Source organism: Oryzias latipes, chromosome 24 (assembly GCF_053564925.1).
Source record: "Oryzias latipes strain Hd-rR chromosome 24, Olatipes_Hd-rR_3.1".
NCBI classification, from domain to species: Eukaryota; Metazoa; Chordata; class Actinopteri; order Beloniformes; family Adrianichthyidae; genus Oryzias; species Oryzias latipes.
In genome coordinates, this window is record NC_136260.1 from 21,742,724 (window position 1) to 22,009,084 (window position 266,361).

The 266,361-nt window shown below is 41.1% G+C and overlaps 9 protein-coding genes across 25 annotated transcripts; 4 read left to right on the top strand and 5 right to left on the bottom strand.

Annotated features, from left to right (window-relative positions):
• Positions 1-4,516: 4,516 nt before the first annotated feature.
• LOC111947089 (uncharacterized) lies at positions 4,517-90,574 on the bottom strand. 4 transcript variants are annotated; one of them, XM_078943195.1, is made up of 6 exons: positions 90,444-90,574; positions 90,142-90,295; positions 23,957-24,078; positions 16,439-16,568; positions 15,681-15,757; positions 4,517-4,691 (listed from the first exon to the last, which is right to left on the bottom strand). In XM_078943195.1, the coding sequence occupies exons 2-5, from the start codon at positions 90,237-90,239 to the stop codon at positions 15,682-15,684; spliced, it is 426 nt and encodes a 141-aa protein (XP_078799321.1). In that variant the 5' UTR covers positions 90,240-90,295; positions 90,444-90,574; the 3' UTR covers positions 4,517-4,691; position 15,681. The 4 variants fall into 4 exon arrangements, 3 of the variants coding, with proteins under 3 accessions (XP_078799321.1, XP_078799320.1, XP_078799322.1); XM_078943194.1 differs by having other exon boundaries at positions 15,641-15,757; XM_078943196.1 differs by lacking the exon at positions 90,444-90,574 and adding an exon at positions 72,485-72,677 and having other exon boundaries at positions 15,641-15,757; positions 90,142-90,262.
• tbx18 (T-box transcription factor 18) lies at positions 26,637-33,490 on the top strand. Its single transcript, XM_023953137.2, has 8 exons — positions 26,637-27,059; positions 27,826-27,988; positions 28,276-28,377; positions 29,244-29,415; positions 29,517-29,684; positions 30,086-30,150; positions 31,346-31,440; positions 32,139-33,490. The coding sequence occupies exons 1-8, from the start codon at positions 26,825-26,827 to the stop codon at positions 32,678-32,680; spliced, it is 1,542 nt and encodes a 513-aa protein (XP_023808905.1). The 5' UTR covers positions 26,637-26,824; the 3' UTR covers positions 32,681-33,490.
• A 40-nt stretch (positions 90,575-90,614) lies between the features above and the next one.
• Positions 90,615-93,723, top strand: irak1bp1 (interleukin-1 receptor-associated kinase 1 binding protein 1). Its single transcript, XM_004083394.5, has 4 exons — positions 90,615-90,995; positions 91,925-92,006; positions 92,085-92,215; positions 92,291-93,723. The coding sequence occupies exons 1-4, from the start codon at positions 90,721-90,723 to the stop codon at positions 92,559-92,561; spliced, it is 759 nt and encodes a 252-aa protein (XP_004083442.1). The 5' UTR covers positions 90,615-90,720; the 3' UTR covers positions 92,562-93,723.
• si:dkey-261l7.2 lies at positions 92,570-96,466 on the bottom strand. Of its 2 annotated transcripts, XM_004083346.5 has the most exons (7): positions 96,274-96,466; positions 96,003-96,129; positions 95,611-95,700; positions 94,441-94,535; positions 94,073-94,233; positions 93,153-93,269; positions 92,570-93,077 (listed from the first exon to the last, which is right to left on the bottom strand). In XM_004083346.5, exons 2-7 carry the CDS (start codon positions 96,125-96,127, stop codon positions 92,970-92,972), a joined length of 696 nt encoding a protein of 231 aa, XP_004083394.1. In that variant the 5' UTR covers positions 96,128-96,129; positions 96,274-96,466; the 3' UTR covers positions 92,570-92,969. The 2 variants fall into 2 exon arrangements, with proteins under 2 accessions (XP_004083394.1, XP_078799319.1); XM_078943193.1 differs by having other exon boundaries at positions 92,711-93,269.
• A 1,328-nt stretch (positions 96,467-97,794) lies between these two features.
• phip (PHIP subunit of CUL4-Ring ligase complex) lies at positions 97,795-126,738 on the bottom strand. 3 transcript variants are annotated; one of them, XM_011491448.4, is made up of 40 exons: positions 126,356-126,738; positions 126,190-126,248; positions 126,073-126,102; positions 125,861-125,920; positions 122,321-122,471; positions 122,141-122,239; positions 121,911-122,071; positions 119,830-120,051; positions 119,653-119,753; positions 119,502-119,572; positions 117,021-117,121; positions 116,853-116,893; positions 116,448-116,546; positions 114,727-114,883; positions 114,447-114,581; positions 112,775-112,903; positions 112,456-112,681; positions 112,232-112,381; positions 111,441-111,624; positions 111,258-111,360; positions 111,012-111,164; positions 109,781-109,878; positions 109,500-109,707; positions 109,312-109,422; positions 109,015-109,122; positions 108,396-108,520; positions 107,418-107,500; positions 107,223-107,334; positions 105,912-105,973; positions 105,660-105,815; positions 103,866-103,986; positions 103,666-103,791; positions 103,430-103,505; positions 103,271-103,330; positions 102,443-102,595; positions 102,209-102,361; positions 101,921-102,132; positions 101,605-101,840; positions 100,484-100,627; positions 97,795-100,402 (listed from the first exon to the last, which is right to left on the bottom strand). In XM_011491448.4, the coding sequence occupies exons 1-40, from the start codon at positions 126,495-126,497 to the stop codon at positions 99,708-99,710; spliced, it is 5,613 nt and encodes a 1,870-aa protein (XP_011489750.2). In that variant the 5' UTR covers positions 126,498-126,738; the 3' UTR covers positions 97,795-99,707. The 3 variants fall into 3 exon arrangements, with proteins under 3 accessions (XP_011489750.2, XP_023808588.1, XP_078799316.1); XM_023952820.2 differs by having other exon boundaries at positions 111,027-111,164; positions 126,356-126,737; XM_078943190.1 differs by lacking the exons at positions 125,861-125,920; positions 126,073-126,102; positions 126,190-126,248; positions 126,356-126,738 and adding an exon at positions 125,267-125,725.
• A 5,592-nt stretch (positions 126,739-132,330) lies between these two features.
• hmgn3 (high mobility group nucleosomal binding domain 3) lies at positions 132,331-141,872 on the bottom strand. Of its 4 annotated transcripts, XM_004083345.5 has the most exons (7): positions 141,663-141,837; positions 139,459-139,509; positions 139,244-139,273; positions 136,323-136,373; positions 135,572-135,670; positions 135,273-135,372; positions 132,331-133,082 (listed from the first exon to the last, which is right to left on the bottom strand). In XM_004083345.5, the coding sequence occupies exons 1-7, from the start codon at positions 141,684-141,686 to the stop codon at positions 133,075-133,077; spliced, it is 363 nt and encodes a 120-aa protein (XP_004083393.1). In that variant the 5' UTR covers positions 141,687-141,837; the 3' UTR covers positions 132,331-133,074. The 4 variants fall into 4 exon arrangements, with proteins under 4 accessions (XP_004083393.1, XP_004083391.1, XP_011489748.1 ...); XM_004083343.3 differs by lacking the exon at positions 135,273-135,372 and having other exon boundaries at positions 141,663-141,872; XM_011491446.4 differs by lacking the exon at positions 139,244-139,273.
• A 5,707-nt stretch (positions 141,873-147,579) lies between these two features.
• enpp5 (ectonucleotide pyrophosphatase/phosphodiesterase 5) lies at positions 147,580-155,128 on the top strand. Of its 2 annotated transcripts, none has more exons than XM_020714880.3 (4): positions 147,580-147,853; positions 149,176-150,066; positions 150,948-151,124; positions 152,054-155,128. In XM_020714880.3, exons 2-4 carry the CDS (start codon positions 149,199-149,201, stop codon positions 152,470-152,472), a joined length of 1,464 nt encoding a protein of 487 aa, XP_020570539.1. In that variant the 5' UTR covers positions 147,580-147,853; positions 149,176-149,198; the 3' UTR covers positions 152,473-155,128. The 2 variants fall into 2 exon arrangements, with proteins under 2 accessions (XP_020570539.1, XP_004083440.1); XM_004083392.5 differs by having other exon boundaries at positions 147,581-147,848.
• A 707-nt stretch (positions 155,129-155,835) lies between these two features.
• Positions 155,836-167,097, top strand: clic5b (chloride intracellular channel 5b). 3 transcript variants are annotated; one of them, XM_004083342.5, is made up of 6 exons: positions 155,836-156,666; positions 163,057-163,166; positions 163,243-163,368; positions 163,663-163,769; positions 163,941-164,116; positions 165,693-167,097. In XM_004083342.5, the coding sequence occupies exons 1-6, from the start codon at positions 155,923-155,925 to the stop codon at positions 165,855-165,857; spliced, it is 1,428 nt and encodes a 475-aa protein (XP_004083390.1). In that variant the 5' UTR covers positions 155,836-155,922; the 3' UTR covers positions 165,858-167,097. The 3 variants fall into 3 exon arrangements, with proteins under 3 accessions (XP_004083390.1, XP_020570538.1, XP_078799324.1); XM_020714879.3 differs by lacking the exon at positions 155,836-156,666 and adding an exon at positions 160,224-160,514; XM_078943198.1 differs by lacking the exon at positions 155,836-156,666 and adding an exon at positions 162,508-162,803.
• A 9,340-nt stretch (positions 167,098-176,437) lies between these two features.
• On the bottom strand, positions 176,438-222,197 carry runx2b (RUNX family transcription factor 2b). 5 transcript variants are annotated; one of them, XM_023952691.2, is made up of 8 exons: positions 222,058-222,197; positions 221,723-221,846; positions 204,729-204,991; positions 203,656-203,812; positions 201,973-202,077; positions 186,585-186,749; positions 183,844-184,005; positions 176,438-179,641 (listed from the first exon to the last, which is right to left on the bottom strand). In XM_023952691.2, exons 2-8 carry the CDS (start codon positions 221,778-221,780, stop codon positions 179,166-179,168), a joined length of 1,386 nt encoding a protein of 461 aa, XP_023808459.1. In that variant the 5' UTR covers positions 221,781-221,846; positions 222,058-222,197; the 3' UTR covers positions 176,438-179,165. The 5 variants fall into 5 exon arrangements, with proteins under 5 accessions (XP_023808459.1, XP_011489664.1, XP_078798468.1 ...); NM_001104850.1 differs by having other exon boundaries at positions 178,952-179,641; positions 222,062-222,151; XM_011491362.4 differs by lacking the exons at positions 221,723-221,846; positions 222,058-222,197 and adding an exon at positions 206,024-206,163.
• Between the last annotated feature and the right edge of the window lie 44,164 nt (positions 222,198-266,361).

The window sequence follows — 266,361 nt, forward strand, 5'->3', positions numbered from 1 at the left end:
CGTTCCTAAGATCTCTTCTTATTGAATTGGTCTTCCTATCTGATCTCTTGTCAGTGAGCACTAAAGTTCAGGATGAAACGTCATTTTCCATCTCAGTCATCTGGGAAAAAGAGAGAAAAAGTCTCTACAATCCCCCCAGAACCCATGACCTCACACAACCTTTGAGAGCGGCGCAGCTTTTCAGTTTTAGACATCTCCTTGCTGAACAACTCCTTCAGACCAAACAGTAACCTCAGCTAAACCCCACAGTTGTAAACCCTCACATTTCGAGACAATTTAAGGTGAAATAGGGTCCAAAAACCCCCAAAGCACAGATGCGGCTGTTTGCTCCACAAGAGCAGATGTCAAAAAAAGAAAAGCTCTTTCCAGAACATTGCATTCACCTTCACACCAGAAGCCCTACACATCATTAACAGGTCTTAGGACCTTGGCTTGTGCACCAGAGAAGGTGTTAACGCAGCCTTCCTAATGCCTAAAGGCTGTCTGGCTTTGTCTGGCTGTGAGAGCACAGAGGAGGAAAGAAACGAAAGAAGGACGGAAGACGGGAAGTGTTGCATTCAAGGAATGAAGGAACGAACGAGTTTGATGAGTGAGAAGGAGAGAAGCCAAGCCTCAGCAAAACAAAAGAGAAATAATAAGCCCTCAGGAGGTCTGCTTTGTCAGCATCACTGCTGTTCAGTGTGTGTTTGAGCGGTCAAACCTCAATCTTTTTGTGTGTGAGCTCACAGGTTTCAAAAAGTGTCTCTTAAAGCACCTCAAGGTGTTTATATTGTTAAAATTATACATTTTCCCCGTCAACACAAATGCACACAATCGACTGGCTTCAGACTGAGTCCAAATGTTTTAGTGCAGCAGCGGTGCAGAGGAATGCTGGCTCGGACTTGCATCTTGGCGGTCTTGTTAAATGAGAGGAGAAACCCAATTTTTTTTCGCTTCCTGTCTGTAATAAATGGATCCTCGGCAACCATTAAGGCATATTTTAACACCAAATAACTCCCCAAAACCACAGTAGAAACAGACACGGCCGGCCCCCGCCTCCTCAACATCTCTCTGCCTCTCATTTCTTTCTAGTGTTTCAGGGATAAAAGCGAGGGGAGCTGAATGTTCTTCTGGTGGCACAGCATGATGTGTTTCACAGCGATGTAGTTTATAGTCTGCAAGGTTTTTAATGGAAGTTATATATCTTGGTTGAAGAACCGTCTTTAACGGTTCTTCAAATGTGGACATAAAAGTTTGGCTTTTACCCCAAAAATTTGCTGTCTTATGACAAATTGCATTAAAAAAAAACAGCAAAAAAAAAAAACCAGCAAAAACTGCAGTTTTGGATGCAGAGAAAACAGCTGCCTCATAGATAAACACTTTTTTTCGATAGAATTACAGAAGCATTTTGCAGGAAATGTGCAACATAAAGTGGCACACATGAGATGAAAACAACACACATTGCAAAAAATTGATGATTTGGAGATTGGAGCACAGAGCAGTTTTTTTTGAAAATATTGACTCTGCCATCAAATGTTATTAGATACTATTAAGTGTTTTGTGATTATCTTGCAAAAGTGATCAATTATTTCTCTATTAGCACCTCTAAAAATGTGTATTCATTTTATTTAGGAGTGCTTTTTCAGAAATATCGGTTAGATTCAAATAACAAAATGGATCTTAATAAAACATTTGCTAAATAGAGCAACAAAAGTGTAAAAGTCAAACACAATGACAGTTGAAACAGGTGAGTGTTTAGACTGTGATTTATTATACTGATGTGAATTTCCTTTTTATCTCTCTGATCCTTTCAAGAACCAGTCTGCCCTCTAGTGGACAAAATAAAAAATGCAACATCTGGTTTTTTGCTTTGTTTTTTTTTTTTGGTTTTTTTTTGCAATTTCCACTCCCCAGAATGAAAACCTCAAGTAATTAATAGGGAAACTTTCTCTTTTTTCCTTACATTTTCACACAGTTATTGATGCATGTCATAGCTTGTAAGAAAATGAGGTGAAATTAAGATTAACTTGATGAAAAATCCTTTATAATGAAAGCAGCTCCATGTAAAAACAGTTTGCGGTTGCTATCAGTTATTCATACATAATTTCTGAGAATCTACACAATGGAGCTATGAAACACAACCCTAATGCTCATATTTAGGATGATTTTATGACATTAAAAATAGGTTTTCCTTTCTTAAGATGTCACAATTTCTCTCCTAAATAAGTATGCTCTGGTTTCTTTAACATTAAATGTGGTTTGCTGTCATCCTCTGATGACTTTGTCATCATCCTTGATGGTTCACCATGCCCAGAGTGCAGCAGCCATCACTTTGCATGTAGCTGTGGCTCTGATCTCTGGTGTTTGGTGGTCTCTGCCGCATTTCTGTTGATCTCTATAAGAGTGGAAGCCCATGCATCTTCCACACCATGCAGAGTGTTGCAAACTACAGAACAAACCATCGCTGACCTCAAAAACCTTTTAGTGAGATCAGGTTGCCTCAGTGCAGAAATCAATCAGGAATGATGCTCGGTCACCCACAGAAATACGTGCCAGGAAAAACGTATCAGTAATCGAAGCGTCAGAGGAAGTTCACCGCTTTTAAATGTAAAATAATGTGGTATGAAACAATGGTTAGGAATCAAAATTAAAGCTGCGAGCGGTGCTGTATAGCCTGCAGGCACTGCTGCCCTCGCTGCCCCTTTTTGACTGCAGGGTCGATGCAACAAATTCATTGAAAGGAAACTTCGAAATGTGGTTTTATCTCCATAGCAACCGTTTCATTTTTGGGCCGCCTGGGGGTGACGAACATCTCCATGTCATTTTTAGAAGGATTGGCAAAAGTACATTTTTGGATTGCCTTGGCAACGGCGTTTTTTTTTTGTTAAAAAATTGTGTGAGCGACAGAGAAACACCACTTTTACGATCTCGCTGTGCAAACGCTGTTAATTATCTGCCAATTCTAAATCTAACATTTTTCCCCCAAACAGCTTCCCAATGATGCTGGAGGTGTTGGGAGGCGATAGATCCAAATTCCCTGGGAGGACTTTTAAATTTGTAGCTTGAACTAACTGGGATTTTTTTTTTTTTTAGTTCAAAACCTCTTCCTGGGGTCAGAGGTCAATTTATCTTTGGTTATGATAGTAGACTTAAGCTGGTTGTGTGTGTGTGTGAAAAATTTCACAGAGCTCACTCGAACAAAAGTTTCCTTTTCCCAAATTTCATTAGCCGGTCCTGTGGCCATCCCATAATAATTTGAAAACATACTTTGTATATCGCTGAAACCTATGGAAGCGATTCTGTAGCATAACTGTAAATAAAAGTCAAAACCAGAAATGCTTTTTCATTTTCAAAATGAAGCTGCATTTTTTGACTCAAAATTAAAATGAAAAAGCAATCCTTCAAAATGCTTTTTCATTTTCTTCTTCAACACCGCTTATTCTGTCACTTCATTAAAATGATAAAGAAAATGGTATTTGACTTTTCCTTTTCAAAAAGTTCTCTGGTAAATGTGTAGCAAAAGAAATGTCTAATTTGATAATTAAAATGGATTAACAGAAATGCTTTTTCATTTTCAAAATGTAGCTGCATCAAAGGACTCAAAATTAATACGAAGAATCAATACTTCAAAATGCTTTTTCATTTTCTACTTAAAAACTGCTTATTCTGTGTCATAATTAAAAAGGGGGGTCCATCAGTCCAGGACGGCTGCAGGACAGAACTGTAGGATCCCTGGTTGCTCTAAATCTGTCTTTGAATCGTCCGACCAAACTGCTCCTGGAATAATTTACGCGTTGTCAGGAGGCTCTAAAGTCTTTGCTATGAGATTTTGTAACTTTGGACCTGGCAACTATAAATCTGCTCTTTCTATTTCAGTTTTAGTGACTCATTTTTTCTCCAAACGAGGAAACTTTAAGGATCCGAGTCAATCTGAAAATGGCAGAGTAAAAACTTTCTCCAAGAAAACTCCTGCTTCTGTGGTTGTTCTGAGTTGTATAAGTTTGTGCATCCATCAAAAAAAAAAAACTCAGTTTATCCTAATCCCGACCAGGTCTAAACTGGTAGTTTGTGTCACGGGTGGTTAAGAGGTTTTCTACTGTCAACAAAAGGCTCAGGGAGGCCAGGAGCGGCAAGCCCTCCCCTCCTCGCTGAGAGGCTGTGAGAGCCAGCGGTGCACTCCCACCGTGGCTAATAAGGACCGTGTGTGCGTCTGTGCCTCGGCACGTTCGCCCAGATGTGCACGCAGGCGGTGCCGTTTGTGTGCGCGCAGATGTGTGTTTATGTGCGGCAGTGGCCTGCTGTGCCGTTCCCAAATTGAAATGTGAAAGAAATGTGTTGGAAGGTGATGACAAGAGTGAAGTGAACCAGTCATTTCCTGAAGGCCCGGGCCAGATGTGTCACACACAGAGCCTCAGAAATCTGCAGCTTAATAACTAGGATATTTAACCGGGGGAGGCAGAAGGGGTGTTGGTGGGCGGGTGTGCATGTGTGCTTACCTGTGTCCTTAAGACCATGTTTGCCTAAAAATGATGGAGTCTTTTTTTAACATTGCAGTTTATTGGTTTAATTTGCTTTTCTTTTTTTTTGGAGGTTGCAGAGAGTAAAAGGAAGAACGGGAAACGTCTGACGGCCCCTCCACATTCACACTGGGTCCATTCCACACGACTGACCACAATGGCTGCCACTTCCCGCTTCGGAGCAAACCCTGGCGCCTAAAATAACAAAGAAAATAGTCTGCCTCCAACCGTCTGATGTCTTCATATTTCCAACTTCTCTTGTTCTCATTAGCATGTGATTCATGAGGTACAACTTAGAAACACAATCAGATCCTTTTCCAACAGATTGACTGAGGGTTTTTTTGGTTTTCAGACGTCATTTCATAAACTGGGAGTGTTGCAGGTTTTGCGAGACTCGCCATGTATTCACTGCAAACATCATTTATTCATTTTAAGACTGTGCCAATGTTTTTATAAATCAAAGACAAACCATTGTCTAATGTCAGTTCATGTGATTGCTTTGAAGAGAATAATTACAAATTACATTCGACCATCGACTGTATGCGAGAACTGGACTTAATGACCCCTCCCTCCTCGCAGTCCAAACAGCGGATATGACGTCATTGATTTCTCGCAGTTAAAATCTAGTTGATATGAGTGTTTTGCGACGATTATTTATGAATCCACTGTCTTCTGAAGATAAAAACGCTGATGGTTTGTTAGAAAAATACATTTAAATAAAAAATTTTTGGCAAAAATGGTTCCGACGCAATGCATTGTGGTCTATATTCGCCGATCTAGTGAGCATCGATCCACACTGATGTTTCACAGAGACTTCTGGGTAATTTCTAGGGCACTCGATTTTGGAATTGTAGATTCGGACAGCACTTCAAAATGGCGAACGCACTAAATCACTCACTATATATAGAGGTTAGGGTGTGAATTCAGACACAACCATAGACTTCTGCAGAGAAGCTATTACTGTACAAGTATTAGTACTACCCATAATATCCCATAATATTTCGTAATGTGTCCATTTATAAAAAGTATCTAAATATGGTATCATAGTCCAACACATATAGGAAAAAACACCCAAATGGGGTTAAAAACACCAAACGTGACAGATATTGGAACATTTCAATGAAGGGCATTTACAGTTGAGGTCAATCAAAAGCCCCCAATTTTAGAGAGCGAAAATACAATAAAAATGATGAGGTTGATTGAAATTTCTATTTAGTTACATCTAAGCGCAGAGGCAAAACGTTGGGCAATAGAGTTCAATGTAATTTATTGCTAAGCCAAAACCACCAACACAAAGCCAGAAAAGATCAGTGAGAATCATCAATCAAACAAAAGCATGTTTGCAGAATGTCGTCTGATTAAGCTCCCAGATTTATCTGATCTAAAATTTTTATAATTATGTTTAACAAAAAGGGCAAATTGAAATTTCTGCCAAGCATTATTCAGTCCTGGTTTTTTTCAGAAGACGATAAGAGCAGAAAATGTGATTTCAAAATTCCTGATGATGGACAACCCTGAGACAGATCGGTTTATGGTGTTCACACGATTTAAACAATAAACAAATAATAAAAAAAACACTTCAAGAATGGAAAGCAAAAAGGCAAACTCAAACTGTGACTTGGATCGGTTTGGGAAGGGCTTATCACATTGGAGAGAATTACTGTTGATTTCTAGTTATTATTTGTTGTCGTCATGATGCGCTGATGTAAGGAGTAAATAACATTTCTCCTTCTGATTCCTTATTTGCAGAGCTTGTATTGTTTGCGTAGTAAACTCGGTATGAACAACGAACAATAAATAAATATTGTTGAATGGTGAATTTAAAACATGGTTTGTTTTGTATCAATGTAACACAAACGGACCAGTGGAAATCCGATTTTACCGTCCATTGGGGATCACAGATCTACGGCCAAACAGAGGCTTTGTGTCTCTGGCACATCCACCTTTATCGATTCAAATCGTTGACTGTGTGAGAACAAGTGAGTGCGATGTCAGTCATAGAAAAAGGTTTACTTCCAGCTCCAAATCAATTCAGTCGCCATGTTGCAACCAAATGTCGTCAGCAAGCAGCGATCGAGTGGGTCTGAGTCAACCGGTCTCACCAATCAGGAGTCAGCTTGTTGAAGGGTGATAGACATCTATGGGATTTTGGCTTTTTGGAGCCAGTGGGTACTTCCTGTTTGGTACACCAGGGAAGGGGGCCACTCAGTTCTCATAGACCAGGGGTGTCCAAACCTTTTGCAAAGAGGTGATTTAGGGAGGTGAAAGTGCTTGAAGACCAACCACGGAGCCTAACATTGTTTGGACTATTTTAACAACGACAAATGCAAAAAAAGCTATTGCAAGACACAGTTGTAACTGAAGGATGTATCCTCACTGTCAACTTTGCTTTATATTTACAGATGGTTCAAATGCACTCCTCAGTGTTGCACTATACGGACTGGGTTGGCCAATCTGCTCTTTTAATAAATGATCAAGCCGTGCATTAAGCAGAAGATGAAAAACAAAAAGGTGTCAGGGCTGCATTTCTGTTTGTAATGAGTGTTTAGCTGTGGAAGCCTCTGTGTGTGCACATAATCGCCCTCGTAACGTACAACGCCACGGCCGTTCTTTAATAGCTGTGTTTTAAGAACAGCCTTTAAAGCAGCTAGTAAAATATTCCCAACACCACGCCAAACCTTCACTCCAGTTTCCCTCTTTTATTTTTTTTTTCACAAACTTTCTACCACTCTCCACTTTCCTCTGCCCTTCTCTCGTTCCCTCACCTCATTTGTGGGAGAATTTATTAAACTCATTAAAAACTATTCTGTGAATATTCCCAACAGAGGGACCGGGCTTCGTTTTTTTTAATTTTTTTTGTTTTTTCCCAGCCTAAAATCTTTTTTTTTTGTTTCTTTTTTTTCTCCTCTTCTTCTCTTAACTAACCTGTATAATGTTGTCAGAACTGCTTGAGAATGAAGTGCTAAGTGTTGCTTTTTATGGGTAGGAAACAGACTGGAACAGTGTGTGTGTGTGTGTGTGTTTCTGGATGCCACACAAAAGTGCACACTTGCAAACACATCAGCATGAAGTCCTTAACACACATAATCGCACACATCTGAGCAAATGTATTATAAGTTACAACCTGTAAACTGATGAGACAGCCCCAAAGCTTTAAGCTGGTGGATCATTAGCACCGTAGTGTTCTGGTGTGCAGCTGTCTTTATGTGTGTGTTTGCTGGGTAAGAGGTTGACAGTGTCATTAAAGCACCTCGGTGAAAATCTGTTCTCAATTGTTGCAGTGATTTCTGCTGTTTTCATCTGGACAGTAAAGTCTTTGCGAAGTTCTAACCACCAGGATGCACGTTTGCGTTCCATTTCACCTCGTTTTCTCATGGAGACAAACTGACAATTGTCATTCGTAAGTTTGATGAATGAAGAAAGTTGTTTAAAGAATTCAAAAAGTAAAAGTAATAAAAAAACGTAGAGACATAAACACTGGATGGATAATCTCTGATTTCAGCCATAGAGCAAAAATAAAGCTGTACTTAGCTCCGCCCACCTCAATAGCAGCCCAAACATGGATGAGTTTAAGTAGGATGAAGACGTTTTGGTTCCACCCAGTGACTGTAGAAGAGAAGTGGACTGAGTGAGTGTGACGCCACCCACAGAAGACGGTTTACTTCCGTCTCCAACGAAGTGAACCCGATTCAGTCGCCATTTTTGGTCCAAGTCAGCTGGAATCAACGTTTCTATGGCAACTACTGTCACCAATCAGGAGTTAGCTTGATGGAAGTCCACACTGAACGCAGGCTCAGGAGAATCTGTCAATCAAACGTTTTGATGTTGCAGGTTGGGGCCAGCCGGCTAAAACCACATGCTTTTATTCAGGCATGTGATTGGTCAGTTTACAACTTGTAACAGAGGTATGGAAGTGTCTAGGCAGTGCGGTTTTTGACTGGGTTGCACAACAGGAGAAGATGTCTTAGGAATGGAGAAGTGGGATGGTGGCCATTTTTAAGACTAAGAGAGATGTGCAGAGTTGTGGACACTACAGAGAAATAAGCCATAACTCAGGTCTTAAGATAATAGTCTTGACAGATCATAGTATTGACGATTAAATTCATTTGTTGGATCTGAAGAATTTGGATTCATCATATAAATCAGCGTAAACACCTGAGTTTGGCTCCAGCCTTAACAGATCTTGAAGACTCTTTAGCGTCTCCTCTAAACACCAAAACACTGAACTCAAAGGTTTGTTAGTGACCCAGATCTTTCTTAGAGCAAAGTCACTGAACAAACGGAGATATGGAAGGCTCAAAAATACGGTGGCCCTGAAGGGCAAATGACCATTTAAAAACAAGCAAAACAAGTACCGTAATTTCCGGACTACAAGCCGCTACTTTTTTCCTGCGCTTACAGCCGTGCGGCTTATTCAGTGAAGCGGCTAATTTATGGATATAATTGGCGGCCGCCGTGTACGTAATGGTTTGAATTCTTTATCTAACACCAAACACAAGTCATTTATTTTTCAACACACCTCTAAGCAGCCAAACAGCATGGACCTCACTTCAGGTCTTAGACACTTCAGTCATGGTTCAACAAAACGAAGCACGCATGCCCGGCCGCATCCCAGAATCCTTTGGTGCCATTAGACCCAACGTGCACGTGATCGCCGCTACAATATGATGAAGCTTTCAAGTTAAAAGCAATCGTTAAAAGCAGCGTGAAAAAATCCACCATCACCGACGGGTTTGGAAAAGCCGGTCAGCTGCGTGACGGAGAGAACAGCGCATGTGGGAATAACATCAGCCTTTATTTTGTCGGGACACGACTGGAAACACAAATTGACGTGATCGTTTTAACGGTTATTAAGGACTGAGCGGAGTTTTGCATTGAAACGCTCACAGCCTCCGTGTGAGCTGGAGACTGCGTGTCGTGTGAGCTGCGGGGCCGATGGCAGTCTGAAGGCTCCCACACGTAACAACGCATCCGCCCCTCATACACAAAACGTACAGTATTAAGTCCGATTGCTCTGCACAGACACGATTTGCTCCGTCCACCGGCGCAATGGGGACGAAGCGCTCCTCCTTGAAGCCGCCCTGGCCAGAGCTGTCGGAGTAGATAGGAAGGGGCGACAAGGAGCGCGCGTATCGCGCTGAGGCGCGCGCTTTTCAGTCGCCGCTGCTTTATTTTACTAGCGTGTTTTTAACCAGCCCTGTTACTCCCATAACGCTGCCGCGACACAAGCGGAAGGAGAGCTTTTCCCGTTCGCCCTTCCATCTACTGCTGCTACTTGCTCATTCTTAAACACGTACAACAGTGTGGTGAGCCGGGCGTTGGCCCCGCCTTTATCCCCTAAGACTCATGGGAAATGGGGGATCGCGGATGTAAATTTCCTCATCATAACTGAGGGATGTAATGTTGATTATATGGTTACTGTTTGTAATTTTATGTATGATACCTAGATTGTCAATAAGTAAAAAAAAAAAAATAAATAAAAAACAATAACTGAGGAACTTGTGAACAGAATAGAGGTGCATACTGTTTGGCAGATGCAGATATACTCAAATACATGGGCCTGAGACAAAACTGACTCCACCCACTGTGTGCTAATGAATCACACTTACTCTGTGAGTCAGGACGTGATCTGTCAGGATGACAATGTTGCCTAATTCATGCGGCTTGTACTCCGACGCGGCTTGTGTATGTATAAAATTAGTTAAACACGTGAAAATAAGTGGGTGCGGCTTGTAATCGGGTGCGCTTTGTAGTCCGGAATTTACGGTAATAAAACATTACATTTTAGAAGTTTAATCAAAATTCCAGAAACCAATCAAACAAATAAAAAGTAAAGCATTAAGGAAAATAACAGTAATTTTCAGAAATCAAAATGTAAAAAAAATGAAACAAAATAAGAAACTGGAAAGGGTTGGTGTTGGACATCACTGATTGGACGATGAGGTTTGTTCAACAGGAAGTTATTTGGCATGGCGATCTCTTCTACATAGATATTTTTTTAAGATTCTGGCCATAGCCACTGCAAAAATTCAGTGATTGCGCAATCATTCCTTTATCAATAATAACTAACTTTTCTGGTTCCTTTTTTTTTTATTTAGTTTTGCTTTCTGGAAATTACAAACGTTTTTTTTGTTTGTTTTGGTTTTCATTTCTAGAATGTGATATTGTTTTTTTATCATTTTTTTTTCTTTTTTAATTTTTAATATGTTTTTGCATTATTTGTTGGAGTGATTTCCACTTCAGGGCCACCGTAGGAAAAAAAAAAAAAAGCTTTGTGTCCCTGCAGTAACTGTTCACTGACGTCTGGAGGATTGAGTTCCTGCTGAGAGACTCGACGTGTACCGGGGTTTTAACACCTTTTTTTTATATGTTTTTCTGCTGCAAAACAACAACATAATGTTCCAACTATATAACTTGCATCCTTTATTTTAAAAGTTACAAGACAAACAAGAACTATAACTTTCTCAGAGCTGGATGGAGGACCTGAGTTTGGACCCATTTAAAGCAAAGTAACAGAAAAAGAAATACCAGGTGAAAAATGACAGCCATAAACAAACATATTTGTAATGTGTTTGCTTTGGTTTAGGTGAGTTGTTGCCTGTTAAAGAGAGCTAATAAAATCTGTTCTCTTTCATTACTGTGCGGTTAAATGATCTTCCAAAATAATGCTGGGCCTGTTTAGGTGTAGGCCAGTTTAAGGGGCTTTGTTAATTAGGTGTGTTGAAGCACCACTAACTTGTGTGTTAGTGTGTATTCATTAAGCATGTGTTATGTTGTTAACAGCACACCTCACTGGTTTTGGCCGAGGAGGGTTTTAAAGCGGCGTGAGACAAAAACGCAGCACAGAGGAGCCTTTGTTTTTGAGTTTGTTGAGACATTAGTGAAGCAGCTCTGCTTTTGTTTTCTGATTTTAAATTATCTGTGTTTAATTTAGGATTTTAAACAGCTATTATTGCCCATTTCATTTGTTTTTTTATTGCACAGGTAGAAATGTGTGTTTTAATTTATTTTTCACATAGCTGCATTGTTTGTCTTTTGGTTATTTGTTATAACTAACATAGCAAACATTTAACTTTATACTTTTTTATGTAAAGTTGTATTTCCCTAGAAAAACTTCCTGAAGTTCTCTAAGCCAGAGCTCAGACAATGTTCTGTTCACACGTCTGTAATCTCAGATGTGGTCATTTTAGCGGCTCGGAAGTCCACACCTCACAACGGGACGCTCTTTTATTGTCACGCACGCGTGCACGTGCAAACCCGCCACCGCTTCCTGTCATGCCAGGCAACTTTGAAGTTTCTCACAGCTCCACTCTGGAGTCATTAAGACAACCTGGAAAGCAGCAACATGTTTTAAGCCTCACACCACTGAGATGCAGAAGTAAATATAGTCGTATGTGATGCAAGCATTTGAAAAAAAAACATTATTTACACCCCAAAAATATATGCTTTTTTTCCAGCTAGATTAGAATCAGCATTTAAAACTAAACTGGTTCACAATTCAGTTAAATGAAGCCTGGATTATTGATAATTACAACTATATATGCTTGATAAAAAAACTAAAAAACAGGTCATACAAAAAGAGTGCACAATGACAGATTATGAATTTGAGCAATATGTCTAAGAAAGGGAATGGACTTCTCAGTGGTTGCTTTATGAAATGCCCTGGCTCCCATAGCATTCTGCTTTAGAGATACTCCTATGTGGTATTTTGACTCTTATTGCTGAGTCAGGTCTGTAACAGCCGCTCTGTTGTTGCTCAAACCACAGTCATATACGCCAAAATGCTACCGCACTGCAACTTAGGTGCCAGTTTTTCAGCAAATGCGGCAGCATTGGTTTGCACGCCGAGGTTTTAAGAAAAAGTTCAAACTCAGGGGCAAACAGCGATTTTTGTGGAATTTATGTGAAAAACAAGGAACGGAGTCGACCGCGAGTCCACTCCCATCATTCATGTTAACGATGTTATCATGTTAACCATGATATCTGTTCGTTCGTGAACGGCACTTCTTGATTGAATCTGAGTTTGTGAGTTTGTTTTTGATGTGTAAGGTAGTAGTAAAGTGAGATCCGGCTGTGACCGTCCAGCGGTCGCCAGCTTTTGCAATGGCGCCATCCCCGCCTGACCGACTGTTGTACGACTGCCACTGGCTCCATTCATGACCACGCCAGAGATTTTCAGAAAACACGGGCGCCATCAGCCAATCCTGAAGACTCTGCCAATGCCTCCCCATCGCACGGTGGCAGTTGTTTATGTGACGATAGCTTCAGTAAGTGTTCACTGTGGAATCCGGTCAGGACTCTTGAGACCTTTAGATGAACTTTGAGTGGTTTTCTTACTACAACGGTTTTATTTTTTATATCACTCATTTATTTTGCCGTACTTTTACCTTTCTTTGCAGGAAAATTAAGATTAAAATTGCATTTTTGAGTCAAACTGTTGTGAATCAGGAACAGAAGAAAAAAAAATACAATTTGAAAAAGGCCGCTTTTGTGATATAGAAAAAATGGGCGGGTCACAAGCTCCCTGCTCTTCTCCATTCTGATGCATCCGCTTGCAGACAAATAGATCTGCAATACAAATAGTCCCGTCCACAATGAACTCCCGCCGCTCTGCAGAAACTATGTCATAGAAAACGACACATTTTTTGATTTGGGCTAAAAATAAAAACTGCAAAATTAAAGACAAAAAAACAACTGGGAACAATAGTTTCGTAGAAATAAAAAATATAAACTTTTAACGGAAGGAAAGTTTTAAAAGTTTAAGACGGTAACCAAACCTTTAAACAGCTTAGCTAAAATTTAGACACCAGTTTTCTTTGGTTGGTTCATCTCTTCAGCTCCGATTTATCAGATTTCTTATGAAAACACAGTATATAATATAAACTAAACACTGACACATGCAGCTTTATTTCGACCTCTTAAAAAGAGATCAAAACATTTGGTCAGTTCGAGAATTCTTCTCAAAAACTGTCAATGAGTCAGTGGAGCTCGTCTCAATTAGCAGCTGTTGTGGGAGTTTGCGGCGCTGCCATGGTTGTGTACAACACACAACATCTGCTATTATGACTCAGACTTTCACCATCTGCTCACAGAGTTGGACAGAGTTCGCCTGCAACTTTTATGTTTGCATTTAATGAGTCGCACTCCATGTGCGCCAGTGTCATGTGTAATCTTGCGCCTTTCACGTGGTGCCTGCCTGCCTTTTCCAGTGCTAATGTGCTAATCTGCTGTTTAGTCCAACCAGATGGTTTTTTACCCCCACAATGCAGGTTGAGGAAGGAAGAAGAAGAGGAAGTTACCTGCCGAGATCTTCCCCCGAGCATCTAACCAGCTCTTTGTCCTCCATCCACCTTCGCTAGCCTCACTGCTCTTTGGCATCAACCCATTACTGACGTCTGACAGATCCTACAGCCGTCATATTTGGCACAAGCATCACACGCATGTTGGCACCCGTGCTGCCTTTCCATAAAAATAACGCAGATGAAAGCGAGCAAGATCTGAGAGCTAAACTGATACGCAGAAATACGACCTAAAATACATTTATATTTTGTGAAAAGAAGAGATGAAAAGCTCCTAATCAAACCAATCTGCAGAACACACGTCCATCCACGAGCTGGTGGCCTTCATGATGCTCAGCCTGTCATGCATGAGAACGCTCAACAAGGGGAGGTGCAGGACCAGGGAGGATATGTAAAGGGGATTAAACAGAAAAGGAAGCGAATGAAATGCTGGTAACAATTCCTAATAGCCGTTAGGTAATAATTAGGCATTAATTAAGAATGTAATAATTAATTTGCTAAAGTTAATTAATGCTTATGAGGATTTTCCGCAATTATTTTTATTCCAAAGTGAAACTTGGCATGAAAGTTCCAATAATCGATTTATAGTTGTTAGCTTAGGTTAATTAATGCTTATAATGTGCAATTCACATTCATTAAGGGTTAGGTCAGGCTCAAACTATAACTTCTTTGTTGCTCCCCAATTTAAAAATAAAGCACAACTATAGTAAATGATTACTTTAGACATTATTAGGGTTTTTATAAACATATTAACTAACATGTAAATCTTGCATTCATAACTTAGGACGGCTTTTATTAATGCTTTGTAATGCATTAAATAAGGCTAAATAATAAACATTAGTTATCTGTCAACTCACACATAAAAAAAACACTTAATAATGCAAAGTTATACTTGATAGGTGCTGTTAACAATTTTTAAATAGTTAATTAATACCAAATTATGCAATAGTTATCATTAATAAAGGGATCTTTACTGTAAAGTGTTACTGGAATGCTTTTTTTGGCTGTTGGAAAAGAAAAACAGGAAGAGTCAGAGGTGGGGGAGGTTTGTTGGGGCCGAACTGCTCAAAAGCTTCATATTTGATATTTATCTTTTTTTTTTTTTAAACTGATCACACCATCTGCATGCAAGCTCCAGTTTAACTCGCAAGACAATGATCTGTTTTCCTGGACTGTCTCCCGCACAGAACCAAAACCACAAGACTAAAAATGGGCCCTTGTCTTAGACTATTAGGCAGAAATTGCTGTGTCAACAGAATTTGTTTCTCCCATTTCCATTTTCGCCGCTTCCAGTGTGTTTTGATAGCTCACTGGGTTCACTCCACTGCTTTTCAGAGGAGCTACACAGGAGTCTCTTTCACAGATAAAATCTAAATTTCTAACAAGCTAACGCTTTTTTTTTCTTTCCATCAGATCTTGTCTTATCTAAAAAAGCGAGATCGCATCTGCCCTAACACATTTACAAGTGCATTTTTTATGCCTTACTATTCATAAATCAGCTGAGCCTATATAGATGATCTTTGAACCAACAATCTGTGGATTCCAGATGATTATTACGCCCCCATGAATTTATACAACAGTAAAAAAAAAATGAATGCAGCCATAAAAAGCAGTGTTTTGTGAAAGTATTCACACCTTATTGGATTTTTTTTTTCTGTTGCTTTTTTTACAGCCTTGGAATCGAAAACAGATTTATTGTGATTCTATTTAATGAACACAACATCTTGACAACACTTTGAAGATGTAAAAAATAGTAAAAAAAAATATATGATGAATTAAGAAACAAGTAAATGAACAAAATGAAGTTTGCATAAGTGTCAAGCAACCCGACGGCCTTTCTCCAACCTGTTTTGCATCAGTTGCTGCTTCAAGTGTCTCAGTGTGCCTTAACAACGTCGGCTCTTCCAAGCACTTGGGTGTTTGCCCATCCCTGGAGGCAGATTCTGCACTTCACTGGTGAACCTGTGAGTCATACAACAGATTCTCAATCTGACAAGGCTGTTTTATGGGTTATTCCAGTGCGTTTAATGAATCCCTTCAACCGCCCCAGCTTTGCTTCAGCAGCTTTTAGACTGAATGAGTCTGATTTCCAGTCCTCTGAAAAAATAAAACTGCCTCGGAAATACGCCGTTACTTCGTCACATTTTCTCACAAACTATAGCTAATTAACAGAAACCCACAGCATGATGCTGCCACCACCGTACTTCAAAGCTGTGATGTTACTTATTGGTGACAAAAGTTGTTTTAGGGTTTCCTATGATGGCTAAATTCATTTTTCCTACTCCAAATTCCTTGATTTTTTTATTTAGCTAAATGTTTTTTAACAGGATTGTCTGGTTTCCTACAACAAAGTAGTTTCAGTATTACAAAAAAAGTACCTTAATCAATAAGGTTGTTTTATTTATTTTTTAAGTATTAACAATAAAATAAACTACAATGTATTTCCAACACTGCATAAATCTACTTTGTGAGGTATAAATGCTGCTGGATTAAACGACTGTAGAAATAACGAAAAATCTCCAGCAGTTTAGTTGAGTTGTATAGGTGTCACACCGGGGTGCAACACAAAAGAAAGACACTGAGCTAAACACTTCCTATCTTATAATTAAGAAAGTGACTGTTTGCACATGATTTCCTAAATACCTGCAGTCGGGCTGAACAGTTTTCTTGCCTGCACGGGCCGGAGGAAGGGTTAAGGGTGTTGGGGTGAATCCCTGCCTCTGTTCCTGTGTGCCTCTCTTGCTCCACCCTCTTCTCAGCTGGAGTCTTTTCCCTTTATCAGGACAACAGCATAAAGCTTCAGCCATTTGGATGTTTTGGTTGCAGAAACCTTTGTTTGATTCTGTCTGCCGGTCTCTTCAGCTCAAAGCTCTCAATAAATCATCATCCACCAGTCTGCGGATGGGGTTACGGTTAGGGTTGAGCTAATACCTGCAGCCATTAACAACATTTCACTTTGGACGCACTTAAAAAATATCGTGATATTTCATAAAATCAAAATTTTCCTACACCTTTACTAAGCACAATAAAAAAACTGATTAGAAAAGCACCATTAAGCAATATAGATGATGAGCTATTTCTTACTAATCAGGGCCTAAAAAGACTAAATCTGGGAGGGGGGGGGGGGGGGGTTGGGATTGATCTACTGGAGCAAAGAAGCTTTTATGTAAGGGTTAATGACCTTCACAGAGTGCATTAACAGAAATTAACACTTTGCGTCTGATGGTTCGGGCTTCCACGGCGTGTGTTAATTTCTGATAATGCACATTTTGAAGGCCATTCACCTGCTCATCATGGTCACTAACAGAAGAAAAGATCGTTTTTAGAACTTTTATTTTTGTTCTTTTTTTGGTTAGGATCACTTTTTTCGAAAACGATCGTCATCATGGGTTAAGTAAAGCATCAGTAAAGAGAGAAAATTCACCTCTTTCCGCTTGTTTTTGTCCAGATAATGAAGCCAAAGGTTGTTTTAAAGAAGTCAGTGCAATGATAAAGAACTTTTAAGCTATGTGACCTGAACTTCTTTTTTAGGTGTGCATTATCACTTTTTAATGCACATCCATCAGCCAATCAGACTGGAGAATTCACCCGTGCAATGGTATAATTTCTGTTTATCTCAACCGTTCTCTTTCAAAGTGTGTAATTTATGTAGAGCAGAGAGATGAATCAGCACAAAATTTTATGTTTTGTTTTTTTTTAACTCAGGAAACACTTAAGAAGCCATGTCCAGCTATTTTAGGGTTAGGCTAAATACTTTAACCCTGGCACGTTTTTGTGTGGTAAAGGTAATGCAAGCTAAACCCTAGCTTTAGACTAGTTTAGATAAACTTGCAGTCAAAAATGAACCCTCTAAAGGTTGGAGGGTTGATGTATTAGCAGTTCTTAGATGTGCCGTTATCTTACAAAGCATACATGAAGTCAGCAGGTGCGGTCAGAGCCCTCCAGCTGTATCCCTCTCTGCAGGGGTCGCTCGCTTCCTCATTAGCAAACCCTAAAATCCTCAGACGGGTTTTCGTGTGGTTTTTGTTGCATGACTGCGTGTCGGCGCTAGACACTGATCCGATGGTTAGCTCATGTGAAGGGATGAAAGACCGATGGAGTTGGCGAGCTGATGGCGAGAGCGGTTCGGCCGAGGTAAAAGCTTAATTAGAGGGCTGCAGAGAAGGACCGCCAGTGACTCAGCCAGAGAGGATTAAAGTCAACAGCTCTTGATTTCCATCAAAAATAAATAATGATCGGAGTGTTGATGAATCGGAGGCAGATTTTTGGGAGAAAAGGATGGTTTAGGCTGATTAATGACTGAGAAGAAGGATGAGGGCCAAAACAAAACTCGGTCTCATGTCCCATCTCGTTTTACCGCACTGCATAGACGTTCTCCTCCAAGGAGGCCAAACCGTTTTCCTTGTAAATTCTTCAGTTTTAGCATCATTTTTCAGTCGGCCCATGCAAATCGTTTATTTACTGCCTTCTATTTGGAGCCACGGCGACAAGTGGTAGTTATGCAAAGACGAAAAAAACAAAAATACCCCGAGTTCTGAATATACGACAAAGCCCTCCAGCTATAACTTCTTGCAACACATTTAGTTTGTGTGTGTAACTAAGCTATAATGTATCTGGACAGAGCAGGATGCCAGCCGATGCCCGTTAAAGGCTCTAATGTGGCGGTGGTTTCATGGTGGTTGGCACAGATCAGCAGAAGAGGGCAAAGAGGAGGATATTAAAAACGAGGGATGTGGGGGGAAGCTAAAGAAAGAAAGGCTGGTGCTGCATGCGGCAGATGTGCACGCAGTCTCCCCATCTTTCTTTGACCGAGGCCGATTCACAGTGTGGGCCCCCTGCTTTTGCCCTTCATCCCATCTTTTCTTCAAGTGCTTTGCTATCAGGAATGGGGGGCAAACCAAACAGCTAAACTTACCGCCCCCCCCCCCGCACTTATCTTTTATTAATCAGACCTCAGCAGTGTGTCAGTGACGCACCCAAGTTGTCAAATGTGTCTCAAGAACTTGCACAAAGACGCATAAGAGCATGCAACTGACCACTGACAAATGCCTCGGGGTGTTTCATATTTCCTCCGCTCTGAAAAACGAGGAAAAAGAAAAAGCTCCAGAGCTCAGTTTGTGTCTGAGTATGTGTCAAAGACGGAAAGAAAGAAAGAAAAAGAAATTAGTGAGACGGATGACTTGAAAGCGTCTACCTCCTCCCTGTCATTCATAAAGCCTCTTTGACTCGCAGCGCTTTTCCGCCCTGCACTCACACACACTCTGCGGCTCACAGGCCAAGCAGAGCGGATATTCTGGGTGGTGTTATTCCAGGTGTGGAGTCGTTGAGGTCTCCATGCTGTGACCCTGTTATCCTGGGAAGAAGGAGAGTATTAGACACATGCAGGGAGAGGAAGAGACTCTATATCAAAAACACATTTCTCCCTGAGGCTGTATCAGTGCAGCAACACAGAGATGTGCGCATATAGACACATGCACTGGAATTCCATCGTTCTTGGCTCAGATGGGAAGTTTGCTGATTGCACAAAAGTCTGCAAACCCTTGCATGGATGCAACCAAGAAGCAGAAAAATTCTGGTTTTTTTTTTATCTTATCTTTTGCAAAACGGAAAACTTTATCAAGTAATATAAAGAAAAAGTTACAGATTTGTACGAACACATGAAAGTTTTACGAATATGTCTGTATGTCTTAGACGGGTTTGCAGAACATGTCAAGGAGACAGATTTTTAGAATTCCTTTACAGGTTAAGAAGGTCTCAACCCACCTGCCCAACCTGTTCAATTAAGGGTTACGATCACCTAAAACACCTGCTCACTAGTCTCTTTAATCAGGTGAGCTTGGAATTGAGACAGTTAAAGCTAAAATGCACTTTTTGTCTTTTTGATTGATTATTTTAGTCAAGCAATATAATCAATCAAAAACAGAAAAATGCAATAGAAATACTTAGATACAAATTCCTGCATTTGATGAAAATTAAAGCCACAAGCGTCATTTTACTAACTGCCCCCAAGGCCCCCTTTCCACCCCCACTCCCACCCCACCCCTCGTGGACTGAGTGACTCGCCCTCACTGCTCCCCTCTCCGCTGCACATGACTGATTCACAACTAAAACAGTTCTTTTCAAAATGGCTGTTTTTCTGTTGGTTTTATCTCCATAGCAACCATTTAATATTTTTGTCGTCTTGGGGTGACAAACAGGTCTTTGTGATTTTTAGAATAATCGGAAAAAGTACATTTTTAGATTTCCTTGGCAACAGAAGTTTTTTGGCAACCACACCCACATTCTCTAATACGTTTGCATCGTATGTTATATTGTTTTATTTAGCCTTAGCCAACGACTCATTTAGGAAGTTTTTATAATATCTCATCAAAAAATGTGGGAAATGCCACTTTTGCGCCAATTAAAATCTAAATCCTTTGTTTTTCAACACTGGCCCCACTCGTTTTTTTTTACGGTTTCCCCTGCTGTGATGTCACCTTTTTTTTTTTTTTCGTTCACTATGCCCAAAAATCATTTTCAAATGTTGGTGAGCTTCTAAATTTGAGGCGGGGGTGAAATTTTCACTCAAAGGTGCATAAAAGAAAGAAGAATTGCGAAAGCAACCTGGTCCTTGCAGTCCAGGACAGCTGCAGGACAGAATAACAGAAAAGGATGCTATCCTCTTGAGATTATAATTTGCACTGATACATAAAGTACACACACATATTGACTGTCAAATAGCGTTTGATCCAGGTGAATACTCAATTCTGATTGGCCGCTGGCTGTGCATTAAAAATTGATAACCGCACGCCCCAAAAAGAAGTTCTGGTCACCTATCTTAAATCTTCGGTATCACTGCGCCGCCTTCTTTAAAACAACCTTTAGTTTCATCATCTGGACAAAAACAAGCGGTAGGAAGTGAACTTTCTCTCTGAACTGATGCTTTATTTAACCCATCGGGACAATCAGCATATATATATCGCGAATCTTGACTACAGCGGTCTGATTTAGATTGCTTTTTGTGAAAAAAGTGATCAAAATAGGAAAAGAAACAAGAATTAAGGACTAAAAACTGGTTAATATTAATTTATTTTGTAAGTGACCATGGTAGTTGATGGCCTTTGAAGTGTGCATTATCACTTTTTAAAGCACTTCCACTTTGCGTCGGACAGTTTAGGCTTCCACAGTGTGCGTTAAAAGGTGATCATGCACAATTCATCGGCCATTAACCCTTACTTAATTCATGTTTTATCTAATAATGGTCAGAGTTTGAAAAAAATAAAATTACGTGCAGATATGTATGCACCGCATACTTTTTTTAACTAAATGATTGCATCTTAGAACTCGATCCAGGATGGAAATCGAGGTTCACTGGACGCCTTTACTGCCAACTCTCATGTTTCATCTTTTTCTTTGATTAAAATAATGGCCCAACTATTCCAGTTGAGCTGATGAAAGAAAAAAGAACGCAAAGTGGAACATCTAAAGGGATCAAAACAAGCGTTGTTCTCTGCTTTCGGGCACATTTGTGCCAGGGTTGGCCTTACATGTCAGTTATGAGCTGCAGATGTTTGTGTGGGCTCCTTCTTTTAATGATTCTTGTTGTTTTTTAATATTACGGCCTTTCTGCATTACGAGTGCTTGTGTTTGTGAGAAAAGTGAAGTAATGAGTTCAAAATGTTTAGGCGACTTGAACTGAGAGCTTTTTTAGCAGCTCATTATTCCGCCGTATTGCAGGAAATGATTGCCGATTACACACACTGATGGGCAACGCACATTCGCACTTTCATGCAAACGCAACTCACAACGGTGAGGGGGAACCAATAACCTCTGCAACACTTTCCCCCCCTGATGATGTCATGCACACACGGTTTCACAGGTAATGTGAGGAGAAAATGTTTTCACCTCCTCCTAGCTCGATGGAGCGAACCACAAAAACAGCACCTGCTAGCTTGCTATAGTTCTTTGCATGCTGCCTGGCCCTCCCCACCCACCTTTGAAGGTGGTGGTGGTGGTGGTGGTGGGGGGGGGGGGGGGGGGCTTGAGATGTTTCCTTGCTGAGTAATCTTACAAAAACATGTGACATTTGCAAAAAAAAAAAAAGAAAAAAAAACATAGTAGGTAAGGTTCTTCACACCTTGGTCATGGCTGGAAAGAAGAACCGCTTCACCTCATGTAATAAAAATGCAATAAGATGGTTACCGTGGCAACACCACAAAATGACCACATTTGCAATGATCCATTTACCTTTACAAGCTCATAAATCCAAACTAACAAGTTAAAAGTTAAGAGTTGTTGAGCTGAGCTGGAAGTCGATCACTCGCAGAAGAGAGATTCGGATTTAACGTTACAAGCCTTTTTATTTTTGTGGAAAATTAATTAGCTCACTAAAATTAAAAAAAGACATTTACCGTAACGCACAGTCACCAAGATATTTGTAAGAGAGCTGTGTTAGACTTCAGTTTTGCATTTGATGTCATGTGAAAAATAACTTCACTCAACATTGACAAATTCTGTGAACTGCATTTAATCGTGGTGTACCTCAAGGAACTAATCAAGAGCCACAGTAATTTTGAGTTTCTTCATTTTTAGGGGTTTTCAGCTAAAATTTTGGCTAAATAATGACTATTTTGCATAAAACATAGGAAGCTCATATTATGAATTAAAATTGAACCCTTTGAAGACCCACTCCAATCCTTTCTTGGTCTATTTTCAAAGCCTTCCCAGTGGTCTTTTAATTGTAAATGTGTTCTTTTTAGTCAAAACTTAAAAATTTATTTAAAAAAAATGTTGGACATAGTTTTTACAGAGCAACTGGTTCATTAGAAATTTACCTCTGAGTTCTGGGCAGAACTGTTGGCACAGAGTACGCCCCCCCTCCCTTACATGCTCTCCCACTAGCTCCCAACCAAATATTAGCAGTGCAACAAAAATGGCGAGCAATATTGGAGCCATCCAGCCTCCACTTGGACAAGGAAAATAATGGATCTAGTCATCTACTAGTGGATACATCAGAATGGGGCGAAGCAAGGACCTTGTGGCCTGCCTAACGTATTTTCTCCATCACAACTTAGCCTTTTTTCAAACAGCAGCTTTTCGTCTGCTCCTGATTCACGATTTGAATAAAGAAATACTCAGAAAGGCAAAGTTTTCTTTATGTCCTCCATCATCAGAAAAACGCTACAAGAAAATATTAAACCACCCAAAAAAGTATTTTCATCACAGTGGGTCCTTAACACGGGAGATTTCATTTCCAATACCTAAGAAACACACACGCTTTTAATGTAATTCTTCATCTGTTTACTTGATGTGATTCAGAGAAAAGCAGCATTTCATATCGACTCTGCTGCATATCAACGTTATAGGCTGCTTCTCTTTGCCTCAGAATTAGTTGGAATAACGTCAATCGCAGAAGTCGTTGAAGATTTAGGGTAGTCGAACAAAAGTCAACACTGGACAAAAAAAACTACTGCACACAAAAAAAATGTATGTTTCGAAGTAATCTAAGACATTTGATGGATTAAAAAAAAAGGAGGATAAAGTTGCTCTAGTTGTTGAACTGTCATGGACATCACACATTAACACAGTTGCTGCATATAAAACAGTCAGGTGTCCTGCCCCGTATTTACCTTACCTTTGAATCCACAGTCACCACCCACTGTGGGTTCAAATAAGCGTCTCACATGTACGGTATCGCCATCGCATGCCGTGCGGTTTAAAGCTCTTCTCACTGCATGGCTCTCCTGGTCCTTTTTTGCTCTGGAAAACAATTGTGTTTCCTTTTCGTTTACGCTCTTCCAGTCTGTTTAGTCCTATAAACATTTTAAAACTTTGACTTTAGAAATAGAGTGGATATCTGCTAAACGCATTTGAGTTTTTCATCATGAAAAAAGGTGACGTAACACTATTTTGGCCTGGTCAGCGGTGAGTTTGAAGAGTCTTCCAGCTATCTGGACTCCTGAGTCGGCGGACGACCGTCTGCCTCTGCTGGTGTGAACGGGACAGGCTTTTGCAGCCAGAGCAGGAATTTAACTTACATAAAACCCTGAAGCAGACGGAGGCCTGAATGCAGAGCAGGCTAATAATAAAATGAATCAGTAAATGTCATAGATCCATCAATTTCTATCAAGCGTGTCGGTAAATACCAGATTTTCAATGCAAAGACAACATGGGTCAGCTCACTTTGATGATGAGCCAGCATAAGCAGGATGTGCTTGCTGGACCTCTTGCTTTGCAGCTTCACCACAACAGAGTTCAGCTCCAACTGCTGACTCAGCAGAAGATCCGGAAGTTCAGACCTGGACCTGCAGAACCAAACACGGACAGAACGCAGATGTATGAGTGACATGTTTGACGCATCGCAGACCTGACCTTACATCACACACACACAAGTGGAGCGGAGTCATGCTGCGATGAGGGAATGACTCTCCCACACGCGCGCGCACACTTTCCAATGCCACTTCCGCCATAAAAACCCTGGCACGGCTCCACGTGCCCGTTAGCAGACGCTAAACAACTGTTAACAAAGCATAACCCAGCCTCCCCAGCGCGCAATCATACGTCCCTTCAAAGCTCGCAGGTAATTATGGGAGAAGATTTCAATAAACAGCTTATTCAAAGAACACGCCCAGTTTTAAAACAAAACCTGTTTTTTTTTTTAAGAAAAAAGCAAGGCGCTGGGATTAAATGAATTTACAAAATCAATAAAAGTTTGGGTTATTGTTATTATTTAAACAGAATACACTTATTCACAACAATTTCACAGCAAAAATCTAGGAGGAATTGTTTTAATCCATCAAAATAACTTTCCTCACTCACAATTTCTCTCATGTTTATATTTTTATTTCTAAGTATGACAATGGGTTACGTCATCTATTTATTTAAGGATAAGCAAGGGCCTACATTTCTTTTCGGCAAAGAACATTCTCACACAGTAGTGATAAAGTGAGACCAAAAAAATGTATTATTTATAAATTACTATTTATTTCCTTTTCGGATTATTTACCTAAATTTAGATATAGGCTTTTTTATCCATCTACTTTATTAGTAGATGGATGGCAACTTTATTGGGAGCGTTACTGGTTGTTTTGTTTTACTTTTCTATGCATTGTTTTAAATAAAAAAATATCTAACTGAAAATATTTATATTTTTTGAAGATTTATTTTAAATCGTATACCTACATAGTTCTCATGCAAATGTCCTGCATCACTTTATTAATTTTAAAACATCACAGGATTATTAAAATTTGGATGTAATAGTAAATGTTTCCTTATTTAAAAACATTTGAAATAAAGATATCCTTTTTATGAATGTGACATTTTTTCAGAATGAAATTTCTTTGAATTCTTAAAACTTAGATTATTTTTTAAATTATTTTAAAGGGGCTCGAGCAGCATTGATACATTAATTTTGAGAAAATTAACAAAATTCTTATCGAAATTGAACAAAATCTAAACATTTCCTATTGTGTCAAATATATCCCACGCAATTACAGACATGCGAGATTTTTGTAATCCCACTGGACCTGGACCGTGTTGTTAGATCTGATAAACCGCACGGTTTGTGTGGACGGAGCTTCTCCGTCCAGTCGTTTACGCAAAATTTGTGCCAACAAACGCTGCGGCCGTTTTGTTTATTTGAGCCGTGCGGGCCCGCAACTCGGCGGTGATTTCAGCGAAGGCAACGCCGCAGAGTCGGGCACGAAAATAATTCAGTCCCGATGTGAGTGATTATACTTTATGCTGTCAAAATCCGCCAGCGCCTTCGTGAGTAATCAGCCGACGTGTTATGAGGGTCATCGTCAGGCCTCGGTGGTTCTGGGGGGGGGGGGGGGGGGGGTGCTCTGTTATGCGGCCAGTCCTGATTCTAAAAGCTCCACAATTTTTTCGGACCTAATTTAGCTCCAATAAAACATAAAAAAGCAATTTCGATGGAGGGTACATTTGGATATACAAATGTTAAAATTAGCGCCTTCCCCCTGTTGGTTTAAAACCTTTACGCACACGCTGAGTGCGATTTATTTTTCATGCGCAACTTTTTACTCAGCTTTATACACGTGTTACCAGTTCAAAGTCTTGTCAAATGTGTTTTCTGTGTTTTCTGATTGCAAAATGACTTTTGATCTGATATAGATGAGGAGTTTCTCTACAAAACAATAGGAGTCGCTTCAGCGGCTATTTCTTTGGGCGAAATAAAATAAAATAAAATAAAAACATTAATAATTTAATACATATATAATAAAATAATACGTATCTCGTTTGATTTTATTTAAAAATTCTTTTTAAAAAAATGGGGCAGAAAGGGAAGCTATGATAACAATTGGGCTTATGTTTACGTTACATATAGAGTTCATGTTTTGTCATTATCCAGTATTAATATACTAGATGAGGAATGAGTGATTTGCATATTTATTTGTATTTCATTTGTATTAGTTAGTCCATAATAATACAAAAAGGAGACAAAAGGTGTCAAACTTTTCTGAACAACCAACTAAAATCATTCATGAAGGGGATGGCTTTCAAACCTCTTCTTTTTTTTAACTCATGCGTTTTTAAAGTCTTATCCAAAAAAAACACGTTTTTTTCTAATTGCGTCAAGTGACACCTGTTCCTGCTGCGCTGCAGGTATGTTGCGCCTGTGAAAATGCGCGCAGCACCTCCACGGGGACGCACCACGAGCTTCATTACTTGAAGACATGATTCATTCATCGGGTCTTCTTTTACCACATAAGGCGGCACGAGCGGCCCCCGCGGCGGGCGGGACAAGAACAAAGTTCCGGGGGGCTGTGATAACTCTTGATTGGTTGCTCTGCGCCGTGACTGATAGCTCCCTCTCCTGCTCTCCTCTGAGCTGCTTGTTGACACTCTCCCAAAGTCCTCACGGCGCCCTTGGATAGCGGAGGCTCTCCGTTCCTCCCAGCTCACCTTGCGTCTTGGTTCTAGGACGGCAAAAAAAAGAAAATAAACTGGCACCGTGGATGTGTTTTCTAAACTCTTCTTGCTGTGCGCGAAGCTCGTGATCTCGCCAAGTTCCCCTCTGTTCTGACAGAAATGGCCGAGAAGCGGAGGTCTCCGTGTGCAATGAGCGTCAAGGCGCACGCGTTCTCGGTGGAAGCGTTAATTGGAACAGAAAAGCGGCGCAGGACGAGCGGAGAGGATGCAATGTGTCCCGGGTACGAGGAGGGCAATAATGTTTCTGATTTAACCGGGACAACGGCGCTGAGAGACGGAAGAGCGTGCGCCGCTGACCGGACCAGCGAGGCCGAAAGCGCCAGCGACGGATCCCGTAAGTCATGACAAAAAGAACAGCAACAATATTTATAATAACAGTGCCTCAGCCTGCAGAGCAAATGCGAGCAATTTATAGATGTGAATAAATGTTGTTTTGTAATCAAAAGCCTTTTGCTTTCACGCAACTTAAAGCAGAGAAAATGACGCACAATAACAGAAATTATGTGAAAGCAGAACTCCGCAGCAAAGAAAATATTTTAAAAGCGGAGTTAAGTGGATCACTGGCCTCAACGTAATCAAATTCCCAACACCTCGGGAGGCCATGCTGAGCAGAAAAACATGGAGGTGCCCAAAAAACCCAAATTCACATAGAAATAATCATCTTCCATAATAAATAAAACAAAAAGAAAAGAAAAACAACACTGCTTTACACCCCTAGAGCTTATTATTAAGCGCGACAGCTGTCTTTGTTTATGTCATAAATATTTCAGTAAATTTGATTTTCAGTCAAACAAAATAACAAAAATATTTTATAATTTTTTATTGATCCAAAAATTTGGATACATGCAGGGTTTTTGTTGCCTGGAAAGCACATGTGTCTCTAATTTATACTTATTTTAAATTTGGGATTCATAAAATTCTAAAAATGTTGAACATTTAATCTAATATGACCTACATTTAATATAACGTACTCTCTAAGAGACAAACTTTTCCTTTTATGAGTTTCTTTATTATTAAAAAATGCATTTTATAGTATGTTAGTGAGAATGAGTGTTTTATTGAGCGGACCGTCGTTTAGTTATCTCCTGGTTCCGGTGCAGCGGAGAGCGAGGACGCGCTGCAAGAGAGCCCGCAGCCCGCAGCGCCGTGCGTGGCGCCTGCAACCGGGAGGGGAGAGGAAACGCACGTGGACCTGCAGGGATCAGACCTGTGGAAACGCTTCCACGAGATCGGCACGGAGATGATTATCACCAAGGCCGGACGGTGAGACGCGCGTGGATGGCGGGAGTTTAGCTCCGGAGAAAGAAATTCGCTGTAGAAATACAATCAATGACAATAAAAATCTTTGAAATGTGGAGAAAACAACATAAACAGTCCATTTAGCATAAACGCATTACTTTATTTAGAAAGTCTTTTTCTTTAGCATGAAATATTTTTTTTTTGAATTTTTCAACTATTTAAATAAATGACGTAGATTTTCTGTTTGATTTATTGTCATTTTTATTACTTTAGTTTTTCATTACCCTTTTCTGTCTCTGATTTGATCTTAGGCGGATGTTTCCCGCCATGCGAGTCAAAATAACGGGTTTAGACCCCCATCAGCAGTACTACGTTGCCATGGATATAATCCCCGTGGATAACAAACGATACAGGTAAGGCGTCACGCATCCTCGCGCGCTATGACGCATAGGCGCTCCCTTATTAGACTCACATTTTGTGACTAAATGTATCTTCAACTCTTTTCGAGTCTTTAGCCTCACACTCGAACCTGCAATAAAGTTTTGGTGCCTAATTAGCACCAGTCGGCCTGTTATCTTAATTTAGACTCCCTCTGCAGGCTTCCCCCCCCTGCTTTTTCTGCTCCGTTTCTCCACAAATGGCGCTTTGGCACTGCAGTTTCGTCGTTTTGCCGTCCCTTTTGGGCCTTTTGGACGCCTAACCTCTGTAGCCACCAGGGTCAAACTAACAAAAGTTGCTATGAAGCACAGGAAAAAATAGTGCGTTGCTGCGCTCAGTGCTGCCAAGGTTCCGCACACACACATACATATATATATATATATATATATATATATATATATATATATATATTTACATTTTTTGTGGGATTTTGGGCAATATTGTTTATTCAGTTCAATGTAGTTTTTTTTTTACATTTCTGACTCCTGTTGTTATCTTAAAGAATGCAGGTTTAATTCCATTCACTGGATGATAATTACAGCATCAGTCAGACAAGAATTTAAGATCACAGCCTTTTGCAGGTCTTTGTTTCCAAACCTTAGAGCTTAAGAAAACAGGGGGGGGGGGGGGGACTGCAAATGTTAAAGAGTTTTAAAGTATTTAAGACATTTGTCTATGGTTCAAACTTGAGCACACACGTTTAATGTTTTCAATATGAAAAAACCCACTGTTTGTAAGAAAAAACTGAGATTGAATTCCTTGTTAAATCTCTGTAACAGTCCCTGCATTTTAAAAAAAATGCCCTCCTCGTCATTTATTTTTTTTGTTAAAAAATGTGAAGGTACGTGTATCACAGCTCCAAGTGGATGGTAGCGGGGAATGCCGACTCCCCTGTGCCTCCAAGAGTGTACATCCACCCGGACTCCCCCGCCTCAGGAGAGACGTGGATGAGGCAGGTAGTCAGCTTCGACAAACTCAAACTGACAAACAACGAGTTGGACGACCAGGGACATGTACGTACTAAATTTGGGATTTTTTTAAGGCTTTTTTTTTTTGGAGGGGGGGGTGTTTTTAATTTAGTCTTTGAGTCTTATTGAGGTGAATCTCTGCTCAGATCATCCTTCACTCCATGCACAAGTACCAGCCGCGGGTCCATGTCATCCGCAAGGAGTGTGGGGAGGAGCTGTCTCCGGTGAGAGCCATCCCCGTTGGGGAGGGCACCCACACCTTCTCCTTTTCGGAAACTGTGTTCACCACTGTGACCGCATATCAGAACCAGCAGGTAAAACAACAAAGGAAAACGTGTGTTAGCATTGTTTTAGGGGAGTTTTCGGTGTTTAAACTCAAGCAGCCTCAAAGCTGTGGGAAAATGTTTTGCATTTTTGAACTGATCCGTGCCAACTTTGAGGTAAAACATAAGGTCAAGAGGCCCACAGTGCACGATGGCTGAAGTCAGAACATGCTAGTAATGCCAATAAAAGTCCCTTTGGATGCGGGTCACAGAGCCGGGCCTTCAGCACCACCCACAGCCTCAGCATGCAGTCCTCCAGGACACGAAAGACTGAATGCACACACACTTCAGCACAACAAGCAAACATGCATGAAAAGGAAAAAGCTTCATCCAGTGTGTGTTATCATGCACAGAAATCTAGAAACAATTACCACTTTAAATCTGTTTTTCAGATCACAAGGCTGAAAATTGACAGAAACCCATTTGCAAAAGGCTTCAGAGACTCAGGCAGAAACAGGTGAGTTAACATCACTGGAGTTATCCCCCAGGAATATAATTTTCTGCATTGGTGGGGATTTTTTGTTTGCACATTTAGTATTTTTATCGTCAAAGTTTGATGAACAAAGTTCTGGTATTTTTTTATGCTGCAAAATGTGCAACAAGCTCCTTAAAAAAAGCAGCTAAACTGGCGATCACGATCAGCAATAGATGCATTTTTATTAAAATGTGCTAACTTTAAAGGCAAATTACTCTGACAGTTGCACGGTTCTTTGAAGGGGAGGAAAAATGTAACGTTGGCCGCAAATCTTAATGGAGCATCAGATTCCAGCCAACCTCAACTTCAGCAGCAAAATAATAAAATGGAGAGAGTCCTGAAGGAAATCTGTATAAACACATTTGAAAACATATATAAACACAGCATTAAAACAACACTGCAGTAAAACTCCAGCAGTCTCCCAACAGCCGCTCCCTTGAGGCCTCACAGAAATCATTAGGGCAGAGAAGGAGGAGAACCCGTGAGACGGAAAATCCGGAGGAATTGGGTGCCTAACGGTGCGCTGGATAACCCAGAAACCTTCCCGACTGACCCTGTAAAACAGGAATGCTGACCCCCCCCCCCAAAAAAAAATCCCTTCAAATATTACAGGAAGAGTTAAACAGTTTGCTAAATAAACTTCTGCTCCAATAGGCTTTGGAGCCTGCAGAACCACTCTGAGCAGCTTGTCTAAATTATCACCCAGGCTACAACTCTGTTGGAGGGGGGACTTTTATACTCACGCTAACGAGCGGTAACAGAGCACTCGCATTACTCCACCACAGCAACCCTCTGCCCCACTTAGAGAAGAGCGGGTGGGGGTAGAGGACTCGGACTGAGAGCGAAGGGGAGTGCCACCTCATAAATCGCTGCTGCGGCTTCCTGCTCCTTCGTCCTGATTCGCCCGTAAAAGCAGTGTGAAAGCAATTACCTACAAGCACCCAGAGGGCAGCAGCCAATGACAACGCTGCGTTTATGCTCCTCATTACCTATGGTCTCCATGGAGACCATAAGAGAGGCCCCCACAGTGGCCAAGACGGCCACCAGGTGGTTAAGAGCCTGTAGCCAAATTAGGCTTTTTGAAAGGCCGTGCGCGGAAAGCAGAAACGGGAATTTTAGCTTCATTTTTCTTGTTTTGTCCTGGTAATGCAGATGTGTTTCGCTGCGTGTTTTGCAGAATGGGTTTGGAGGCTTTGGTGGAGTCGTACGCATTCTGGCGGCCATCACTGCGAACGCTGACGTTTGAGGACATACCTGGAATGGCCAAGCAAGGTAAGGACGAGAGCCTTGCATGAAATGAGAATACTTTGTCGTAGTTCATCAACTTTTGTACCATAGTCCGGGTGAATACTCGATTTTGATTGGCTGCAATAAAAAGTGATAATGGACACCTAAAAAGAAGTTCCGGACACACAGCCTGAAGGATCTATGTTATTGCTCTGGCCTGAATGCTAGTTGGTAACCAGAAACAGAAATGATGCTTCATATCACCTAACATGACGACTAGCTTATAAGCCCCTTTCCTCCACTGGTTGGTCCTCATTCACCAACTGCAGCAGAGCGGAATCGGTTCAGGCTTGGTAGTCGTTACCATGACAACGCATGTCAAATAGTTCACAAGCAATTTAAAAATAACAATATTAATGTTCTAATAATTGATGTAATATTTATTTCTTCTCTAAGTGACCGCGGTGTCGCCTATCAAAAATTAATAGACTTCGCAGAAGTAACCGTCCTCTGTTTCGTGTTGGACAGGTCACACCTCTACTGTCCATTAGTTTTGAAAACGGTCCCCTCGTCAGGGCATTATACCCTATGTATTTCAGCAACCTTTTTCCAGTCTGGCTAAAGGGCAGCCTACAAAATCCATTTGTGACCCAACAAAAGTGAAAACCCCCAGACTTTTGCAATCCTGAGTTTGGAATCTTGCCTCACTTTGTTTTGTTTTTTTTCTGGCTTCCTCTCCTCAGGCGTCCCAGGAGCTCATGGAGGAGTTGGAGGATCATCTCATCTGCTCTCCACATCACCGTGTTCATCTCCTTTCCAAGTCTGCCCCCTCAGCCCACCAGACTACACCTGCACCCGGCCTGCACACGCACTACACCGTTACAGCAACGCCCCGGAGCCGTTCCCCCCTCACAGAGGTCCGTCCAGCTACGACGCTGAAGGATTCTGCTCCCTGCCTCTCCCTGCCACTCAGCTCGGCTATCTATCAAACCCCACTCCACAGGGTTACGCCGGCCTCCGGCTCCACACGCAGCCCTACAGCCTGTACGGTTACACATTCCCCCCGTCACCACGCCTCGCTGCCAGCCCTGATAAAATGCCCACTGCTGCCAGTGCCAGTCATCAGAGCCCTTTCCTGGGTTCTTCTCCCAGTGGGACTCTTACAGACAGTCTTGGTGTGCTGGGCGCCGGACAGCAGGGCTTCTTGTTTGACTCTCGGACCATAGGAGTGGGGAACAGCCAGCCGGGAAGTGGGCAGTCTCAAGTCACCGCCCACTTGGGCTAAACTTGACTCTAGATTACAACACAAACAAAATGGCGCCCTGGTGTGGGCGTTCGTTGCTCTAGGATCAAACACTCTATGAATATTGATGTACAGATGTGGTATGAAGCTGAAGTGTGGACAGTGATGGATCAAATAACTGCCTCTATAAGCTTTTCAAAGTTACATTTAAAGGAAGTGACTTAGTAGGGGTTCATTGACACAAATTTGTAAACTGATATCCAGAAACCACTAACTCAGCTGGAACTGAACCAGGCCTGGGCTCCGACCGAGCAACAGACAATCAAAGCAAGCACTTAGACTCCTGAGAGTGCCCTGAATCACTTTGATACCTTTGCGTCTAACTGGATGGCTCCACCATTTTATACCGGTCAACTTCGTCAAATGCGCCCTCAGTCATCAACATGGAATACAGGCTTTACAATCGTGTCTGTTCGAAAAAATCAAATAATGTGCGGAATCATGCATTTTGACATGATGGCTACAAGTACCCCCCATTTTTTGGTCAAAAATGTGGGAACGATCAACCCACATATTGTGTATTCAGTGAAACAATCCCTTAGGAATCAGAAAAACAGCTTTTCTTTGAACATTTCATTCATTATATTTCTGTGAGAAAGGAGCACCAGACTCATCTTTTAAAGGGGTTTGTGCCCCTTTGCACTTAAAAAGCCCAATGCACCTGCTTCGGCTGTTAAGATGGCCGTCAGGTGCACACGACCTGCCCCGCACTTGACTGAAAAGCTTCTCTTTGCCAAAAGACACAAGCACGCTCTGTGACTTTTTGAGCCAAATAAAATATTAGTACCTTGATGTTTGTTTCTCATTTGCATCTGAAGACCATTTTGATATTACTTAACCATCTCTTACACTGAAGGATCATTTGGTTTTTCGAAAAGTCTACGTTCAAAATTGAGAGTGTCAAATATTTTTGTCATGAAAGAGAAAAAAATATAACTGACCCTTTTTCTATCTTTGTTTTTGTTTGCGTGTTAATTGAAAGCCTGGATAGAAACCTTAAACAAACTCACAACCAGATCTGACATTTATACCAATATAAATGCATGCTGATATCCCCACAAATGACTACACAACCACATGACACATTCTTTAATCTAGCATAAGGATTATACGTTTAGTTGTTGGAAGTCCCACACAGAAGGGTGTGTGTTCACTGTTGATCTGGGTGGCAAGCTGTGGAGATGTGTGTGTGTCTGTGTGTGTATATTTGTGCGTGAATGTGGGCCAACAGGTGGTTGGGTTGTCAGCAAGTGTGTGACTTCCAAGTCTCAAAGTTCATGTGGCTCCTAAGAATTGACACCCTGCCTCCCACACACACATGTAAGAGCACAAAAACTCATTCTTCGCTGCTGAAAGCATGAGGCAGACCTTTTAGCAAAGGGTCAGTTGAAGCTAAAACTATGTCAAAAATGCACGAAATTCTGTGGACAAAGGCGCTATTTTGCTTGTGAGTAATTTTACTCGATTTTAGTTTAACTACAAGCTATTAAAGATGAGATGTTTGAAGTAAGAACTCAAGTTACGTTCACAACGGGCATGTGACGCTTGTTCAAGATCGCACATTTAGCATGTTCTTAAACACATGTTAAGCCCACAGGACGAGTAGGGAGGGGATCCTTCTTCTTGTCTTTTCCTACTTGCATCTACTACTAGCGTTTGGTAGCGCATGTCCGTCAGCTACAGTTGGCAGAGAAAACATCGCAAATCTTGCTCCAGGCTTTTTCTCAACTCTATTCTGAAATATGAAAGACTTGGACAAAGCGCCATTTTTAATTTATCCTTCATGATCAATTTTCTAAAAGCTGGCACTTCCATGAATTAAAAGGGACGCCATCCAAATGTCAGTAATTAGAGTCCCAGAATGGCCAAAGTTGAACTTGGTTTACCTTTCAACACGCATTTAAAGGACGTGCATTTTGTATATAGAGCACAAAAAACGTTCGCAAAAACCTGAGTAGCTAGAGTTTTGAACGCGGAAGCCCAAAACACACTTTTAAGTGTTTTACATGGACTTTTCACTAAAGTTGGTCACTTGAACACACGCAGCTTTGGGGTGTACGTAGACCAGGGTCATTTAATCTGGACCAGTTTTTTCCTATGATGTTTGCTTAGAGCTGCAAACACTGGGCCATCTGTAAAAGCAGGTATCAATAGTCCTGAAAGTAATTCTTGATGGAGATCTTTACAATGGAAATGCAGATAGAGAAGTGTGAAGGTGTGCAGCTACTTATTTCACTAAGAAGGGAACCCCAACCCTCGGGCAGCAGAGCAGTTGTTACTGGGCTGCAGAGATATTGCATTGCATTGTTTGATTTATAATCTGATTCTGAAGGGAGGTTTATTTTTATTTTTTTGGAAAACTACTGGATTCTCCCCACCACATTAAACTCATTTTTGACGCTCGTCAAGTTGCTCGGTGTTATATACCCACTGCTTTCTTAAAGTGGTAAAACCCTCAAGTTAAGAACGTTTACCAAAAAAAATTTAATTGGAACGTTTCTTTTGGCAGACAGAGTTAAGGGAAAATCCCCATTACATTTAAATGGTTCCTACTCAAAATCTGGTGTACAAATGAGGTTTAAAGCAGCTGCAGATATTTGACAGAGGATGAAGATAACCTTTATCTTCAACACTTAAGGGACGTCAGCCTTGTACAGGCCGGTCAGTGAAAATATTGTCCGTCAATAAATCAGTCCATGGCCTGAAAAAGTTGGAGACCACTGACGTAGAGCACCATTGACTTGTGGTGGCCAAATTTTCTTCTATGTCATTTTCCTTCTCGTTTTTATTTTGGGCAACCCCCTTTAGCAAACAAGTAGTTTGGTAACACAGCTTACATGGTTTGGTCTGCTCTCAAAAGTGCAGTGTGAAATCAAAGAAAATGAAAGTGTGACTCATTGCAGAATTTTGCATCTTCCGTAGGATTACACATCAGCAGCTTTTGGTCTGGATCCTTGGATATTCCAAGTTGTTTGAGGAAATGTAGAGTTTCATGGAAACAGTGATTAGGCATAAAGTAAGAGTATTGGTTCATTTGTGAAGGAACCCCCTGTTTAGTTAGATTTTACATCTTTACAATCCATCCATCTTCCGGACACACTAAATCCCCCTTGAAGGTCGTGCAGGGTTGCTGGAGCCCTGAACATGTCTACAGTCTGTTGCAGGGCCTTTACAATACATGTACCTGATATCTTTATCCAAAAAAGTAACATTGGCTAAGTTTACGAAGTATCTAAGGAAACAAAAACTAGTTGAAAAGATAATGAGAATGTGTAGGTTCACAATTTAATGGTCAGAGAAGCAACAATGCATACCACCCTGGTATTCTTCTTGCCTTTTTCTGTGTCGTAAGGGCTTTTTTGGGTGAAATTTTAACCTAAAAGGTACAACCTTTGCAACCGTTTGGCACTGTGTAAGGTTTGATGCGGTGTATAGAGAATGCACATCACACCTTAAAGAAGGTGTGAAGCTGTTTATTACATCTTCCGCCTAATCAAACCCAGTCTGCCCACCACTGGTTCAGAATTTGACCAAAGTACGGTTTGTTTGGGCGGTGTGGATGCTCTTGTTCCCCATCGAAGGCTTGGCCTGCTTGGAGTGATGTTCGATGGGACCGTTCCTGGACTTGAGATCTGCACAGTTGTTCAGTGAGTGTAAAGTGGGACAAAGTACTTAATGACATAAATTGTACAACAATAGTTTGTGAACTACAACTATTGGCCTTGTCTACAGACAACACTGACTATGAGACCTTTCGTAATGTGAAACTAATGGAAAATGGTTCTATCTGGTCTGGAGTTAAAGTTGAGTATCCAGTGTTCTTAATGCAAAGAGTCAGTAAACATAAATAGTACTGACAAAGGTGAGCCATGCCATGTCTCAGGGCTGACAGAAGTACCAAGCATCGCCCCCTGCCGTATTGGCGAACATACTAACAGCATCTGGGCACAAATAGCAAAGGAGTATTTTAAGTCCCACCAAGGATGGCGAGCAATCAAGCGTTGCGTTTGAGCATATACAGATGGTGGGCTGTGAATAGGTCTTAGGTCTAGAGTTGCATTTTGGCCCGGTTTGCTTTGGACACATATTCTACAGCAGTAATGGATAGAGAGAAAATAGACTCATCATATTTCTGTTTGTGCAACTGTGCGTAAAATTTATTTGTATTTTTTGTAGTTTGTAAGTCTTATACATGTAAAAACACAATTGCAAGTATATCAAGTTATGCACAAAATGCATTGTATGAGTTACAATTCAGCAGTTTAAGGGTCTTTTCTATAGGACACAATGGTTAACAGTGAACATGATCAGTCTGAGGGAAAATCACAGTTGCTTAGACATGTTTTTTGGATCAGACTTGCTCATTGATGCCATCCAAAGCCAATGACGGTCAAACTCTATGGTCTACTGAAGACAATGCTAAAATTTTGAGCCTCTCATTGGTTAATGGGAAAACTGTACAACAAAAAAGTTTATTAAAGCCGTTGAATTTTTAAATCTCTGAGGACCAATCAAGTATGAAACCATAATGAAAGCATTTTATCAACATTTCTTTAAGAAGTGGGAATGTCTTCGGCCAACGTAATGGCTTTGGACGTGAAGTGTTCCACCCCGTTTCAGTTGTCTCCTGTCACTCTGAAGGTGAGAGGTGCTGACGAGAGGAGCACATGTGAGGGGGGGGCAGGAGGTGACAGTAGTGGGGAGGAGAGCTTATTTTAGAATCCAGGAATGATTGGCTTGTTGTGCGTGAGTGACAGCGGACGGAAACCGCCTGATGCATGTGTGGCAACACAGAAAGCCCCCCCGCTTTGCACAAGCAGACGCGCTCAAATCTTCCTCCTGCTGCTACTTTTGCAAAACTTTTTCAGACTTTTCTTTCATAGGAGTGTACGCCACAACATCTCTGGCGTACATTCCCAAATGTTCACAAAGAAACACCCCTCCAGGATCTAGGGGTTCTCAGCTCAGATGGGGACATTAACACTTGTGTTTGACCAGGTGACGAAGTGACAGATCTGTCACGTTATCTGTCGGGAGGAAGGGGGGGGGGGTGTAATGGGAGGACAAAGAATGAAGAAGGGTTAGAAAAGGCGCCCTGTTTTAAAGAAATAAAATAACTTTTTTGCAGTGTATAAGGGACTTTTAATGAATATTTTAAACAAACTACCAATCTACAGACAAAACATTTGCAGCATCTGGAACAATACAATTGAAATCCATTTTAATCTTTTAAAGTCATACAAACTTTGCTTAAGTAAAACTAAGCTGAGCTGATCTAGTTCTTTATGCATTTCTCTAAGTTTTAAGAGAGTATGCTTTCACACTATTAATAAAAGGATTAATCTTAAAAGCGTATACTTATTAGTTTTTAAGCAGGAATTTCAGTGTCACAGTTTCAATTGGAAATCAGCTCACAAACCACTTTAAATATCCCTTCTAAATGCATCTATTTTATTTTACTTTTTATTTTAGCCATGCATGAATACCAGAACAGCAGCCAAAGCTTCTCCTTATGACAATGAATATTTTGAAATGTCTTGCAAAACAAGGCTGAGAGATAGCGGTGTACATTCTGGTTCAGTACATTCTGTAGATGATTCAAAGTTTTACATTTGACACTATAACTTTTTCTCTTAGGTGCAGACGAACGTTTGCAGCACAGAATCTATTAGCTTTTGGTAGTTTTCAAAGCCTTTTTTTTCTTTCAGAGGAGAGCTTGTCATCATTTCATCCTTTTTCTTCAATTTTCAGCTTTTTAAATGCCCTTTACATCATTATTAATGTAAGTAAGTCTCTAAGCAAGTGGTCTGTTTTGCAAAAACGTTTTTGTCCATCTGATGGGCTTTTGCAAACAACCCATGTCTGAACAAAAATGAAACTTTTCCAATGGGAATTCTAATTTGCATAGAGGCCACATGTGTGGTTATGGCGTTCTGTGGTGTAAATTAACATGTGGACCACATGTTTGAGAATGCTCAGAGGAGAGTCGCAGCCTCCAGTGCGTGACTGAGAATATGAAATTGGTAGTCCACAGGTGAGGGCCACAAAAAAACCTTCCCTGGAGTATAGAGAACTTATAAATATCACAAGCCAAGATAAAAGAGAAAGTTTTATTTGTAGCTGGTGAGTTGCATATTAGAATTACAAATGGGACTAAGGATAAAATCAAAGAAAGGGCATTTTTTTAGGTTTCTTTTTAGCATCTGCTGTAGTTTTGTTTTAGCGGTTGCCATCAGAGCTTGTGTTCTAGGTCACCTTTTACTTAAGACTCCGATCAAACTAGTGTTTGTTGGTGTTTTTAACATGTTCTTGTGGTATTTTTTATGATGATAAAAGACAGAAAGAAAGAAATTTAAGCTTAAAACTGCATTTCTGAGTATTTCTTTATTCAAACCGTTGTGAATCAGGAGCAGACGAAAAAATGCTGTTGGAAAAAAATCGTATATGTGACGTAGAATATACACTGGGCGGGCCACAAGCTACCTGCTACACTTCTTTCTGATGGATCCACTTGTAGACAAATAGATGACTTTGTTTTCCTCTTCTGAGCTGGCATCTGGCTTAAAACTGATAGCTTCAATGCTGTGTCGTACCTGCCTCAGCAACATGCGTTCCCTTCCAATGAATTGCCTATGTATACCCTAATATAGTTTTTAAGTCCATTGTTGGACTTCACATCCAAAACATGCAGCAATTAAACGTGCATTGAAAGTGAACTTTGACCAATCAGGGACTCAGACTTGAAGTGCCGAATGTTTGAAAAATAATCATAAAGGAGTAAATTACTATTTGTGGTTTGTTTGTTATAGGACACCAAGTCTTTTATGTATCCGAAAAGGGCTGTGAAAGAAAAAACCTTGAAGATTGACTAAATATGCACCACTTTGATATTTCACACCAAAACCTCTTATAGTGAAGGATATGTTAAACGTCATCACATGCCTGGTGTGCATGTAGCTTGAAGTTGGGGTTGTGAGGGGCTAAAAGCTAGTAGGAGAGCTTGTAAACAGATGGGTGATGGGAAGTGGGGACGGGCTTACTACTAGCCTACAGTCCCGCCAACAACACAGAGGCACATTTTTAATGAACTCCTGGTGCTCTGTAAAAACCATGTCCTAGAAAATGACAGATTTTTTTTTTGGGATAAAAACATGTTCAGAATAAAAAGACCGCTGGGAAGGATTTGAAAATGGATCAAAAGATGATTGGAGTGGGACTTTGAGGAGTAAAGAGAGTAAAAGGCGTATTTTGTCTCTTCTGCCGTTCTTGGAAGTGCACCTGTGCTCAGAGAGCCTCAGCTGGTGACAAGTCTAGGTGGGCTCTGCTGACAGCATCGCAGGCCCAGCTTAGCTTCATCTGCGTGACCTGTTAATGGCCCAGCCAGTATTTGATGACAGTTGCAAGAACCTGAGGCTCAGGGTGTTCTTTACCACCATTACATTTTTGTCATCAAATCTACCCTGGCTAAGCTGATTTACTGCCATCTCTGCATGGAATGCTTCTCAGTCCCCCCTTTAGACACCCTACGAACTCTGATCTATGAGGGGAGTGTTGAAAAATAATTGGGACAATATTTTCCTTTAATCTTTCCATGTCAACAACGGTGACAGGAGCACCTTTGGTGCATCTTTCATTGGCTGATCTTCAATATGAAGACATACAAAGTGCGTGAGAGCTCGTGCAAACTCAGTTTCAAACATCTTGTGCGTCTGAGAGACGCTGAGAACGACTGACAGACTTTGAGTCGAGCCAAAAAGAAAGGAAAGGCTCTGCAGTATACCTTGTCAGTTCTTTGACCATGTGGTCCGTGGCTCTGTCCTCTGATAGGGCAGTTATATAGAGCAGCCAAAGCAGACAGTCTGAAGCACAAGAAACGTGTTATGACCCTTCAGAATAGAATAGAATTGAATTGAATTGAATAGACTTTTTTGTAATTGTTGGGGTAATTAAATTGAGTGTGGTCTGGTAGCAGCAATGCAAGTGCACAGTGATTTAAAATAAAGGAAACAATATAGAAGTCTATGGGAACATGCATAAATGCGCATTTTGGGTTTCTGTGTTCAACACTCTCGCGTTCATGCGTTGCTACACAAGTTTCTACGACCATTTTCGGGGGTCCACATTCAAAAACCATTGAACGTGCCTTAAACTAGGTCAAATTTGACCAATCAGGGACTCGGATTTGGTAGTGACGTATGGATGGTGTCCTGTTTTTTTCACTGAAGTGCCAATTGCCTAGTAAACAGCAGAAAAAAGAAGAAGCCCATCCCTGCTTGTCCAGTGTGAACCGCATGGGCCAAATACACGTTTTTTACAAACTCACGTTTAGCGAATTCTAGAAAGCACATCACATGTCCGGTGTGTCCGCAACACATGGTTTACGGTGGGCCCCACACACATTTAACTTTCTCTCATCTTTTGAACTGTTTAAAAGCAATTCCCAGTGGTTTTTTTAAACAGAATTATTCGAGACTCAACTTCAGGATTTGACTTGGAACTCAAGTTTTGGGACTTGGAAACTTGTTAATGACACAATAACCAAATGAAGAATCATTGTTTACTAGTCATATTAAAGTAATAAGATGATTTTTACTAATGATTGTCACATTCATTTTACTCGTGCGTTGCAACTCTTATGAGTTGACTTGGATTTGTGGAAAAAAGTTGAAACTTAATCTTTGTCAAATTTGATAGTATCATTGACTAAGAAATTGGGGAGCAAGTGTGGAGAAAAGCTTTTTTCCTGGGGGGCAGTTGCCCCCTTGCACGTCAACAGCTCTGCCCCTGGCTTGAAGCTACATCTATGTTATGTTCTATTAGTTTGCTAATTTTGCTTAATAATAATTATCCTAATGAACAGTTTTAACTATTTTCAGCACTGTTACTTTCACAAAAACATTAAGAGGTCGCGGATCGAGTCATATTGCATAGAAGTCTGCACGCTTCAGTGTTCCCCTTGAACCCAGCTTAGAGGCTGTGCTGCTAACGGGAGGGGGACATGCAGCGTTCCTCATGTATGTGTGTTTTCCTGTAGATGCAGTGCTGGCCTGATCGTGCCTCTGCCGAAGTCCTAGCATGCTCATTTATAGCCGAGCAGCCCATCAATCTTAATAGAGGAGAGAAGTGCAAAGAGCCGATGAAACGGCAGACATGATCACTATTCACTGAGTGGGGCCAAGGAGGGAGGGAGGAGCAAAGGGAGGTAGATGACGACCGGAGGGGAGAGATGAAGGGGGCGAGGGGGCAGAAAAGGGAGTGAAAGTGAGGAGGGGAGGGAGTGTGGAAGAAGGATGGGGTGAGAAAGACAGAGGTCGCAGCTTGTTTATCCCCGTTAGCGATAATAAAGATCTTATCCTCACGCTGTGTGACGGCAGGCACAGAAACTGTAGAACAGACGAGCCTGGAGCTGCAACAGATTTTCAGCTCTCACCACCTTTCTATCTTTTTATCAAAATAACGTTTCATTTAATTAAATTTTTTGCGCTTCTTGTGTTGATTCGTGCTGATTTTTTTCACCAGCTGAGTAAATAAGGTCAAGATCACATTCCATCCTGGTATGGTGTGAACTGATGTGTTTATTACCTTATTAGGACCAAATCTGACCAATATTTGGACCATCAGTGTTTATTGGTACCAAAGATTCAGAAGAACTTCATCTTTGGGATCGAATGGAGGTCAGGTTAAGGTTAAGGTTAGGGTTGGGGTCAGGCTGTACAAAAGAGTAATGGAATGTCCTAATAAGAATAGCTTTGCAAACGCATGTGTATGTGCGAGTCCTTGAGAGGTGGGAAATGGCAAAAGGATATTTAGCGGTGGGCTGTGATGCTGACACAGGACACAGCGACAGGGCTGACCCCCCACCCCCCAGGCACGAGGTACAAGAAGGATCAGAAAGTAAACATCTATGAATTGTCAACACCCCTCCTCATGTCAAAAAGTTTGATTTCAGACTCTGTCTTAAATCCATTAATAAAATCATGCCACTTTTGCTGTAGCTGAAACTATTGCAGCATGAAGAAATACCAAAAGGATTGTATGTATTTGTGGGATTAAAAGGATTATAAGTCATTTCTGCTTTTAAAATTTGATTTTAATAACAGACATCTCATCCTTGAAAAGGCACCCCACCTTAAGGATATTTTAAAAACTAAATCACAGCTGCAGTTTGCCCTCATCTGACATTAGGATTCGGATTTTCAGGCAATCAAAACAAAAAATACTAAAGAAGACCCAAAAAAAAGATATTTATCTATAGAACTTTGGCAACTGGAAAAATTTAAAATTCAATGTTAAAGATGATACATACCTATCCACATATGCATGTAGGTGATGCCATTATAATGACTCCCAATCTTAAGTTGACAGATATGTCATGTCGACTCTTTTCAAATTCATACATGACCCATTGGATCCATTAAATGTGAGGTTTGTCCAAAATAAAAGTTTGCTTATTGGCTGGAAAAGAAGTGGGAGGAAGTGAACTTCTATAATTCCACCCGTGTTATGTTACAGTTACACATTTGTAAAGAGACACAATATGCAACAAAACGAGTCCCAATGTTTATCGAGATTTTCAAAAAACAGTTGTTGCAGTCATGAAAGTAAAAATTTAGTTTTGGTGTAGATGACAAACAAAAAAACATTTTAATAAAATTTTAAAGTGACATAAAAATGACAGATTTCACATATTCAATGATCGTCTTTTTAACAAAAGTGGAAATAACGAAAAATATATTTTTAATTTTGCAATTAATTAATATATTTCCTGAACCCTCTTTTTTTTAGCTTAACAAACATAACATTTAATCGGTTCAATATGACATTTACTGTATGTATTCTTTCAAATGTCTTTTTTATGATAATTATTAAGGCATTACATACATGCGAATGATTATGAAAATCTATTACTTTAACTGTTTTTTTTACCGATCTAAGTTTGTTATATCTGTGCAGAGATATACATTTATTTATTTTTGTCTGTTTTTTTGTTTTGTTTTTACTCAATGGAATTTAAATTTATGAGCTAACTGTTTTGTAGCTTTAATGCCACCTATTATTATATTTGAATTAAACAGCATTATACAAAAATTGCGCTTACAGTAAAAACAAACATTTCTGCTCAGAATAAAAAAAGATTGGAATTTTGAGATTTGGAGGTTCTGGAATGAAGACTAACTAATAAAACACCTCTTTTTTACTTTTAAAGTCTAACCTACATTTTACTTTTTAAATTTTGATTTAAAAAATCACATCTATTCAAAAATATATATATATTGAAACCGAACAATTAGACATGTCTGACAGGATTTTAACAAAATAACAAGATTTATATCCTTTTTGATGTGATGCATTCGCTTTTTGGACAATTTGGCCAAACAGGTCGAGTGAACATCAAAGCAGAGCAAATATTTAAAAGTCTATTCATGTTTTGTATATTTTGCCTTCGAGTCTCTGCAAACTGGGCTTACAGACAGACAGCCGTGTGGAGAGGTGAAGCTGGGAACACCAGCAACAGCTGCGAGAAACCATCAGATCTGTCATTCCTCACACTTCAACGGCCAACAAGAGAGTAATTTATGGCGGCCGGCGAGGGAGGGTGGAAAGGACAGGGGGGGGAAAAACGGGCAGACAGGAAACAAAGCAGCATAAACAGACGGAACAAAGGGAAATAAGGAAATAAACAGAAAAGGAAAAGGAGCTCCAGAGGGGGTATCAGAAAAGTAGAATAAAAAGGCAAAAAGGGACAAAAGTCCTTATCGAGGACGGATGGTATGTTCTGCACTACAAGGCGCACTTGAAAGTCTTAAAATGAAAAAGAAGATAGTGTGCCTCGTATATAATGTGGAATTTTTTTTTTTTTACATGTTACCATCAAAGTTGGAAGTTAGCGTGGTCACAGTTTATTTTAGAGGCGTCTGTCTGTTTCTTATGCATTGCAAACAGAGTTGAGAGTTATAGTTATTGTAGTTACGCAAACCCGGCTAACGTGTAGCGTTGTCAGACTGTTTTTTTTTTGGGGAGTTGGGAGTTAGCAAAAGCCTGTAGTCACAGTAACATTTTTTTTGGAGTGTGTCCGAATTCCCACTTTAAACCCTAACTACTAAAAAACTACTGTATATGGTGCGGGAAAATGTAGTGCCCTGAATTTTCATAAGCAACTTGGACAGAACGCTCACTGCTTTTTTTTTTTTTTTTTTTTAACGGCGGATATGACGTCATCGATTTCACAAAGTTAAAATCTAATTAAATGAGTGTTTTGCAACGATTATTTATTTATAAGTCCACTGTCTTCTGAAGATAAAAACGTTGATGGTTTATTGAAGAAATACATTTAAATAGATTTTTTTGGCAAAAATTGTTCAGACTCCATGCATTGTGGTCCATGTACGCCAATCTAGTGAGCACCCATGCACACTGGTTTTTCCCAGAGACTTCTGGGAAATTTCTAGGGCACTCACTACAAAATGGCAAACGCCCTATATAGTGCACTATGTAGGGGTTAGGGTGGGAATTTGGACATAGCCTTAGTCTGTTTTTTTTTTTTAAGTTTTGCAAACAAAGTTGTTAGTTACATGTATTGTGAATACATCAACGCGCCTAATAATTCTTACGATTCTACCATGACTTATGTGTAGCATTGTCTGTGTTTTAAAGGTTGGGAGTTAGCGTAGTCACAGTAAAATTTTTTAGAAGTATCAGACTGTTTTTTACAAGTTGCAAACAACGTTGGTAGTTACAGGTATTGTAGTAACGCTTAACTTGGCTAATGTGTATTATGTTATGAACAAATACAACTACTTTGAATGCAATCAATAAAATATGAGTCTTTGGTCTCGGTTGATGCGCCTTTTTGTTGGGTGCGCCCTATATATGACAAGTTCGAAAATTGGCCATTGGTTAACTGTGTGCCTTGAAATCCGGTATATGGTGTGTTATGTGTGAAAATTTTTGTTGCATTTCATTTCACTCCCCCTGCATCATCAGCCTTTATGGTGGACAGACGTCAGAATAATCAGGCCTCCACAAACCCAACAGAATTGGAGGCAAAATGTTCTTCATCCAAGATTAAATGTGGAATAAGTTGTATAAATGTTCAAACTTTCATCTTTGCCAGTGCAGGTGAAGTTTCTCCTGAGCAGTTCAGGTGAGGAAATGTTGGCCCAAAACCTGCTGGCCTGAGAAGTGAAAGACTTTTCCTTCTCCACACTTCCTCCTGTTATTCTTTCATTTTCTGTCTGCTGGTCTGCGGTGGGCCGCTGGTGTGAACACTCCGTTTATTTGCTTTTTTAATACAAGTCGACCCCTGTTGCCTGATGTGTGTGTGTGCATACGTGTGTGTGTCCATATGTGTGTTTGTGTGTGTAGTCAGCACTCTCCCATGAAAACTACGTCAACGACCCGGAGATGCTGTCGATAGAGGACCACACCACACAGGGAGAAGAATCACATCCACATGCATGCATGCGCACACACACCCAAATAAACTTCACCGCACACACACACACACACACACACACACGCACACACACACACACACACACACACACACACACACACACACACCAATGACCAAAAAAATGGACACAAGGGTGGACTTACATGCATGTGTGTGTTTGTGTGTTTTGATCTTAAGGAAATCTTCCGCATGTGTTTGACAAATCCCAGGAGCTTTTCGCTTGACTGTGATTGGCTGATTGGTTTGTTTCCACAGCAACAGAACTGTCACTGCCTGCTGCCACCCAGGCAGGCCTGTCAATCACACAGACTCACAGCCAACCACATGCCGGTATCACAGCACCCATTCAAAATCCAAATGGAAAATTAAGCATCATGGAGTCTAAAAGAACGATAATATGCAGAATAAAGAACATTGCAAACGGTATGTATAACTGTAGATATGTCTTTTGTGCTTACGAATGTTTCTTCAGCCGTGTGACTTCACAAATAGAAGTTTGCATGGTCAAATTGAGAATGTGGTCTTTATGTCTTGGCCTCCGTTTTGTTCTTTGCCTTCATTATTCCACCTTACTCTACTCTAAGTAGGTGGAATAATTGTTGTTTACAAGACTGAGTGTAAAGGCCGTGTCACACAGCCACTAGACATTTGGCGCATATTGCACGGATGAAAATTGGACATATGTAAATATATGTGAAAAAAAGTTGTGGGTCCTTACGTGAAATATTCACAGATGTATCATGAATTAACCACGTTAGGAACCACGGAAAAAGTACAAATAAACGGCTGAAAAAATACGTAAATCAACGTAGAACATGAAATGTGCAGGATTATTGCTCTGTATAAATGCAATTCATTAGTGATTTCTGTCTATTATGTAATTTGAATGTGATATGTGTGGCGTATACACGATATAAAAGTTATTCATCGGTGGTACATGCGTGAAAAGTCTGTAGACATACGTTGAATAGCACTGGAAAGCTACAAGTCACTCAAAATTGTGTAAAATTTAAGTAATAATTGCATATAAACTACAGAAAATATGCATGGACTGCATTATTCTCAACCGACCAAAAATTTGCAACTGCTCAAAACCAAATTCTCATAAAGATCCGTTGGCCGAAACCCTCGACAAACATCTTGCGCACATTGATGAACGCAAGAAGAAAAAAAAGAAAGAAAGAAAGAAATAAAGTGCTACTTTCTGTCACACACCTATGTGTGCGAAATTTGTTCTCCGCATTTGATCCATCCCCTGGGGGAGCAGTGAGCTGCAGACGAGCCGCGCCCGGGAGTCATTAGCGTTAAGGGTCTTGCCCAAGAACCCCCACTGGGCAATGTGAATTGCTCGCCATTGATATGGTAATTGCCCCCAGTACCATTGTTTATTCCCCTGGATTCCTGCGTTGTATCCCTTTATCTTACCAACCCAGCTACCCAGCCGACCGAGCTACCCAGCCGAAGGACCACTTACGAATCACGAAAAACCGAAACTTCATTTGTGGAAAATGTGCAAAATGTACACAGTGGCTGTGTGACAAAACCTTAAGAAATCATGCAGGCACAGCTCTATAGCAAAAAGATCGTTGACCCCTCAGTGAACTCCGCTCATCTTTTGATCTACATTCAAAGCATTCCCAGTGATCTTTTTATTATGATGGTGCCATTTTTAGCCAAACTCTAAAAACCTACATTGTTTTCTAGGTTTTCTAGGTAAACGAAATACTCATAAATGCAATTTTAAGCTTAATTTTCTTTGCATCATCATAAAAATGCCACAAGAACGTGTTAAAAACACCAAAAACACACTTTGCATTAGAGTGGGACACACCTGCGCATCCGTTCTTCTCTACGCTCCTCCAACGGCACTGGAAACCCAAAAAGCCTCAGCCCAAGAATTTTCTTCGTCAAAAATGACGTCTGGACGCCTGGTAACACAAACACATGAGCGAACACTAACCGCAGCCGTTGAAAAGTGGATTGAGCGCATGAAAGGAGAACAAGAGGAAGTGTGACTACGGCTTTAATAAGCGTGACAGATCACATTTTTCACACCTCTCCAAATAAAACTCTCTTTCTAAAGGAAAAAATTTGTCAAGTTTTTATTCCTTACCCCACAGAACTCATTTTAAACTGTGACACTAAGGCCTAAATGTTGCCTTTATTTGTTGACATTAACCTGCTGTAGTATTTCCTTAGTATTTCAATAGTTTAGGGAGACTTTTTTGGTCATTAAATGCCCAGTTTGGTTGAGAATCAAACCAAAACTGAAGAAACGTCTCTGTTCTGGCAAGTCATTCTAATGCACGTGTAACATGTGGTGCTAATCCCTGTCCTTGCTCAAGAGTCACATACTCCTTCGTGCACACTAAGAGCCACTCCCCTGGGGCCTACAGTAGCCCTTTCAGTTTGTTTGTGTGCCTGCAGGGCTGAATACAGTAAAGCATTTACACTGTAATCACTGATCAATAACGGAAGCTGATCACCAATACTGTCCCATCTGCTGCAGATTGACCAGAGTAAACAGGTATCGCACATCAGGCGGCTCCAGTTTGACCCATAATTCACTCACATTTGCTGCAATTTGAAACACATACTTAAAAGTTAAAAGTGTGACGGGCAAACCCCACACCTACAGTATGATTTCATCAATGTGCGGATGTTGCTGTGACCTTTGCCTTTTTGGGCCTGACCCCAGCAGATGACCCTGGAGAGGGATTAGCGTCTGATGCGTCTAATTAACCCCAAAGCACAGCTCAGACCGGAGCAGCGTCCACTCCCAGCCACATGTTCTGCCTTCTTTATACCGCAATGGGCTGGTTTTAACTTCATTATTCATGCATCATCACAACTTTTACATAATAAAAAGCAATATTTATCTTTGTGCAAGTGCAAAATCCTTAAGAATCTAATGGGATCCCTTCCACTCTGACCAAATACCCCTCAGACCCCAGGCAGACTCTTTTTAAATCCCAGTGAAGCCTAAACAAGCGTATTTTGTCTAAAAGGTTTAACAGGAAGCAGGTCTTGGGTTTCCACTGGGGCTCCAAGACCCACTGCGATGGAAACTGGTGGGCTTTTTTTTTTTCTACTGATGGAAAATTTTATTGTGAATCAAGAGCAGATGAAAGAAAAAAATTGTATTTGTGATGTAGAAAACATGCTGGCACAAGCTCACTGCTCCGTTCCATTCTGATGCATGGAGACCGGATCCATGGACGGCTTCGTTTTCCTCGACCCAGCTGGCTCAGAACTGTACGCCTGGATAGCTCTGATACTGCTTGGTAATGTTGAGATGGGGGTGTGAGAGAAAGCGTGTAAACAGAGAGCTTAGCTATGGGGGATGGGAAGGGGGGGGGGGGGGGGCAGGATTACTGCCCGCCAACAATTCCACCCACCTGACATGGGTGGAAACGACACATAATGAAAATACTTTTGGCTTTGAAAATATATCAAAAAAGGATGGGAGAGGGGTCTTTATGACGCACAAAAACAATGAAGCTCCATAACAGACACACATCCGTCTGTAGGGATTGACCATGTTGCCTTCATGGATCCTGGACGTTTGGAAGTCTCAAACCAACAGACCGTCTGTGTTTTACCTTTTTTTTTTTTTGGGTTAATGAAGCCAGTTGTGACTCTTAGCTGCACTGGTTGCCGTCATCCACTCCATGAGTCTCTGCTGCTTGGCGTAAACTTGAACCCTCTCTACCACATTACCACTATAAATCGCTGAGATTCCACTTCCAACGAGGAGCGACCATCATCATGCACGGGTCTCAACACATGCAGCACGGTATGTTACAGAGACACAATCTGATACCCACGCTATTAAACACTTGCAGCGACCCTCACGCTCTGTTCACATGTTTACCAAGCAACACATCTCCAACCTTTAACTTTTAATGAGCTCGTGTCTTATGGATCCTTGAACTGATTGAATCAGCAGCATTTTCGTGCTTGAAAACAGCTGGTTATATATCTGTCCAACCATTTGGGTTTTGGTTCAGACAGCTTGTCAGGCAAATGAAAATGCACATTTATTCAGAGTAAGTGAAGCTTTTTCTGTAGAATTTGTCTGCATGTCCATAACTATTATAAATAATTAGAAACTGGATGCAATAAATTAATTTTTTTTTCTTGTTTTTTTTTTTCTTGTTGCTTTTGGATTTTAAGTAGAACATGTTTTCATTCTCTAAAACACATGTTTAGTTACCTTTGCAACACATATGTTGCAAAGGTAACTAAAAGTTGTTAATAAAAAAGTTTGAATTCATTTAAAAAAAACGAAATTTGCTGCTTTTTAATGAAGAGAATGCAAACAGGTAATCATTGTTCGTCAGTGGGTACATTAGAGTCAAACTTAATTAATAAATAAAAAAGGGGAGGCTTCTAACGACTATAAAAAACTAAAGCTTGCAAATATTTAAACTATCTTAAACCAAATTGTTGGAATTTTTTTAACTCAATTAAATGGATTTTTTTTTTTTTAAGTTTCAGCAGGTATGAATATTTTTTACCACTAAGTCCTGTCAATACACTTATGGAACACAGATATGTGTTAGAGCAGTGCAGGAGGGCTGTAAGACAGTGGTGAGGTGTGCTGTAGGGGTGACAGAGGAATTTAAGGTGGTAGTGGGATTACATCACGGTTCTACAATGGATTATTGTCACTGTGGCCGGCTTTCCGCGGTTTGGTGTCGGTAAAGCAGAGTTTCATATGCAAAATAAGGAGCTCAGAGACACGTTTGGATGTAGAGGACCGCAACCTTATCTTCCTTTTCATTCACATAACCAGAAGTCCATTCGTCACCCTGAACCTGTCATGCACAGAAGACCAATGCGGAAGGGAAAGCGTGTTACATACGTCCCCTCCTCCAGATCCGTCCTGTTTCAACATAGTAAATAGTAAATAGTCTCTTATGGACTGTACTTCGATTTTAATCTCATAAAGTTTTTTTCTTGTAAATTCACGACTTTAAATCTCGTGATTTTACTTCCTTTTTTTTGGTTGGCCCTAAAACTCTGTCGTAGGGATCAGCTCAGATCCCTTATGCAAAACAGATTACGTGTGTGAATAAGAGGGACTGATGAAGAGTTTGAAGAGTGAGGTTACATGGAGAAGAGAGGATTTGAAGTATCAGGGGTCAACAGTCCAGAGGAATGGAGAGTCTGAGTGCAGGCAGGTTGGAATAGGTTGAGAAAAATGCTAGAAGATTTTCAGCTCCGATGAAAGGAAAGAAAACTGTGGTGAGACCAGCCATGTTGTTGGGCCTGGAGACAGTGGCTCTGAGGAAAAAACAGGAAGCAGAGCTGGAGGGAGCAGAGATGAAGAAACTGAGGTTCTCCTTGGGAGTAACCAAGAGGGATAGGATCAGGAATGAGGGGATGTTAGAGGTATTGGAGATAAAGTCAGAGACTGAGATGGTTCAGACATGTCCAGAAGACAGTGAATATATTGGTAGAAGGATTCTGAGTCTAGAGCTGCCAAGCAAAAGGTCTGCAGGAAGACCAAAGAGCAGGTTTATGGATGCAGTGAATGAAGACATGAACTTAGCTGGTGTTAGAGGAGAGGATGCAGAACAAAGAGTTAGATGGAGAAAGCTGATTCGCTGTGGCGACCCCGAAGGGAAAAGAAGAAGAAGAAGAAGAAAGGTGGTGTCAGCTATTGCATAAAGGATGAAAGCCTTTTGTATGACTGCACAACCAAAAGAGAAAACCCAGAGTTACGTTTGTGCACAGAGAAAATAAATCGTCCCGTTCCAAAGCTTCACAACCTGGACTGGATTCTACTCTTAACATACTTTTTTAGTTGATTTCTCTTCATGTTTTATTTCTTTCTTCCTGACCTAAACTAAACGTTGACCCTTCTGTAAGCTTTAAATACTGGGACTCGTGTTTGTGGTATTTATGTTGCATGTGTAAAACTTTTTATCCTGCACTCATCAATTCATAACCTATTTTGGTGACGGTCTCTCTGATGCATGCAAAGTTTAGGATCTTCAAAGACTTCTTTGGGTAAGGCTACGTTCAGGTGCCATCCAAGCTGGACGAAGCAGTAAAAAAAATACTTCTGTGTGCTTCTCTGAGTCATCTGAGCTGTTGTGCCCGTTTTGTGTGTTTTCTTTCAGAAGCTTGGCTGTTTTCCCGTTTGGGGTAGGGGCAGTAAGGGCAAAGTGTGTGTGAGCATGTGTGTGTAGGTGGGGTAGTTATTGCAAGCATCCAGAGAGCAGCACAGATGGCTACACAGTGATCAGGGTTACACAGCAAAAGGCAGTAAAAAAGATATGAGGAAAGCATGTGTGGATGCCTGGAGAAATACTGACGTGCACTTTTCTGAACACTTAAAGGATTTCATTATAGAACTCAATGGAAGATCTTCAGTTAAAACAAAAGGGCTACATTTATTTTGGTTTTGTCGTAACATATTGAAAGTTTCCAAGTCAAAAACACAGATTTTGTTTTTGCAAAATTTTGTTTTTTTCTCAAAATTCCACAATTAAACCAAATTAATATTTCTTTTAACGTGGCTGGATTACCTTTTTGTTGTTTTACATATAATAACTGCAACAAGAATGAAGTATAGTTTGTAAATAGTTCAAAAATACCAACAAAATGAAACAAATGTTGACATTGTTCTAAATATTTCAACTTAATTTGGAGAAAAAGGGCAGAATTGCTCCTTAAAAAATCAATATATTGATTCCAAAGTAATTTGATAAAGGCAGGAAATCTTCTAAAATGTAAAAACACGAAATATTTGTGTACATTCCCATCTAAAATAGGCCACTTTACAAAGAGTAGATAACATTTTTTCTTTCTTGATCTTATTCCAAAACAACCAAGGAGCAGCCTCACTCCAAGCAGCATCAACAGCCTGTGCTCTGCTGTCAGCACCCTCATCCGGGTCGAGGCGACATATCAGTCCTCTGGAGCCACAGGCAGGTGCCAAGGCCAAGCCTAATCTGCACAAACATCTCTCTTGGTTTTTTTCCCTCTTACCTGTTCTCTTTCAGGCTTGCTGTGGAATCTTCGTCAGTCCCACTAAAGCTTACACTTCTACCTGCAGCAGGGCGAGACTATCCGAGCCCAGATCTTCACAGGGGCTGGGGAGACATGGCTGGAAAAAAGGAAGCAGCCTTTGCTTCATGTGTAACCACTTGCTGTGCGAGGGTCACTCTGGGGTTACTGGTTGTTCTCTGTTCAGACACGTTTTTATGCGCCTACGGTTGTCTTTTTATGAAGTTACCTGTTTTAGATGGGAGCCGAAATACAAAAAAGTTAAAAGATTAAGATTTAAGCAAGAACTCCTTCTCATTCAGTTCCAAAAGCCTGCACTTTGGACACTGGGAGGAAAAAATAATATTTGATAAACCTAAATAATGCTCAGGATGGGTGGGTGCTGAGGCCTCAGTTACAACTGCCCTTACAGGTAGATATAAGCTGTCTGCAGGCAAAAAATTCGCAAACCTGTACAGGTGAGCCGCACAAAAATAAAATCGCATACGTAGAAACCGCTCGGTGAGCCCGTGGAGTGGCAGTGGGCAACAGGTCATTTAAACAACACTTAATGGTAAGTAAGGGGGAAGTTGGTGCGACGCAGGCGTGTCGATGTTTCCTCTTTCAACCCCGCCAAATCCTGTGGACCCTACAAGGAGCTTGTTAAAGCTGTTCACGTGGTATGTGCTCACTTCATGCTTGCAGCCTGACTGCTAGAAATGAGAAAATTAGATAATCAGAGTATAGTCTGTGGGACATCCTACGGGCGTCTTATGAGCACTAACGAGCATTTCGGTAATCAGTAAGGAGGCAGTACTCGCACCTTATTAACAGTATCCGCCTTACGTCATGAGTTTCGTCCAACTTTCATAAGCCTTAAGAATACTTCACGTTGCAGTTACCATATGCACGACAATGGAACGTTCCATTGTCATGATGACCTTTGAGGTGGCCGAACGAGCCTCAAGAGAACTGCGATTCAAATCTGTACTTTCTTTAAGATTCAGCCATTCTTCTCTACAACCCTCCATAGGCCAGAGCAAACCCAAACACCCCCATCACTCGTGCAGGTAAACCCGCCCGTAGGGGTGCATGTGACCAAAGCTACGTTAGCTTACCATCACCCTCGGAAATGTGTGTTCAAGCTGTAACGTCCAATGAAAAGCCTACGTCAGTGCACGTTTTGGGTTTCGGCATCTAAAACTCTTCCGTTCACGCAAGTCTTTGCGACTGCTTTCGGGCTTTACGTCCAAAGCGTGCAGCCATGAAAGGCACTTTGCCAGGTAAACCAGATCAAACTTTGACCAAGTAGAGAATGGGATTTGGTAGTGGCCAAGGCCAATCTCCTGACGTGACGATAATCCATATCTGCCATTGCAATGACGCTAGCAATAAATCAGAGATTTGCACTTAGCCTCCTCCAACTGTAGGTGTCAGACATGAGCTAAAAAACTATAGAAAAAGAAGAAGAAGCCCCTCCTTGGTTGTTCAGTGTGAACGCAACTTCTTGAACGTGAGTCAAATTACTGGAGTGTACGTAGCTTGAGGCTTAACTTTCGACCTGAATTCTCAGTTCCCTTTAAGCAGAAATTTCATCTGTAAAGTTAAATCGATGTAAAGCAGTAAGAACGATATTTTACTCAACACGCACACAATTCTGAAGAAAAAAGAAAACGTGAAAATATAAATTGAAAAGCTCATTCTCCTTGAGTTCTCCTTCCACCATCCCCCTGTCAGCTGAGCGAGCCTTGTTCCCATGACCATCCCGCTGCAGGAGACGCGGCGAGGAAGGACACGGCATTCGGACACCAATGTAGCATGAGCCCCTCTCCCAGAAAGACCATACGATTGACAGCTGCGCACACACTCTTGTGTGCGTAGGCGCTTGTGATATAAACATCCAGTGCTGCTGTTTCTCACACCTTCCCATCCGGTTTAGACCCACCATCAAATAAACAGCATTCTCCCCCGTTCCTCTGACTCCCACACGTGCAGATATGAGACCTTGGGTCTGTAATTGAAATAAAACGGACCGTGAGCAAAGGTCGTGACCTGATGGTTATGGTGATGTGCCATGAACTGCTAACCCACAAGAACGATGGTTTCCCTCCGTCTCAAATTCCCACAGTCTTCCATTCGTCTTTTTTCATAAACGACTTCCCATCCCTCACTTGTCGCGGGTGTATGTTTAGCATCTAATGAAAACACCTTTGTGTTTGGACTTTTTGTGAACCCTGAGGCTCACACCACCAGAACAGTGACACCGGCTGAAGCCCAGAATAGTCAAAACACTCCGAAACGCAGATATGAACTCAGTGGATCTACCTCCATTGCTGGAGGGACAGTGAATACCTGACACAGGTAAAGGTGCTGTCAGTGTTGAAGACCAAATGTCCCACGTCATGAGAAAAGCTGTTATCTATGATTAAATCCTTCATCAGAGTGATTCGGTCTAGAAAAGTGAATGTTTATTTGTCTTCCTGTGAGCTATTTGTAGAGAATTTCTTTAACTTTTTCAAGCAAAGCAGATGATTTCTACTGCAGTTTTTAATATTAAAAAAAAAAAAAATCACAATTTTATCAAATAAAGTTCCCTTTTTGTTCAGTTTTTCATACACAAATGAGATTTAAAAATAACACTTTGGGAAATAAAATAAAAAATAAAGTAACAACACGTTAAGATCCTGAAAAAATAGAGATGGGATGTCAAGAAATATGGCGATTTAAGCAATTTTCATGAATAAAAATACAGCAAGAAGCAAATTTAACTAGTATCCAGTTGAAGCCTGGAAGCATTGTGTGATTAGAGTGAAATTGATCGTTTACTGATCTCATGACGAGGATTTCATTCCATAGCTTAATTAAAAGCAGCAGATAATAAATGACACTGTACTGTGCACAGTAAAAAACTAATTGACTGACAGGTACATAATCTTCTCTGAAGACACAAGGATCAAAAAAAGAAGCATTTAGGGGTATTTGATTGAGTATTATGACTTTATCTGATCACCAGTAGAAAAACTACCTTGGAAGAACTATAAATCTACATTAAATGGCTTAAAGACCCACTCTGATCCTCTTTTGATCTATTTCTGAAGCGTTCCTAGTGGTCCCTTAATTGTGATAACGTCGCTTTTACCCTGTCATTGTCTAGGACATAGTTTCTGCAAAGCGGCAGTTCATTAGAGACTCACCTCTTTTCACACGCTCTACCCTAACATTAGCGGTGCACCAAAAATGGTGAGCAATAGCGGAGCTACAAGCTCTATTTTTAAGCAGCATTTTTTCATCTGCTCCTGATTCACAATGTTTTGAATGAACAAATACTATGAAAATTTGAGCTTAAATTTCTTTATAAATGTCCTCTATCATGAGAAAAATGCCACAAGAACATGTTAAAAACACCATTTTCATTGGCATGGGTGTTTTCAATTCTCCATGTTTGTAACATTAATGTTTGTTGCATCTACATTTAGTCTTCTCTGCTCACACAGTTTTAATCCAGTGCCTAGTTTTGTTTTATTTTTTAAGTAAAATCTTCAAAAGGGTCAATCGTGAAGCCAAAAAGTCCTTCATATGCAGATCAAGTTTTAAAAAGGCATGTCAGGAACAACAAGTACGCTCCTGCTCTGTTTGTTGCACCAACACGACCCATTAATTGCTCGTTTCAAAACATGGCCACTGATTGCTCTGGAGAACAAACCAAAAAATCGCCCCATACTCTGCTTTTTCGTTTCTCCCATCCTTTTCCCTCTCATTTGTTTTCTCCCATTGCTAATCAAAATTCCCCGTGAACACCTTCCATCACACGCTTGATGATCCGTGCAGGACACCCTCCCCTGACAAAAAAAAAACGTCATTCCTGCACATAAAAATACAATACACACTGTATTTGCTTCAAGGCCTTGACCTTTGACCTCATCTCCCATAATTCCGCTGTGGTTTGATCCCTTGCAAACTGGCCTCTTAGCGTTAACAGATAAATCTAGTGGACTTTTTACCAACATAAACAATAGGGGCCTGTGAGTGTGTGTACATAGACCGGTGTTTCTTCTTCCTGAATGGATAGAGTGAGAATAGAATTGATGTGTGTTAGAAGCAGCCGAAAGATGCTGCTTGTGTGTGGCCGAAAGCGCGCCCTCCTCTGAGACTCATATTTAATTTAGGAGCATAGCTACGACTCCCCTGACCACTGTTGGCGTCACGCATCACAGCGCCACCAGGGGCCCCACGAAGGAAAGCCGAAGAACATGCAGGACTTTTGGAAATGTCTGAAGCCAACAAGTCTAGAGGTGAAACAGGCTAAGTCATTGGAGAACACAAAAACATTTTTCATTTTTTCGTTTGTTCATTTGGGGTTGCAGTTCTTAAAAACAGTCAAAAAAAAAATTAAAAAGAAATTGCAACCAAATTGGATCCCCTGGGTTCTTCAGGGTTAAGACAAATACATCAACACATCATCAGCATAAAGACTTGATGACTGCTAAGAAAGTGAACATTGCTTTAAAACTGGGGAAACCACAGGGTTAAATTTGGTCGCTGTATTTATTTGTTTTAACTTTTTTAATTTATTTATTTAAATTTATATTTCAATTGTTTTGGCCATGTTAACTGCCTCTGCCCAAAAAGTCAAATTAACTATAAAAACCCAGTAGAAAATAGTTTTGAGTTTTCCAGGTATTTTGTCAAAAAGAAGTTGTGGGGTTTTTTGTCATCTTTTATCTATCAAGCTCAACTTTAATGTTTTTTTATTAACTATTCAATACATTACTAATTTTTTATACCGGTTTTTAACGTTTATTTTAGATTAAAGTGTTTTTGCTTCTCTTTTAATCAATTCAATCAGTTTTTCAATCAAGTTGTTTTTATCAAAATTTAATTACCTATTTGTGCATCTTTATGTCTTTTTTTATGTTTTAGTTTTTTTTTTTTTAAAGCTAGCTTTATTATCAAAATAATGAAAGGGGCCAAAATCTCTTATGGGGCTAAAAAAAAAAAAAAGTTCAACATCCACTAATGAAACCAAAGCACACATTCAAAGAAATCGTTGAAATTATTATGGGATGGTCATCGACTTGGCAGCCATTGTGTGGCAAAGTGAAATTTGGCGATTTTCACATTTTTTTAACTATGTGGAAAAAGAAAACTTTTGTTCAAACTATCTTCACACCGCCAGGTTATGTCTACAACCACAACCAATGTTTCGTTGACCTTTGACCTCAGAAGGAGGGTGCCAACTTGAATTTACAAAAAAAAGAAAAAATCCTTTAAGTACCAGCTACAAATTTGAACTCCTTCGAGGGATTTTGCTCCATCTCCTCCCAACTCATCGAGCATCATTGGGAATGTTGGTCTTAGAAAGTTATAGATATTTAATGGCGTTCATGTGGCGAGCTCACAAAAGTGGCGTTCATCTATTGCTCAAGCAATTTTTACCAATGAATTTTAAAACATTTAATACATGAATCTTTGGTTCAAGTTGAACAAAACAAAATGAAATACGATATGAAAATATTAGGAACGTGGTTGTGGCTAAAAAAAAGACCTCGGTTGCTAAGGAAATCCAATAGCTTACTTTGACCGATTCTTCTAAAAATCACGTACACCTGCTCGTCACAACCAAGTGACCAAAAAATAAAATGGTTGCTATGAAGATTAAACCAACTGAAAAGCTGCCATTTTGAAAAAAATGTTTATCTATCAGTTTATTATGTGGACCTCTGACCAGGGTGGCGGGGGCAGAGAGGGAGATTGAGAGGCGTGTGGCAGCCGCTCAGCCAGAGCTGATGATGTAAAAGAGGGTGGTGAGGGCGCAGCAGGCACCAACTGCAGGCAATACAACGCCACTCACAACTGTAGTGGGGCTAAAAAGCTGTTGTTTTTATTCATTTGCAGTTTGGGCTAATGATAAAAGTCACAGAAAGCTACATTATAGGAAGAGTTTATTCTGAATTGAGCTGTTGAGGAAAGTGATGGTCCTTCATGTCTGCGAAACTGTGACCTTATTTTTTTACTTATTTAATTTATTTTTACATCAAGCTGAGTTACAGCAGCTTAAAGTGTGTGCCATAAAAAGGATGTCTGGGTGTGCACTTACATCTCTTGTCTAAATGTGCAAAGCATGTCTGAGCCTTGTAAACACTAAACATAGTGGGCCCGGACCAGCTTTCTACATCGCTGCTTGTGATTAGCAGGTTACAGCAGACTGATCAGAAAGAGCGCAAACCAGAGAACGTGTTTTATACGAACCTTATTTTAGAGCATATTTCCCAGAATTAGCTCCTCTGTGGTACGGCTAATTTCAGATGCAGGGATGTAAAGGCTAAATATAACTCAGGAAGCATGCAACAGATGCTGAGACGGAAACTAATAAAAAAAATGTAAAGCCTCCTTTGCAAAATTAGTGCATGGATGTGTACTGATGTGGGGCACAACCACCCCAAAGGGGGGCTGTGTGGCTTTAGTTGTGTTGTTTATTCCTTGCAAGATCCTCCTAAGGAGGAAAGCTTTTAAAGTGATCATAAACCCAAGCAAGATGCTCAAAATACAAGCAGGAAAGTGTGGTTGTTTCTATTTGAGCAGCTTTAAAAGGACGGCTAAAGTCGTCGGTGTCTCATTATCAAGTTCAGAGAGCAGCTGTCTTTGTGTGACACTTCCTAACATGCAGAGGCGCTAACTGAGGTAACATGGCGGGATCAAAAGAGGTGAATTTTGATGTCATAAACAACCCCCTCACACATCTTCAAGTGTCTCTTAGCTCCTGATAAGCCCTCTTTGTGCCGCCGTTTCCCTGTCGCCCATGTCTGTCAGCAACCTCCCCAACAGCACTTTCATAGGGGCACAAAAGCAGTCAAAATAAAGTTATCACGGGGCGAACATCAACTTATCACAAAGGCGAGGTAGGCACGGGAGAGAAAAATGTCAGAATAACCATAGACAAACCTTATCTATGTTCATCAGCATGAGGGAGAAGGTGCTGAAAGGAAAAAGACCCAAATCTTAAACATCAGTATCAGAGAGAACAGGAAGCGCACGTTGACACGAGTGGAAAGTAACACCCTGGCCACAGAAGGAATTAGGGCTTCAAAAACCCTCCACGTAATCACAAGTTGGGGCAGATGCCTTGAGTTTGTTGCTGCAGCAGCCAGTGAGCCGTAAAGGTGACACTGTGCAACCTTGATAACTGGCGTAAACACGCCAACGCACCGACCGGCTGTAGGGCTCTTTGTGGAATCTGCAAAGGCCTTCTGTTCGGCGGCGGGGCAGGAAAAACCAGATCAATTATTCCGAAGGCTCCAAGTGGAGGCTTAGAAAAAAAGAGGAAATGAAAAGAGCGGAGAGGGGGCACATTCAGGCGGAGTGACGGCACGTCAGCATCACCTCCAGAATTAACACCTCATTATTCGCTCAGTCATCACTGACGTGTTTCCCAAAGGTAAAGCTTTGAGGATGTCAGACGAAGAGGTGGAACGAAAAAAGGACTATTAAAACTTTATCTGAAAATTTCCATTTCTTATCAACGGCAAAAAGCTGGAATTATATACATTTTCTTCTAATTAAATTGACGATAAAGGCTGCTGGCATCCCATCACTACAGACCTGAAATCATGGGTTTTTAATTTATTTTTCCAGGTACTTTAGCTAAATTCCAGTTTTCTGTTCAATTATTCCTTGAATTTCTAGATTAACCTTTTGCTCAATACACATGTAAACACTGAGGCAGAGTTTATTTAAAATCAAAAGTGTGTTCAGCTACAAGGAATCATTGTTATTAAATAAAAACGAAAGCTGCTTCATTTCTGCATCACTGTTTGCCAAGCTCCCTACTTTTTCAATTTGACATTTATGGACTGAAGTGAAATTGTGATTTCTTTGCATTTTCGACTTTGGCAGATATCAGTGATGACCGTAAAACAAGTGTTAAAGACGTGTCACACAGCCACTATGCAGATTTCACTGATTTCAATTGGTCATACATGAATCTACCTGCAAAAAATGAGAAAAATGTTCACAGATGTATCTCGAATGAACCACATTAGAACCACAAAAGAAGTTCTAATAAACCACGCAAACAACAGGTAAATCTACATAGAAGATTATCTGTTTATATGCAATTCACTAGTGATTTTTTTCGTCCGAAACCCTCGACAGACATCTGCGCAAACCGACGAATGACCAAGAAACACTTGTGAATTACATAAGTGTTTCATATATGTATCACATATGTACCCCCTACAATAAAACTTGGGGTGTTTATAGCAAGTTTTTTTCCTTGTGAATTAGAAGCATAGAAAAACGAAGTTTGAAAAAGTCCGAGTTTGTGACAAAGAAAGTACAGTGGGTGGGGCTACAATCTCCTTGCTCTGCTCCATTCTGATGCATCCACTTGCAGACAAATAGATTCAGGTACATCCAAGTTTCCCTGGTCTGAGCTGGAAGCTGGATCAAAACTCTCCGATACAGCTCACTGTTTTTGTTGCATCAGAAATGTTAGGTTGGGGTTGTGAGTAGGGCTGTAAGTTAGCGGGAGAGCGTCTAAACAGAAAGCTCTCAGCAACAGGGAGGGGAAGTGGGGGCGGAGTTGCTTCACACTTACAGTCCCGCCCACAACTCAGCGGTGAATTTCAAATAAACTACAACAAAGGTGGGAATTACATCCAAGTAAACATTACTTTTTTGAAAAATTTGGTTAAAAACGTTTTTTTCATAATGAAACGACCACTGGAAATGCTTTTAAAATAGACCAAAATCAACAAACTGGACATGAACCTTATTAATATGTGACAAACTTTGACTTACACCTATAAGAACCATCCCATTTTTTACTTCTGCTTTGATTTGGTACACTTTTTCACCTAAAGACGTCACGCTTTCATTCCTTATATAGCGTAAAAACGTCTTTAAGTCGTCACACAAATGTCTGAAGCTCTCAAAGAGGATTAACCAAAGTTCAGCCCAAAAGGGGGAGAAACAAAACGGTTGATTGCTTTTAATTTTCCTTTGGGGATCAATAAATCTTTTTTTGTTTTTTTCATGCTTTCAAAACTCAGGAATCTTTTCTTAAAACCACTAAAGGATGTCTTCACTTTCCTAGGTTTCAGGTTGTCCACGGGAATAGATGTTCCTCAGTTTCTGATCTGTCCACAAATACGTTTTCCCCTCATAATCCATTTCAAACATTCATCAAATTCCATCCTTTACTGTCGGCTCAATGGTTAGTGTAACAAAAACATCACAATCTTGTGTAATTGAATAAAGCCTTTCGTTCGTGGCATGTGCGTTTCTAATGGACCCTGAGCAGACCCGGAAACTGGAGATGAAGCGTGATTTCACCTTCCTCCCAAAGACTTCCTCTGCCAGTAGACCTCATCATCTCCGAGCTGCTTACAGATTTACCAAAACATGTCAGGAAGGGTCAAAACTTCAGGTTGTAGAAGCCGCAAACTTGGATTCAGGGTCATTTTACCCCCCCCCCCCGCAACTTCCTCTCACCCTGAAAGTCATTTGTAACAGCGTCTCAACAGTTTCCTCTCTCCTCCTCGTCTTTCCCTTCTTCTCTCACCTCCTTCCCTCTATCTTTTCACCTCCACCTCCCTATCGCCCTGTCTCCTCCTCCCAGGCCCTCAAGAGTTGTGCGTTACTTCAAACCTAATCGGCAGGACAGATAAGCGATGCGAGCGCCTGTGTGTGTGCGTGTTTATGAGTGTAATGGATGACTTTACGTGGGTGAGGACATTCGGTCAGACAGCCGTCTCCATGACAATCAATCACCTCCTCAAAAATGCAAAAGGAGGTATTTATTAAAACAACACAGGCAATCAGACAAGCCGAAACCCTCTTTAGTCCAACATTTATCCCGTCTTTGACCTTTAAATTGCTCGAAATTACAGCAACAACTGCAAACATCCGTCTCCTTTATAGCTATGATATCATAAAGTAGATGTTGAGTCCCTGACATCCGCGGTTATTGTCCTTAACTTCTTTGTCAAGGACTCCGTCCAGGCTGACATTATTTATCACCCATCAGCAAAGCCGGGGGGGTTGTGCCGGGGACTTGGGCCTTATTAGTGAGATTTACAGTCTGCAGGAAAAGACCTCAGGGGGGAAACTCCACCATATGCACCATCAGCTGGTCATCAGAAAACACCCACATGGCCGTTCCGGCGTAAGTGCAGGAAACTTCAAAAACACGCTCCTAAAGGTACGGTGGAAATGCACCAATTGCAATCAACTGGAACTTGAACCGAGATGCTTTTAACTGCACAGAGGTGAGGTAATGCCAGGATAAAAGTCCCTGGGCCTGCATACAATCTACACCTGAGCTAGTTAAAGCAACTAAATTAAAGAAAATGTCTTGTCAACTTACATGTATTGAAATAATTTTCCATGAAAACATGTTTATTTCCGTTTGATTTCTGTTTTGTAAAGAGCAAAGGTAAAATAAAACACCTAAGGGGATCAAATATACAGTTATTGTCAGTAAACCAAAACAAAAGTGAATATTTGTTTGAATACAAAAGGAATCTTTTCATAAATGAGCAAAATAAAAAAATTCAACAGATGACATTGAATTTGTTTTGAAATATGTTTTTTAACAAAAATGGTCAAGTTAATATAATTACCAAAAATAATATATTAGATTTCCTTCTTTAGGTTGAATTATTTGTTTGTTTTTTATCATTGCTTGACAAATTCCGAACAACCTACAATTGCTGTTCAAATTGGTAAGGGTGCTTTTTATTTTTTTTATTTTTTATTTTTTAACTTGTCCTGTCTAACAGCTGGGCAAACACATGAGAGCTGAAGGCCTCTTGTGTTGGACAAATTTTACTTAAACAACAAGGGTTCTGAATGTTTTTTCACAAACCAGAGGTATGTTTGAATAAACCCCTTTTGTAATAGGGGCCAAACTTTATTCATTTTTATCGTATTTGAAGATTTTTTGTGTTGGACCGGACGGAAAAGGAAAGGAGGGAAGAATAGAGAGAGATTTTAGAGAGGGGGGTAGAAGGGTGATTATAAGGGGGGAAAAACTATGAAGCAGCATAAAACAACAAGTTGCTGGATGTTTATCAATACGGTCAGGTTCAGATGTAATACAAATCTAGAAGGGGCGGGGCCTGTCCACACACACACTCAAATGTTATAAACTCACCTGTTAGCTGCAAAAATGTCCACATGTCAACATGTACACAAAACAGATAGTGTTCACACATGCACACTTATGCATTCAAACCAACTAGTGTGAAATATTTCATTCAATCACGCAAAGTGTTTGTGCAAAGGTGAGCTAACACCTGTGCTCAGGTGAGTGTTTATGTTCTTCTAAAATGGATGATGGAATGTGAAAAGAAGGAGGGAGAGTTCCCAACCATCCCCACACCAAGACCCCCGCCCCAGCAGGTGCGGCAGCCAGAACCCCCCCCAACGCCACTCGGCAGTAGGCAGAGAACAACCGCCCCCCGGGTGACCACATCCGCCACCCAGGCCAGGGCCAGCAGGACCGCCCCGAGGCCCCCTGAGCCAGAGAGCAGGGAGGCACGGACGGACAGAGAGCGCAGCACCGGCCCAAACAGGAGAGCAACTCTTCCTGAGGTCATAGGTCAGTGAAACCTTGGTTGTGCTTTGAGACTTTTTAGACTGAAGATGACTGGAACAAAATGTTTTTCTCTTCCCACATTGTGCATACTTTGTCACAAAATGGCCATAGGTCCTGTGGCTATCCCATAATCATTCCAAAACTTTCTTTGGATATCCCGACACTTGTGTTTTGGGTTCATTAGTAGATTTAAGAGGGATGTTCAGACTGGACACTTAGAGTGAACCAGAGTTTGTTTCAGTTTTGTCCCGACAAGGATTGCAAAGCGCAGGACTTCCGTCATTTATGCCTTTCGTCAATCTTGTCCAATGGCTGAGGAGATCTTTAATCACGTGGTTTTGTTTACAAGCTTTGGATCGAATCAGAAATGTCTGGCAGACTGCAGTCTGAATACAGACCAAACGGACGGTTCAGGACTCGATCCGGAACAACTTAAGCAGACCGGACCGACGAACTTTTCCAGTCCAGCTTTTTTTAGCTCCTTTCATTTTTTGACGGTTTGATGTCATCATTTTAAGAGGAAAGTCGTTCACCATGTCAAAAATCAAGTTTCACCTGGGACTAGTCGTGTGCATATTTTGCAGAGTTTTCAAGTAGACGAGCGGGTGAAATTTGCGCTCAAACGAAGAAAGAACTGTGAAATCCTCAGGTGGGAGAACTGATGGCTGGGATGTGCTCCCTCTGTATCTTGTGATGCTATGAGGGAGGCCTGTGAAGGTCTTATCCAGACTGCTGGAGTCAAAACGGGCGAGAAGATACACGCTGGGTGTCTGTCATGTGTCTTTGTCACAGCCTGGGGGGGTTAGGGTCTGACTGATAGCAGTCAGAAGCATCATTTGGCCCTGACGGCGTGGGTGAGGATCAGCCAACACAGATAGGGTCGCATACTTCCATGCATTTGTGCTCCTTTAAACAAAATAAGGCAAGTTTCTGATGCATGCTGGGAAATATCATTGTGTAATGTTAACAAAACAGTTCAGTTGCTTTCATTCACAATTCTTGTACGCAGCACCAGAAGTTGTGGTTTGTATTCTCACAGAAATGACTTCTCGGGCTATTTTTTTTGTCCTCCTCGAATAAAATTTTAATATTCAGACAAGTTGTTTTAAACTCCATACCCTGCTGCTCTGAGGAACCAGAAAGGCGGAGAAAAAGCAGACAGAGTGTGTGTGTGTGTGTATGTATGTTTAATACAAACTGGCTGAATTCACAAGGCAAAAGTTCACATCCTCTCTTTGAAGCTGGGAGTATCAGTGTCTTAAGAAAACACACAGAGGAAAGGGCAGCTGGATGTGTGTGAATGAAAGGGAAAAACAAAGCTGGAGGAAGAGATGAAACCATTAATAACGTCTTCATCACAGAGGTCCCTCTTCTCTCTCATCCTCCCTTCATCCTTCCTCTGCCGGTCAGCGTTCCTTTCACTACTTGGTCTCTCCGCAGCAGAATGATGGGGCCCGGCGTCTCCAACCCTCATAAATTTGATAGAGTCTCTTTATAAATGTGAAAAGCAGCCCCTTCCACATCCATTTGTATCTATGCTCGCTCGACTTTCCTGTCTTCACCCTTACCTTATTCACTGACAAAGAATTCAAAGTCTTTTCTGAGAGAAAACAGTCGGACAGGCGATAAAACCCCAGATAAAACTGCATGGAAGGTTGATGGAGTTTGAAAGGGAGGTGGCCACATTAGAGACGAGATAATAGGAGAATCTGGAAAATATTTCTTGTCAAGGATGACGACTACTTGTACAAGTTCTCTGATGATTTTAGCATACAGTTGGGCTTCTACGGCACTTTCAAAACTGTATACAAGTTCAAATTCACAAACATAAGCAAAAGAAATGTGAATTTAGAGTGCTTGAAGCTTCAGAGCCTCCGGTTTCCTTCTCAAAAATTGTCCGTAAAACGTTGACTTGCAGCATATGAAACTGTACAAAACGTCTTCACAAGTTTCATCAACGTAAAAAGTGTTTTATTTATTCAGTTTTTGTTAAAAAGAAGTAGAGGAGGGCGAGTTTAAGTGAGACAGACGGCTGGAGACAGACAAGTAGGGAGCTCACTTTGGGTGCTGGTATCTCCAGATAAAATAATCTGGTTATTCTCAGCAACGCCAGGAGGAGACATGCCTTTAACATGTCGTGTTCCTGCGGGTGTGCCATCGCATGTGTGTTAACAGCAGCTAATGGACCAAAGTGTGCTAAACAAATCCAATGTGCTTGGAAAACTACAGTGAGGTTTTTAAGCCATCAGCAGGCTAATAAAAGGTTTTAAAACAGATAAACAAATTTCTTTCAGCTTTTAACTACAAGGTATAATCATTTTGTATTGTTTTTATTCATAATTTTTAATTCTGCAATGAGGCCCTGTCAGTATTTATTCATGTGCATTCTTAATATCACTCTGCAATGACACAACCAACCACTAGACGGCGATAACATTTTTTGCTGTTGCTGGAGCTGTTGTAGCACGTTAATGCCATCTTCTCCAGTGTATTGGAATTTTTTTCTTTAAAATTTTTTTCTGTGTGTGTTAAGTATGTAACAGGCCAACCCTTCATGTGTCTTTCCTTTCAGTTCTGCCACAATCTACACAATTCCAGGATTCTACTTGAATCCTTTACTGGCATCAGATCCAGAAAGTTGAGGAGTCTGTAACTTAATTAACCACTATCTTTGAAAACGCTTAGAGGGTCGACTTCCAAATGCATTAGCAGCACAACTTTTACTGCCCCGCTGTAACAGACTGCAGAGTAAGGCCAGGAAACTAGTCATAGGTTGAGGTTGCATCCAACCGCTTTAAAGTGCAGAGTTTTTAATGAGGGGTCAAACTCTTTAATAGGCTACTTACATTGATATAAATTCCTGTCTTGGAGCGTTTTGTTGCAGGTTTAGCAAAAAGAGGTGGCAGCTGCAACAAAGCAGGAGTTAATTCTCACTTGAATAACGATATTTCATAATGTAGCTGGATTTTGTCTCTCCTCTTCCTAGCATTTGATGTTCAGGTTAACAGGTGTGTGCTTTTATTAGCTTATTTATGCTCTACTTTCTCTTCCAAAACAAGACCATCAACGTCCTGCCCATCTAAACTCACCACTAGATATCACTATGACAGGATTTGAGATGACGCAACAAGTAAAACATGTAAAAGAAATGACAAAAAACTGATTTTAAACAGCTGCTGGTGCTAGAGTCACGGCTTTTCCCAGGTCAGAGGGTAAGGATGCGACATAAAAGGCAATGATGACACATTTTCAGGAAAATGGGCAGTTTAGTCTGACAAGACGTCTTCAGACTTCTGTCTAACTTGCTGCCTCGTTGGGCTCGTCAGATCGGACTGATGTACTCCCACAACATAGGTCAAGATGTCACCTCTCAGCTGTTTTCCTGGGTTAAGAATGAGCTGCTGCCCCCAGTGAACGACGGTGAGTACTACAGGCAGGCATCTACCACATCCTGGAAAAAGCAAATGATCTCTTTATGCAGATATTTATGGGCAAAATTATAATTTATGAATCATTTTAGCATTAAAAAGGTCAAAACTGGATCCATTAGTGAGCAGAAATGTACGTTGTGTTGATTTTTTGTGCGTCAGAATCTCTCCAACATGACGTAAGAATCTTCTCCAAAAAAAAAAACCTAAACCAATTAATGTGCAAGAAAAAATAACCTCTTAAAGTCATAATGTACTTAAAATTAACTATTTTTAATGTGGGTTTTTTAACAGAAATTCAATACATGATCAGAGAAAAGGGAAAAGATCTCTTTTACAGTTCTAGAGAAAATTATTTAGTAAAATGTGAAATTTTTAAATACTTTTCCGGAACTTTGCAGCTTCATTTGTTCAACCGATTCCATCTTGTGAAATCCAGATGTTGCTTAATGCAGCCTCTGTAGATCTTTTTCTTGCAGGCAAGTCACTTATTTCCTTTTATTTATTTTTTCGATGGTTAAAAAAACATTAGTTTTTCTCATTTCTGCATTGTCACTTCGAAGTTGCTGCCCATAAACCATGATAAATGCATCCCTCGTAATAATATAACTACTTAAAACTCATTAATTTGACAAACTTTTAGCAACAAAATAATTCAAAATAAAACAAAATAAGATTCATCTACTGGTAGTTTAACACAAAGGGCAGGAAAGAATAGCGACATAAAAATACACTTTATTTAATATTTTTACATATATTTAAGAAGATTGTTTTTTTACTGAGCATTTTGTTCATTTATTTAAGGCACAAAGTGCTGAAAGTCACCAAGTTGCATCAGTCATCTCCGGCTGCTCTTTGATGCCACGTTCACACCGGGCTCGAAAACGCGCGTTCCATCGACCGCTTCCAATGAAAAGTCTATGTAAATGTCTGTAAATGTGCTTTTCGGGCTTCCGCATCCAAAAATCATAGGTTTATTCTTCGCTACAAACGTTTTTAAGTCTATATTTGGGCTCTACGTACAAAACATGCGGCAATTGAACACACGGTAAAACCAGGTGAACTTTGACCAATCAGAAATTCGACTATCAGAAGCGTCCTTTTCAAGTCAAGTCAAGTCCGTTTTATTTGTCAAATACACTGAATACACAAGATAGTACAGATGAAATTTCTTTTCTCTCAACCCACAGTGCAAACAGCCTATAAAAATAACAATATCAATAATATTAATCACAATAACAATAATCTAAATAGGTCAGTGCAAAAGTGGCAATAATTATAGGACACCAAGTCTTTTATATATCGGAATAGAGCTGTGAAAGAAAAAGCCTGCAGCGAGGTTTGCACAGCTTTAACATTTCGAACCAAACCTCTTCCAACTAAGAGTCCACGCGCTAGTACTGGGTACCGACTGTCCAGTACACTAATGGTGCATTCAAACCCTGCGTACTTGAACGTGCCACACATGCCCTTTGTGAAGGTAGCTTCATGGAGCCTTTGCAGCAGATTTACATTCATAGAGAAACTCAGAAGTTCAGGCAGAGGAAAAGGAAACAGACAGATGTGAAGTCCACAGAACTACAAAGTGTACATCATCACATCTGCTGAGCCACATCAAACAAAACTATTCAGTCATTCTCTTTTGGCCTTTAAAAGCAGCATTGTGTCAGGTCTGAGGATGATTTCCCCGCAGACTGGAGACACGTTGAAATGTGCTGACAATCAAAATAGCACTGGGTTTATTTTCCCTCCTCATGGTTTCCCTGTATACATGAACATAAAACATGAAATGCAGCCCACGGCCTCCAAACGCCGCCAAGCAATAACTGTGTGCAAGCTTTTTACTCAAGCGGGCTTCATATTTATCTTGATTGTTTCCTTCCACATGTCTTGAAAAAGTTTTCATGTTTTCTTGAGGGTGAAGCTTTATGTCGACTGTGGCTTCGGGGTTTGGTTATTTTTGCAGGCAAAAGCAGAGGAAATATCCCAAACATTTTAACGGGCTCGCTTCAAAGGCAGTCGACTCTCTGTTAAACCTAATTAACAGAAAGAATTGAGATTGGCCTTAAATAGATCGGCTTTTTAAAACTGGAACGTCAAACCACATGTTGCAGTCATGCTGTCCACGACTTGGATAACTCTATTTCAATTCAAAATTAGGCAAAAAAGGGGGGAAATCTTCGTTAGAACAGCAACATATTTCAGAATAAGCAGGATGCGTGGAATCAAATCAAGCTTATATCCAGTTTTTAGGTGTTCAAAGACCCATTCCGGTGGAAATCGTGTTTGTTTGTTTTTTTAAATATGTTCATGTGGCATTTTGCTGATGATGGAGGACATATAAGAAAATTGCATTTCTACAGCTAACGGGCACTTGAACCCCTGCCTATGCTGTTCACACTCAACAAACAGGGATGGGCTTCTTTTTTTGCTACTGTTTACTAGCACATGTATTCGCCAACTACAGTTGGATGAGACCAAATTGGTCAACGTTAAACCTGGTTTGACTGAAAACGTGTGTTCACTGGCCATGCAGTCGTAAAAAACGTGCGCGTGAATGCAAAAGTTTTGAATGCGGAAGCCGAAAACGCACACTTTTGTGAGTTCACATAGAGGTGAATACCTCTTGAGTTTTTCTTTATTCAAATCGTCGTGAATCAGGAGAAGATGAAAAAACACAGTTTGAAAAAGATCGTATTTCTGACGCAGATATTTAGTTCTCAACTTTACTCCATTGTTTCAGATGACTAATCCTGGAACTTGAGAAGGAAACTTGCCGTTTGCTACAGTAAAAAGAAGAATCAAAACTTCTTTTTTTTTCAAGCACAGAAATGTTTCATTGCACAAATGGGTTTCTTGCACAATAAAAAAAAAGAAAAGAAAACACACAAACAGTGCTAAACACTTCAGTTCCTCAATCAATCCTTCCATGCCCATTCATCTGGGGATTGATACACTTGCATAGTTACACATCAACACACACACACAAGCTGTTTTCAGGTTATCCAACCACATGGTGATGGAATTTTATTTAGGATTATCTGAAGTTCCACATGAAAACATCTTCATCAGCTTAAAAGGGGGCAGATTGTTCAGTCAATTTAGATTCCAGATCCGTCAGAGTGAGAAAGAGGTTCCCCCCTGAGGCCAGCGTCAGCATTGCAATTCACTCAATTGAGGAGGAGAAAAGAGTGATCCAGATGTGGAGGGAGGAGGTGGAGAACAGAGAGTGTTTAAGTGCTGGTGAAATGCTCGCACTAATCCATGTGCGTGTGACCTCTTCATCGGTTTTTCTAACTGAAACGTAGTGATCTGCAGATTTAACAGAGCCCCGCGTTGCAATTACAGTTCCTTCGAGGGAGACCAACGAAGAAGAACCCCAAAAGCTCCCACATACATACACACACATCCACACACATCTGCTTTGTTCCTTAAGCCGGCAGCTGAATTTCCCATCAGAACTTCAACATCGTAAAGCTCCATCGCCGTCATCATTGCCTCTCATTGGTTTCCTCCTTTGTTCTTCTGCCTTCCTCTTCCATTCCTTCATCCATGAGGCCACATACCACTCTCGTTATTAAACGGAAAAGAATGGTGTTTACTTCCATTTTTTTTTATCCTAAAGTTTATGAGCCAGCCCGATTTAGGATCCCGACGATGGAAGGGTTTTAGCGGATTTTTTTGCGAGTCTTTGTCACCTCGAGGCTTCCTTCCAGAACAAAGGCGTACACATCGAAGACGCAAAGCAACATGCTGGAAATCAGAGTACATATGGGAGCAGTGCCCAGCCTCTTCCAGGTGCTTTACTGCTGGCCCTGCACAAAGTTGCTAAGTGTCAGAAAGGTGACAGCACTAATGACTGCAGCAGAAGCCACATCAGTCAAGGACACCAAGACGCACGCTCCAAACCAACCACCCTGGAGGCAACATCTTGCCAGCTCATTACATTCACTTGGAAGGTGCCCTTTAACACCCAACGCCACCTAGAGAGCTAGACCCCCTGCGCCGCTTCACTACATGTGATGCCACATGCAGCAGAGGTCGGATGATGTAATGAGTGAAAGGCCGGAGTTGTGAGGATTCCCTAAATATAGATGTTTCATCTCTTTTTCTCTAATTAGGTACCGTGGATTTTCTTGAAACGCGCCACCGTCCGAAGCCGCAGGTCAAAGGTGACGGGGGTCAGCACTGACATTCTGCTGATAGCTCCTTCAGCCAATCATCAATCAGGCCCGGCTGTCAGGCTCTTTAGCTGCAACGAGCAGCTCTGTCAGCAGCTGGTTGAGGCAGAAGAGGGCACTTACCGTGCGTGCGCATTCCTGCCACCGAAGTGGCGCGCAGGGTCAAAGGTGGGCCCTACGCAGACCCTCATCAGCTCTCCTGGGGGGGCTGGTTGTGCGGACACACACTTGACTAGGTGAACACTTGTTGACCACACGCTTTGAGACTGGAGCTACGTCAGCGCCTCGGGCGGTTGCTCCAGGCAGCCACTGACACCTAAAATAAAATGTTTTAAATTCCTTTTTACCTGACAAAACAGTAAATAAAACAGTTTTCAACCCAATTTACAGTAGAAATCTAAGCTAAGCACAAAGCAAAAGGAACTAGAACCCGCATTTATCTGTACCTGCATGAGTATAAGAACTTTTCTTTCATCTGAGGGGGAGAAACTAATTCCTGCAAATGTGAATTATGACAGGTGTTGGTAAAGAATTTTTAAAGACCCGCTCTGATAAAAATGGTGCAATTTTGAGATGAGGGGGAACATATATTAAGAAATTTAAGCTGAAAATCGCATTTCTGACTATGTTTTATTCAAATCATTGGGAATCAGGAGCAAAAATGCAGATTGAAAAAGATGTTTTTATGCCATTTTTATCGCCTTGGTATTGTCATGTCGGGGTGTGGGGGGCTCTGTGTCCTAAAAAACGACACACAAAATGATCAGAGTTGGACTTTAACCATGAAAATAAACTCCATAACTGTCTAAAATCTATTTAAAATATCTTTTTCTAAAGATTTTAGTGTATTTTATAAATAATCAGTGTAGGCTTGAAGCTCAAATTTTATTCTGATCTCTAAAAGACCAGAACATTTTGGAAAAACTCAGATCTCCCTATTCCTTATGAATGGTTGCTTTACATCTTAATTATTCAAAAGCCCAAAAAGGGAATGATTAAACTTGAGAGCATCCATCCCCCTGAAGGCGCTGAGAGTTCAATACAAAAAGCTTAAAGCATGAGGAACCTGCTGAAAAACTGAAGACAAGGGAGAGGATTTTCAAAACCATTTTAATTCTAAAGAAAATCAGGAATTTGAGTTTTGGTCAGAGCACACAGCCGCGCTCTGTGCCGCACACCCACATGCAGCAGGCTCCCCTCAGCGCGGCTTTAAAGCATTGCCTATCCAAACAGGAAAGTGCCCTCTGCCCCTGCAGCAGTCCAGGCCGCAGCAGTGGAGATTTCATTAGTCACAGCTAACAGGCAAATTATCCGCTTCAGCGCACCTGTAAAAATTTACTGTGTCAGTCGCAGAGGCTGGTGCTGGTGGAGCTGGGATTCTGGGGGCGGGCGACAAGTGGTGGGTGCGGTTCGAACCTGGCTGCTTGGGTGGGTGTCAGGCCGGGCACTGCAGCGCTTTTCGTCTGCATCCAGCTTCCATTTAAGAATAAACCGTTAACTGGGACTGAAGGCTTTTACAGAAATGACCTTTACTCTGCAATAAGTACCTAATAAATGTAAATTATCCAAAATTGAGAACGCAGAGAAATAATTGTTTATTGCTGATGAAACATTCAACGCTTTTCTGGTTCTAGTGTTTCTTTTTTCTGGCAATGTATGAACAGTGTATATAAAGAGAAATTTTTATATGCTCTATAATTTTATTTTCCTTTATCATTATTATTTCTTTTAATTTTCCGCCTCTTTGCACCTTGACGCATAATCCCCAGAGCTGTCGTGACAATTTCACCACAGATGGATCAATTAAACTATGGTCCAGGTGTTTACTCGACTCTAATTGGTTGCAGGGTCTCCTGTAAAAAGGGATAATGGACACCTAAGAAAGAAAGAAGCCTGAATGATCCATTTAATTGTGCTAACCTTAAAGCCAGTAGGTATCCAGAAAACACACGAAACTTGATATGGACAGACGTTATTCCACAGAAACACAGTGGAAAATTCATCTTTGATTTGGAAGTTTTCTGTTTGGTAAATGTGATAACTTTGAGAGTGACAGACGAAAGAGAGAAGAGAATATAAGAAGAAGATGAGGAGCTTTGTCATCTGGACAAAAACAAGCAGGAAGCGGCAAAGTTTTTCTTTCAGTATAGACTTTCTACTATAGCCATTACCTTGATAACGCTTTGCACTGCGTACCAAATAGTCCGCTTCGTGTGGAGAAGATATACGTTTTACTATTGAATTATTTTGTACAAGTGATCATGGTATAAGTGGAACACCTTCAAGGTGTCGAATTTCAGGAATGAATGGATTTGTAATGGACACCTTTTCGAGCATTATCTCTTCAGGCTTCCACGGGGTGCTGTGGTGATCTGACCGTTTCCATTTCACAGTGATACAATTCACCTGTGCAGAGGAGAGATGAGAGGCGTGTCCTCAAATTAAAGTGGCATCAGCTGTTGAAAAAGGAGACTTAAAAAGACAAAGGCAGAGGATCTTGGGAGTCAGTGGTCAGAGAGCAGCGAGGAGGAGGACGCTGAAAGAGGCTCCAACTGTCAACCCCGCTTCCATAAACTGAAAAGCTGACATAGTCTCAGTGGATTCATTTATTTTTAGGATTGATTTCTGATAATGCACACCGCATCGGGCATTATCTTTTGCATAAGGGACACGTCTTTGGGCACTATCCATTACTTATCTCAGTTTGAGCAGTGACTCCTCTCAGCAGCAGGATTCTAATCATTTTGATTCCTGTTTTCTTCTGCTTAAATCTTTTACCAGAACCCAGCAACATTTCTCACTCCCTTGGATGTTTCTCAGAAGAAGTCCGTCTTCCGGGGATTTCTGTCAGGTCCGGTTCTGCTGAGGTTTTCCCTGGACCATGAAGGATTAAATATTTACGCCCACGTACAAGCGAGCATTCTTCACTTGTGGCTTTCCCTTCACAGTGAGAACTATTTATGTTTCTGATGACACATTACCTTCTTTTAATAGTTGTAAAGGTGTCTATTAGTTGTCTATTATTAGAAGGTTAAGGCGTCTTATTTGGGGAATTTTTGATGAATATAAATGTTAGCTAAACAGACTTTAAAATGGGATGTGAAATCCTTTTGTCCAAAGTAAACCAGCCATTAATTTAGGACCTTTTATAGTCTGATTTGGTGCCTTTTGTGTAAAATAAAAGTGGTGGATGAAAGTACAGTATATGTGAAGAGTCACGGCAAGAGCTTAAAACCCTTGAAAAGAGCCGAGGATAAAGAGAAAAAGCTGACACACGCTGAAGTCAGGCGGCCTCTGTAACCACTCTATTAGATGTGCAGTAACGGGGGTTTGAAGTGTGAGGGTGAGGGGAATGTGTGAATTTTTAATGTGCTTATTTTGGAGCCACAAAAACAGGAGATGTAGCTTGAAAGCTGTGTGATTTTCTACACACACACACACTTTCACACTGCAGGGAGTGGAATTCTAGCTCCCTGAACTCCTTTTATCCTCCTGAAGGTGGAAGTGAGTGCCGGGTTTCCGGAAGTCACAGCGAGATCCAGCGGTACACGTCCTGTCCAGAACTACTGCCTGCTGCCAGTGTGTGTGTGTGTGTGTGTGTGTGTGTGCGTGGGGGGGAGGGGGGTTGCTTCAAAGGCTCAGACTGCCCAGCATGCAGGTTAACTATCAGTGTGTGATATCTGATGCTACATCACACTTTGGGATCTTGCATTTGACAAAAACAGTGCCTTTGTTCCGAGAGAATAAAAAAAAATGTTTTTTTTTTAAAAACAGGATTCGAGTCGCTTTGAATCCAAATTTTTTTCTCCTAGCATCGGAACCTCTTCAGATAGAATCCGATGGGCTCCTTGGGGATCACCAGAAGCCCAAGGATAAGCAGCAAATGGTGTCATCCCTCCTAATGGCAGTTCAGAGGTCAAAGGAGAGGCAGCTCACCCACAGCATTCGGTCCCGACGCCATAACCACAGCAGTTTGTTTCACTTGTTTCATGTCAAACCAACACATCTTCAGTTTTGTTCATTCCTCTTCTCACTTTCAAACAAGGTTTAAAGAGGAGAACATTGTTTGTTTGAACATTCTATGTTGCCAGTTAAACCGGATCCAACTTTGACCAATAAGGGACTTGGATTTGGTATGGACAAATCGATGGCCTCCCTTTTAATTCAAAGGAAAAATAAACTGCATCCACTGCTGCTTTGTAGAAACCGCTATTGGAAATAGACAAGACTCCTCCACAATAGAAATTCTTCAGCAAAAAGTTGCAACTAGGACCTCAAGTACATTTAAAACTTTCTTTGGGAAAATATAACTAAATATTTATCGATAAAAACACAAAGATCTTAAATACAGCTTTTTTGAATCCACAGTTAAGTTTCATATTATTGATTCTATGAGGAACAAAAAATGACTTTCCTCACATGTGACCATGGCTGAATACCTCAAAGGTGTTTCCACCCCAGCTGACATGTTCAGCACTTCCAGCTTTGTCCTCCATAAAAAACATTTCTCTGCTTGTACATAGATCCTATAACCCATCTCCCTGAGCCAACAAACTCTCTTTGTCTTCCCAGAAACTCGTGCACAGACCACGCACGGTGATGAAGGATCACAACTCTCATCTGTCCGGTCTCCGGCTAATTTTTGCACACCATCTTTGATGAAGCACCTGGAAAAACATCTCAGGCACTTGTGCACATCCTGGCACAAACAGAGAGAGCCCCAAGTCCAGTTGTTACTCCAGGAAAACCACAAGAAACGAATAGTTTTAGGTCGGATTACTGCTGTTGTTTTGCATTTCCTGCATGTTTCTGCATTATTTTTTTAGTTACTTTACATCAGAGTACCTACCAGGCCAGCACATGAAAAGGTTTCAGAAAGACTTTCCTCTCCTTTTTTCATGCTCACACAATCAATAGTGAGTAAAACGTATTAAGATAAAGTCCTTCCTGGAGAGGAGGTGAGGGAAATAGGGTAAAGGAGGAGCTGGAGGAGTTAAAAGATAAGAGAAAAACAGCCAATTCATACGGTGATGCACAGAAACCGTATGCAGGGTTTTCGGAAATTAAATATAGACACAAAGACGAAAATACTAGAAAGTTTGAGGCTGTTTGATCTATATGTACAGTAGACACATAAACTGCACACAGTCCTCCATGTGTGTGGTCTCATCCTCTCATCCTGTTTAGAAAAAGAATAGACCCCTGTTTCCTTTGGACCTGAACCCTCAGTTGTGACTGCGTCACCGCGTCATCACCGCGTCATCACCGCACACAGATCCTTACATCGGCCATATTAACCCTTAGAAAAAGCCGACCAAACAGAACACAAGCGTCAAAACAGAGCTACTGTCAAACGGTGTCATGTACCGCACATATGAGTAGCATTGTTAAGAAAATAAGAACACTTCAATAACTATAGACGAAATGTTAATTATTCGTCAACAGAAACAAGAAATTTGGTTTTAGAGTCTTGGACTCTTGGTCTGTCGTTAGACCTTAAACTTCCGATGGTGCAGAATAGGGCTGCAAGGCTGGCTCTCGGTTGTCCTTTTAGGACTAATATCAACTGGACACACTTTAAAGTCTGCCATGGATGAAAGTCAATGACAAATGAAGATTTGCGACCTGTACCATTACCTTTATGAGAGCTGGAGCGAGGGAGTGTGACGTCACCAAAAGAAAATGGCTGACCTCCATCCAAAGTAAGTCAGTTCTATCCTCATTTTTCTTTTCTTTTTTCAATGATACACACCCCGCCATGTTGGAGCCAGACGTTGTAAGTAAGCAGGGATTAAACTCAGTCTGAGTCAACGTTTCTATGGCAACAACCCTTCCCCAATCAGGAGTGAGCTTGTTGGAAGTCCACGAGTCCTTGAAAGTTTGAACTACAGAAAAGAGGATTATCATGAGAGGCATAAGAGCAAGAATGGTTATTCTGGTCAATAGAATGAGTAGTAGCTGTTTATTTTGGCTTCTTGGAGCCCACAGGTACTTCCTGTTTGGAACGCCAGGGGGGCAGAGTTCACTCAGTCTCAGAGACAGTCAAACACCGACTTGGACCAATAACTGCGTACTGGCAATGTCTGGCTCCAACATGGCGGCGTCCTCGTCGTAAAAAAGTGTTGGTTGGAGCAAGAAGTTAGCACGTTTTTTTGGGTGACACTCAATTGTCACAGTTATTTGAACAGAGTGCAAGTATACAACAGGAAAACAAATGTAGTAGTGTACAATAGAAAGTAGTGTAACGACAAAGACAAACAGCCAGGGGTTAGAAACACATAAATACATGCAAAGATTCATAAGTGTCAAATGTTTTGAAAGCCTTTCTGTCATTGATTTCTGGTATAAATTTACGTACAAGCGAAAAAGGGAAAATATTGAGTTTTATGATTACATCGGGCGGCCGTGGTGCAGTGGTAGGGCGGTCAAACTCTGATCGGTTCGACTCCCGCCATGTGTCGAAGTGTCCTTGGGCAAGACCCTGAACTTGCCTGTGGTGGAAGGTCGGCGCCAGTGTTTGGCAGCGGAGCCGCCATTAGTGTGTGAATGGGACTGTGGCTGTGAAGCACTTTGGGTCTTCGGTGAAGGTAGAAAAGCGCTATACAAGCGTATGCCGTTTACCAAGAAGAATTTTAACAATGTACTATAAAAGGATTTTATCGTGCTTTTGAAATTTTTAAAGATTTGAATACGAATAAATCTACTAAACTCCTTCCAAAAATCTTTGTAAATACTACCAAAAAAGATGTGCAATAGTTTCTGACTGATCATCACAGAAATCACAATTAGTATTGATATCCTTTTTTATATTTTCTCTAATAATCGTCTTAGATAAAAACATGTTCTAAATGAAAAAAATGTCTTCCAAAGCACTGAAACTACATTGTTAAAGAAAAAGCGTCTGCTTCATGCACAGTGACATATTTGTCTTGCAAAGCAACAGAATATAAACACACAGGCTGTAGCAGAAAGAGAAGAAACCTGGAGTGAATTTCTCCTCGTTTATCCAAAATATACACATCCCAGATCCCCTCCGTCCCAGCTGAGCGCTGACAAACCCGCCAACTGCTTATCAAATTAAACCCCCATTAGCAGCATAAACATACAGACTCACACACGCTCGCGCAAACACACCATTAGCAGCTCAAACACGGCTCTGGCCCGCTCATGCTAAGGCGCCCCTCCTTCAAATAGCCCCCAAAATCAGGCTCGTCTGAGGCCAACCAATCTGCAGCATGTGCTCCTGACCTGTGCCTTGGACTGTCAGCGCCTGTCACCCCGTGCATCCGGAGCCATCGCAGATTTAGCTGCTAAACGTCACAGCCGATGAGCCACGTCACGCGGCGCGGCCTCCACGGCCTAATTCTTTCCATCCGCGATTGTTAACTTGTGAAGTTTTCTTTCAGCCACCATAAAGCCGAGCGGTGCAGGTAACAGGGTCCGCCAGCCGCCGTTTCTTTTGGAAAGACAAACCCCAAAAAAGGGGGACGTGGACATAGATCGGACATGTCGTCTGTCTTTATTTGTCTCATGGGGACTCTGGAAGATTCCTGGTTGCTATTGTAGGATGAAATTTGGCATCTTAGCACAAACCCGTCTCAGTGGTAAAAGAAAATATCAGTAAAAAGTCCCACTTTAATCATATTTTGATCCAATGATCATGCCGCTTTAAGGCAACAATCTGTGTTGGGGTTTTTTAGGACATAGTTTCTGCAGAGCGGCAGCTCTGAATTGTGACTGTTGGTGAGCAACATCGGAGCTTTCCTGCCATGCAGTTTTGAGATGCCAGCTCTCACACGGAAAACAAAGACGTACATGGATCTAGTTGTCTACAATCCTCAATTTGCTTTTCATTGTTATCAGAAAAATGCCACAAGAACACAAATTTCATTGTATGTTTAAGGAAATATTGGGATTCATGTGATGCCTTTTTTTTTACTTAAATGTGATTACATCAGTGATTATTCATTTAAAACTAAGTTTGGTCAAGTCTATCCAATTTTCTTTTTAAACGAAAGAAAATCTAAAACAGAGGGGGAGAAGTTTACCCAAACTTTAGACTTTTCCCCTTTAAACTTACTGCTATAAATTAATCCGCGAGGTAGTGGTTAAACGGGGACTTTTCTGCTGGGTTATTAAAACCTTCTAACAAAAACAAATTACATTAACCCCCCAGAAAACTGTGACTACTTTGTGAAACAGTTAAAGAGTTAAATTGACGTCTTCACTAAAAGATGGAGTCATTAAAGCTTTTTCTGTGGGTTACAATTTTATATTCATCTGTAAAAATTGCAAAAGAGCCATTTTGCTTCTGGCATTTTTGTGTCCTTCACCAAAGCACACACACACTTATCGACGTTATTTTGCAAGCATTTGCAGTCTGGAGGGTTTCCATGTTGGAAAAAGCATCACGTTTGAGTGCGTTGCCTCGTAAAACACCGATCAAGAAGTCATTTTCGATCCTCCGCAGAGATCCAGACGCATGAAATGAAAAGTAAAGGAATGAATCCAAACAGAAATCACTTTTTTGTCCTCCTCTTCCTCGTCGTCATCTCTGGATTTTTACTCTTTCTCTTCTAATAAATCTGAAGGGGCCTTTTCCACTTTTACAGGAACAGCAACTCGTTAAATGGTTGATTTCAGATGGCAGAGTGTGAATGTTTTGAGTTAACTTTATTGATCTGTCAGTGGGTCTGCGGCCCAGGAGGAAGAGGACATCCCCTGCAGCACATGGGCAGTAGATTTACACCTCTGCGTTTAAAGACACCTCTAAACCCAGATGGCCGGCGGCCCGGCTCACTCCCGTCTCGGACGCTTCGCTAGCCTCTCCTGCACACATGCTTGTAAAATCTGTAAAAATATCTTATAAAGAAAGTCTTCTTTGCTCACTCACTGCATCTGCCTGCATCTGTCCTCTTGTGTGGTGAGGTGTTCAGGGACCGCCGGGTCATCATACCTGGCTTGTTTCAACACTGGCTGCCCCGTGGCAAACAGGAGGTTGTGTGGCGGTCATAGAAAACAAAAAGAAAATCAAACTTTGTAGTATTATTGGTGGGGATTTTCAGTTTATTGGGTATTTTAATGACTAGTTCAGCTACAAAACTCAAGCCTAATTATTGTGTTTCTGATTTTTCCATTTTTGGAGCAACAAGAGGGCTCTGGGGGATTAGAAGGAGCCTGGAAGAGAACTCATTAAGAACTCCTTAGAACTCCTACTTTTCCTCCCTCCGCTGTATCGGGCAGGGAGAGCTTGGTCTGTCTCTGACACATGACATCACTGCGCGAGCATGAGCCGTTTCCCATAAACCCCCTGTGGTCCCTAGGGTTTCCCACCCATGAAATTAGGGAACGGTCAGGACGATAACAAAAAAGAGCCTGTTTTTATTCAGCCGTTTTGTGCCATTTCATCACGCCAGCTCCGGGCTCGTCTCATGCCGCCTCTGTGTATCGTTTTAATCTGTTTAGACTGTCTTTTCGCCCTTTTGTCCGTCTTTGTCTCCTCGTCCCCCTCAGGGCTGGACGCATCGGGCTGTAAGGTCCCCTTTTTCCCACAACTGCTCTCAATCACCCCAGTGACTGCTCAGCTGTCAATCACCCCAGCATCAGACCCACACTGAGAGGGCCCGGCCCGCTGGCACACTAATATCCCCCCAAAAAAACAGGGGTTCAGGCGGCAGATGAAGGGAGGGGTGCTGTCAGCACCAAGCGGGGAATTTGCAGAGATACTGTTACATTCATGCTCTCCGCAGGGCATCTGTGTAGGTACCACTTTCATTTTGGTCATGTTTACTCAGCCTCCAGCCTCGATGCCCCACCGTGAGCTGCTCTGCCCCTTCAACTGAAGGCAGCAAGAGGAAGCTGCTGCAGAAAAGCCTGTAAAGCCACGTTCAAGCCCGGCTCGAAAAAACGAGCATTTCAGCCCCCACTTCTAATGAAAAGTCTGTGAAAACGTGTCTATGCGCGTTTCAGTTCAAAACGCTTTTGGTCACAGGTCGCTACACTACATTTTAAATCCTATTTTCGGACAAGGGTCAAGGCCATTGTGCACGCGTCAAAAATTCAACTGTGACCAATCAAAGTTCGACCAAACTTTGACCAATTTGGACAGTTACGAATTCGTAGCGTCCTTTTCAAAACACAGAAGTACCAACCGCTTGAAAATGGATCATGAAGGAGAATCATGTCATTGCGGTTTGTGTCCAGTCGGAATTATACAGCACTAAGTTTTTTATATATCGGAATAGAGCTGGGAAAGATAAAGATTGATTATTGATATTTTATCTTATTTTATTGCGTCTTTGCACTGTCAGACTAGTGAGAAACAACATCTCACCTCTGCAAATATACAGTATGTGTGAAATGACAATAAACCAATCTTGAATCTTGAATTCACTCAGAAATGGCCGCTCATGCGACCACTTCCTATGAAAAGTCTAAGTAAACGCGCGTTTATGGCCGTTACAGGCTTCCACGTTCAAAACTCACACATCACTGTACAAGCTTTTTTGTTGGACTCAACATGCATTAAAAGTTAAACCGGTTGAACTTTAACCAGTCAGGGCCTCAGATCTGGTAGTGACGTTTGCGTAAAGTCATTTTCAAAACACGGAAACTAATGACTGCGGTTTATGCGCTTCGGCATTTCGCACCAAGCCTCTTCCAACTGTAGGTACATCTGCTGGAATCAGGGAGCGACTGTGCAGCGTGAGCACCATATGCAAAAACGCGTGTGCAAGTGTACCCGTTTACCGTGTTCTTGAACGCCCGTCACATGACCGGTGTGTACCTAGCTTAAGCCACGACTCAAACAGGCTAGTATGAGTAACAGGAAGACTAAGGGCAGACCTAAAAGCAAGCACCTCCAGTCAAGTATTTTCAATACAATATCTGGATAAAAAAGATTGAATTTCCTTTTTTTTTTACAAATAACTCTGGAGGCACACGCAAGCAAATATGCAGTCCATTAGGGTGGTGCGTTGGCCCAAACCCGCGCAGCAGAGTGCTCTTTCATGGCTCCATCATTACATCAATAAGTCTTCACATTAATCTCAGGCCGGCAGAGCGCATGGCTATTACCAGAGCAGGCCTGCACCACAGAGGCTCACCCACATGCGGACGCGGTAGTCTCATATAGTCTGGACATTTCAGCACACGCCAAAGGCGTTCTCTGCTCATTTGCAAGGGATGCTCACAGAAACAGATCAGAGGAAGAATTACAACGACCTGGAATTGTGAAAAAAAGCATGAAACCCCGTTTCTAGAACTCTCTCAGTGACCTGAAAATCCCTTTGAAAGACTGATTTTGGTGTTTTTAGCGGGGACTAATGAGAACCTTTCGCCAAATCCTTTTCGGATTAGAGGTTTAGTGAGGTCCAAAAAAACTACTCTGAATCTCCATTTGGTTTTTCCTTAAAATAAATAAAATAAAAAGGAAGTTTAATAATCGCCGAGGTGAGGCAAGGCGACTACGACTCCCCTCCGACCACAAACACATCATCATTCACGTTCAAAGCTTCATTCTCCTGCAGAGCCTGAAGCTCAAAGAGCGGGGGGGGGGGGGGGGGGGGGGGGGGGGGGGGGGGGGGACTGAGACGAGACCTTGTCTGTCTGGACAGGAAACGGTCTACCTTCACCTTTGGCCCTCAATTTTTCCATGAGTGCGTATTTGTGTTTATCCCCCCCCCCCCCCCCCCACACACACATGCTTAACAAGAGGAGATTTCAGCAGCGGCGGTGTGCAGGTGCGCACGTGTGGGGTTTCCTGCCCCAAAGGTGCGAGAGGAAGGCGGGCTGCCGTGTTTACTCCCCAGTGCCAGTGGGCAAGACTCCCACCGCTCCAGCCAGAGCTTCAGGAGGAACCGCAGGAAGAAGCCCCCCGCCCCCGAGTTTCTCCCTCTCCACCATCATGGGAGAATAAAAGAAATCGGCTCAGAAAGTTCCCAAGAATGGAGGCGGCAGCTCGGATGACCTCAGAAATGGCTCCTCCCGTTTTATTTTTATCCCATTTTCAACATTTCCGACCAAGAAAAGACGAGGGAGTGTCTGAAAGTTTAGAGTTTAGCAGAAAGGTCAGAGGTCACAGCTGCGGGCTCTCCAAGCTAAAGCAGGTAAACATTGATCAACATATTTAATAAAGAATAATATTTCAAAGTGATTAATTTCAACAAAAAAGTTCCTTAAATTATTTGAACTTGAAGTAAAAAAAAACATGGCGTGGGCTAAAATCATCGAGTGCTTTAATAATTGTCCTTCTAACGTTAAACATCCAGCCATTTGGCATTTCAGGAACGGGTCAGAACCGCCAGTTTCAGCCGGGGGCTCGCATGTTTGGATTGTTTTGGTGTTTATTCTGGAATGTCCGACATTCGAGGACTCGGCTGACAGGAAGGTCAAAACCACAAACCCCCGAAGGCTCAACAAACATTATTAAATTCTAATTTGTTATAGAAAGGATTCAGGAAAGCAACCGTTGGGGAATCGTTTGGTCATTTGAGTAACTTTAAAGACAAATGTGAAGAAAACGTATTGCATTCTGGGTATTTCTTTATTCAAATCGCTGTGAATCAGGAGCAGACGGAAAAGCAATGATGCTTGAAAAAAGATCGCATTCGTGGCGTAGAAAATACAGTTGGTCCCTGCGGGCAGGAGAGCGCGTTAACAGAGCGGAGGGGAAGTGGGGGCGGGGTTGCTCTGCAACAGAAAACAGATCACAGATGATCAGGCTTAAAGGATCTCTATGCGCCTATAGGGAGCGTGTAAACATATAGACCATGTATGTGTAGTGTAGTGCACAAGCTGAATATTTTTTGGGGGCTAAATAAGAAGAATATAGTAAAAAGTACAAGCATATAAGTAGTATAAAAAGTAAACTGCAAGTATACTGCCTCACTTTTAGTAAAGACTAGCATACTTGTAGCTCAATGAACTACTTCCTGCTAAGGGGGGTTTATTTTTAAGACAAATTTATCTTAAAATGTGTCATTCCAGTCAAATTTTTGGATTTAGAAATACAGGATGGAGGACTGTTGGTTAAAATAGGGTATATTTGGAAAATAAATCCTTAAATATATTTATTTTTATCAATAAATGTTTATTTTGAGACACAATATTTCCGGTATTCGTAAATACGAGTATTTATAGCCAATTTTGACATTTCATTTAGTTTTAATTTATTCAAAAAGTCTAACAAAGACAAAGTCTATTTGTTTCTTTTTCAGATTTTTCACTTATAACAAGGGGAAACATCTTGTACGTGATCATAATTTGTTATTAGAAGGAGATTTTTCCAGTGTAATGTGAAATGCACCTGACCAACGAGAAGACACAAATTTCAGCTCACACTGCGCACACACAAACAAAAAAAAAAAGGAAAAGCAGCTGCAGGAAGTTCATTTAAAAAATAAAATAATAAATCTCACAACTTTTAAACTCATGGCAAAATAATTTACACTTGTTAAGCAATCATTTAGCGCTCTAAAGTCAGGCCTTTGATGAGGAATGGAGCTGCCTGGGGGTGGGGGTGAGTTTTGTCCTATGCGGTGGACTCATTAGTGAAAAGCCTCAGCACAGACTAGCTCCAGTTACAGTAGTAAACACCGCTTTTGAACTTTTAATGGAGCCCTGAAACCCAACTAGGCCTTAAAAAGGGTAAAAAAAAAAGAAATAAATAAAAAATAAAAAGATCTGGAAAAGGGCAGAAATGTCAACAGTGCAGAGAAAAAAACTCCACGTTTGGAGTTAAACTTTACAAACATGAGACGTTCAACGCACATTTGGCTTCCCAACAAGATCTGGGAAAAGCCAAAAATAAAAAGGGGTTGAAGGAGACCCTAATGAGGCCGAATCCACACCTGCGCTCTGTAATTGAAACCTGCAGGTCTTTGTGTGTGGGTGTTTACCAGAGCAAGTGTTTCTACTGAAAAATGCTTTGTTATGAACATATGTGGAGCTTTTATGAGGAGCAGGTTCAAAACGTCTTCGAGTGTTTGTGCACAGGTTCACGCAACCAGACTAAACCTCGGCTTTATGGAAAACCAGGAGAAAAGGGGGTTTTGTCATTCTGGAACCTGTTTATGTGCCGCATCAGTCCAGCACCAGATTGGTTTAGCAATTCTTCTTCTTTAAAGCGCCTATGAGGGAAAGTTTTGTCCTCGCAACACACTCAAACCCCCCCCTGGTGACAACCCGATGACATCACAGCGCGCAAAACCATGAGATGAAATGAATGGCACCAACATCTTTTATGAGGCTAAAAAAATGGGAAGTTTGGAAATTATTATATCTTGATGGACTTGCGGTTTTTTTTTCCAAAACAGAAAACTAGTTCAAGCGATCTTCACGAAATCCACCAAGTTTTTTGACATTTGACCTTGAAAAAGGCCACAATAATGAATTTAAAAAAAATAAATAAACCACTTTTAGTACCTTCTAGAAATTCACACTGTTTTTAGGGGTTTCAATCTGTCACGAAGCTAATTTGGCAACAATTATTGATTTTTAACGCCGTTAGCATGACAGACTTGCACATTTTTTTTACCGGAATATTGTTAAATTGCAACACGTGAACCATTAATGAATTAATCTGACATAGCATATAAAAATATTAGGGATATGGGCGTGGTTAACAGAAAACCTCCGTTGCTAAAGAAATCCAAAAATTTACTTTTGCAGATTCTTCTAAAAATGACTTAGATCTGTTCGTCACCCACTGGGGAACAAAAAAAGAAATGGTTGCTATGGAGATAAAATCAAAAGAAAAGTCGCTGTTTTCATTTATATTATGATAAATATTATTTTCATGCGTTTTTTGCTAAATGTGAACAATGTTTTCTTGGTCAAATCTGGGAAACAAAAATGTAAAAATGGGCAGAAAGACAAATAAAACAAAATAATAACTATATGATATTATCGTGACGTTTCTCATTCATGCAGGTGGTGTTTTCTTGAAGTTGGGTTTTGGCATCTGGACCCTTAATCTTCTTCTTCCTCCTCCAAGTGACTTTATCACAAGAAGTTTTCATATACTAGAATTTTTAAAAATGTTACATTGGCAAAAAAAAAAACACAAATTGCTTTATTTCTAGGGAGACAATTTTGCGGCCTGTCCAGGAGCAACAGATGAAAAATAGCCTTTGGGCAAACCTCTGGTTCATTGGCAGCTTTCATGAGCTTTAATGTCCCTGTCCACTAAACTAATAAAACAAATAAAATAAAGCCGCTGTCAGATTAAAACTTTTTAACAAACTAAATCCTCACCGTTCGGTTTCAAACCATCAAAAAGGATTCCGTCCTGAACAATGACCACCTTCACTGATTCTCCAGGAACGGATCAACCTCGGCGCGACCTGATGGGAGGGAGTTTTTGGGGCCTCGGGTGGTGCAGAAATTCAACTCAGCAGAGCAGCAACCTGCAGCTGCACGGCAGAGCTCCACTGAGCCGGAGTTCAGCGATGGGAAGAAGAGAGACGGCTGAGAGGCTCTGTTTATTTGACTACGAGCTGTTTACAGAAAGGGGACTCTGTGGAGCTGAGTGACAGCTCCAGTAAATTCCTCTGATAATACGCTGACATGCAGAGAGCTCAGCGGCAGACCTGATTCCACTCATCTCCCAGTCGAGCCCCACAATCCAATTACACTTGCAATTTGACAAAACACATCCCAGGATGACAGATGCTCACTTTAAGAGTCTTTTGCAATTTGGAGCACAAAAAAAGAAAAGAGTTAAAGCTGCAAGTTTCATTAAAAAAAAGTCCAGCTTCTTTCATTTTTAATTCCTCAGAGTGGACGAAAAGCAGTCAAAATACTGGATTTATAGCTGCTACTATTGGACGGAGTCTGGAGATTTCTTGGACAATATGAAAAATAAAAGTGCAATAAAAGTGCACAGGCCTTGATTGGGGTCTCTGCAGAGACGTGGAGAGACTCCAGCACAGCTGACTTCATTACATCCATCTGTGGAGCTTAAGATATTTCATCTTTTAAATCAGCTCAAAGGGAGAAAAATTGTCTTCTAAAAATGCAAAAAAAGCACTTTTTTTGCATTTTTTATTGTTCAAATAGGCAATAGCAAAAAGCCAAAAATGAATATGAACATGTATTATTAGACTCTGAAGATCCATAACTTATTTTCAGCATGAGGGTTTGCAGCTCTTCCTGCTTTTTCCCCCCGTTATAAAAACACACTAAAGCTGCACATCGGCTCCTCCGGCCGCAGAGTTGCATCAAATATGGGGTTTTCACAGCGAAACCAGAGACAGTGACAACAAATACAGGCTTGTATTTTTAGGTTGCGATTATAATGGTCATCTGATGGTTTAATGCTCCGGGGAAACAAAACAAACTTTTTTTTTTTTTTTTTGAATAAAGAAACCAGAATTGGATCAAATATGCTAAAAGAAAAAAAGAAAAAAGCAGAACCACAATGGCAGATTTGTGGGTTTCACACTGACACAAAATATCTTCTGCTTAGCCAAGCAGTATAATTTTGTTAAAACATTATGATTCCACCATTCATTGGATCTTTTTTTATTGTTGTTACTGTTGTTAAATAGCTGTAGGCTATACTTTTAAATATCTGGTTATAATTTAATATCAAAATACATTTTATTATGTATTATTATATCAGAAAGATTTTTCATATTTAAATGTAAACTTTTGATACCCTAAACTCCACTTTGCCATTCTAAAGACGCATGGTTTTCCTTTGCTGCCATCTGCTGGACAAACGTAGGTACTGACAAATCCCAGTTCCACACAAGACAACCACAGCATTAAAAACGGTCATAAAAGTTACATTTCTAAGTACGAATAAAAGTTTCATGAATAAACGAGCATTAAAACACAAAATAAAAAGGTGAATCAGCAAAGACAAAACAGTTCATAGATAAACAGCCATTTAACTATTTCGATATTAAATTCAGGCATTTCTATTCAATAAAATGTTTTAATTAAACACACAAATATATATATAATTTACAACTGTAATCTAAAAGCTGTCAAAACTACTAATGGAGATAAAAACTTTCCAGTGTCTTTATGAACAGCAAAGATTTGGAATTTTTAATAAAAGCGTAGACTTGTATTCATATTTGCATCAAATTGATACAGAATATAGTGGTGAATACAAATATTGTATTAATAGTGATGTTTTAAACAATTGAATGTATTATTTTGAACCTGTTTTCATTCTTACATCAGTCCAGTGAATCCTGATTTAACTTTCACACATAGGTTTCCTAAAATAAAGAGGGTCAGAAACAATAATGGGAATCGCAGTTTCAATAACGAACTCGTTTTAGATCAAAATGCTTTGATTTAGAGAAAAAAATAGTTATTAAACAGCATAAAGCTGGTAGTTCTAAGAAAAAATCAAGTCTTGACAAAAATAGTCATCGTACGGTCATCGTCTTTATAAAAAAAAAATTAAAAAAAGATTTTTTTCTGGTGTCAAAGTTGGTTGATATGTTTAAATGCATCAAGAGAACCAAGTCAAGTTATCAAATAAATAAATAAAAAATGTATGGCTACTGATACAACAGCACTGTTCAAACTTTCCTTCTGCTCTTGATTTGACATAAAATGCAAATCTTAATTTAAAGCATAATTGATTAATAGCTGTTCTTAATTATATTTGCACTCTTGGAAGACGGCTGAAATGCATCAAAATGGCTGCTGACATGATTTCACTTCAGGCTGTTGAATTTCAGGGAGTGCATAATCCTCAAAACCTACACTAAATTTTACTCATGGCATCTTTTTTGTTTGTTTGTTTGTTTACTCACTGATGAGGCACCCTGCGATGGACCGGTGAACTGGGATACTGCAGGAATAAGCAGGCATACAACATGGATGGATGTTGACCTTGTGTTTTGGCGGCCATTTTGGATCCTCCATGATGTCATAAATACTGATTCAGGATGTCCTGATTCCAATTAGCTGAAAAAAAAAAGATTCCAATTAGCTGAACTTTTTAAGCTTATCTAGAGGACAATCATTAAATTGCACAAAAAAATCTACATAACATGAGAAAACATTAGCAAATCAAATGGTCAGTTAATAGACTCTCATTTTTTGGTGGAGTTACTTGGTAGTGGTTGAATGTTTAGATGTAAAGTTGACCCTATGCGTCAGTGATTAGTTCATACTTAGAATATCGTGAAAAAGTCTTCTAAATCAAATTTCAAATCGCGTTATCTCTGAAAAATGTACTATTTTTTGATGACAGGTTCTGGATAGATGGGAAATTCTGAGTTCTTAGCGTTCCAGTAGAAAGGCGTGGCCTAGTGAGCGTTACGTCACAAATTACGCGACACGCAGTGTCCTCTAAACAGCGCGAAAATGATTTAGGTCCACCCTATGCGATGAGCAGCTCTAACCGGGTCGTTGCCGTGATACCGGCGGCTGCCGGCTGGGAATTCTCCGGCAATGATCAAGAGAAGGAGCTGGAATTCAGGTCTGGCGGCAAAGAAACTCCCAATAACCGCGTGAGGGAGGTGCGAGTCACCGGCACCGCTGAGGTTTCCTGCCCGGCGGACAGAGCGTCTGTGCGGGTCAATGTGAGCAACAGCAAGGAGTCCGTCAACGAGGTGGCCAACAGCGTCTCCCGGCGACTCGAATACATTTTACAGGCTCTCAGGTGAGCGGCGCGAGCGTTTGTTTCATCCATTACTCTCCTAAAACAACTGTCCACAGATGCAGGCGGGGTGCGCATGCGCAACAAAAGCATGTCACTTTGGTAACTTCCCCATCAAATGTAAACACAGACCTATTTTGGGTAAATAAAGTGTCTTAAATTCATTTTTATTCACAGCAGATTATATTTAATAATCCTTAAACTTGAAAGAATTATTGTTGCATAGTTTAAAATGAAATAATGTGTATAAGATATATCAGAAATATCTTTTATATGTTAAAATCCTATTTGTCTTAATTGAAAACACAACTATTTTTTCTTTAAGAAAAGCTTATTTAATTTATTTTTTCTGACTTGGCACAAAAAGAAAAAATAACATAAAAATAATTAGTTGTCAAAACAGGTTAAAATTCATATTACAGAAACTGTGTTAAAAATCTAATCAAGATTGTAAAAAATGGAAAAACCTGACAATTCAATTATTTATACACAAAAGCGAATGTGAAGTTAAAAGCATGTAGGAGAGACTTTAACTTTAAATTCTAATCGTAATAACTAAAGAAAGATAAACTTGACAATAACTTCAATGTGTGAAATTAAAATTTACAAATTGATTCCTAAAACACATTTGGATCTTTATTCAATTATGTACAGAATTCTTGTGTTTAACCTTAAATCCCAAAAATGTGACTTCTATTTTTGGTTGTTTCTCGTTATTTTTTTGTTAAACTTTGGATTTAATTGTTTCTCCACTTTTTTAAATGCTTGAACTTTTATCTTATTTACCACGACTTGTTAAAAATTAGATTTAAAAATAGAAAAAAAACTATTTCAGAAACTTTGTACCATCAAATAATTTGGCTGCTTTCGTGTTTACATTAATTAAGTAAATGTGGCTACTTCCATGATGTGATGTTTTCCTTTGCGTTCAGACAGCACGGCATTCGGGATGAAGACACCTCAGTGAGGAGGTTCCTCCAGCGAGATGCTGACGTGTATCGCATGGACGCAGAGGTATTTGGAACAACAAAAACGTGTCGACTTGTGTGAATACACTGTAAAAAAAAGTACATAGATATCCTTTTTTTTCAGATTTTAGCCACTTTCTCTGATTTTGAGAAGATGGAGCAAATACGCAGCATCCTCCTGGAGAAGCTGGACCGGAGCGTTTGTGTGGGAACGCCTCAGTTTTTCCACAGTCCCGAGAGCCTGAGCGGGACGAGGTGATCAGATCTGAGCAGGAGGTTTTTTTCTGCTCCACGCCGAGGAGCTCAACCGCACATCTTCTGTGTTTGTAGGCGGCGTGCGTGCGTGTCGGCCGTTGAAAACGCTCAACAGAAGGCCAGAGAAGTGGGTCAGCTGTTAGGGCAGAGTCTGGGACCCCCCCTTCTGGTGAAAGAGGAGGAGGCCAAGGAGTGGAGGAACGAGGAGGAGGAAGGTGGAGGCAGCGGCGGCGGCGAACAGGGTCCGCCGCCTCTTCCTCGTTTGCCCCACATCCCGACCGTGACGGCTCACGCCACGGTGTCCGCCTCCTTCAGCTTCAGGGACAAAAGCAGGAAGAAAGTGTGAAACTGAACTTTGTAAAACGCTTTATTGCATCGTCACAGTAGTGCAAATGTTCAGCGTTGGCATTTAGACCAACAGTTTTCTAAAGACGTCCTTTTAAAAAGGAGATTTCAGGCATTTATAAGCTACACTTAAAAAAAACAAACTTTAAATTCCAGTCAAACCATGAATTTGTCCTTTATTTTATATTGAAACACTGATTTTTTTTTGTGTGCAATATTTCCCTCTTTAACACCATTATTACTGCCTTTTAAGGCTAAATTAAAACCATTTTTTTCCCTGAACTGCAAAACTTGAATCAATAATTCCTAGAAGAGCTGCAGAATTCTTTTTTTTTTTTTTTTCTGTTACGATTTGAGGCCAAGTGGAAGAACATCGGCGAGGAAAGTCTCTGCTGACGTTGCTGTAGACTCAGTCCTCGCTCTCGTCTTCGGGGAAGAGCGCCCGGAGCCAGGGCTGCATGACGAACCGCGTCCCGTCGTAGTGGGTGAAGTAATTCTCCAGGGTGGGGATGTCGGGCTGGAAACGACCAGCAGTGAGCATCGGCGGGCTTTCTAAAGCCAGCCGCCACATTGTGCGTGTTCGGGCGCTCACCTTCATCCCGGTGACTCGCTCCAGCTGCGTTTGGGGTAAATATGCAACCATGAGTGAGGAAGGGCCGGGTCCACCGAACAGAACTTTATAATGAGGCGTCTTTTCCACTGTCATGCCCTGCAGGAGAAGGAATGTTCATTTGAAAAAACTTTATTTAAAAACAACAACAAATCAATCTACATATCCAGAATTGGTTTGAAAATAAGTGTTTAAGTATAATATTGTTGAAGTATTTACATTTTCAATGTATATATATATAGATTCTTGGCTGACATAATAAAAAAAAACTTACATTAGACATTCTTATCCTTTTTACACACATAAAGCTAAAAAGTCAAAACATTTATTGTGGCTCATTTCAATGTCGTTATTTTATGTCACCTTTGCTTTAAATATTTAACAATTTCCCAAATATCTTTCAATATTTTCTACATTCCAGACATTTTGTATTTATAGCATTGACTTATTGATTTTATTTGATCAGAAAACCTTTCATACTGTATAAACCTTTGTCTTTGTTGTTGATTTTGAACATTAAACTAAAATAAAATAACAGATTGAGGTGATAACACTTCATGTGTTTCTGACTGCTTTTTATTTCTTCATGTCCAAATAAAAATATCCTTATTTTGTCCTTTTCTTTATTTTTTAAAGGTAGAATTTGGTTTCTTTGTTTTACTGTTTTCAGAAAATGTCATTTTCAATAAAGTTTTTTAAAACAATTTTCTTCAAAATTATTTCTTATTTTCAAACATGAACCTGGTGTTTTTATAACTGAGTTGCTAAAAAACATTTTCTGATCAAACTTTTAGTTTATACAAAAGAACTAAATGTTTTTCATCTTAAACCAAGACAGAGATGTTGTTAAATATATTTTCAATTTGATAAATGTATATCTTTCATTTTCTGGGTTTGCCGACCTGCGAGTCGGAAAACATTCTGTCGGTCCACTCAGGTGGAGCTCGGAGTTCAGGGTCCCAGCTCACCACCACCCCCACCATGTGGCCTTTCCTCTCCATCACCACCTCCCCGACGCGCAGGAACACGTACGGAGGGCGGGGGCTGCGCACAGCCTTCGAGGCTGTGGAGACAAACACGCTTTCCCTTTTTTCCATCCGCTTATCTTCACAATAAAAATCTACTTTTTCTGCTTCGGCTGTCATTTAAAGGAGGAGCGAGTGCTGCAGGTCGGAGCTGGAAAACACCTGCGACATGCTGAATTTGGCCTCCACCAGTAAAATAAAGCACCTTTTAGGATTTCTATTGGAGATTTTGAGTGTTTTCAAACCTCCAAAGAATCCCTGATCGTTGTCAATAAGCATGGACTCCATCGGCGGTGAAGCTGCCGACTCCTGATCTTCCTGCTCCAAGCCGACCAGACTCCTGTGGAAACACCAGGAGAGGTCATTCGGCAGTCATCGCGTCCCGCAGCCGCCCTGGACCGGATTGTTTTTGCCCATCCTGCTTCCTTTCTGCACGTTTGGGCAATACTCAAAAACAACCAAAATCTGCACACACTACATGGTTCCTGATGAAAATGAATTTTGGGCGTAGAGAAACCCAACGGCTTGGTGGCAAACGTGCCGCCAGGTTACGACTACAACCACAATCAAAGTATGTTGACCTTTGACCTCAGAAAGAGCCCGCCATAATGAGTTTTCCAAAAAAAAAGAATGAGGCGTTCCCCCTGTTGCTCCCACAAATATTATAAAGATATAACGCATGAATCGTTGGCTCAAGCTGAATGCAACGATAGGACATAATGTGAGCGTATTAGGAATGTGGGTGTGGTTAAAAGAAGAGCCGGGTTGCCAAGGACATCCGAAATGTTATTTTTGTCGATTCTTCTAAAAATGACATAGGCCTGTTCGTCACCCCCAGGCGACCAAGAAATACAATGGTTGCTATGGAGATATACAACAACAGAAAAGCCGCAATATTCAGGAATTTGGCAGGTTCTGCCAGACGCACAGAGAAGGACCTGAAATAGTTGCGTATCGGTGATATATATCAAGATATTTCATTTGGTGATGTTTGTATCGATTTGAAATGCTTTCCAGACGGGATTTCTTTAAGTTTAAAGCGTCTGACTCTTGAATCTATTGCTGTAAAGTTCAGCAGGACTTTGGGATATGATATGTATCGCGATATGATTCATATTGTGAAATGATACATATCGCGATATTGTACTGGAACATTTTTTTCAATATTTTTTAAAGAGTATGAGGTAGGGAAAAAAAACTACTTGAATATTTTATTTTTATAAACGAAAATATTTCATTGTAAAAATGATACAATTCTTTTTTTTAAATGATCACAAGTGTAAAATACTGCCATCATATTGCCAGACTCTTTTCAGTACACACCCCTAGCCTGAAGCAGCCGCTCAGCCAGTGAGGGCAGGTAAAAAGGGGGTCATGGGGAAGCGGCAGGTAATTTGTTTTGTTTTAAGTATCACCTGAATCTGGACATCTGTTCACTGGTCCAGTCCATCCATGCACTTCCATTCAGGTAGGAGGATCTCCATTCCTTCCATATGCGAAGCAACCTATGCATCATCATAAATACATGATTTCATTGGCTTGAGTTGGAAATTAAGAAAATAAACTTATTTATGTTGTAAAAATGACAAAAGTGAACAAGTCTGATAAATTAATGTGTTGAAAGGATTAGAAAAAGGATCTAGTGTTTGATTATCTGGTGGATTTTTAGCCTCATAGAGAAATAAGAATAATGTACCTTAGTTTTTAATTCCCACAAAAAAGTATAATCTATGCTTTGAATATTGTTGATATTATTTGTTGTAATTTTGAGTGTGCGGAGGATAGTCCGCCTGCGCGGAGGTCTCACCGTGAGGTCGCGTGGTAGCGCCTCGCCGCCGTGGAGCCGCTCCACCTGCAGAGGTAGTACTGCGCGGGCACGGCGGAGAGCAGCAGCGCGATCTGCAGCGCGGCGGCGGGACTCAGCTGCGGCATGTCTGCGCAGGCGGGACAGGTGCGGGAGCCAGCCACATACGCGCGAGGATCCCACAAATAAAGAACAACAAAAAAGAAAAACACACAACACGCACTTGAGTGACAGCTGTTGCACGCGATGTCATCTGATCATATATGCCTCTCACCTCCTTCGATCTTTATTACAGCACCGACATTGCCTCTGAACTTTTTGGCGGCGCCTTGAAACCGGAAACTCGGTTTCACTTCTGCTTTATTTGCATCCAAACTCTTTGGCCACCTGTGTATTTACATTCTTTGGGGAATGTTGTCAAACCAAGTCGGCGCCCAATAGAAGCGGCCCACGGGGGAAGACGCGGGACCTTTAGCGGCTCGCCACGTCAGGAAGAACCGGTGAGGTCAGACTGGAGAGGAAGTGAGTTTCACCTCAGCGACGCCAGAGGGCGCTCTTCACCCACACCCATTGACAATAGACGACAGTTGTCTGCAACCTGAGGCTTTTACCCCTCCATTGAGGCGCTATGGAAAAATAATAATAATTGTAATTAAACTTTTACACCCGATGCCCTTCCTGACACAACCTTTGATCTTATCCAGGCTGGGGACTGGCACAGGGACACCCAGACTTGGTGCCCCTTGTGGCTACATAGTCAGGCAGTAGTGCAAACTAAGGGTCTTGGCAAAGGACCCACACTGGGTGGAGGTCATTGCACATCCTGGGAATCGAACCCTGATGTCCCATGGGCTGGTTGCTGAAGGACCGTAGTATCAAAGTAAAATATTTTGACAGATCTTTCTCCCGAGCCGCTTTCAGTAAAAGGGTTGCGGCTTTCCAACAAGCTGATTGGTGAGAATGGTTGCCAAAGACCAATCACTGCTTACTAACGTCGTCAAGTCGCCAAGTAGCGGCGTCTGTATCGCGACAATGGGTGATGTCACACTCACATCACTCCAGTGCCGTAGAAATTTCCCTACGAAAACCCAGTGTGCGTTGATGCTCATTAGATTGGCAGATATAGACCACAATGCATTGTGTTTGAATGATTTCTCATGTGATAAAACTACATTTTATTTTTGAATAAACTATCCAGGTTTCATCATCAGAACAGAGTAGATTCATAAACAGGCTTCATAACATGTTCATAGTAGTTTTTTTACTACGATAATTGGGTGACGTCCAATTAGCCATTTTATTATGTTGTAAACTTGTACTGTGTTCGATAAAGTTGAGAGGGAAAAAAGGGAACTGGAGCGAGTGTGTCTGACGTCAAAATCCAATGAAATTAAGTCAATTCAGTCGCCGTTTTTCCGGCACGCAGACCATAATAATAGACGATATAATGGTTGTTCGCCGTGCTATCGCCGGGCGCCGTCAGTCAGCAGAGATTAATCCGAGTCGCTAACTGTATATGAGATCTGGACTGAGTGACCCCTCCCCCCTGGTGTTCCAAACAGCAACATAAAGTCAGTTCAGTCAAAGACACCGTTTCTATGGCAACCACTTTCGCCAATCGGGAGTGAGCACGTCGGACGTCACTTGAGATTCTTCTGATCGGACGAATTGAATGCGACACCTCCCACTTTTACTGAGGCATCCGATTGGTCCGTTTAAAACTTGCTCAAACGTGGTCACTCAGTCCAGTTCTCATTTATAGCCAATTGTTCAAACACAAAAAAGTGACAGTAAGTTAAAGTAGATATGGAAACACAACTGTTTATTTACTTAAAATATCGGTATGAACTAACAGGACAGCAGTACTCCCCTACACATACATTCTAGTTTTAGGATTCTTTTTTTTTAATTCATTGATATAAAAAAAAAAAGTATCCAATCTAACAAGGACAGCCTCATCAGTCACTACCCTACTGTCTCTTATCTCAACATTCCCCTCATCTTTTTAGATAAAAATATAAAAAGATGCTCCCCCGTGGACCGCACGGTTCCACCGTCACGTCCACGGCGACCTGGTGGAACCGAGGCTGTTTGGTGAAGATGTGGACGGGTCAAGAAGGGAAACAACACACCAGTTTCTAAAAAAAAAAAAGGTGCAAATAATTCCTCCAATCAAAGTCAACATGTTAGCAGTGGGCTTGCTGTGCAAAAGTTCTGCACAAATATCATTTAGTAAAACAATGAAGACCGGGAGGGAACACTCAAAAAAAAAACCAACACATTAGCCGTAGAATATATTTTCTGGAGAGCAGAGACTCCCAAAGTAATAAAATGTAATTTCACTCTCAAAGGAACAAGTCTGTATTTTAGGCCATTTTTGGATTAAAAACTCTTTACATACATTTAATAAAACCAAGTTTGGTGAATATGTGCGGCTGGGTATAAAACACAAATCCACAAAAAACCGGGACAGGAAAGACGTCATGGAGAACACATCACTATGGAAAACCTTTCAAGGAAAATATACATTCAAAAGCCACGTACTAGAACTTCAGTGCCTACAGACAGAGTTTGGCCTTGACGGATCCGTCACGACGCCAACGGTGATCCAACGATGAGATGCTGCCATCCAGTTCTCTCCAGCAACATTTACTGGCTCTAAAATCAAGAGGGGGGGGTCCTTAAAAGTCCAATTCTCTGAAACCAAACCAACTAAAAAGGAGGGAAAAAAGACGTGAAGGCACACAATCAGGAAGGTGTGTATAAGACTCCCATTTCCTTTCAGTTCAACGTTTCCTTCAGACCTTAGAAAGTGCGAGAGCATGCAAGTCAGGTGTGCGTACTGTACAAACATAGCCACTATTGAAAACCTCTATTTTTTTTTATTTTGTTTTCTCTTTAAAACATCGTTTCTCCCTTAAAACAGGTGTGTGTTGGATGGGAAGTGCGTCCCCGATCGCTGCCGGCGGATGGACTGTATCTTGGGGTTGGGAATAATTTACCACAAACTCCTTTACAGCTGCTATAAATACACTCTCAGAAGGTGGATGCGCTTATAACACGCACACTTATGGACACACCCCTCCGTCGCATCCCAGCAGGCGTCACGCCGCAGGGCGCCGTTCACGCACACGTATTAACATAAAGGCACAAGGTATTGCTAATGTTGTGGACGCACTGATCTGTGGAGACGTCCTTCCACCCATGCATCCTCTCGGTTCCTCCGTCAGGCAAGGACATAAAAAAAACGACAAAAACAGATGCTTCTTCTCGCCTATTATTCATGCAAATCGCTCACGAACACGTAAACAAGGTCTTCAGTACCGACAAGCGTACACCATTTGGTATCTTAGCGCAGACGGACAGACACGCTCAGGGCAGCCGATGGGTAAGACTTCCAGGAAAAGTACAAATCTTAGAAAAAGCTGTGTGTTTTGTATAAAATGAAAGAAGCGGGACCGACGAAGGCGGAGCTCTGGTGGACGGCCGGTCCATCTCCGCCGGAACAGGAGGGAGCCGCACCCTCGCCGACGTGCTCCGCGTTCCTGCAGGATCCAACATGGATCAATAACGCGGGAGGACTCAGAGCGCAGGAGCACGCCTCGATGGGTGTGCTTGCTGGGTAAGGGGGCGGGGTCAGCGACACGGGCCGGGCCGGGAGCTGCGGGTCTCTTTTGGCAGCTTCTTCCGCTCCTCGCCAGGCGTTCGCTACCAGCCTATAAGGTTGGCCTTGGCCTTCTCTGTCAGTTTGCGGACACGCCCCTTTGAGGAGGTGCCAAAGGTAATGGAAGAGTCCTCGAACAGCAGCTGCCTCTGCTCCTCCTCGGAGTCCTCCTCCATGTACCACGCGGACCGGCGTCCCTGGTTGCGCGTGCGCATGGACCCTGCTGCCGTCTCTCCCGCCTCCTCCTTTGGAGGCTCCCTCTGATTAGAGCTTTGAGGAGGCGTGATCTCCTCGTTGGCTCTCCTGCTGCTCCTCCTCAGTGGCGACGGCTCGGGTGATTCGGCAGGGGGAGCCGGTTCCTCAGTTCTGAAGACTCGTGGCCGACCTCGGCGTCTCTGCGTCGACGCCACGCCGCTCTCCGACAGCCCCGGCGTGTCCTGCGTGGGTGACGTCCCTCCTTCGTCGCCTGTGGAGGGGTCGAGCTCCTCATCGGGAGTCGAGCTCCTTCGATTGCCGCTCTTTGTCATCTCCTCCAGCTCTTGCTTGCTCTTCCGTCCTCGCTTCTTGCCTGGGGGGCGACCGCGGGGTCTCGAAGGGCTCGCCGGGGCCGGGATTTCTGGGGGGCTCACCGGCGACTCCGTTCTGGACTTGCGCCCCCTTCTGCCCACACCCAGAGTGACGTGGCTGCTGTGGCCGTTCAGATGGACCTTGCTTTGAGACGGGGGACTGCCGGGAGAAGCTGGGGGGCAGAAAGTCCCACGTTAGCTGAGGAAGGAGCGCCAGGCGACGCGTAAAAAAAAAAAAAAATGGCGTCACTCACTCGGCGTGTGTCGCACCGGCGTCCTGAGTTTCCGACGGGTGCTGCCACTGCCGCTCTCAGCAGGGGGGGAGGGCGCCACCTTCTCAGGAGCGGCTGGCGCCGAAGCGGAGGAGGAGTTGTGAGCCCGCAGCAAACGGGGAGACTCTGAGAACGGGACAGAAAACACAAACTGTTGACTGAGGACGGAGGACCAACAGTCACCTTCACAGTCGCCACATTTATTCCCAAAAGACGAATAAATGATGGAGCCGAGCGACTCCTGGGGGCCTGCTGCTACGCACCGATGCCGTCAGCGTGATAAAACTACAACCTCAGCGCGTTTCAATATCCTACGATTGAGATTTAATTGAGTGAAAGGAAAGAATATTGATAGTTTCTAAACGAGAACGATTTAAAAAAATGAGAGGATGAAGGTTGATCAGGCGGGCTTTACAGATGGACTTTACTTTTTGTTGTTGTTGTTGTTTCCCCACTGACATAATAAAGAAAATTTGTAAAAAAAAAAAAAAAAGTTGCACACAAAAAACCACAGAACTCCAGAAAGAAATCTCTTTTTTAGGACTTCCTGGAAGCTGAACCAAACACAAACTGTTCATCCATGAGGCATTAATGGGCCAATTTTGCCGGGACATTTCTTTCTCTTGTATTTTCATTCAAAAACACATCAATTCATTTTTTTTAAACGTTTGTTCTTGATGTTTTATTGAAATTACACCAAAAACGTTGACTTTATGTTGTAAAAACTGTCCGTTGAACCCTTTTTTCCAAACAGAATTTTCTATTTTTGTAGGATTTTACGTCTAGTGTGTGAATACAACATGGAAAAATGACAAGATACAGATGGTGTCACACAGGTGAGGTTGTGCTGATGGAAATGATACCAGGTGAGAACTTAGTCCTTCACATAGAAAATGCAGAGGTTAATTCAACGGAGGCAGAAAAGGACTAATTGCTATATTTTATACACTTGTCAACATGCCATATTTCCAAAAAATCAACTTTAGCCTTAACTTAAAGACCAGATTTAAAGGATCATCTGCTGCTGCATTCACTAAAGTTATTCTGACTTTTACTGCGGTTTGTTTCTGAATCTTTGTTTTCATTTTGTTTCTAACGCTGACCTGTTGGGTTTGAGGTGCTGAGGTGAGGGGCGTTATCTGACGAAGGCAAAGAGTGCGACAAATGCCGAGCGGCACTCCGGGTCCGCCCCGGAGTTCCCGCCTCTGCCTTTCCGTTGACCAGCTGGGGCGGCGGTTTGGGAGCGACGCCCTGCCGCAGGAACGGCGGCCGTGGCGGAGGCGGCGTTGGCTCTCTCTTTCCGTTCACGCGGGACGACACGCGTCTTTTCCTCTCCGGACTGCAGTTAGAACGGAACACCAATGGGGATTTTTCTACACTTACACACCAATAGATCATCAAACGTTTTCCTCCTGCTACCTGGATGCATTGCTGCTCGTCGGGGAGTCGCTCCGCCTCCTCCTCCTCTTCATCGCATGCCGCGTTTGCTTGTCCGCAGCGTGTCGCCTCTGTTTGTCCGAGCCCTGTCGGGTCAGTCTATTGGTCAATCCGTGGATGGCTTTATAGTCGTCCAGGATGGAGCTGACGTGCTCCTCAAACAGCGCAGAAAGCCGCAGACTCATGCTGTAAATCTGCAGATCGCAACCATTTCATTAAAAGTCCAAGAGAGGTGAAAACACGTGAGACGGGCTGGTTTGAGGCTCTCACCCGGGACTTCTTGCTGGGAGTGTAAGCTTTGGAATTACTAAAAATGAGCCGAACGTCTTTGCAGAGCTCGATGGGAGACTTGTACCTCCCTTCTGTCAGATTGCTGAGAACTGTGCCGAAGTCCATGGGGGAGTCAACGATTTGCAGGTAGTCCTTAGAAAAGAGAGGAAGAAAAAAAACACAACTGTGACTACGTGATCTCACATCTCAGATGTTCTCTTAATGCACAAGTACCGGGTACTCCTGCAGATCCACCGGTTCTCTGAAAGGCTCGGAGTCTTCACACTGAAAAATGAGGTCCAGCAGCTCTTTGCACCGCCCCTTCCACGCGTGAGGGTCGTATGATGGCGGGCGTGTTCTCCGCTGTCGTTGCAGGGGTCCACGGCTCTGCAAAACCATCACAAGTGCGATTAAGGCCACAGGAAGTGTCACACTGCCCTCATACCCCCTTAGTGGCTGAGCGGCTGCTCCACGGCCCTCACTCTATTGCCCCGCTGATCAGGACTGCATGTGATAAAGGCTTTTTTTTGTTTTCTTCAAAATTTTCAGTCGTATTTCCATAGCAACCATTATACGTTTTGCCGGGCGACGAACAAGTCTACGTACTTTTTAGAAGAATCTGCAAAAGTACATTCATTTAGCAACTGCGGTTTATTCATTAGCCACGCCCACATTCCAAATATTTACATATGGTATGCCCCTTTGTTTCATTCACCTGGAGCCAATGCATCAAATCCTCACAATATTACAGTTAAAAGCGAAGTTCAAATCTGTAGCTTGTACTAAAGGGGATTCTTTTTTCCTTTGGCCATCCCATAATAATTTCAAAACGTCCATTGGATATCTCTGACACGTGTGTTTGGGTTTTGCTAAAGATTTTGGCCCCATTCATTTTTTTGGCAGTGTCTCCTGCAGTGACGTCATCATTTTTTGGGGCTGCGAGCCGTGTGCAGAGTTGGAGTTTTTGAGGATGAGGCGAGCGTGAGATTTTCTCTCAAAGGTGCAGTGAGAAATAAGAAATGGCCAAAACTCTGAAATCATGAACTGAGACTGTTAGAAAACCTTGTGATTTCTCGTAGACGTTCCGGGAGTATTGCTGTCATCCTCCTCGTCTTCATCGTCCTGCACAGAGAGGAAGAGAGCTGCGTTGAAGAAGCTGCTTCGTCGTCAACATTAAAGCGTGTCTGGACTTGAATGTGGTGCAGAACGCAGCCTGCAGACCTCGTCTTCAGAGTCTGAGAAGGTGGCCTTCTTCATCGTTTTGTACAGAGGCATGAGGTTCGTCAGGCTTTGGTCCCTGCCGAGGAAACAGAACCAACGTGGGCTATTAAAGTCCAATCTGAAACAATTTTATCTACTTGAATAAACGTGTAGGTCAGATGACTGAACATTCTGCGTTTACCCAAACTCCTTCCATTTTTGCTGCTCTTTTTTGGTCGATAAATCAGTCGACTTACTTAACGAAGGCCAGCATGAGGTCCGAGACAAACTTGGCGGTGGTGACGATGAAGGATCCCGGCTCGTTGAACGTCTGGGCGTTGTGTTCGATGTAACGCACCTCCCACATCAGAGAGGAGAGGCGTCTGAAAGGAAGCAAAACGCGCCTGAAATGTCTCCCGTTCCACATCGGCCCGCGCCGTCCGGCGCACTCGGGTACCTGTAGAAGCGGTTGACCAGCCGACTGCGGATGGTGCTGAGGTCGGTGATGTAGGCCACCACTGTGCAGTAGGTCGGGTACGCTTGCAGGTCCACCGGAAAGGCGAAGGGCGCCGCCACGTCTGAAGAACAAAGGCAGAAAAGAGGTCACAACCAGATGGAGGACCGTGCAGAAGACTATCTTTTACCAAACTGTTTTAAAGTTACGTGAATCTATAAATATGATACATAAATTCCAAATGACTTGATTAATTGTCCAAAAAGTCCAGAAAGCATTATTCTGCACCTGTGGGTTTTCAAGCCACTGGTACTCTTTGAATTTCCTCTTTTCTCCTTGCTCATCGTTTTGGTTTGTGTGGGTGAATACTCAGCTTCATTGGCTGCGCAAGAAAGTTACTGGAGTAGAGGGGAAAACCCAGGAAAACACAGACTTTGGAGCTTCAACAGTGCTTGTTAGTTTATAAATTAATGTTCTGGAGCCTCACGAAGCCCGATTGGACGGCTACTGTCCTAAGGTACATTAAAAAACCAGACGTTTCTCAGCCCACGTCACAAGATGCTTCTCGAAAGGGACAGTCTGATGACCTCGTCGTTTAAGGACATCTATAAGTCAAGGGCTTTGTCTGAAGTCCTTCACTACTCACTACATAGTGCACTTCATTCGCTATTCTGTCTGGGTCTCCAAAACTACAATTCCCAAAATTCAGCTCCCTGGAAATCTTCCATGATGCTCAAGATTTAGCGATAGATACGTCATATAGACCACAACGCAACGCCTTTTGTCATTTGAAACAATTCAGAACACAGAAGAAGTCTTCACAAAATGTTCATATTTATTAGGTTTTGACTTTTGCACATGGTGAGTGCGTATCCGATCTGTATTCAAATCCAGGTAGTCTTCTGGGGTTTACAGCGAGTAGGGAGGGAACTCGGACGTGGCATAAGGTTGTGTCTAACTTCTAGATCAGTGTTCTTCAACCAGTGTGCCGTTTGTACTTATTGCTTTCCTTAAGTAGGGAGGGGAAAAAATCTGGGAAAAATTGGAAATTGAATAAAAATAAAATCGGAGATTTTCTTTTTAGGCCATATCGCCCAGCCCTAGTACTGCCCTGTTGGAGCCAGATGTCATCAACAAACAGTGATCGGTCGGAGTCGGTCAGATGACAACCACTCTCACCAATCAGGGGGAAGCTTGTTGAAAGTCCACACCCCTACTACTTTAAATCTGTCAATCAAATGTATTGGACATGGAGGCCAGCTGGCTCCACCTACATCTATTGAGGCCTCTGATTGGTCAGTTTACAACTTGAATAGTGCACTACAGAAAAATATCATGAAAAAAATGAGGATTATCAGGAATGTGTTTGGCTTTAAGATCAAGAAAGTTTATTCTGACAAATAGAAGGACTGATGTTTATTTCTCAATAGAAGTCTATGGGATTTTGGATTCTTGAAGCCAGCGGGCACTTCCTGTTTGGGATGCCAAGGGGGAGGGGTCAATCTGTCCAGTTCTCATATGCAGTTACAATTTGAAATTCTTCTTACAGCAGCAACATTGGAATGCTCCATTAGTTTCCACAGGGGGGAGCCCCAGCAGCTGTTTGTGTAGGAAGCAGGAACCTCTCACAAAATGACATCACCTCATCAAAATGCAAGCCTGCACCTCAGTATTTAGCTCCGTTTGGATTTTTTCTGCCCGCATATGTGATCTGGAGCTCAAAGTGATGAGCTCATAGAGTTCTCTCTGCTCCTTCAGTCAGGACTCAAACCCCTGGGGGGCTTCATGACCACGTACCCAGAGTGCAGAGCTGGTCGATGGCCTTGATGATGCGTTCGCACTCCTCTTCCCGCGTCCGGCAGCCCCACTCCCCCTCCAGAGGGACGTACAGCAGGTCCTTCTGCTCCTCTTCTGTCAGCGGGACGCTGGTGCCCAGCTCGTCTGGGAATGTGGCTGCAAGGAGTGCAGAGGGATGACAGAGGGCTTACAGTAAAGAGCAGGCCGGTTCAGACACGGAGCGATGATGCGGGCGTTTGAACGGATACCCACCATCATCAGGGATGGGCTCCATGTCCCATGGACTCATCTTTTCCGTGTCTCCATTGTCCCAGCTGCATGAACAGGAGAGTCCACATAAATCCCATTTTCTGCATGTTTATCCTTGCTTTGAATGTTGTTTGCAGTGTTTTGTAATGTGTGCCACTCAGTAGTGTTACTTCCCAACGCCTGTCATGTTGGACACCTTTCTTCAGCTGTTTCAGTACTATGGCTGCATTTGGTCAGAATTTCCTGCAAACGTCTCCAAACATGCAGTTTCATGCACAGGGTTAGAGGTCAATATTGCTGTTTTAGCAGATTGTTCTCAGTGCATTTTTGCAACCTTGTGTTTGTTTTCTAAAGCGCACTTTGTTCTGCGTCCTGAATGACTGTTGACCTATTCAACCAATCTCCTTTTGTGCCGTGTCTGCTGTACAGAATGGGTTCAGTTTGTTAAATCCACAGAAATATTCCACCTTTGCTTTCATTTTATAATACAGGATACATTTTTCTATGAAGGTTTGAACTCTGAGAGCATTTAAAGCCCCACTACACTCGTCTTCTGATCCATTTTCAAAGCGCTCCCACTGATCGGTTAGTTAGGATTTAAACGATCCAAAAGCCTGTGTCGTTTTCCAGGACATGGTTTCTGCAGAGCGGCAGAAGTTCATTCTGTTGTCAGGAAGCAACCTTGCCCTCCTTCCCTTTCTTGTTGCTGAGAGCTCTCTGTTTACACTCTCTCCCGCTAGCTTACAGTCCCTGACATCCCAAACGCACATAAGCGATGCAACAAAAACGGCGAGCAAAATTGGATCAATCCAGCCGTCCAGTTTTGGGATCGGATTTCACCTGTCACAGTTTTTTTTTTTTAAACCTAACTTAACTATTTCTTTACACAGCATCGTAAAAATACTAGAAAAACATGTTTTTTTCTCAGATTGAGTCTTTGAACAAAAAGAAAAGCATAAAAACTTTCTCCTCAGAGTTTTCAGCCGCTGTGATATTTTCAGATTTTGTCTCTGCCGGGTTCTTTTTAGGACGTAAACCTCTTTACGATGAATGCGGGAACACTGTGAGCCATCGCTGTTCCTCTCAGCCTCAACTGGAAAAAGCTCAGAGATCCCCACCTTAAGGTGAACACGACTTTTTTAGTCGTTGTAACAAACCGCTGCTTTCGTATTTACCATTAAAAAAGGTTTTTCATTTCACTTGATGACATTTCTGTTCATTTTTGATAAAGAAACACATTATTACAATATATTATTACAATAGCATTCTTTTTTTCTCAAATAAAATTGAAAGAACTCCAAAGTGAGAACACACCAGACATTATAGCTCTGGAACAAGCTGTCCGGATACTGGGTCTGGTACGGCTCCTGGCTCTCAATGGTCCCAAACCACCAGGCGTCATCGATCACTGACCGAAATCTGTCACCTGTCCACAACAAAAGCAACCAAACTTTTAATAAGATGCGTTTCCAAACAGCTCGGCGCGCGTTCGGCCAGGCTGCCGCTTACCGATGCTCCACTGCCTCCTTTTGGTGTTGTCAAACTGCTGCCGCAACACCAGGAAGTCGATGACGTCGGGCATGTCGTGGTACCTGCACCGAGACAGAAAAACAACCACAGGGCCAAAAATAAATCAGAGTGCGGTCACATTCTGTTGAGTTTTCCTGCTCAGTGTGAGAGGAACCTGCAGGCTCAGGCGGATACGGCTGAGAGGCCAATGGTCGTCGCCTTCTGTGAGACAATGACGAAACGCCTCCAAGTCAGAATCCGACTTCAAGATGGTAAGTGGAAAAAGTCTTCAAGCACCAAAAAAACTTTAGCCTTTCTTTTTTGAATCTTATAAATCTTTTTTTTTTACAGTGCGTCTAATCCAGAGATCTGCATCCTTTAAAACTAAGTGTTACTTTTTTACCATAGGATTTTGAAAGCACGACATTCAGTTTCTTTCAAAATAAAATACACCCGTGTCAAAAACTATCCTCCTTCTGCAGCAGACATGGTGCTTTCTGTCATTACGGTGCACGTCATCCCTTTTCTCCTTTTATCCAGTCGTCTAGCTACAGTAGATGACAATCGTTAATCCGCCATTTACACAGGAAGTACTAGTAAATTCCATAGTGATTTTAGATTACATTCATAACACTTCTTTTTTCTGCGCGACTCGTCTTCATACGATGAAGCACGGAACTTGTATTAATACTTTTGTCTTATAAAGGCTTTAATGTACATATTTTTGACTGTGTTGTGGTGAAAACATAGCGAGTACAGCGGAAATGTGGCTTTATTTTGAAAAACGTAGCGCGTGCACTTCCCAATCGCTCGCCTAATTTCCGCTTTAGGTCGTTTCAATTGCCCCAACTTCACAAAAAAGTGCTCCGGCTCGCCGGTAACGTAACGTAAAGACTCCAGCGGCTGCACCGGAGCCGGACTGGATGCATCGTGAGCCCAGAGTCAGACTTCAGGCCCTCATTCAAAGCAAATGCTTACTTCATAGAGAAGGAGCCTCCCGTCAGCCTCCCGGTGTCGGGGTCCAAAAACGCCAGCTTCAGGCAGCAAAGCGTTGGCAGACCCACCTCATATTTGATGCCGACAATTTTCATCAACTCCTGCTCCTGAAAAGCCCCAAAAAAGGTCAGAAAATGTGAATATTTCACCTCCATAAAGAAAAATGCGACCGTATGAGTCCTAGATCTGGTATTTATTGCAATTTAGGGTTTGTCCAACCGAGAAAAAGTGAAACAAGCTTAAATGTTTCACAAGTTTCTGCAGCCAAACTTCAGTTTCTGCTTCTTAAGGAGACTTACTTACAAGCTTCTTTGAATTTTGAATTATATCTGTAGAAAAACCAAAATTGTTTTACTTTGAAGATAAACCTACATGCTTTTCAGTTCTTTCAATGGAAACTTGACTTTTCTCACAGACAAGTAGATGTTTTGACAAGAAATGTTATTTTAAGTTTAAATTTTAAAGCAATGTTCTAACTTTTTTTAAATTAATTACTCATAAATAATGGTTTCATGTTCTCTGGATGTAGTTCTTCATGTGACAAAGCTCCAGTGTGGGTTTTATGGACGTAGAGAGTTGAGAGCTGAGCGGCGTTTCTCACCCGTAGTTCCATCTTATGCCAGGGCTGTTTCTTAGGATTGATGCTATAAATTTTTTTTTGTTTTGCCATTTCCACGTAGGCTTCATGGCCCTGCCGGAAATAGTACACCTGCACAGAAAACACGGCCCATTATGGCTTTAGAGGCATTTTTGGTAAATCTTTTACCAACAACAAAAACACGCGGCAGCCTTAAACTGCAAACTGCTTTGCGGCGTAACGGGCGTTCATGCTGGCAGCTGTGCCAGCTCAAACATGAAGCAGGTATTCGGCGGACGTGAGGAGAAAACAGGAGTGCACCTCGTCTCCCATCTGGGGGATGTAAGGACACCTCCGCGGCTCCGTGTCTGTGATCCAAGCGGAGGGAAGCCATTCCTCCAGCGTTAGCCCCTGTTCCTGAAGCTCGGTCCTCTGGAAGGGATGAAAACCACATTTCTGTCAATGATTTGAAAGATTTTAAAGGTTCGTGAATTCCCCGATTCACAAACCTTCCTCTTCTCCTTTGGCTGCTTCTTCTTTGGTATGGCGCTATCTTTGTCTGTTTTGTCCTTCTTTTTCTCCTTTTTCCCCTCCCTCTTCTTCTCTCCGTCCTCCTCAGAGCCGCTGCTCTTCTTCTTCACCTTTACGCTCTTCTTGGGCGGCTCCAGGTTGATCCCTGCGTCTGCCGTCCAGTCGGAGTAATCGCTGGAGTAGTCACTGCAGAAGAAGACGGCAGACGTCGGCGTCTCTGGAGAAGCGCTGATGCGGCTGACGAGGTCGTGAACCTTACCTTGAGCTGCTGTGGTCGTCTGGCCAGGGCTCCTTCTCCTCCTCGTCCTTCTCCTCCTCCGAGGAGTGCCCGTTGATTTGCCGTACCTCCACCTCTCCCTGAAAGCACGAAGAGCGGACAACCTCAAACTGATCTTAGAGAAAAAAAGGTACCCATAATGCACTTTTCTTTATCATTTATAAAAGACTGGTTTCGTTCATGTGCCAACAAACATCAGATCAGTGGAAGTAATCAGATATTTGCAGAGCAGATAAAATGAGCCGATTTATTTCTGAGAACTATGATGATGTCACATCCTGTTAATTTCAAAGCATCTGCCGCACTGTGAGCTAAAAACTGAACTAAAACGTTACTGAAAAAAGCAGAACAACACAGAAATGTTGCTCTCTATTTGACCTCTGCACGGAGGAAACAGTGGTTGCCTTGGAAACGCGATGCAATTCAGGGGTCTTGAGTTTTCTTTGTACTTGCACGGATAAAATGTGACAAAAAATATCAGATAAACGTGAGTAAACAGCGAGAAGAACCAGATTTTAAAGGTGCGTTCACACAGAATGCGCTTTGAGCGTCAGGGGCGACCGGATTCCACGTTATGTCAGACGCCATCAGAGGTCCCGCGGTGCGTTTAGAGACTCAGGCAACAGTGGAGCAAAAATGCTGACATGCAGCAAAATATTAGCGCGATATTTACAAAGTCCACATATCTGAACTTTGGCGAAGAATTTGCGTCCCGTCAGCTAATCAGGAGGTTTGGCCCGTGGCAAGACGATGATGTAATCAGAGTCCAAAAACGACACGGAGAAGAATCTGATCGTTCTCCTCCTGAACTTTATGATATTTTTGATGATATTTATGATATTTTTGTTATCAAGACGATGATAAAAACTTTGTCTAAATTTATTCCTATTTGAATTTTTTCCCTCCTCTGACTAATGCGAGACAGCAAGTGTCAAACTGGGTCTGAGAGAGACGGACGTAGCTTTCCTGCAGTAGATCGAGTACCTGACCGTACTTGGAGAGTCTCTGAATGATCTCATGAACCCAGACATGAAGGTTTGGTGTGAATGCAGCTTAAGGGAGACATTGGAATAGAAAGCAGATGAAACTATGGCGGCTAAACGTTCTGTAGAAATCAGATCCTGATGGGATGTTTGATTTGAAAACTGTTGCTGGAGCTTCAGAAACCTCCACACACGTCTGTGCTCAGACTATGACGGAAACCCAAACGCACCGTGGTGGTCTGTACCTCCGAGGCGCTGTCGTCATCGTCCACAGCCTCGGCGCTCTGACGGCTCGTCTCCTCTGCAGCGGCTCGGGTCTGGTAGCCGTGGTTCCCCTGGCTCCTTCTGGCCTCATCCACCACACACTCTGACGTCGGATGAACCTGTTAGAGGAGATGGAGGAGGTGAGACAGGAGCTCCACACTGATGCCGTGAATACGTTTAAAGTCATCGTCTGTGTGGTCCGGTTAGCGTACTCTGCTTTCCTTGGGGAGTGAGTGCAGCGTGCGTCTCCTCCGTTCCGACTGATAAACATTGATCTCCTCCTCCCCTTTAGCCTCGCGCCAGTTCACCTGTCTCCTGCACACGGGCACAGATCGTCTTGTAAGTGCTCTGAGAGGATCAAGCCCCGCCCACCGCCGTCTCCTTGGTGACGTTACCTGATCAAAGCGTCGTCCAGCTCGGGGACCAGCACCCTGCGGCTCCAGGCCACCAGGTCTCTTTCTGTTGCCATCTGGCTGCGAGGGGCGTTGCTGTGCATCTGCCGAACGCCCTCGATCTGCCCGCTCCGTCTGAGGCCCACGTTTGGCGGGGAGTGTACCTCTGTGGGCGATCCCACTGATCCTAAGAGAAACGAGATCGAAGCCGTGAAAATTCACCAAAACACGTAATTATTGATGAGAAAATGTCATGAATAACAAAATAAAACAGCAAATAAGCTTTTCCACAGTTGTCCAAACTCTGCAGAACGAGCAAACGAAAACGTAGATATTTTAATCTGTTCCTGGATGAATGGATGGATAGAGAGAGAAAAAGAATATTATTTTGTTCTAAACCTTTGCATTTTCATCCGTTATGTTTAGTCTATTTTAATTTTCATACAATAAAAGTAAAGGTATTAAAGTTAAATTATCTGTCACACACCTAGGTGTGTGACATTTGCTCTCCACATCCTCTGGGGGAGCAGTGAGCTGCAGACACAGCCGCGTTCGAGAACCATTTGGTGGTTTAACCCCCCCAATCCAACCCATTAATGCTGAGTTTCAAGCAGGGAGGCATTGGGTCCCATTTTTAGAGTCTTTGGTATGACTCGGCCTGGATTTGAACTCACAACCTTCCAGCTACAAGGCGAACACTCTACCACAAGGCCATTGAGCAAATGCAAAATAGTAAGAATAGTTGATCTTGATTGGTAGATCAAATAAACCTAAATAAATCTCTGCAGCCGTACCTCTGCTGGCCCGGCTGTTGGTTGCAGAAGCTGCTGCAGAGGCGTCGTTTGTGCCCAGCCTCTGGTCTTGTTCCTGCTGCAGCCGCTGGATCATGGTGTCCAGAGGACTGGGGCCGTCCACCGCCTGCTCGCTCACCACTTGGTTCAGACCTGGCAGTCAGCGGAGAGTCAGACGCCACCCGCAACCACCGGAGCGCGGAGCCAAAGGAGCAACACCAACCTACCGGAGGAAGTGACCCCCATCTGAGGAATCAGCTGCTCGTCCCTGCAGCCTTCCCTGCCAGGCACCAAGCGCTGATACCTGGGGGGGTGGGGGTTCCCGTCCACATCCACCAGGAAGGGAGGAGGCATCAGGTGTGGGGCCTGCTGCGTCTGCTCATCCAGCACGTAGTTGTTGGCGTCGCGGATCAGCGGCCGGTAGTCGGTGTGGAAGAACATCTGGTCTGCTATCTGGAGGCGGTTGAAGACGGAGATGCCATAAGCGTCTGCCGCCGCTCGTCCTGCAGCGCCGCTCGTCCTGCATCTCAACACGCATTTACTCACCTTGTCGTACTTGCTGCTCGAGCCGAAGCCAAAGATGAGCAGGTGACCGTGGGAATCCGTAGCGGCGAAGTGCTGCCCGTCTGGACTACATTTGCAGTCAAACAGAGCTCCGTGACCCTGACCCTCAATCTGTGCAGGGGGGAGGCGAAGGCAGAAAAAAAAACATAAAAGGTGAAAATGTGTTAATCCCAACTGCCCCACAGGTGGAAGCGGGCTGTGTGCGGGGTAAATAATGGTCAAACGCCAGCAGAATGGGCAAAAAGTGAAAAGCCCGGTGAACTAGTGAAGCCAAAATGTTCAGGCACATTCTACGGGTGCGCTACGAGCGACAGGTCATAGTGAACACGTAAGGGTAAGTAAGGGTGAAGTAGGTAAGACGTAGGCGCGTGGTCCTTTTCTTTTTTCACTGTCTGACTATTCTTTATTCATTTTTTGGGGAATCAGGAGGAAACGAAGAAATGATCGCATTAAAGATCGAATTTGTGACGTAGAAAACATGCGGGGCTGGCCACTAACTTCCTGCCCTGACCACATAGCAATGGAGAGAGGAAGGGGGGCGGGGTTGCTCTATACCAACAATCCCGCCCACAAGTCAGAGAGGAATTTCTACAGAACTACAGCCGCTCTGCAGAATCTGCACAATCCACTGGGAACGCTTTGAAAATGGATCAAAAGATGATCAGAGTGGGACTTTAAGATGCAGCCACTCTTCTCTACAACCCTCCGTGGGTCCATACAACCCAAAATCCTGCAGAACCCACACTCATACCCCCGTATGAGCTGATGTGACGAAGGCTTTAGCCAGCAGGAAAAGGTTTTAAGCCACAATGTTCAAAATGCTTCCAACAGAAGGGCTAATTGTGCAAAATCACATATATTTTTATCCAGTTTTTAGTTGAAATATTACTTGATCTAAGAATAGACTAACTTACTAGTAACTTTTAACTAAAATGTAACCAATTTTTTGGACAATAAATATCTTGTTGAGTCATTCGATCTTAAAAATAGTAATTTTTTGACTATAATCACCCCTCTACCCCCCCCCCCCCCCCTTATCTGTCATACATCCCTCGTCTTTCCTCCTTTTCTTTTCTGTCCGGTCCAACACAAGATATTTACAAAAATAATTAGCATGAATAAAGTTTAGCTGAAATTACAAAAGGGGTTTATTTACATATATATTAGTTATATTAGTTAAACAAGTTCCTTTCCCGCATTGGATTATTTTTTAAAGCAGAAGTTTTATTTTTAAACAGTTTATTTCAGGAAACAGACTTGCCTGACGTAAAAAAAAGACTGTTTTTTTTCTTTCTTTTTTTCCACTCAGAATGCAGGATATCAGCAGAAATCCCTCCTCAGAAGTGAAGCCAGGACATTATGAAAACCTGAAATGCCAACTTAGACTGCAGAGCAGTCTAAGACGATGCAGCAACCGAGATGCAAACTTCAGGTTTAGGTTCACGTTTCAACATTTAGGTTTGCTGCTGATTAACAACGTCTGACCAACTCTTCCTGCTTCTGAGACATTCGTTTCGGCTGTCCCTGGTTACCGCGGGGACCTCAGCGAAGACAAAAGCCATCACCAAAACTCTCTGAATACGTGTATCTGACATGTTTTGCATGTGTACATTGGTACAACAGAGAACAAAAGAGTGCCGAAAAAATGACCAACCATGTTGAAATAGGAGCGGATTTTGACTCCTCTGGCCAGATCCCACACAATGCAATTCCCATCATGCCCGGCTGAGAACAGGATCCTGGGATCAAAAGGATGTGGCTCCAGGACAAACACCTCATCCTCATGACCCTGTCAACACACAGCAGAAAGATCCACAGTGCAGGAAGGTGACTGCCCAGTTTCTTTTCACAGGCGTTCGGGAACACGAGGCGCCCTGATGCTTCGACGCGTGATGGACGGAGCCCAAATCGGACACGCCGGTGAGTGTGCGTACCATCAGGACGTGGACCAAGTTCCCGGTGGTGGAGTTCCACACCTTCAGCGTCAGATTGTTGGCTGCTGTGATCACCGTGCTGTCGTTGCGATCCCACGCTACCATGGTAACCTTCAACTTGGTCACTTTGTCTTCCAGAGGAGGAGGGTTGTACTTCCTGTTGGAAGAAAATGCAAGACCAATCTTAAACTGGAGGAGATAAAAATAAAATTAGCTTTATTGAGTTTAGTTGTGAATGGCCGAGTAGAATAAATATATGAGAATAAACGTGTAAAATTACTAGAAAAAAGTCAATTTTTTAAAAGAATAAAGCCAAGGAGAATAAAGGCCACCATAAAAGAAGATATATAAGAAAAAAATTGTAATTTATTAAGTTGTACAACTATGACAGAGAAAACAAAAATTACCAGACAACAATTGTAATATTTTTAGAAAAAAAGTCTATAATTCTTTCCTGGAGTAGAGTCGTGAAATCATGAGAAAAAAGTTACAAATTATTAAAAAAGGAAGTAAAATTATGAGAGACAAATAAATTTTACACGAAAAGTGGTAAAATAATTCGAAAAAGGTCAATTTTACAAGAATAAAATTTTAAATTTCTGCCTAATTTTACAAGCAAAAAGTTGTGCTTTGTTGAAAATAAAATGTTAGATTAGGTTTTAAAATGCTTCAAGAAAGACAATCAAACACTAACCGTTGAATTCACGTTACAGAAAATTCAGACGAATCGGATGGACATCAAACGCCTCAAGATTATAAATGTATAACTTTATTTTCATGAATTTAAACTTTATTTTTGAAAACACGTCACTTTTTACACATTTTTAATTAATACATTCAGGATTTTATTCGCGTAAAATGTTTGTATGTTTTTAATAATTGTACGACTTTCTTCTCGTAATTTCACAAATTTATTCTCATAATTCTACAACTTTAATCGAGTAAAATTTTGACTTTTTCTTGTAACTTTTTCTCAAAATTTTGCTTCTTTTGTCCTGTAAAATTTAGATATTTTTAAAATAATTGTACGACTTTTATCTAATAATTTTATTGGTTTATTCTCATCAATTTTTGACCCATAATTTTGCCCTTAATCATTCCACGATTTTATTCTCATTTATTTATTTATGCTTTTTTTAAGGTGGCCCAAATACTCCATAGTAATTATCTTAATCAAACGCCTCTCAATAATAACTAGACGTTCTTAATATTATGACGTTTTTTAAAGCAAACACAAATTCTTGAAAGCAAAAAAAACGTTTCTGAAAGCAAATATTTCATATTTTCATTTGCTACTTAGAAAGTGTTGTTTGCAATGTCTTGGCATACATATCACTTAAAAAAAGTTATATATTAATCCAGAAATTTACGTCAAAGTAAACAAAAGTTTTTTTTTACCCAATCAAGTTTAGTCAAAAAATCAGCCTCTGTGAAAGAGAGTTGATTGTTTGTTGTCTACTTTATTTTTAGTATTCTTATAAATGTTTTAAGGCTGTAAAAGTCCTTCACGACACACTTTTCTCTCTTTAATAAACTCCAGAACGCATCCTAAACACATTCACTGCAGGAGACCCGGCTTGGAGGAGATGGATTGCGCCCAATCAGGACGTAAAACACCAATGTGCTTTAAAAAAAAATCATAAAAGCACTTAAAACATTTTTAAAAACAGCGAAAAATGAACAGGGTTTCTAGCGAGGGACTCGGATAAGCGGTGGCATACCCGGGTAATTTGGTCTGCATGTCCAGCAGGACGCTCTTCCAGCCCTGAGGCTGCAGCTGCCAGATCCGAGCCGTTCCGTCTCTGCTGCCGCTCACAAACCTGAAACGTCGGACAGCAAAGACTCATCCAGCTGAAAAACTCTGTTCCGCCGCTCCACACATAAACATGCGCTCATTACTGCAACCGCTACCTCTGCCTCCCTCACTACTGCAGCTACAGCGGCCCACAGGGAAATTAAGGCCAGCTCGTTTTTCTGGAAACTCCACATGATAAGCATGTGTGTGCGCGCGTAACACAAATTCAGTTCTGCTGACACAATCAAGTCACATTGCAGCCCCCCCCTCAGGTTCCATTAAACAGGCGGGCGCACATTCACCGACGAGACACACCTGTGAGCAAACTCACCGATCGCTGCAGTGTGAAAACTGGATGCTGTCAACCTTGTCCTAGAAAAATAATAATAAAAAAAGCATTTATAATACATAATTAACAACAAACATGACACAGCAGAGTACTAAGTCAAATACTTTATGAATTGATGTATACATATATACATATATACACATGACTCACGGTGTGGGACTCAAGTTCAGAGATCTTCTCTGGTTGACCTGATCCAAAATAGTAAACCCGAATGATGTGATCGGTACTTCCTGTCGACAGAAACATTCCCCCTGGACGGGTACAGAGAGAGGATACGCTTAAATCTCTACTGCAAACACTAAGGACACGATCAAAACCATCCCATAATTCTATTTAGACTCATTGAGGGTTTATTGAACACAGGTAGTGATGATACTACGGCTTTAATCCCTGCTGGTCTTACGGGTAGAAACCCGACTGCGGGCGAAAAATGGGAAAACCTGTACGAACACGCAGGAAATATCAAAGTCACTGAAGTAGTACAGCACATTTGAAAACACATCACTTTTTACTTAAATTAAACATTTTTAAATGATAAACTAGGGATTTTTTGTTTTTAATAATTGCACCACTTTCTTCTTGTAATTTTACGAATTTATACTCATAATTCTACAACTTTATTCTAGTAAAATTTTGACTTCTTTCTTTTAACAAAGTTTTACTTCTTTTGTCATGTAAAACTGATACATTTTTTAAATAAGTTTTTTACTTTTATCTCATAATTTTATGGGTTTATTTTTGTCAATTTTTGACCCATAAGTTTGCACAATTTTTCTCATCATTGAACGATTTTATTCTCATTTATTTATTAGTACTTTTTTAAAAGGTGGCCCAAATACTCCATAGTACTTATGTAAATCAAACGCCTCTCAAAAATAACTAAACGTTCTTAAGATTATGAAGGCTTTGAAGGCAAAAAAAAAATGTTGAAAACAGAGAAAAAAAGAAAAATGTTGAAAACAAAAAAAAGAAAAATATTGAAAACAGAGAAAAAAAGAAAAATGTTGAAAACAAAAAAAAGTAAAATGTTGAAAACAAAAAAAAAGAAAAAAAGCTGAAAGCAAAAACAAATATTGAAAGCGGAAAAAGAAATTAAAGAGCAGAAAATCCTGTACAAGCAGGAAGTATCAAGGTCATAGACCAGGGGTCACCAGCCTTTTTGAGACTGAGGGCTATTTCATGGGCACTAAGTGGTACGAAGGGCGCCACAGGACCTGTTCACTAACCCCCCCCCCCCCCCCCCCCCCCACACACACACACACACACACACAATATGAGGACGTCCTTTTCTGTGCCCTATTTTTATTTGCTCATTTTACACACAAAAATGCATGAATTTTCTAGACTCGTATTACAGGGGGGGTCAAATTCAGTTGCAGAGGGAGCCTAAATCCAAAACACACTTTAAGTTGCCGGACGAACAAGATAAACATTTATTGAACACACTAAAGCTAAACTTTTAAATCTTTAAAACTTTAACTTAACTTTAACTTTTTAAACATGAATATGAATAAAAACAGACAAGAATATTAATCCAGAATAATAAATACATTCTGTCAAAATGATGCAAACGTGAACAAACAAAAAATATTAATAATTAGAAATAATGAATCAAATTATTCCTTTTTCTTTGCTCTTTTGTCATTTTCTTAGAGCTGAACTCCTGACATCATAATAAATTCATTTCTGCTTGGTGTGTGATGTCCTGTGTGTGTCTCTGGTCCTGTGTGTATCTTTATGAAACGTATCAGACGGATTTGATTATTTAAAAAGCTGTTATTGTGAAAATCATGTTTAGGTCTAATAAAACATTAAAAACTAAATTACAGAACTCATCACTGGGATTACTCCAAAATTATTTTGCATTTTCCTAATTTTGTGCAACACCAACAGTATAAATCCTCCAAAATCCTCAATACTTTCATAAACAAATGATCTATTGTTTATTTATGGTCTGCAAAAGTGCAGCTGTTTTCCAGCCTGCGTTACCTGCTGTCTTTATTTATTCGTTACTATCACCAACTAAAAAACCGTAAAAACAAATGTAGATGAAAAAAAAAAGGACAGACAAGTTCCCCCTTCCCTTCTCCTCCTCACACACACACACACACATACACACACACACACACACACCTCTTTCTCAAGCAGATTCGCAAGTTTCAGGCCGTCTGCCATGTATTTCACGATAGCAGAACTAAAGTGCTACAATTACTAATAGCAAGCACTGAATTCCCACCCTCTACGATCCAGGCGAGTACCGTTGCGCCCGAGTCTTAATTCACTATCCTCTTACTTAGTAGCGGCTCCACTGGACATGTCCGAATCTGCTACCTGTGCCCCATGGAAAGCACAACCCCGGATGGTTGAGAACGACACTCACATCAGTTAGCAGACAATCATATCTGTCCGTTTAATTTGAACACACCCACCACCAATTGGAATACAATTAAAATTCGATTACAATTAATTGACAAAAATCTGGACTTTCTGATTAATGCACCGATTGTAATTTCAAAGCATTTTATTCATAAATGTAAATTTTTAAAGGTGACCCCCCCCCATGGTGCATGTGTCTGAGGCTTTCTGTGTTTCTACTAGCAACGCATCAAACTCCAGGTGGACCGAGCTCACCTGCACTGAAGGAGGAGCAGATCATCTGGACGCCGGGTCTGGAGCGCTCCGTGAATTTGCTGGGCCTTTGGCTGAACACAAACACACATGAGTACCGTCTGCCCGCAAGGTCACCGCTGCGGGATTGACAGCCGCACGGGCTTTTTCTCACCCAAATTTGAGCGAGCGAGCATCCCACTGCCAGAAGCAGATGGTGCCGTCAGCGCCGGTGGAGGACAGGTAGCGTTTGGAGCCGCTGCAGAGAGGAGAAAACTGCATCCCAGAGGACGGAGAGAGTGAGGGACCCGATCGAATACCGACTACACCCCGTAAGTCCACACTGTCCTACCTGCAGTGACGTGATGGAGGCCGCGTGTCCTTCCAGCACCGCCAAGGGGGCGCAGGTCTGTAAGCACCACACTCGGATGGTTTTGTCACAGGAGCCAGCGGCAATCATGGTGTTCTCGTAGCTCACGGCCATGTCGGAAATCTCCGCCGCGTGGCCGCGCAGGGTCGCCAGCAGGCGGCCGTCATCCGTCCCCCAGATCTTCACGAGGCAGTCATCAGAGCCCTGGGACAGCGGGAACAGGAGGGGGCGCTGTGTAAAACACTCAACATGCCGACTGCACAGAGACAGCTGAAGCGACACGCACAACGGGCTCGGAAACGCGCGCACAGGCGACGTGCACGTGCGCATTTCAGGCAGTTTCCGGGCTCTACGTACACATTCTCAGGGTTAAACCAGGTGACCTTTGACCTGTCAGGGACTCGGATATGGTAGTGACGTAAGGGTAGTGTCTTTTTTCCAAACGCGGAAGTCCCAACTATTTGAAAATTGATCATAAAAGGAGAAATTAGTAACTGCAGAATAAATAAGGTCTTTCATATTTTGAAATATAGCTGTGAAAGAAAAAGCTGGGAGCTAGATTTCCAACATTTTGCACCAAACTCCTCCAACTGTAGGTACACGCGTTTGTATCGGGTACCGACAGACCCGTGGGTTTACCGTATGCTGAAGGCGAGTTCTTGAACGCACCGCACATGCCTGGTGTGAAGGTAGTTTTAGTAACAGGAGACAGAACCAGATTATGGCATCAAGTCGCCAGTAAAAAGCAAAAAAAATAAAAACATTCCAGCCAAAGTTCAGCGGATCATCAGGAAATAAAACAGAATCAAAGCAGAAAAAATAAATGCAATACTTATTAACATATTCACAAGCTAATCAAATCAAACTCCTGCGAGCCGGTTCATGACAAACAATCACAATGCTTCTTCACAGCAGCTGAGAGGAGATAAACAGCAGGAAAAATCAGCACCAACTCACTAATCAGGTTATTTTTACATCTGTGACACAGTTTAGCATTTCTGGATTCTCTCCACTTCAGACAGAAAAGACAAAAAGAGACGGATTCATCTAGAGATGCTGAGACGATGCCTCAAAAACAGCAGCTGAGTCCAGAAGAAACCACTAAAAGGATTAGAAAAATGCTAAATTAAAGCAACTCAAATCATAACAAACGCTGTAAAGCATTTTCCAGCCTGAGGCCAAATATCATAAGACTGATCAGACGGCTTTTTAAGGACTCAGCTGTTTGAGATCCAGAAGGACCCAGATCCATCTGTGCTCTCATCAAGATCCTCCAAATGCTTTTGGAAAAGCAAAAGAAACCATCGCTACTCATGCAGAACATCTGCAAAGACAGACAATGTTATCTATCAGCAGAGTTTTTATGGAGGAAACATGAGATCACTTCCCTAAAATAAACTTCTGGCCCTTTAGCGGCAGAACGCCGGCGAGATGAAAAGGATCTGCCCTTTCACCAAAGATTTAGACCAGAAATGAAGAAAAAGTCATTCATAAACCTCTTCTCCTCACAATGAACTCCTGCTATTCGCATTTCCAGAAAGGTCTGGGCAGTTTTGGTCCTGATGAAATGGAGAAAGAAACCAGCTACTAAGACGAGTAAAAGTACACAAATGGAGCAAAACCAAGAACAAATTCTTATTCTGGCTCTTCGCCAGCGCCTCGGAGGAAACATTTTCTTCAGTTTTGATGGGAAAAAGCAAAAGAGGAGAAGGGAAGAGCAACGAACAAAGCAGGAGGACAAGAAAAGGAAACATTGAGGAGCAGATAAAGAGATTTTTACAGATTTAAGCTGGAAAATGTGGGAAGAGAACCCCCGCTCTGCTCCTCTAACATCACCAACACGGCAGGCAAAGGCCATCACAAGCATCCTTTCTTCTAGAAAACATATTTACGCAAATCTCCTCTCCACACCTCCCAGCTGTGAGTCATGGAGTAAAGCCCCCACCCTCCAGAGAGTAAACAGTAATTTCCTCCAAGCAAAGTGCATGCTGGTAAATCTTTCTAAGAAAAAGAAAACGTCTGCCACGAAGAGCAGGAGAACGGCAAACACGAAGAAGCCTTACGGTGAAGATGCGCCGCCCCGTCCGGTCGAAGGTGACGCAGTACACCGACGACAGGTGTCCCAGGATCCGCTTGTGCATCTTCATGTGCTGGTACACGGCGGTGGGCACCAGCTGCCGCAGGCGGTAGGCGCCGTTCAGCCCTCGGCTGTGGCTCGTCTCCACTGGACGCAGACACGCCGTTAAGCGGATGCAGAGCTGCTTTTTTTTCTACGCATGATGCTGGTATTTACCAATGTTAGGCGGGCTCCCATAAATAACGGGGGGCTCCGGTGGCCTTCCACAGTGCAGCGCCGCCAGCGCCGAACCCTTCCATACGACGTGTTTGCAGCCTGGAACGACAGTTTTTTATGACCTCGTCAGACTTTGATGCGCGTCAATCTGCGGCCGTTTCTTGGCCGGTTCGGACTCACTCTTGCTGGTGCGGAGCAGATACTGCCGGCCGGCCCCCAGCAGGCTGGTGAGTCCCGGCACGCTGGCTGGGACCTCCTTCTCCAGCACCGGACATACCCTGCAGCAGACCTGCAGCAGGTGATCTGCAGCGATGTGTCTGTAGAGCTTCACCTGAACACCAGACAAAGACAGGAAATAGACAGCTGTGCAGACGACGCCTCAGAACAAAAGGAGCTTTAAAATGAACTTATCGAGATGGATTTTAACTTTCAGCTGAAAAAAAGCCAATTACAGAGTAACATAAGGATGAATCAGTGATCGGTTTTCGAGTGAGTTAGAAAACATAAGAAACTATTACATAGTATTGTTTCAAATTACTACATTTTCTATCTTTTTGTGTATCTTTCATTACATATTCAGACAAAAGCAAAAGCCAGAACCAGTGTTGCCAGATTGGGAGGTCACCCACCCAACTGGGGGGTTTTAACTCGGATTCTGCGGGGAAAATTCGCTTCGGCCGGCCGGGTGGACGTCATTTGGGCAGGTCTGGGGTCGGTTAGGCGGTTTTTAGTGCTTTATTAAAAAAAGAAAAAAAAAAAACCTTCCAACCAGGGAGGTGCTTTCATGGGAGGCAGGTGAGGCAAGAAAAAGGTGGATGTAATATCAAAGCAAAGGACCTGAGTAATAAATAATGAAGGATTAATTACTGCTAATTAATCACTAATTACTTATTATCCCAACCAAAGACGACCATCACCCACTCCTCTACTTACTGCTCCTTAGCACTGTTGTCACTTCAAGCTTATACATAATCTATCTCATAACCGCCTTTGCACTATTGCCACTTTATGACTCCATACGCCGTGCCCAATCGTATTCTGGTTTTCTTTTCTTTGTAGCTTTACAGATGTTTCTAGATTTTGTACATTAGATTATTGTTATTTTTATGAGCTGTTTGGGTTAAGAGGAAGGAAATTTCGTCTGTGCTGCATATCATGTCATCATTTTCAGATGACTTTTGGGCTTGAAAGCCGCGACTATCTGGCAACAGAGAGCATAACTCACCTAAAAAAAAAAAGATATGTAAATTATTGATTGTATATTAATCCCAGTTCTTCCATCAATCCAGACTAGTGCAGTGAACCACATTCTGAAAATGAGGCCGACGTCAATTACAAAAGGTTTGTTTTGGCAACAGCTGGAAGGAACTGCAAAGCAAAGGAGGACTTTGTCAGGCACCACTCAAATCTGGAGCTACAAGACTTTCCCCCCATAGTGACTTCTTTCATGGTTACAGTATGGACAGTGAGACACTTCAGCATCATTATTTCAAATCAAACGGTCCACAACAATGACGCAACACTTCAAAGCTGTGCGACCAAAAATGTCATGTGCACGCTAAACCCAGGAGAGGACAGAAATACTTGGAAATTCTGCACGCAACCTCGCTCTAAGGGTAAAAAAAGAACATTTAGCTGAAATAAAGGGACTTTTTTGGAACAAAAACACTAAAAAGGAAAATATCCAAACATTTTAGAATCTGCTTTTATTTAAAGAAAAAAACTGTTGTCTCAAATCCATCTTTTGCACCTAAATGAGGGTTTGATCTATCTTCTCCCCCTCCAGCATGTCTGATGGAGCTTATAGCTGAGGAGGAGGGGGGCGTGGCATGCAACACGAGCAAGAGGCAGTGAGAATTATAAACACAGCTGAACGCACCGACACATGGGAACGGGCCTGCTTCTGGGGAAGAGGCAGGAATGCACTCCTCCAAATCCCATCCTCACACATGGAGCTTCCTGCAGCCCTCTTTAAATACTGACGCAGCGCAGAAATTGCTCCTTTATCCGGGCCAAGACAATAACGCACGTGACGTGCGCAATTAATGCCCCCCCTAATTGCTTTGAACATCCTTGAAGGCGCACAGACGTGACCGGCGTTCCTGGGCAAACATCACACGAGGAACCCTGACACGCACACGCGCGCGCACACATACATGTGTTTATATGTAATTGAGTTGATATATTGCAGCATTTTCTATTTCGTGTCCAAAAGACTCTCCTCCAAAACCTCAACCCTAAAATAAATATGTATATATATTTTTATGTTATTCAAATATTACATTGTTTTTAAATATGTTTTTGTTTAAGATAATAAGGTTAAAACATGTCCCATAAATTATCGTTTGGAAAACATATCAAAAATGTATTTTTTATAAGGAAAATGTTATTTTTTTAAACCAAAATCCTATTTTTTTAAATAAAACACTAATTTTGTCAAATTAAAAATATATTTAATTAAATCGTTAATTACCTAACAATAATAATGGTAATGGCGTCGACATAAATGATGGCTTTTCTTTAGCCCTTCTGACGCGCCTCGACGCAGTTTGATTGACAAACACCCGCCAAAGATGGCGCGGCTCGGTCCCTAAACGCACCATTTCTATTTTGCAATTAAACCCGCGTCCGCAGCCCGTCTCTATAATACGACAAAGATTATACATGATAGACCGAGTGATAGCGAAGGACGAGGCGGAGGAGGAGGAGGTAGAGGAGGAGACGAGGGAGGAGTAACCGAGCCAAGCAGGAAGAGGAGAAAGAAACGCAGCGAGGCAGAAAAACGCAGTCCATAATTTCTTTAAAAAACTATAAATTAAAGAGGCTGTTCAGGCTGCGCGTCTTGGCTTGTGCGGAAGAGCGTCCAAAAAGCCCCAAAAGCGGGGATCGTGTCTGATTACGCACACCACGTGGTATGACTTGTGTTTAAGTGTGAAAAAATCAATAAACAGCAAAAAATAAAAATACCAATACAAATACCAGCTTTAAACACTGCGAATAAAAGCCCTAAAGGCGCGCGGCGGTCACCTCTCTCCACTCCCCCGTGCGTAAAAAGGCGCGTTCCTGTTTGTTTACATGACAATTAGCGTTTCAATTAACAGCTTCGACAAAAAATTATCAAGTTACCTTTCATCTGCACATCAGCTCGTCTATTATTTTGCCCCCCGAGTTGCACCAAAAAAAAGAAAGAAAAGGGGGGGATGCATTCCAAAATAAATCAACTCCACGCGGCGTCCGACTCGAGCCCCAAAAGTGAGCCGCACCTCCAGCTTTTAGCGCCTCTACTCCTGCTGTTCCCCTGCAAAAGTCCCGTTCGGTAACCCCCTCAGTGTTTTTAGTCCACGCGCACCAGTGTCGGGTCTTGCAGGACGCGAGCGCCTCCATCGCTCAGTCTCAGGCTCGTGGCGCAGGGAGTCCCTCCTCCGGATCCTGGCGCTCCTACACCACAACACTCATGACGTATCAACATTCGCACCGCTCATTCCCAGCACCCATCAAACCCGTTTGGACCCGCACGGCATCGAACCCGCACACCCTACAGCACAGGCGGCCGGGACTCGACCCCGTGGTGCCGCGAGAGAGCCTAACGTCGCGGCCAGCCGAGCCCCACAGCCCCTCGGAGCTGCTCCTCTTTGCCACCTGATTTCAAAATTGCGGGAAATTCAATTTTTATCTGGCTGTGTAAAAACTTTTTCCTCCCTTGCAGAGGAGCACCCTTACCAAATTTTCGTACGTCCCGGGGTGTTCCTGTCCTGCCCAGTCCAGCCTTTTGGGCAGCAGCTGGGGTGGAAAAACAGTGTCAGCTGGGATGGTTCCGATCATAAATGTACCGAGCTGTCTTTCAAAACAGTAATTAATAAATCAGAGTGAAAGCAGGACTAAAGCGCAGAGCAGGAGGGGAGCATCTCTCCCCTACAGTGCTGGCTGCTTACCTCCTTCTCCTCCACCTCCCTTATCAGGGTCTGAAAATAGGGTAAAAAACACAGAATCGTACCTCGTGACAACCTCGGACATATCATAAATGAGCCTTAAATGCGAAAAACACCAACCTCGGCTGCTTTCTGACACGGTCCAGCTTCTAGAAATCGGGCTATTAGGAAGTAGAGTTCTGGTTTGGTTGGAGGGGGAGAGGAGGACGGGAGCTGCGTTAGAAGAGGGCACCGATGGGGGGATATTACAGCGATCGTGACACGCGCTCCGCTCTCCTTTACTCACCAGAAGTCAACTGCGAGATGTGTGTGCTGTCTGAAGCCATTTTGGTGTTGTTCGGCAGGGCAGCGCCGGAGCCTGCGTGCTGGGTCTCGGTGGCTGCCCTGTAGCTGTCACTGTTTATCCACCAGGAAGAGGCTGCCTCCATTCAGCCTCGCGCGCACGTAGTCCCGGCCCGCGCTGATATCCCTCCGCCGAGAGTCAGCTAGTGCCCCGTGTTTACCCCCTCAAAACTCGGCGTTGCCGAAGCACTAGGCTCACACTTTTATTTAATCTTTGTAGATCACATTTACGTGGAGTGGATTTCGCGTTTAAGTTTGGCGGTATTTGAGGAAGTCGTTGGTTCAATCACCCTCCCCCTCAAAGAAAAAAAAAAAAAAAAAAAAAAGCGCAAGCCCTGTGCGGAAGCATATCTCCAGCGTGTCTCTCGCCCGCCTCTGTCGAGAGGAGGAAGAAATGGCAGCCTGCAAAGGAGAGAGCACACATTGCGGCAGCATGACTGTTGCTTTGCAATTACACGCCATTTATTAAGGCATTTTATAAACTCAAAAGCGGGTAGATGTGGATTAACACGAACCGATCCCCACTGCAGTTAGCTAGTTCCCGCGGAACGTTTTACAGAGGGACATGTTTTTTTTTTGCAGCCGTTTCGTCTCATATAAAATAGTCCGTGGAGTCAATTCTGTAATTCTCCCCCCTGCGCTTGTTGCTTTTTTTTGTGTGTGTGTTTCATTCCATTTGTATGACACGACGTGGAGCAAACACGCCCACTCTCTCCGTGTGATCCGTTTTAGCGGGGAAGTCGTCCATTTCTTTTCCAAATATTGCTGGGGCTGTAAAATGGGGGAAGGGTTGCAGGGAATGCTGCTTAATGAATGAACGCCCGTCACTTACTGCAAATTTAAATGCAATGGAGGCGCAGATGCAAGGCAGGCAGATGAGGGGGAAGCCAGCACACCCTCCCTGGGATCACAAATGATAGAAGCAAAAATAAAAACTCCAGCTTTTACTTTTTCCTGCAGAAATGCACGACATTTGTATAATAATAATCTTCAGTAAATCCGTTTTTGTTGATGTCCCTGTGAAGTCTGCAGTTTTTTTTAAATTTCAATAAAAATAATTGTTCACTTCTGTATTTTTTTAAATAAAACGGCAAATATTTTCTAAATAAAACGAACTTTGTGCTTCATTTATGTTAACATAATAACAAATAAAATAATGTTGTTTCATTGTTAATGAGAAAAACTGAAATATCTTCATCTTGATCCTATTTAATTGATATTACATTAAAAGTTGTCAACCGTTATACAATTAAAATCAATACTTTTTTCATTGTCCAACTTAAAGAAACAGAGATCATGAAAACAAAATCGCATTTTAGTTGTTTTCAGATTTTCCCCTGAAAAAGACATGACTTTTGGGGCAAAATGTGAACCACATTTTTCTAAATCTCTTTTTTTAATTTGTTGTTTACCTTTCCCGTCACAATGACGTATCCGCTTTCACTGATTTGCACAGGTGGTTTGGCAGATGGTTTTACGCAGGATGCCCTTCCCGACACAACTCTGTATATATATGCGGGCTGGGGACCGGCATAGGGAGCTCAAGACCCTGGCACCATAGTTAGGCGAGAGCGTGAAGGGTCTTGCCTATGGACCCACTCTGGATTAACCCTTGTGCTATCTTAGATGACCCCACCCTTACATTGACGTGTTCTCCCTACCGTGACAAAGGTGGATAAAGGTGGAAAGATTTCATGTAATCCATGGACACCAGTGAAGATCACAAATCATTGAAGAAAAAAGGTTCAGCTCAATGTCTAGTGGGTCTAGATGACCCAACTCCCAATGTTAAAGTACCTAGGATAGCACAAGGGTTACGACTCAAAAATCAACAAACAAAACAAAAAAATTAAGAAGGAAATAGTTCTTAGGTTCTTCAGGTTTAAAACCAAAACACGTGTAAAGCTACAATCCTACAGGAGAGTCGCTCACATTTCCCTGATTGTTAAGCAGTAATACGGTAGTTTATACACTTACTATTTACAATCATTTGCTATTGTTTTTGCTGTCAAAGTTTGGACTGTGTTTTTTGACAAAGTTAAGAAAAGGAAAAGATTTTGTGTTCAAAAAAAGCAAAAGGTACGTACGACTTTTTTCATGTAGAACTTCTGAGGTGTTATAATGTTACACAATCTGCTCAACTACAACAAACACATGCTTGAATCCATCCCATGAACTTCTTTTGAATGGTACAGAATACAAAACTTTATCCTCCTGTAAAGACCCACTCAGATAAAAATTGTGTTTTCAACATGTTCTTGTGAGGTTTTTTTGGTTCCATAATGCTGAAGTACTGAGTCCTTCATTTATTCATTCTCTAATCCATTTTTTCCCTTTCGGGGTCATGGGGCTGCCAGACCCTATCCCAGACACTTGTGGGTGAAGGCAGGGGTCACCAGTCTGTCACAGGGCCACAATCACACAATTAAGAGGAACCAATTGACCTATGAAGCTTTTTTTTGGATGGTGGGAGGAAGCTGGAGAAAACCCACACATTCATGATGTTCTGTTTCAGGTCCCCCAGCCAGGGGCCTTTTTGCTGTGAGGCAAGAGCGCTAACCACTGCGGCACTGTGCAGCCCTTTTCTTAAAGTCTTTATTCAAATAGTTGTGTATCAGGAGTAGACGAAAAATGATCCAAAAATGAGGTACACTGGGTGGACTATAAGCTCCCTGCTCCGCTCCAGCACTTGTAGACCACCAGATCCATGTACGTCTTTGCTTTCGTAGTCTGAGCTGTCATCTAGATCAAATCTGTACGGCTCCAATATCACTCGCCCATTTTGTTGCACCGGTAATGTTAAATTGGGGGTGTGAGTGGCTGTAAGCTATCGAGAGCGCTTAAACAGACAGGTCTTAGCAATGGGGAGGGGAAGAGGGTGTGGGTGTTACAGCGCTCCAATGGTTCCGCCCAGAAACAATATTCTAGAAAATGTTTTTTTTTTAATTGTCTTAAAATGGCGCAACACAATCGTAGTTTTCTATTATAACAGCAAACAGAAGGACATCCGGATTGGTTGAAGTTATACATGAAATTAAAAAGTATGTCAAACCCATGTTTTATCCTTGCACAAACGAGCAGAACATTAGCTGTAATGTTTCCTACTTTATTTTTCTTAAATCTTTTCATTTTTTTTTCAGCAGAACCAAGAACACAAGTCTATAAAGTGTATTTGTAGCTGTTAGCTGTCTTGGTCGTATGCTTGGTGTGGTCATGACAACCTTCTGCAGCGCTAAAGATTGTTTCTGAGATGAAAGCTTTCTGAACGGTTTCTCCTTTTCCTAGTAGGTTCATCTAAAGGCCAAATCCTGCAGAAAGGGAAAAAAACATACAAACCAACAAGCCGCATCCCCATCCTCACTGACCGTGTTGGATGTCAAAGTTCATGAAGTCATGATTCCATCTTCCAAAACTGAAGATGTACAGATGAATTGAAGGACATAGTAGAAAAAAATCAACAACAAAACAAAAGTTATACTGATTTAATTAGACCATAGCAGCCGTGTCAGCTATTCTTTAACCTTCTGAGAGATCACATTGCTGTGATCAATGACCATAAGGCTTGTTTGCAATAAAACAAACCCTAATTATAATGTTTCCACTGCCGTGCTTGACAGTTGGTATCCTGTTTCTTTTGTTGTTTGCCATTGTGTTTTCTGAGACAGGGCAGTTTACCGTAAGAAGAGCGGACAAATTGAAGAGTTTGTCTGGTTCTTAAAGAACCCAGACCAAAGCAAGACTTTAACACAACTCATTGATGCAACTAGACATAGGATCCAATGATATTGACGGTTGATTGGTCCTCCGGCCTTAAAGAACATTTCCTCATATCAGACAAGTGAAACACTGTTTACCTCAAAAAAAGATTGTTTGCATGCATGTGAACTATTGACTGCATATGAGAGTTGGACTGATTTATCCCCTCCCCCCTGGCGTTCCAAACAGGAAGTACCCGCTGGCTACAAGAAGCCAAAATCCCACGGACTTCTGTAGAGAAATAAATAACTGTTACTCAGTCATTCTATTGATAAGAATAACCAATAACCTTTTATTAACATGTTCTTGATAATCCTAGTTTTTTTTTTTTTTTACAAAAAAAAAAGTTCTGTAGTGCAAGTTATTCAAGTTATAAACTGACCAATCAGATGATTCAGTAAAAGTTGTAGTGGTAGGGGTGTGGACTTCCTACAACCTCCCTCTTAATTGGCAAGACTAGTTGCCATAGAAATGTTGACTCACACGACTTGGACCAATTACTGCTTGTTGATGACGGCGTATGTACTATAGAAAAATGGCAACTGAATTGAAGTCAACCATTTTGTATGGGTGACATCACGCTCACTCAGTCCAGTTCTCAGATACAGTCAATGATGTCAACTTTGTTACGGTTCAGGAACAGTTTGAGGGACGACTGACAATCCAGAAGACCGGAGCGAAAGCACACCAAAGAGAAAAAGTGGTTGTTTACGGGCTACGCTTGGAGATACAACAGCACAGTTTTTATGTGGTTCGGTGTTCTCCTGTCTGCTCTCAAGAGTATGAAAGAACTTCAAACGAAACAATGGAAATTGAATGTCATTTGAACCAAAATCTGGTAGATTATTCTGCTGCAAAATATCCTGAAAGGGCAGTTCCAACTTTTAACTAACTGTCAACAAGACTATAAAAGTAAGAAAAGGAAAAAAGCTGGTGAAGGTACATCTGCAAGCTCCTGAAATATTGAGGCACTCTGATTCCCACTTTAATATCAATTTTGGCTAAATCAAAAGTGAAATATTGTTATTTTTGTGTGGGTGTAACAATTCTTTTTCACAATGATTTGGTTCATATCATAATTTGTGTTTGCTGATATGATTTAAAGTCGATATTGGTTCATATAGAACGATCTGATTCGTTGACCTAAAATGGATCCAGGATATCTTTATCCAAAACTTTAACCAATGTGACTCAGAGACAAATTCCTGGGTACTGAACTGTGTGGGTGAAGTTTTCCAGATTCCTTATATTTCCTGAAAGATAAATGTTTATTTTCTAACAGAATTGAATCAATTCACTTCATTTTGACACAAATTTATAATGGTTTCTGCCAATTTGACTAACAAATTGCCTCAGACAGGTCGTTACACCCCAACATTTTTGCTTAGCTCTTCATCCAAAAACATCCTTTTTTATAGATAAAACTCGATTGAAAAGGTGGCTTCAGTCTTAGCTTCATCCAAAAAAAACCTTTGGTGTAACAACAAGAGTTCAAGGATAAGAAAAAATTTGAAAGCCTTAAGGAGAAGCTTTGTGCTTCAGGCATTCTTCTGCTAACAGATACATGTTTGTTACGCATTTCCATGAAATCGTTCCCACATCTGTAACTATTTTTCTCCTTCTGGCTCTCTCCATGTTGCTTACTTAGCAAGAAAGTGTGTTAAATTTCAATTTTAACTTTCGATTTAAGTAGTCTTGACATCTTAATTTAAAGTTTATGGGGGGGGGGGGGGGGGGGGGGGGGGCAACAGGTGTGCAAAAACACATTATCCTCACTTTTTGACTAATTTCTGGTTACATTTTGTGCTTCCCAAAAGCCTCTGATGACAATGCTGCAACACATCTTTGCATGCAAAACAAAAGGAGTGCCCATTGGCTGCCAGGTTTGACTGACGCATCGACCTGCACTTATGAAAACAGTTTCAGGGAGTCCCTCCACCCTGGCAAACGCTGACCTTTCACTTCCTGACACAGCAGTTGTATTTAATACAACCATGTGCCCCCAACGACCCCCATCAACACATCCACACAGTAGCAGCTTTGTGCTTAAAAAGTACCAAGTTTGGAAACAGAACAACAACGTTGTGGTTCTGCAGAATCTTGCCTTTTACTGTTTTTTTTTCTTTTACACGGAAAGACAAAAATAACAAGAAGACTCACATGTGACATCAACATTTTTTCTTTTATTTCAAAATACTCTCCTAACAGGATGAAACTGAGAAAAGCCCAGAGGGTCCAAAGCCAATAGAGCCGCCTAGAACAGAAGCACCACTCATTATTGCTATGTCTCTCTGCTGCAGGACAAGACGTTGGGGAAGGAAAAAACAAAAATGGAGAGGGACAGAGAACAACAACACCTTCACTCCGGCACACACACAAACAGAGCTATGTGGGAAAACAGTGGCCATGATTCCAAAATGCAGGGTTTGTGAAGAGCTGCAGAATTGACCGTGGAACCCATTTTTGAAGGCTTCTAAACCGTTGGGCCTCGAACGCAACCACCGGGGGGAGAAAAATGAAACCTTGCTCATCTACATATGAAGCGCCAAAAAGGATGATCGTCTTTTATCAAGAAGAATGACCAGAAAAAATAAAAAAAATAAAGGGTTATTTAATTTAAAGATCATAACAGTCAAAATCAAAAAACATCTGCGGTTGTCTGATTAAAACCACTTCATTCTGCGTCTATGACAAACTGTTCTATAAACTGGTAGCGAGGAAAAGGGGGAGGGGCTAAATCAGAAGGAGCGCTGTAAGAAGCCGTAGAGAGGCTGGTTGTCCGTTTCTACAAGAAAAAAAAAATCAGCATGGTACAAAAATCGTCAGTAAAAAAAGATGCTTCGCTGTCATGGAATCAGAGCGTGGTGGTGGTTTTATGCCTTCTCTTCAGGCGCCTCCTCTGCTGCTTCAGTTTCCTGTTAACAGACAAAAAAGTAGAAAAGTTTCAATCAGATACGAACAAAATTAACTATTCAGTCAACTCCAGCTTCGGTCGGACTTTAAGAGAAACTTTCTCTAAGAATTTTTGTTTCTTAAGAGCCCTTCCTGTATTTCCCTGAAGAAGGAAAATGGTACCCGAACCAAACAGCTACTTTCAATGCTTTAAAGACTGATGAATATGGGTTCAGATTAAGATCAGCTTAAAATAAATGAAAAACCACAGTGTAAATCTGAAAAAGAACAATTGTAAACATTTTTAAAACAAGACATTGTAAATTTGAATTTTCTTTTAAGTTTTAGGTTTAAATTTTTCATTTTTATCAAAGTTTTAAAATTACAAGTATTTTTTCAAATTTTCAATATTTCTTTCAAGTTTACAATGTTATTTTTTTAAAATTTACACTATTTTCAAATTTTCAATAATTCCTACAGGTAAAAAATGTGTACTTGCTAGTTTAGAACTGTTTTAGATATTTTCAAAACAAATTCTTTTTTCCAAATTTCCAATGTCTTATTTTCAAATTTTTACTTCTAGCTTTTCGTTTATTTTAAGCTGATCCTAACTTGACCCATGGATAAAAACGGTTGAAATTGGTGTTTTTTGTTTTAACACATTTTTGAGGGTTTTTTTTGATGATGGAGGACAGATATTAAGAAAATTTAGCTTTAAAATTGCTTTTTAAAGTATTTCTTTATACAAATCATTGTAAATCAGGAGGAGACGAAAAAATTCAGTTTAAAAAATAGCTCATTTGTGTCGTAGAAAATACGCAGAGCGGGCCACAGGCTCCCTGCTCCTCTCATTTCTGATGCATCCACTTGGTTTTCCTCGAGCGAGCTGGCATCTATATTTCTCGCCACTTTGTTGCACTGGTAGTGTTAAGTTGGGGGTGTGAGGGGTTGTGGGACAGCCTGTAAACAGATAGCTCTCAGTTGTGGGTGACGGAAAGGGGGGCGGCAGGGTCGCTTTGGGACTTTCTTATGAACTGCTGCCAAAAAGAAACAACAGATTTGTTTTTTTCTTTTTGATTAGATGACTGGAGTGGGACTTTAGGAGAACACTAAACCTCTGAAATTTTTTTTGATGTAAATCTGCTTGCAAGGATTACAAAGCTGTAATAGTTTCACCTGAAACTCTAGAACCAAAGAGAACGTTAACTAACTGTCTCACAGACAACAGTGTTTCTGTGTATGGAGATAATGAAAGATATCACCTCCAATTTTTCTATTTTTAAAGCGTTCCCAGTGGTCTTTAAATGATGATTATGCCATTTTTAGCCATAATGAAAAAAAACCCAGTACATAGTTTCTGCAGAGCAGCAGTAGTTCATTAGAAATTTGCCTCTGAGTTGAGGGCGGGGCGTTGGTGCAGAGGAACCCCGCCCCCCTACCACTCCCCGGAAATAGTCAGAAATGCAATTTTCAGCATAATTTTCTTAGTATATGTTCTCCATCATCAGAAAAATGCCACAAGAACATGCTAAAAACAATAAAAACGTAATTTTGATCAGAATGTCTCTTTAAGAATCTAAAACCAAATTCCACCTGATTTAAAGTCAATTTCTGGTGCTAAAAAAAATCCAACAAATATGAAATGAATCTGAAATTTGTATATAAGGTATACATTTAGCAAAATAATGCCAAAAAATGGCAATTGCATATTTAAACCATGAACCATTTTTTTTAAACGCCCAAACCGTTTTTGTTTGTTGTTAATGCAGAAATAAAATCTTTTAAATTTAAAAATTAAATTTTTCTGTTTTATTGTTGACTGGTTTTGACCAACTTTAAATAAAGTCAGGAGGGCTGATTTAGGAATAAAATAAAACCTTTTTTAATGAACAAACTTAAAAATTGGTGTTGATGCTTAAGTGCCATTGTTGCAGCTGTCATTTCAGCAATATTTTAAGTTGATAGCCTGTGCTCATGTGAATAAATTGAATGAAGAAGCAAAGACTTTTACTTTTCCGTTTTTTGTTTTGTTTATCGTTGAACACAACAAACCACTTCTTGGTACTTTGAGCACCTGCAAAACTCTTTTGTTTGAAAAAATCCCCATCACTGCACAGCAACCGAGACATCCTTACCATATCCTTCACCTCCTGTGAAGAAAACTCTCCAAACACACACAAACCAAGAGACGGATTCGAAATGCTCGTCCGTACCATTAACTCTGACTGTTTCACTCTGTCCTCTCACTGACATCAGGGAGGGGGCCATGCTTCTGACAGAGGACACGCTGACAGACGGACGAGACACGTAGATCTGCGTGTGCGTGAGTGTGCATGCGTGTGTAAGTGGGTCAAACCGGGTGCATTTCAGCAACATGCGTGTAACGAATGCAATGTTTGTGTGTGGACAGACATTTGAGAAAAACGAAGATTGTTATCATTGAGTCTTGATCGAAACCAAATATTGTGTCTTTTCCGCTTCTCTCCTCCTCATCCTCCTCATCCTCTCGTACCTCGTTGGTCTTGGTCTCTCCGTTCTGGGCGGGACCATCTTCCTTTTTCCCCTTGGAGCCTCCTTTCTTTGCCTTCGCCCCCTTTTCCTCTGCCACCTTCTGCAGAACACAAACCAAAGATAAAATTTTAGGGTGTATTCAGACTGGGGAAAAACCGTTTGTTCTGGACCCAGTCCGCTTCACTTGGTCCGGATCGAGCTCTGAACCTTGCGTTTGCTCTGTATTCAGACTTCTGTCAAGGGGACTTTCCTGATTCACACAGCGTGAATAAAAATCTCTTCCCTGTTTGGTTAGGAATTATGAGGGCAGAGCAAAGCAGCTAGAGTTTATGGAATTATGGAAGTCCTGCGCTTTGCCGTCCATGTCTGGGTTAGTTCTCAAATCAATATTTTGCTGACCAATTTTAAACGTCTGTATCAACGTCAGGCTCAACTATTTTTACTGCTGCTTTGGTCCGGAGGAGGCATGAGACACAAGTTGCCGTGTCTCCTCGTTGTGATGTTGTTTTAAGAGAATTCCGTTAAGGAAACCACAAGGTAGCTTTAAGGATGATGTCACAGCAGTGCGTGCCGCATAACGAGACACAAAATTCTATGAAACATGTTTTTAGCAGTGTTAAAATAAACGTAACAAGTAAGGAGTTTTTTCCTCTTTGATAACACAGCAATGTTTAATGCCTTATATTTGAGACAGATTTTAATGATAAATATTTTTTGGATTATTTCTTCGTGTTTGTGTTTTTCTTCTTCACCTTAACGATGTTCTTCTTGGGTTTGGCCTCCAGTTTGGGTGGAGCAGGCTTCTATAAATCACACACAAGGGAAAAAACCACATCCACATTAGCCACAATAGCTGCATAAAGAAACATCCAAACAAACAAAGGGCATGCATCGCTAACTGGAACGGCTTCCATGCATCTTGCAGTAGATATTAATGATGAAAAGCCTGGGCTTTGCCATGAAACTTCCTTTGACATAAATAAAATGCTAAGTGGCAGCACATTTCTGCATCCACTGAAGGAGAACAGACCATGGATCCCATTGCAATGACTATCAGATAAGAGTATGAATTCTAGCAGCTCTCATCAAACCCGTACACAGCAGACACTGTGCAGGCCGCAGATCATAGACCCCATTAGCTTCGAGCCATGGGCTTAAATAATGCCGCTGCTACAAAATTAAACCATGTGATTATTTTTTTCCCCTCCCAAAATGATTCAAAATCAAGTCCAAAATAAATAACTAAGAAAACATTCTAAAGAAAAGTAAGAGTGGACTTTTACAGCTGCATGATGGGAAGGAACTAAGCTGAAGAAGCCTTAAAGTGCCACTCCAATCATCTTTTAAACTATTGTCATAGTGTTCCCAGTGGTCTTTTAATGATGGTGCTGTTTTTAGCCAAAATCACAAAACCTGTGTCGTTTTCTAGGAAATAGCTTCTGCAGAGCGGCAGGAGTTCATTAGAAAGTCACCCCTGGGCTGTGAGACCATTGGCCACGGCGAACTCCGCCCCCCCTTCCTCTCCCCATTGCTGAGAGCTCTATGTTTACGTGCCTTTACCACCAACTTACAGCCCCTACCAACCCCAACCTAACATTATCGATGCAACAAAAATGGTGGGCAATGTTGGAGCTATCCAGCTGTACAGTTTTGATCCAGATTCCAGCTCAGAAGAGGAGAACAAAGACGTTCATGGATCTAGTCGTCTACACGTCGTCTACACGTCGTCTACACGTCGTCTACAGGTCGTCTACAGGTCGTCTACAGGTCGTCTACAGGTCGTCTACAGGTCGTCTACACGTCGTCTACACGTCAGAACGGAGCGGAGCAGGAAGCTTGCCGCCTGCCAAGCATATTTTCTACGTCACACATACGATATTTTGTTAAATGCATTTTTGTCAGCTCCTGATTCAAAACGATTTGATTAAAAAAAATACCCAAAAATGCAATTTAGAGCTTAATTTCTTTTTTACAGATGTCCTCCAGAAGAACATGTTAAAAAGACTATTTTATGAGCTGCTAAAAGGTTTGAATGTTGATCTAGATGTGATGAAATATAACTTTGAACAAATTTGACAGATTTCAGGGCTCAGACTCAAGAACTGATTTTGTTCTGTTGTTAACTGCTTTTAATCTTGTTGATGACTTCATAGATTAATGTGAATTTGCTCAGCTTGAGCTATCAACCCCATAAGGTTCGTTAACTCCTTGTAAAGGAGCAGGAGGACTTTGCTCTTTCCACTTCTTCTTCTGACAAGGACTGTTTAGTCTGGATCACTATTTATTTTCCTCTGGTGGTCCTTCTTGGTTTAGCAGCTGTAAAAGTTCTCCTGAATTCTTGTTTGGACCAGAAGAGCAAACTCTGGTCGAAGAATTTCTCCTCAAGTGAACCTGGGAGTGATTTTTCAGCACAATTATATAGACAGGCTGTATCCGTCTAATCCAGTGTTTTTCAATTTTCATCCAAACAGGCCCTAATAAAAGTTAGGAATATGAAAGATACTTTTTTCTTTCACATGTTTGTTTGATTCTATTAAAGACATTTTAATAAAAATGACGGTACCGCGATTTAGCCATAACTTCAGCTGTTTTTAGAAAAGTCCCGCCCCTTTAACTGTCTCCACCAATCATTCTTGGAGGCTTATTCATATGTAATCAGTCTGACCAATCAGAAATGTCTTCACTGTGGGACAGCCTTCACTTCCTTGTTCCGATTCTGCTCATAAAGTCTCTCAGTTCCAACAAAAACAACAGCTAAATCTCGTCTTTAGTGGTGTAGCTTTCCAAAGAATCTGGTATCAGACTGTGGAACAAGTGAACAAAACAATAAAGTTCAGAGACGCTAGTCTGTCTGCGTTCAGCTGCTGATGCACTACATCTCCCATGATGCATTGGGTTAAAGTGACAGCGTCTCAGCGCACAATGAGTCGTCCTTGTTAAACGTCTTGAAACCACAACGAACACACATCAAACCATTTTTAAATCTTCTAAATTAACTTTTATTACATCTTTTAGAAAAAAACAGCTGCAACTTCAGGCTTTTTCTGTCACAATAATTATCACAGAGATTGCAGAGGGGCTGAAGATCAATCCAGACTATGAGTTTCTCCTTTTTTTTTTTTTTTTGGATGCTAGTATGCCGCGGGATTGTTGTCAAGGTGAAGGTGTGCCGTGGCTAATCCACAGACTGGATGTTTAGCGCAGCGCTTTTTACTTTTTTCCAACTGCAAGGCTAAAACCTTTTAAATATTTTTAATGATTTCAGTGTTTTATGATAAGATATTGACAAGCACAAGAGACATGCAAAGACACATAGATACAAATAAAAATTAATGACAGAGCTGCACAACAACTTTAAAGCCAATTTTTGATCATCCTAGATTCTTTATTATTCTTTTTCCTTAGTTTTAAAATAATTTACTGCTGGACCAACGGCTTAAATCATGCAGCTCTGCTCATTAACACAATGTTGACCACTGGACGAAGACAACAAAAACATGCAAATAAAGCCAGACCCAGCCCTCTAAGAGCATGCTCAAGAATTGATTGTGTTTTAAAGAGAATACAAATCTAAGAATCTAGATTTTATTCTAAGAAAAAGGTAACATGATGCTAAAATGAGACTAGTAGAGAGAACAGGAGCAGAAGTGAGGACAGGAAGAGCCAAACTCACCGCTGACAATCTCTCTGACCTTCTGGTTGGCTGTTGGAGCAAAGGATGATCGTAAAGACAGATGACGACAGAGAAAGAAAAGTTTTGTGATCTCATCAGAATGCTATAAATGTCCTAATCCTGCTCTCTTCCGCTAACATCCACACTCTCAGTCAGTAAAGACACCAACTCACAGCATTGGAACACAACCCAACACCAATACATGTGAACACTACCTCTTGTTTTGTGACTTTAGAGGCTTCTTTGCCCTCTGGAGCTTCTGGGGACTGCAGGAGGGAAAGAAATCATCAATGAATCAAACATATGACGGTGAAACTGCTGCAACGCATGAGAGTGGAAATGCCTCGTCAAAGCACGACTGTATCTGTGAGACGTTTGGGCAAGAAATGTTCATATCGGTCGGTGCCAATAATGCAGTTCTCTGCTGACATTGAGCATATTTATCACACATTGTTGCAGATTTTTTTCATATTTCCATTTAGTTTTGAATCTACATATATATTGTTGAGTATTTAACCATCTAAAACTAAGAATACATGTTTTAAGTTGTATATAGTGTTTTTGCAAACCTGAAGCAATTGAATCTTTGGTCCACATATTTGGTTTTTGTTGTAGTTTTCTGTTCTAACTGAGCAGGAAACCCAGCTGTTTAATTATTGTTATTTCAACAATCAACTATATCATTCCAAATTTTACGATTTCCAATACAGGTTAGCTGAAACCTACTACTGATCCCCTTTTATTTACTTCTATATGCAAATGCATCTTAATAGACAAACAGTTTTAACAAAATGTTGATCTGCTTTGATTACAAAGAAAAAAGTCAAAATAAATGGCAGGTTTCTTTCAAAGTCAGTATAATGATACTTTATAGGAAACAAAAAGAAATATTAGTTTAGTAAAAAAATTATGAATTGTGTAATTTTTATGAGTTGACTTAATTAAAAAAATGTAGACAATAAGCATGCATGAAAAGGGAAACAATTTGTTTTAAACAAAATTGTTAAAAGACAGCAAAACTACGAGTTGCTCAATCAATTTATTTATAGCTGAAAGTAAAAGCTGCAGATTGTTAACAGATTTCTCAGGTATATTTATATTGGAATGTTTATTTTAACCTTAAATTTACATATGTGTCACAATAACATCATAATTTAAAAAATATTTATATTCCTTGCTGTATAGTTTTAAGAGTTTAACAGTAATTTTGATACATTTTTGAAGCTTTAAAATAAATAAATTGTAAAAGAAAAGAAAAAAGGGAGAAAAAGGAGCTACATTCAGCTTACAATTGTGATCTTATTAAGGATCAATTTATGCTCAAAGAGTCATTATCTATTAATTCACCACCAATTTACACATTTTGGACTCTTTCTGGGCATAAGTATTAATAAATTCTCTACAGTCTATTGTTTTTGGAAACCTCTAGTTTTCATCTCCCTTCAAAAACAAAGACTTGAGTTTCTGAGAAATAAGATTCTCTCCTTGACTCCTTCTGGTATCAGATGGAGCAAAAACCAAACATGTGTTCCCGTGGAATGATCTCGTGGTATTCAATCCGCAGGTAGGATGGTGGACATGAGAGCCCGCCTCCACCATGGAGGAGGAAAAGAAAAATCTATGTTGGTTTAGCCTGTAGGTTGGCAATCACATCAACTGGATGTGGGCGACCTCCGCCCCTGGAGGCCCCCCATTCTGTGTCCTCAAAGGAGAATGTGCGCGGACAAAAGCAGATTTTAGGTGATAGAAAAACCTGCTTTCATTCATGCGTTTGTAAAAGGCGCTGGAGCCTGACGTGATGCTGTTTGAACAGTGTAATGGCCTCTGGTTAACCCGATTGTTCCTCATTCTCTTTTTTCCCTTTTCTTTTTATCTGGGGCAAAATTAGACCGGAGTGTTTTAATCTTTCCACCTTAAATTATCTGTTATATTTATTAATAATCTTCAACATTTTTGACACACACACACAGATATATATATATATATATATATATATATATATATATATATATATATATATATATATATATATATGTGTGCCCCAAAAAAGGGAATGTGGAACGTCTCCATCAAGATTGACGCGTCCATCCGTGCATCTAGTCGGTCTGACATTCACCAGCGGTGCGCACTATGGATAGGGAAGTGCCAAATTTACCGAGCACGACCTCGGACATATACGGTAATAAACGGGAAAAATCCGCTCACGGGCTATTTTTTTGTCCAGACCTGCGCGTAAAAACGCCCGAAAGGTGGCGGGACAAAAGGCGCTTCCTCAAACTTTGGCATCTCCTCACCTGCCTCGACGGCGCTGAAAAATCGCGCACCGCTATTTTCCTCGAATGCGAGGGAGAGGGTCTGAAAACTGAGGAGCAGAGAGAGAGAGAGAGAGCGCGCGCAGCGCGGCAGGAATCCAACTCACCTTTCTCTTCGGCATTTTACGCATCAAAGTGTCTCCACCTAAAAACAAATACGGTTAAACCCGAGAGGCGCACGGGGTTGAATCAGAAGTACCACCAAATACTGGAACAATATCTGGACAAGCTCTGATAATATGTTGACTATATGCACTCCCAAAAACTCTGTGCCTTCCTCAGCCATTGGCTGGGGGGTCAAAATCCTGCGCGCTGCTGACTCTCCATTGGCTCAACTGGTTTCCATGTAAATACAGGGATCGCCAACATTGGAGGGGATTTGCCGGAGTCTCTCCGTGATTGGATGCGCGCCCTTTGTGCGCAGATCCCACTAGACTGCGAAGGCTGAGAGGGAAAGCGGAAACGGGCCAATAGGAGGCCGGCCTGCTCTCGGTGGATGTGGGTATTGTAGGATGAGGAGGAGAAAGAAAGGACCTTGTATAGAAAATACAAAAGGAGCAGGGAGAAGAAAACACACACACACACACACACTGTGGTAAAATCTCGGCCATAGCTCCAGAAAAGCTGGCGGGATCCTAGCTGCTGCAAACAGAAAATTCACCTCATCTGCTGCAGACAGTAAAAACTTTGCAATAAAAAGAAAAAAAAGAAAAGATACTAAATGAAACAATAGGCAAGGTCATTGGATGTGGGAGTAGTTTATGTCATGATAAGGGCACGTCCTGTCAATGTGGGTGTCAGAAACATAGTTCAAGATCATTCTGTGGGGAATTCTGTAACCATTTTTCAGATCCTGCAAATGTCTTTCCTGAATAAAAGGCATAAATAGTCTTTGAAGCCTCATATATAGAGTAAAGACCAATGCATTTTCTCCAAGATGATCTTAACAACTCACTCTAATGAAAATTCTATTTTTGGTGTCTTAACGTGTTCTTGTAGCATAGATGGAGGACATTTATAAAAAGATAATTAAGCTCAAAATGTCATTTCTGAGTATTTATTTATTCAAATCATTGTGAATCAGGAGCAGGTAAAAAAAAGCTCTTTAAATAAGCTTGTAGATGTGATGCTACAGTTGGTTGCACATTCTGATGCATCCACTTGCAGACAAATAGATCCATGAACGTCTTTGTTTTCCTCGTCTGAGCTGGAATCTGGATCAAAACTGTAAAGCTGGATGGCTCCACTAGGCCTCACCATTTTTGTTGCACCTGTAATCTTGTGTTGGGGTTGTGAGGGGCTGTAAGCTAGCAGGAGGGAGTGTTACCAAAAGAATGATGGTGAGTCAGATCAGGCTTACTTTGCACCAACAGTCCCGCCCGCACAGAGGGGAATTTCGAATGAACTCCTGCTGCTCTGCAGAAACTATGTCCTGGAGAACAACATAAGTTAGATTTTTGCTAAATTAAATCATAATTAATTAAAAACCTAAAAGACTAGTGGGAACGGTTTGAAAATAAATCAAAAGATAATCGTAGTGGGATTTGATAGTCACTGAACTCATTGTCAGGTTTATCAATCATGTTGGCTGACTTTGCATATAGTTTTGTAGATTTTTGCTTGTTTTTAGACTTTTTTTTACACTGTTTTGACCTTGACTTTGCTTTGTTTGTGAATTTATCTCTACATGTTTAATCTTTTGTTATAAAACATAAAAATGGTTTGATTTGATATTTTTGTAATTTCCCCAGTAAAAACATTCATGATTTACAATTCAAAATTATTATTTTTTTTGCACAGTTTGAGGATCATTGTGGAATTATTGTGTAGTATGATCACAAATATCTGTAAAACAAGTAAAAAAGAAAGAAGATTTGCCACAAAGAGATAAACCAATTGAGCAAATTACAAACTAGACAATGGACTAGTTTGGGTTAAATTCCAATTGCTGCATTTTCAATATGACAGAGGCCCACATTTCTTCCTGGTGTACATCAACCCCCTTATTGGCAAAATGATACACAGTTTTAAAATAATTTCTATGCAGATGATATCCAACTGTTGTTTCAATCACTCAGAGTCATAAAAGGATTGCAGAGCTTTTCAATCGAGTCTCGTCTACTCAGATCTGGCTTGAAAACAACTACTATATCATTAAAAAACCGAGACATCTATCATTGCTTTTGTACAGAACATCTTGTTTTCTTGACCAAGGCTTAGAAATCTTGATGTTTTTTTTTTACCAGTATATGTCCCTGAACACCCATTCAAGACATTTGGCGCAAACCTGTTGGATATATTTCTAAACCGAGGGCTACGCTGCCAAAATCTGACCTGAAAGCATGGTCCTTCATGCTTTTATCTCTTCTCATTTAGACTTTTATTTCACTTGTCTTAACAAATCCCCCATCTCCAGCTTGTCGAGAACAGTCAGGTTTTCAACAGGAACTAATAGAATTTTTTACATTAAAAAATAACTGGAAAATAGATTTTTTAATCAATAGGTTTTAATGTAAAGAGGCATCATAAACAAACAATACATTTGCAAGCTTCCCAGCCCATCCCTAGTCACATTTTTACTTGTTTATTTGTAATAACGTATAAATCTATAAAATGAAAATAAGTGTTTTATTTTAGTGTAACTGAATAAATATATAAGACTTTCCGCATTCTCATTTTCTACAATATTTTCTTGCATGAAAACTTCATAAAAGAGAGTTTAGATATAAGATCAGTAGTTTTATTGTTTTGTTTGAAATATCACTCAAACATTTTACTGCATAAGTTAAAAATTGTTTGAGAGAAACACCAGCGTTTGATGAGTTTATTTCACACAAAATACATCGATGATGAAAACAGAGCAGAGCTAAAGCGACCTTTTGTTTCTTAGCTTTCATAGGCAGAGAAGCACAGAGAGAGCGACGGATAGAAATCCAACAATAGATGGAGCTTTCCGGCCCAACGAACAAAACCCTTTATTTTACCGCACCTGAATACTGTTAGAAGTCCACCCAGAATCCACACGAGCGGGTCCATTCTCTGCTAAAGAAGAGAGAAAACGGGCAGTAACTTCTGCTGAAAACATGCACAATGAAAACCCAAACATTTTCATTTGGAGAATGTGTATGAAAATCACTTCTTTATTACTTTCATCACTCGATACTGCTGCCTTTTGTGGTCAACTGTCTTCAGATTTTTGCCTAAAACATATTTATGTTAAATTCAAAACACTTTGACATTCACATTGGCTTGATTTTACTCAAATTAAAAGTTTTTCTCTGAGATCATCAGATCCTGGTTGTGATGAAAAAAATGAATAAATGGATAAAAATGTTTGTCAATGTAATTATTAACCTAAAATTATCCAATTTTTAGCAGAAGAATAAGCAAATTAAAAAATAAATGTCAGATAAAACAGGTTTAGCTGTGTTTACTTGGATCTCTGTTTTAGAAAAGGAGATGAGTGATTTGACTATAATTAATAATCAACACTGCAGACGCCAAATGTTTCTATAACTTTGTTAAAAGGAACGGTGGCAGAAACATCATGATATGGGCTCTTTCATTACACAAGAAAAAAGCTGTGCTAAAGAAAATTATAGCTTAACATTGATACAAAATAATAGTTGCTAATGTTTATAAATGAAGGAACTTCATATTCAAACAGACTTTTCATAAATTAGGCTTTGCTGTCTGGTAAATATGAACTTTGACCCCCTCACTCTTTTTTGTATGTGTTTTATCTCTCTTGATCTGAACATTGAATCTTAAGCACGTTTCTCTGCGTTTTGAGTTTGGAGTAACTGTCGTCTAAATACATTTAGCACACAGAGAATTTCTTTTTTTTAAATAAAATGATGGAGAATCAATTTTGCTGAAACCATGAGCTGAATCAAGCTCATAAAATAGACTGAAAACTGACATTATCCATAAATAAACTGTATGTGAATTTTTAAACATAAACAGTCTCCATAATATTTTTATCAACAACAATTGTGCAGAAAGAAGTTTTGCTCAGTAAAATATGTACAATAAGAAAAAAAAAGTTAATAAAAAGTTAAATAAAGCAAATAGATGGGATTATAAACATTTGGCTCCTCCTACTCCATTTCAGCTATCTTAGACTATCTTATTATTTAATAGTCTCATTATTTCCTGTTCTTTATGCATAAGATTTAACATGTCTATTTATGATTAAGAGTAACAGTTTAATTATTTATAAGGGTAATGTGGCTGTATTTTCCAATCTACGTCATTATTCATAAAATGTATATTTCTATTGTATGTCTTGTTCAGTTTTATTTGGATGTTCTGATCTGCAAATCCAAATGTAACCCTTGCAGCATAACAGTGCGCTTTAGCCTGTTTATGCTTTACAAATCAAACCCCCCCTCGTATTGCCATTACAGATCACAGAGTTAGTCTTAAAACGCTGAAGTTTTTGCAGCCTAGGTGAGGGCTTCCCTTTCTTTGTCATTTTTCTGAATGTTTTCCTGAGATCGTTTTGGAGAACATTTAAATCAAAGCGAACTTTGCCTATTAAAAGCTAGATTACCACAAAAGTAAGAACAAGAAACAGGAAGGTCAGTCGCACTTTCTGCTAATTTCACACCCAATACATTCCAAACGTATTGCAGACTTAAGAAGTTATTCAAGTAGTGCAGAATATCATTAAGGTGAAACCTGCCTTTGAGTGTTCAGCTCCATGAAGGGAGCCTTAAATTAGCCAGATATAGAGTGTTGGTGGAATAAATGTAAACAAATAGCAACATTTCCTTGAATTATGTTTTTACTGGGGTCTTACATTATTTCTCTGCACACAATGTTTATAAAATGTTTTCCTTAATTGATGATTGCATTCGAAAATGTACAACTACACTTTACTCAGATTTTAAAAGATTTTGGGTTTTTTTAACCAATTTTTTTTTCTAACTTGTCTTGAAATCTGAATTTTAAGTACCGGTAAGTATATTTACTTTTGAATAGACTTTTTCCGATCGTCTCAGAACTTTTGTGGAGTAACATTCCACAAAAAAGAAAAGAAAAAAACACACAAACAGTGAAAAACAGTCAACAAAAGTTCTGAGACAAACACAGATTTAGAAGTTTAAGTCATTCGGATTTAATAGAAACAAAATAGAGTTAGTAACAAACAAATAAAGAAAAACAGCAAAGGAATATACAAACAAGTTAGGTATTTAACCGACACAAACACAGACACAACTTTTCATTTATAGCAATCATCCAAATTTACAGAACATAATCAATAATAATAATAACAATCAATGAGGAAAAGAGAAATAAGTAGATGGAACGACAACAGTTATTATTTTATTTTTATTCTAAATTATTTTTGTTGTGTGATTTGTTGAAACAGCCAGGTTAAATTGAGCCACTGGGGGGGGGGGGGGGGGGGGTAGTTTTGATCTAACATACTTAAAATACTCAGGCCTAAAGTTAATAATTTGCATCAAGACACTCAGATTGACTTTTTCTAATTGTTTCTTCGTGATAAAAACCATCAACAAATGCCAAAAAGCATTTTTAGAATAAAAAAAAATACATAGCAAAAATTGGATTAACAGCAAAGAGGGGGAAACAAATGGAGAACTGATGAAGATGAGGAGATGGTGAAGATCTGGAAGGTCTTGCAGCCTTTTAATTATACATTAATTTCCATATGTGACACACAACAGAATTGACATTTTGCATTTATCACAATTCCAGAAGACAAAACGCTTGAGGTCAAACAGGAGTTTTAGATCGGACGTGACTGCCACCTTGTGGAGATGTTAAATTTTGTTTGTTTTTATTTTTTTTGTTTATATTTGAAGCGAACTTACATTTTAAATTCGTCCATTTATGTAATTGAGATTAAAAATATTTTTAAATTAATAAAAGGATCAAAGTTTTGGCAATCATCAAATTTAAGTTTAGTTTGAGTGACAGGTGATGCTTGAGCTCGCTCCTCCCCCACATTACATCATCGAGGCTCTGTCTGCGCAGCTGAGTCGCGCAGCTCCTTGTGGGCTGAGGCATGCACGCGCAGGCAGCAGACGCCGGTCAGTCCGCCGCGTGCGCGCGATCCGCCGCGGTCTGCTGACAGTAAACAGCGGCGGTTTGTAGGCGGGGCTTCCTCCGGCTGCTTATCTCGGCGTGCAGCGTCAAGCCGCTGTCGGTTCCGATAAGGAGGCGAGCTCGTTGTCTTCAGTCTCCTGCAGAACCTCTGCTCATCTGCTGGGTTTGGACCGGACCCCCAGCTGCAGGCCGCGCTGCAGCACAAAGGCGACACTGTAAGGTGCTTCCTATCAATTCCACTAATGACGCAGCACGCGCATGTTCTTTGTCCAGGAGAAATTCAAAATGTAATTAATCAATTATGACATCAACTAGCTGTCATCGACGTTTTTGTCCGCTAAAGAATCATGCAGTGACATCACTGGGATTTGAAACCAGCATTGGAACGTTTTAATGTACATTTTATTTGTATTTGCTGACAAAATACAATTGTTTATCATCTGTCTGTAACAAAACTACAGCTGACTTCAAAGGCTTCAAAAATAGATAACATTTCTATTAATAGACACACAAATGCATGCCTTATTGGGTTTATAAGACAAATAGTTGCCAGAATTTTGAGAAGTTCCAAACATCTGAAGACTTTTTCTGTTAAAAGTCCCTCTCCAGTCATCTTGTAATCCATTTTCTAGCATTATGCCAATTTGAGCCCAAATCAAAGAACTTGTATCATTTTCTATGACAGTTTGTGCAGAGCGGCAGAAGTTCACTAGAAATCCACGTCCGAGTTGTAGGCACAGAGCGACCCCGACCCCCCTTCCCGTCAACTATAACTGAGGGTTTGTCCCGACTGGATACTTTTGTTTGCTTAAAGTGAACCTGAGTTTGTTTCCCCTGACAATGCGGACCAATTTTTCAGTCTGAATACACCCAAGCGGGGCCTGCTCCGTTCTCCGCTCTCTGACCCGTTTTTCAAGGTGGTCTCGGCCCTTTTCCAGTCGGGCTGAGCTCCGATTCGCTCTGGGTTTCCTTATTCTGAAAAGAGTCTATGTGCTCTGAGCTGAACAACTGGACCTAAACGGTCACCGTAGCCGGTATAAACGTACATAAACATAAAATGACTCCATCTGATTGGTCAGTGATATAAAGGAGTCCATCCCATTGGTCAAATGCATAAAAGGGATTTATTTGATTTGTCAAATACTTTAAGCTACCATAAGATTGTTTTAGCACATTTAAGGTTAGCAATTTTCGCTGACTTTTGCGATATGCGAATTGCACTGCTTGATATCGCGATGATAAATGTGATTTCTTGAGCAGGCCTACTGCAGACGTTCAACATTGATCAGCAACATAACAAACATGATCTTTTTTTTAAACACAAATTTTTCGTCTGCTCCTGATTCACAACAATTTCTATAAAAAAATCCACCATCAGAAAAATGGAGCAAGAAAAGTCTTTAAATATGTGCAGTTTCAGTATTGTAGCTTGCATTTTTTATATTAATGTTTGTGTTATAGATTTTGTTCTTTAATGTAATACTTTAAAAAAATGCTGACATCCTTTTGAGCATTAAAAAACATAAAATTGGTGTTTTACAGGTTGAATCGTTACACGTGGCGCCATGATGACGATACGGCGAAGAGGCTGCAGTCCCCTCCTCTGCCTGTGGGCTTCACTTTTGCCTCTGGTCGCCCCACACGGTCAGATCCATCACGAGCCACATGTAGAGGGTTGGCCCAAACTGCTGCTTGTGTCCTTTGATGGCTTCCGCTGGGACTACATCGACCGCGTTCCAACGCCTAATTTCCGCAGCATCATGGACGAGGGAGTGAAGGTGGAGAACGTGGAGAACATTTACATCACCAAAACCCTTCCCAACCATCTGACTTTGGTGACGGGGCTGTACGCTGAGACGCACGGCATAGTGGCGAACGAGATGTACGACCCCATCCTGAATCAGTCTTTCTCCATGGAGACGGACAGCATCTATGACTCCAGGTGGTGGGAACAGGCCGTGCCCCTCTGGGTGTCAGTTCAGAAAGCTGGAGGGCGGAGTGGGGCGGCAATGTGGCCAGGGTCAGACGTGAAGATCCACGGCACGTACCCCAGTCAGTATCTGGAGTACAACTCCTCCGTCTCCTTTGAAACCAGAGTGCAGAAGATCATTGAGTGGTTTTCTGCTCCTGAGGAGGAAGCGGTTGATTTTGGAGTTCTGTATTGGGAGGAGCCTGATGAAAGTGGGCACACCTTGGGTCCTCAGAGTCCCCTGATGGATGCGGTCATCGCAGGGATCGACGAGAAGCTTGGCTTCCTTTTGAATGAGCTAAAGAGGTCTGGGCTGGATGAGAAAGTGAATCTCATAGTAACGAGTGACCATGGGATGGCACAGCTCTACCCGGAGAAGATCATAGAACTGGACGAGTATGTGGAAAGAGACACGTACAGCTGGGTGGACAAGAGCCCAGTGGTGGGAATTCTGCCCAAAGAAGGTAAAAGCACTTAAAGCTGCCAACGGCGTTGTATGTTTGCTTGCCCTTGGTGTCCCTCTTTGACGCACAAACACTGGCTGAGCAGCCGATGCACGCCCCTCCCTCTCCACTTCTGCCCCTGGCACCCTGGTCAGCGCTGCTTGCGGTGAAAATAAAATAAAGCTTGTTTTGCCATTTGTTCATGTATCGCAAGTTATATTGGCATTGCAATATTGATCGCTAATATCGCAAATTCAGAGTTTTCCTCATATCGTGCGGGCTTACAGCCCACCGTTTCTTTCCGAAGAGTTAGAAGGAGATCGATCATAAATCCAAGGAGGATTAATTTGTAAGTTGATAGTTTCTTCTTTTTTTTTTTTTAAGGAAAATCCAAGATGGTGGCGTCTTTCTTAGGTCAAAGGTCAACAAAACTTCCGTTGTGGTTGTAGACGTAATCTGGCAGCATGTGTGTGAAGTTTCATGAAGATCGCTCGAACAACATTTTTCATTTTTTCCATATTGTGGGAAAGTGTGAAAATCCTTAAATCGGACGATTTGCCACAGATGGCCACCAAGCCGTAGGTCCTGTGGCTATCCCATAATAATTGCAACAATTGGACAACATCGACGGGTGTCTTGGTTTTTTAGTTTTGTGGATTTGAAAATACTTTGGCCCCATTCCTTTATTTGACGTTTTTTCTCCCTCTGTGATGTCGTCATTTTTTCTGGGACAGAATAACATCGGAAATAACGCATAAAATCAAACCGTGAGAGAACTTAATGCAAAAAATAAAAACTGACTTTTACTTTTAAATTTAAATGGTTCCAAAACTATACAACAAACATCTCCCCACGTTTGAATCTCTCTAAAGTCGTCATCTGCGTGTTGACTTGTCTCCTAGGGAAGCTTGAAGAGGTCTACAGTTTGCTTGTGGACGCAAACCCCAACATGGTGGCGTACAGGAAGGAGCACATCCCAGAGCGCCTCCATTACCAGCACAACGTCAGGATCATGCCCATCCTGTTGGAGGCCAAGGAGGGCTGGACCATCATGCAGAACAGGACCGAACACTTCATGTGTATGTTCTCACACCTCATAGAGATATTTTTATATAGATTTCACACACCAAGCTCTCACTTGCTCTAATAATAACTTCACAGGATGTTTATTTCTGTTCCTGATCAAAAGTGAGCACTAAGACGTTTTTTCAAGAAAGACAGTTTGATTTCAACTTATTATGATCTATGATTTTCTTTCATTTTTTCCCAACAAATGTTCACACAGCAAAACTCAGTCTCAATTTATACCTTTAACAGAAACACTATTAAATTTTAAAATGAGTTCTTACCGCTTGAAGATTATTCTTTCTTGTTTCAAACAAACAATGAAGTAACCATAGTTAGCTTTGTACATTACTAGCACAGTATGAAGACTAACAAGATTAAAGAACAACTGAACAACTGAATTTTTCCGTAAAGTAAAAAAGGATTTTGTTTTGTTTTTAAAAGTATTTATAAATATTTTAACACAATAAGTGGCGTATGGTAAAATGAGAGAACCCTATTGTATCTATAGAGTCGTTTTCTTTTACAAGTACTTAGATTAATGTAGTTTAGTAAATATTTTTGCTTGTATACAAGTTCAAATAATCTTCTAGGACTATTTGAAATAATTACTCCAAGAAACTTGTTTTTATAAACTTCCTAGTATGACATAATTTCTTGTTACTGGTAAATCAACTTTGGTTTTCATTAGCCAACTACTAATTAGTATGACGAATTACGTTTTGTTTAGATTGAGATCAGACCATATTTTCAGTCGGTTTAGTCTTATTCAGAAGCTGAGCCACGTTTTCATTTGAGGAATAGAAGGTGGTATCATCTGCAAACAAAATATTTGACCAAATCAGAATTCATTTCTACACTGAGCTTGTGAATCGGACATCAGTGTTACAGAATCCATGACTTTTAAATTTCCTAATACAAGATGTTTGTGTCATTTACTCAGTGGGAAACCACGGCTATGACAACACCCTACGCAACATGCAGCCCATTTTTGTGGCTCGTGGGCCAGGCTTTCAGCAGAACTATGTCAAGTCCTCCATGCGCTCTGTTGACCTGTACCCCCTGATGTGCCACATCCTGTCCATCCGTCCCCTACCAAACAACGGCTCCCTTCTGAACGTCCAGGACCTTCTCTCATCACAGCCAACCCCTTTGGCCCCTACTCCAGCCCACCCTTCTGGTCCTCCAAAGCCTAGCAGGTACTCCTACGCGCCGGTTGTGGGCTCTTTCATTGGTGTCCTACTGGTGCTGGGCTTTCTGGTGGTCTACATCATAGTAGTGACTCTAAATCAACAGCCAGTGCTAAAACACAGGAGCTGGGAGATGTCGCAGCCCTTACTGCAAGAAGACATACAACTGTAGCTGAGGAAGCTGAAAGAATGTCACTCAGTATTCAGTGAACTCAGTAACTCAGTATTTTGCAGAAGTATTCCTTAAATATTTCTCATTCCCTAACAGGCTGTGCTGCTCTTTCTATTGATTTGTAAGGAAGAGAACCTGCAGAAACCTCATCATCTAATGTAGCGATAAGCGTTGAAGTAGAGATGCATTTAAGGAATTTACTTCTGGTACAGACTTAATCTTTTCTTGGGTTTTTAGTGGCTTTGCTTTGATTGTGAATTTCTCAACATTATCATAGTCAGTAGGTGAAGAATCATTGTAGTTCTAAAACGTGTGCAGCTTATTTGGTGACCGAAACTATGACTTTTAAAAAAGAGAAATCAGAGGAGGACTACGTCCAAAGTAAGCTTTGTCGCCAAAAGTGTGACTTTCCTTATGGGCCAGTTCATGTTTTCTAAGTATTCCCAGGGGTCTTGCAGGAAGCCCCCTTATGGAGCTTGGACAAATCAAAAACTTTTTTTTTTTATTGCTCCAGTTGATTATTTCCTTTCCTGCGCAAACAAGTCAAACGTTATGCTTTAGATTGTCCTTTGTGACTTGACTGGTGTGGCATCTCTTCCTGCTTGGCTGCTAATGTGATCTCCATGACGACCAGCAGACTTGAGTCAGTGGTGCATTTAAGATGTAGCATTATTTCCTTGTTTTTCTACGTCTCAAAAGGGAAATATGCAGAAGGGACGTAAACTTCTTCCACAACCCCTCCTAATCTTGTGGGCAATGTGGTCGATGCTAGCATTAAAGCCTTAGTCGAAACTCCCCTTATGGGTGGATACGGGCTGTCTGTGGGTATAAATGGGTTGAATGGGTCACAGAGGTTTCCTCACAAGAAATATCAATATCAAGGTCTTTGCCATCCAACGGGTACTTACAAATTACCTGCAAACTATGCGTGCTGCATTTATGGGTGATAAATAAGGGGCTGTTTCTTTACCAACGACTAAAGTGTAGCGTATGGACACCGTATGACACCTATACACATGCGATATAAGTGCTTGTAACTTACATCAGCATGATGTCCTTTAAAGAGATCTTACGAGCCTCAAAGGAGCTGTAAGACACACCCACCCGCCATTTACGATGCTGTCATGTCTGAAGCAGTAGAAAGCTGCCTGATAAAGAACAAACCGTATGTTGATTTAAAGGAAGGTGGTGAAATCCAGAAATTGGTATGGTTAGTGGTCAGTGCTGTCCAAAAGTTGAAGGTTAACCAAGGGAATGAGCAACTTGGAAGAGGAAGACAACTAGAATCAGTAACGTTTAAGAGGCCAGAGTAATCTCTTCATGGGCTCAATGCCTCATGATGTTAGTTGATGAACTGGCAGGTGAGGGCTGGCAAAACAGTCTTAAAAAGACCCATGGTTAGATGGGTTGCAGGTGTATGTGGAGTAATGCAGCACACCTGTGGGGACAAAATTGAAAAACAACAGAAAAGGCCAGAAGATAAGACAAGTAGCAATGACCAGAAGAGGGAGACAGAAAGACAGGGACCTGACAAACCACGACAGTTGTGGCCGCTCCTGTCTGCGACCCTCTTTGGGCCTGTACAACCCAAAAAGCTGCAGCCCTCATACAGGTGCAGGGGACTAAGGCTTAAGGGGAAGGGGAAGATTTGCATGGTCTGACCACACGCAGGATCCAAAACCACTTGGTAGAAACCATGAACTGGCTTTTATGATCATACCACAGGTAGGTAAGATTGTTGTTTTGAGCAGGGACAACAGCAACAGTTGATGAAATGGGGAAAACTGTGCAAACCCTCAGACAATCCTGCCTTCATGGCATTCAAAGTTACGCAAACCTGAAGTGTCGGACAGGATCCAGACCCCGAGCCTTCTCTCTACTTTCCTGAACGTTTTGCAAGTTGCAGAAATTGTGATCAGACTGCACAACAGCAGCTTTCGGAAGCATTTAATTCAGCTGACATTTTCAAATCTATGCAACGCAGATTTGTATGTCACAAAGTAAAGAAGAACCAAAGTCTTTTTACTCCCACTGAATTAAGACTAAACTTCCAACGCTGTGATTACTGTAGAGTATTCTGAGAGTTTCGTGAAACATGCCGTGGTCACTGTTGCTTCTAAGTATTTGCAGGAAATAAGTGTTCAACTGAAGACTCACGCCTTGCTCAATGAGCTGATAACATCACCTTTAGGAAGCTACCATTAGCCTTTAAACTGAACGTAGAAAATCTCTTTAGAGTGTTCATTTCTTTGTGTGTCATTCTGTCTTTTGTGGAGTTTGTACTCTTGTACTGCCCTCATCTGCATCGGCTGTCCCCACCATCGCCATCATGTTTGTAAAATGTGAAGTGCAATTGCTCAGCAAGCTGTCGTAGAGATTTTAGCTTTCGTTGTTTGGTTGATAAAAACTTCTTTTTGGGCATGAGTTGCAGGATTTTTGCACTACTGGGTTGGAGGAGCGTGAAGGGGTAATCGGTGGTGGCTTTTTAAGGACAAGTGGCCTGTAATTTGCACTTATAGTTTGCTGTTGCTGTTTTAAACAAAGTACTGTACGTTTGTCCTGCTTTAAAGACCCACTCCGATTAAATCGAGATTAAAAATGTATTTCCAAGTATTTCTTTATCCAAATTGATGTGAATCAGGAGTAGACAACAAAATACAAGTAATAATAAGCTACCGTCCCGTCCACAACTCGGGGGTAAATTTCTGATGAACTCCTGTGCAGAAACTATGTCCTAGAAGTTTTTGAATAAAAATGGCATAATCATAATTACCCCTGAGAATGCTTTGAAAATAGATCAAAAGATAATCGGAGTGGGACTTTAAGCCTTTTCAATTAGCTTAACTTTAGAAGTAAGAAAAAGATGTCGAATCCAAATTGATTCACATATTTTCAGCACCTTAAATGCACCTGCTGTAATCCTGCCCTAAAAAAAAGACAGACATCACTGTGATAAACACTTTATACACAAATTGAAAGCATTTATATGTCAATTTTTGGATCATTTTAACCTTTTTAAGTCAGAGGTGTCGTCTGATAGATCCCCTCAATTTGTTGGGAGATGGAAAATGATACCAGAATATATTTCAAAGTACCTGATCCTGAGATATTTGACACAAAAGAGATGTATAATTTTAATATTTCCTTGGATTTGAAATGTGGATCTTTAATATCACTGATAAATAGCTATCTTTGCCATGTTGGTGCAGCTGTAAAGTCTTCTGAAAATAAAAAGGACTTATTAAAAAACTTTGTTCCTCGCTTGTTCACTGAACCCAAACGTCCTTGAAGGTGCAGGCCTCAGTTTCAGCATTATTCCTGCGTTAGCACGTAGGATCAAAGGTCAGTGAGGAGCTATCATTGGAGTTTGCCCGTGCGCTCAGTCAGTCAGAAGCAAACGGACAGACTGTGTGCACAGCTCCAGAGCTCTTTCTCCAACTATTCACCAACATGGAGAGGATCTATGAACGCATTGATCAGGAGGACGTCCAGACGGAGCTCCGGGATGGAGCTGACAATGAGCCCCAGTATGAGAACACAAAGGAACCTGTTTATGAGAACTCAGGCGAGGTGGAGGAACAGCTGTACAGCAAGGTGCAGATCCACACATCTGCAAAAGAAGAGCCCAACTCCCCGGGAATCAAGATCGAGGAGAAACGCAGATCCTCATCCTCCTCATCCAGCGACCTTGACGAAAAAAAAGCAGAGGAGGATAAGGTGGAAGTTGTGGAGGAACTGCAGCAAACTGTGGACGAGGAGAGCTCCAAGGTGATCAAGGAGAGCGATGAAGAGCTCGTTGAGAGCGGGGAAGGGGCTGAGAAGATCCCCAAAGTTCACGAAATGATAGAACGGGCACTCAAAGAGAGCAAAAATGTGTCTGAGAAGATCTCCGAACCCCACGAAGAAAATGAAGACGGAATCGAGGAGAGTGGAGAAGTCCAGAACAGATCCAGACATTCATCTGTCTCTTCTCACAATTCATCAACTCATGGCCACCCGTGCGACGACCCGCCTGTCCAACCGAAGAACTTGGATGAAAACCCAGAAGATGGGACGCTGATGGTGTGCGACACTGACCTGAAGCCCGACCAGCCAGAAGACTGCAGCCTGAAAACTCTGGAGAACGTCACTTTAGAGGATCAGAGGAAGGCGTCGGAGGATCCAAGCCCACCTGACATCTGTCTGTACGTGAAGGTAAGCAGAAAAGGTCTCACAGTAGAAGGTCCAAACAAATTCCATATTTTTTTAAAACACTGTAAACCTGAGTCAAAACATCTTATAGAAAATGTTTGTGTCATAAATTTACTCATTTTCATGTCATAAAAATAAAACACCATGAAGCTCAACTTATTATTAATTTAGGGGAATCAATATAACTACTTCATAAATATTTTATTTCCCTTTTTAAAGGTGGTGAACGGCTCTGGTTGAGACATTTTCTTTTTTTTCTCTCACTGACTTTTATCCAGTAACCACCTGGTCTAATCATTAAGCTGTTTTCCAAAATACCAGAGTGATCAGGGTTACGCTGGAAAAAAACACATGGTTCAAAAGCAGTGAAAAAAATGTAATCATTTCCATAAAATGTAGATGAAAAGAAATCTGCCAATAGATAAATTAATCTCTGTTTCTTAAAAAAAGTTGACCTTTTAAGACTAAATGCAATCCTAAAATAATCTATAAGCATTCATATTTAGGTATACTACTCTGGTAATGGGAATTATTATGTCCTAAGATAACCGTGCATTGTTAAAAATGTTTCACATCTCTAAAGTTGGTACAATTCCAGACTTGCTTTTCTTTTTTCCCCTATTTTAAAAGTTACAATAGTCCGTTTATCCTTATATCTAGACCAATTGAAAAAAGACTAGAATTAGGTTTTACGATAAAGTTGTCAATATTTTGTGTAAATTTGTGTTAAAAAAACAATTTTGATTAAAGATATTACTTAAAATAAGATGTTTTCAAGATCAAATGACTCAACAAGATATTCAAGATTTAGATTCTTGCAACAAATTTACACATCTTACTAAAAAGTCTGTAGAAAAGTTAACATTATCTTATATTAACTGCAATTAGATGATTAAACTAGAAACTAGGCACAAATACTTACATTTGGTGTGTTTTTTTCCCCATTTTTTTTTTTTTTTGCTTTCTTGTTTGTTTGTTGTGCAGGAAGAGGGGAATTTCTGCGGCCTGAACAGAAAAACCTTATCATGGTTAAGATTGATGAGACATATTTATGAAAACGTCTATTTTTAGTACTGTTTATATCTATCAAGATATAAAAGAAATGCCAAATTATGGCTGTTATCTGACTTTGTAGATTAGCAGAATGTTGTTATTGAACAGTTTGTTAATAATACACTTTTTATAGATAATTTTAAACTCACAGGAATTTACAATGCCTTCCTACACCTATACTTACCAGCAGGCGTTTGACTGCATTTGGCGTCCATTTAAGGACGACAGCTGCAAACATTTTACTCCTCAGTTGTTTAATATTTTTATTTTTATACATCACTTCAGTGAAACCCCCACCTAATATTGGTCTATTACTGCAAAGCACACCCTGTTGATATTATTTTAATGTATTTATTTCAATTTATTAATGAGTTTTAATCAGTAATCTGAGCTCATTATTACCATAAATGGGCATTATTGTGGAAGACCGTGTTATCTGATGTGATTATAAAACAATTATGATAAAAAAAGAGACAATGATTCAACTTGGAAGTGATAATATCTGGGTTTTACTGCTTCTGTCCCCCTCTTGTTTTTTCTTATCTGAATTAATCGGAGCCACAGGTGGATGGCTTTGGTAGGAGGGGCGGAGCTCACCTGCAGGTGCTGACAGCACTCGGAGGACCAGTCAGTCACTCTGAAACAGTCTGCTAAACGCCAGCAAGTGTTTTTGACTGCAGCATCCACCATTTTAATGCATATTAATATAGGATTCAGGGATCTATAGTGCATGTTGTTACTTAAGAGGCATGATGATGCTCAAAAAACATTTGGATAACCTATTAGCAGGCCGTGTTAACACTGGAAACACTCCCATTCACCTTCACTCAGGGGAGATAAGAATGTCTGTTACTGTTTGATGCTCAGAGTGAATGATTAGCCCAAGGAGTCTGGGACTTAGGTTCTGCTTTGTTTCAGAAGGACACACAATTCAAAGCTGCTCCTCAAAGTTCCAGAAGACAAATATCCATAAATGATCAAACAAAGATCAGCAAATCACATGGATATGCCGTCAAATCCTGGGGAAACTGGGAGAAAAACTAACAAAAAGGGGATATAGGAAGCACTCTGCAGCTAAAATATTATATAAAATAAAATATATATAATTTTTGTGCCAACCCCCCCCCCCCCCCACTATAATTAAAACATAAAGTAAAAAATAAAAATATATATAACGGACATTTCAAAACGCATCTTTGGTTGCAAATACTTTTTAAAAATTAAAGGCGGAAGCGGCATTGTATGACCCCCCCTGCCCTCATCATATCCCTGTCACCCCCGCTTTACCTGCCCTCACTGGCTACATCCCACCCTTCACTCTCTCCCCCTGCCTAGCCATCCTGGTCAAATCTGCATATGACAAATTCATGAAAAAAACAAACCACACCTTTTTTTTTAAAAAATGGCAGTTTGTCTGTTGGTTTATCTCCATAGCAACCATTTCTTTTTGGGGTCGCCTGAATGTGACAAACAGATTTATACAAGTTTTAGAAAAATCGCCAACAGTAAGCCTTTGGATTTCCTTAGCAACTGAGGTTTTTGTTAACCGTGGCCACATCCCCAAAATGTCCATATCTTGTATTACATTGTGTCGCTAAGGTTGAGCCAACGATTCATGCCATACATTTTCACAATAAGGCCACTTTTGTGAAATTGCCACGCTAATACCGTAAAAAGAGCTGCAAAATCTAAAACCAACATTTTCCCCCAAGTAGCTTCCCAATGACACTCGGGGAGTTAAGAGGCAATAGATGAAAATCCCTAGAAGGAGTTTAAACTTGTAGCAGGCACTTAAATTAAAATTGTAGCTCAATTTACTTTCTTGTCCCTTTAGGGGCTCCGTACACGACTGCTGCAGGACATAGTAACATTTTCCTCTCATATACAAGACCTATGTGTATTTTTGGGGGGGTCTAATAATTAATTTAAGCTGCGTATTGGTGTGTCAACCAGTAGAGGGAGCTCTCCTGTCAATAGGGACTTTTGAAGATGTTCAGCATCTGATTTTTTTAAAGATGTTCAGCATCTGATTCTCTTTTCTCCCAGCTAAAATGATGCTTCCTCCCCTGCTTACTTTTTGTGTTTTTATTTTTATTTTAAAATGTGAAAAATCTCCTTCTGGTGAAGTAAATCTTTTCTGCTTCTATTTGCGAATCTGTTTCCTGACAGAAGCAGCAATATTTCTCAAAGGAATCTGCTCAAAAAGAGTCAAACACGCATCGGCATGAATTAAATATGGGCACTGCTGCCTCCATCAACCCCAGAACTCAGTGGCACGACAGTCGAGGGGACACAAAACCGACCTTTTCTAGCACCTTTTTAAAAAAAGGATATTTTTTCAGTTAGAAATGTACATTTTGAGAAGAAAACAAGATCATACATGTGGCTAAGTTCTTGGAGCGTTGTCTATTATTGGGTGTTTGGTTGCAGTGGGGAGAAGGGAGAGGATGCTGGGCTCCACCCCCCCACCCCCAGTATAGCCTGACACCTGCTTTGCACTGCTGTGTCAGAAAGATCCGCTCTGCATCTGGGTCCAAATCAGAGCCCACACTGACAGAATCTCACCTGGAAGACTCAATTGAGGGGGGAATTGACCTACAGGCAGCAGCGAGGATCAGAGATCCCTCCTGGAGAGAAGGGGGTCAGAATGAAAAGATCTGAGCTTTTATGTGGAGGATGCAGACTCTCAGGATAGAAACATCTTAAAAAGGCAATCAAAGGAGGACCTGGGGTCAAAGTCAAAACCGAGCAACATGTCCACAGACAGTAAAGAACCTGATATTGAACTTTTTGTGAAGGTAAGTCGGCAAGATTGTAAGGATTTTAGAGGCGAATATATCTGAACACCTTCACCTTGAGGATGTGTGTGTGATCAGGAAAGCTTGTGTAATCTAATAGTAAAGGTAGAGTTACGGCGCTCTCTGAGGTGACCCGGGATTGTGATGACAGAGAAAGCCTCATGTCAAATAAACTGGTCCCCAGTGTCAGGATTCTGCACAGCAATACTGCTTATAAATAGATGATTTAATCAGTAATTAATATTTTTATCACATTGAGTTAATTTGACTACTTTTGAAGAAGTTTGCAAAGTTTTTTTCAAACCAACCACATCTGCAAATAAAAAACAAATACGAAAAACTTCTTTTTCTAAACAAAATCCTGTAAAAGCTCAAAAAAATCGTGATTATTTGAAGCTTTTGCTTAGAAATGGGCTAAAAACACTAAAGCTGTTGTGAACTGGTTTTGTTCCTCGTAAAAATATACACTTTTTTTCTGCAAGTTATGCCCCGTTCATTACAAATTTTTCATTTCTGCAGCAGTTAATCCAGTTTACATTGAAAACTTCAACCCTAAAATTAGTGTTCTTCATCTTGCTGCCATCTGAGATGTGACCTAGATGAGTCCTGGACAGAAAATGCACAAATATAAGAAGAAAATATTGGTTTTGGCCCACTTTGGTGCATACATCTAACTTGCAGAATTCATTTATGAAGACTTTTGAGCAAAAATAATGATCACACATTTTACACTTTCCACCCCCTCCAAATATTAGTTTAAAATATTTAAAATTTAAATGTATTTTCTTGAAAACCTTTAAATAGCAATAGAGTTTTTCTCTAAAGCGGATCACTCAGCTGCATGTGTACGTCTAGTTGTGCTCCAGCTTTTGTCCTCCATGTTCCAGAAGCTTGCCGGTCATTATCCGTGGGTTGTGTATTTTGTTACCACCATGCAAGCGAGCCTGGCCACAAAAATGCAGAGTCACAAGCGTCGCAACACACAGGCGCCACATCAAAGGCTGGCTCAGCTGCTCCAGGACCGGCAGCTCATCTTTCTGGGTTTTACCCGCAGCTGCTTTATTCACAGCAGCACTTTTTTTTTATCATATATCTGCTTCTGTTTAACCACTTCATGTGGAGAACCAGAAAGTCTGACCGGATAACCAGGAGGTCAGTGCACCTGTGGGCCTCTGCGGGTCACATCCTGCACTTCTGCCCCAGCGGCCAACGAACCAGCTGATGGAATCAATATGCAGCTGATCAAGTATCACTGATCTGCATGCCGACACACGATATCACTGCACGAAGACGCAACTCCATCCGATTCCCTGAATTATGCAAACAGGAAGTTTCAGACGCTTTGGAGTAAACAGAAATGATAAACTGATCTGAAAAAAATGAAAGCATACATGCTAGCCACATGCTACCAAATACGTTTCCTCAGTGGTCAAACCCATTGTAGTTATCTATGAAATGGTGACTAAAACCAGAGATTTTTACTAGAAAAGCTCTTATAAAATTACAGAAAATGACAGTTAATTCTGTCCCAAAGCCGTCCTGGACAGATGGACCAGATTGTTTTTTTTTTCTTTCTTATGGCGCCTTTGAGCCACCACTACATAATCAAAAACTCACCTAATACCCGGTAAAAAAGGAATAAAAAACATCTGTTGCAAAGGAAATCCCCATAAGTTTACTTCAGTTGATTCTTCTAAAATTCACATAGACCTGTCCGTCACCTTTAGGTCACCATAAAATAAAATGGTTGCTGCGGAAATGAAACTAACAGAAAAGTATTGTTTTTTTGGTCACGTACAGCTGTGACCAGGTAGGTAGACGCAGAGGTGGGAGCGAGGGGAGTGTAGAAGCTGCTTAGCCAGTGACGCCGGGTCAAAAAGGGGTGGCGGGGGCACCTGTGGTTTTAATTGACTTTGTTTTCAATATTAAAAAGTAATCTGTATATGGTGTACACACTGATAACTCTCACGTAAGAAACATTAACTGAGGTGTGAGTGCAGTCAACTTTAGCAAAGAGTAAAAAACATGTTAGAAGATCAGATGAAGTATTGGGTAATTCAGTACTTTACTTATGGACCTGTCAGGTTGGGGGGGTGTTGATGGAGGAACCAAAATGCAGAGACGGAAAGTAGGTGGTTCCAAGTCAAAGGGGTTTTAATTCTAAATACAAAAAAAACAAATTATGTAAATGACAGCGTGGACCGGCACAGAGGACGGCAGAGACGAGACATATATACAAACAGGAGTGACAAGACACAGGTGACAACAATCAGGAGAGATTGGAACCAGGTAAGTCATACTCAAAAACAAAGACAAGCAGAAACCCTTCAAAATAAAACAGGAAGCAAAACTCTAATATAACAAACAAAAAAGCAAAAACTAAGACAAAAAACCCAAATCATGACAGGATCTCATTAGTGGATAAATAGCTGGTTAATTGTCTTTAAATGTGGAAAAAATTCAAAGATCCCTTAATCTCTGGGACAAATGTTTGATGGTTGTGATGCAGAATGTCATAAATCCGCCTTGCGTTTGTTTGTAGGCCGGCAGTGACGGAGAAAGCGTTGGGAACTGCCCCTTCTCTCAGCGTCTCTTCATGATCCTTTGGCTCAAAGGCGTCGTCTTCAACGTCACCACCGTCGACCTCAAAAGGTGGGCATTTCTCGAGAGGCTGCCGGGTGTGAAAAATGACTTTTTGGCGCTGACCTTTTGGTCCTCTGCTTTGCAGAAAGCCTACAGATCTGCACAACCTGGCCCCGGGGACACACCCTCCTTTCCTCACCTTTGATGGCGAAGTCAGGACAGATACCAACAAGATTGAGGAGTTTCTGGAGGCTACGCTCTGCCCTCCAAAGTAATTTTGCAACATTTTAGTTAAAATGTTTGAATATTTATACAATATTTTAACAGGAAAGGGAATGGGTTTTTGTTTCAGTGTAGAAAATGTTCAGATTAACTAAATCTGTCTTTTACAGCCTGCAAAGTTCTTTACATTAAAGTTGGACCTTAGCTTCAGAGAGCTTAGGCGGGATCAGCCAGCTCGCTGTGAGGCTGTAACACTGTTTAAACGTGAGCTCAGCTCCAGTCCAGGTGTTAATGCCGTCCAGATGTTTTGGCGTGATGGCACCTCCTGCCTTTGTGTGCTTAGGTATCCCAAACTGGCTGCCAGGCACAGAGAGTCCAACACAGCTGGAAATGACATCTTTGCCAAATTCTCAGCCTTCATCAAGAACACTAAACCCGAGGCCAACGACGGCAAGTTTCTCACATTTTCTCCCAGAAGACATCAGTAATTCTATGTTTCTCCACTAGGTGGTAGCAAAGTCAAATGTTTAAGAGCTGGCTGGTGTGCAGTGCTGCTCCACTGTGTGTCAGTTTTCATAGAACAGGGTCCCTCATGGATGCTTCTCTTCCTTCTGTCGTCAGCTCTAGAAAAAGGGTTGACCAAAGCCCTAAAGAAGCTCGACGACTACCTTAACAGCCCCTTGCCGGGTGAGGCCGATGCGAACGACTCAGAGGAGGGCTCCAGCAGGAGCTTCTTGGATGGAAACGAGCTCACGCTTGCAGACTGCAACCTCCTGCCCAAACTGCACATCGTCAAGGTAACGAAAAACACAAAAAATATGTCTGGATTAGGCAGCAAAACATTAAGAAGTTTAATTTTATTTCGAAGAACAACCACAAGCTTTTCATAAAATATCACACACACGTCACCAGGTTAAGTCTACAAGCACAACTGAAGTATCATTGACCTTCGACCTTTGTTAGAGGCCGCCATCTTGAATTAAAATAATAAAAATCACCTTTATTACCTTCTCCAAGTTAAATCTCCTCCTAGGGGTTTCTATTGCCTTCTAACTTCTCGAGCATCATTAGGAGGCTACTTGGGGAAAAAACTTTGGTTTTAAAGTTTGCATTGAAAGGCGTTGACATGGCAAGCTTGCATAAGTGGCTTTAGCCAAAATATTGGCTAAAGCTGACGGAAAAAACATTACATCCAATATGAACGTATAAGGAATGTGGGGGTGGTTAACAAAAAAAATCTCTGTTGCCAAAAGGAAATCTAAAAATTTGTTTTGCCGATTCTTCTAAAACTCACGTAGACCTGTTTGTCACTGCTAGGCAATCAAAATATAAAATGGTTGCTATGGAGATAAAACCCACAAATACTAACCCACACAGTCATGGGCTGAATGTAAGACATGAAGGCTAACATTGGCTGGACAACAGCTGCGTTGGAAAACGTCAAAAGGTGAATACTTTCATGCAGACTGATCTAAAGCAAAGAAAATCTATTTGAGCCACAGCAAACCTTCATACTATGAGAAAATCTGAACTGAATCTAAGTTCATTTAACAGTTAAAATGTAAAATTGATTGAAAAAAATCTAGGAAAGTTCATGTTAAAATTAAATTTGAACTCTTTCTTTGAAAGAGCTAATAAAAAATGGATTTCTAAGTAAGACCTAAGAAAAACAAAAACGTTCATGGATCTATTTGTCTGACAGTGGATGATCAGAATGGAGCAGAGCAGGAAGCTCGTGGCCCACTCCGGCATATTTTCTACACAAATACGATCTTTTTTAAATGGCATGTTTCATCTGCTCCTGTTTCACAACGATTTAAATGAAAAAATCACCAGAAATGCAATTTTGAGCTTAATTACCTTAATTATATATTTTGTTCATCATGAGAAAAATTCCAACAAGTTCATGTTTAAAACAGAAAAAGCATCATTTTCATCAGTGATTCTTTAGGTTTTGACTTTAGGAAAATCTAAGATTTTGTATTTTTATTTGTTTTTTCACTAAAAATTCTTTGGTTTTGTCCCTAAAATGAAAATAAAGACATGATTATATCTATATAAGCCAAAGTCAAAACTGAGTATTTTGGTATTCTTGTGTAAACAACAAAGAAAAAAAATGTTCACGTTTTTTGCTACACCTACAAGTTTTGTGTTTGGTTTCTATTTGCTGCTTTTATGTGAATTTTGTGGTGAAATTCGATTTATTCTCTGCTTTCTTACAATTTTTTTAAACCAAATAAATGGGATTTGCTGTGTCATTGGCAGAAACTCTGGTTTTTAATTGGTGTTTGATTTTTCTTTTACCACATTGATGAGATTTATCAATGTGACCTCCCTCTGGAAAAGCTTACACATGTTCTCCTTCTGTTTTAGGTCGTTGCTAAGAAGTATCGTAACTATGACATCCCAGCGGACATGAAGGGAGTATGGCGGTACTTGAACAAAGCCTACGCCCGTGATGAGTTCACCAACACCTGTGCTGACACCACCGAGATCGAGACCGCCTACAAAGACGTGGCGAGGAGACTGGCCAAGTAGCTCCCCGACTGAGCTTTGAAACAAAACCCTTCAGTCTAAAAGGAAAGAGTTGTGCACGTCACACCAACAGTCTTTTTGAAGCATCCTGATTGCAGTCATTTGGCACCCGTCGTTGGGGGGGGGGTTCAATGGGCAGACATGGCGAAACAGAAGCGGAGCAGGAGATCAATCAAACCTACTCGAGCAGCATCAAACGCCGACGCCGCCATAAAAGTTTTGACTTCTCACTCAAAAGTGATTGTGTCTGTATTTATTTCTCGTAACACAAAGGTCTCTTTCAGACAAACTCCGACACATGGCCAAATATTTTACTAGCTGCTGATGTCAAGGTCGTTCTCTTTATTTATTCCCAAATCCACAGAAGTCTAGTCTGACTCCAGTGTTTATTATCAATCTTTGGCTCCCGGGGAGACACCTTGTTTCATCTGTGATTGATGATTAATGCTAAATATGTGTTGAATATGACCCCTCTCAACCTGCAGCTTCATTTCGATCATCAATCATTACCCAAAGTATGACTCTCCTTATGCGTGTCTTGAGATTCACTCCGGCCTCCGGGAGTTTAAATAGAGACTTTCTCTCACTCTTTCAGCAAGAACAAACTCTGGCCAGAAGCAAAGGCTTTAACAGAACAAAGTTTGTGTTGGAACCGCTCGCTTGTATTCATCCACTGCATTCAAACGTGATATAGAACCCTTCAGAACATAGAAAAAAAAAAAACCCTCTTCCACTGGAGAATGAAATCCCATGCCAACGTCACTGATGGACTTATTCTGACAAATGCATCGCAGCTCCAGCAAAAAGCTTATTAGCGTTCACTCCAAGTATTGATTTTGTCTTAGGTTACCGCGTGATATTACAAATGGAGAGACTATTTATTTAGCAGTCCCAATCAGGCCTGATTGGGCAGAGCCATTAGTGCTGCGATGAAAAGCCTCTTCCAGGTCCAGGGTGGTCGGGAGCCCCGCCCTCCAGGTCACCAATGGAAAGATCTTTTCTTCCGCTGTGATGAGTCTATTTTAAAAACCCTGAGGTTTGAACGTTTCTTTGCCCGCAACGAGGAGAACGGAAACTCGTCTCCAGGCTTATCATCTTTGGCCGCCGCTGCAGCGAGACTTCCTTGAAGAGCCGTAATGCTCTTGTGTGGTTTGGACAAAAACATGATACGAAACTGGAGCGTGATGACTGAGAGGCTTGCTCAATGCAAAAGTCTGCAAATAAAATAATATTTTCACAGATCTGCTTCTGCCTTTTCTTTCCCGGTGACACGATCAGTCGGCGCAGATACTGTCAAGAAGGGAGGAATATCTCTGCGACAGCCAAGGTGCTCCAGAAAGAGTTAAGTGTGCTTGACTGAGCTGATCAAATCCAGGGGTGTAGGTTTGTTTCTCCATCCACAGCAGAGAGAGTGATGACCGCTGACAGGCTTAAATAGAGGCTTCCATGCCAAGGATCAAACGCCATCCCTCTTCTCCACTCTCTCATTAAGACGGAAAACCCGAACGCCGCCATCCGATCTGTCTCCATATTTCCTCAAAGGAGTCTAACTTGAAAGATCTGCGCCTGTCGGATTTACAATGGTGGGCGAGTGGTGTTTACCGAGACGCGGCCTTGCCAGAAACAACAGTCAAAGAAAATAAATGGAGCCTGCCTAGTGTTTCCACAGGAGTAAGGAAATATGGAGTGAGACTTGTGCCTTGCTGTTTGGTAATTAGTACCTAAACATCCCCGTCCTTGAGTCCCATCGCTCACATCCAACATTTCTGCAAGCTGGATAATATACAGTGGAGCATTAACGTCAAACACGTCTGGTCATGGGGTCTGGCACGCCACATTAATATGTTATTACACTCCCAGTGGATCTGCCAGTGGCTGGCCTTGGCTGAGCCACCATATAGGCTGACAGGGAGTCACACACAGCAGGGTTAAAGCCAGCTCTAGGAAAACCCTTCAGCTCAGGCATAAATTGTGTAAATTAAGTCTTGCTTTGAGACCTCAGCTGATTAAAACAAACTGCTCGGTTTGACGTTTGAGGACCCACCAGAAACAAGCCCGTGATCCAATTAAGGACCAGACCCCGTACTTTTGGAAATGCTGCCATAAAGGCCTCAATGCGCCTTGAAAGGGCAAGTCAAATTGAGCTGCAGCTTACCTTAGATGTTGCACCTGGGAAGGAGACCTGCTGCAGACGTTCATTAGATATTTTCTAAAACTCAACAGGGGTTTTAACTTTTTGCACTTTTCCAAAACATTTTCCTACTTTAGAACTTTTAACGGCACATTAAAAACAGCCCAAAAATGTTTTTTTGAAAGGTGAACAAACCATAAAATGAAGTACAAATTCAACATTTTTTAACAGTCAAATAATTTATTAATGAAATGTTAGAATTAAGAGTCAAAAATGACATTTGTAGATCCTGCAAATACAAAAAAAGGCAATTGAGTAATAAAAAAACTCTTAAAAACGTTCCCCCCCCCCCCCCCCCAATTAACTCCGGTGCTGTCTTAGATGACCCCACCCTTACATTGACGTGTTCTCCGTACCATGACAAAGGTGGATAAAGGTGGAGAGATTTCATGTAATACATGGACACCAGTGAAGATCACAAATCATTGAAGAAAAAAGGTTCAGAGCACTGTCTAGTGGGTCTAGATGACCCAACTCCCAATGTTAAAGGGTTACTTTATTACTAGGTATGTAAAAATCATAGTGTTGGGCAGATAAAAGTTAGTCGGCTTTTGTTCACTCATCTAATTTCTCCAAACGTGCCAAATAAATTTATCCAAATCAAAAGCCATTCTTATGTACTTTCACAATAAAGCTGTCAACCAAATTACACAAAAAACAAACAAGCAAACCCCAAAGCATCGTAAGACAAAAACACCTGACTAACAAACATGTCACAAAAAACGAATTAATCCCGGACGAGCCCCCAATTTATGTTACAGCCCTGTCTAAGGGTCCGTAAATGGATGTAAAGGTAAAACAAGACACAAATTACATACCCCAACAACTCAAGAATTCTTACAAACCCAGTTTGAAACGACGTAGTTGAGGTTGGCGGAAAGATGGAGAGACGCTCACTATATCAGATCTGGACAACCCTGGAAAATGGAGAAACTAAACCCGTATGGCGGACCCATTCTGTGGAGATGGTTTAACAGCCTGAAGGAAAGAGATTCTGGGTATTTACTCTGACAGTAAAACAGATCCATCTATCCATAGAAGCCGTCCCTTTTGGTGGCACAGGATTGCTGGGGCCTATCCCACCTACAGGGTACACCAGTCTCTGAGGCAGGATCATGGCCTCATATGGGGACAATTTAGAAACACAAATTACCCCATGAAGCATGTTTTTGGGACTGTATAAGGAAACTCAGAGAAAACTCACTTAGGCACAAAGAGAACATGCAAACTCCACACAGAACAGACCCAACCAGGATTCAATCCAGGGCCTTCTAGCTTCTAGCGAGAGTCCTAACCAGTACACCACCGTGTAGCACACAAAATTGATGAAAACCCCAATTTGGAGCCATAAAATCCTCCTAAAAAAGATTTGCCCACCCAACTTTTGAGTCAATGTTAGTACAGTTATTGACAAAGATGAAACAACCCTCAATACAAGCTTCTTTAGGCATTGCAAAAATAACAAGAGCAATGGAGCCCCTCATTTACGTATTTTTGATCCTTCCACTCTCATTTGACACCCTTCCAACGTCATTTGCCCCCCATATAAAATGTTCTAGCTCCAAACCTTTTGCCCCATCAGTTACAGATTTGCTGTCTTTGTTGGAGAATCTAGACTTTCTGTAAATGCTCTAAATGGAAAAACAGAACACAAAAAATGACACAAACCAACATGGCTGAAAAAGGTGCAGGAGTACAGGTTTGACCTTTTGTGAAAAGAAAATTCTGTTTTCCATCAGCCCCACCTGAGTCTTCGTGCTCGACGCTGAGTGACATCCGTCATCCTTTATAGGGTCACGTTTTAGCCCCATCAGGAAGTGACCAATCACAGCACACAAGCTCAGGTTTAAGAGTAGGACCTGCCAAATACAAATCCACATGTCCTCCAGCCGGAGACAAACAGCATCTTTGAGAGTATCGGGTTCTCCGCGGGTCCCCCCGGCACTCCTCCGCTCGCCTGTCCTCTGAGTTTGGAGCGGCTTGTGGTGAGGCTCGATGGGGATTATTGATCCGCCTGGCGTGCGCCTGCGGTTTTGCTAAAAGACTGATGACCTCAACAGAAGAACTTTTTGGCTCTGTGTCTCAGATCAGCAGCTTGGATTCTGTGACCTGGATGCTGGACTATTTTAGTCCTGTGCAGTTTTGAGGTGCATTAAACTCAATAATCCCTTTAAAATGAGACACTCTGGAAAGGAGTGAGTCATGTACGTAACCTTGTGAGTAACCATGACAGCAGGGTTTGCTTGGATTTGATGGTCAGGGCTTCGCTTCCAGTTGTGAACCACATGAAGTGATCTCTGCTCACTGGAGAAGGATGTGGACGTTGTGCTAATTATGTGAGATGTTCGGCACTGGTAACTAAAAGTGTGCCACAGCTTTTCTCCTCTGTACTGTGTTCCAACATAAGTTGTGCTTTCAGTGTATGTAACCACACTGTGGTGACCAGGCTCACCATGCGACCGCACTCACTCCGCATGTCTGACATGTCTGGATGCAGCTCTCACACATCCGCACTGTCAGGCGGGAGCTCACTTTATCACTCAGAGCTGTAAATCATTGCTTCGCCTGCAGGAAACACGTAGCATTCGATTTTCCAGCCGTAAACCGCAGAACCTGCCTCTAACACAGGTCCGGGATCCCCAGAGACGGAGAGGATGGAGGTTTAAAGTAGAAGCAGACACAATGGCGGACATCCTTCATCCTTCCCTCTCCGTCTGCCACATGGACGTGGTTATGGAGGATTTTCAGAAAAAAACGGGAACATTTAGTGCATTTACATGGGCAGCTAACTTACTCATCATTTAATTGCATTAGCTTTTAAGCCAGGACCAGTTTACCTGTTTTTCGTGAACCAAAAAAAATAGGTTCATGCATTTGACGTCTAATTATGGAGAAGAACTCCTTTCAGAGGTATTTGACTTTCATTAAATCTGTGTTTTGGCTCTAAATAAATTGTCCAAGTGCAGAATTACTTAGTGCACTGTCAGCGGCTCGGGTACAAAAGTAACTTTAAGAATAAAAACGGTGAAAAACTTTTTAATGAAAAACTAAAAGATGAAATCAGGTGTTCCGATGATGTGCAGGAGAGAATCTGTGCTGTGAAAGAAGGAAAATGCTGAATGATCACATCCTTCAGACGCCACATAAAAAGGTTAAGATCAAAAATTCTGAAGAAACAGCTTCCAGAAACTGAAGATTTCATCAACTCCTCATTCAGAGGGAAAGAAGAACCACAGTTTTGAAGAAAACTATGAAGAAACTCCAGGTGATGAAGAATCTAATAAAGGGAGAAATCCCTGTTGTCCTTGCTTTTCATTGTCGGAGGAGGAAGAGGATAAAGAAAAGGTCATTCAATTAGGCAAAGACTTCCTGAATACTTTAGGTAAGAAAGATGAGGCAAATTCCAAAGAAGGAGGAGGAGGAGGAGGAAGATGAAGTCCACAGAAAAGTCTTCCATGATAGTACTGATGATGAAGAAGAGATCATTCAAGTAGTTAATAAGGACCATCTGAAGAAGACGGTGTTTTCTCTGACGGCTTGAGTCTGCATCACCTGATCAGAAATTGTAGAGTGCTCAATCACTGATCCACAGACATAATTCTAGTCTGTGAAAGACATTTTAACACAAAAGGTTCAACTAAGTAGAAGAAAAGATTAAAGTAGAATTAAGTCCCATCCTCACATGCTTTCTAAATTTCACCTATGTTGCCTTTTTTTCCATGATTATTAATCGATTACGTAAACTCAATGATCTCACCTTTATCGTCTAGATTTTGTCCCAAAATTGAGTTTGAGGACTACTCATCAGCATCGGCATCAGCATCATCAAAGATTAACAACAATAAGTGGATGTTTTTGCTGAAAACTAAAAACAATTTAAGGATTCATTTGAGACAAAATAGGGCCAAATGACTTACATTTAAACTCTATTTCAATCTGAATGTTGTTGAAAAATGAACCCTTCTATTCTTCTTCTTTTTATTGACTAAAAAAGTTACTTTTTAATTTTTTATTACTCACAGGTGAGTATGTGAAAATTCTACTTCAGGAATTAGCAGCAAAGTCTGTTTTTATGCTGCCTTACTCGAGCTGGTTGGATTTGTCTGTGTTTGTTTGTTTTTAACTGAGCAAAATAAAATTAAAAAAGGACATTTTATTGTTCAATTTCAATTTATTTGTTTGAAGGATAAGCCCCTTGAGATGTGTCATCTCGTTTTCAAGGGGGTCCTCAACATACAACGAAACAAGCAAATACAGACAGATACAGTTGAGCAAACTTTACATATGTCAAAACAATGAAGAACTTAAAATTTACAAGACAACGAGCGAGCAGGCACACACCCACACACACACACACACACACACACAAACATAGACATTTAATGCACCTACTAGCAATTAGTTTAAGGTAAGGAAATATAAATAAAAAATAATAATAAATAAAAAGCAGAAAATAAATCAAATTAAATCAAAAACAGTTCCATGAGTGTTGAAGGTGTACTAAACAGGCATTTTAAATGCAAAGAATGCAAAGAAATGCAAAGAATGAGATATTGACATAACAATGAATCAAAACTGTATTAACATTTATGCAGATCATGTAATTTGAGAATCTGATAAGTCGTGTTGTCTTTAGAACCCTTCTTGTTTATTTTTTAAAAGCAAAAACTACCTTTGATCTGACTTTATTTTTCTTTATTTTATATTCCTAAATATGTAAAAACTGTATTTCTTAGCCAAAAAATAAATATTTTGGACAAGAAGAATGAATAAATAAATAAATAATAAGTTAATTGAAAAATGTAGGTTCATAAATCCAATGGATTTCTGAAATCAAATTGAATCGATTTAACATTGAACTATTTCATTGGGCACTTTAGTAAGAACTAAAAAAAAATATTGTTTTACTTGGCTAATACGTATTTACAGTACTTAAGTGTTTGTTCCTCTTTTGTTAGTTGTTTTGGACAAAAATAATTTTAATTTATTGCTTTGTGAGTCTGGTCGCTGTCCGTGGTCCTGACAGTTGCATTTTTTGCAGTAATTTCTTCCGTTTTAAGGTGCCGAATGTCAACGATAAAACATAATCTGTACTGGCAGATATCATCACATTCAGACATTTTGCTTTTTCAAGTGTTCTTTCATAAAGTCATGTTACACTGTGAAGCTCGCTGCTTTATAGCATCAAATGTTTCCAAACACAGACACGCTTTAGCTCACAAATAAGTTCTGGTGCCTTTCAACCCAAAGCATCTGGAATGTTCTGTCTGAAATCAGCCCCCAAATCCGCTGAACGTTTTTCATTTTCTTTTTTTTTTTTGACAGGTCAAAAGACAAGTTTTCACTGAAACCCCCCTGACTGTGTGAGGCTGAACAGCTCCTCATGAGTGCGGCTCATGTGCAGACTCGCGTCTGGCCATAACGCCGGGTGTTACTTCAGTCCAACTAACATAATAAGTGCTCGTTTGGCTGTATCCTGCTTGACTGTGCTGAAAACCAGATGGGTGGGCCCCTGAGCGGTGCTGAGGTTTCAAAGCCAGCCACCAGAGAGCGCCAAAGTACACATCAGCTTGAAAGGGTCACAGTGTAAAACTCTCCAGGGGGGTGGAGGACGCACGGTGGCCGTGGACTGAACGCACCCACGTTGAGTTGTTGTTGGGATTGTAGAGCGCAGAAATGATCCGGTATCAGAGGTTCTAGGAGGCAGAAGCTGACTCAACAGTTGGAGCCCACTCTGCTGAGTTTATCCTTGAACTAAATTAGAAATCAAGATGTGCCGATTCCCGTTTACAAGTAAAAAAAAATAAAAAGACACAGCTGAGTTCAGTGGAGACACGATGAACTTTACTAGGCCTCAGAGTATCACTTTTCACCTGAAACGTTCCCCTCGCAGAGGTCATGTAAACTGTTTGTGTTGCCCTGTGTGTGTTTGTGTGTGCACAATCCTTCAAATGGAGTGCTTTTGTCTCCCCATAAGTTCTTGTTTGTACTTTGTTGCATAATGCCAGAGCGAGAACAAAATCTGTGTCGCTGCCGCGAAACTACTCAGCAGCTCCAGCATGCAGACTATGTGATAGGTCAAAGCTCGTTTTAACTTCTCGTTTCTTCACACCTGTCAAGGCTTCTCTCAAAATATGAGAATGTTTTGTCCAATTAACTCTTGTGCTATCTTAGATGATCCCCCCCTTACAGTGAGGTGTTCTCCCTACCATGACAAAGGTGGATAAAGGTGGAAAGATTTCATGTAATCCATGGACACCAGTGAAGATCACAAATCATTGAAGAAAAAAGGTTCAGAGCACTGTCTAGTGGGTCTAGATGACCCAACTCCCAATGTTAAAGTGCCTAGGATAGCACAAGGGTTAAGAGAAATTCTGATTAAAATGAGTCCAAATCATTTTTTCTCCAAACTCCTGATGAAAGAAAAACTTGAATTAGGTATAAAAAACTCAAATTTCACTGTAATATTTGGTTAAGGATGTTATTTTGAAGGAAGTTGCATTTATTTTCATTATTTTGGAAACAAAAATGTAGATTTATGATCCAAGAATAAGTGATCATTTTGGACTTGATCAGGATTTATTGAAACACGCCAACTTTTACCAAGATTTTGTTGTAAAGTGAGTTCTTTACACCTATTACACTGTCTTTTTTTTGTCAATGTAATCCCTTTTAAATGCTTCTGTTTCTAGATTTTGATCTATTTTCATGCAATTACTTGTTAAGTTAAAGGAGAAATCATGTTACTACTTTTTTCTTCTTGAGATTAATATTTGCAGCGCGAAGCATCAAATGACGCCAGGATGGGAATTCTTCATGGACCCCTGTTCCGTGTGTGCTAATTCCTCCAGGTGTTTTGATCCTGTTCCTCCAGAGTTCATTATTCTAATTGCGAGAAGTGGCTGAGAATGCAACCAGCAGGAGCTTTTTTTTCCCTTTCTTTTCCACACAATCCATATTCAGGGAAATCCTGAGAATGTTCCCAGTCTGAACCTTAAGCAAACAAGTGGAGATGGCGTAGATCTGCACTTCAGAATGTGTACACACTCAGATCGGCTCTATTATGTCTTGGAATAATGTAAAACAGCTTCCCCGGTTTTTTTCTGTTTCTGGTCCTGTTTCCATCTTCCTGGCTTCAAAGTCAGACTTTGAAATGAAGCCACAGCAGTGGTGGAGGGAGTCTGGCTGACTGCGCTGTGGACTGGGGGAGTGAAGGGGGCATCTATCCTCCTCTGTCCAAAAATAATGCCCGTGGAGATGACAGGTTGGTCAGATACAAAACTAATTAAATGTGCTTCCATAAAATAACACTTCCTGAAGCATTCTAGGATAATACAAATAGAGGTTTAAAATCCTGGAGATTCATGCAAAAACCCTCCTTACAACTACATCTTCAGCAAAATATAATGGTATCCTTACATTGCAATAAATAAAGCATCCAAAAATATTTTTCTATATTTTATAAGAAATCTAAACCCACGTTGTCCTCTTCACTACCTGCAGTGTGAGTATCAGAATGAAACCTGTATATATGCATATATAAACTCCTCTTGAGGACACTACCGTGATACCAAAAGTGAGGGGCGGAGTTTTGGGAATTGCAGTTTTTGGTGGATTTAAACTTTTTTTCTTCTTCTCTGGTAGTCAGGATGATATAAAACATGCAATTTTGCATTATCATAAGGTAGCTATTGCGGCAGATTTAATGTTTTCTTTTTTGGAAAGAGATTTGAAATGTTCCTTTTTTTTTTTTTTACAGGTTGCCTTCCGACCTAGATTTAATGTTAGTATGTAAAAAAATGTAAAAGTATTTTTTATTCTATTCTTTCTTTATGACAGAATTTTCGCTGAGAATTTTTCTCATCTGTATATAAATTTGGGAAAAAATCTTTGGCTTGCAAAAACAGAATTTTAAAAAAATTAAGAAGACGAAGAAAATGTGTCTTTGTTTGGGTCTGTCTAACAAGAAAAACTATTTTATGCTGAAACTTTTTTGATGACAAAATATTCTTTTAGAAAACATAGTGACTAGAATTTTTTTTCTTAAAAATAATCTTGGTAAGACCGCTTTTCTTTCCACATTTTTGTTTATTTTTATAGAAAAAGTAAGAACTTATAACTTATTTTTACGGAGCCTGTATTTGCAGTGTTTATTTGCAATGAAATATTTTTCCTGAAATTCAAAATAGCAAAAACAGAAGGAAAATAGTTTTTAAATACTCCATATAAAGTATGCATCTTTTTCTTTTTTTTTGCTTTAAAAAATACATTTTCATCCATCTAGTGTTGAGTGTGATGATAGAGTGTAGAGTCCCTTCAGCGCAGCAGCGAGACCTTTTGGATAAAAGACAACTTCAGGTTTTATGAAGAAATTATTTTAACATTAAAAAAATTAAGTTACAAAATATCTGCTTTAATTCTTAACAATGTACAATCACAATGCCAATTTCACTCACTGTTGTCTGTCCCTTCAAAAGAAAACAATAAAACAAAAAATTCATGATTGTTATGAAAGCAGAAACGTTTGATTCCTGCTCATGAGAGGAAGAAGAAAAGCAAAAGAATTCAAGCTTTACATGGGAGAAAGAGAAAGCACGGTTCCTGGTTATTATACTTGTCCATCATTAAATAATACACATTTTTTTATGACAACAATAAAAAAAAATCAAAAATGGACACAATAGAACATGAAGGCAGAGGAGAATCTCAGTGCTGCGAAGTTTTGTAAACAGTTTATAAAAATCCATCTGGGTTTGTTAAAAATGTGATGTTTCCATGGCAACAGATTAACGAAAAAAAAAGTCACAACGCAGGTTAAAAAAATAATAATTGTAAAATGTGGGGAAATTCTTTGCAAAATGAAAAATGTAGACGGAGTCAAGTTTTTCCCCAAATTAAAAATAATAATGAAAACCAACTGAGATTAGATTCAGCTCTGAGTGTGAATGGTTTGTTTGGCCAAGTGTTATCCATTCTGTGAGTGTCAAGGCTGCACTGAGGACTGAAACCGCGAGCCCTGCTGGCAGACGCCCGCAAGTGCCGCTCACGAGTCAAGCCCAGATAAGTGCTTCATGAAACAAACACACACAGGTCTCCCATATCTTTTGGTTTGCCGTTTGCTGCCAGCAGCTGAATCCAATCATCTTTGTGATTTTGCACTTGAACTTCAGCACTTTTAAAGCAACTCACGTGGAATGCAAAATACCCCCCTCTTAGGAGGGCAAGAAACTGCTTCCGGGTAAAAATGATCTGGAGATAAATAAAAGCCTGAAGGAATATCAGGGAAGGAATTTTTCATCTCCTTTTTAAAGTTTGAAACTCAAATAAAAGTGATCTTAGTTTTGTTGAAGCTGTCACTGTCATCATTATTGTGCTTCTACACTGCTAACTATTTGATGCACCATGTTTTAATCTTATTAATAAACATTTGACCATGTTTTAACTTCTCTTTGCTCTGCACTTTTATCAAAATCCGAGAATTGTTTGTCTCATTAAGAGGTAGGATCTAAAAATGAAGAAAACTATTATTAAAATGAGTCCAAATCCTTTTGCTCCAAACTCTTGACAATAGAAAAGAAACTTGATTTAAGACTCAAGAAAACCCCAAATGTTTTGTATTTTTAAGTTTAATAAATATCATTGTCATTGTTTTGGAAACGAAAACTATGTTCTAAGAATAAGTGCTAGATGGGTACTGAGATTCTCATTTTGCTTACATTTTGTTCTAAAACAAGTCATTTGCATTATTACACTAGTTTTTTGTGTGTCTGTAATCAAAATTGTTCTGGTTCATAAAAATCAGAAAATACAATTTGCTTAAAACTAACAAAAAATACTTATTGTTTGACTGTAAAACATCAGTTTGAAGTAAATCTATCAGAGTATTTATCCCTTTTTAACGCTTTTGTGGAACGCCTTGTTTTTAGATTTTTATATATTATTATAGGATATCTTGTTAGGTATAAATGCCTGATTGATTTTACTACCTTTAAGTGATTTGTTTAAAAAGCCCCCCCCCAGTTTACAGGCTGCCTGTTTTCAATAAAAAATGTAAATTAAGTATCAAATCTATGGTCTTATCCAAGTATTCCAGTCCTGAGTCTGTTTTCATACATCTGTGGTCATCTTTGGGCAATTTTTCCTTCTTCTTTGATAAAAAACACACAATTAAGCATTTCAGATGAGAAAATATCGTAGAAGTTCAGATGCATTTCCCCACAAAGGAAAGTGATTTTTCGGCTTTCGTGGTGTTTCGCCTACAGGAAGAATGCGAGTCATTGCTCGGGAAATACCAAACGTCTTCATTTGGAGCCAAATGTGTGTCGACGCCCGGCGATGAAGCCGGCCTCGAAAGGCGTGGATCAGTCAAAGTGGGTTTCAGAGCAGAAGGAGCATTGTTGCAACACTCACACGCTTCATATTCCAAGTCATTTCCATGTTTGGGTGCTACAAGATGCAGAAAAAACAAAAACGTAAACCTCTCAATCTTTTTAAATTACCTATCAAAAACAAAAAAAATTAACTTAGATGAAACAAAAATATTCAGATTACACTTCTTTGACTCAAGTTTCAAATACAATACAACATAATTTATGGCTTTATAAGTTAAATCGCTTCAATCTACAACGTCTCACCCACAATATACAAGTTAAATTAAATGGTTTAAAGCAAATTCCACACAACTTAAGGTAACATAAGTGTTCCTCACTTGCTACTCAGTGCTCAACTTGCATCTTGATATTGTCAAAGTACAAAAACATGCTCTGCAAAAAGCCATAATGGAGTACAAAAGAGGCAGTCTTTTACAAAGATTGTTGTATGGTTTTATAGACCGATATAAAACTGAAAATATAGTCTTATCCGCATGACTCTGCTCAAGCAGAAGAGTTTTTTTCTTATTATTATTGCTGTGAGAATCACTCCCTTTGTGGTGCCGTGGTCAAAACACATTCCAGGAAGACAAGTTCTTGCAGGTCTGTGTTTCTTTTTATCTCTACTTTAATTTCCATGCAACAGGTAGAGATCGCTGAGGAGAGCCCCCCCAAAAAACCCTTTTTTTTTTAAACGTAAAATTGAAAAGGTTTTGTGCTTTTTCCATCCTCTCTCCACCCACTTTTCCTCTAATACGGCCTCCAGACTGCTTCATCAATTCGACCTCCAGGGTTGAGAACAGTTGGAGAATTACTGTGACTTCCGTCGCCGTCCACCCCTCCTTCTGTCTGGCTGGGCAGGTTGGGGTTCACCAGCGAGGTACCGGTGGACGCGCTAGTGCAAGGCGGGATCATCCGAGACGGCGAGCGGTCTCCGCCCGGAACCATGGAGAACTGGTAGGAGTTGGAGGAAGCGCCGTAGTAGAGATAGGGTGTGCTGCTGGTCTGGAAAGGTCCGCTTTGGCTCTGGGTGGAGCCCGGGTAAGGCGGGGGAAGGTAGGTGTGGTAGTGGGCGCTGCCCAGCGACATGGCGGAGGTGACGGGCGGGGTGTAGGTGAAGGTGGGCGGATAGTGCATGCGAGGGCTGGAGAAGCGGCTCTCCGTCAACGAGAGGCTGGGGAACTGGCGCTCGAACTGACCGGGGAACGGGCTCAAGTCAGTAGAACCTGAAAATGGACACAAAGACAAAATCCTTCATTTGTTCAACTGTTTGCAAATTTGGGGTGAGAACTGTGTGAGGGCAACCAATCAGCTTCCACTCTCTGAACCTTTTCAATAACTTCTATTTTTCTGCAGATAGAACAAAAACACATATGAAAAAGTCTGTCACATATTATTAAAGGCTAAGTCTAAACTTCTAAATGTAAATCATATAAATGGGAAAATAATAGGAAAGAACACTGTGGTTCTGATTCCAAAAAACAAATCTTTTCATTTTGTTTATGGCTGACATTTTAGAAATTAGCTGGAAGGGTCGTGCGACAGCGCTGCCACGTGTTTACAGTAACTTGTGACTGAATTGTTCACGTAGTTTTGGGAATTTCATGACAAGAGCCTGCAGGCTGGCATGAATTTGAATGCAGGCTGCATTCGTCCTATGTGCAGGACTTTGGACATGCCGCATTTAGGTGGTTTCTGCAAATAAGATATGAATAAAATACGTTTAATTTGACAAAAATGTTTAAACCGATCAATTGTTGCTTTAAGCCTTTTTATGCCGTATGTTGCTAATTCGAAAGATGCACCCGATCATCTTTTGATCTATCATGAAATCATTTACATCATTACAATTATGCCGTATTTGGCCAAAATCCAAAATCCTGTGTCGTTTTCTAGAACTAAGAACTCTTTGCTTACGCGCTTTTACCGCTAGCTTACAGCCCACCCCCCCAACCTAACAGTGCTGGTGCAGCAGCAATAGGAAGTAATCTTGGAGCTTTCTATCCGTACAGTTTGCAGCCAGACTCAGACGAGGAAAACAAAGACGTCACAAATACGAGCCTTTTCCAAAATGCATTTTTTCATGATTCACAACAGTTTGATTATAGAAATACTCAGAAATATAATTTTAGGCTTAATGTTCTCCTCCATCATCGGGAAAACGCCACAAGAACATGTTAAAAACACCAAAAACAGATTTGGAGTGTGTGTTCAGGAATATTAATCACCAATAACTGAATGAAATTCCAATCCAAACATTTTTATCAACACAGATTAGAGTCCGAGAAAGAGTCAGAGAAAAGTTTGGCCCTTACGGTCATTATCATCCTGATTTCAAGTTTAAAGTCAATCATGAAAAAATAATGATGTCTTTTTTCTTTTTATAACCATAAAAACTGCATTTGTTGTTGTTTATTCAGTGACAGTTTCAAAATTGGACAATACGTTTTATTTTTTGGTCAGGTTCTATGAAAATTAAAGCGAAATTTTCTTTATATTTGTGCTCCATCATCAGAAAAATGCAGCAATGATAGGAAACTGTTATATTTATGGAATTGAATTGTGACATGAAAGGGTTAATCGTCAAAACAAAAAAGTCCATCCCACATTTGTCCTAAAATTTGTGTGTGTTGAAGCATGTTTGTGTCTATCAATATAATTGTTTATGCATGCAAATGCACGTGCAAACAGTTTGTGCATGTGTGTATGCGAGGGGGGCGGGGTAGTGTGTGAATACAGTACGCACATAAAAAAATAAAAAAAAGCAGTTGGGATGAATCAGGAGCTGCACATGTGGAAACACTTTGAGCAGAAACAGTTTCCATAAGATCCATAATGAGGCAGGGCTGAGCTCTGATGTGGCTCCTCTCCTCGCCTCCCGTCGGCTCCAGGATTTCACAAAAAAAAAATAAAAAAAATAATAATAAAAAGGGAGCTGCTCCATTTAGCTGTTTCGTCCCTCATTTTGCTTCATCCCTTAAAGAATACCACCCCCCACCCCAAAAAAAAGGAAAAACCACTAACTGGCTGCGGTGAGCTCTTTGCTGGGAGAAGAGTTTAAGGACTATTTTTTTTTTTTTGCCCCCCTCCCACCCGTCGCCTCATGGTGGTTTAGTCCAGCCATGGCGCTCTTATCATAAATCACCAGGCGTCTTCTGTGTCACCATGTCTGCTGTGAGAGGACAGGGGGTGGCGGGGAAGACGAGGGAAGAGGAGGCGAGTTTATGCGCATGGCGGCATTGCAGAGTCTTTTGGCGAGATAGCACATGCTGCCAATTAAAAGCCTTTATGAACCCACTCTGATAAAAAGTGTGTTTAGGTGGTTTTCACATGGTCTTGTGGCACTTTTCTGATGACGGAGAACATATATAAAAATAATCAAGCTTAAAGTTGCATGTCTGAGTAATTGTATTTAAGAAAAAAATTGGTTTGAAAAAGATCGTATTTGTTACGTAGAAAATACGCTAGAAAGAAGCTCCCTGCTCCGCTCCATTCTGATGCATCCACTTGTAGACGATCAGATCCGTGTACGTCTTTGTTTGCCTCGTCCGAGCTGGCATCTGGTGGAAACTGTACAGCTGAAATGTTCCTAGTGGGCGGAAGGGTTTTAAGCTAGCAGGAGAGAATGTAAAAAACAGATGGGTGTCGGGAAGTGGGGGCGGGGTTGCTGTGCATCAACGGTCCAGCTCACAATTTAGATGCAAGTTTCTAATAAACTACTGACGCTCTGCAGAAACTACCATGTTTTTTTGGGTGCAACTTGTATGAGAATTAAAAATAAATAAATAGCAACAACCACTAGAGGGCACTCACTGCAGGTGTTAAAGTATTTGCTACTGAGACCGACGCAGAAGAAGATGCCACGCTGAGTCTTACAGAGTTGTTCCAGTGGCACAGAGGATGAAAATTTCAATGGATTTGAAGTGATATAAAGAGTTTAGTTGACTTGTTAGCTTGTTCTTTATAATGTGGTTATCTTGATAATTGTCCATATGTTGAGCTAATTTACTAGATTCCTCCTTTCGTGAAGCTTTACTGTGGTAGTGAAGCGTGCAGATGTTCCTTTATTATGATTTGCTTTGCAAGATGAAATGTTCCTGTATTTTGTTAAATAGTTTTCTTTCAAAAGTGTGATTTATATATCAATTATATAATGATTTATTGTGCATTTTTTTGGCTGATGCGACTTATACTCCGGTGGGGCCTATAGTCCAAAGAAAATACAGTATGATCTAGAAAATAACACAGGTTTTTTTATTTTAACTTAAAAATGGCATAGATAAAAAAAAAACTGGGGACACTTTCTTTATTCTATTTTTTCATGCCTGTATTTTTATTGGGTCTTGTATATTTTTTGATTAGATTTATAGTATTTACCACTCCAAGGATGCTATGATTTAGTTGTATCATTATGTAGAATGACAATAAAGCATTCTGATTTGAAAATAGACCAAAAGGAGATCGGAGTGGGTTGTTAAAGTTTCCAGCAGATCAATTAAATTCTAATAATAATAGTAATTGTCCCTTGACCGACATTGTTCAGTAAACTCTTGTCTCTTCCTTTACAATGTTGGAGCCACTGTTCATTCTGGAAGGCGGCCTGTGATGACGGGCAAGACCAATGTTTGGAGGTGGGTCTTACAAACATCCCTTCTCGATGAAATGTTATGACTCGACCTGATAAACCGGCACAAGCCGAAGCCTCTTTATCGCAGTGTTTCTGTACGATCTCCAGGAATTTGAGCGGCACTTCCCTCTGGAGGTGCGAGGTGTGCAGCGGGGCCTGTGCACGCTCTCACATGTGCAGCGCCTCGAGAGCAAAGCTCCACACTCGCAGAGATGAAAGCCGAAGGGGAAGACCAAACAAATCAAAGGCTGGCGGAGCAGCTGGCTGGATCTGAAACTCTGTCTGATTCATGGCTGCAACGCCGAATCGCTCCAAGCATGCAGACGTATATAAACATACACAAACAGAGGAGAGGAGAACAGGAAAAAAAAAAAGAGTGATGGAAAAAAAATCGCACATGGCAGAGAGTCAAACAGGTGTACGAAGGAGAAACTTGTCTTGAGCTTTTACAGGAGATTTCAGGAGGAACAAATTGCAACACAGATGCTGCACATATTGCAAGCTACAATGCCTTGAGAAAGTTGTCTATCACTGCAGGACCTTTTAAAGTTTCAAGCCTCTTATTATTTGTGGGCCTGTTATTACTCGTGCTGCTTTGGGATCAAAGGAGTTCTAGAAAAAAAGGAAACATCTAGTTTATTCGCTGAAACGTCATTTGAACTTCTTTGCAGAAACGACTCGTGACTCACAGCTTAAATTAGCTTGCTGGTAAACTTTTTTTTCCCCCTCTTGTAAACGTTTCTGCTTTTGTTTGTCCCCGTGACAACTCGTTTTTCCCCTAACGAGTTGGAGGATTTCTACCTGGCAATCGTCTGGGCACGTCACTGATGGCTGGCAGGCCCGTGCCCCTGCTGGAGGAGAGGGGGGTGGTGGAATGGACTGAGGGGGACGCCATGGGACTCAGGTAGGACGGATACGTCTGTTCGTATGACCAGGGAGGAGAGGACTGGGACTGACGAGGGTCTAGTGGGGAGAAATGGAGGGAGAGAAGAAAGAGAAAAAAAAGGACAGAGAATGAAAGACAGAATCATCACAGGTCGACTCATCCAGAGGCTCCACATGTTGGTGCTAAATCATCACTAAAACATCTGTAGGGACAAATGGAGGGTTTGACTGTAAACAGATCTACCTGTTTGCCTTATTCAGCATCGTCTGAGTTGCTGAGATACAAAGATCTTTGTTGGTCTCACCCAGTCAGTAAACAGACCAGCAACCTCTCACAGTTTGTCATTGAGTCGGAGTGAAAGCAACAAAACGAAGCACAAAAGTTAGCTAAAGCGAAGATTAAGCGTCTTTTCTGTCCAGGGGCATAGGCGACATAGGGCGCCATCTGCTGGAGGGGGGAGCCAAATCCTAATCATATATATTTGTCTTGTTTCCCCCCACACCACTAATTTAATGTAAAAATAATAAAAAATCATAAATAAACATTTTTGAATAACTTTGCTCGGCGCTGCTGGCCGCCTATGCTAGGTGGAGGAGGGGCCAGGATTCCTTTTCGCCTAGGGTTCCATGCAAGCCAGGGCCGGCCCTGTTTCCGTCCTTTAGTGCTTTTACTTTGAAATCTAATATCACCGACACAAACAACAAACAAGCAAAACCTGAAACAGGCCGCCTACGGCTAGAATGACGTCATTCTGCGAGTGGTTCTGCAGATTCACACCGAGGCAGCTTCCTCTGAATGCTTTTTCACACAGCAGTGAAACTTTAAAGTCACACTCGGGTCATCGTTTGATCTATTTTCAACGAGTCCCAAGAGGTCTTTCAATTTTGATTTTGGCCTGAATTTAAAAATCCTGTGATGTTTTCTAGGACATAGTGTCTGCAGAGGGACAGCAGGAGTTCATCAGAAATTCACCTCTGAGTTGTAGCAGCAACCCCGCCCCCCTTCCCCTCCCTGTTGCTGAGAGCTCTCTGTATTATTACAAGCTTGTGGCCCGCCTAGCGTGCTTTCTATGTCACAAATATGCTCTTTTTCAAACTGCATTTTTTCGTCTGCTCCCGATTCACAACGATTTGAATAAGGAAATGATCAGAAATGCAATTTTAAGCAGAATTCTCTTTTTATATGTCCTCCAACATTAGACAAATGCTACAAGAACATGTTGAAAACACAATTTTCTGTAGAGTGGGTCTATAAAGTAAGCCCTGATGACCTGAGCTTTGAATGCTCTTGCCTTGTTTTGATCCCAGCAGTTCTGCAGCTTCAAACAGGAGATGTGTCCAACAAATCATCTGATATGAGTAAATATACATTTTGTGCAACATTGTACTAAAAAGCATTAATTACAACAAACATAGGGCTGCAAAAACAGTTTTAGCTGCAACATAAAGACAGAAAGTCTTAACAGTGATAACACTTTTGGATTCTCTTTTTTCATTAAAACACATTGAGAAGTAATTTTGCTGACATTTTGGTTCATGTAAGCACAAACATGTTTCAAATGTTTTTAAAACATTTATTCATTGTGTTATAAAGACTCTGTAAAGCCACGCTGCTAAAGTTTGTTATTGTCTCACTTATCAGGAACTGGATTTGTAAAACATTTCCAAAGACTTCATAGATTTGAAGTGATCCACGGTTTCTGGCTTAAGTTCTTAATAAGTTAAAAAAAAGGTCTTTTTTTCAAAATAGTAACAGAGGGGCGTTAGAATTGTTCTTAAATGAGCTTTTGTTTATTAGAAAGTGCGAGAAACAACTCCTGGACGGCCTGGAGAGCTTTGTCACACGACTGAAATGAAAGTTGGACATTCCTGTGGGTTGGTTGTAGCACAAAAACTGAACATTTGGCAAAAGTTTGCGCCAAGGCCATGAAACAGGTGAACAATAGGTGAAATAGAGGCAGCCCAGTCAAACAGCAGCTGTTATCACAGCTTTTGTGAGTTACTGACCATTTAATAAGATGCTATACTTTTAATAGTCGTTCTTTATGGGGTTAATTCTTCAGGTTGTTTTTTAATGACGAGCCCTAACCACATTCTGCAGTAATTATGTGAATATCTCAAGTTATCATCATCACATTTAATGACAAACTTGATTGCAGATCACTTTGACTAAGATATCGACACATCAGTTATTATGGACAGAACTTTAAAGACGAAATGTTCATATTAGATTTAAAATAAAGAAAATCTGGAAACTTTTTATAGTTATTTTGATACTTTATGGTCAATTTAGCTATTTGTGCTTTTTTAGATAATTGCTGGAAAGCCCTTATTTGAGCAGCTGCATCATTTTGGTGTCTAACTTTTGGAGGACATGTTTAAGAAAAGTGACTTGAAGCTTGAAGCTCTTTCCTGTTTTGGGTGAAGGGGCTTTTGGGTAGCTTGGAGCTGCAAAGATCAAACCACGTGGAGGGGAAGACAGGTGAGTGTAACCCCCAGGTTTTATTTAATTTAAATATGCACGGAAAAACAACCAGACAACAACTGTAAGGTCTCCTAATACCAGTAAGTGGTTTTACTTCCCGGACAATCAGAAAACTCTTTGGAAGGATCTGCAGAGGTGTCTGTGCAGGTAAAGGCCGACTTTGATGACTCACCTGTGATCTGCGTCTGACCCTGGGGGTTGAAGGAGTTGGCGGCTGTGTTCAGGGACGGCCTTGGGGGTTGAGTGGGAACGGCGACTCTCACTCGCATCCTTTCCAGCTCAAGTCGGTCCGGAAACAAGCCTGTTTTTGGAGGGTCCTCCAGCTTTTGACGATGCCCTGCGCAAACAGGAGGAGAGGAGGGGACGTTAAACGGGTAAGACGGGACAAAACAAGATTAAATCAAACACCTAAACGTATCCGATGTACTTCATTTGTTTACCGGGCTGCAATGGTGATTTCAGCACAATCAGTGTCGACCTATGACTGATTAAAAAAGGATCTTTATTCTCCAAAATCTAGTAACTCTTAACTAATCTAGTTCTGCTTTGTCCATGATGGCCATGAACGCACCACAGCAGCAGCTCCATAAAGTTACAGCAAGCAAATCCCAGCACCTCTTATTTTTTCTACACGGCGCTGGAAGCTCCCGGTGTTATGCCTAGTTCTGTCTTTCTGCCAACAACGACATGCTTTCAGTGGCAGCGCGCTGAGCGAAAGCGTCCACCCCTGAGCGAACGGTTTCAGGGAAAAACAACAGCGTAAAGCCCATCTACGTCACAGGAAACACCAGCAGCTAGCAAGCCTTGGAGCCTGAAAGGATATAAATAGAACTTTTTCTGGAGTTGAGTTGAGTTTGATTTTATTAAAGTGTCACGCACTATGTGCCCAGCCCCCATGGGCTTATATGACACTGGAAGACAAAATGCAGAAAAATGTCCATCACAAAAATACAATGACCCACCCAATCAGAGTCTAACAGAGTACAGAGTGTCCATTCTTCTTGTCCATGCCTTTGCAACAAAAATTTCCAAACAAAAAATTTCAATTTCAAAAAGCCAACGTAAAATTTTAGCTTCTGGAATTGAGCTGTTGTTTTACTAAGTTCTGGTTTGGTTTTCGGATAATCCCAAAGAGAAATTATGATTACAACACATAAAAACACACATTTTCTCAAACAGATTTCTGTAACAGAGATAGTGATGCATTGTAAGATTTTCTCTGGGTTCTTAAAAAAATTAAAGTTGCACTACATCAATTTAAATGACAAAAAGAAGAAGTGGTTCGTGCTTTATCGACTTCCAGTGAAAGGAGGGAACGGGATGCTACATCCTCTGAATTGATAAAAAATTCAGGCAAATGTTTGTTCCATCACTTTGCATGACAGGAAAATGGAGCAGAGCGATAGATGTAGACAGACTAAAAAGGTTGCATCCATTCTAACCTGAGGAAGGAGCCTGAACTAAACACAGCCTCTCACGACATGGACCCATTATCCCCACAGGAATCAGAACCAGAGCCAAATCCTGGATGTTCTGCCCCTTTTCCTTCAGCAGCTCTTAGCTGGGGATCGCAGGGCTTTTATTTGCCGGATTCTTGACCAATTTACACACTTGTAATCCAACACTACAACAAAACAAACAAGTGTTTGAGTCCAGCACTGCCCTAATGGCTGACTGGCTCCAAATGAAAGAGTTAGGGCGGGGCAGAGTGACAGACCTGTGGACACACACTTCTTTTTAACGCCGACACAGAACTGTGTCAGTGCTTCTGTCTGGTCTTGCACTAGCTCCCCTCAAAAGGCGGTAGAGTAAATATCACGCAGAGCGGAGCTGAAACGCCTGCTGCGTTTGGCAGAGCTCCAGCTGGCTCCGGCAGAAGCAACTTTACAATCCTGGCCAACCTGCCTGAAACCGAGGCTGGGAACAAAAGCCTGGCACTACACCTAGGACAGGGTAAAGGCGGAGGGAGACAAGAGCCTCTTTCAAAAGAAGTCATCACCAAAAGCATCTCTGTGAAGATCAAAGACCGTTTTAGTGAAAAGTGCTGAGCTTTGTTGTATGTCAAACACAGCTTTCTGTCTTCCTGTAGACTCTTTACTGTCATTGTAATCGTCAAATAAATGTAAAAAAAAAAATGACAAAGGTGGAATTCTTTTAAAACCGCTCTGCCATGCTCCACTTGTGCAACAAAACAATATTCCAGCCTCAGAAATGCTATTTAAAACCAGCTCATTCTTCAATAGAAATGAATGTACTCTGGAACAAAGCTGCTGCAGTGCAATTAGATTTCGGAGAAGGAGTCACTGATAGACGGGGCATGATTTTATTACAGTGACGTTACCGGACTCACATCACCCCGCTCAAAATAAACAGACAATCTCCGCTTCTTGTTGCTGTGGTGTGGAGTAACTGCGGCAACTTGAAAAAAAAGAGGGCATTAAGAACATAATTCATGTCCACATTTCATTAATAACAGTTCCCAGAGGTTCCTGAGGATAATTTGTGCCTCTCTTTGGCATTTTTCATGGCTCTTTGTGAGCGGTGCCCAGTCAATCATAGCCTTTCCATTTTAACCAGACTGGATTTGGGTTCTAAAAAAAGCTGTGCGACACAGTGCCGGCTTTGTGCAGAACCAGTCTCCTAGTGATGGGAATAAATAGCAATAGGACTCCAAGAAAGATGAGGGGGACAGACACAAGGGGGGAGGAGACACATGGAGAGGAAGAGACCCCAGTGACCAGTAAATTAAGAGCTCTGTGTCGAAGCAGTCAGGCGATGCAGACTCAAAATCTGACTGGTGAAGCAGTTAGACTGGATTTAATCATGAAGTATAAGTAGACATGTAGCGCGTAAGGTGATTTTAAAATGGTAACTATGTTTTTTTTTATAAGAATGATTTCGTTTTTCAAAGCGGTAAACAAAACTATCAAACTCTAAAGAAAATGGTGTTTTTAACATGTTTTTGTGGTATTTTTCATGATGGTGGACACATGCATACAGAAAATTGAGCTAAAAAAATTTGAGTTATTCAAATTGTTGTAACAAAAAAAAAATTGCAGTTGGAAAAGGAGCGTATCTGTGACGTAGAATATGCGTTGGACAGGCTAGCAGGAGACGGAGTAAACGGAGGGAGCTCTCAGCTATGGGTGATGGGAAGGGGGGACGGGGTAGCCAACGCTCTCGCCCACAACGCAGAGGGCAATTTTCTCTGGATGTCCTTGAAAATGACATTTAAAAAACAAAGATTTTTGGCTAAAAACAACGTAATCACTATTGACAGACCACTAGACCACTTTTTAAAATAGATAAAAAGATAATCTGAGTAGAACTTAACGGACAACTTTTCGGTAACTTGCTATGTTAGTAGTTACTGGTTGAAATTAAAATATTTTATTTTGTTACCAAACAAAGCCTCAAAAAAAGAACCCAAGTCAATCACCATAAATAATGGTGATACTGTTTTTTTAGCTCAGTATTTAAAGACAAGAGATTTTCTTTGTGCTTCCTGTGACGTCACCGCCGCAGAATTTAAAGATAATCTACAAAAAAAGGTAATTTTGTTGCCATTTTCTGCAAAGGTCAAGGTTAAAGGCAATGGATTGGCTTTAACAAGGGAGTGAACATCTGCTCTGCGCATAGCTAGGGGGGACAGCAATAGCTTGTGAGCCTGTGATTCCTGGTTACAGTAAAGTCTAGGGATGTGGGAGGGGCCAACAGCAGCACCTGCTGTAAATTTGAAAGAGTTGTGACCAAACACAGTCTAAGTCATTTTCTAAAAGTGTAATTATCGTTGAAAGAGTAGCCAGATGGGTCTAATGATTTAGTTAAAAGCTATTAACACTACACTACAAAAAATAACAAAGACCAGAATTGGATTGATGACATGTCAGCCTTTGTTAGAAATGGAGTGTCAAAACAAGCTCACATGTTTGAACACATCAGGGGGGTATTACAGAAAGCATGTTTAAACTACCCTGACTTTAACCCTGAACTCTGGCTGAAATCCGCCTGAACTTGCTTACACGGGTTGTGTCGGTTCCAAAAGACCGGATATGAGTTAGAGTCATTACGCTCCACTTGGTAACCCTGGGTTAATGCACGTGCACAGCAGGTACATAAAGACATTCTCAATGGATCACCGATTTCTGGAGTAAATGTATTCAACCTAATTTCTTACGTCTATAAAACTTAATTAGTGTTTATACGATTCAAATTTACATATTGATTTAACTAAATGTCATATTACTCCAATTCAATTACCCGGTAATATTTTTTCCATCTTAATTTATTATAATTCTTGAACTCTCATATGTCTAAGTTTGAGCTGGTAGAAATACTCATTTTTATAACAATAAAAAGAAAGAAACAATATACACAAAATGCATTCATACATACATTCATTTACCAATTTTCTGACATTGTCATTACACTTGTTAACAGTAGGTGTGCTGTATAAATTCATCATCCTCTTCCTCCCTCTCACTCATGGTGCAGACTTAAGCATAGTAGGACAAAATAACTGGGCAAAACACTGTAAAACAGTAAAACAACTAAACTCATTTGGTCAAAAACCCACACTTAAACCCAAATCCGTCCAGACAGGCAAAGGGAATGGTATCCCACAACTCCTTGCGGTGCCGATCTAACAGCAGCACCAAAGTTACACCTACTTAATTGAATTAATCTGAATCAAAGTATAATAACTGTCTGGTAACTACGTGCTATTTTTAAGCTAACTTAACTAATAAAATAATTCATCTTAACTGAATTAAATAATTAAGTTAGATCAAAGTAAAAAGGTTTATCTTTCCAACATCCATATGTGATCTTATCACCCTCTCACGGTGGAAAAAGTATAATCTGAGCTTCTTCATCCACTAAATCATCTTCAAATGGACACGCCATGCTGCTTCACCTCTCTGAAAAAAAAACTAACCTTCAACTAAACCTGCTCCAGACCAGGGTATGTTTCAGGGTATGTCAAGTTGCTATGGCAACTTGACATACCCTGAAACATACCTCCATTTTTGGAACTGAAAGCTGAGGTTATCCGCTTCCTTAGCCTCAAACTTACTGTGGGAGCTAGCATAACCTGCTTTCTGTAATACCCCCCAGGTGTATCAGGTGATGTGTGTTTACCTTTGCAATCCACTTCCTAAAGCCAGCCTTTACACACAAACTAAAACTGCTTAAATTTGCCTCCCGTTTCCTTTTTTCAAGACACACTTTCAGTCATTTTTACCCAAAATGTAAGCAGTAAGCAGCAGCAGCACTTCTAGAAGAATAACAGTATTTTACAGCAAGTCTTATTAAAACTACAATAGATTTCTGACTACCATTAGTCAATTCTGAAGTGCTAAAGTATACAGCTTTTGTATTGATGTCCATTGTAGTGCTGCTAAACAAGTTCCCTATAGGCTGATGGGTGGGACAGTCCATCCAGGACAAGAACTTGTGGTGTTTTTCAAATACCACTAATAAAAGTGAAATAAAAAACACCAAAAATAGACGTAAACAACCATCAAGAATTACCCAACAGAAAAGCCCCTTTTTTCTGCAAAGGAATAAAACCCACACCTCAAAATAAAAGTCTACATTTTCCTGATGCATTTTGGAAACGAATCCTGCAGATTAACATGTTTGCAATCTAATGAGGGATCTGCAAACAGCAAATTTACGGGAAAAAAGTTAATTGGAAGACAGATCTTGGGCATGGGGATCAGGATTGTGCATGATTTGGGTTCATTTACAAAAATTCCTATGGAAGAGGAATGTTTTAAGGAAAAATACCCCATAATGGTTGCAAACTGGCTAAAACGGACTAAAAAAGAGTTTAAAAGTGTACAAGAAACCAAGCTTTTAATAAGTTTTAACTGGGTTTCACAACCATTTGCTTTAGAGCCCATTTAGGCTCAGTTTTCCAGTATTCAGGCAAAAAAAAGTACATATGTATGTCAATTTTTAATAAGATTATAATAAAGTAAATTGATATTTGTCTCTTTATTCAGTCTCTGCGTGGAGCAGAAGACACTACCAGGTGATGCACCTGAGGGGAACTTGGCGATTAGATGCCAATTAGGAACACTTGAAGATGTACACCAATGCATTGGAATCAAACCAGTGAACTTTTGGCCACAAGTTGCTTCTCCATCCTCTAGGCACTTCTTTTTTTGTCTCTTGCTGGAATGTACATGTCAACCACTGCGTCCAGGTCCACTCTCCAAACAGCCAGACCTCAGGTCCATTAGTTTAGCGGGCGTTGACAGTAAATACAGTTCTTCGTGAGTTAATTACACCTTTTAAAAGACATCAGTTGCCAAACACAAGACGTCTCCGCTGTTTTATCGGAACCCTAGCGGGCGAGGGAATGAAACGGGGGTATTTAAAGGAGCGGGAAAAGGCGGATGATTTCGCTGCCTAAGGGAAAGTCCCTCTGATTCCCATCATCCCTGTGAAAACAGTGGAGATTTTTGATAGCGCCTGCCACTTCCCTGCCCAGGCGGCCGGAAACACGGACAGATTCAGACCAGATGTGAGCAACTTAAACACACACACAGACCTCTTAAGAGCATCACTATACACACTTTCACATTTACATACGAACTAAAGCACAGTAATTAAAAAGGAGTCTGCAACAACCCTGCTGCAGATTGTTATCTTAAATCAGAAAGTTGAGCTCTGATCCTATTATAGTATTACTTGAGCCTGCCTAGACAAATAAGTCTGGATTTAGCTGATAGCAGCAAATCTGATAGCAGTCAGGAAAAATAGTTGGACAACAAAATATAAGTTGTCATTGATTAATGACAGCTCCAGACTGAATCTGAGATTTAGCACAAAGATCTCTTACAAATGATTAGCAGTTCCTTTTATACGTCCTGGCATACGGTATCCCTCAAACACCCTATGGCTTTTGTAGCTAACAAAATGGCTTAAGTTAGATTTTCCCATGACAGGGCTGCTTTATCACTGCACACTTCCAGATCTTTCGGGCTCCAGAGGTTAAAAAAAAAGAAGAGAAAAAGCTATAATTTCTGGACAAATATTGAAACCCAGGATTATTCTTTTTCTTTCCAAAAGTAATACACAAAGATTTATGTGTCTCCTATCCATGCAGAAGCAATAGAATAAGATTTAGCCAGCAGGAAGACAGCAGAGTCCTGCAAAAACATGAAATACTAATCTACAGCTAGGGTCGTGCTAAAAAAAATATACATATATATATATATTAAGAGATCATTTGTAGCATTAAAGCTATGCCAGGCTATTCTGAAAGCTTTCCCAGTGGTTTCTCAGTGTCTATTTTTGAATATATGTTGGACATAAGGCTCGCCGAACAATAAGGCGCATTAAGCGAGACAAAAGAGTCAGAAAGAATTCAGACCTTATTAATTGCATTCACAGTAACTCTAGAATTTGTTTGCAACACGCTACTCATTAGCCGCCCTAGCGTATTTACGATAACTAAGGTTGAATCTGAATTCCTACACCACTCCCCACAGAGTGCACTAAATAGTGCGTTTGCCATTTTGTAGTGCTGTCCAAATCCACAATTGCCTGACAGAGTGCCCTAGAAATTTCCCAGAAGTCTCTGCAAAATAACCAGAGTGCATCGATGCTCACTAGAGTGGCAAACATGAACCACAATGCATTGCGTCTAAACAATTTTTGCAAAAAAAACAAAACAAAAAAAAGTAAACCCAAAAAGTATTCAAAGAAATTGGATTAAATAAACCAGCGATTATATCATGAGAACACAATGTATTCATAAATAGTCGTTGTAAAAAGCTCGTTTAGATTTGGTTTTTACTTTATGAAATCGGTGACATCATATTTGCCGTAAAAAAAAAAAAATGTAAAAAAGAAGTGAGCATGATGTTCAAATTGCTTTTAAAATCCAGCGCACTAGATAGGACTGCGCAATTTAATTTTTTAGTAGTTAGTGAGAGAATTCGGACGTAACCTGCAACAACCAACCTAACAGATATAGATTATAGACGTTAAATAAAATATGACAGAGCACCGTGTGCCTCTCAAACTCGCTTCCACATCAGTAAGCACAACTAGAGTTTTTTCATATACGAGAAGCAAGAAAATGTAGTTTTTGAACAAAAAGACAACTTTTTTTTAGAAATATATGCCATTTTCGTTTAAGACTTAGTTTCTGCAGAGCGGCAAGAGTTCATTAGAAATGTAATTCACCTCTAAGTTGTGGGTGGGAGCGACCCCGCCCCCTTCCCCTCCCCCCCCCAAAGGGCATCATATTTTCGATGTCACAAATAAGCTAATTTTCATGTTTTCCTGATACACATCAATTTTGATAAAGACAAACTTTCTTCATATATATCCTCTGTCATCTGAAAAATGCCACAAGAACATGTAAAAAACACAGTTTTCATCAGAAGTTGTCTAATTATTGAAATTTGAGTTTTTGTGTGCAAAAACTTTTTTTCCTCCATATTTTCTTCAAATGGTCCAGATGCTGAAAGCATCAGGAAAACAAGTCAAATCTTGTTTGGAGGCCCCATTGTCTCTCTCTGTATTTTAAATGTCTATACCATCATCTACCTCTGAACCAAAATTTGAAGAATTTGCCAAATAAAGTCAGACAAATCCCTTGTTTTAAAGCTGGACCATGCAAACGTGTTGATTTCTGTCATGAAATAAACTAAATATAGTCATCCTTCCAGTGTGCTGATCTGTTCTCCATTATTCAACCACTGCCACATACTCAATGATAGGAACCTCTGTGACTCAATGACTCGGAAACTGCTAGAAAATCCATGATTAATGGAAAAAAGGATAAATGAGATTTTATGTCTTGGTCTTTAAATGAGCTGAAGGTAATTCTGGCTGATTCATCTCCGTCTTTGCTCATGGAGCTGAATCTCAGTCATTTCATTGAACCAGAAGTTTTCAGTCCATATTTCACCTCTTTCATTGGGAGCCATGTTGTTTTTGTACAGTGAATTATTTTAAGGTGCCGTAAGATGACGGCCAAACGCCTGTCTGCCATGGGGGTCTGAAAGAAAAGAAGGGGAGAGACTAAAAAAAGAATTGGAGAGGAAAAAGAGAGAAAAGATGGAAAAAAAAACTCGAGGAGGTGTGAGAGACGAGGCAGCTAGCATTAAAAAAAAAATACAAGAAGTCGAGAGAAAAGGAGCCAATCTGTGGTGGAGCCCTGCCAACCGTCTGTGTGGTCCATGCGTTCCCGCCTGGAGGAAGCTCGCCAGGCATGGAAAAAGCACACACACGCACACTTCCATACACACTAGGCCTACACAACAACTCCCAAGGGCCGTGCATTTATTGAATGCAAACACACTTTATACACATTTGTACAATACTGTACAAAGTTTAAAGAGCAAACACACAGTTTGGCTTGTGTGTGGTTTTCAGGCAGGCTTCCTCTGCACCTTTCTGCTCACATTAAAGTGTTTTGATCCAGAACAGGGCAGAGCCAATCTGAAAGATGTTTTTGTTGCTGCTCGGGGCCAACCAAATCCAGACTTTGTCTTTTCATCATTATCTCCTTTTATGATTCACTTTCAGCCTCCATAGTCCTCTGTGTTCCTCTTTGTCTCGCCGTCCCTGTGAATAACTCTGTTATGCATTGTGGAGGCTTTGGCACCTCTTCAAGGAACTTCATGAGACATTCAAGTGACTGGCTGCCTTGGGAAAAGCCTTAAGTATTTTTTCTCTCTTGTCTCCCCTCCTTCCCCCTTTCGTTTGATTTCTTTTCCGCCTGATGTTTTGGTGAGTTTCATTTGTCCAGCTCTTATTACCAAAGGCTGATTCGTGTAGTGCTGTTTTTTTTTCTCTCCAAATCCTCTGTAATTACACTAATACTGAGTAAATGTTTGTTCTATTTTGGGACCAGTTGCTTGAGGTAGTTCCTTAAGAAGAACGATCATATGCACACATAAAGGAACTTCGTGGAAATGAAATTTCATCTCCTCACAGCATCTAAACACTTTCATGTTCTGGCAAATGGGAATAGGAGCTTTTCACTACCATTAAGACATGATTTATGGTTAATAAAACTATAAAGTACATCAGTGGACACCAACACCTGGCCTGCGGACCGGTACGGAAAAGATAATAAAAAAATAAAATAAACAATTTTGTCCCATTTTATTCACAATCTGATTCTGCAGGAGGTTTTATTTTGAAAAACCGCTGGATTCTCCAGCACATCTAACTGATTCTTGATGTATGTCAAGCTGCTCTGTCAAGTGTCAAAAATAAATCCACTACTGAAACGTCCAAGCTGGTTACGTTAACAAAAAACAAACATATTAAAGTTTCTTTTGACTTCAAAATAAAAGAAAGCTGCACCAGGAGTTTTCACTCTTAATATATGGATTTAACGTGACAGTTGCTCCCACATAATGCAGAATATAATTAATATAATAACAATATAAAACAATAATGCAGAATATTCTGCAACTGGCTGTCTAATGATGCGTTCAAACCAAATGCTACTCGTGCGTCAAATTTGCTGCTTGTCCAAAAATGTGTTCATAAACCTGACGCTCCAGACGTAAGTGGGAGGAGCTACCGCCTAAGGTTAGCCTCATCGCTACATGGGAGCATTGACTTTATAACTCTTCTATAATGCATGGAAGATACGTTGGCCACTTTCAGCGGTACTTCCATCTCTCTGTGACCCAGTTTGACGACTTGCAGTCCCGCCAAAGTTCATATTTTGTAACTATCCATATGCTGCGCTCAAATCCCGCTGCAGAACCTCTGACTGCATCTGTACACTGACTTTACACTGAAGCTGGAAGCCCCTAACAAATCCCGTTCAATGTGAATGCAAATTAATGTTACGAAGACGCTGCTAATAAAGTTGCTGAAACAATGGATTCACTTTTTTTTTTTAAATCCGGATTTCATTTCACAAAATGTAGTGAAGAAATAAAGTTTAGAGCAGCTGCAGATATTTTAGAGAGGATGAACGTAAACCTTGGCCTTTAAAAGCTAAAGGAAACTCCCTTCCGCCTGGTCCGTCAAAATATTGTAAAGCGGTTTGTGGTCTGAAAGAGGTCGGAGACCTTTACTGTACATGATGACAACAAAACAACAACTCCTGTACGGTTGTGATTCAGCATCATAATTCGTTTAAGAGACTCTATTTTCCCTCAGCAAGCAAACTGAGTAAAAACAATAATGGGCTCCATGTTTTGGCTTCTCCACTTTGTTGTTTGACAAACCACCAACCAGCCGTAGATCCCTGTTGAAATTATCGAGCAAATTTAGAGCCAACTTTTGCGATGCCACCGAAAAAGAAAAATAAACTTAGCTGCTCAGATGGGGCTGGTATAATCTAACTTAGGTTATAATAAACAAAGAAGAAGGCATGGTGGTAGCTAAACGGAAACAAAACCTCAGTGAAGAATCCACAAACAAAAGCAGCCGCTGAGCCTGAAGGCAGAGAGATGGAAAGATGGCCTTTAGGTTTCCTTTGAGCTCACTTGTTATTGTTTCATACCAACTTTTACTAAATGACATTCAAAAATGACGACAATGTTTCCTTTTAAGTAAAATAAACCCCCAAAATGACAAAATTTGTCTTTTCTTTAACTGGTACAGGTGTGCAGATGCCGCTGGAGATGATTTTAAACTTTCCTGAATGACAAAACCATAACAGTAAAGTTCATCAAAATAATATTTTCAAGTTTGTCACTCAAATAAATGACAATCATTCAGCTGAAAATCAATCTACATTATTTCCACTTTGATTAAAATACAATATTTCTTTCCCTGAACGCTGTAAAAACAGTTATGAATTGTTTTACAGTCTGGTTTGTTAGATTTTTACAAAGTATTTATAGAAAAAAATGGGTCAAATTATTTGGTCTCTTGCTGCACTTTTGAGCGACTTTTTCCAAAGCAGCCTTCCATCACTGTTAGTTTGAGGGGTGGTTTCCATTTCCCCTTCATCGTTTTAAAGACCCACTCCGATGGAAATTGTGTTTTGGGTGTTTTTAACATGTTCTTGTGGCGTTTTTCTGATGATGGAGAACATAAGTGGCTAACAGAACTGAGTTTTTCTTTTTTTCAAATTGTCAATCAGGAGCAGACGGGGAGAAAAAAGTTTATTTGCGACTTAGAGAACTTGGTGGGTAGGCCACAAGCTCCGAGCTATCAGCAACGCGCCAGGGGGTGTGGTTGCTCCGCCAATAGAAAAATACACTTTTCTTTTAATTTTTTAGCAAAAAACAGCAAAAACATAATTAAAAGACCCCTGGGAAGACTTTGAAAATTGATTAAAAGATGATCGGAGTGGGACTTTCAGACCATCTGACCCTATACAGACAAAACTGGCAACAGTGAGGATCACTGCCGAACAATCTGAGCAACATTTATTCAGAAAAACATTGCAGAAAAGTCTTATAATGCTGAATAAACACAGATGTAAACCAAAGGGCTGAGTGTGAGGGTCTGACAAATGTTCATCACAACAGCTGGGTTTTGGCACGGGGATCTCCTGAACCACTAATACCGTCTGCAGCAGGCTTGTAAGTAACCAGGCCTTTTTTCAACAGACTTGTTAACACCTCAACCAAAACCGAACCGAAGCACAGGCCCAACAACCTGACGGTGGATTCAGAAAAACCGCCGCAGAGGAGAAGAAGTGCGTGATGCCAAGGGGAATTTTCTCACCTTCTGTCTCCGTTAGTCATCAATGAACTCTAACGAGAACAGTGGCTTTGGACAGAAAGCCTTGTATATTGTGTTATATTACGCTTCAGTTATAATCACTCAGGAAGTTTGTCTCAGCTGGCGAGAGCCACCATCAGAAGCAGCTGAAAGGAGACAGAACCACCTATAAAAGCATATTGGTTTAAACAACCACTCCCTGTCTATTAGCTCAAAATGACATTTAATGAGGCCTATTTGCTCTGCTCCAAACCAGAACTGCGACTGCACCAGACTAATGGCATGAATTACACACACTCTCTGCCTGCAAAGCATTTCATGCATGTGAGCGGACACAGGAGCATGCTGCATGCACTTTAGAGATCATATCTCCCCGAACAAACAGATGCCTGCAACCCTGTATGCATGCGGCGCACACATCCGCACACTCGTTCAGCTGTTGATGCAGCGGCAAACCACAGAGTAACCAAGAGCTGTCAAGCCATTAAGTACAATGCAAGCCACAGAAACCGAGTTAGCCTCCCGCTAATAGCACGTGGTGGCCGGAGGGACCTGAAAAAGCCGCACACACTGTAAACCTCACACCACAGCTCTTTAAACTACACCTCACTAATATTTGTCACCCTTACCACGCAATTAATAACTAACGCGAACAGTCGTAGGAGATTCTCTGGTTGTTTCTCCGGTGGTCCCTCTTTATTCCTATGCAGATACCGGATAAGGGACGCCGAGGGAGGACTCATATGGACGCCATGAGGCTCATCAAACAACAATGTCCTTCCTGAAACAGACACCCACCGCTCAGCAAAAACCCTTAGAAGTGCAATAGCCCCTACACTGAAGCCTAGTGTTAATTTGGAGAACCAGTTCAGTGTTTCAGCACCGAGGTGCCACAGAAGGGCCCTGTGTGTGTCCACTCCAAGGCCCCTGTCGGCCCCTCCCCACAGGAGCTCCTCCTAATTACCTACTTGTTTGACAAAAAATAAAAGCCCAGCGGTTCCACGACGGGTTCACAGATACGATCTGCTGTCGAGACAGCCAGGGCTCTCAGGTTCACGTATGGAGACCTGGGGGAGGTCGGGGGTGGCAGAAAAGGGCACATGTGTGTTTTGCCACCCTTCGACTCCGTCATAATGACCTCTGAAAGGGAAACGTGTTCTGGCAGCTGTTTCAGAGAAAATTATGCCAGCGCTTAAGAGCAAAGGAAAGAAGGTCAGAGGTTATGCTGATGACATCGCTCTTATTGCTGAAACTACTGTCCCCAAACCAAAGTTAGAGACCTTCAACAGCCCCCTCATTTGCTTCTTTCTCTTTGGGACATGAACTCAGAGCTGCAACTTCGCAGAGACTTCATTTTTGTAAACAAAGTCACTTCCGACTCCCATCTGCTCGCCACCAAATACCAGGACTTGTTTGAAAAATCATCTGAGGGGGGGGACAGCAGATGCACAGGAAATGCTTTTGATCAAATAAGATGGCTCAAGAGTGGAGCACGGGGGGGGGGGGGGGGGGGGTGACTGTGAGTACATGTGTGCTGGAGGACATGCATATGTCTTTTGTTTTGGTGCGCATGTCTAAGAGCGTGGAGTGGATGTGTGAGGCGTTTTTTGGCACCGCATGCAGGTTTCCTGCGAGCGCAGAGTGATGGCTGCAGTAATCCCACTGTCTGCTGGCTCCTCGGAGTCTCCCTGCGCCCTGGTGCCATATGTGACAGGGCAGGCGTGCAGGCGGATTGTTTTGCGATGTGATATTGTTCACTCAGACTTGAGAATATCTTCTTTTTTTATGAATAGGGAGGAGGGTTGTAGAAACAGCTGCATGCCAGACCAGTTGGCACTGATGCCTATAATAAAGTTTTTTTTTCTCCTCCTCTGTTGCTTTTATATGCCCTGTTAAAATAAGCTGATGCTAGCATTGTACTACCCAGTTTAACCTCTTAGGGGAATACTTTGCTTTAGTCCTCCTCTTTTTCCTACAAGCTGCCCTCCGAAAACTTTATCTTTAATTAACATTCTGTTGATGACCAGTTTACCCAGTTTTCCTGCCTTTTCCAGTAAAACCTTTCTTGTTAATTTCCTTGATTTAATAGGGCTTTCATCATTGGCTACAACGGCTGCGGGCCACACCCACCATGTATTTAAAGGGCCAGTACACACATTTTCAACAACTCTGTAAAGAATTAAACTTCTTTCAGTTGTTTGAGCTCAAAATAGACAACAATAAACAACTAAATTAGCTATTTCTCTCTCTAATTTTTGTGCCTTAAAGACCCACATGATAAAAAATTGCTTTTTTAACCTGATTGTGTGGCATTTTTTAGCACAAAATTACACTTTCGAGTATTTTTCTTTACGCAAATCATTATGAATTAGGAGGGGATGCAATAAAATTCTGTTTGATAGCAAGCGTATTTGTGACGTAGAAAATAAACTCTCTGCCCCGCCCTGTTCTGATGCATCCTTGTAGAAAGATAGATCCATGTACAGCGTGGTCTTCCTCGTCCAAGCTGGCATCTGGTTCAAAACTGTACGACTGGACAGCTCCAATATTGCTCGCCGTTTTTGTTGCACTGGCAATGTTAGGTTGGGGGTCTGAGGGGGCTGTAAGCTAGCGGGAGAGCATGTCAACTGATGGATGATGGGAAGGGGGCAAGGCTTACTCCACGCCTACTGTCCCGCCCACAACTTAGAGGTGCATTTTTAATGAACTCCTACAAAAGTATGTCCTAGAATAATTAGGGCTAAAGAAAAAAGTGTATTTGTATTTAAAAGACCACTGGGAACGCTTTGAAAACAGACGACAAGAGGATTGGGAGTGGATCATCATTAAGGTAGGTGTGTGTGAAAACATATTACCCAAAGCAAACTGCATGCATGTAAATTAGTACTCACTCCTGGGCTCACGCGGCCCGTCCACTGTGACCTTTATAGCTCTGTGGTAAGTCGCCACTTGTGGTGGGTTGGTGAATACTGTGATTGTCAGCGTGAAGCTCTTGCCTGTGGTGACATTAAAAAAGAAGCAGAAGAAAGAAAGAAAAAAAAAACATTAAATGACATGTCATCAGCGGGGACAACGACTGGTATTCATCATTTAAACCATCCCCAAGTCACAAGTGTGTCTGTGATCACATAAAAGCCAATAAGAAAGGAAGAAAATACAACTTCAGGAGGGGAAAACAAATGGATGTTTTTCAGAAGTCAACAGAAGACCGGCGGGACATGATTGTCCAATGCTGTGCGTGGGCGAGAGGCATTTTAATAGTTACTTCCTTTCTTGATAATCCCCAGCAGTGGCTGCCTTGGGCTTGAAGCGCTTGTCTGTGCAAGTGTGTCGATTCCGTTGTGCATGCGTGAGGAATGCTGTGAATCAGATGGCAGCAGCGAAGTCAGCAGCCACACGAACGTCTGAAGTATGCAGACGCGTCCCGTAGCCGGGGCAACAGGCCGGAAAGCGCGTTCGGAGAGGGGAGGGTTTGCTGCAGCGACTCCAGTGAGCAGCTGTCCATTCAGTTTTTTCATGTAACACCCCCCCCCCCTCCCCTTCCTTTTCCGCCGCTTTACCGTAAACAGGGCTTTCACAACAGATGAGTCAGGAGATAGCTGCAACAGGTGTCCCACATAAGGGTGAAGCAGAGCTGAGATTTGCACCAAAAATCCACGCAGACTTTTAGTTTGGAATCAAATTGGCTCTTTTTTTTTTATTTTTTACTAAAAACACCTGGACAATTAAGTTAAATGATGTTATCAGCAGCTTCCAATTTCTCTAAAAATAACCTGGCCACCTCACTACCAGATCCTTTCTACTATTAGCCCTCTAACATGCTATCCTTTGCTCTGCTTGCACTTATCTGTCAATGCCAGGTGTTCATTTCAGACACCTCGAAGCCCGATCCACCCCGGATCTCGTGTCACTTCCTGTCACCAGATTCCGCGGCAAAATTGGGATGCACGCGAGGTTTCCGAGGCAACTGATCGCCCACCATCACTCCATCAACTTCCTGACAGCTGCAGCGGAGTACCGGTATCCCCGAGCACCTCTGCACAAACTGGAAAGAGCCCCAACCGAAGACGTTGAGAGGGCGTCACCCGTAAATAAAGTAAATAATTTATGGGCAAGAGATGAGAGACATAAGTGTTGCTTAGGGATGCCAAGCATCTGAGGAATGCCTTCAGACTAAACAGGGGTTAGTTTCATTTTGACAGGCTGATTATGCGGGCAGAGAGTGATCAGCCACAGGGCTGCAACACCACCCAACATGTTTATGAGCCTGAACTGATGCGAATCACGTGAGAAAAAGGATGCAGGAAGAAGTCATTTAAGGTTGGAGCTCAGCTAAAGTAAAAAAAACAACAACCTGGTTTTACATAAAAAATAAAAAATAAAAAAATAAAAAGTCAAACCACACAGGAGCCTCATTTTACCACTAGAGTGAGGTGAAAGCATGATTCACCTCTTAGACCTTGGGAGATGAGCAGTGGAGAGGTGATTATGTGGTTACCACCTCAGGAATGAGGCCACTAATACCCACCGCTGAACTTAATAGCTTCTTCATGGTGCAGGGTTCAAGGCCTCACCTCTGCCACTGCGGCCCACAAAGCGAAGGTCGTTGAAGCGCGCAACTTGATTCTTCATCACGCCCGAAGCATTTCGCAGCTCTGCCGAGTAGTTCTCGTCGTTGCCCGCCATCACAGTAACCACCGTCCCGTCAGGTATATCCCCGAGGGCAACCACCTGTCGTGCAGACAAAGGGAGAAAAAAACTAGTTGTTTGGGACACACTTTAAAATTTTTGCCCCTCTGTGCCCTTAAGATATATATTAAAAAAAAGGGAAAATGTTGCATTAAATGTTCACTTCTATCATTTTACATTGCAGGATTTTACGCAAAATTGCAAAAAGAATTGCACATCAGAAAAAAAAATCATTAAGGAAGTCTTTTCAAAATAAAAGAAAAAAGCAAGGCAGTGAGGCCTGTAGTTATTTCAGATTCTTGGATGCAGATAAAAGGAGACGAGAAGGCCTGCAGAGAGCTGCTATAATTACAGAGTTATAAGAACGTTTAAATTACACTTATATATTTTAGAAAGTGTTACTTTTGATTCAAAGCCAGCAGACTCACAGCTACAAATTTCCACTTTTAAATGTTTTTGATCCATCCTTTAATATGTGTGAAGTTATACAGACTGGGAAATATCATGGGAGCAAATAAATGTCAGGACTTCAAAAGCACAGTCCCAAAATAATAAAAACCATCAATCTAAAAGGAATTTAGAAGTTTACTTTTTAGAATGGTTCCACTCATTAACACCTCACTAGTGTGTCATAATGTTCTCAATCACATGAATATCGCTTTTAGTGGAAAAAAGGAACCATTCAATGTTTCCATACAGTTAAACTAAATTTACTTCTTGCTTATTTTAATTATAAAACCACCTAATTAACATATCAATCTAGAAATATTACGGTCAAATGAGAAGAAATTATGCTAATTATAACATTTATTAATTTAAATCAAGTCTTAAATGAGCAGTTTTAATCGAAATTGTACTTCTGGAGAATTAATAGACCTTTTCATGTTTTTTGTTTCATGCAAATATAGAAATATAACATATACAGAAAATATTTTTTTGTTTTTCAATTAGGTCTGACCTTGAAGGCGACAGGCAGCGTCTTGTTGCATCGCCAGTGGGAGGGCAGGACCGAGCAAAGAAAGTTCGGGCTGTCGGTCCGGACCAACTCCGCCGGGTGGTCGGCTATGATCTCGGCCATGCTGCGGTTCTCGTGGGGGCGCAGCCTTGGCGCCGCCGCCGCTGCGTCCGGCTGCCCGGCCGGGGGGCTCACATCGTTCATCTTCCCAGAGACCGGCTGGAGGCTGCTGGACGGCGGACTGAACCTCCGAGTGGCGCTGGGATCTACGGGAATTCGCATCACAACAGCGGGGATTATCAGAAAGGCTCCTCTGCCTTTTATTCCCTCCTTTCTGTCTCAAACTTTGCGCGCCGCGGCTCGCTCCGCGCGTTCGCCAATGGAAACTGGGTTCTGGTGGTGCACGGCGCGCTTTAAAAACCCTCTCCACAACAAACTCCAACAAGAGACATTAAACTTTTCTCTCTTTCAAGAAAAACATTCAAAAATAATCATTCTCTTAAATAAAAAACAAGCTCTGACTCAAAACGTCTCGGGGGATCAGTCCGCGCGTCCTGTTGATCAGATCATACCTAGACTCAAATAAGATCAAATAAATGGCCGAGCACGCGCAAGGGTATACAATTACAAAAAAAGGCAGGTCTGAAGAGGAACAGTCGACCCACATGGTTCTAAAAGTTTTTGTCTGTCTCCCTTTGGGGAAAAGTCAAAGCGCCGCTCCAGGTGCGTCATTGAAGTCTTTGTGCCAATCTGAAAGGCGCTCTCCAAGCCCGCAGGCTATGCGTGCGTGCACGCATACACACACACACACACACACACACACACACACACACACACACACACACACACACAACACACTAAAGTGTTCAAAGTAAAAAAAAAAAAGGATTAAGAAAACTCAACGCGGCAATTTCTGATCCCACGGCGCCTGAAACTTCTACATTCACTTCTGCGATTCTTCCGGTTGAGACGCACGATCTGGTTTTGAGGTTAAAAATGTTTACAAGCCGCGAAAGATAAAAACAAAAAAAGGATCGGTGAGCTGGAGTGGGCAAAAAACGACCCCGTTTAGTAGCCGTAAATGTGGTTAGAGGCTGGGGTTTCCCGGGCTCGTGGCTTTTTGTGGTTTATATAGCTCGAGCGCCCAGCAATTATTGCGCTGATGCGACTCCAGCACGTGGTGTGTGGAGTCAGATCCATTCCCTCCGCCATAATCTATCATAAACTGCGCATGTGTAATGTATACGTTAGGTAGCCGCTGTTCTTCTCGCCTCTCCCGGTGGGTTTACTGTACGTACCGACATGTCACCGCTCCCCCGGACCGATCGTGCGCTCCTGACGCAGCGCGCAGTCATTTCCAGGCAGAGCGTGTCATTACGCGCGGCTCGCAGGAGCTCTCAGAGAAACCCAGCCCGGTGAGACGTGAGTCACACTCCATCAGGCAGGAGGGAGCGAGCGAGCGAGCAAGCGCGTGAGTCACCGGAGAGTCAGGTAGAGCTGCTGGAGTAGAGTTTCATGCGCTCGCAGGGGTGAGCTGTTGCGCAGGTGTACAGGTATTCCGACTTTAATTGATCTGGATTTCCAATGATCCTAAATCACCCGCCTCTCGGCGTCACGCAGTTTCTCAAACACTCACATGCGAATGTTTGGTTATAAGAAAATGAAAGCGGCCTGTAGTTCGGCGCTGGAAGATGAGTCCCATGCAGGGTTCAGCTTTGCAATGCAAATTACGCACCAATTATCATGTTTTTCAACCTGACAGCACAGACAGTCCTCACATTTCAGGTGTCCTACTTCAGACAGACAACTCTGCTTCCAATATTCTCAAAATGTGCCAAAATTGTAGCATTTGCACCAAATTGAGTATCTTTCTCGTCGCAGAAAATTATCATAAAAAAGTTCAAACAAGCACAACTTCCAAAAAATATAATTTACAGTAAATAAGGACGTTAACGTAATTATTCTCTGTAACAATTGTAAAAAGGGTACATTTGAATTCGCAAAAAAGTTGCACACACTTTTCACTATGCAAAGGGATTCAATGTTTGTTGCAAAAAATAATACTTTAAACGATGTTGAAAAGGGAGAAAATAATTTTCAGAAACGTTTATTTAAAAAAAAATAAGTTAATGAGGAATTCATTGACTTTTATAGCTTAACTATTTTTTATTTACAGCAAATAAAGATAAGAACAAATATCTTCTTTTGAAAGCTTGTTTTGACTCTTCACCTACAAAAATAAAATTAATTTTATAAGACAAAAATTCTAATTTAGTTTCTTAGGAGTCTAATATTTCTTTACTTGAATAACCTAATAAAAATGTGAGATGTGTATTTCTTTTTTGGGGGGGATTTTTCTTCAACTTCTGTGTAGTTGCTCCTAGTGTGTCTCCTCCATACTGTAGAGGGCATCCTCCTCCCTCTGTGAGCCTCCACATCCCAGCCAGCTCCCATCACCCACCCTGATCACCCATTAGTCTCCCAGTGAGACTTTCTGTGCCGCCACATCACACGACAGCATCTGTGTTGCCACTTGGTGTTGTTCCTTTTTGCTCCAAAACAGGCTTTTTACTGCATTCAGTCTTAAAGACAAAGACACTTCAGACCTCTTTCAAAATAGACGAGGAGGCACAGCTGTTTTTGTTGTTATTTTTTTTCATTCGGTTAGGTCCCCCCCCCCCTTTTTAATACATTTTTAATATTGTAAAGTCTGATTTATATTTGTGAGTAAAATAGCTTGAATATACTGACACGCATCTGGCGCTGAATCTTTGAATGGGGAAGGTAAACCTTTGCTTCCTTTCCACGAGTATATAGAACAGCAGTTTTTTTTGTCCAAGATTTGGAAAGATCAACTAAGAATTTATGCACAGACAAATAATAACAGAAGTAATTAAATCTGTAATGTAGATAAGAAGAACCATGAAGGCAGTTATTCTTGTTCCCCATCGGTTTGCAACCAGCCATTCTCAGTTGGAGCCACAAGATCTTACTTCAACCTTTAGAAAAATTAAACAAGGGTTTTTTATTTATATTATAGTTACTATCAGGATAAATATAAATGTTCTTTTTTTGTATAAATAAAACATAAGTAAAAAGTAAAAAATAGCCTTTTTTCAAACAGTTTTAACAGGTTTACTTTCCTTTAAAATAAAAAATGTAGCAAATAGAATGTCAGCAGTGATTATAAAAAATCTGTTTATTTTGCTTTAATCAGCCAGAAATGTGTAAATCTAACTAACCAAAATTAAATCAGAGCTAATCAAGTGACTTTTAATATATTCTTCGAACCATAAGATGCTCTTAAAATCCTTGAATTCATTAAAAAATAAACTTTTTGCCATATAATCTAGTGCACCTTAATTCTGGTTGTGCTTACTGACCTCCAACTGAGTTACTGTGGCACACAAAAATCCGACAAAATGTTTGTTACTTTACAGTTAAAAATGCCTTATTTTATTTTTTTCAGAGAGTCACAATGGAGGGGTCAAAAAGTGACATGTGTCTCCGGAGCTCCAGGTTGCAGACCCCTGCAGTGAAGGGATAAACCTCCACATGGACAAGTATGTTGAAAACGCTCAGAAGTTTGTGGCAAAATCAAATATCAGAAATGACAACAATGGAATGCTCTCAGACTTTAATTTGTGACAATCTTAAGTTGTCCTCTTAAACATTAAACAAACTATTTTATCTGCTTTTTTATGTTGTCCTATCAGAGGAAACCTTTTTCCAACCCCAGCCTCCAAAGACCCCCCTCCCTCTTTAAACTAGTCGTGACTTCAGCCCTGACAAGCTCAGCTCATCAAAGAGTGTTTGTCCCATCTGACTCCGCTTTGGCTTTCCAGCATCTGTCTTCCAGCTCCCTGTAGTGTAGGATATGCTTTCATACACCAAGGCCTTGCTGTCTAGCTCCCTGTCATTTAGAGGTATTGGACCGACCCATGTAGAAGTCCATCGTTTGATGTTCTGGATATTCAGGAAAGACAGCGGAGGGGTTGTTAATGTGCCAGAATCAAAAAATAGCATTTTTTTTGCCTGCTTTCCAGTGGCAGAATGACTCCAAGCAGAGCAGATTTGATTAAAAGTGAAGGATTTTGGGGGGATATTGGAGCGATCCTGCTTAGTATTAACAGATATGATGAAGTGGCAAACGTAGCATAAAGTTATTCAACTATGCGAGCGGGTCTGCAGCTCGCCTGGCGCACAGCTGGATCGTCTCTCTCGGCTCTGGTATTATTCATCTACTGTGTTACACTGGCTTGGAGTCATTGCACAGTAGGAGAAGTCACTAGCAGAGGAGAACCACAGCAAACCACATTATGCAGGATGTGCGTTGGGTGATTTATGGCAATAGTGGATTTCTGCCGCTCACTTTCAATTATTTGTTTTAAAGCTGGGATTTTACAACAAATTTTCCTGTTGGGATATCAAGCGTGCAATAAAAGCTTCTCCTTCCTACGTGGAGGGGCAAAGGTGTGTGAATTGACGCTAACTAACCATGCAAAAGCTTTAGATTTGCTCACATGATGCTGGAAAAGTACTGACAGCATCAGTTTAGGCAGAAACAGAACTCTACATGTCCGCTCACGCAAGAACTTCACTGCAATATTTATAGAAATATCATAAAAGTTCCCTTTTCTTGCTCCTTTGAGCGCATTCGGAGCTCTCATCATTCAAAAGGGAAAAAGACATTCACGAAAGACTTGGGGATTTAGGCTCTATTTCACAGTTGTGCATTTTCAAAACACCCAATTTCAGCTTTCCAAAGGAGCGGCAGACCCAGGGTTTTTAGCTCCAACAGGATGTTTCCACGTACGGCAGGCCAAAGCAGCCAAACGGTCTGCCAGCAAACAAATCAGCAAGCCCTCCAGCCAGAGATCATCGCCACCAGCCAGTCAGGCCGCAAAAACCAGCTTTCTGGGTATCAAACTGTGTAAAGAGGACGACGACGGAAAGAAACTATTCCCCTTGTGACCTCACCTGCACATCCACTCACTGATCCAGGATCGCAGCTAAGCCCTTAATTATTGTTTGTGACCAAAGCCGTGACATCACCACGAACCGTTGGGATGAGGACAGCACGCTTTGCGGTGTGCCTTTGTGTGTAATCGCCATGAAGTTGCCAGACTTTGAGATATTCTGAGACTTTTCCTGTGGAGTTTGATGCAAAAAGCGATGGAGGGGCGGCTGCTCGCTGCTTGTGGCAGAAGGGGAGGAAGGAGGGGTACTAAGACAATTTCCTCCCTGCTCTTATTGCTCTGACTGTCTGCCGCCCAGCGCCTTCGTGGAGGTCCCTAATTGAGATCACTTGTACCTAAAATAGGAGCAAAGAAAGGAACTTCTGCGGGCTGGAAGATGGAGAGGAGAAAATAAAGCAGTAATATGTGATGAAGGCTGCCGTTAAAGAGCCCCAATGATAGATGTGAGCGAGCGGAGCTGAGAAGTCTTTGTGCGTCTGCCAGCAAACCCTCAGATGTTGACGTGTCCCACACCACCTGCTGTCACTGCACTGAAACTGGATGTGGAAAGTGTGCACGAGGTTTCTTGGGTGGCTCTTTCATGCCTGGAGGATGTCAGAAATCTCCAGTCACACACCGATCAACTTTTGTGGTATTTTAAAAGCGTTCCAAGTGGTCTGTTGATTACAATTGTGTCGTTTTTAGCCAAAATCTAAAAACCTGTCAATTTCTAGGACATGGTTTCTGCAGGGCGGCAGGAGCTCATTAGAAATGCTCCCCCTTCCTGCCATCCATCTGCTTATATGCAGCAAGATTTCCGCTATCAAGCCATACAGTTTTGATAAAAAGAAACTTCCAGCTCAGACAAAGAAAATGAAGATGGATAGATCTAGACGCCAACAAGTGGATGCATCAAAATGGAGCTTTTGGAAAGAAATTTTGGAAAGAAATACTCAGAAAGTCATTTTTAAGTTTCCTTTTCTTAATACAGGTCCAGCATCATCAGAAAAAACGCCACAAGAATATGTTAGAAACCCCAAAAACACAATTTTCATCAAAGTGTGTCATTAAAGCTGTTTCATTGGTTACACCATTCAAAATCCTGAATTCCCTCCATTCGGTTCCTGGTTGTCCTTGAAGTTGTGCAGGTCTTCTAAACACGCGCCTTTCAATCATGCCTGATCGTGCTATTAATCAAACAGTGACTTCCACTCCTCTGAGACAAGCTTGAAGGCCTGCACTGATGGAAACCATCATACCCCAGGGTGGTACTGCACCACAGCTGGGAGTAGAAACCCTGTAAAGTGCATTTTTCTTGGACCGAGACCCACCGTTGGTGCTAAAGACAATACAGACACTGGGGTTAGTCCAACATACCACTTTACACATTTCTCTTCCTCTGTGTATTTCACTGGTCTACTTCCTCTCTGCAAACTAGCCAGCTAGTATCAAAATATTTATAGTAAATCTGCAAGACATGCTGTTCTCATGTATCCGAGACCATTTAGCCTCGTGTCATTATGCGAGGTAAAACCAACAGCAGAGGTACAGTGGGATATTTCACTCTGTTGTCTCTGTTGTGTGATTTATGTGAGCTCAGGACACACAGGAGAGGCAGAGAATGAAAGAGACAAGCAGAAGCCCAGACTTGCAGTCGCGGCGGGGCTCTCAGCTATCACTCTGCCATTTCAAGTCATACGGTTTGGAAGGACAGGCTTGGATGAAGGAGGAAAAGGATGTATGTATGAAGTAGGAGGGTATTTGGGGACTGTTGGGAGGGAGGGGATGTCTGTCATGGATGCTCAATTGCACGCAGACATAAAACAATAAACCATGGCTGTGGATGGAGTTAACCCATGTCTGGAAATATCCCATTTGGAGATAAATTACTGCTAGTTGCAGCGAGAATACCAAAAAGATGGAGTGTAGCTTTGCTGCCTTATTTCTGGGGGGTAATCAGTCCAGAAAACTGTTACAAATTCAAGCTAATGTGTCCCGCAATGAGTCAAGACTCATCAGGAAAAGTGAGGCGGCGAGGCAGCGACAGCCTTCACTGTGATGGGCGTGCAGCGTGCGAAGGCGCTCGACTTCTCAGTGTTTTCTCATTTTCCTGATCTCTTTCTGAACACAGTCCAGCTGGGAGCAAATCCAAAACATTCAGCCTGAACTCTGCAACCTGGAGCTGTAACTACTAGTTTGAATTCCAAACCATTCATATGTCAACATGGCCCCAAGAAGTCTTGGCTTGGGAATCTGGAGAGGTGTTGCTTGTTGCATCTGCGCCGAATGAGTTAAAGAGCTAAGATGAGGCAGCTGACGCAGCGCTCTCAGAGATTGGCATTTGCCTTTAACCTTAGCCTATAATTACTCTGAGCCCATTAAGCTACTGGTCAGAAATGAGTCATGAGAAGGTGGATCAAAAACGACAAAAACACAAAGATCACCGTTGTAGCCCACAGCCTAACATGTCTTCAGATAAAAGAATTTCTATTTTTTTTTGGAAAATGATTGGTTCGGTGATGGACAGCATCCTAAAAGTTGAGGAAAATTTCCCAGGTGAGACGTTATTGTCCATATGATCGCGTATTTTCCACAATTTGCCTATGTTCTGCCCCCTAGCTGATCCTCGACTGGCGCCAGCTTCACAAGGTCGAGTCCTGACTACAGACTCATCAACTGCTGCGTCCCAAGAGGAACATCATTTACATTGTGAAACTCTGTCCTTCAAATACAATCTTTTTTGCGGCGAAGCTGAAATATCGTACGTCATGCCAGTAAAATATCCCTCTCTGGCAATGGGGCTGTTGGGATGTGGTCTTGAACTGACAATTAAATTGTCTTTTCAGAGCACACTCTAGAAGTGAGATTTATAGTGAATAATTTCACAAGCACTGATCATCTTAAAATTTTTAACTGGATTTTATGGCATCATAGATCACTCTGATGCGCTCACGCATTCTCTAGGGACTGAAAAATGTCCCCAGTAGTTGCAGAACTCATTTACTGGCAATTAGAGGGGTTCTTTCAGTCCAATTTTCTCTCACGAAGGCTACATTACCAAATGTGAGCGCTTGTTTTGGCGCTGTTCTTAAAAATAACAATTACTATACGTACAGCTTTCAGAATCTACTAAAGGCCACTTAAGAAACTATAGGAGTTTCAGCACTATAGGGCGCACCGGATTATTGGGTGCACCCTCAAACAATGGTCTATTTTTGAACGTAATAATATAAAAGGCGCATTAAGCATAACAAAAGAGTACAACACGTAAAAAGCAGACTAATATGGCTAAAACAAACATCACTGTGACTATGCTAACTCCCAGAGGCTACAGACAAGATAGCGCCTGAAAAGATCAGTCGGAAGAGAAAATTATACAATTTACCCTAAATCTAACATGAAAGTGTTAAGCATAATTTTAACTTTTGGGTCGCCAGTTAAAATAAAGGTTTTATTGAGCAATATAGGGGGACTTCCGGTACCAGACGTTAATGTCTGCAGCCAGGTCCTCTTGCCCAATCTTGCAAATAGAACATATAAAAAAAAATCTACATGTTAACCGTGTTTGGCGTATCCCTCAATAAAACCTGACCTTGTTTACAACACGTTCAAAAACAGACCAATAACGCTAAAAAAAACGGTACTGTGACTACGCTAACTCTCAATTGGAGAGGGACATGACTCCAGACAAGATGGCACCTGATATCATTGGCCGGAACACAAAATTTTACAAATGATCCGAATCCTAACCCTAACCCAAAAGTGTTGAGAAAAGTAAAAAAAATTAAATTAAAATTAAAATCATATGGTCGCCAGTTAAAATAACGTTTTTTTTCAAGCGACACAGGAGAACTTCCAGTTCTGAACGTTAATGTCTGCAGCTAGGTCCTCTTGTCCAATTTTGTTATTAGCGGGTATAAAAACCACAGTCCAAGACCACGACACGTTATCCACGTTAGCGTATCCACATGAACGCCCCACTTAGTCTGGAACTCGTAAGAAAAACAGACCATAACACTCTAAAAATCGCTTCGGCAGTAATCGATCAGTAAACACAACCGGAAATTAATCCAAGGCTTACAGGGCCCTCTGTCATTTATTTATTTGTTTTTGATTAAGGCTTTTAAGTCAGCCTTATAGTGCTGAGAATACAGCACAATAAAACATTGCAGTACCACCAACGGTAAAACCTTTTTATCAGTAAAAATTTAGCTTTTATTATTAATGATTAGATAATTATGTCTATGAAACAGTGACACGGACAAGCCCCCAAAACTTAAATGCTCTTTTATTGTGCGCCTCTTTTAATGCACATAATGGGCCCATATGCATGTGGGTGTGTTTGTGTGTAAACTCCACTAAAGGGAACTTTGGTTAGCCTGTCTGTAATTTGGAGGCCCAGTGAAGACTCCCAGCAGCCTCTGACGGCTTGTTTACCAGAGGGACCCAATTTAGTGTTATGTGATGCACGAAACTGGGTCTTTGTCTGCGTGCACGCAAAAAACGCAGGTGTACTCATGTGTGCAATCACAGCTGGACAATGGAGATAAATATGCATGTAAAAAAGCGTTCCGTAAATTATCATATTTCCTGTGCTTCTGAGGAATCCGCGCTTCCAGTGTAAGTTTCTGTTTTTCCTCATCTTACAAGAGCGGCAAACCAAGAAGTAGACGTACAATACGCCTTTGTTTCTGTTTATATCATAAAAATAAAAGATCTTCACAAAACCTGCAGCCTTGCATTAAAGGTGTTTGTCAGCAGAAAACATGAGTGCTATTTTCACGTTTGTACTCAGACTGAATCTCTAGAGCATTGACTCTCCATCTCCGCTGGGCCCCCCCCCCCAAAAAATAGTCCAAGCAGAAATGAAGAAAAAAAAATCCACACAATGCATTTCACCAGATCGCAGCTCCCACCCTGTCATTTAGTTGTGACTTTCAATCATCTTTGCTATGCCTGAGCTGCCCCCCCCCTGCCTTTTTTTTTCAGAGAGAATTGATGCAGCATCCTAAACCTCCATCACAAAAGAGGAAATGAGATGAGAGGAGGAGAGAAGCGTTCAAAATATGACTCTAATAAAATATTCCTGCTCCTAAGGGATCCTCCTTTGCTCATTCAGCACCACGAGAAGTAAAGGAGGAAACTGCCTTTCATTGGTCTCTGTCCAAAAAGGAGAAGAAGGAGATAGACGGGGAGAGGAAAAAAAAAAACAGGTAAAAGAAGCCTATCTCCTTTTGGAGAGATGCCAGATGGAGTGAACAGAGGGAAAACTTTAAACTGCGACAACAAAAACCAACAACAGAAGACTGTAAGACAGCAGCCGTCTGCTTGAGTGACGGGACCCAACTCCAAACGGAGAGGCTGCTCTGGTGAGGATCAGTGCAGGTATATGTTCTTTGATCAGCAGGAGATGCTGGTGGGAGCAGTGTGATTGGACTGAATGCGTGTAAACTGGAACAGCTCAGCGATCAAGAGAAAAATAACAGTAAAGTTCTCAAAAGTCACAGGAAAGTGCTTTCAAACAAGCTGTAACACACTGATATGTGACATTGCTGTTCATGCAGAAACGGTTGAAAACTTTATTTTAAAAACATGCTAAAGTCACAAAGCCTGAGCAAAGTTGCAAGGCAGGAAGCGCTCCAACTTTGCATTGGCTTCTAACTCGGAAGGATTGTTTGAAATTGGTCACATTAAAGAGCGCCTTCATCCATCTTTGTCAGAAAACTGCAAACCAGCAGGACATGGAGCAAAAACGAAACAACGTGAGCAAATATGATTAGTTTAGAGGTTATTTTCTTGGCTAATCACATTTGATCCACAATCATTTTTGTTTTTGAAGCATTTTATTTATCTCATGACTTTTTTAAGCTCTATTCTACTTTGAGTTCTCAATTTTTTGTCAAAATTACATTTTCCACAATGATATTTTCTATAACTTCCAGTTAGGCATGACAACTTTGTGTCCAGTGTTCGTGGTAACGCATTACAAAGAAACAATTTAAATACTTTTTGCCGACTGCAAATTTTGGTAATCAAATTACAATTACAAAACAACAGTGGCCCTCCCTATAACCTAGTTAGTGAGAAATATGCCTCTGACTGGTCGGTCGGACTGTTGGCGCAAAGTAAGCCTGCCTCTATTTCCCGTCATCCATCCATTTACACTCTCCTGCTAGCTTGCAACCCCTCACGCCCACAATCTAACATTAGCGGTGCATATATGGCGAGCAGTTTTGGAGCTGTTCAGTCTTAAGGTTTTGAACCAGATTCCAGCTCAGACGAGAAAAACAAAGACGTAGATGGATCCATTTGTCTACAAATACGATTTTTTTTCCTCTTTTCCTGATTCCCAAATAATAATCAGGCCATTGCTTAGAAAAATAAAGTTAAGTGACAGGTAAGGGTATTTTATTTGTTTTTTCCCCCTTATGTGGAAAAAGTAACGAATAGTGGTTTATTTTTTATTGATGGAGTCAAGTTAAGTATTATTTCATGCAGTAAATCAAGTAATTTACCCGACGCTGTTCGTGTCTTTGTGCTTCCTGACGTAATTGTGCTTCAAGAGCCTGGACTTTAGCCTTTTCAGCTTCACTGAAGCCCATGGCTTTTGAACCAAACTGGACCACAACAATGCACCTCAAACCTGGCAACTCAAAGCCTCCTTAAATGCAGCGGAAATTATGCGCTGGATATTGAAAGATATGCTTTTACATAAACAAACAGCACCAGTGAGCTCCATTACAAGCTAATTAACATGCTAACTGTTTAGTCTGCACAACTTAAGTTTGAATTCCGACTCCGATTTCAAAAATAATTCATCAAAACTCTGTCTCTGTAAAGAGGTGCTCCCCTTTCAGCAGAAACGTTTGAGGTTTTACAGAGAACCTGCACCACTATGGGTTTGTAAACTTTAAAAAGCAATGCAGTTGGGTCAAAATGATCCTGCAAAGTCTTACATGTTGACGATATATTGGAAAGATGTTTATACATTGGTGCATTTTTCTTTTTTTCCTTGTCCTTCTGCCTTTCCTTCTCTCTGGAGACCACTTGACAAACGAGAGCTACCTTTTCAAGCTTCCCTCCTCTCCCTGGAGACCTGTCAATATCAGCTATTCAAACTTCAAAGACTTGGCGTCCCCCCCTGAACACACCTACGCTCGCTCCCTCGGCCCCCCTTGTGTCCCTGGGGCGTATTTTTGTTTTTTTCGGGATCAGGCCTCGTGTGGGCTGGTGTGTGCGCCACAGGTGGTGGCGACTCTGATTACTGCGGTGACCAAAGCATCGCCGCACCGTCACATCGGCTCTCTTTCCTGAGCGCGTGGGTGAAGGGCAGGGTTGGGGGGGGCTTTTAGGCAAAAAGGAAGACCGGAGGGTAAACGATGGTAAACGGCCACCCCCACAGCGCCATATGGGAAGTGGTTTGACAAAGTTTTATAACATTCTGACTTCATGAGCGGGGCCCAGTCGTCCTTTTTTCTTCTCCAAACATAAAAGAATCGTTTTTGACACACACACACACACACACACACACACTCCGACCACCTTCAAGGGCTTGTGTGGGCGTTGCCGAGTGGGTGGGCTCTGTGATTTTCAGGTGTATTTGATCTGTTGTGTTCACACCTCAGCTCTGGCAGGGGGGCCTCTGGTGCGTGGGCTGGTAATTTGAGCAAATTAGGAGATGGAGGGGCCTGTGTGCTATTAATGACACCCCATCCCATCTACTGCACGTCCGTCTATTGTTTCCTATCCTGCACACACCTTGCTTTTTTTGTGCAGTCCCATCTGCGCCTTCTGCTTGGCGCCCACCCTCCTCCGTCTCTCTAAAGGTGCAGTGTGTGGAATGCAGACACATGAACATGCATGAGGGTGGACATGAGGGGGCTGTTTGGTTCCAGGTGCCCGTTTGAGGGCAAACGCTGGTGAAAACGTGCAGATCAGCCATTAAAGATTCAGTTCCTGTAGAAAACCATCAATATTTGTGAAATTTAAAGTTAGTTTCAGTTTGTAAAGCTTTAAATCTTGAGCAAACATGTCCCAAATTTATATTTACTGTACAGAATCTCTGAGTTACATCATGCGGAAAATCGGAAATGCTTTATAAATTAGTCCAATCCTTTCAAGATTTTCAAAAAAAAAAAGAAACATATAAATTTAGGGGTTTGAGCGGTAGTACATTCCTTTCAGATCAAACTAACAAGGTGAAAAAAAGAATTCCCCTTTTCTCTGGCGTGGTACAGAACAGGTAAGTCCTTGTGTCGGTCCTGTGGCTGAACTTTCACTCACTTACATGAAGAAAACTCGAAAGTCCATATTTCCTCCTGATATAAAAAGGAAAAAAAAAAAAGCAGGGCGCCTGTTTTGAAGCTTTTCCGTGGTTTGAGGCCGCTGCATCAGCTTTTATTTGAACTGAAACAAGAACACGAACAAACAAAAGCCGGACCCACGTTTGTTAGTTAGGAGTTATAACTCTGGTGTTGATTCGTTTGGGCTCACCGGTTCCAGGACAGACCAAGTGTTAGGTAGCTACTTCCTCTCGGAGGGCTTATATCGGATAAAGGTAATTCACCCAGCGTGATGCTGCTGAAAAGGACTTGCAGAGTCTTGTAAGTCCCATATGAGAGACGAATAGGGTTGAAAAAAAGCTTAGAATTTATGCAAAAGTTAAATGAAAAACTTTTCAAAAACACATAAAAGACACTTGTAGGTTTTTTTTTTCAAATGGACATTTTTGTGGATTTATAGACAGAACATGAAGCAGAGTCAACATGGCAGGTCGGCCTCTTATAATAGTCTAATTTGTAACAGAAGTACTGGATAAAAAACAAAAACCCAGATTTATTTGAGAGCCTTTACACTAAATTCTCGAGGAGTTGTTGGAGTATTTATATTATTTCACTTCCTTTTAAAAACTTTGGACTAAAAAAACGAGTATTTCAGGAATATATTTGGGATAACAAGTTCTGCAATGCTCAAGAAGTTCATCAGAAATGTTATCACACCAAAATCAGACTCTTCACTTGGATGTAGGGGCGTTTGTTTCCCTTGGAAACGCTGGAAAGTTCTCGGAAAGAGTGGAAACAACATATTTCAGGCCATTAAAATCACAGGTTATAGTGTTCCCCTGACACTCGCATTCAAACCCAAATCACCGCCTGCTGCAGAGCTTGGGCCGCCATTCACAGCCCGGAGATTTCAGTAAAATTACAGGCTGATTCGTGGAGCTTTGATTAAAACCCTGATCGCATTAACACTCGGCACCTCTCTGATTACCCTCAGGAATAATGTGGACTAATGGGAACCACAAACGCTAATAAGTGCTAATAGTTGGCACCGCTCACAAACACAAACAGCGAAGTTTCACTCCATCAGCATGAGCCTGCTGAGGATTAAATAACATGTTTTCCTCGGAGGTACAATTAAGCAATTCTAAATAGAGTTCCTCTGAGTGGCGAGAAGTCTCCGCTGCACAGTAGCAGCCAGTGAAGCGCTCCGATTCCTCCTCCTGCATGGCATTTCCAAATTACCTATTGATGAGTGGTCTTCAAGTCTCTCTCTGGCTGGAGGAGGGGAGAGGAGGAGGAGGAGGGAGGATGTCTGGTTCACTTTTAAGATGTCTCCAAGAAGCAGGCCTGTGGTTAGATCTAAGGCAGCAGAACTGCAACAGAAGCTGCTTTTCTCAGATACATATGGACCCAGCAAACGATCAGGGATTTTTCTGGTGAAAGTTTTCGGCCCCTAAGCTTCGGGATCTTTGCATCTCAATGTTTTTGTGTTTTTTCTCCCCCTCCTGGGACATTATTGTCTTAATGCAATTAAGTTTGCAGAGGAGAAAATGAGCTTTTAAATGCTCCTCGGAGAGGCTGAGAAAGCTGAAAATGTTTTTCCGTTTGACCCACTAGAAAAATGATTGGATCCAATTTAGTTTAAATAAATTTCACATATGGTGTTGGCGTCAAAACTGACCCATTTTCAAGAGAAAACGGGTCAATTATGACCCCAGTAGAATAGAAGGGTTTCCTCACGACCCTTTAATTAGACCACATGTGTCAAACTCAAGGCCCGGGGGCCAAATGTGGCCCTCCATGTCATTTAATGTGGCCCGCGAGAGCATAAAAGTTAAAAAAAAATGTAAATAAAAAAATAAAAATTGGTGTGTATTTATTCATATCTAGGGGGAATTGAACTTAAATTATTGGATTGGGCAGCTACATATTAGGACTTAAACATTGTCAATATAGTTTAGGCTATATATAGAATCAAATTTCAAAGGATTTATGCTAGAGTAACAAGCAAACATATGTTTCCTATGCAACTGTAATTGTCACTTTAAAGAGTTATAATAAATATTTTATATTTTTCATTACATTCAGTTATATCTGGCCCCTTGAGGGCAACCACTATGCGGATGTGGCCCTCGGTGAAAAGGAGTTTGACACCCCTGAATTAGACCTTCTATTGTAGGATTTGGAAGGAGCACACTATAGATGTTTTTTAGGGAAAATCTATAGAAATGAAGAGAAACTTTAAAGAAAAATGATTAAAAAAAAAACAGAAAATTGATAAACATAAAAAAAAAATGTATCCGTCCTGATGTTGCTTCCATTCTGTCTGCTGAAGCCATATTTTCAGGTCTAACTTTAACCCGCTCTGACACAGCCCAGCACTGTGCATTTATTTATACAGAATTATAAATATAACAGAAAGAACTGGTGGTCTTGCAGAATCACACTGCGCCGTCGAGGGGACTTTTTGTGGTCGCACCGACAGATTTACTGCTCAGAGGTTCATAAACAGGAGCCATGTCGATGAGGGGGAGCGCCAGTGTCAATCAGACGGCGTGCGAGGACCGATCAGCCACCTGATCGTTCGCTCACATCGGCTCTTCTGCCTACAGACCTCCACAGCGGCATGCTTTCAATTTCCTCCTCCTCACTTCTTGTCCTCCCGTGCCCCAAAAACCCCAGAGACCAGAGAGGTCTGGAGGTTAAATCAGTAATAGGTGGTGGTGATTGTTGGAAGACGCTCACTTTAAAGCACATTAGGAGCCACCCTGCTTCTGTGTGGAGAACCGGAGTAGCAGAATTTCATCACCGAGCCACTTCTATAAAACATCTTTTAAACATTTGATTTGGACGAGGAGAGGAGGGAGGGGTGAAATGTGGAGGGATTTATTAAACAGAGCCAATGTCTGGAGTCAAACAGGACAGAAAATATATTAAAAAAAACAACAACAACACATTTTTCGGCTTAAATCATAAAGATAGAAAACAAAAAACTGAAACAGAGGGTTTGACGCAGAAAGGTGGTGGTGAGAATCATTATTATGGAGGAAACAGAATTTTATTTGGTCCAAAAAAAAAAAGTGCAAATGTGAGAAACTCAGGTTTGAGGGATCGCACAGATTCATCGTCAAGTCACAAACGGGAATCTTCGTCAGCTGATGAACAGCTCTCTGGCTGCTGCGTTTATTCAGACGGATTAATTAATCCCAGCAGTCAGAGCGAACCACTTCAGGAAGCGATTACAACTAATCAATACTCGATTGCATGTAGGACACCAAAACAGCCGCAGTGCGCAGTAATCCCCCCCCACATCTTGTTTCAATGCTGGACTGTAAACTCTCAAGACCGGCGTCTGTTTACGTCTGTCAAAAATATTGCTCCCCACTTTTGTTTTTTTGGGTTTCTGCAGTGACTTTGCTTTGTAAATCCATGAGTAGGTTGCACAAACATACCATCCCGCTCTTTCAGAAGTATTTCTAAACATCAGATGGCGTAAATACTGGCATTTCTCACAGCAGTTTCTTGTTTTTTTTTTCGGAGTGTTTTCATTTGGAGTTGGCGCACCACAAAAAGCTGTGATGAGCCACAACTGCTTTGACTTTGATTACAGAGTCCTTTGGCGGGCCTCGGCGAATCTTCCTCACTCATCTGGACCCAAACCCTTCATTTGGATCCAAGACTATAAGGAAGACATCCAAAACCCCCACCGCTTGACCCCAAGTTGTCCCCGTGACCCGTCCAGGACAGTGGTACTCACCCCAGAAGAAGTTCTGCTGACATGGTCCCACTGTGCTGAAAAGACTGTTGGATGCCATAGCTGCCTCTGGTTCCAGCAAGCCCCACTTTTGCTCCTCTGTGGTTTCGGTGACCCTTGACACGTCCTAAACCAAGAGCACGCAGCATGTCATGAAGAGGAAAAAGTTGGATCCACTAAGAGCGCTTTTACGTATCAACTATTTGGATGACCGCAAATAACAACCCAGTTTGGTTTTATGAAAAAAAAAAAGAAAAAATTCAGGGGTTAATTTCGCCTTTGCGGATGGATCAGTTGCTGTCGGACTTGCTTGCTTGGCGAGTGTGGTTGGAACGTACTTACTCGCTCAGCGTCGTCCTTGTGAGTGGTGCTGGCCGGCGACGATTAACCATTTACGCTCCGAGTCGCCCTCAAACACAAACCCCTGAGCCGCACGTCTGTGGTTCTGTGGTTGTTTGGGAGGTGAGCAGAGCCCTCACACAACCCAAAAGGCACCAGCTTTAAAACTCGTCTCTTTCCTGCCCTCCATGTGCCGTCACTGGAGACCCTGGGTCACATGCCCTCTCACGTCATCACGGCACAGCAGCTGAGTGGGACAGCCCACCGTTGTGGCTTTCCCTCCTCTCCTCAGAGTTTTCACCTCCCTCCTCTCCTGCTCCTCTCCGCGTAGCACGGCGGCGTTTTCCAGCCTCTCTGGGGACCTGGGTCTGACGCTCCCATGAGTCAGGAGGGTTCAGTGGGGGGCAGCTTGTTCAACCGCCTGTGCCCACCTCGGCATATGGGGAGCAGTGCTTTCTGCCCCCGCTCCACTCTGCTCCTCAGCTCCTTTTGCAGGCGGCTGTGCTGCTCCCGTCTGCCTTTGAGCAGAGAGAGCTGAGCTCGGTAAGATTTGAGGGTGTGAGCGAGGCGGGAACGGCTGGCGGCGTTAGACTGGGTGTGAGCGTCTGAGGGGGGGTTGTGCGAGCATGTGCAGCAGAAAGAGCGGCAAAGGAGACGAGAGCTGCTGTGACGCTGCTTATTTACAGAGCCAGTCACTTTCACAGCGTGGGATGCCGCTCTGCTGCAAACAGCACTCATGTCATGGTGTCATGCACTAATGGACGTGTTTGTGTGCTGGCTGTGAGATGTGATTGGCTCAGAGAGGGGGATGGCTTCCTGTAAAGAGTCATAGATCACCTGTCTTCACAGTAAAATACAGGCTGTGGCACACAAACAGTCACATTAACGCAGACGCTCCTGCCAAAAAGACAAAAAAAAAGAAAACTTCCACCAAGTGAGCAGGCAGGTCGGGACAATCGGGGATGAATCACGCGCTGCTTCCCACAAACGCCGCCACACATCCCAGCATGCTTAACCTTTGATCAGCGATCACAGGTGTTTGATACAAATCAGAAATGCAGACAAGACAGACGCAAAGGAATGCCAGGAATGGAAGCAGGAGCAGTGTCAGATCATTTTGGGATCCCTGAGTCAGTGGACCATATCTTCTGCACTATAAAGCCACGTTCACATAACCCTCTGCATATCGCGTTCAAGCGGCCACTTCCAACGAAAAGTCTGCGTAAACACGTTTCAGGCTTCTTCGCTCACAACTTTACTGTTAACGCGTAGCTACACAAGTTTCTACGACTGTTTTTGGGGATCTATGCACAAGCCGCGTGCAAGTTTAAGTGCTTGCAACTTCCTTACAAACACTTCAGGATACACTTACCACACATGACGATGGTTCTACCATTTTCATCAAGCCCCTACAGGTGGCCTTACGAGGCTCAAGACACACCTGCGCTCCCCGTCCAAGCTTTGTGTACACCGGCCTCAGCAACACGCAGTCAAGAGGCTTCAATGAAATCCACTTTCAATGAAAATGTCTATGCAAACTCGCGTAAATGCGCATTTCGGGCTTCAGGGTACAAAACGTAATGTTACGCATATTTTTAAGACCGTTTTGGGCTCCCTGTACAAACCAGTCAAAGCAGGTGATACTTTGACCAATCAGGGATTGGTATTTAGTAGTGATGTACGACCGTTTGAAAATTGATCATGGAGGAGAAATATATAGTTGCAGTTAGCAAAAAAGGAGAAGCCCCTCTCTGCTTGTTAAGTGTGAATATCATAAGCTGAACAAGTATTCAAGAACCTGCGTTTCAAACTATGAGTTTGTAGCTTGAGACGCGGTTAAAAGTCATATTTTTTTCAAAATATGACAGTGTGCCTTAAAATCTGTTGGCTATTATATATGCGGATTCATTCTTGTGCTGATGTTGAAGCAAACAGAACCGATTTGTCAGCCATTTGTAGAAATTGAACGTTTTTGTCTCAACTGAAATGAAAACAGAAATTGTTTTATTTAAATAAATAAAAAAGTCAAAATCTTCAATAAACGTTTTAAAAGGAATTCCAATAATTGCGCTATTTTAATCAGAAACTTTGAATCCTTTTCCTACATAAGCTGATGAGGTGATTATATTATGAAAAAAATATATACAGTTGAACAGCATTTCCACAAGTTTTTGCACATTCCTTATTACCGTGCAGCTAAACTTTTCCTTGACTGGCTGCTTTGTAAATATTTGCTTTCTAAAACAAGAACATGCCTCTTGAGCTGCAGCACATGCTACAGGATCCTTTGGGAAGGTCTATTCAGATGCTGCAAACAAGCCAAACATCACATAACACACACAGGACCTGTTTCCATTTAGAGCTTTCATCAATCAGCTTCACCTCCACGCTGAAAAATATAAAACTTTAAAACAGCATCTTTGATAATTATTTGTGTTTGTTTTTGTTTTTTTCGTCTCCACGCACAGCAGAGACGGTCTGTGTCTATGAATTAGTTTGCTACTCGACACCGAAGTTTTTCAGGAATAATATTTAAGGTGACGTCTAAACATTTGAAGGGTTTTTTTTCCGCAAACGGATGCTTTTCTGTCAGAAACATTCAACTGCAGGACGAAGTCCAGCTCTGCAGCCAGTTCCGCTGAGCCACAATAAATTACACGCAGTCTGACGGGGATGTAATTTGCACATCGTGATTGAGCCTAAAGCAAGGAGAAGAAATATAAAGCATCAATGTCAAAGCGTACGTCACATGGCTGCAAGAAGAACTTCTTGGGTGGCAAAGCAGGAGATAAACAGTCCTGGTGGCTAAAATCTGAATATTGTTGTACGGTCTCACATTCAGCAGTATGGACTAAGTACTGCAGAGACTGTTAAGAGGAAACGATCAATGTCTTCCCTTGATTCAGCAACAATGTTTAGCTAAAGTTTGACAAATATTGTTCTACTTGCCTGACCGTCAGTCAAAAAAAAAAAAAAAAAAACCTTCTGGTGCCGAAACTCTAACTGAAGCTGAAAGAAGGTTTGATTCGACTGCCCCCGCTCTTTTCCAAACCTGGAAAATGACAAAAAGATTCTGTTTGTAGAAGAATCATGTAATATTCTGAGTTCTTAAAAATACACTTAATGGTTTTAACATGTCTAATCACAAGGTACACGAACAGATGAGGAATTATTCGCCGCCAGTTTGAAGGCTTCATTCTGCCGTGGAGACAATTTTGTAATGTATCTTGCTGTCAGAAAGAAAAGCTTTTATGTGCGGGTAATAATGTTGAAGGCTGAAATATGATGTGGAATATAATATTTCATTCATTACTGGCTCTCCACTGGTGGCCGTACGCTACACTTTGCTGTACTTGTGTGCGGAGCTGAAGAGCCTGGCCTTACTCCAAGCTCTGGCCAAGGTCTGCCCTGAGGACTGTGGTTGATGGCCCACCCTGCCAGACACTTTCACTTCTCTCCTACCTTTCAGGACCACACACCTTCAAATGGACCCACTTTGTTATCACAAGCTCTCAAAGAAACATAATAGAGCTATCATGTAGTGGAACATCGTGAAAATTGGGAATGCTGTTGGAGCAGAACATGCAGAAACGCTGATTTCCTCACTTTGTCACAGTGGATGTCCCTCACAAAAAGGTATGTCTCGCAAAAATATTGACACCTAAGGGGAGTTAAAATTAACCCAGACTGAGGCAGTTTGTCTGTAGCTAAAGAGGACGTGACATAATTAGACGGCAGCAGACGTTACACACATGGAGGCATGACATTATTAGAAAAGGAAGGGTTTATTAATAGAGCGTTTGGCTTGCGTTGTGTACTCTCAGTGGCGGGACACCAGGATGGCCTCCGTAGAGCAAACAGGCAGGTACAGTGATTCGCTTTAACAGGCGACATCTGTAAAACACCGAGGCAGTTTACACTGCGGCCGAGCCCGAATTAACTTGCTTTCATTGGAAACAAACACCACTCGCAATCAGCTTCTGTTGGCTGCCCCGCCGCTGGTGTGAACGTAAATATCTCCTCGCAGGGCTGCTGAGGCTGAAGCTGCAGGAGCATGCAGAGGAGTTCACTGCGAGCTGTCCAAGACTCATGGAGGAGCAGAAACCCAATCCATGACACCACGTCGCCAAGAGGATGTTGATGTTCTCCGCGAATTGTTTGGTGAGCTAGGGAATGGTCTAACCTTAATGAAAGGTAGATATTTTTCTTCCAGAGTCCAGCAGTGGTATCTCCATCTTCCAGCAACTTAAAGCTCTTTCTTGTGGTGTCTGGACAGCTGTTTTTGGAGTCACAGTTTTGAGGAAAAATAAAGTAATATGGGGAAATGTTTAATATTGGATGGCATGCACACAACCCAAACACACATTAAAAATAGCTCTTGCAGTTGTGATTAAATGAAATTGCATAAAAGGGGAAAGTCAGATCATCGGCGGCTGCAATGAGAAGGCTGTGGCTGACCACCGAACAGTACCCCCCCCCCCCCCCCCAACTCCCCGTTCCTCATTTTAATCAAGGGCACAGTCCAGGATAAACACTGCCCACCTACTCTGGAGTTCAAACAGCAAGGCCCAGTGATGAATTCTGAATGTCCAAACTGAGTTAATTTGTGTGCTAAGTAGATGGAGCTGGACTTTTATGCGTTTATACTGTCTCTCCTTTTGGCGCTGTGGATTTCTGGGTTGTCCAGGTCGTGGAAGGTCGTAATGAGGGGCGGCTGTATCTGAAGCTATGGACCCACCAGGCATGCAACGAGTATTGCTCATGGTGTTCACACTGAACAAGCAGGGACAGGCTTCTTCCTCTTTGTCTTTATCTTCTTTTCACTAGCACATGTCCGGCACCCACACTTGGAAGTGGCTTGGTGCCAAATGTGGTTTAAATTTGATGAGATTTAACTTTAAGCTTTTTCTTTCACAGCTCTATTCCAATAGATGAAAGACTTGGTTTAGTAATTCCGCCTGGGTACAAACCGCAATTGCAAATTTCTCCTTCATGATCAATCTCTAGCTGTTGGCACATCCATTACTAAAAAGGGACATCATCCACACGTCATTATCAAATCCAAATCCCTGATTTGTCAAAGTTCGACCACTTTGCCTGGTTTGTACATAGAGCCCAAAAACAGTCTTAAAAATGTGCGCAACTGCGGAAACGCAACTGCTTTATACATGTTTGCATAGAATTTTCATAGAAGGTGGCCCCCTTGACTGGGCATTGCTGAGGGGGAGTACACAAAGCGTTAAGGGTAGCACAGGTGTGTCTTGCAATTACCTTGAGGCCCGTAAGGCCACCTCAAGGGGCGTCATGACAACGGAACGCACCATTGTCATGTGTGCTAAAGGTATTTGTAAGGCTAATGGAAGTTGCACGCACTTGTGATGGTGTCGTACAGTGTCCTTACACTAAAAGTCGCACGTGTAGGGGATGCACAGATAGCCGCAGGATGTCCTAACAGACTACGCTCCGATTGTCTAATTTTCTCATTTCTTAGAGGCAGGCAGCGCACACTTATCACATGAACTGCACTAATGAGTTTGGAGGATTTGACAAAAAGTAAAATCTGTACGACACACCTGTGCCTCACCTACTTTACCCTTACATGTTGTTCAAGTGTTCCCTGCAACTTGTCGCTTGCCTGTAGAATAAAACAAAATGAGCGTGAACATTTTTTCCCTACGGATTCACGATAGGTCAACCATCTTGGAATTTCCAACCCACATGCCCCATACAGATTTGCCCATTTTTAGCCCCTAAGGGCAATTGTGATTGTGGCTTTAGGCTTCAGCATGGAAAGCCCACCCTCCAGCTGTGCTAAAGGTGAGGACACACCATGAACTACAAGAAGATGCTTGAACGGGGTCAACACAGCCGTCAACTCGGCTTTAAAATGGCACTGCACCAAAACAACAGCAAGACAAGGCTGACAGTCAGGTCCCGCCCTCAGTGGCACGATGCCGTCACTCTCCTCTCTGACAGAAGTGACTGCGTGTCACGTGTGTGCGTGGCACATCAACGTTGCGAGGGCCGTGACTCAAACCTGGGGGGGGGTCACTTTAGCCAATCACAAAGTGAATGAGCCTCCACATAAGCTGTCCATTATGTGTCTCAGAGACCGGATTTCTCAGTATGGAGAACAAAGTGGGCTTGATAAAAGCAGACAGCTCTGCGCAGAAACAAGCTATTACGAGGTGGAGTTTGGCCCTGTGTCACTGACAGCAGGGCCAAACAAAAGCCTCTGTTGTCTCCTCCAGCCCAGTGGGTTATTATTATTTGTTTTTTGTTTTTTTATTCTGTAGGGCTTTTGTGATGGATAATTGCCTCCTCACATGATTTCTTAATGCTGTGACTCGTCTGTCAGCCCCCGTGTAACACAATAAGACAAAAATCACAGGGGAGTCGAAATCAGAGTTTTTTTTGACATTGTTTAGAAGTGGTGGGTTTTTTTCATTGTGGTGTATAACTTTAGGAAGATGTATGAGCAGGACTTGAACCAGTCATAATACAGTCTGGAGCGTAGCTCACAGAGTTCACCGTCTGCATTGTCTTACAGTATTCCTTTGAAAGGAACAGTTTTTACTTTGCAGTCGAATATCAAAGTACAGATCAGACGGCAGTACTTCAAATCCTTCCTGATTGATGCTGCTTTAGCTTAGTAAACGTTTGTCTGTAACATTTAAATACTGCTTTATGTTTAAAAAGGTGTTATTTACCCCTCATTTGGAACATTCTTTACTTTTTCATGTTCAAAGCAGGCAAGTGTGCAGAAATAACCTACAAACGTGTCTGGATTCAATTGTAAACAGTGTTCTTCACTTCAGAGCCGACTACTCAAAGGTAACCTCGGGGCATTGTGTGTTAGAGGCTTTCTTCTGAGTCAGCAGAGATCAACCAAGGACAAGCCGGTCGAGGAATGCGTCTACCTCATGAAGACAAAAACTTCAAACAGAAAGCGCGAGTCACATTATAACGTATGCTTTAACACGTGCCGTCAGGAGAGGAGCGCTCAGATTAGATTTACTTGTGAAAAATTAGAGGCTGGTTGTGCCTCTGGGAGCAGCTTTTATGGGGAGGCTAGACGTTCAAACTCCCAGTTAAAGAGAGATGTCTGAACGAAAACGAGAAAAGAACATAAAAAAAGAAATGCCTCCTTCAGTGCATGTTTTGAATGTCGAATTGTCCACCTGCTCTAAAAAAAGAAGGAAAATGTATACATTTATGAAAAAGGACTTTAAAGTAGCAACATTTTCTGCACACGGTACATCAGGAGAAAAAATGACTTAAAAATCCGCCTTGATAAATGTGTTTCTGGAAAGTAGATCTCCAATAAAATACCGTTTCCAGCGATTATAAAGGAGTGGACTTCAGATGTTTACATCACCCACTGGCTTTTCTGAAACCAGTATTTGTTAAGCTTTTAAAAAATTCCCATATTGGCCCAAAGTTGCTTCAAAAAACCTTTCCTTTCTGATCATTTTCCAAAAGCTCATCAAGTCACTTGTCAGAAGGTTTTGTGTGAAATAATATAAACCTGAGGGCCACGAACACATTTGTTACCACCTCTTTTTTAAAGTACATTTTTTGAATCAAACAGTGAAAATCATAACTTAGCACAATTGTCAGGAATAAGTTGTAATTTGGTGGAAAGTTGAACACGGGCTGCATTTGTCCCCCAGGACCGGACTTTGGATAAGCCTGCTTTAAATTAGCAAGCTTTTCTACCAACAAGTAGTGTTTTAGTGCAAAGTTTGGAGTACTTTACCAGGACACGGAAGTAAACTCTACACAAAGATACTGGGACACTATTGTCATGACACACCTTTGTACAAAGAATTCAGTGGAGACTAACAAGCTCGTTAAGTCAGTCTCTGCTGGTAAGTGAAGGGATTACATATTTGAAGGGAAAAGGTGTTCAGTGTTTGCATATCTCACATGTTTTTTGTGCCACTAAATGAAGCAAAGAGAAACTTGTTGACACATTTTTAACTTTTGCTTCTTAACTACCACTGGGTAAGGCTTGAAACGACAAATATGTGGTTACAGGGTGTGTTGAGGGGACGCTCGAAATTATTGACTGCATACAAGAAGTGGAGTGAGTGACCCCTCCCCCCTGGCGTTCCAAACAGGAGGTGCCTCCAAGAAGCCAAAATCCTATAGACTTTTCTACTAACCATTCTCTGCTACCTTTTTCAACATTTTCTTGATAATCTTCATTTTATTTCTTAGTCATTTGAATAACTTGTAATAAGCTCAATCCCTCAATAAAAGCATGCGACTGTATATGATGTCACCCTTGAAAAAGGATTTTCTTACATTGTTCTTTTTTTTTGTTCCTTTTATTTGAGATCTCTGTTGGTAGGAATTTTTCACTTTTCACATGCTTGTTGGAAATAAACAACTAAAAAAACACAGAACACGCTCTACAGAATGTTTCATAATATGTAATCTATCCCATGTTACACCACTACTACAATAAAGTCATCAATAGTTGTGCATTGATACTCGCAAAATCAAACTTTAAAACAATTACTAATTATTCTCTGAACTTTTTGAGTCGTAACAATAAAAGCAATGAAAATGTATCTGCGATCCTTAGTTCGGTGACTAATCCTAAATATTATGAATGACTAAATCTTTGAGGTAACATGAACATTTAGTGACTACATGTGATCTTAGTCTATAGTTTATTTAAAAAGCTGTAACTCCATGAAAGACGTCTAAACTGACAGATCTTGAATTGCGTTGTTTCATTTAACTTCAGATGCTTGTAAACTCGTAAACAACAGACAAAGACGCACAGTTTGTAGCTTTTTTACCCTGACAGCCTTCAAAACATGTCCTAAAATATAAAAGCAGCACAGCTGCAGTCATATGAGGGTTTCAAGAGCACAGTCACACATTGTTGCCTCTCCGGCACTATTTTACAGATGGCGGTTTTGGGATGTGTAGCTGTGAATTACAATGACTCTCTTTTTTTAGGTTTCAAAACATTCCTCCAGCCTCCAAGATGAAATGCTGGAATCTGAAGCACGATGCTAATTTGAAGACAGAATAAATCTATAAATCTGACTCGGGTCTCTTGCCTGGGGATATACAGCCATGATAATTACAGGTTGACTTTGCAGACATGCAGACATCTCTCATCTGTTTTGCTAATAGTATAACCAGCAGGCTGCTACGTGCTTGTTCAATGTCTAGCAGTCAGGGTAAGCAGAGGTAAGATCTAACAATGATATCATTATATTGGTTGGCTCAAACTACATGGATATGACAGAGATTTACCGCACTTTGAAAAAAAAAAATCTGGCTTTTCTTACCAAAAGTATCCATTAATTACAATTAATTTATAGTTCTAAAACAAATGGAAGAAAAACATATGGAGGACGGCACGGCGGGTTGTTCGGCGTTTGACGTGGCGTTTGCTGGCAGCCTGCATTAAAACGTATTTCAGGACACACTGCAGTGCTTTGTGTGTCCCATTCTAACCTGCTAGCCTCTCACTGACAACACGACTTTCTGATGAAGATCCGACAGCGATGATCTGAGGAGGACAGCGCTGCATCTGGTTGTACTTAAGTACTTATTTTGCTGCATCCTTCAGACTCAGTGCCATGAGCCCAAATGCTCCAACAAGAGAGGGTTCGTGTAAATTTAAAACAGAGTTGTGGTGCCTGGAAGAATCACAGAAGAGGTCAGCAGCCGGACTCACTGGTCCAAGAGGAAAACGAGAAGAAGAGGAGATGGTTTGATTGTAGCAAACCAAACAGGTACCATATTTTTCAGTATAAGTCACAGGAGCTAAATCATAAATGGTAAAGAAGCCACACTCGGGAATAGGTCATGAACACCGTACTCGGAAACACACGTTCAATGTGGAATGTCTACGTAAACGCACATATATACCCCTTTCTGGCTACTGAGTTATAAAATCTAGAGTTCACGTGTCTCTACGCAGGTTTTTAAGTCTGTCACTTACAAAATGTCCCCTTGAAGAAAGCGAAACGAAAGTTAAAGCAGTTGAATCTTAACTAATCAGGGACTCCGATTTGGTAGTGACGTATTAATGGCGTCCCTTTTCAAAACAGAAGCGCCAACCGTCTAAAACTTAATCATGAAGGACAAAATTCATTAAATGGGGTTTGTGTCCGGCTGAAATTCTATGACACCACGTCTTTCTTATATTGTGTGTACACTGTTTGTTTAAAGCACATGGTCGGTGTGAACGTAGCCTAAGCGGTGCTTCTTCTGCTTTGCTGTCAGTACCAAAAAATCATACACACCTACACTGCCCTCTAGCAGTTGTTACGTTATTGTTATCCTATTAAATTACATATAAGTCGCACTTTTGTATAAGTCGCACCCTCAGCCAAACTTTGCAAAAAAAAAAGTGAGTTATACTCCAAAGAAATATGGTACTTTGTATTACTGCTAACAGTAATACAATCTGCGTCTGCATTCGTAGGAGTTCCTCAGAAGCGGTTAGACATTGTTTTTGTAAAGCCAGACTTTTCCGGGTATTTTTAACGGCCTCTTGTTTGCACACCTGGCGGAATTGTGAAAGTTTGTCTTGGGTCATGCGTGTTTGCCGATCCCAGGGCCCACGGGTGACCCCATCACGCCAACGACAGGGGAGGCCAGCACTTGCGTGGGGCAATTTCCAGAGTGGCCAGGCTTGGAAAGGAACTCAGCTTGTGCTGCCTTTCAGCAGGCGAGCAAACTGGCCCCACTCTGGCTGCGCCGGGGGCTGTCGGTTGGCAAAGAGGAGGGGGTTGTTGGCAGAGCCCTGCAATGTTTTCAGAAGCACAGATTTCTGGCAGCGCCGCTCCGTACGATGGGGAAAAATGCCTGCTGTTAATGAAAGCCAGCAGTGTGTCTGCATTTGGACTACAACCTGAAAGGCATTATGTAACTGAGATACCGTAAACAAGATTTTAAATTGTCTCTCAACAAATAATCACTGCTTATTCTTTTTATTTAAAACCATAAAAGCAAATAAAGCTCAGAGAAGGTTTTGTTTGTTGGTACTTTTCCGTTTTATTATCAATTTGCACCTCGTCCTAAAGTTTTGAAAGAGTTTTTAAAAGAAAAAGGTATTTAATTTACCGCACCATTAATTTGCAGCTTTTCTGAACTTTTCTCCTTTTTGCAGTTAAAACTTCAGGATTTTTGAGCTGCATAAATTAATTAATCAAATATTTGCTCAGGAATATTTTAGGATGGGAAGTTGGTGCGATGATTTAATAGGCACACTGAAGACCTTCTTGTGTGCCAGAGCTTTGCACTTTTGGTGGTCTTCTTGAAGAGATCTGACATCCAAAGGCGGATTTAGGAGACCACGAGGTGCCTGGATTGAAGAGCCACTGAGGGGACATGAAAGTGTGCAAAAGATGGAAGGGACTGGGTGGTAATTACTACTCATCACGGCAAATTTCGAAGGGTGATTAAACTGTTGAAAGCCTTGCATGTGAAAGATTTACGGTTTTTCCCTCTTGGTGTCCTCCCCAAAGGAGTCGGCGCGGGGTAGCAACCTTTTCAAGTCTGCAACACAAAATGCAAGCTCCTGCTTAAAGTCTATGGAGTCGACTGAAAGTATAAAATTTGATCTAAAAGAAAATATCTAGAATAGGAGTCAATTTATTTACTTTTATACCAACGACTAGCATAGAAAATCTGATTTTCCAGCATATTGAATGAACAAACTTTTACTCAAAATAGAATGAAGGAACACTTCATCTTTAGAGCAGTGTTCTCTCGCTGTATTACCGAGTTTCACGTTGCACTTCATATTTCAGTTACTGTCAACTGTCATAAACTTAAAAATAATATTTGTCCTTATATATTTTCCTCTGTGTCATTAAATATGACGAAACGTTCAGACGTGTCTTTGTGTTGTACTTCGGATAACCAAACAGTGAAATAGATATTCTCAGAAGGTGCTGCTAAAGTTACAGCATGAGGGGAATGAATCAATGCGCCAGACTTTCTGTTTTTCTACTTTAACGTGTCGTAGTGTTCAGCTGCTGCACATGTTTGGATTAAAAACACAATAAAAGGAACTCTAAAGTCATGGAGAACAGATTTGATCTAATTTTTGATAGTGAAACTTTAACATTTTTGTCTTTTAATTAAAAAGGTTGATCTACAAGTGTTGTTTTGGTGCAAATTAGACAATTTGGAGTGTTTTCTACCGATAAACGGAAGTAAACTTTACATCCGATTATGTTTTGATCCATTTCCAAATCGTTCCCAGTGGTCTTTTTAGCCAAAATCCAAAAATCTGTGTAGTTTTCTAGGACGGTTTCAGCAGAGCGGCATTAGAAATTGGCCTCTGAGTTGTGGGCAGAACCATTGATGTGGAACAACCCCCCGCCTTTCTCTTTCCATTGCAGAGAGCTCTCGGTTTTACATGCACTCCCACTAGCTTACAGCCCCTCACACCAAACATAACACTACCGGTTCAACAATAATGAGGAGCAATATTGGAGCCATCCAGCTGTTTGGTCAGATTCTAGCTCAGACGAGGAAAACAAAGACGTAGATCAATTTGTCTTCAACAATGGAGCGGAGTGGGGGGCTTTTGACCCACCCAGGGTATTTATTTTTTTATGTTAATTTTCTTTATTTATGTCCTCCGTCATCAGGAAAATGTTTAATGTTAGGTCTCAAAACATTTTTATCAGTGGGTCTTACATATGAAGCTATTGTCATTTTTTTATTTAAAAAAAAGAATGTTAGACTTAAAAATTGCCTTTGCATTTCCATTTATAACCTTCTACTACTTAAACCAATTAAAATATTAATTTATTGAACATAAAGTAAGAGAGAGCATTACGCACTGTCCCCTTTTAAAAGCTGCAAGGCAGCAGTAAAATAAGATCTACAGGAAAACTGCAAAAACTGAATTTTTTTATGTCCAAACCGTCTTTTTTTAAATTATATTTTATCCATATAAATGCATTTTTTGTTTGTAATGAAAACAAAACTCTGTGGCGTGTGAAGCCAATCGTTGACCTACAGTTGTAAAGTTGTTGTTTTTAGATTTGCCATTATTCTTTTGTTGGCCAAAGACAGCTGTTAAATACAAGAGGATAGTCTGTCCCCCAACAAATAATAAACTTCGATTAAACGCAACTGCTCTCATTTTAATTACTGTAATTTAAGATTACAGAGTAAACTCAGATCTACATCAAGAGTCATTTTAACCCTGCAAATGTCATGACTCTAGCGAGGCTAACAGACCCAGACGCTGGAACCCGGAAGGAGGACAGGAGATGAGTTAAGTTAAGTAATGGATTTCATGTTACAGGGAAATGAGCAGTCCTGTTGTGGCAGGGGATGGTGAGACCGACGACCCGTCGGTGATCCGGGAGACGAGTCTAGGGATCCTGTGACGGCTCCGGGCGGACCTTTGGATGAGGCGGGTGATTCGGCTGTGGCCTGTGGCGTGGCTGGAGGTTCGGCAGTGGCTTGAGCTGAGGCCTGGAGTTCAGATGGAGCACTGGAAGGAGGTTGGTTCTCTGGGGGTATCCTCCGCTTGGGTGGAAGTAGATTCGAGCGTCCACTCGTGGGTTTAGATGATCCTGAAGACAAGGCAAAGGTTCGTGAGGCAAGAGCAAAAACATAGAGCGAGAAACTATGATGACCAGACTAAGCACCATCAGGGGCAACGAATTGGCATTGAATTCTGGTCCTGGCGCTCCTTAAGAAAGACTGGCGGGTGATGAGATGAGTGGACGCAGCTGGAAGCAATCAGAGGCCAAGCAGAGAGGGGGAGTAGTCTGTCAGAGGCACCATGACAGCAAAGCCCACTACCTTAAAAGATAAGATTTTTTTTAAACACCTGCTAAATATTTTTCAATAACCTTTTGTTAATGCGATATATACAGTATCACTGATAATACTTTGGGTGCTTTTGGTAAGTTATCCCTTATAATAATGTTGGTCTTAAGATGTAAAGTGTTCAAGAAAAAACAAACAAAAAACACCTTATTCGCCTCATTTGAAATTTGATCCACACGTTTTTAAAATAACAGGACCATTAACACGTAATTATAAATGAATTTGGCATTCATTTCAGCATTTATTAAAAAAGAACAATGGATGAGTTTTTCTTTGAAAACTTTTCCCGCCAAAAATGTTTGAGATTTCATGGAAGAAGCTGTGTTGAAATGAAAAGGCTAAGCCCCTCTACTGCCCCTAGTGGATTGATAATGAAGTTATATAAACAGGCTTTTAAGGAAAGTTTGGATCATGCTAATGAAATAGGGGTGTTCAGAAATACATAAAATATGATAGGAATGGTTATGAAGGTTTAAATGTAAACAATTTGTCCAAACTAGTCACTGAGATTTTGTGAAACCAACACATTTAATGTAAAAAGCTTTTTTAAAAATCCCTTCAGTGAGTGATAATTTCACTGAAGGCCAAACAGCTGCTGGAAGTTAAGTTTCTATATCGCTTCATGCGTTTGTTCACTTGTGTTCCTGGACTCATGCAGAGTTTCTGTAATAAGTCATAAACTTTTGTCAAGGTTTCATAGGATGGAAAAAAAAAAAAAAAAAAAACACAAGTGGCCCATTGAAGACATTTGACATTCAAACCGTCGGATTTAATCAAAGTCGTCACATCTGAGTTTCCTAATGGTGCTTCTCCTTTTTTATGTTCAGGATTACATACAAGGTTGTGACATTTATGGTGAATAGGTTGCATCTCATTAGAGAGGAACAGAAGATTTAAAGGTTCACTCATTGACATAAACAGCCTCCACAAATATTACTCTGTAATGTTGGGGTGCAATATATCGATTTCTTTGAACCATCAGTTTAATGAGAATATACACTGCAATGGTTTTGTGCTTAAGGATTTGGGATTTACTTTTATTAAAGACATGCAACGATAAAAAAAAGTAGTACTTTGTTTTTGTGCATGCTTTGGAGCAAAAATATATCAAGTTATGTGATGAGAACAGACTTTATTGGAAAATCAATGCAAAGGAGCCCAGGATTCAATTGGCTGTAGATTTGCCTTCACCAGGAGTTTATGAATTAAAATAAATCTTTTAGTAAATCAGTTTGATGCTTCAGGTTTGTTTTATTTACAGCCTTTGCTAATGTGTTTACAAAAAGATATTAAAAACTTGTGTTTTTCATTTGTTCACCCGTTTGATTTTCTTGGTAATAAATTTCCATGGGCCGGTTAACCATCCCACCCTTCCAGCTGTAAACAGAAAGATGGATCCCGACAGATGCTCTCAGTGTGTAAAATGACTGTACCAATGTGCCTGTATGATGAAGCATTGACTCATCTCTTTTCTAACAAACGCCTCCATTTTTAATTTCAGTTTACGACAGCTGCACAATAAAATATCACCATGGCAGATATCAGCGCTCTCAGAGCCAAATCACAAGACACGATGACTACCCACCGATTGAAGGCATGACTGAATGTCAGAGCTGCTGCCAAGGGAGGGATATCCCCCACTAAACAATATGATATCACTTAATCCCACTCCTATTCCCTGCAGTGGAGCCTGCAGAGGCTTTCCACAGGATAGGGATGATGACTGGGCTCTCTGCTGATGAAAGAGAACCGGGTCTCATCGGGTTTTCTCTGAACAAGAGAAAAATGTTAACAGTGTATCCATTTCCCCAAACTTTTACTCATTTGTGTTTAGTTTATATTTGCTTGGGGTCATTTATTTATAATTATAGTAACATTGAACAAAAGGTTTCAACAATGTGTTGTTTTTTTTTTGGATAGAAGCTCAGATTAAGCTTCATTAGGAGTGTTGCCATTTGTCAGGTGGGTGGACCAAACAAAACCTTAGTTTATATCTTCCCCACTCATTGACAGACTCCTCCCCCCTAGCGTTCCAAACAGGAAGTGGCTACAAGAAGCCAGAATCCCATAGACTTCTATAAAGAAATAAAATAAACATCTGTTACCTAGTCATTCTATTGGTCAGAAGAAACATTCTTGTTCAGATCCCTTTTTTAAAATGTAACATAATAATCATCTTTTGTACATTAATTTATTCCCCCTGACTGCAAGTTATACGAGTCATGTCTTGCCAACCAGATGCTTCAAACGTAGGTGGAGCCTGCTAGCTCCCACGTTTAAAACATTTGACTGATTTTGTGTGGTCCTGTGCCTTTCAAGTGGTAAGTGTGTGGGCTGCCAACAAGTTCACCCCTGATTGGTGAGAATGGTTTCCATAGAAGCATTGAATCAGACTAAGGACTGCTTACTGGTGATTTCCGGCTCCAACATGGCGGCGTCCAAATTACGCAGAAATAGTGACTGAATAGACTTCATTTGGTTTGAGCTGGAAGTAAACCATTTTTCACGTATGATGATGTCACACTCACTCAGTCCAGTTCTCAGATACAGTCAATGGTCCCTCCCTATCACTCATTTTATGGCAGTTTTAGGTGTATGTAGAGCAAACTCCCATCCCGCTGCAGGTTTAATTTCCAGTTAGAATTCTGTGCATATGTTGCAGGTATCAGTTTGTCATTTTTCTGAGTTACCTGCACTTTTGTTCATCTCATCCTAATTGGTACATTTTCACCCACTTGTCTGTTTTCCAGTATTCGGGTTCTCCTTCTGGACTTTCAGCTACAGCTGGAAGTGCAGTTGTGCACAAGCAGTAAATTGTCAAATATCTTCCTTGTGACATTATTGCACTGACTATGATGAATGTTTTAGTGACTTGTAGGTGTGTTTTTGCAGAATTCCAACATAGGCAGACGCGCACCTCTGGTTTATGCACGTTATTTTCACATGTTTGCCCACAGATTAGTAAAACCGGTTAGACTTTGACGAAAAATGTAGGATAAAGAAAATAGTTGAAGTTTAGACTACTTGCTGTCTCTAAAGTTCAATTTTTTTGTGGAGAAAACATCACAGAAAAAAAAGACAAAGATATTAAAATGCTGACAAACAAAACTTTAGTTTCACATCTTTGTTTAAATGTGTCAGGAACTAGGATTAGACCCCAAATAAAGGAGACAAGGCTTAGTGGCAGAAACAAAAAAATCCCAACAACTTAAAAATGACAAAACATAGTGAGGAACATGATAGCAGAACTGAAAAACCAGACACCTATATGCACTGAGGATCATTAACACAAGTCATGACAGCTGTGGATGATTGACAACCTAAACCTGGTGTGACTGACAGGGAAAATCTAAAAACAGAACAAGACATGAACCAAGGAAATATCACAAAAATCCAAACTGGAGTGCATTTTTAGCAGGATGAGGGGTCATGAATAAAAACATATACAATCTAATGGATTTATTAGTGTTTGGGGATTGTATTGTCAGGGTTTTGCGATTATACATTAATATTCTGCTTAGTTAAATTGAAATAAATCACAAATTTAAACCTGGCAAGATGGAAAAGAACATGACAAGTGACATAATCAAGACTAATTGAACAAATTGCTCATTAACTTGTTGCAAAAAGAGGTTGCCTAAAATGGGAAAATTACACTAATCTTCAGAAGAAAATCACTAAAAAGGATTTAAATAATCTGTTTATGCAGCAAGTTGTTTTTAGTAAACAAAAAATTCTTATAACAAGATATGAAAGCTGGAAATGTCAACAAAAGCATAAAAAAAGTTAAAGAAGTTAACTATTTGACAGAAAGAACTTAAACCGAATGTTCTACATCCTATTAAGAAGTATATTTTGCTAGTTTTAAGCAAATAGTTTGTTTGTTTCCTTATTTCTAGATCCTAGCTCTCCTTGAGAGGAAAAATTGTGGACTGTTGAAAAAAGCTTGTACCTGGTAAAACATCTTGAATGTCTAAAAAGTGTGTATGAATCAGTGTTTGATGCTGTGATGTTTCTGCTGAAATACAGTTAATTTATAAACACCTTTTTTATTGATAATGAAACTATTTTCTTTTGCTTGCATCAAAATGAATGAAACTCTCAGAAGGGCATTGACTCCACTGCAACTCATTTAAAAGTTGAAAGACTCTCAGTCTGCAGTTTCTCCAACTTCCGGACTATATAGGTCAGGGAAACCTGCCAAAACCCTTCCTGCATATTGGGCCCACGTGTTATACCACACATCAATGAGCAACATTTGATGGTTTCTACCTTCTTGCTTCCACTCCCCCCCCTTTTGTGCTCCTCTCACCTCTTTTTTTCCTTTTTTTTCCCCTCCTTTGTCTCCTCCTTTGGGTCCGGATCGTGATGGAGAGGTTAATCCATTCAGCATATGTTTGCCATTGGCTGCAGATCTCTCCATAACGGCGGATGGACAGTGTGGGCTAATCACAATCTTTGATCCTCCATGAAACCCTCAACTCGCGTGGCTCTGATTTCCCCGCATCCCTGCCACGGTAAAGTGCAGATCTGGAAGTCATTTTGGTCTTATTACTTAAGCCTCAGTGTATCCCCATTGTCTTTTCAAGTATTGGAAATGACTGGAGGCTGTGTGCTTCTGTGCGTTCAGAGCTGCCTCTTTCTGAGCCAACTTTCTGCCCCCCCCCCACTTTACCCTTTTTCCACTGCGGCCAATTTTTGATAAGAGCTTTAATTTGATGTTAAGTCTGTGTGGCTTCAGCGTTGCCATTTCTTTGGCTTATAATGGCCACGATCATTTTCCCCTGTGAATACACAGCCTGTTGGCAAGATGGCATCCAGATTTATTGGTGACCATTTTTTTTTGCTTTTCCAAGCATTTTTCAGCTGCACTTTTATACAGCTGGGTTTCCGTCGGCTGCAGTCTATGCAGGTCCAGGCGTCAAGGTGTATGGTTCTGAAAATGCACAATTACAGCTCAGGAGCCCGGCTTTTGTGACAGTGTCATCCTGGCGAAGCTGTAACATCACACCGGCCGAGCTCTGGATGTCACCAGGCCAATCACCAACACCTCAGCGGTAATTAGAGTAAGACTTAGGCAGGGCATCAGTCACGTTCATGTTCCAGTGACTCATGACCCCCTCGGTGTAGCCACGCAACCGCACACACAAAAGTCGCTGTCGCCCACACACACGTGGAACCAGTCAGCAGACACTGAGCCCAGCCTGGTCTTAAGTAAGATATAGAAGCTTTGAATGGATGATCTGTTTACAGGGAAAGAAAAAAAAGAGTGCTATCATGTTGCCAGATCTGGAACGCATTCATGTTGATGCCTCTCCAGCATTGTCAGAACCTGAGGATCAATTTGATGTAGAACAGATGATTCATGAGGCAAACACTTCAAAAAGCTGCAGGGAGATTTAGATGCTTGAAACGTGAATGAGCGTATCATTGTTCTGCTCCGTGATGGCATCCAAAAGGCTTTCATTGCTTCTGTTGTACAGCGTTTCCAACAGCCCCAGTTCACTAAAGGACCTACTTCCAGCCAACAGAGTAAGAATAAAGCTTTAAATAAAACCAACGACAGACATTTCTGTTTTAGTATATAAAGTCAAGGTTTAGTTGCAACATCTGACAACTTATGTCCAAAATGTTTCAAGAAGATGCGTTTCACCTGATATTCAAAAGATCTTTGTATTTATCTGTATCTTGTGTATGTTGCTAAGGGAAAGGAGAGTATTTTACTCAAAGTTACTTCTCAGCACAGTTTATGTTGAAGGACATTCCGACTGTAAAAGTCTGTTGGTCCAGATCGAGTCCTGAACCTTGCGTTTGGTTTGTCTTCAGACTGCAGTCTATGGACATTATTGTATGAATCAATGCTTGTAAACATAACCACATGACTAATCATCTCTTGGGTCAAAGCAACGAGAAACAGAAGAATGGAAGTCCTATGCTTTGCAATCCTTCTCAGGATAAACTTAACATTTCGTTGACCAATTTGGAACGTCTGTATCAACGTCAGGTACAACACTTTTAATGGCCACTCTGGTAGGGTGGAGGCATGCTGCAAGGCAGAAAACGGAGGAGGAGCCAGCTTAGAACACACACTGATGAGTGTTTACGACACATAGATTGTCGGGAAAACAGTGCAAGAAGCAACGTGTGCCTCGACTGAATTCTATGACTGTATATCGGAACAGAGCTGTGAAAGAAAAGACGTAACGTCAGTGGGGTGGGGTGTGTTCTTGGGTTGTTCGGGAGCCGACCGATACTACATACACCTGGGCATAAGGTGTGCATTCAAGAACATGCAAAGTTTTTTTCCCCCGATAATCCGGAACGAATTTCCTGTCTGAAAACACCTCGGATGCATCTTTTGAGGTGGTCTCAGTTCGTTCCGACTGAGCTTCAGTCCGCTCTGAGATTCCTTAGTCTGAATAGGCTCCTTGCTCCGAGCAAAACAGCTGAACCAAAACGGCTACCGTAGCTGGGCATTATGGGATGTGAACAGAGTAACAGAGCAACGATGAGAGTAACTCATTGAAATTCGGTCGGTTAAATTTAGGCTGAATAAACAAATTTTAGCGTGATACACATTGCTCTTCACCATGTCTTCCTGACAATCTAAATGTCATAAACAGTTATCAGCGTACCTTCTTAGCCCACTCCTCCTTAGTATCCGCCTTGCAGCATGCCTCCACCGTACCAGAGTAGCCATTAAAAGTGTTGCAGCTCACACTCATACAGACGTTCCAAATTGGTCAGCGTAACAGACAAGTTGCACCACAAGGAGTGCACACTTTTCACTTGAACAACTCTGTAGGATTTGGGTGGCGTTTCTTCACCCTTGCATGTTTTTTAAGTGCGACCTGTCTCCAGCAGCATGCTTGTGGAAAAAAATGTGCAACAACATTTTCTCTCGAGCAGTGTACGACCTTAATATTTTGTGCAGACCACCTCCATGCCCTGTACAGGTTGGACAATTTTTTTGCCCGTATCCACCGTAAGGGCAGTTGAGACTATGACTTTAGCTGCAGCTTCAGGCTAAAACTTGATTGGGTTAAGTATTCCATGGATGGATGAGGTTTTGCAATATTTCTCCTACTGGGTGGTAAAGTAATGTCCTTGTTATCATGAATTCAATGTTCTACCAGACTTCTTTTGGACAAAGGGCTTCATTAAAGGGAGAACTTGACTTGGAAAAGCAGGCGTCTGTTCAATACATGAGAAGAAAATTTTTCCAAAAAAACTGGCGGCTGCTTTTTCGACTTATTTAAATGTTTCCCACCAAACAGACATTTTATTTAAAGGGATGTTAGTGCACATTTAAAAAAATGAGAAACACAGACCATATCCTGTTTTTCATACTCCCGGTTTAGGCGGCACATGGCACTGCCCGTTCTGCATATCAGAGGAGCGTGGAGAAGGGGCAGCATGTTTAGTCATACATTAGGGCGAAGGACACTTAAGTACTGCCTGATGTTAGCAGGAGTGCATGCAGACGCAGTGGGGTTTTTTTTAAGGCGTGCCTCAGAAAGTATGCACAATAATTTTGCCATTTACTGCGGTCTTATGATGGTGCACTGACGCTGTTATATTGGTTTGGAATGTACCATTCTATTCTGAGAGAGACCACTCAGTGGGCACTCCAGCCACAAGCCCACTGGTGACTTTTACAACAAAACTGAGTTTGAAGCAGCAGATGAAAGCTGGAAGCTTTGACATTTTTGAGATGGTTGGGTCAACATTTCTGCTGCGCAACATCCTGTATGGCAACCAAAAAATGGCAAACCAACCTTTAGTGTCACCGCAGCATTTCCTTAATTCTATCCAACAAATCATCCTGTTGGGATTTCCAAGATTTCTGTGTCAATCCTCAAAATAGGAGCTAAATTATTAGAAATATGATATGAGGTTCTTTTTTTTTTTTTTTCCTGACGATGTTTTGATTGCAATTTGACCACAATTAAAGGCTCAATAGACTGTTCACATCTGAGGAACAATTCCTATTCTGTGGCTGTAGGTCCCAATCATCTGTGTGAATGAAGTTTGTAATTACAGAGCAGAGCAGCCGTGTTTAAATGGCAATCAAGTTTGCAGTTTTTCTCATAAACCGTATAAACTGTCAGAGTCTGCCATCTGAAGGGAAGCAAAATAAGCATTTTTTTCCCCTTCTTTTTCGAAGAGTCCCTGCCAACAGCTCCAACAGAATAACAACTCCCACTGCTGTTTATTTTTCTGGACAGGGTTCATCGATGGAATTTCAGAATTAACTGACGAGCTTAAAAATATTTATCGAAGGCGCGGCAAAGAGAGGAACATCAAAAAAAGACGAACCGAGAAGCGTCTGTCATCGCCGCAAGTGGCACGGCTGTCGTCCCACCAATGCCGGAGTCAAAACTGACGGTTTTACTCCCGTCCCACTGACCACTTGTCAAACTCAGAACGAAAAAAACGACACTATAATTATGACTGCCCACAAGGCAGACCCGTTATTAATTAAAATGACAAACTCTGGCTCGTGTCTGATGTTAGATCAGTGGACCTTAATTATGGTGGAAACAAAAATACTTTGAATACGGCCCCTTTAGCCCTGAAAACCAGTATTGATCGATCGTGCAACACTGGTAATAGTAGCTGCAGTAGTTATACTGCCAGTACAGTCGAGCTATAAACCTCAAAAGCATTTCATATGCGCCCTGGCTTTGATTTTGGAGCCTGAATCGGGAAATAATAGGAGGCAGACATACAGCCACACAAAGACAGCGTGCCTCTCTCGGGGGTCTGGATCCCTGGCTTTCACAGGGCTCTGGGCTGAGGTTGAGGCTATAAGGTTGGGGTTTCACTTAAGATGGAGCAGCATGGAGATTAGTAATGAAAGGTTTGGATGGATGGGGAGAGTCAGAGGCGTGTCGTCCTCGCGTGCAGGCTGACCCTCACCTCTGGATCACAGAGATGCAGAAGCAGAGGATTGCAGGCAAAGATTCAAGACAGAGGAGACTGAGCCAAGTCAACGGAGGTACCGTGGGGGGAGATAAGACACTGGGAGGGTGGGGTGACTTGAGGTTGTGGTGGATTCTTTTTAAACAAAAAACTGTCCTGCCAAACTTTTTTCTTTTTTGCCACATACGCACAAGCTCTTTTTTGGAGCACAATCTAACTATTTCCAAAACAAAACAAAAAAAATCCAACACAACTTATTTTCTCCCCCAAAAAACAAAAAGAAATGATCCATAGAGAAGAACTGTGGCACCTTTAGAACATCTGACCAACTTCCCAGTAGCAACACCAAAGCAATAACAGAATTTCTGTACTTTGAGTGAGATGACACAGCCCTAATGCAGCTGCAATAAAGTTAGAACATCAACTACGACTGATTTATTTGAAGTGGAGGGGAAGTGTTTAATATCAGACACATGGTTTCAATAGATAGCTGAAGTTTGGAGCCATGAATTGCAGAAAGATGTCAGATGCCTGCACAGGAATCGGTCAGTGATATAAGGCAGACGCAGAGTGATGCCATATGAGGCTGCTCCCTTTCATTTCAGCTCTGCGAGAGTTAACTCCATCAAAGATGGACTTCAACCTCAGCATTATTAAACAGCTCAAAACTGATATCAAAACTTCCTAAATTTGGCTCAAAGAAGGATCTGAAGGATCTAAAAAGAGAAAATTCGTCTAAAGTTTAAACAAAATCGATGGATACAGATTAATTTCAGAGAGCTCTGCTGCTGTTGAGTAAACACAAATTTACGTTTTCGTGGATTAATAATTGTTTCTAACGTTTTGTGGTTAAGCATTAAAATTCTGCATAATTTAATAAAAACAAATCACAAAATTAAACCTGAACATGACTTGATCAAACAAGTAGCTCAGTTACCTGTTCATACAGCAAGTCATTTTTATTTAACAAGAAATCTTCTAATAATAAATCGAAATGATGACTTCCAAAAATCATTCAAAAAGGGGGGAAAAAGCCAGAAAAGCTAACTGTTAGATACATTTACTTTAACTTGAATGTTCTACGACCCAATAATGTATTTTTTGCTAGTTCTAATCAAATGGTTTGTGTTTATTTTGAGTTTTTGAAAACCTAATTGTAGTTTATTTTGATTACAGTGAGAAACTAGTGTTATAAGTGGAAACCTTAGTACAAGTTAGTAAATCCTCAAGGAAATAGCACTTATTCTTAGAGCATAAATCGACATTTTTGTTCCCAAAATAATGACTTTAAATGCGATTACCATTTATTGAACTTTAAAGTGACGTCCTTAACCAAACAAAAGTAACAGTGTTTATTATTTCAGCTCTTGAAAATAGAAATACAATGGCATGTAAGTGGTCTATGTGTATTCTTGCCCAGGCCAAAGAATTAGTGATGCATAGATTACACATCATGTTATTCTGTTAGTTCTAACTTTGCATTGATTGTAGACAGTACACAATGAAATCACAGATATATCAAATTCATAGAAATGGTGAAATGCATTGATTAACAAAAAAAAAAAAAATGAAGGTAAATGTAAGAAGAGTCCCACGAAAGCCAGCTCAAGGCGATTCGTCGTTTTGCGAAAAAGTGTCTTTGGTCAAAAAACCTTCTCAGTTACAGCGGCACAGGAATGGAACTGTGTCCTTCAGAACATCAGGAGAACTGAACTCACAAAGATTTTTTCAAAAACGTCAACATATATAACCTATTTATACCTAAAATGTAATTTTCCTGCTTCAAATGTCTGCATGCTCAAATCTTTAATGGAGTCAGTTGGTTTACATTCAAGTTATTGTCAACCTTTACTGCTCATTTGTGTTCGCATTTCATTCATGCATACCTTGCTGCTCTTTTTACCGTTTATAAACATTTATAAACATGTTTTTTATGCTTGCATTGTATTTTGTTTCTAATTTTGGGGGAGAGAATGTTACCATCAGTCCAGGGACGGCAGATGAAAAATTAGCTTTGCAGCAATGCTTTTTAATGTGCATAACAACAAATAAATAAATAGAAAGTGTCTGTGCCAATAAAATATCATCTGTCGGATGTTATTTCTTTTAGGTACTCAGCCTGAAAATGATAACAAAGAGGAAATGTTTAAAGACATCTTCCTATAAGGCTTCAGTTCAGAGAGCAATGTCATCCATTACATAAAGTGTAACTGATGATGGACTCTGAGGAGATCTTACACCTAAAAACCTTCTTGTCTTGGTTTTCAAAACGGCTGTGTTTACTGTTATGAACTGTCTGAGAGATTAAACCTGGCTTCTGTATGTTATGAAGTTTAGTAAAATGTATCTAAATGTCTTATGAACATTTATTAAATCAAGCAATTTGAATTTTTTGAGTCTTACATCAAGTGTTTCCATTGTCAATAATAACTTCCGCATTTTTAGATCCTTGGGTTGGATAATCTGCAAAAAGGTTGTAAAAATGATGCTAATACTAATCATGATAAACATAGTTTTGTTTGATTCATTGTTCTATTTGAAATTTGAAATACATAAATTCCAGATATGTTTACATCTGATTTGCATGACAGGCCTGCAGGTTCAGCCTCCATATTTTCATGTCTGTTGAGAGCAGGAGCATATCATGTGTCTGAAGTTCAGCTGGAAGTCCAGCTGCAGGGCCAAAGCCGAACTTTTCTGTTTTTAAAAAGAAATTGTAGTACAGGCTAGTGTGTTTTTGAACGCTGCCATTTGCAGTTCACGCTGATGACTTCTGTGATCATTTCTTAGTCAAATACTTTCTTTCCAACTCGCTGCTCCATGAAAACATAAATAAATAGAAGTCTGGTGCTCGACACATACTGCAAATGACATTTGGGAGGAAATCCTTCAACTTTGTCTTTAAATTGTTTGAAAAATTATATTTAAAAGCTTGAACATAGTGTCGGTAAATCAGATTAACTTTTGTTTGGTTCATTGTTGCACAGAGTTAAGCAAGAAAGAAAAATGAATGTTTGCAAGTTTAATATTTTCATAAGTGATGTTTACCCAGACTTTTATCAACTGAAAATCTATAGTTTTTAGGTTTATTTAAGTCGAAAAAACAAGCATTCTAAAAAACAGTTGTTACAAAAGTTTAAGCTAGAGGATTTAATCGAGTAAAATATCAAACTACAAAACTTTGTAAAGCTCTAATTCATAGATATCAATCTTAGGTTCTGTGTTTAGCCGTCATAGTCATCTCAGTTTGTTATGTTTTACACTTGTTTTATTATTAATCATTGACTGTAGATACAACTGGAGTGAGCAAGTGTATTGTCACTTAGAAAATCTTTTTTGTCAATCAAATTAGTTCAAATCAGTTTCCATGTTGTGGCGATTCTGACATCGCCATGTCAGAGCAAGACAACGTCATTAAGCAGTGATTGGTCCTAGACATCTTTTCTATAGCAACCACCTCACCAATCAGGAGTAAGCTTGCTGTGAGGCCTTACCTCTTGAAAGCGGGTCAAATCCGTCAATCAAACGTTTCAAATATTCAGCAGGTTTATCTGCTTGCTTTGAAGTGCTGTGTTGTGAAGTGGATAGTGTTAGGCAAGCTAGGTGGGCGGGGTAGCTCAGTCCAGTTCTCATGTACAGTCAACGTTATGGACACATATTGTACTGTTATGGCAGCTGCTTAATAGTGTTTAAAGCCCCGGACGCTGGGGTTAAAGCTCTCACTTCCTTTTCTTTGCAACCCCCCCCTTTGTTGATTGTGTTTTACTGATGTGTTTTTCGGGGGGGGGGGGGGGGGGGGCACATGTGTGTCACAGAGTGCATTTGCTGAACTTGACCCCGGTTTGCCCCTGACTCGAATGGCCTCCTTACGCCACTGCTGAGCCTCTTTATTTTTGATTGAATAAATGAATCTTTCTTCCCATTACAATGCCATCAGGGTGACAAAATGCTTCAGAATAAAAAAAAAACAAAGTTAAAATTGAGCCAATTTAGGACAAAAATTTTAAAAACTACGACCTAAAATTTTAAGAGGCACTAGAATACATAAGAGACAGATAAGAATTCAATAAAATGAGTGAAAGAAAATAAGATGCCACCAACTAGGTGAGTTTTTCGTTGACGTTTAAAACTGTTAAGGTCTAAAATCCTGCGCGATTCTGGAGGATTATTACTCCGGAGCAGGCAACAAGAAAAAACCAGATCACCTCAGAGTTTCTGTCGCGACCTGGCCGACCTTAAAACTCTAGAATGGCTGCAAGCAATTAAAAGCTCTGTTAAGAAAACCGGGCTAAGACCATGAAGTGCTTTAAAAACAAACAGAAAATGTTTAAACTGAATTCTAAAATTGTATTAAATGGAACTTTGACTTCATTTATGACAAGCATTTATACCCTTTTTATAACGTAACGATACAAAAAGGGATTTACCATCCGGGTATCAAGGTTGTAAAAATGTTTAAAATGTTCTAACTTCAATTTATTTAACTTTTCTTTCCCTGATTTATCACATAGGTTTGCAGCATTTTCATTTCAATCTAAACTGGAAAGTTTTCCATTTCTGTCATCAAATGTGTTTTCAAAATCTCTTTTTTTTTTTCTGGACTGAATTCATGCTGATTAACCACCTCTGACTTTCAAAGTGTTCTTGTCAGCTGCACTCATTTATGCAGTTCCACACATTCACACCTGGTAGCTCCACGGTCAGCGGCTGCACCACAGAGCCGCTCCGACACGGGTAAACACGCTAATAATGGCCATTCCTGCCTTTCATCAACTCTCTGTTCTCAGATCAGCTTTCTTGAACCTTCAGACTCTGGCTAGCGTTGAGCGCTGAGGGCCAATTTCCAGCAAAATGGAAAGAAAAGAAAAAAAAAAAGGCTTTTCATTTAACTCTTTTTTGCTGCGCATTGTGTTTTTTATGGTCTGCATTGTGGAAAAAGGATCCGAGTGTAAGGAAGGGCCACTGCGATGGCGAGTTTTTGGAGTGTGTGTGGGCGTGGGATGAAACGCTGACACAGTGTTTCCTTAGGATGCAAAAACGGCCTGTGAGCTTGGAGGCGTTGTTGAGACTACAGAAAGATGGTGCCCTTGTTTTTCTCCGGAGAAACTGACTGATCAGCGGCCAGTCTGCTCGCTTTTGAAGGACTGTTGTCTCTGATCCGGACCAAAGCCCTTTGTGACTAAACAAATGGAAGAAATTACCCAACTGGAGTGAGTTATAGATTTTCCCCCTAGAAGTTGCTGGCATTTATTATATTACAAATGCCTTTATGTTAGAAGCAGAAATTAAATTGGGAAGTCGTAAAACTGTACTCCCAGACTTATGGCAACAGGCTCCATTATGCTGTTAAACAGAAACACACATCTGGAGGGGTCAAGCATTTTTTTTTGCATATCTTTATATCATTTTGAATCTATTAGCTTCAGCATATTAGTTCAACCTGGTGAGCCCACAGACGGTTTTCCTTTTTTTCACTGAGACTACATTTCCTGCAGTGTTAAAGGAGCTCCAGCCGTAAGCCTTTGACTTCAGCTGTTACATCTGCTCTACATATTCATCCCAGAGCCTCTTTAATTCCTGCTCTGCGCCCACACACACACTCACACAAACACAAAACACGCCTTCTTCCGCCTCGATGAACATTCACAACTCTGTGCAAACAGACCTGAGGACGCGCGCAGCCACTGGAAAATTCAGTTAAACGCCTTTAGTTTACCAAAAAAAAAAGGGGGGAAGTGGTTTCTAATACTAAGACTGTAGCATCCAAAAGGTTTCTAATTTTTACACAGTCTTACTTGTTAAAACTGGACGTCAAACCCGATCGGTTCCCCGCATAAGCGAATCTTCCTTTAGTCAGCAGCATTGTGACAGTTAAGCAATTTGAATTAGATCAGCTCCCTGTAGCACTTCTCCACGCCTTTACAAAGAATTATTTTTTTAATGAAAATATTCAGTTATTTTCACAGTTCTTTTTCCTACCCGGAATTAAGACGACTCGATCTCTGAGGCCCCGCCTCTTTGCTCCTTGTGGGTACCGCCCATTTCATGACGTCAACCTATGCCGGCCTAGGCAGCGTGTCTGCGTTTCCCCCACGAAAACAAACAACATCCAAAGTTTTGCAAAGATGGAGGCACATATTGAGCATGTAGAAGGAAAGCGTTAAGCCGATCACTGCTAGCTCCACTGAGAAAGTGGGCGTGTGTGTGAGCCTGGGGGCAGGGCTGGAAGCGCAGACTCTTCCTGGAAGGGGCTGTTCCTCACTTTGTGATGTCACAATGTGAGGTCCCACTTGTTTTCGTGAATTGGGAGGGGCTGATGCTAGGAGAGCAGGCTTTTACGGGAATACTCAGAAATTCGTGAATGGATCAAAATACCACTTTGAGGTTATTTTTATGAGGAATTATAATACACTGAAAAGCTCAAAAAAGTTGATGATATAGGGTCCTTAAACAGTGAATAACACCGTATTCACACAAAAGTATGTTTTTCTCAACAATGGAAAGCTTCCCCCAATGGAATTACAGCACCATAAAATAAGCTGAGATGAAACAGTCGTAAAATGTTGTCATTACAGACAATGAAACTCTCAATGTTGCGTGGTATCATACTAACCACACAGCTAAAAACCTATCGTTCTCTTTGTTTAATTATTTTTATTTTTTACAGGATATGTTGGCAATCATAAACAAGGAGAAACGAGGGAATTTAACTCTGAGGAGATGCCCCCTTTTCTACAGCAGCCACCTTTAAATGTGGGAACGTGTCTGTGTTAATAAAGTTACTAAAGTGTTGGTATCCTCATACACTTTGGGAGTAAATTGTCACTAAATGAAACAGAAGAAGAAGAAAACATTTGCATGCATTGTAAGTATCCGGTAAACCAAGTCGTGCAGTCCAGCTTAGCACAGAGAGGATTGTGCAGCTCTTTCCTTTTTGTTAACATCAACATAAATGTCTAAGATATGCTCTTCAAACAACCATAACTCTTCAACTGTTTTACAACTAACATAATTCCAATGGATTCAAAAGCGGAGAAAATGGGCTTCTTTTTCATGTCGGAATCCCTCTGAATTACGTTAATTGCGTAGTTGATCAGAGAGTTGCTGTGTTTCTAAGATGCGGAGCAAAATCTTTGATGTTAAAGGGTGAATGATTTCACCTATTTACCGCGCTTTAATGGTGCGATGTTCCTGAAGGACAATCAAAAACCACATTTCTTCTTCTTCCACTTTCGGCTTCTCCCATCAGGGGTCGCCACAGCGAACAAGTCGCATGGTAAATTTGGCAATGTTTTACGCCGGATGCCCTTCCTGACGCAACCTTCTCTAACCGGGCTTGGAACCGGCAGAGGTAGAGAAGGGAACAGGGAGCAGCCTGGAGTCGAACCCGGGTTTCACGGACGGAAGGTGCCGCAAACCAGCACGAGCTAAACTGGCTCCCCAATCAAATCAATCAAAAACCACATTTATGTGATTAAAATCACAGACAAAATGTGGAAAAAAGAGCTGTGCAAGTGCAAAACTTAATGCAGCAGCTCTGCAATTATTGCTCCAGAAAAATGACTTTTGAGTTGTTTAAAAAAAAAATGCTAAGGAGAAATGAGTCATTTTAATTAAATATGGAAAGGTTGCCATTTCATTGCATCATTGCTAAAGGGAAACACAGATATGAGCCAATGTCCGACTTTTACGGTTTGTGTAAAAAAAGAAAATGGAAATAAATACAGGGTGGAAACAAATTGCCTCATATGACTTCTAAATAAGAGTCAGAGTTAGATTTAAAGCTTTTTTTTCTTCATGCTCTAATCAGTTTGTCTTCTCCGTCTCTGTTGAACTCCGTGTTCCCACCGAGTCATATTATTTCCATATTGATGTCAGCGGCAGCCCCTCTCTTTGATCTGCTGCCTTGTTCGGAGCCTGATCCTGTTATTGCTTGTCCCTGTAAACACTTTGAAGTGCTCCAGGATTAGAAGATTGTGGACCCGATGAAAAAACAAACAGCTCTGTACACAGATTCATTTATAAGACCCCTTAAAACACACCAAAATAATTTGGAAACAGTAGATGGAAGTTTACTCTGTCATTTTTGGTAAACGTGGAGCCACTGTTTATGGTTTCTGACAAAATAAGAGTTGCAGTGATTGAACTTGGAGTGTGTTTAGCCTTTGAAACCTAACATCAGCACACAGGAACCATCTTTCTGCTGACCGGTTGCTTGATGTGGGAGAAGCTAGAAATCATACATGGCTTAGTTTGCCTGAATTTGACAATGAAATTGGAAACCCTCAAGCATTTGCCATACATCACTCCATCCATTTTCTACTGCTTATGTGAGACCAGGTCGCGGCGGGAATGTCTGAGAAAACTTTCAAGACCACACTCCCCTTAGCCACCTTCTCTGACTGAAGGGATAATATAGAGTTCCCAAGCCATCCAAAAGATGTACGTTGTTCCCAATAGGAAGAGACGTAGACTGGGAGGCATTCAGAAGACAAATGATATGCGCCAACCTCCCCGACCGGCTTGTATTGATTTAATAAGACATTAATTCTTGGAACAACCTCCAGGGGTCTGTCTGAATTCTTTATTCTCTATTACTGGAAGCAAGTGGGTGTCAGCATTTTAACTGAAACTACTTTTATTGGGCTTGAGATGATTGTTTTACATGGTTTATGCTTTTTATATTTTATGTTTTTATGTTTTTATATGTGTATGTATACATATTTTAACCTGTGAAGCACCTTGTGACTTTTGTCTGCGAAAGGTGCTATACAAATAAAATTTACTTACTTACTTACTTACTCATTGAAAGGGACTTTAAAATGCAGAATATTGTACAGAACAGGAGGGCCACCATTCATTCTGGAAGCAAAGTGATGACCAAACAATCAATTTCTAAGCTTCAATACATGTTTTGAGGTCCACCCATTGACTGTATATGAGAACTGGACAGAGTGACCCCCCCCCCCCCCCCCCCCAGCGTTCCAAAACAGGAAGTACCTGCTTACTCCAAGAAGCCAAAATCCCATAGACTTCCACAGAGAGATAGACAGCTATTACTCAGAACAACCATTTGTCAGAACAACCATTCTTGCTATGATACATTTTTTTCTTTAACGTGTTCTTTATAATCCTCTTTTTTTCATGATAAAATTTCTTTATTGCAAGTTATTCAAGTTATAAAATAGCCAATCATATGCATCGATAAAAACGTGCTTGCTGGCCTCATCTCAAACGTTGGAAACATTTGATTGACAGATGCTCTGAGCCAGCTTTCGGTAGAAGGGGTCTGGACAAGCTTACTCCTAAATGGCAATATTAGCTGCCATAAAAATGTTGACTCAGACCGACTCGGACTAATCAATGTAATCTGGCTCCAACAGGACGCTGTCGGTATTGCGGGAACATGGCGACTGAATTGGCTTCATTTTGCTGGAGCAGGAAGTAAGGCATTTTCTATGGGTGACAACACACACGTTCAGCCCAGTCCCCTATAACAGTCAATGGTTATGACGCATGGTTGACCTTGATTGTGTGCTTTTGTTGTTCCCCTTAGAGAAATGGTATCTTGGGTCATTTACAAAACTGCAAAAAACAATTAGTTGAATATTAAAAAGCACAAAAATCTCTATTTGTTTCCTCACTTTTGTCCAATGACTTTTGCAGACAGTATCCGTGGAAAAAGGAATTCTTAATAGAATTCCGTTTCTCCCCATGTGTAATTTATTCCACCAACCCCGTTTTGAATAACTGGCAGTGAGGTTTTTTGCCTTAGTAGACTGAGGTTGTTGTCTTATGCTACTTTCACACTGGGCTTGAAAAACACATGTTCAAGCGTCCACTTTCAATGAAAAGTGTGTAATCTATGTAATCACGCACATGTGCGTTTTTGGATTCTGGGTTCAAAGCTCTCACGTTCCCCAGTCTGAGTTTTTAGAATTGTTTTTGGGCTCTACTTACAAAAACTTACGGTCATTGAACTAGCATCAGAAGTTATTCAGATGATTTTTGATCAATCAGTGACTCTGAGTTGGTAGAGATGTATGGGTAGGGTCCTTTTCAAAAAAACTGAAGTACCAACCGTTTGAAAACTGATCATGAAGGAGAAATTAATAGTTGCGTTTTGTGCCCGGCTGGAATTATATGCCACCAAGTCTTTCATATATTGGGATAGAATTTTTAAAGAAAAAGAAAAAAAGTGTTTTCAGCCTGTATGTGAAGCCAATGAGATGCTAATAGAAGACCTCAACTAAAGATCCACTTGGCTTAGCATTAGTTCTGGCAAATATCAATCAGAGGGACCTTGTCTCAGTAACAAACTAATAGCTGGGATCCAAAATCTGGATTATTTCACCAATCAAATAGTTATTTTATGAGGTCCTGGCTGTTGAAACGCTTCAATGACATAAATTCCACTTAAAACCCTTTAAGGACCTTAAAATGAAACTAAACAGAAAACCAATGTTTTCCAGATTAATATTTTGCAATCTTTAAAGTCTTAAAGTTATGAAGTTGTGGCTGCAAAACAAATATTATGACCGATGAAAATTTTTAACTGACAACCAAAGGCAGATTGTTGGTCCCATCTGTTATATCAGTCCATTTTATTGCCATCATAAAACCAGTAGATAAAAAAAAACAAGAAAGCAGATAAACCCCTCCCCCCCAAACAAAACAGGAAAAACTCAACTACACCCATTTATAATTTAGCACGCTACCCAAGAACAAAGACACCCCGATCCTTTAAAGTGTCCGCTCTCCAAAAATAAAAGTCTCAAAGCCGACAAAAGCAGGAATGTGTACTGGTTTCTACATCCTTTGTTCTTCTCGTGATACGTAAAGCGTTTCTTCTCTTTCCTCTTTTATGAAAGTCTGTTAACAGTCACACAAATCCTGACCGCAGTTGTTTCATGACATTTAGTTTCTTGTCATTCTTTTTCCCTTCATCGTTCTCTAATTGGCTTCTGTTTGCATCTTATGTGGTCTCCAAGCCCCCTGCCTACACAAACGTATGTACAGAGTTGTTCAGCGGAGTTAAAAATGGTTTAGTGGTGGTCCCACAGATGTTGTTGGGCAGAGAAATGATCATTTTAAATTCTGAGCCGGCAAATGTCTTGATTTTTGGTTTCTGAGTGTGGCTGACCTCATCCATTTCACTGCACATTTCCTTTCCTTTTTGCCACTTGCTCTGTGGTGTATCGCCCTTCATCTTGTGGTCTCTGTCTGACCAAATCACTAAGTTTGTAAATTGTACATCGGGGCAGACAAAGGAAAACCATATCATTTTGACTGCTCAATGCAGAGCCACAGTAATAAGTGAATGGTGTGCCACTTTTCAGGGCCGTGGAATAACAGTTGTAAGACACAACAAATACATGTCCAAACACATGTTAGCATTTAGGTCATTGTCTAAAAGAATCGCTTTGGAGAAGCAATTGTTGCATAGGTGTACAAAAAAAGATTTTCAATGAGGAGAGATCTTGGTCATATGGTTGGTGAAACAGAAAAAGGTGTATTAAATAGGTCCATGGTCTTTAACGATTAGGCTTTGGGGCTGTGACATCTTGCATGCATTGAACTTGTGAGTTTTTGTAGAGTTTCTGCTTACATTTCTTTGCAGGATGTCAGAATAGCCTCCTAAAGCTGTTGTTTGGATGGGAACTGCTTCCCTGTGAGTGTTGTTTAGAGGGCTTACACAGAACTGCAAGCCTCTGGAGGATCCTACCCCTTGATGTTGGTGGGACTCCATAGACACCAGCAGCTTGAAACATGTGCTTGCTGCTTTGTAATGGTGTTTTAGCAGCTGCTCTCTTAATCCGATGTAATTGTCTGTGCTCTGCCACATAACTCTTATTGGAACAATGGTCACGCTTAGGGTTTCATGAAATGAGCGACCTTGTAAGCCTTTCAGGCAGACTACTTTAGCAGTGTTTTACTCGGTTCTCCCATAGGGCGGTTTAGTTAATCAACTCACCTGTTCAGCATCCTATTTAAGTCCAGGTGTGCAGTTGTTCACTCTCTTCCTTTACCGCAAGCGCTGCATTCGTCACCCCACCCTCCTCCCCGGCTTACACCTGTGAGCTCCGTTTGGGGTAGTTATTACCCAAAAGTTTTTGGGAAATCTTGTCTCATGGAATTGTACGGAGCCTTATGCCAAATAAAAAAAATGTGAATGCCAAACTAAAAGAATGTGAAAAAAAATATTTTTACTGCATGAGTTGTCTGACTGAAATATCCAAGGTTTTTATACCTTGTCCTCAGCATTTAACTATTTCTTCTTTCTTTCCCATATTGCTTGAAAATTTTGGTCTGAACAATGATCTGGAATGTCCTTTCTTTAGTAACTGAACTCACCTGGCAAACTAATTATTACAGGTGTCTGAGAATCCAAAGAGGCACGAGACACAATATCAATTATGAGTTTAACTGAAAAACAATGAAGTTTTCCTCATTGAAATTCACGCTTCTCAAAGGATTTCACTGTTTTGGTGACTTCTTTCAGTGCAATTTTGCATGCATCCTTAAATTTTTTGTTAGAGCACGTTGTGTTCTGTGTCCTGATTGGCAGTTTTAAGCCAAGTGTCGTGTACAGAATGTGCTCAGTTTGCCATCTCTACATAAATCTTGGGTTGCGTTCAGATCTCTTTTTTTCCATTCTATAATACTGGACTTGTTTTCCTATGAAGGTTTGAACATTGAGAGTTTAAACAAGAGAGAAACAAATCAAAATGTCAATGTCTGTCTGAGAAAAGTGTCTAAAGTGTGTAGTTTCACAGCCTCAAAATATTTGTAATCCTACTTTGCAGATTTCCCATCGAGACGACTGCTGTTGTGATTTTGGGCTATACAAATAAAATTGAATTGAATTGAATTTCCCTATGGCAGGATATTTATGGAACGTATTCCCCATGATAAATGAAGGAGCACCGTATCACCCAACGTCAAATATGATCTGGAGTTTTTTTCTTTATATGGTCCACTTTATTGGGGCAGATGTACAAGTTTTGGAATGGACAAAACAAATAAAACTGGAGCTCCAAAAACTGATGATCTCCTTTCACTTGCAAGTAAATCCTGGAGCAGAAGAATCCCAGTAAGAATGCACTGCCTCAAGGTAGTCAATATTCTCGCTCATACTTTTTATGTGAAGTATTTAAAGTGGTGAGATGATGAGGGGACCTGCACCATCTGAGGATAATTTACTAGCACCATGTTCTAGCTGAGTTTTTGTCATACTTTTGTCCTCCTGGTTAGTACACATTTCTAAAAAAAACTCCACAAAACAAGCAAATCTAGCCGGGGGGACATTGACTGGCCTGTTTGGTCACCTCTCAAAGCAGGAGTGTAAAGGCAAATCAAATTTAACGAAGGTGTGACATTGAATTTCAAAGAAGCTACAACGGTAAAAATGAAAAATATTTTGACTGCTAGGTGAAAAAAATGATATAATATTCCTCAAAACCAATATTTCAGTAAAAAGCCATAAGTTACAAAACACAAAAAATTATTTTGCTGCACTTCTTAAGATGCATGTTTTTAAACCCAACATCCAAAAATGTATTTTTTTTTTAATAAAAAAAATCCTTGTTTTGCTACTATGTTTACATAAAATCATACATGCATGGCTCAAATTTATTCTTTAAATGTCTTTGTTTGAAACACAAATTTATGATATTTTGAAGAATAGACATTAACAATTATTACAGTATTTATTTAGGGAGATTATTTGGACATTGCATAGCAAAGATGTTGCGCACAGGAAATGAAACAAACAAACTTTACAGTGTTCGGAAATGTGTGACTTTACATACCAACACGCAACCCAAAGCTTTTATAGGCAGAAAAGCCACCAACACTGACAGTAACCTGGAATAAAACAAGCCTCTTGAAAAACACAAACACACTTTTTACTGGAAGAGTGAAAACACGCAGAGAAAAACAAGTGGGCAAAACCACTCCAGGAAAAAAAACTCACCCTATACAATCAAGGGTGGGGATCTGCCACAAGCACATTCCTGATTTAATACTAACTTCATCCCGGGCTATTGCAATATTTTGAAGTCTTCTGAGTTCTGTGGCTCACACTGCACTCAGACGTCACAAACAAGACTGGGACTTAAAAAAAAGTTTTGTTTTGTCAGGTTGCAACAGTGTTGATTACAACAAAAATCCTGGTTCAATATTCTCTCATTCAAAAAGGGTCAAAACCAAAGCATCACCTTGAATATTTTGGTAATGATAAATGACTATTTTTATTACTTTTGTGCTATGAAAGGTATTTTTGTGGTTTTTATGTAATGACAAAATCTACTCTTAGAAAGGTATCATGTAACAACTTATATTAAGTAATCTCACCGTTTTATTTTTTTACTTTAAACATTGTGTATTTTTTCCAGTGATACAGGAGTACAATTTTTATAACAGGTACAAAGTGAATGTAACTCATTACTGCCCAGCTCTGGTTTTTGCAAATGCAAAAACTGAAAAAGAAACACAAGAGCAACAGTTGTGCTGTAACTGGGAGGACAGAAAAGAAGAGGCAGAAAACCAAGCGAGCGGCTGACGCTCTCAGGGGGTAAAAGGTCACATTTCTGACACGTGTAGCAAGTTGAACCCTTCACTTCTAACAGAGGTCACCACCGGCAGTCCTGCAGGAGAATTAATTTATTGTTCTGGCTTACAAGCTGCTTGCCCGTGCTGTTAGAAGCTCCTAAATCTCACAGTCAGTCACACACTGCGGGTCATTCAGGGCTGCTGAGCCAGATACTTCCTGGCCTGCATGGGTTTTTTTTTTTTTTCCCCTGGTAAAGTCTTCATCCTAAACGTCCCACCAGTCTATTCCTAGAGGCTGCTGAAATGGAAAAGACGAGGTGGGTTTTATTTCAGACTATTTAATGGTACAAACTAATGTATATGAAAAGCCATCACCTCATAAACCGCTGCAGTTTCCCTGCTAGTGCACCTACTTAATGCACCACACAAGAACTTTTACATGAAACATGAGAATTGCAAAATCCATTGAGGGAATGACAATGACCTGTGAACGTAGAGCACTAGTTTGTGAGCGCCGGAGCTGAAACGATTACCAGAAGAACTGATTAGTTCATTGACTTTGGCTGTCTGTGTGTGGGCTGACCTGTCCAGTGAGCGTCGGCCCTCTCAACCTGCTGCAGTTTAGGAAGTCTAAAGCGCTTTGAACCAAATATGCAACAGCAACAGTGATCTCTGCAATTTGGAGTTCTGATGCATGCAAAAATCTAAAAAAAGTTTGCTTTTTTTGCTACTTGTAGTCTTTGCAAAAACAATCCCCTTAGAAAATAAGTCAAAAAATTCCTAAAATGTTAACACTTTTCTTAAAATAAGCAAAGAAACTTTGCAACTGCATGGGGTAAGAAAAGTGGTCTTATCAGTAAGACACGTTTTCTTTAACTAAGATTATTTTGCTTTTCAAAACTATTTTTATAATATTAGTTTTCTTTCAGAAACATCTTTTTTTAAACGAGCATTTTTATTAGTACTTTTTTAAGATTCAGTTTTTGCAGTGCACCAAATTCACCAGATTTGCTCAAAATAGTCTATAGATGTAAAATACATGCTTGTTTTGCCAAGAATTTTTCTTTTTAGAAATATTTTAGTTGGAGCATTCACTGCAAAAAGAGGTACTCTAAAAATAAGAAAAGGACACTCATCTAAAAAAAAACCCTGATCTGTTCATTTTTACTTGAAAGATAGTTTTATAACATATCAAAGAAAAATGGGGATCAAATCAAGCTTTGAAAAAAGAAAAAATAAGCTAACTGTAAAATTACTTTAAATCACATTTTCTACAGCCCAAAAATAAGTATTTCGTTGCTAATTCTACGCAAATAGTTTGTACTTTTTTATTTTTTATAAACTTAATTGCAGTATTTTTGATTGAATGACTCATTTTTGAACAAAAAGTGCACAAAAAGAAAATCTTATATTGGTTTATCCTAAGAAATCCTCATAAAATCTAAAACTAGCACTTCTTCTTAGAACATTTTTGTTTCCAACATGACAATAGATTTTACTTTTATTCAACTCCAGAATAACATGCTTAACCAAAAATTACAGGGAATTTTGAGGTTTTTTTAGTCTTTAAACAGGCTTTTCTATTTTCAAGATTTTGGAACGAAGATGTTGGACTTTAATGGTGTTGGACCTTCTTATCCTAATGATCGTTTTTTAAAGTATGAACCCTCTTGCGGACCCTGAGGTCCTCCAGCACTGGCGTTTTAGTTGTTCTAAGGTGTTACGGAGAGGCTTTGTTCTGCCATTACGGCTCCTTTCCTATGGAACAACCTGCCGGAGAGCCTCAGGGCCGCAGAGACAATAGACGTCTTTAAGAAGACGCTTTTAGATAATCTTATTTTCTTTTGTTAAATGAGTTTATCATTTAAATATTTTATGATTTCTCTGTATTTTCCATGTTATGTTTTTATATGTATCTTGTCTATTTAATATAGACCTCTTTTTTCCTTTCGGGGATCCTTTTTGCCCCAGACTGGGGTTGTTGCAGTGGTTTTCGCCATAGCTGGGGCAGTTGGGGTCCAACATTGCAGCGTCACAGCTGTGGAGTGGACCCCATCGCTGGGTGGGCATTGTGGCGATGTTCCTGTGGCTGAGCTGGCTCCTGGAATGAATAGATCTCCAAAATACTGTTCCCTCGCAGCAAAGCCAAGACTTACGGGTTGTTTTTTTTTAATAAGTTGTAAAAATTCTCTACTGCACTGATTTAAAGAAAAGCTTGGAAAGGCGTGGAGCAGAAGTAAGTCAAAACAACTTCAAATATGTGGAATGTCTGAAAAATGTTAAACTTTTGAATGATTTTGCCAATTTGTTGCGTTTCTCTGAAAAGATCGTGACCTTTAACCTTTCCAATTGATGCCTGCTTGCATTTTTATTTAATTTAAGCCAATTCACGCCTAATTTGACCACAATCCAAGCCATAACAGTAGGTGTTCCTCATTGTTGTATAATAAACTAAGTGTCAGTGTGAGAGGTAGCAGGGAGCAGTGCGATGATGATAACCTCAAATGAATTCTCCTCTCTCCACCCTCGTCCACAGTTTATTAGTTTAGGCCAGAGGCCACTTGTAGCCTTGCAGAGTGGACAGTAATTGTGTGCGTGCTCCTTAAGCACAGACCGCAGCAATAATAGACTGAATTATACAATAAATTCCCTCCAGATGTGCTCCCTCCACACCCACCCATCCACTCCAATTTGACAGTTCGCACACCCACAATCTGAATAAGGAGGCTACACTCACATGCACGCGCGTGCACTCACCCACACAAATACTCACAAATGTATATACAGACATGCAGTGGCTTAGTTGCAGTGTTTGCATTGTCAGATTGTTTCCATACTGGCTCCGGTGCGCTGCGTTTCCTCACTGCTGGTGTAATTACAGGTCGTATTACCTGATAGTGTTTTGCTAACCTCCTAATAGATGTCCTTCTGCCTCGGAAACCTCACAGAGAGTCCTTTCAATAAGCAGGCTTTTCCAACGGAGGAGACGACACAGACAAGGAGGTGGTGTACCGCCTCTCAATTCAAAAACACAAGCAGCTTTGAAAATTACGTAACGCTTGATGTTTTTTTAATTAAACGTGTGGAAAAATAACAAGAAGTGAAAGGGCTCTGCGAGAAAACGCCACCCTGCACTGGAATCTGCACGTCTATTTCTGTCCTACGGAGGAGGCAGGAAATTAGGAGGATGAGGACAGAGAGACAAAGAGCGAAGGAAAAGAGCGGTCAGGCTAGTTATTATGTTCACTGCTGAAGAAATGTGGGTCGGTTTTATAAAAGGAGGGGGTTCTTGGGGGTTTGTGTACCTTCAGCGGCTGCGTCACCAGCTGAAATGTTGCTGAGCTTCTCCCGGAGGATGCTGACTGGTTTGGCCGCCTGCTCGTTGCCACCAGCCTCAGCACCAGCCTGCACACTGCCACCAAGTGTTCAAGCGCACCACACCATCACGTCTGCAGCCAAAATGTGGGAGAAAATCGCTGCCAAGGGCCAAATATCACCTTCACGTGAGCTTGGTGACAAGTGGGAAAGATGTTTTATGACCTTCACTGATTTTTGTGCTAACATTAAAAACAAGAATGACAGTTTAAATTGTAGCTGCTGATCAAACTGAGATTAAAGTGTATCTTTTTTTTTTAATATGAAGGAAGATTAAGAGGTTCAAGAACTTTTTGAAGAAGTGGTTGTTTTGGAGTGTTTAAGGTCAAAATGAGCAGTAAATAAAACCAATAAAAGTACTTCAACCTGGACAGGCCTCAGTCCTCAGAGCAGACATGCCAATGATCAGAAACAAAAGGATGAAAAGGAGGCACATCAATGAAAAAGCTACAAAAATATACAAATGTTTTTGAAATTTATTGAAAACAGTTTAGTAAAGGAAAAAAAATTGGAAAAATGAATTCACATTATGGGAAAAAAATTAAAAATGTAAATAAAAAGGTGAGTAAAAAAGAAAGAAAAACAAAAAAACTAATTTTAGACGTTGAAACAAAAAACTGGAATAATTTGTACTAAAAACGCAAAATTTTTCAATTAAACAGTGCAGGGGCAAAAAATGTGAAGAAATATAAATTAAAAAGGACCTAAGGATTATCAGAATTAAAATAGAAAAATTGAAATGGTGCAAATAAAATAAGGAAAACTTTAAAAAGAAAAAAATGTTTAAAAAAAATGAGGTAAAGGTTGAAAAACAATGAAGAAATGACTAATTAGCAAAATATTAGAAATAAATGAGATACGTTAATAAGGCAAAACAAAAAAAATAGAAAAAGCAGAAACTTCAACAGTACAAATATGAGTTATAACAAGAAATAACTTATTTAAAACAAATGAGAAGGTTGACAAAAAAAACACCAAAAATAGAAAACTTGAGTTTAGACTGGGATCTGACAGAAGATCGAATATCCAGTGTGTTTATTCTGTCTTTTGCTTGTTTCTCAGAGCCAACCATTATCCAGTTAACCATCAGCAAACCCCGGCTGAGCATAAAGCCACGGGCAAATTAACGGTAAACATCATCAGTTCTGGTTTGTGTCAATATTTTTAAATTCTTGCTCTTTGAACCGCCTGAAACTGGAGTTGTGATGTCTAGAATTTTTCAAATTGGTTTTATTATTTAAAAAAAAAAAATTGTTTGTATTTTTATGACAGTTTGTGGGATGTGTGTGGGTGTTTTCATCTGTTCCCGCGCCGTAGCATCCACCAGGCCCCACGTCATATGGCAGCCATTACCTGCGCACATGTTTCTGTCTGAAGGTTGAGCTGCCGGGTTAAACAGATCCAGGCCGCTCGGCGCGACCTGCCAGGAAGCATCTCCATGCACCAGCTGTGGCGCGGCCAACACGACGGGCCCTGAGCTGACTACCGTTAGCCGCACGCCGATGCTCCTGCACCAAAGGGGCTCGAGAATTACAAGCTTCCTCAGGTTTAGATGCTGAAGTGATGCGTGGTTTCTGCAGGGGATTTTGAAAAAGTGCTCAGGAGTTTTCCCCTGGAAAAAAAAAAAAAAAACATGACATGAATCATTTTTCATGTATGAAGTTCCAAACTAAACACGTACAGTCATATAGTCTCCATGTTGAGTGTGGAATTTGGTAATTATCTGCCATAAAATGCTTCAACCAGCATTTTGGTGTTAGACGCAGCTCAAGTGTGGAACTCTCTCCCAGCAGCGATGGCACGGATTTACAATTTGAGCGAGTTTATGGAGTCTGATTCGGTTCCTCTCCCAATCAAAAGCGTGTGAGATTCCATTTATGTTTATTACATTTCCTGTTTCTCACTTCATCACGTCACGATTGAAACTGACAGGGTAATTATCATTTCACCCTAAATTGATCCCAATCCATGTGGACTAGCTCCAAACCCAGAGACACGAGAACGGGGGGAAAAGGAGAGATGGAGATTAAAAAAAAAAAGAAAAAGAGGAGGCATTCTGGGAGCATTTGGCGATGGTTCAGTCATCTGTAAGACGTATTGCTTGAAGGGTGGAGATAGATGGAGGGAGGGAAGTGGAGACGGGAAAAAGGAAGGGGAACGCTTGGAGATTGCATTGCGGGTGTTCCCTTGATGTCCCCCTGACAGGAACCAGATTGGGAGCCACTCGGCGTCGGCGCTTTTGGCTTTTTATTCGTCTGGCTCCAATGGGTTTTTCCTGGCCTGAACAGACCCGGTTCTGACATGCTGTGGCCCACTCATGGAGCCAGCCTGTAGTCTAAGTGGGAATAACAAATGCTCAAAAAAAGAAAAAAAATAGCCCCTCGAACGGAATGGAGAGAAGCAACACAATCTGACTATTGTTCGGGGCAGCTGAGCAGAAAGTCCAGCCACATCTCAGAGACATTTTACTGGCTCCAATAAAGAGCATGTGGTCCCTGTCTTAGAGAAGCCCTCCACATTGACAGATACGGTAGTTTGGATGGTTCCGTATCATGTATTTTCAGTTGTGTGGCTTGGCACGGCTTAAACGACGCCTGTCGCTCATTGTGCTTTTGCTTGACTAAAAGTAGTACTTTGTGTTGCTTGTGATGGCACAGAGAGCTGAGTAAGTTATGATAAAAGGTGCCTGTGAATAGCAGCAGACAGCTTTTATGCTATGTTATATATGCAGGAAAATATTTATACATGTCAGAAACAAAGTTCTTTTCTTTGGAATGTCTGCATGCAGGTTTTTGTATCTTATAAGAACACCAACCTACAGATTTAATCTTCAACTTTTAACCCTTGTGTGGTCTTGCAGGTAAAAATTCACCCACTACCATGTTTAGTTGTAGAAAAAAAAACCTTGGCCTGACGTTTTATAGCTTTTCTTAAAGGGAATCCAACGTTTAAAAAGTGACACTTTGTTTTTGTTCATGTTTACGTGTGGACTGTACACCACTAGAGCACAAAGACTGTCTTAGGGGTCCTTTTGGGACCCGTAAATTATAAAAGCATTTAAACACCAGAGAAAAGTTCAAAGGTCACACACAAACTCTGTAAATCACAGATACACACACCCACACAAACACCTGCACACCTGCATACACCTGTTTAAGCCTACATACAGGTACAGACCTAAACGTAGCAGCACAACAAAACACACACCTAAACACACACACCTACACCTGCACACCTACACACACCCTTAAGCCCACATACACACCAACACACACCTAAACACACACTACTGAGCCTGCATACAGGTACACACCTAAACGTAGAAACTCACACCAATACACACCTAAACACACACACCTACACCCGCACACCTACACACACCCTTAAGCCCACATACACACCAACACACACCTAAACACAGACCACTGAGCCAACATACACGTACTGCACAACTACACATAGCAGCACACCAACACACACAAACACACCTGTTCACCTATCTACAAACTTAAACACACCCTCAAGCCTACATCCACGTACTGCACATCTACACACACCATCTACACACCAACACACCTAAACACACATCTATACAACTACACACTTACAACTAA

What these genes read in the sequence shown, in the direction of transcription:
- si:dkey-261l7.2 (XM_078943193.1), bottom strand. Translation starts at nt 96,127, where the DNA reads ATGCCGCAGCTGAGTCCCGCCGCCGCGCTGCAGATCGCGCTGCTGCTC. An exon ending in CGCTACCACGCGACCTCACG is followed by an intron (nt 95,701 to 96,002) that starts GTGAGACCTCCG and finishes GATGATGCATAG; the next exon opens with GTTGCTTCGCATATGGAAGG. An exon ending in GAACAGATGTCCAGATTCAG is followed by an intron (nt 94,536 to 95,610) that starts GTGATACTTAAA and finishes GTGTTTCCACAG; the next exon opens with GAGTCTGGTCGGCTTGGAGC.
- irak1bp1 (XM_004083394.5), top strand. Translation starts at nt 90,721, where the DNA reads ATGAGCAGCTCTAACCGGGTCGTTGCCGTGATACCGGCGGCTGCCGGC. An exon ending in TGTATCGCATGGACGCAGAG is followed by an intron (nt 92,007 to 92,084) that starts GTATTTGGAACA and finishes CTTTTTTTTCAG; the next exon opens with ATTTTAGCCACTTTCTCTGA. An exon ending in GAGAGCCTGAGCGGGACGAG is followed by an intron (nt 92,216 to 92,290) that starts GTGATCAGATCT and finishes CTGTGTTTGTAG; the next exon opens with GCGGCGTGCGTGCGTGTCGG.
- enpp5 (XM_020714880.3), top strand. Translation starts at nt 149,199, where the DNA reads ATGATGACGATACGGCGAAGAGGCTGCAGTCCCCTCCTCTGCCTGTGG. An exon ending in GGGAATTCTGCCCAAAGAAG is followed by an intron (nt 150,067 to 150,947) that starts GTAAAAGCACTT and finishes CTTGTCTCCTAG; the next exon opens with GGAAGCTTGAAGAGGTCTAC. An exon ending in CAGGACCGAACACTTCATGT is followed by an intron (nt 151,125 to 152,053) that starts GTATGTTCTCAC and finishes TCATTTACTCAG; the next exon opens with TGGGAAACCACGGCTATGAC.
- LOC111947089 (XM_078943195.1), bottom strand. Translation starts at nt 90,239, where the DNA reads ATGGCCGCCAAAACACAAGGTCAACATCCATCCATGTTGTATGCCTGC. An exon ending in TATGCTGGCTCATCATCAAA is followed by an intron (nt 16,569 to 23,956) that starts GTGAGCTGACCC and finishes GTCCTGATAAAG; the next exon opens with GGAAAAGACTCCAGCTGAGA. An exon ending in ACTGTTCAGCCCGACTGCAG is followed by an intron (nt 15,758 to 16,438) that starts GTATTTAGGAAA and finishes TATGACTCACAG; the next exon opens with GTTCACCAGTGAAGTGCAGA.
- phip (XM_011491448.4), bottom strand. Translation starts at nt 126,497, where the DNA reads ATGGAGGCAGCCTCTTCCTGGTGGATAAACAGTGACAGCTACAGGGCA. An exon ending in GGAGGCTCCTTCTCTATGAA is followed by an intron (nt 107,501 to 108,395) that starts GTAAGCATTTGC and finishes GTCTCGGTGCAG; the next exon opens with GTACCACGACATGCCCGACG. An exon ending in CGACCAGCTCTGCACTCTGG is followed by an intron (nt 103,987 to 105,659) that starts GTACGTGGTCAT and finishes TTTGTTCTTCAG; the next exon opens with ACGTGGCGGCGCCCTTCGCC.
- clic5b (XM_004083342.5), top strand. Translation starts at nt 155,923, where the DNA reads ATGGAGAGGATCTATGAACGCATTGATCAGGAGGACGTCCAGACGGAG. An exon ending in ACATCTGTCTGTACGTGAAG is followed by an intron (nt 156,667 to 163,056) that starts GTAAGCAGAAAA and finishes GTTTGTTTGTAG; the next exon opens with GCCGGCAGTGACGGAGAAAG. An exon ending in TAAACCCGAGGCCAACGACG is followed by an intron (nt 163,770 to 163,940) that starts GCAAGTTTCTCA and finishes TTCTGTCGTCAG; the next exon opens with CTCTAGAAAAAGGGTTGACC.
- tbx18 (XM_023953137.2), top strand. Translation starts at nt 26,825, where the DNA reads ATGGCCGAGAAGCGGAGGTCTCCGTGTGCAATGAGCGTCAAGGCGCAC. An exon ending in AGAGACTCAGGCAGAAACAG is followed by an intron (nt 30,151 to 31,345) that starts GTGAGTTAACAT and finishes CGTGTTTTGCAG; the next exon opens with AATGGGTTTGGAGGCTTTGG. An exon ending in ACCTGGAATGGCCAAGCAAG is followed by an intron (nt 31,441 to 32,138) that starts GTAAGGACGAGA and finishes TCCTCTCCTCAG; the next exon opens with GCGTCCCAGGAGCTCATGGA.
- hmgn3 (XM_004083345.5), bottom strand. Translation starts at nt 141,686, where the DNA reads ATGCGTAAAATGCCGAAGAGAAAG. An exon ending in GTAAAATGCCGAAGAGAAAG is followed by an intron (nt 139,510 to 141,662) that starts GTGAGTTGGATT and finishes TCCCTCCTGCAG; the next exon opens with TCCCCAGAAGCTCCAGAGGG. An exon ending in GGTCAGAGAGATTGTCAGCG is followed by an intron (nt 136,374 to 139,243) that starts GTGAGTTTGGCT and finishes TGTGATTTATAG; the next exon opens with AAGCCTGCTCCACCCAAACT.
- runx2b (XM_078942342.1), bottom strand. Translation starts at nt 205,457, where the DNA reads ATGACGCACCTGGAGCGGCGCTTTGACTTTTCCCCAAAGGGAGACAGA. An exon ending in CGCTGCCTGTCGCCTTCAAG is followed by an intron (nt 203,813 to 204,728) that starts GTCAGACCTAAT and finishes TCTGCACGACAG; the next exon opens with GTGGTTGCCCTCGGGGATAT. An exon ending in TGTGGGCCGCAGTGGCAGAG is followed by an intron (nt 202,078 to 203,655) that starts GTGAGGCCTTGA and finishes ATGTCACCACAG; the next exon opens with GCAAGAGCTTCACGCTGACA.